Genomic DNA, 288,358 nt, shown 5'->3' with positions numbered 1-288,358 from the left:
ACTTCATGCCTGGTGCTGCGTTCACCAGCAAGGAACAAACACAAAGGCCCCCCCTCTCTTCCCAACGACATTTATAGGAGACTGCCCGCCTTCCCAATCCAACCTGGCCAATCAGGTCATGGTTCTGAAAGGGGAGTGAAGGGTTGAATACCAAATTAAACACTGTTGTCTACATTTAATAAAATCCTAAAGGCTTAAGTAATTCATAATTGTATCAACTTAAATATTGTACCTTCAACAACAACAACAAGGTCTTCTTAAAACGGATAGTTTTTAACCTGATTGACAATCATAAAATCACACATTTCCTGACCAATCACGTCCAAGACTCTGCCTACTCACACGGCATAGCTGAGTACTTTGGAGGCGTGCTCCCCAAGCCCCCAGGAAGTGCGCCGGACTCTGGATGTTTCTCAATCTCGAGTACGCTTGCTCAGTAGCACATGTCTTCCGAGGGTCTTGCTTCAGAATCGAAGCAAGAATGCTTCCTATAATTCGGAAAACGAAGAGTGGAACAGGCGAGCAAGTGTGCAGGTGTGCGTCATATGAGAGGCCCCGCCTTACATTTTCCGCCACAGATTTGGGGAAATTGGTCCGTGCGCAAAGCGTTGTGGGGATTTTAAGACCATGGAGTCTACTCATGTGCAGCCTCAATATTTTTCCAAACAAAGTACGCCGGGCTCGGTAGAATTCCAAGTATGCTGGACATTGGAACAGTACTTCGGCAGCACTCAATGACGTAGTATGCTTGAAATAGTGGCTCTGGAGCAGCTTTACTCGCGTCTGAGAAACACCCACTGTGCCCAACATTCATTGTGTCCAAACGGCGGTACTGCAACTTCCGTATCAGTCCGTGACGTCACCTTGCCCAATCAACTTTTTCCCATTGGCTAACATGGGGAAAGAGACTTCTGTAAATCAGTGGATAATTTTTTTTAACTAAATAAACTACCCAGTATGAACTATTTTATAGCCCTTATAAGAATCATTAGGTCCTTAAAGTTGTAAAATGCACTAAAAGCCGAATCTAGAATTATTTTTTCTCTCCATTCATTCTATTGAGCCGAGAGTGGGAGCTCGGGGGGCGGGGCTTAAGGGGCGCATGCTCCGTGAGCGCACATACGGGTTCTTCTCCTCTGACAGCCAGGCATGACGGGTAATCTGTGACGTTTCGCTCTCTCAAAAGTTGGGCCATTTTGACTTCATGCGCCAATGAACAGCTCTCATAGGAAAGAACGAGACCCCGCCTCCGACGCTGTATCCAGTTCTTATTGTCAATCCATGGTGCTCCCCCTTTGAGCACTGGCACAAGATGGCTTCCAGGTCTGAAAAAAGGAAATGGTGATTACTTTGAAATTGTGTGTTTTTAAAGACTGTTAAATTAAATTAGATGCATTTTATTAATTTGTCTATGTAAACTGGTTTTATAACTTTAACTGAAATAAAGACAATTCTGAAGAAAAATACACTACTTTTCTTAACAACAAATAGTCAAGCCAAAATGTTAGTGAGGGAGTGGGTGTTTCTCAATGTCGAGGAAAGCTGCTCCAGAGCCACTATTTCAAGGATACGTCATTGAGTGTTCCAATGTCCAGCATATAATTCTACCGAGGCCGGTGAACTTCGTTGTGGGAATTTTTTAGGCTGCTAGACTCCGCGGTCTTAAAATCCCCACAATGCTTTGCGCACAGACCAATTTCCAAAATCTTTGGCCTCTCATAGGACGCACACCTGCACACTTGCTATCCTGTTCCATTCTTCGTTCTCTGAATGCCAGGAAGGATTCTTGCCTCGCTTCTGAAGGACCATGACTCGGAAGACATGTCCCACCAAGCAAGCGTCCTCGACATTGAGAAACACCCAGAGTGTGCGATTCCTCACAAGAGGATAAACTATTTCTGATTCAAAATGGCGTTTACTCAGACTAATGTCATGGCCCAAGGCTGCTTTTATGTATACAAATATTTAAACATGATACAGTTTGAATCAACTTTATTTAGATGTTCCTTCTGTATGACAAATGTGGTTCATTATATCTAGAATATTGGCTCTGTCTTTCTTTTACTTTGAGTGTTCTCGTAATGGGATTTTAAATGTAAGGCATGCTAAAGGCAGTATGGTTCGTCTTTGTAATGATGTGTTATTGCACATAAACAAGACTACAAGATGGGAGTGATACGCTGAAATTAAAATGTCAACTCGTTATCTCTTTTAGCTCACACTATCAAACATGCGATGCAAGAATGGAACAAAGAGGTGCGTATTACTGCTGGAATTCTCTTTCAAGCGCAGAGTATTTTCCAATAATGAGCATAAAGAAGCATGTTATCACTGTTATTGTGGTACCTTGTATGAACTAACACGCTTTTAAAACTGCTGACATTTGTAACTGGGCAGGCAATTTTTCCACAAAGCAATAATTTGCTGTCAAAGTGCTATTACACAGTATATGTCTCCTCCCTGTGGAGTCACATTGATTTGTTAGTTGGCATTACCATCTCAGTAATAATCACTATGTATTTTGTAGATTGCTTGCCATGTGTGATCGCAAACGGACACGTGCATGTCTGTGTATGTTTCAGTAAGTAGCATCATTATCAACGTTTAAAAGATATGTTGTCAGGATGACGGTAACAAACTGAAACCCTAAAGCTCTGATGGCAGCCTCCAAAGACTGCAATGTTTGTCCACAACAAAATGGTGATTTCTCTGGGAAGGGTGAGTGTTCTTAGTGAAATGTCAAATCTGCCGAATTGTTTCTGATATTTCTTGTGTACAAGCAGTTTGGCGTCCAAAAGACAAAGATGTTGTTTCAAATATACTTTAATTAGTAGGGCAACACATTTTTGGGAAATTCAGTCATTGCTTTTTGGGAAATATTGTAATTGACCAAATGTTAATAAAAAAGAAAGTTTGACCTGATGCCCAATAGATCGAAGATCAAGGGTATAGATTTATAGAATAGATTGAATGGAAATCTGTTCATTACTTGTTGACAAATGTTTTCTCAAGTGTTGAACAGATGGCCAGACTGACCAAAATCTCAATCTTCAGTCTGGGCGCCAACAAATCTGATTTACAAAAACTGATTTTTCAAGGATACAAATATTCTTTTAGATCCATCTGTCAACTGTTCCAACCATGCTCATTACGTTGGTTCTTACTGTTATAAAAGTAATTAAAATATTTGAATTACTCTGAAAAAGTACACACTGAACATTGCTTCTACAAAAATACCAAATGATTTCTCAGGTATGATTTATTACATTTTCTAACAGTAGCCTTTTCATTGTCGTTGAATGCTCAAAATCCTCAGATATATTTGAGTACAAGGAGGATCAAAATAATGAAAAAAAGCTCATGCTCCAGAGAGTAAGAAAGGAGAGAACTTTGTAGGAAATGTTTGTGCGTACGTTGTCTCAGATGTAGAAGATATGTTATTGGAATAAGTGGAAACATTTCTGTTTTCTCCCAAAAAAGACGGCAGCAGGGGTCCACAAATTCTAGATTTCTTTCAACAAGGCTTGCATATCGATATCATTCTTAGCTATATTGCGAGGCCCTGGCATTTTGCTGTGTTGTCTTGGAAATAAGCCTCGAACTTGACATGCACAAACAGGTGTGGGCTTTGCTGGGTTTTGTGCTTGTTGTTCTGCTGCAGAGGTAGCGTCCCCTGCAGAGTGGGAGCGTGTTCTTCCTTCTACCTGTCAGTCGCGTCTGTACTCTTCTTACACTCATAGCAGGCATCTTTGTGTTCGTATGCTCAGAAGCACACATTCCTATCTTATCGGCTCATGCTTAATGTGTGGGAATGTTTAAAATATGAGGGTCGCTAACTTTGACTATTTTCTGCTGCCACTGCTTTGCTTCTTGGTTTCTCATCTTCCCGTAATATCTCTGTAATGCTTGCGACCCGAAGCTAGATAAAAGCCTCTGCAGAGAATCATGAGCTACGAGTGCTTATCATTCATAGCCCCGACATGGAAGAGTACCCCATCGCATGTCTGTGCTGTGATGGAACCACATGTGTGAGGTTGTATGTTATCAGATTATTACATTAAGTATCTGCCACTTCACCTGTCACTTCTGATCTGTGGGGATTTTACTGACATGCATGAGACACCCAGAGCACACTCTTGTACGGTAAAGCACATTTCACACTGGTTTCATATATATTTAATTGGCATATAACATCGTAAATGTGCACATTTAGTGGTTTCTGTAGCAGTCTTGGCACTGAAAAACATTTATCGGGGCTTTTTATTGAGGGTTTTTTTTTAAATGAGAAAGTTTTGTGTTTATAACCTAAAGACTTCCACAAAACCAATTGTTCATAACCAGAATGATCAAATCGTTTTATGCAAGGTAACAAGAGGTTACTGCTAGTCTCCATTAGAAGCAAGACATTAGCCTCTTATAAGCGTTGTGAACATCTAATCAACACGGACTCTGTCTTACGTTAACGTCCCTGCCCTTTGTCCGCAGTGGATCACTAATGTGCCCTCACCAGGCTGATAACACTAATGTATTGAACCAAAAGGGCTTCATTGTTGGCTCCAAGAGAATAAATCAACTGCCTTCCTAGTGTATTTATTCATTGATTTAATTTCCCGGTCCACCATAGCGAGTGAGGTTAATCCGCTTCTATGGAAACCGACGACATGGAGCCTTGATCAATCAATAAAGATACGGTTAATAAAACACATACACAGTGGGATATTTGTGAGAATTAAAAGGCTATCTTTTCAGATGCTTCACAAAAATAGACGTGAATGGCAGTGTATCTGCTCTGTGAGCCAAACCATGGATGGACGTTAAATTCCTTTCAGTTGGGATCAGGCTGAACAAAAACTCAGGGCAGAAATACACGATCCACTGCAGAGAAAGTGAATAAATAACAACAACGTATGCTAATTTGGAAAACCACATTTGAAACTTCAACAACAACCCTTACAGCCTGCTGGTTGTGCTCAGAGCTCTACACTGAAGTTGCTGTTGTCCGTGATAGCCCCTCTCCCAAGGGAGGCTTGTCTTGATGGTGGGCCCTTGAAGTGTGAAAGAGAACTACAGGCCATCAGCGAGAACATTGCAGTTGCCACCCACACAACATCAGTTTGGGGCTGACAATAGGATTTCTTGGGAAAAAAAGCATAGAATTTAAGAATCAGTGCCTTAAGCTCCATAATGTCGGATAGAGTTTGTGAAGAGAAATGTGGCGCTGCGGCTGACCCTCGGTACAGAGATCAATAAAAGAATGAAAAATAAATTGGGTTTAGAATTATGTCATGTATGTTTCAATGACATTCATAGAATAAATTGTCGTCAATTAAGTCTTTGGCTGTTTTCCAAATAACATTCTTCTTTTTGTTTTTTACTTTAAGTGATGAAGCTCCCTAATAGAGAACCGCAGTGACGCGTCCTAAAACCCGGAAGTAAGTTAGCATTTTTACCACGTCCTGTTCCTTCGACAAAAAGCAATGCAATTTCTCCATAGGATTTTGGAAAATAGCTCCAAATAAGGTCTGTGTTTGACACAAATTTAAGAGACAGATTACGTTTTGTTCTACGACATTAAATACATCAGCAGTGACCCCGGACATTGGCTGGTGATTTTTGAAGAGTTTACGTATCTAAAAACGATGGTTGTCAACAAGTGGCTGAATAGGACTACAGAAGTTGTCCAGGCCGGTGTACGTCATTACAACAAACACTTAAACTCTCCCGCTAAGCTTGTTTTCCCCCGTGTGCTGCTTGAAAGCAAGTACCTGCCTCCTGCAAACTGTTGAAACAAGCGCTTCAACTTGTATAATTTAGAATCTGTAGTTTTGAATATGGATCTTAAGTTGGCGTGACGTTGAAGCAGCGACCCTGCTGTAGTTCGTTTATAGCATAACGTTAGCATTTTGCTTCTGGCAACTAGATTTACGATTAGAATATTATAAAAGTAGGGTAGACATGTTGATATTATCCGGCTGAACAAAACGTGATCCGTCTCTTAAATGTGTGTCAACCACAGACCTTATTTCGAGCTATTTTCCAAAATCCTATGGAGAAATTGCATTGCGTTTTTGACGAAGGAACCGGAAGGAGTTTACTTCCGGGTTTTAGGACGCGTCACTGTGGCGCTCTATAGCATGCACAATGCATTCTATTGAGACATACTACTTTGTCAAAGCATTGCACCTTGAATTGTACCCTTTTGCTCATATATTCCACGTGTATAGCAAATAACTGTGGGTCACCATAGGCAGAAAGGATGCTGGCTTACATACCGTGAAATGCTCTTCGAAAGAATGACATCCTGGATGTTTTGGAATACTTCATTAGACATAAAGATGTATTTTCTGTTATTACTTTCCCCCACCAAATACCTAAAACTCAACAGATGTTTTGGGATGAGAAAGGAATAGACACATCATAACACATCCTGTTTTAATGTGGGAGGTCTGGAGATTTTTGAGACCTGACGCAGGACTTTAGTTGAGCTAGTTCCTAATCTCATTCAGTCCAACCTGTTTGGATGGGGTCCCGTTGTATGGCTGCAGATCTTGGGGTTTATCAATATGTCAAACACCACAATGGTCCAAGCTTGCTTGCTGTCGGAACTGACCACACAGTGCGTTATTATCATGGCAGAACAAACATCAGATAAGAGTATGTTAACTGCAGAGTGCAGGTCAACATGCCATTTATTGCTTCTCTTTTCAACTGTGGCTGCTCTTGAGATGCTGTTGTATCAAGCAGCTGCCAGGATTGATGTTCTTTCTCTATTTTGGTCTGTTCAGGTTGACCGCATCGTGAATCGGATCAATTTGGAGTGAGAACAAATGGCTGAAAGTTCCTGTCTCATTGGGTCTTAAAAAAAGAAGTAGATAGATAAATATGTGTAACACTTCAGTCATCTTGTTTAGGTGATATGTGGAGGAAGGATAGCAGGTAGTCTCATATTGATTTATAATCCCTTATAGTTAAAGTACTACATCGATAGATTTGTAATACAGTTCCACCAAACATTACTATAGCTCTCTCTCCTTCTTTGTTTTATTATCTGAAGCCCACTCTTTCATTTTCTGTGATATCTGGTACACAGACGGCAGGCTCCGACACAGACTTGCCCACCTGTTATCACAGCCAGGCATTAGAAACATGTTGTTTTTACGCAGCAGCTCCTATCTTTGACAGTCTCAGCAAGGCTTAATTAATTGTGTCCCTTGAGACAGGCCTCCTCCTCTCTGTCCTCCAGCCCACAGCGGAGTCTTCTTCGGGTCTTTTGTAGTCCCGCTGTTGAGTTTCTGTTTCCCACAGCAGCCACAGGCACACACGTCGGTGCCTGTTTCCGGGGGACTGTGGGATACTTTGTTGCAGGTGCCTCAGTACATCCTTATCCCTGTCCCCACCTTGATGCATGGCACCCGATGGGCTCTTATACTTCTTTTCAACTCACTATGTGGTCTGCAGCACTGACATGTCTAAGTCGGTGGAAATTACTCTTCAAGGGCTGCGAAAGCCCTTAGAGATGAAGCCATTTTCTTTCATGAGAAATCCGCCTGTCATTGTCACAGACAGTCAGTCGGAGAGCAAAGGAGGTTTTAATGTTTGAAACACAGAACCTTCAAAGGAGAACGCTGGAGAGGGTTTAGGGTTCAACCAAAACTATACTGACCACCCAGACTTCAAAAGAGGGACCAGGATGAGCTATGATAATATTAGGTCCTCCTTTTCAGCATTACAATGTAAATGTGTTCAAGTACAAAATCACAGTATTCATTTAGTTTGATTGGTTTGCATGTTCCAGAATTTAAAGGACAAGGAGATCTGACATTCACATTATTTTCAGATGTTTGAATTGTAAAGAAGACTGAAGATGTCTTTGTTGTTTCTCTATCACTCTTTTATTCTCTCCCTCTCTGTCTTGATCTATAAAAAACCTTCATACATTTACTGATTTATATGACACCGTTTTGAAGTGCTTGTACTTCGCTTGGGTAATATCGTTTTTTAAAAACAAACCACACATCAATGCCATCACTCCCCTCCACATATTCATACCGCCATCACTTTCACTCTGCTTCTCTAACTTCTTCAACTGTGCCAATAACCTTTCTGCCGCTGCCGCTGCTTTTAATTGAGCTGCCCATTCTCACACTGCAGTATCCCTTTTTAGTCATGGATTCTGTACCTGCTGTGTTTATTTATTTTATTTATTTAATTACATTTGTTTGTTTGTTTGTAGCCTTTATTTAACCAGGTGAAAGCCCCTTGAGATCAAAATATCTCTTTTTCAAGGGTGACCTGCAGGACATTAGTTACACATGTAACATAAAAACAACCGGACAACAATAAGGATGACATACAACATAATGTACAGGGTAAAGTACACTTTGCTTATTATTAATGTATTTATGCTGTATTTGTTCTTAAATGTTGTTTGCTTTTAATCTGTAAAGCACTTTGAATCGCCACGTGCTGAAAAGTGCTATATAAATACAATTGCCTTGCCTTGCCTTAAAGCATTATAAATTATAATCCAGGAAAATATATAGTTAATAAAATAATTTAAGGGCTCAAAATGAAAAACAACAAATATCTCTAAGAAATCCAAGTGGCACAGTTAATCTGAGAGCTGCAGACTCCCTGTCTGTAAAGGAAGCAAAGCCAAGGTGGCAGCAGTCGGTCTCTGCGTCTGAAGGCCCATCTGTCAGTGAGTTGTGCACACAGCAGTCGCAGTGCACTGTTTGAGGAGAATGTGGAGGAATTAGTCCACTTGTAGTCTGACTCACAGGATGCAGACTATGCCGATACATTTGCCTTTGGCTCCTTATTTTAGACATAGTTCATGTCCACTTCTGCTATTTGTGTTTTCTGTTCTCTACATCCTGTGCTTAACGGTTGTGATAGGTCGGAGTAATAAAAAATGAGTTTCTCTTCTCCCTTGGTGCAGAATTTAGATCTGGCTATGCAAGACAAGATGACCTCCAATATTTAAACATGTATGCTGCTATGCAGTGGGACTGCTCCAAATGAAAAGAGAGCTGTTTATATTTCTGGTAGCAAGGACGCTTCATGAACAGTTATTCTAATGGAAACCTTTTTTGACATTCACTGCTTTTTAGTCGTTCTACTTATGATCAGAGGGTACGAGCATAAGCTGAAACAACTTTTTGAAATATCGCTGAACTCCATTGAGAATCAAGGCAGTTCTTCGCAGTATGATGCTTTTAGCAATATCAGCTTATACTTTTGTTTGTTGGCCCACATTTACACTTGATAAGCTGATATTAGAAGGCCTCTTTTGGTGTCAATGTGTGGTTTCTGTTACCTAGTTACTATTAATAATTGTTCAAATGATTAGTGTGGTCCTTCCATGATTCCAACATGATTTACTCACTAGGGATAATCTCATAATCTATTCAATGTCTCACACTATGCAGCGGCTTGTTTGACAGTGAGCACGACTAAAGCTGCCTCCAGAGACGTAGCTTTTGAAGCATCATTGATATTTAGAAACATTGCACCTCAGTAGTGTTTGCAGGGGGATGTTTGGCGGCGTAGCTTCTGATAATATTGTGCTACCTGAATGTTTTTGAGGGCCACTATTGCAGCCTTCCACCCTAAGTGCAGCAGCTGGTCGCTTGCAAACAATCAATGAAAAGATGTGGCCGGCTGAATGCCACAAGCAACTGGCTGGCCACTTCATGAAGGAAAAAATCAGTGAACCTGGAAACTCTCACACACACTGTGTGGAAAGCCCATTATTCTTAGTACACAGTACAATAACTCCTTATTACCGTGCAGCATTCATATCTTCAACTGCTCTCACAATAATAGCTTTCCAAATGTTGCCAATACTATTTTCCATCTGCCATGGATTGAAGTGTCAGTTAGGCGCATATACCAACAGAATTTTTATTTTGCAATATACATGAATATTGGTATAGTATTTAGCATGCTGTGCACATTTTCTGTAGTGGTAAAAGAATGTGTGGGCCGATACCTAGTCCTGTCTGCTCTCCTTGTAATTATCAATTAGACTTTATTTCCCCGGAGAACAATAACTCACTCCTTCAGTGTGCGGTGGAAGGCTCTGATCTGGCTGCTGTGTGTGAACCGAGCATTAGCTCAATACTCTTGCTGCGGTGAATACAGCTCATGTGTATATCATGTTATGTGTGAAGTTTGCACACAATGGAATCCATACATGATACTATTTTTAGAGATTAATGAAAGATAGCAAAAATATCCGTTTCCTCTGATCAACCTTTTTCTGGAAATAGGTTGTAAATCCAGTGCTAACCCATGATTAAAATGCTTGTACAACTACAATCAGACAGCCAAGGTTAATTAGATGTCTTAGGATATATGGTTACCTCTCCATAGTTCTTCATCTTTTTGTCCCATTAATCATACTTTTCTCTGAGCAGAGCCCCATTAAGATGACTGAGACCCTCTCTCTGTTTTGAAGGGGTCCCTAAGGCCCCCTGAACAAAGCTCAAGCTCATCACTTTCTTTTGAGTGAAAAAAGTCTCTATAGATTATTTCTGTCATCAACTAACAATTTGTTTTGTGGCTTTTGACTGATTCTTTTGAAAAATGACACGGCTGAGACAATAAAACAAACCTTGAGATCCACAAGGGTACCAGTCTGATTGATATACTTGATGTTTGCAAATATGTCTTTTTTGTTTGAAAGATGATCCCCTGTACCTGGTGATGCATGATATTTTTCCAAAAACACATTTTCTTTTTTATGCTTTTTTAATAGTTTCATGCACCCAAAAAGAAATCACAACAGTAGTGGTACAAGTTAATCATTATACCATGGTGAATTATTTTTGTGATTTCTAATTTACCAAAGACACAACAGGCCCCTTCCAGATTGTATTTGTATTTATTTGTAGAAGGACCATGCATACAAAAATATTAATCTCAGCAAAGAGAAGAGATGCAATATGCCAGATTATAGATTATAGCTAATCTCCATCTGTGGTCCTCAGGAAGGTTCATAACAATCAATAAACAAATAATAACATTGCATGATCTCTATCAGTCAAAACATTTAAAAACCTGATTTAAGTACAGCTCAATAAATTAATACATAGTACACTTGAAATACACTTACATGATCTCGGTCACTCAAATAATTATAAAGCCTGAGAACATAATACTTAGTACACTTCAAATACACTTAAATAAAAACATCTAAGATATAGTATGACGATACAGTTCAAATTTAAAAAACTCAGATTACAGTGTAATTAATATTGGCATGACTGGTTGCTTAATATCATTTTTTTTGCACCATAAGAAGACGAGTTAAAATCAGTACAGGTTTTAAGTTCAACTGGAAGAGTATTCCAGTGCTTGATGGCCGTGTAACTTGTGTATAAAGGAACATAAATGGTGAGAGGATGAATTTTAATCTTCTATCACTAGCTGGCAAAACTATGAACAGCTCGATAATACACCTGCTTACGCGTCACCTTACTGAGAGTTAAACAATTATAACTACATCAAACATAAGTGTGTTTGACTGAAAGAAGTTCTCAGTAGTCATCTGCTTCTGTCTTCTTAAAGTTGCTGATAGTTTGATTCAGTTTAACTTAACCCAATTCAATTTGCTTCATTGGACATCATTTCATATTTGCAAAGATGTCCAGCGCTTAGAATCCAACGAAAAATAAAAAATATCTTTGGTCAATTTGGCATCGTTACTGTATTCTTCCCCTGTTAACTCACAGTCCTCAGTCTTCTAGCAGAGAAGCTAGGAGACACTTCTGCTTTCTTATATCAGCCTGAGCTACAGTCTCATTTGGGGCATGTCCTCAGTGGTGGCTCATGTGTGTCTCCCATTACACTTTGTAAAGTCAATTTTTGTTGACATACATGTAAGGACCGTTATTGATAACAGCAACACTGAATAAAGCATAATAAATACAATAATTGTCATGAAAAACAGAACACTTTAAAATGTGTGTTCCACAATATAGACAGTATTTTGTAATGGACTTGTTCCTGTTAAATTGTTCAGCAAACCTGAGAAGATGCTAGAAAACATTTTCATGTGTGAAGGATGTGCAAACCTTTCAACTTATTTCTGGAACTCAGGTTGAAAGTTTAAAAAAATGAAAATAAGAGCTCTTCAACACTGCACTGATTCATCCTCAGCTTTGAACTAAGCTTGCCTAGCTGTGTGTTACTCTTTGATCTTTATCTGTTTAAAGTGAATACGTTAAAATACAACGTTCTTCGAAAAGGAACTAGACAGAGAGAGAAGCAGGACACTTCATTTTGATAAGAGGCCTAATACCTGCACCTTTCTGCAGAGCCACCAGCTCTTTGATGACAGGGAACGTATTGAGCCTTTGTGCAACTATCTTTAATAGTGTGACAAACTGTGTGTTAGGTCGGTATCTTAGGGTACCATTTGTTGAGTTTAGTACTAGGACTTGCATTTAATAACTTGTTACAAAAGAAGTGAAAGAAAGAAAACCCACAAGTCCAAATGAAATCACACAAAGGTCGACAAAGCGAGAGTCATTCAAATTTATTTTAGGCTCCATTATAGACATCCAAGCAGAGAGATGGATGTAAGCCCGACAACACTTAAGGCAGCTGGAAGGTTTGGGAGTGTGACCATATGTAAACTCCTCTCTGCTAATGTTTACAATTACAGTGGTGGCAAATTGGAGATTGGTGGCCAGTTTGAATATCAAACGACTCTGAGGAGGAACTCTTTGGCTTCAGTGCACTGGGATGTGTTTTCTCAGCAAACAGCAGTGTAATTGGGAAAATCATTTTCCAGCTGCTGTGGATTTGCAGGCAGAAGATGTGTGTGTGGATTTACATTATTCAGTACGAGGCTCCGAAATAATTAAAACCAGCCAAGGGGAAATTAATGAACCCAACTTTTAACTGGGCTTTGTCATGATAAGACCACACAGTCTCTTTAACAGACCTGTCAGGATTTCCTGCATGTGACAGTTGCCATTCTGTGTGACATGTAATTGATCCTCGTGGAGATTGCCTGCAGAGAGCTTCTCACAAAGTGCAGGAAGTATTGACAACATGTTGGGGAGACTCCGATGGAAGTACACATGCTATTGAACAGGAAAGGCTTCCTTTGGGGCAATCTGGATTCTCGATCAATGATATGGGATGGGCTGGAATAAATGGGTTGCAGCCTAAAGCTTCCCAACTAACTCATTTCATGAGAAGGTGTAGGTTACACTGGGAGTACTCCGTGACCACAGCGCGTGACCGTTGTGATCAGCTGTTTTAGTGCAGTTCTCCAGTGAAGGGGGGGAGTCTCCCTCCGCAGCCGGTTGGCGTAGTTTTGGCACAATTCCGTTGTACAGACCGACGTTAACAGCAGCCCTGTCTGTGCACACGGAGACCGACTCTGTCGTTCGGTGATCTAACCGCCTTCTGGAAAAGCTTCACAAGTACGTCGGTACCCAAATGCGCTTTGTGACACAAGTGACGGTACGCATTTCGGATTGTTGCCGCGCATGCGTACCAGTTATGTACACCCCTGTATATAATATAGTATATATATATAAAACATATGACCGATGTCAAAAAGTTAAAGTTCATACAGTATTAACAGCATATATATAAATATATATATATGGGTATAGACATGGGTCTCAATGAATAGTAAACTATGTAGGTTAAAGCACTAATGGGTAAATGTTTTTAAATGGATGATGGTCATTGGTGCTTATTGATGTCGTGTGCGAGACGGAGACAAAAAGAGAGTGTGTCTAATAAATAAAGAAAGAAAGAACTCCAGAACAAGAGTGCTTATAAAGGTTAGACAACGTTTCATTTTCTCTAGATTCACTTAAGAAAACCTCTCAAAGGGCTGTTCAATTTGCTTTCCAACTTTTACCGCTCATACTGACTTTGGAGGAAGAAGAAAAACTGCACACTTTTCCAAGCAAGTGTAAGAAACCTACAGGTTCTTCCTCTCCACTTCCTCCTCCCCTCTCATCTTCTCCCCCCTTGAGTCTCCCTGTGGCGGAGGAGTCATTAAGCGGTGGGCAGAGGCACTTTGTCAAAGGGCCACACAGTCCCCTGGCCTTCAGCTGGACCTGCACTGTTGTTCTGACAGCAAAGCAAGGGTACAGCAAAGGATGGAACAAGGTGAGAGGAAGTGAGTTGGGGATAGAAAAGTGAACGGGGAGAAATAGATATCAGTGGTTAGGGGACATTGGTAATGAGAAAACTAATCGCAGAGGACATGGCGGGATGGATTGTTTTGCATTCCCAACTATTGTCTGTCATTGGGATCTACCTTGTCTATCATTTGAGGAGCTTTAGTTTGTATCCATTATAAATCATAGTTGCAGATAAGCTTGACCTTTCTATTCGGAGGTAATTACCCTACTCGTGTTGTCTAGGATATTGTTATCCATTAGAGTTATGGACTTAAAACAAAAGTGTTGTACTAAGTGTTATTCGCTAAGATGAATTAACTGCATGTATTTTGTTAGACCTCTTTTTTGTTTTATACCATCACTGTAACATTTTGTCACAAAGTATAAAATGTTTGGTTTAATCCGATTATACCCTGTATTTTTTATGAACCCTAAAATCAGGCTTGAGCAATTTTGGAGTTTCGTATACATTATAGGTGCTCATGCTTGACCGAACACTGCTTCGTGAAAAGCACATTTTGGATATCAGCACTTTAGAATAAAGCATAAATGCTTGATTGAAACTGCAGGAGCACAGTGCAGCCACACAGGAAACATTTCAGCAGCACATACAGTAGAAAGACTAGCCGCCTCTGTATCAGTGCCAGTTGTCAGAACAATCAAGCACCCAGCTGGACTATCATTTGGTGCCACTGAGGTGGTTGCAGCAGTAATAGGATTTCTTGCCCTCCAGAAACAGACTAGTCCGTGTGTGTGTGTTTGACCAGGAGGAATGGAGAGGCATAAGGACAGGAAGTGTACGACATGTGGCGCTTTCTCCTGATTGAAAACAAACTCATTGTTTCCCCTCAGGTTGAAACACAGTTTTACTTCCAAAATTGTTTTTTTTATAAGCCTTTTCTTTTACAACCTAATTTCTTCCAGTCCACGTTGTTTGTTTCACCGGAAAGAGGCTATGGTTGTGTGTTCTTTGCCCTTTTCTTAATCTAGGTAATGTAGGCTCACAACTGAAGGACTTTACTTCATTTGTATTTAAATATAAGTTACAACAATGTAATACATATCAATTAAATAAAGTTATATAATGAGTTTGCACACATATATGCACAACGACCTGCTCTTATCTTACAAATCACAAATAAATTGCATGTTAGTGTTTTATGGAAATGAAATTCACAAACACCATATTGCATAATTAAAGACAGCTTGACTGACATCTACTGAAACATTGCAGCTTAATAGAAGCTCTGCCACAAAGCATTATTCTTAATGAAATGAACGTTTACCCAGGAAAGTGTTTTGACTGATGTTGACTGGTATACATTTTTGATTCTTCCTTTCCTAACCTTTCCCTTTGCAGCCTTGCCGTGTGCTGTTCTGTTAGTTTCGTCATACAAACGTCCATCATTTCAATGTTTCCCTAAATTAGAGCTAAACAATCAATATAGTGATCGCATAAATAGTTGCATCACATTGAATGCGTTCCTTAATGATTAAGAATCTCGGTACTGAACTGATTTCCTCAGATTTTCGAAGGAACACACTACAGTATATCAGACGAGATGTTGTGGAGCTGTGGGAATCTCGAGACAATGTGCGAGTTTTAAACTGCAGACTGGTCACCATTGCTTCCAGACAGGGTCATGGGTTGGTCATGTGTATCGCTGAATTTGTGAACACGGGTGATTGATTGCTGGTGAAATGTAGCCGCATGCGTAAGAATCACATCAGTGTCCCTAAGGGGGAAGGGTCTCACTCTCAGTGCAGCAGCTCATTGATCCTGAACTCAGATCTAAAAGTTGGAGTGGAGCTGCTTCTTCTGTGCAGTGAAGGGAGCCAGTGGAGGTGGGAAGACTCGTGTGGAGGTATCCTGGGAGGTAAACTCGTGACACGCCGAAGAGAACTTTCTTTAGCAGGACGTTTCTAAGCTGGCGGAAAGCTGGAGGGAGATTTTTTCTCTCTTGTTTTGTGTATTAGAAACTAAGCGAAAATGTCAGCTTATTGGGGAGCCTCAACCTAACTTAACTATACTTTAAATATCGCAGTTTTTATGACAGTATCATTCCTTTCTCAAATGTTCCTACTCAAGATGTGAATTGCCGCAGCCCCCACCTGGCTTGCAAGTCAAAGCTCTACTTTTTATTTTGTATTTTGTATTTCATTATATATGTTGCATTGTTGCTCAGGTCAGAAGAATTTCATTGCCATTTCTACACTGTAGCTTTCTGCATATCACAATACAATCTTTCAATCTCAAATCTTGAATCTCAACACTAAAGACTAAGAAATAATGTTATACCTGCAGAATTATAATGCTCAATCAGTCAGTCAACCTGATTGCAGGATGGAAATCTGTATTTTAAGTTTTATTGTTAATGTTGATTGTCTTTAAATCACCACCATGTTATTTAGCGTCAAATCAAATAGTGGTTTATTTGAATTTATTTACAGGGAATTATTCAAAATAAATGTTGAAATGTATTAACTGTTGAAGTAATTTATAAAAAATAAAATATGCACGTTTCATACATTTCTGGTTTGGCTGCTTGTGAATCATTGTGATGTAATACCCTTTGGTCTTGCTCAGACAAGCAGACCATTTTAAGACTTCAATTTGTTCTCATTAAAATGAAAATGGGTATTTTCAATATAATTGGACATTTTATTTTTATATTATAATGAAACAATTGTTGAAGCCCTAGACATTTCCCACAGGTACAGTACGACAAAATTGCTTTTGACCTCGTCTTACATGAACTGGATAAGTGACGAGGATTGATGGACAGATGGACGGTGCCGTAGTCTCACATTTAATTACAAAGTTGTCATTTTCTGCTGCGGCGTCAACATCGCTGACCATCGCTCTTTAGAGAGTTATTCTCCATTTACTGCTTGGATGCACAGAAGGTGTATCAGGATGTGAAGAGGTAATGATACTCTTAGCGCTTTTCACAGTCTCAAAGTCGCTTTACAGTTTGGAGGGGGGGGGGGGAGAAGGACAGACGAAGACGAACGACAGACAGACAGGGATCGATGGGGGGGGGGGGGGGCTATGAGTGTACTGATGAGAAGAGATGGGTCTTGAGGCGGGACTGGAACACGGTGAGGGACTCAGAATATACAAAAAAACGGTACTTGTGGGCTATCTGTCGCCACTATTTTGAAGACTCTAAATACACACTTTTTTTCCGACTCTCTAAATAACCCTAACCCCTAGGATTAAGAGTTAGGAGTTCCAGACCTTCGGGGCTGCCACAGAGAAGGCTCTGTCCCCAAAGCTCCGGAGTTTGGCCTTGGGGGTGGGAAGGAAACCGGCTGAGGTGGATCTGAGGGACCGGGGGGGTTGGTAGAGGATGAGGAGGTCAGTGAGGTTAGGGGGAGGGGGCCAGATGGTGGAAGGCTTTGTATGTGAGGACCAGGAGTTTGTAGTGGATGCGGTGAGAGACAGGAAGCCGGTGGAGTTCTTTGAGGAACGGGGTGATGCCATGATTTGGTGTGGGTGAGGAGTCTGGCGTCCGCGTTCTGGACACACTGGAGTCTACTTAGGAAGGTGGAGCTGATGCCGTAGAGGAGTGAGTTGCAGTAGTCAAGGCGGGAGGAGATGAAGGCGTGAATGAGTCGCTCAGCTGCAGGGCCGGGTGAGAGAGGGACAGAGTTTGAAAGGAGGTGAAAGAATTCAAGACACAGACAAACGATTTTCGTTTTAATTCATTCATTTAATTCCTAGGGTGATATGTTCTCATTTTGTTAATGTATCTAGGTTTTATGAAAGGTGACATACTCTCTTCCTTGAAGTCTTTGAGATCAGGAAGGATGATGTCACTTTGCCCTTCAATACCATGACATGCTGCAAACTATTAAATGTGATTGTAAACAAAATATTGTGAAATTGCCATGATGTTTCATTTCATTTCAAACCTTTATTTATGCAGGTGAACCCCATTGAGACCATTGATCTCTTTTTCAAGGGTGACCTGCTGCAAGTAGGTTCCACATTAATACATGTAAAACATAAAACAACAGAAAAACAAAAAGGACATCGTACAGCATATTTACAGCAACTACTGTTTACATAGCTAGTGACATATACAGATAGGGATGATCGACGGTATCAACAATTTTGGAAAGATCAAAAAGCAGAGCTGCACAACTCTGCTTTTTGTCTAAGATACCCGCAATATCATTCACCACTTTCATTGCCCAAGTGATGGTGCTATGTTGCTTTCTGAAGCCTGACTGATGTTTAGATAGATGTTATTTTTACATAAAAACTCCTTTACCTGCTCACTCACTAGGCGTTCAAGAACCTTGGCCAGAACTGACAATTTAGAGATGGGCCTATAATTATTTAAAATAGTTGCCTCCCCACCTTTTAGTAGAGGAAGGACCTAAGCTGACTTCCATACTTTTGGAATTGTGTTTGTGCTGAGGGAGAGGTTAAAAAGAGAAGTCCAGGTGGTGCAATAAAATCTGCAGCTATCTTTAAAAAGAAAGGTTCTACGTTGTCTGGGCCAGCCGGTTTCTTAGGATCTAGCTTGGTTAATGCTTCATGAACAACATTAACAGTAAAAGGAGAGAAACTAAAAGGGTTTTCCAAATCACATTGTTCAGAGTCACGGACTGTAGTGTTCACAGAAGCAGAGTTAGTAACAGAATCAAACAGAGAGCCACAGGACACAAAATGCTCATTAAAACAATTTGACACGGTGGCCCTTTCCGATATAGAGCCAGATGCTGTGGTAAGGCACGGAGGTAGCTCATTACGGATCTCACCGGTGGATATCGATTTTTATGGCTTTCCAAAAATGTTCTCGGATTATTTCGTTTTTTTTGTGGTGACTGACAGATAATACTTCGACTTAGCACTTTTGATTTGTGATGTGAAGCTATTCCTTAGCTGCCTAAATCGCAGCCATTCTACCTCTGAGCCTGATTTCCTAGCCTTTGCCCAGGCCTTGTTTCTCTCATGCAGGAGACTGGACAGTTCAGCAGAAAACCAAGGATTGTCTCGTCTAAATGTACGCAGGGGTGCATATCTATCAATCATTTCCATAAAACCAAGATAAGACAATGCAGTTTCTACATCAACACACAGATTGATTTTACCCCAATCAAAGCCAAACAGGTACAAAACCCTGCTCCACACAATGTTTTGTGTCTCTCTTAATTATAAGGCGAGGTCTAACCTGATATTGAAGGGATTGATCATTTGTTAATCATCATTTAATATATAATATCAAAATGTTATGAGATCTGTAAAAAACAAATATGTTTTATAAGTCTGTCGTGTACCATTTCCAAGCCGGGATATCTCTCCAGCTCCAAACTACTTCATTCAAAATGTTATTTTTACTTATGTACTTAGCCTTTAACTAATATCGTACTTCCTGTTATTACAATGTCGCATTAATACATACTGCAATTTCCATCCAATTTTGAACAATTGTGTAGCCCTAAATGTGATCCTCCAAACCCTTTCCCCATGGCCATACCAAGCCTGAAAGCGCCTAATGGTTCTCCAATCTCAGCAGCTCCTGGTCCCTCACTCATGCCTCAGCAGATCCATGCTTCATTAGAAAAGGCAGACCTGCAGGCAACTCAAGCACCTTTGGTAACCCGGTCTTATTTTTCTGAGTGCACTCTCCTGCCTTGGATTCACAGCCCACCTGTCCTTTGAAAAGCAATAATGAAGAAGTGGATTGTGAAATTTGATGACTGTTGCTCATGTAATCCCACATGTCCTCCACGGAAATGAGTCTTTCTCTACACGCAGTACTTTTATACTGGTGGTGAGTCAATTTACATTCATTACAGTCTGGGGAATCTAAAACCTGATATGTTTCATCGCAGTCGTTTTTTTAACAGAGGCAGCATAAGAAAGTAAAAGAGATTGCTTTTAGGAAAATTCTCTTTTTTATGTTGGATGCAGATAAGCAAGCCTTTTGAGGCAGGGTAGTGGCATACGCTAAATTAAAATGAAAAGAATATATTAATGGAACAGAGGCTAATTTGTTAAATCATTTACGTTTGATTCATCACATGGTACCACACATTTATTGTTTCTAAAACCTTGCTTCAACATGCAGCTACTGTGTCATTGCTTGTAAAGTACAAGCTCCAGAGAGAGAAAATCTCCACGTCTCAGTCAGTCCAGGTGAGAAGTTTGGAAATTCTCTAAAGACTAGATCAATGAGAAAACCTTAATTTGTCTCAATATGCTTACCAGGGCCGTCCCTGTCCAACATGAGGCCCCACGCAAAGTTATATGATGAGGCCCCTGAGAGCGTCGACGGGGTGGAGCCTCGCAGCGGCGAAACCGTGCCGCGCCACTCTAATTGCACCGCATAGGTGCGCCGCGTTTTCGGTTCAGTTGAGGCACCCTCCGCAAGATGAGGCCCCCTCCGCAAGGTGAGGCCCCACGCAGTCTGCATGATCGGCCTGTAGGGGGACGGCCCTGATGCTTACCAAAGGCCAGGTCCAGGAATACAAAAGCTATTCACTGCATCAAAACCCTTTTACGTTGTATTCTAGAGCCTATTTCCAGGACCTTTTTCATGTTCAAAGGCAATGAAATCCAGAAGGATAATTATTTTATGGTCCACAGCATATGTTGTAGCGTCTGTGTATGAATTCAAAGAAAACGATTTTATGTAACTGCAGTTTCAGAAAAAAGAGGTGTGCGGGAGCAACAATAATTGGTTCAGTGCATAGCTCTCCGGAGGTTTTGGTAAAAATACCGAACAAAAATAAAAGGAATACTGTGTATTTTACATGAATATGTCCGCGGGGGACGGCCAGTCTCCCCTAACATGCAGAGCACTTACTGAACCGACTGGCTCCAGAAACTGGGTCTGCAAAGTGCTTCCTGTCCCAGAGATGCAGAGAATGTGTGGACTCGTCTTCATCAAGCATGGATTACATTCCCAGCCCATTGATCGCATCAATCCTGGAGATGTTTGGTTCTGAATTATGTATTTATTAATGAAAGAAAGAAAAGAAAACCGCATTTGCGTGTTACTTACAATAAAAACACAGGTAAATAAACAAACAGACTTCACAACACATGCTGGGGCTTTTAAAGTGCATTGTGTATCCCTCAAGTGGTGCTCCCCTTCTTCAAATGGAAAGAAGAAGAAAACAAGTTCAGACTGAGATGTCAGCACAAGAAAGATGACTTGAACATTCTCACCATTAAAGTATTCATGAATTTAGAAAAAGAAAAAGTATTATTGTTTCATAAAGACAAGCAACTTTGTTCAAAACGAATGTATGTTAACAAACATGATATGAAGCTCTTCATCAAGATCAGAGGATATGAATCCATTTTTGTTTGTATTGTTTGTCTATACAGTAGCTATAGCAGAATATTGTACAACAATATGCCTCCTTTTATTCTTAAAGGTGGGGTAGGTCGTTTTGGAGAAACCAGCTCGAGTGCGCTAGAATTTGAAAAATACACAGCCGGAAGAAATCTGCCACTTCCTTACAGAGCCCCTCCTCCAACACACACAACCCGCGCACATGACCAATGAGGGCACGAGATAAGATTGTGCACAGGCTGACAGGCAGGTAGGCCGGGCCGGCTCAGATGATTGGTCGTGCTTTTTACAGTACGGCTTCCACAGATGACATTTTTTTTTTTACATTTTTTGTCAAAGACATTCATTGCTATCGGGATGTTAACAAAAAGTGTATCTCGAGCCGGTTTCTCAAACTTACCTACCCCACCTTTAAGTCATAGTACCCACAGTTCAAAGACCAACACATCCTCTTACAGCAGACTGCCTTCTCACAATTTTGGTGAACTACCTTTATGTTAGAAATAATAACCATTCAAAAATGTTGTGTTGTGCTGCACATAAAGGCAAAAGGTCACCGACAGGCTGTAAAACTGAGAAGGTATGCTGTGAAGTTGAACAAAAATGGTTTGCTTATTCCGTGTCCCGGAGAACTTTGACCTTAATCTATATAGACTCCATGGATGATGCTTTTCCCTTTTTATATTAAAACGATTCAACACTAGCATTAGAATGAAAGCTTTCCATCATATTAATACTGTTGTTACATTTATACTGTTGTGCTCGGTTATTGTGAGGTCATATGAGGGCTGCTCGGGCTCCACATAAGTGTAGAGGGTTTTTTATTTTTGTATGGGCTTGCTTGATCCCTGTCTTTTCTGTGAGTTGCCATGACCTTAAGGCACTAACTTGGGAGGAGAGGTGGTGCGGTGTCAATAAGCAGGACAGAATGAGTTTAGATATTTCTTTGGAACCATTTCATCTCGCTCTGAGAGTTGTACACCCTTTGTGAATGTTTTTTCAGTCAGGTCAATTTACTAGAAACTGCACACAAAAAAAAAAGTACATTTCTGTGTTTTTGTGTATTTGTTTATTCCACACATGGCAGTTATTTTAAAACAAAACATGTACACTTATACTGTTTATTTTTACTTTTTATTATAGCGCATGGTAGAAAGGAGCAGGGAGAAGCGAATCGTATTTTACCTGCCCTTTCTTACAAGAAGAATAACATAAAAAAAATGAAATAACCATTAAATTCAAATAAAAGCAATGTTCGTTCAGTCACAGTTGCTTACAAATACTGAATCATAAAACCAGAACATCAAAAGTCAACTTCACACTGTCTAATTATGCTTTCTTTATACATTTTCTTATAATAATGTTCTTACAGCCCTTTAAATCATTCGGCAAAGCATTCCACTTCTTCACGCCAGCTACAGAGACACACTTTAAAGTAGTACGTGCAAACGAATGCATAAAATGTAATTTCCTCCTATGATGCTCATCCTCTGACATTAAAACAAATTTGTTTTGTATATTTTCTGGCAGTATTCTGTTTTTTGCTTTATGCATAACTAAAGCCGTCTGTAATTATTTCTCATTATCTTTCATTGTAGCTATACTCATGTGGCAATGCTGTGAATGATCGCAAGCCAACACAGTCAGTCAGTATGCGGTGCAACGTTCAGAGTTAAACCTGTAGACGCATCTTTTATAGATGTGGGGACTGTCCCAGTGGTCCTGATTCCAGTTCTTCACCTAATATCAATGAAACATTTCTTACCTGCGACAATGGGTATCTCCCACGACTGCACTAACATTTAGGAGATGTTGTTCTATCCCTACCTTATTTTATATAAGGTGCCATATATTCACTTGGGGTGATTTTGATTCTAGTTGGGGGATGTTTCATGAATACAACAGTGCTATTGAATTGGTGACTCACTACCAGGAAGCTACCCTGTGAGTAACCTTTAGTCTTGTTCTGCTATATCTTGTCACATATCAAACAAATATCAAAACTATGCTTCATATTTAACTCTCCACGGCTCACAGTAATCTCTCTTTAGTTGGGATTAAGGCAACAAATATGAATTATTGCTGCATTGAGAGATGATGACTTGATTGAGAATGTGCATTTTGACCTGTGACTAGTGTCGTTGGGTGTTTCTCAATGTCGAGGAGGCTTGCTTGGTAGCACATGTACCTCCGAGTGAGTTCATTATTTAGCGAGGCAAGAAAACCTCCTAGCCTCAGAAAACGAAGAGTGGAACAGGCTAGCAAGTGTGCAGGTGTGCGTCATATGAGAGGTCCCACCGTAAATTTTCCGCCAAAGATTTTGGAAATTGGTCCGTGTGCAAAGCATCGTGGGGATTTTAAGACCGCAGAGTCTACACATGTGCAGCCTCGAAATTTCCCGCAACGAAGTACGCTGGCCTCTGTAGAATTCCAAGTATGCTGGACATTGGAACAGTCCTTCTGCGGCACTCAATGACGTATCCTTGAAATAGTGGCTCTGGAGCAGCTTTCCCTCGACATTGAAAAACACCCTACGACTCTAAAACACAAAAATAAATCCAGGGATGCTCTTTTTTAGCCTTACTGTGTTTTTATAATTTACTTATTAGTAAGCCAGCTTTACAGATAAAGCAGCATTACAGATAAAACACGGTCATGGATGCTTTAGTATGAGAAGAACCTGCCATTTCTTGATTCAATAAAATTGGCGAAATTGTTCAGCCTTCAAATGAAAACTCTAGCTCTTTTCTTGGATATACCCTGCTGTTATTTGTGAGAGTCCTTTTCATGAAGTAAACAATAAACCAATATAACATGGAGTAATGGAGTAACCTGCTGATTGCTGAACACTCTTGGACTTAGGCTTTTTTGTTCTCTATTCAAACACAATAGCAGTTGATTTAAATAGTCGTCCTCTGGTGTTGATGATTAAAAGGTGCTGGTTATTTGTGAGTTGACAATTACTACCTACAAATATTTAAACTTGATTTTCTAACAAACACATTTGACCTACGTTTATGCACCAATTTAAAGAGCTCACAGTTTCATACTTTTGTAATCAAGTCTACAGGAAGCTTTCCCCTCCTAGACAACAAAAGCTGCATTACGGAGCCACAGAACTGAACTACCTGGGACTTTTTTTTTTCCTCTATTATAAGAGCCGCCAAAGTTATAAATCTTACACATAATGGCTTTAAGCGTTTAACATTCTCAGAGACACAAGTGTAAAAACAATGATGCATGAAGAACCCAGACTGCACATTCACAGACAGTTTTCACAGACAAATGACACACACACACACACAGACACAGACACACACACACACACACACAGACACAGACACACACACACACACACACACACACACACACACACACACACACACACACACACACACACACATACACATACACATACACACACACACACACACACACACACACACACAGACACACACACACACACAGACACACACACACACACACACACACACACACACACAGACATAGACATAGACATAGACACACACACACACACACACACACACACACACACACACACACACACACACACACACACACACACACACACACACACACACACACATACACATACACATACACATACACATATACACATACACACTCTCCCTCTAGCCATACTCTCCATCACTCCGAGTTATGGTAGCTACACTGCTTTCCGGAGCAGCCACAGACTCATCCCCATAGACCTGTCGTACATGGTTCACTGCCTCATTTTCAATTGTTCTTTAGACCCTCATATATCACCCCTTGAGTGTGTGTGTGTGTGTGTGTGTGTGTGTGTGTGTGTGTGTGTGTGTGTGTGTGTGTGTGTGTGTGTGGGGGTGGGGGTGGGGGTGCGTGTGCTTGTCACCATGTTGTGATCTGTGCCGGCTGTTCACACATTAGCAGCGTGGACTTAGAAAACTTGACCCCCAAGCACGTGCATGCCATGTTGCTCTTCATTTATACCTTTCAGCCTGCTGTGAAAGGCTGAATTATGTGAACCTTTCATGGCCAATTTCTACTTCCTCTCTCTCTCTCTCTCTCATCTTCAGTCATAAATTACCAGGCTCATAAATGTTCGGCCTCTGCCATTTCTGCTTTGTCACACTTTTGTCACTACTCATTTTCGGGCCACCATTTCTCACAAATCAGGTCTCTTTCTGCGTGCTATTAACCAGCTCATTTCAGGTGTTATGCTCATTTCAGGTGTTATGCTCATCTCAGGTTTCATGCTATCCAAGGCTGCATCAAATTCCAGTTTTAAATGTTTACCAGAGCATGGACAAGGATAACAGAGAATATCATCCGTGGCATATTCTCTAGTCTGCAGCATATGTCGTTCGTAGAATTTAAATCCAGCTCCATTTTCGCTCCAAGATTTGGCTTATGGTTTGTTCCATTATTGCTGGTCCTTACTGCCCTTTTATGCTCCATTAAATCTCATCTCCAATGTAATCTTTTCCCTCAGCAGTACTCAGGGAACTTATTTAGGGGAGGCTCAGCAACTTTTTGCACCAATTGTGTGAATTTAAACTTCTCAAACTGCTACTGTAGGCTGCTTTAATGCTTAACTTATTCAACATGCTTCTTCTGCCAAGAAGCGCATTCACAACGCAGTACTTTTCCCACAAAGGTTCATGAGAACTTAGTTCATGAGAACTCTTTAGTCATGAACTCTTTAGTTCTCATGAACTAAGTACAGATCGCGTTCACACCGGAATAAATCCACGAGGGAGGATTAGGCAAATGAAGCCGCTGACGTCACTTCTTCTTCTTCTGCTTTTTCTTTACTGGCAGGCCGCAAACAACTTCATGGCCACCCGGAGTCCCCGGCCGGAAGTCCCCGGAGTTGGGGACTGGCTTCAGTAGAAGCTGCTGGGACTCCCAGCAGCTTCTACTGAAGCCTTCCGAGTAAATCGTCAGAACGCCGACACCTCCTCATCTCCACCGTTCCCATGTTTTCTTTTGTGTTGCCATAAGTTAGTCTCTCTGCGTTGGGCTAATGCTAATGCTAATAATGCTAATGCGAGGATAATAAAATGGCGCCTTCACAACACTTTTTGGGAGTTTTACGGGGTGTGGTTTGCAATCCGCCCAGCCAATCAGACATAGGAACCTTTTTCTCCCACGAAAGTCCCTGCTCTCTAGCAGGGACAGAAAAGGGAGTAAAAAAGGTTCTCATGAACTCATTTTAGTTCTGGCTCTTATATATACAGTCTATGGTGTGAACGCGACATTTCGGAACTATATATATACTCCCTCAGATGCATAATGCTGGCCATTTGTCATCTTTTCATGACACCTTTTTTTCCACTTTTCTTCTACCATTAGTGTAAAGTTATGGGGTAATATACTCTATCTCCTCTAGCCTTGGCCCTTTAACACTCAGTGAAGTCTAAACACTGTCTCTTCTGACCTTACCCTTATAGCCTCTTAACACAGTATGTTCATCACATGTACCCTTTTTTTTCTTTTGTAAGTCTATATCAAACGTCAACATATAATTGTATTTATTGTAATGCCGTTCTCTGTATACTTTTTATATTTTATATTACCTGTACTCTGGCTACAGTCTAACCTTGGCACACCAATCACTTACCCTAGCATGTGACTGCATGGTTAGGGTATAATCATGACCTACCCCCACAGAAAAAAAACTATCAAGCGCTATTAAGACAGTTTCAGGCGGTTTAATGGAGTGGCATTGAAGTGGCCATTTAATCTGAATAGTAGGGAAAATCTCGTAAATCCACGACACTTCAATGGCGGCAGTCAAGGAGGGCAAGAGCTAGCAGAGTGTGAATAGCTGTTGAAAATGTGCTTGGAAAGGCCTGGGGTGACGGTGGCTCACAGCTCCAAGTTAAAGGTCCCCAAATTATACTGTCTTTCATCAATATATCATAAGTCTCAGATATATACAAACATGTCTCTGAAGTGACTGGAAACACCAAACAGATCATTGCAGCATCCCATAATCCCCTCTGTTTCAGCCCTGTTTCAAAAGTGCTGATTCTCTGTCTGTTACTTCAGATAAAAATAAGGAGCCACTCCCCACGCCCCTCTGAGAGATATTTGGTTTAAAAAGAACACAATGGTGCTCTAGGAGGAGATTCAGGTGATAAGGTGGGCGGGTGCTACCTTGGTTGGTGATTGGCTAATGGTTACACAAGCCCAAAACACATTATGACATCATAAAGTGGCCAAAATCTGATCAGCTCATTTTCTATAGTTTTTATAGAAATGGATCAGGACAAAAAGAGAGAGAATCTTTTTTCCTGAAACTTTCAGAGTGTCTTTACACAGAGGGGACACATGTTTATGTATAAAAGATATGGAACAATGGATTTTGCATAATAGGTGACCTTTAATGCTCGCCGGGCTCCTTCTAACGGCAGGGAATGATGGGGCTCCCACCTCTGTCAATAGAGATGAACAGTCCCTGTGCTGGGTTGGGGGTCTGCAGTGATGTCGGCAACCCACCTGACACGTCTCATGAAAAACAAAGCCCGTCTCATTACCTTTGCAGTGTGTCACTTTTTTTTGCCATATTATCTACACTACATTCATATCTATACAACTCATCATATGTTGTAAATTGTTTATCGGAGCACATTATAGTTAACAAGAGTCATAAAGCCTTTTCATTTTCCAACAGATGATGCATTTACCTCAAAATATAGCTTGAATGTTCCTGTATTTCTTCAGTTTGAAGGTTAGTTTCTTTCTTTTTCACGCAGTTATATTTCGAGCTTTAGAAGAAATATAACCCAACATTGAACTGAAGCATGCAATCTTTTTATTTGCAGATTCACATTTAAATAAACATGTGATCGTAATATTGAACAAAACAATCGTCGTCAGCATTTGGCCATAATCTCACAGCCCTTCTTTATAACCTTCAGACTTTGTTGGCTGTCAGAGTGATACAAACTTTTCTACAATTGATTCAGTCTTCTTCAATAAGTAATGACTTTTGTTAATGTCTGGTACACAAGAAATTCATTGGGCAAAAGCACTTTTCTAATTTAGAAAGCTGGCATTATTTATCTGTTTAATTGCATTTACATTGTTAAGTTTTAAAAAAAAAGAGAGATTTGCTGAAACGTCTTTTTGGATGGTATAAAGAATGACGTCTGGAGTGACATCACTGTGGTGTGTCCTCCAATAAAGAAAAGTTCACGTCCCGATCGGACCAACAAAAAGAAAAAGAGTGAGCTGTTAGCTGGAGAGGTGCCAGTTCACCTGTAAGGCCACTGCCGAGGTGCCCTTGAGCAAGGCACCTAACCTTGAAACTGCTCCCTTGGCGCCGGGTACCTGGCAGCCTCTCTGCTCTGCCACCTCTCCTATCTGCATGTGTGTGTGCATGTATATCCTCTGTGTGTGTGCATGTTCATACAGTGGGGGAAAAAAGTATTTAGTCAGCCACCAATTGTGCAAGTTCTCCCACTTAAAAAGATGAGAGAGGCCTGTAATCAAATAAAGTCTTTAAAAATCAGACAATGTGATTTTCTGGAATTTCTTTTCTCATTTTGTCTCTCATAGTTGAGGTTTACATAGGATGAAAATTACAGGCCTCTCATCTTTTTAAGTGGGAGAACTTGCACAATTGGTGGCTGACTAAATACTTTTTTGCCCCACTGTACATCCTCTCCTGTGTGTGTAATGTGTTTAAACACAGCAGAGTGGGGAAAGAAATGTCCCTGTAAGGGATTCATAAAGTGTTTCTTCTTCTTCTTCTTCTTCTTCTTCTTCTTCTTCTTCTTCTTCTTCTTCTTCTTCTTCTTCTTCTTCTTCTCTCTTTTCTTCTTCTTCTTCTCTCTTTTCTTCTTCTTCTTCTTCTTCTTCTTCTTCTTCTTCTTCTTCTTCTTCTTCTTCTGACTCTGGTCAGCGGGTTTGGACCAGGGGTGCCCAATACGATTGCAAAGGTTGAGTGGGTAGATCGCATGGCATTTATAAAAAAAAAAAAAAATACATTATTTAAAAAAGAAAAATAGTTAAGTTAGCCTATCATCCATCGTAACTATGGCATTTGCCACATGATTGACGTACAGGTAAGCCAGTCTGAGATCTCATCTAATCCAACACGCAGTTCACCACGCATGGGCTGCAAATCACCGACGAGCTGATTACCAGTTAGCCTTCCAATGTATACAATTCTACAAAAGAAAGGGGATAACAATTACCAAAAATGTAGTGAGTTGTATTGTGCCATACGGGTTCATGCAGTGATGAGGGGGCCTCACCTCCTCATCTGAAGCTATAATGCGCTAATGCGGTGCAATTATTGTAAGCGCGCCACAGTTTATCCGCCGCTGCAAGGTTTCAGGCAAGTCCATTAGGCCCCCCCCCCCCCCCCCCCTCGCGACACAGATTGGGCAGGGGCGGCCCTGTAGGTAGATCATGTGGACTTGGTCATATTAAAAGTAGCTCCCAAGCTGAAGAAGTGTGGGCACCCCTGGTTTAGACTCTCACAATTTATCAAAATATGGATAAACATCAGCAAGAATATGTCCATTTTATGAAATAACCGTTAAAAGCATTAAAGAAAGAAATGAAAAATATGACAAAAGAGATGACATCTTTCCAACAATCCATGATTCTGATTTGATGGATGTTTTAGAGTCACATTTACCCTTGACTTAAACAGTTGTTCCATATCCTTGATCTAAAAGGCAGCTAAATGTTGCATTAAATCAAGACCGAGTCATATGTACCAATCATTCATTTTAAGTTAAGATGAAGTCATTATATTGTCACACAATCAGAGCTACATTGACACCTCATAAAGGCTCGACTCTCTAAATGTACTTTGTTAATTAGAAAGACATAAACATGGTATGAGAGAAAAAGATCTACAGAGTAAATGTTTTTTAAATAATTGAAGCCACAAATCCTTTTAAAGGAGGTTTGTATAACTGTGTCAACTCTCGAGATATATTAGCTGTTTGCTAAATATTATATTGAATTATTTGTCTTTCAGTGACGTGATAAATATATCCTTTTTGCGTTTAAATCCTCTTAGCAATGTCAAAATATCACATGTCATTTCAGGTCTCAATGCGTCGGTGCGTCTTCATCTATAAATGACTCTAATCTGATTACAACATCCAGTTCTTTAATGTATAAGCAAACAGGCTTTAAGAGGCACCAGGAGGCGAAATGTGTCATCTTGAAAGTTGGCTTGGAAAGGATGAGTGGAGAGGGTGGCATGCTGCAGAGGTACTCACACCATACAGGGATAATCCCTCGCCTGTCGTTATCTGGAGATGCTTCACATTTTGCTACTGGACTGCACAATTCCTGTGAGAGGAGAAGCGATGAAATGATGCATGGTCATGTGACTTGGTTGCAGCTGCTCCTGCCTATCTTCAGGATGTAGAGGGATGAAAACAGATGAGATTGCTGCCTGCAGGCACTGTTCCTCTCAGGGAATCTGTTCGCTTTGAGGCAGCGCCGACGCACAGGAGTCTACGTTGTCTTCCTGCTGTGGCGTGATGAGAATTAATGCAAATGCTTTCGGCAACTGTGTCCCAGGATGCTGTGTTTCAATAAGCCTAATAACTCAAGTCACAAAGGGGTTCTCCCTGCTGTAGAGTGGGGGGGGTAGGTTTTCACGTGGAGCAGAGAAGGGCATGGTGGGGCATTATGAAACTGATTGTATTGAACACATCTGCGGGGAAGGTCACAGACGGGGCAAGCTCAGGCAGCAGCATACATACGGTGCTTCCCTAAGACCCTGATTTCCCAAGTCTTTGGCAACAAATCCCTCTATGTAAGGCTGCTTCTGGCAGACCGAGACTGTGAGCTATGTGATTGATAGTCAGGCTGAAACCATATTTTTCAAACAGTCATAGTTGGCCATCAATCATTGTGTGTCCTGCAGGAAACACACCAGCTTTACTGAAGACACTTTCACTCACTCACACACACATTCTCTTTATACTCACCGGTAGTCTGTCCTGTGGTCTTAATCAACTGTTAAATCACTCAAATGCGTACCATAAATCATACACACATGAACAATTTAGGATGTACTGATAGGACATATGGTTTGATGAAAAACGTAACAGAAAGGAAGCGATAAAAAAGTTGTTCCAAACCTCATCATCATATTTGAAATGCTGCATAGTGTTGATGAACACAGCAAATAGAAAAATGATTTAGGACCCTATATATGAGAGGCCTTCAGGATTTTATTACAGTGCTATACTTCCCTATTGATTAAATAACATTTATTTGAGCTACAGTGTAACGTGCGTTAAATCGTTGAGTGAAAAGCAATGTGTCCGCTGTGAAATAAAATCAATACTCAAAGGGAGAAAAAAACTCAAGCAGTTAGTTTTTTTAATTTATATTACAAATGCTGCAAACACATTGTCTTCATTTACAACTTTTAATAATATCTCCCTCTGGTTAGATGCAACAGAAAACATGCAGAGTTGAGGCAAAGACAGACCAGATGTATTTCCATTCTAAATTGCTTTGCACTGGAAGCTACAGCCATCTGTGTAAAGGGAGTAAACATGTCTGCCCCGCATTACAATCAATCTTCTTCAAAGATATTTCAGGAGCCCCTGGCTGTCTGTTATAGCCCATAAACAGATGATGCTATAGTGTGTGTGTGACAATGTATTTGTGTGTCTCCTCAAGTGTGTAGTTACACTATTTAACAAGGTCTTTTAAATAATTAAAACAGGTAAATTGGGAAACAAATGGCTCCCTCAGTTAACTACGGTAGATGCTATCTTGATAAGACAACAAACCCTGATCGGATTAATTCTACTGTTTTCATTGTTGTTTGTGTTCGTGATTGGACTTCCAGCAATCTTGAACACATGACATTTACTGAGTGAAAGGGGTTGTGCAGATCCTGATTTAGTTTTATCTTAAAAGGCCTTCTGCATTATTTCAACAACCACTGGCCATCTTTCTCCGAGATGATCAGATTTGAGTTGCACTCTTCTACACCTGAAATTCCCAGCTACATCCTGGTTGCCCTTCATCTATTGGGATATTTTCTAAGTGCTTCTCTCGCTGGGTTTCTAATGGAACCTCTGGCTATCCATTTATGGCCCCTATCAGCCTCACACACGTGCAAGTGCAATATTGACTTGCCCTGAGCGCAGATAACATCTCTATTTAATCCACAACCACCCAGTCTGAGAGAAGGGTTTAGTAAATGATGGTGAGAGAAAGTAGACGCTGACACATCCCCCACACTTCTCACTGTTCTCGCTTTTATCTTGAATCTTTCTATACTACATTAGTAGTCTTTAAACATGGTGCATTTGGGTGAATTCAGAATCAGCTGAGATGTACCTGCTGCCAAGAAAAGCTATAGCTAAGGGGGAGAAGCAGATGTGAATAACCTACAGCAGGGGTGTCCAAACTTTTTTCACGAGGGCCGCTTACAGAAAAATGTAAGAAGGGCTGGGGCCACTCACTAGAGGTTTGTTACCTCATAAGTTCTGTTATAAGTTGGAAAAGTCAATCCAATGTGGGTAAATTATTCTTCATACTTGAAAATGCTTTAAGCCCCTGTCACACTGTCCAGAAATTGACACCCGATAGACACACGATAAAGGAAATGTTCAAATTTGGTTCTGATCGTAGCAACATCGGGCCATTCTTGAGGGCATCTTAAGCCATCGTATGACCGCCGGTGGAGTTTCTCAGGCTCCGGCAGCAACTTCGTGAGTGGCAACTTCGTAAGGAACTCGTGAGGGCATCTTGTCAAATCGTGAGGGCATCTTGTTATCATCGGTGCCATCGGGCATTCGCCCTCACTCTAATCGGGGCGATTGCCCGATGGCACAGATGATAACAAGATGCTCTCACGATGGCCTTATGAAGGGCAAAATTGACACACAAATTAAATACGAAAAGGTCCTTCGGCAATTTTTTGGTATGCCAAAGACTTTGCCACCGCTCACGAAGTTTCTGCCGGAGCCTGAGAAACTCCACCGGCGGTCATACGATGGCTTAAGATGCCCTCACGAATGGCCCGATGTTGCTACGATTAGAGCTGAATTTGAACATTTCCTTTATCGTGTGTCGATCTGGTTGTTTTATTGCACAACAAAATCATGTAAACATATTATGTAAATAACCCAATTTGTGTTCTGGGAAACTGAAAAGGATATAATATATTATTTTCAAGGCGAGTTGACAGGAAGTTGTTGTTGCTATGGAAACAACATTACGGAGAAAACGTAATATCTTCTACATATAAAGACGGAGAAAGTAAAGAACAAAGTCGGAAAATGTCAGTACAGTATCATAGTACTTTAACATAATCGTTTTTGTTACTTTCGTTGCAGTTGTATGTCTTAAATGTAATGTAAATGTTGCCTTCGTGTGTGGTTCGGGGCCATCTTCGTGCGAAATTCACAATTCCATATTCGTGTGTCCATCGGGTGTCAATTTCGGGACAGTGTGACAGGGGCTTTAAGAAAAGCCTCTATCCCAGCTCTCCATGGGGTTTCATTTATTGTGTTGGCAGCTCATTCCTTAAAACAAAAGCCTCAGATTGCCTAGAGGAAATATGGAGGGTATATTTCAAGGTTGTTATGGACATAAGTTATTTGGCTTTTTTTTTATCAACTTAGATTTGTTAAAACATGTTTTCAACTTTAATTGATCAAATGTATTAGAAAATTGGGCCTATTAAAACTACTGTGTAATATATTTGAACATATATATATTCAAGAAGTACAATATAAGACAAGCGGAAGTTTATTATTAAACTTAAGTCGTTATACTTCTTTTATTTGCTGAGTGAGGGCCGATTCAAAATGGTCCGCTGGCCGCATTTGGCCTCCGGGCCGTAGTTTGGACACCCCTGACCTCCAGCAACAAGTTTGAGATAACTTCTGGGGAAAGACATATTTGAAAAGAACTAAGGAAACGGACGGATCTAATTTATAATTTCTATTCAATACATTTTGGTTTGGAGATCATAGTACAGCAAACAAAGTGTCTTCTTCTGCTTATCAACTGTTGCAAGTGTTTGCCCCCTGCAGCTTTGACAGCGGCTATTTTTAATGGCTGAAATCTTGCAAAAATGTTTATTGTAAACTTTTAAAAGTGGTATACATTGAGACTTTGTGTCTTGTAAACTTTTAAATGGTTCTGCCATAAGGCTGTGCAATTTCTGCCCTTCCTGTCAGCCTCACATAAGGAGACAAATAGTGTGATTTGCATCTAATTTCCATAGTGTTGATGTTAGCTGAGAAAATGCATGTCTAAAAATGTCAGTTCCAGGAGCTAAGAAAAGCAGCTTTTAAGTTTAGCGCTTTGCATAAGTGAAAAAAAAATGTTTTTTATACAACTATGACATTTCCATAGTGACATACTGTCAACACTCTTTGTGCAGGTTGTGTATGGCCTTTGTTTTGGTAATTTTAGAGATATAATACAACCCCTTTTGGTTGTTGCTGAATGTGGGTCACACAACATAACAGCTTATTAAATGTAACCGTAGGTAAGATGAATGATGTCTTTAGAGCGGTGAAGTTTTCTAATTTAGGGTTGTTTTATATAGAGACTATTATAGACTATGGACGATCCAGTTTATTATGTATTTGTTGTTATCTCTTGCCACTCAAAATTAAACCATTTTCATGGAACTCGTAATTACACATATTTGGTTAATTTAAGACAGCAATTACTCCCTCTGACAGATGAAATGAGCCAGTGTAAAAATGGAAAACACTGTAAATTGATTACAGTTTGATGGCAATTACATCCATCCAGTAACACTTAAACGTTATGATTTTAAATCAACAAACTTACAATCAATTTTCTCTTGCATTGAAATCAGATGCAAAACTCCATGTATGGTTACAGCCCTGCCCAGCACATTTTATTTTGGAGATATACAGGTGAAAATACTGTATGTCAAATTGTCTTTACCTGGACATTTCATCGAAAGAATGTTCTATATTATAATCATAATTTCATTGTATTATCATAGTTATAGTTTCTAAAGGAAAAGATGTCCTGGACTTCATGCTTAAAAGCTAAAGCTGTGTTATTGTGCAGGTTGAAAAGTGAGATGTGACCGCAGTATTAAACCCTTATTTGTCTTTTAGAGTTCAATGCTACTTGTCAATAAGATGTATTACCATGAATCAAGGCTATGGCATGTTGAACCGACATGACCAGCTACTTTGTGAAAACAAATGCTTTAATAAGCGCTGATGATTGCCACATTTATACGGCTGACATATGCAGATTATGGTCAGGCTGTTTTGTGATGTTTGTTCTGACCTTGTGCCTCTACACCACTGGAATATAAAGCCAAACAACTGACATTATGCAACACAAGGAGGAAAGACTCTGCTGCTGTTTCAAACAGGCAAAGCCGAAGACCTCTTTTTCATGCAGTGGTGTATGGAAGTTTTATGAATAATGCATTAGGCATGTGGATTGGTAGGTGGAGAGAGGATGCCAGTTTGAGCTTTAAACATAGAATATCTGACATCTGAGTGAACATGGACTGACTGTAGATCTCTGCTTTGACAAACACATCCTTCATCCTCTGTGCTAGGCAGGGAGCCAGCCATCTTCATTTCAACTCGCCTGTGTAGATTGGTAAAATTGCATAGTGAATAATATCATAGTCGATGCTTACTTTGCACCATGACGACAATTTAGCTGTACTGCCAGCCAATTTAAGTGAAGAGTGACTTTGATGAATGTTTTTTAGTCATGGTGACTTTGAAAGGGGTTTGCTCATATTGTGATGGGAGTCACAGCACATGGAGACAAGGTGCACGCCTCAGCTGTGTCAACTCTATCTCAAGAGTTGACACATTTATACAAAAACCTCCTTTAAAAAGATTTGTGGCATTAATTATTACAAAACTATTTACTCTGTAGATCTTTATTATGTATAGAGCCCAACCTTTATGAGGCGTCAATGTAGCTTTGATTGTGTGACAATATAATGACTTCATCTTAACTTAAAGGGGACCTATCATGCAAAATGCACTTTTGTACGTCTTTTATACATGAATATGTGTCCCCGGTGTGTCAGGGAACTCACCAAGTGTCAGAAAACACAACCCTCTTTATACCCAAATCTCTAAAAACGGGGCTGCAACGGATCTGATACAGACTGATCCAGATTTGAAATTGTTCTGACGTCAGAAACGGGGTTCTCCGCCTATATGGGCAACTCTCCACCTATCAGGGGAATGAGAGGTTGTGTGGCATGGTAACAGCATGGTAACAGCATGGTAACATGACGCTCGTGCTTCGCCCCCCTCCTTTGCAGGGGGGCGTGGTCAGCTGCAGCTCATTTGCCACAGAATCAGCCCTTGTGAAGACAGGGCTGGAATAAAGCAAATAGAGCGAAATGAGGCATGGCTAAAATGCATGATCTGTTTGGTATTTTTGAAAAATACCAAACAGGCATGTGAATGAATGATTTGTGCAAATGACTCGGTCTTGATTTAAAGCCACATTTAGCTGCCTTTTAGATCAAGGATATGGAAAAACTGTTGAAGTCATAGGGCTAAATGTGACTCTCCAACAATCCATGATTGTGATTTGATGTTTTAAAGATATGGATGTCTTATTTTCATATTTTTCATATATTTCTTTAATGTTTTTAACGGTTATTTCATAAAATTGACATATTCTTGCTGATGTTTATCCATATTTTGATACAATGTGAGAGTCTAAACCCACTGACCACAGTCAAAAGAACCTGCAGTTGCGACAATGAATCCAGCATCCTGTTCCCTACATTTGAATCAGAGTTGTAAACAATAATATTCTTTATTGGAGGACACACCACAGTATTGTCACTCCAGAAGATTCTTTAAAACATCCAAAAAGATATTTCTCTCTTCTCAAAGAAATCCTTTTTTAGTACCCAAATTAGTTGTGCCAATCCATGGAAAAATGTAATTGTGTTCGATCACACGTTTAAAATACTAGTATTTACTTATTTTGGGAGGAGATAAAATAAATACACACATATGGTGTTGTGATAAATAAATGCATGACACACTGGTTAGAGAAATCAGATTTCTTTTTTGATTTCATTATAACATGAATCCTGAATTATTGAAGTTGGCATGCAGTCCTATCTAAAGAATGGACAAAGCCGCTTTCACAGAGATCCCCTGCAATCACCCTCTGTATGATGTGCTCTACAAATTGCTTCAGCAAAATGCCTTTTCTCCTTTTTCACCACACTTAAAACTGACAACTGCCATTGCCATCTGTCATCGATGGTTTATTCCCATTCTGCCCCTTCCCATTCTGCCCCTTTCACCCCCTGTCCCATGCAACCCCAACAACAGCCTCTGATTGGTCAACAGACTTCATGGGATGCATCATTAGATCTATCAACTCTAACCCTAACACTAAGACCCACGGCCAAGCAAAACAAGTATAATTTCTTATGTGGCCTAATGTAAAAAAGGGGCGAAATGGTAAAGGAGAGAAATCGGAAAGGGGCGAAGTGGCAATGGGGCGAATTGGGAAGGGGCGAGATGGGAAAGGGGCGAAATGGGAAGGGGCGAAATGGGAATAATATAGGGGCGAATTGGGAAGGGGCGAAACGGGAAGGGGCGAAATGGGAAGACACCGTCATCGATTAGGTGTACCGTTACACTGGGATAGTTTCCTATGCTTACTGGTTTCCAGTGGTCCCCAGTCAGTGCATTACATATATAGCTTGTAACAGTTTCTCTGCTTTCTTTGTCTTTTCGCTGCAATGCATTTCAGGGTAAACATCTGCATTGGAATCACAAGAGGAAGTTAGTGCTAAACTTGGCAATGTGATTAGTTTGTGCAACTTTTTTAACGTGTTAAGGTTTCCAGTTTAATCCCGAGCGTTAACATTGACAGCCCTACATTTTACATATATTTGTGTTAAAGCTTTAACACAAGTACCTGATGATATTTCCTCTGCGTATCGTTCATAAAATAACCTTTTAAAAGATGATGTGGCTAGTTTTAACTTGTTCCTTTGCTTACATGTAACACCCGCAGAGCAACATTGGATGATGTGCATCCCGTTGAGAACACTTTCAGATCATTTTGAAGTGAGCCATAATGTACATCTGAGGGTTTTGACCATAGGCGCTGGAAGCCCCGCAGCTTCTCAGATTAGGGATTCGTCTCACTTATAATGACATGCTGATTCTAACGGCCCTTTTTGAAGAGCCAGCCATTCTTAATGAAGCCTACGCCAATGCCTTCAAGCCTTCAATTGGAGTTCAATCTTTCTTTACTTTACACAGACATTTACCACCTCAATTTGAATACAGATCACGAATACTGTATACTGAACTCTTTTAATGTATCTAATGAGTCCAATTTACGAGTAAATACTTGTCTGGTGGGCTGATGGTGTTTCAGGAGAGAAAGGAATGAAACTGTATGTGATATTCTAATGTTTGTGTTTAAAATAGGATTTAATGCCTACATTGTGTGCTTGTGAAAATGCTTAGATAAAGCAAATACACAACATTAGAGCTCCATATGTCAATGATTCTCACAATCACCACTGCTGGTTATTTTACAATACAATGGAGTGAAACACAATTTCTTGAGTTTTGACAATTTTAAGTCTTTTAAAAGTATATATATTTTTTTATCAATGTATACATGGACTGCCCCCCCCTCCCTTAGGGGAATTCATCCACAGAAAACACACTGGACGCTGCACTAGGTCAGAAACCAGAGGAGACTGTGAGGTCTACCGTAGACGGACCACTTTTGGACAAAATGTCCTCTCCGTTAAAGGCAGCTCATTGTGGAATAGCTTCCCAACTGAGATACGGGATTGTCCCTCTCTCAATAGTTTCAAAGGTCAACTCAAAGAATGGTTGAGAAACAAACAGACGTGCAATCAATGCTAAATGCACTTTAACACAGGGGCATCTCCTCTTGCCCTTTATATATCGTAGCTGCTACATTGTACTGCCATGTGGTAAATGCTTGTATGCTGCTCATGCTCTTTCTGCATATCATGTATTTCTTTTTGCCATGTATATAAATGTTATGTTCATAAATGTTGTATGTGACGGGACTACGGATGAAAATTAGCTCAAAGCAAAAATCCGGCTCATTTACATTTCAAAGCATTATTTTGTTTAAAATGTTCATTAATGTGTATTGTCCCGGTTCAAATAAACGATTAAATGAATGAAAAATAAAGCAAGTTAGAAATATCGTATGCTTTGTCTCTTTCAAATAATTATACAAAATACACCATTGTTACCCCGGGTGGTAGTAGAGCATGTTTAGAAAACTCACTAAAGCACATGCAAGGAACTGTCAGTTCTGTCTCTGCAGAAATGAGCAGTCACCACATTTGGGGTTACATGCACAATTTGGTTTAGTCATTAAAGATCATAAAAATCTAGTGTTCTGTGTATTTATTTATGTGAGAATTGATTAATACATACTGCCACATGTCCAAACTCATTGATGTGGAAAGTGCTAGATACATTTTGAGTTTTGAAAGAACTGTGTATTCCTCTTTGGAATTTGTTGTTGTTTTGTTTGTCAGCTCAATAAATTGCAGGCTGATTTTGAGACTCTAGCATTAGCCACTGATTGAATGGGAATGAGAAGTTACAAATACACTTTATTTAGCTTAGTGCAGCCAACCTGTTGCTGTATGAAGTTTGCCCTTAACTTTGATGTTCATAGATGTTGATGTCGCCTGATAGTGATGCATTGCATGCTGCTCGCGTCTAATGAAAATACATGTGGTTTTATTGCGGTTTCTAAAAATACTCTAAGTGTTACAAAGTACTTAACCGCTAAATGGAACAGCAGGGAATGGAAAACCATCTGAGAACAGTTGCAGAAAAGTAACAATAAAAACAACTGTGTGTAGTATAAAACCTTTGGAGGTGGCAAATATAAAGCGTGTGCAAAAATAATAAAATGTTATATAACTTCTGCAAATAAACACTCAATAAAAAATATTTATAAGCTTATAAAATAGACCTGTAAGTCTCTAACTAGTGCCCTTTAACAGGAAGTTGCACACTGGCCAAACATAACACTTATATTATTTATTCCATTCAACTTCAATTATACTGTGTGGTGAACTCAGACTGAACGCATGGTACAGAGGGTTTTTTCATTATGTTCTTTTGCAAAGTTAGTTTTTGTTATTTCACTTTTGTTTATAGCTTTCACAACCTTACCAAAATCAGCCTGAACTGCTTGTTTGCGTGGCGTAAGCAACAAATAAGAGCTTGCACTACGTGAACATTACTTCATCCATGTTTCCTCCACCATCAATCTGTTATAAGGCCTCCGATCAGAATGTAAAAGATAATTCACCCACTTAAGACTCCCCTTTTTACAGTTGTGGAACCACAAATGTATTTTCTTTAAAGGTCCCATGTCATGGCCATTTCTACTGATCATAATTCCATTCTTGAGGTCTACTAAAATAGATTTATATTGTGCAATTTTCCAAACTCATATTGGTTTCTCATACAGCATCTCTATATGGTATGTGTATTCACTCTCTGTCCTAAGCGGCTTGTTGGAGCTCCTGCTCCAGAAAAGCATGACATGGGACCTTTCATTAATTTGAGTGATGATTGCTATGCTGTTAAGTACATGGACATATGGCTTGGAATAAAACAAGTCATTGCTTTGTAGTTATCAATAAACTCTCAAAACCAATGTTGAGTCTGTATTCAGATTCAGATGTATTCAGATGGAAAATGGGTCTTAACTAAAGGAGCTGAAAGGTTGCTCCACTGATAATAAATGAATGCTTTTAAATTCAGTATTTTAACACTTCTGGAAAAGTGAAGTAAATATGTAAATTATAACTCACAATATCATTTTGCTTTAACACATACTTGATCAGATCATGGCCCCTATGTGCATTTTAAGTGTTTCAGATTCTTTACTGTATGTATAATTAATTATATTACCATAAACCAATTGACATGCAGTATCTGGGGCCCATTGGTTCCTGGGAAACTGCACCACATTTCAATGTTTGATCTGACTCGAGACAGATCAATGTCATGTTTCTATAATTGATGAGACACTTCAGGGTAAAGAGCAAAGAGGTAAAGTAGTTTGAAGACACACCAATTGATGGAGCAGGAGGACGGTGTATGTGGGATGGACTCCAGCTATGTTGCCCACGTGTGTTTTGTTAAAGGAACCGAGAACATCGTTGAGGCACGTTGATGTGCTTTTAACACTTATTGGACAACGATAGAGGTGTATGGCAAATATCTCAATATATCAGGCTTATACCGTAAAAGGGGTTCTTCGGTATTTTTATTTTTATTTATTTTTTTCTAACCTGTGTATCCTTGTGACTATTATTATTTTGTTGTTTTGTTTCCCATTGTAAAGCGTCCTTGGGTCTCTTGAAAGGCGCTATCAAAATTTAAATTATTATTATTATTATTATCATTTCAGTATTAGTAGTAGTATACATTTTTCTGTGTTTTGGACAATAAAAACTATCGTACATACTGTATCTTGAGCCTCATCTTTTCCTCAAGCCAGTTTTGTACATTGAGATTAGGTGAAATTTTGAGCGTGAAATGAACTGTGACAACATTAAATGGATGGATAAATATGGATTGATAGATTATCTGCTTTGTGACATTTGCTTTAAATCTTTAAAAGTTATTGGGCTTAACTCGCTGAGTAGAACCCTCTTTGCCAAAACCGTTCAATACATAAATGATTAATAAATGGTGCCATCTTGGGGGAATGTAGAACAGCAGAAGAATTGCTGCATCTTCACAGTGTGCATATCATGTACTGTAGTGCCAGTGGTTGTTATAACAATAGATTCTTAGAGAACCCTTTGCTGTTGTTTCAATTCATCCCACTGTTGTGAGTTAACTTTAACAGCCCCCTACAACTCAGTGTTTTAAGTATCGTGAAGCACGAAGGCTTGTCATCCACGTACCCCAGTAGTAACTGTGTGATTGTGATGGAACTACTTGTTCTCCACTTGGACCTGAGGTTCCTTTTTTAAAATGATTTGATGTCTTCAGGCAGCTATTCCCTCCCACATCCGCTTTCATCTCCTCTTCTCTTCTGCTAGGTTGGCAAGTAACGATAACAGCACTGCTCCAAACCCCTCCACTGCTCACAGCATGCATTGTATGGACTCTGTAGTCTTGCAGATATGATCTACATGCATCTGCAAACGCACACACTATCATTACCTCCAGATATGAAGTCAGGAGTTAATTACAGTCGGATTTGTAGGTTGGAACATGAAGGAAAAAGCTGATGGAGAGATTTGTCATTAAAGCTGCTTTGTACCTTTTTAACTCAAGAGAAATGTCAACAGGCCTCCTGTGTAAATGTTATGTTGTCCTATGTTAACATTCATGTTTTTGTGTTGGGGATCTTGATGAATTGTCACTGTTATCAACACAGAGCGAAGTTAATCTTCAAACACACATTATATGCAGTTGTTGTCCTTGTTTAAGAACAGGAAACACATTTTGCATTAAACGATCATTTATATAAATATGGACTTTCATGGAGAATATGTCTACAGCAAAAATGGAAATTAACTTAGAAATATCTTCGAGAGCAGGGTCCTTCCACCTTAAGTACTTCATCAATTATGGAGGCTTCTGGTGCAGTTCGAGGTGCCGCATGCAGTGAAGCAGCAAAAGCAATAGGAGACAGCTTTCCCGCCGTCCCACAACCCCCTGCTCCATTATCTGAAGCCATGGAGGTTAACAAGACCGAAACAACAGCACTCACCATTATTATTCAATAAATGCGGTCTACTGTGACACCACTATTGGCTGTAGTGTATAACACTGTTACAGGATATCAATGGGAATCAATTAGATTTGTTGTTAAGAGAGAGTTGACCAGGTACTTTAGCTGTTAGCATGATTTAGACGTTTTATTAAATCATGGACATGACACTCTGTGATGTCAAATATATTGAGACTCTACTGTATATCCAGATACATTTGAACTCCATATAATATCTTCTGGCTATGTTGCTCTCATTGTGTGCAGAACATTCTAGATAGCTTTGTTCGTTGTTATACCAAGGGTAGTGTTGTTTTTCGATGGGGTAGATTAAGAGTTTAAAGCACATCCTTAATTTGCATATCCAAGCAGTGAAGGAGCAATATCAGCATTCATGTATGAATATATATTTACTCTCCTTATGTATTCTGTTGCTGGATTTCCACCTACTCTTTAATAACACAATTATCTTTACTCTTTATTTTCTAAATGTTCCTCTACTGCAGCGGTTCCCAACCTTTTTCAACTCAGGGTCAACTTAAGAATCAACATTTTTTTCGCGGCCCACATTCAACCATAAAAAATACGGAGGCTAAAAATAAAGTTCTGATTGGTCCATTCACAACATGTGACACGTTTTCAATCCAGTTGTACAGAACGCTGTCAAGGACTGTAGGACCGTTGCTAAGGAGGTTCAAATAAAAAAAAATCTTAATAATGAAAATGTTTCCACACAAATAATAATGTTATTTGGCGGCCCACTTGCAATGCCTTCGCGGTCCACAGGTTGGGAACCACTGGTCTACTGTATCTTTGAGCGAGTGAACCAACACAAGTCAAAAAAATGAGCCTAAAGAAACTAAACATAATTCATAGAGCTCCAAAGTCTGCATAGTCTATTGGTTATTATCTGTGGGTTGGTCACTGCAAGCCCCCCTTTCAAACATCACACATTACTCATGAGTCATGTAGTTTATTTACAATACAAGACTATTTATCATAACCATTAAGTCTTCTTTATTATATGCTTGATACTTTATATTCAACAGTTTTAACGGCATTTATGATGTGAGCACATGGACTTCCTCTGTCAAAAAATCTAAAAGCTTGGCCACACACAAATAGATTACAAAGGAAAGCAGAGAAGGTAGTCGCCTTGGAAGACTCCCCGCATCGACCCCATCCCGCTGTGCAGGCGCTGCAGAACATCCTCTGTCGGGGGGGACACGGTCTGTCGCCTGTGTGAACCTCTTGATCAAAGCCTCAGAAGATTAAGGCTCAACACAGCGGGTCAGATCCTCTCTCCTTAACTACAGTGTAAGAAGACGGATACATTTATTGTAAGGAAATTATTTTTGCAGTCATGGTTATTCTCAAACACATTGTTATGTAATCTGAAATGTGAATACTATATGCTCGGTATCTGTGGTGTCTATATTCTGTTATTGAACTGTACTGTACGTGCTTATAGCAAAGTACAGATATATGCATGTTATGCCTTGTTACAGGACATCAACTTCAGATGGCATTAAGGCTAATTGGCAAACATAACTGAGTTGCTTCAACTTATTCTCTTCACACGCTGATACCATTGTAAATCTTTGATGATAGATCTTTTGTTAGAGCGTAATTACGTCTTGTGCATGTTGGCTCTGTTAAGGGAGTCCCACAGCGTTATATTGAATTTACTTTGAGGCGGCAGATTGAATTTAACACAAATAAGGACAACAGGAAGGGAAACTAATTAAGAATAGGCTCTAAATAGGCCTGATAGTGATAACTCTGTTGTATATCACTGACATAAATCTATTGTGGGTGAGTCTGACAGCTTCATAAATCAGTGGGGCTAATTCAATCAAAGTTATAAGACTTTTGCATTGGATTGAAATGAGACAAGCCCTTTGAGAAACCTTTATTGGAACAGCCTGAGAGCACTGCTGTTAGGTTTCACCTCTTTTAGAAAGTATATTTAAAAATGATAATTAGGTTGTGTTGTTTCTACCATGCAGCAGACGTTGGCAGACATTTCCCTTCACAGCTATGTCCATGAGAAATATATAATCCCACATACCATATTCTGGAAGATTCTAAAAGTGATTGGTCCGTCTCAGTCTTTTCAGAAAGCTTTTAACCCCGGTGATTAGCCTCTGTCCGCTCTCTGTGACACCTCTTTGGGCTTTGTATCGTCCATTTGTTGCTTTCATTGTGGATGCTGGGAGAAAAATCATCATTAGCTCCCCGCCTTATCTTCTCTTTATTTTACCCCTGTGATGAGACTTGTCGCTGGGATTTGCCTGATAATGATTGGAGCAGCAGTGTAAGCTTAATGGCTTCTCTTTATCTTCGAAGGCTTTGATTCCTCATTGTTGTTACTTAGCAGACAATTAAGGGGTAAAGGGTGTTCCGAATAACCCAGCTTCCCCCAAATATATTTTTGGTGTCTTTCTACGCTGGGATCCTGAGTCGTGGCTGATCCTGTTGCTGCGGTCCTGAGTCCTGGATCCTGCATCCTGAGTCCTGGATCCTGAGTCCTTCATCCTTCATCCTGGGTCTGGAGTCCTGGATCCTGAGTCCTGAGTCCTGGATCCTACGTCATGTGTCCTGGATCCTGAGTCATGTGTCCTGGATTCTGCATCCTGAGTCCTGGGTCCGGAGTCCTGAGTCCTGAGTCCTGGATCCTGCATCCTGAGTCCTGGATCCTGTGTCCTAGACTTCGAGTCGTGGCTGAACCAATCACTGCGGTCATGCCTGACTCTCACCATACTACTTCACTGATGGCTCCCACAGGATTGTTGACCTCCTCGTGGATTCATCTTCTTATTATAGACACATGCATTTCCAAACATTTGGTCTACCTACGCTGTCAAATGTATTATCTCTTTGATTTACACACGGCATCTGTTGCACGTCTGTCCGTCCTGGGAGAGGGATCCCTCCTCTGTTGCTCTCCCTGAGGTTTCTCTCATGTTCCCCTTTAAACTGTGGGGTTTTCTCCGGAAGTTTTTCCTTGTACGATGTGAGGGTCTAAGGACAGAGGGTGTCGTATTGTCATACTGATATTCTGTACAAACTGTGAAGACCACTGAGACAAATGTAACATTTGTGATATTGGGCTATATAAATAAACATTGATTGATTGAAAGGCCTTATTGGTGAAGGATTTCTCTGAGTGTTTTTTTAAGGAGACTGCTGAGTTGTAGCCTTGATTTAAAGTGGCAGTATAAAGTATGACTTTAGGAACCTGCTTTTTATGGTGCCTGTTTACTTGTTTTGCATCTTTTTTTTAGATCAAAACTTACTTTGCCTACTTTGCCCATTACATGAGTTGTTAGAGGGAACCTGGAGATTGTAAAACACAGCTGGACAGCCTCCATGTGAATAACATTAACCTTACTGGCAAGCACATACAGTAAATTAATACATCTTTGTTATGTTTTTATTGTATTGTAGGCTATAAACCAAGCTACTACAGTAAGCCATTGTCAATGAGGACACATTGGAATGAAATGCTTAGAAGCCTTAATTAGATTAACAGCATCAAACTGTACAGGTTTTAGGAGAAGAGTTTGCACCTCAAATATGTCCCTTTGCTCTATGCAGGACATTTGTATATTACAGTATTTGGAACAAGTGAAAATAAGATTTTGAATGTTTTGCTATAATTTACTAAACATGGAATTGATGGGGATATGCATCCAAAGTGGTTGTTGCATCCCAGAAGGTGATACAAACAAGAAGGATTGATTACATCATGATTACAATTATGTACCGATTCAGCCCGAAACAAACTCTCTTTGCTGTTTAAGGGAAATTATTCAAAGTGCCATCAACTCCAAGATGTGACCAAACTCCTCCAGATGTGGACTAAATATTGCATGATTAAAGCCGAAGTGAGCACACAGCACCACACTTGCATTGAGGAAATTGGCAATCCATGTACATGTAACAGTGTTTGAATTTCCTTGTGACTCCTAATGAATGATCAACAATGCTAGTCTTAGCATTAGAAATAGCTTTTGTGGAACAAGGTTGCTTTACCAATAATTGCCCTCATTAGGCAGTGTAGGCAGCCTTATTAAATACTTGACTGGAGCACGTCATGTCCCGACAGAATCTAATTACAACACCTGCTTATAGACATTGTCGTGATCCGATACTAAACGAACAAATTACAGTTTCTCAGTTCAGAGTTCAGCATCTTCTGAATGACTTGATGGATGCCAAGTTAAAGCTACAGTAAAGATGTTGGATTGCTCTCTGTAATATCAGGGAAGAAACATCCAGTCCAGAATATGTGAGAGTATTGATCGGTGCTCTCTAAAAATGCCGTTTGCGAGAGCCGATCACGTGACGTAAAAATTACGACGCAAATTTTGCGCGGCAAAACAAGCTCGCCAAAATGGCTTCCCCAGTCTGGCCGTATTTTAAGGTGTCCGAAAATGACAATAAAATAGCGGTATGCAACGTGTGTGAAGCAGAAATCCTGCAGCTCCGCCCGCCGTGACGGACCGGTGAGCGGAGCAACACACACAAGAGTTAGACCTAACACACTTCCGCTAATTTCTCCCGTGTTATTATCCAAAGTTAATGTAAACTTGAATAATGTACTTCATTTGAATGTAATAATTATGTTGGTTGTTGTTTGTGGAAGCGCCAGTGAATGAGCCCCATTAACTGAGTTTTAAACATTACTTTAAGTTTAAATGGAAGATCCCCATAGGCCCCGCCCACTCGATCGAATCGGCGATCGGTATCGGCCCCAAAATTGGTGATCGGAGCATCCCTATTTCAAACACAATTCTCGAGTGGTCCTGATCTGCCACCCTAGTCATGTGCAAATTGTCTTGTTCTCTTTGATACACTTTGACAGCTTGGACTGAGAGAGTTTAATATCACAATAACACATTTAAACAACAGGGTAGCTGAAGGGGAAGGTTGACCTTAATCAACCTCTGTGTTTTTCTGCACTTCACAAGAGTTCTCCTGTAAATACTGTGATTGAGGTCTGGTAAGCTTCAGCTAAGCTCCTTCATGGAAGAAGGACCTCATTCTCTGGGGAACCCTGGGGCTGTCCTTCATTAGAACAGCCAGTCAACAAATGGACAAGTGGGTTTACAGCCTGGAAAATAAACCCCACTGTGGCTCAGACATTGAACACGTTTTTGTTTTGAAATGCTGACTGACTGATTCCATATGCTGCTGTCTAACAATGCATGCCACGTCAGGTGAAGAACTAATGAGTATCTGCAATATTATCGAATTGAATCTTTAATGGTCACACATGCAGAGCACACAGCACACACAGTGAAATGTGTTCTCTGCTTTTAACCCATCCTAGTACCAGGAGTCTAGCACTAGGAGCAGTGGGCAGCTATTGTACAGCACCCGGGGAGCAATGTGAGTGGGGGTTTCCAGTGCCTTGCTCAAGGGCACCACGGCAGGGCAGGAGGTGAACTGGGACCTCTCCAAGTAGCATACTCCATATTTAGGTCTGGTCGGGACTTGAACCGGCGACCCTACGGCTCACAGTCCAAGCCCCTACTGACTGAGCCACTACCAGATATCTCTAGGTCCATCTTGAGGGAAAAGACTCAATGATTTTAAGAATTGTATAAAATGAATTGATTTATTTGAATGAGCTTGTCTTGCTCAGTGCTTTAGGGGCTACAGAAAACTCTAGATATATATGGGGTGATTTGGTTTTCCTGTGTGCATGCATGGTTAAGTGTGTGTACATGTGTGTTTGAAGCCTATTGTCCTGTAGAGGCACAGATGGGATGTGCAGTCATTGTAGGATAAGGTGTAATCTCATGGAAATGCTGCTGCTGTCATATGAATACACCAGAGAAATACATGTCATCTTTAAAATATGTATGCATGACATGTACTGAAACTATTAGAAGAGTAAGCTATTTTCTTCATATAAATAATGAATTGCAGGTTTAATGATACATTTATCATTTTGATAATTTCTCGAGTCTAAAAGTTAGAAGTTTAAAAATGTATGTGCCATTTCTTATTTCCATTTGATATCCTTTTATATCTTCATATCCTTGTGAGTGTTTAAGCATCATTCAAGCAAAGTCATTACATTGAAGAGATCAGGATGGGCTCCTGGACTCCTAATCAGTTATAATTCTTTATATTTTGTAAGCACAACACTTCTCACAAATGTACAATTATTCATTAAATATTTGATTACCTGCCAATTAAAATGATTAGTTTGGCTTCTCATTTACTATATGAATTAATTTAATTATACAGGTATGTGACTGTCTTTCAAAATGCTGTGTGTGTGTGTGTGTGTGTGTGTGTGTGTGTGTGTGTGTGTGTGTGTGTGTGTGTGTGTGTGTGTGTGTGTGTGTGTGTGTGTGTGTGTGTGTGTGTGTGTGTGTGTGTGTGTGTGTGTGTGTGTGTGTGTGTGTGTGTGTGTGTGTGTGTGTGCGCGTACCTATTTGTAAGTGTATTATATTCAGACATACATATTTTTTCAATGTATTAAAGAGTAATATCCATCCATTTTAAAGATAATTTTATTTGTAATTTATTGTTTATCACTAATTAGTCAATGACACAATAATTAAGTACATTATTGTTTAAATATGCACATACAGTTCAACCATGGAATGCAATAACAGCACCCCTTATATTCACATTTGACTCATTTATTGCTATAAACCTTATCAAAAACAACTTTAACAAACAAGTATCCTGCGAATCTCCACTGGTGTTGTAAACAAACAAAAAGAAACGCATGGTGACACATTAAATTGTCTGACATTTTCTATATGTCATTAATTATGGATGTTATTTGATTCTTCGACTGCATGCTTTCTAAAAGTGTTAGTTGATCATTGGTTCTTGTGTGCTGCAAGGCCACAATAATGAAGGCTTTCTATAAATGGCGGTGGAAGGTAAAGTCTTAACTGTGTCTTGTCAAAACTGAATTCTACTTAATGGTCTGCCCTCTGCTTTTTCTGGGCTAATTAAAAAGTAGCGTTGAAAGCCGTATAGACTTGGCTTTCGTTATGTAGTTTGACAGCTTTGAATTAAAACACATTTCAAAAGATTTGACCCCCTGCCTCCGTGTGGGGGCATGGCAATTTGCCCGCGCACCCAGACTGTTATCTCTAATAATATTCACAGTACACAGAACTGTCATTGTTCAAAACACTCGGCAACTCCAACAGTGTAATTATCTCCACAGACTGAAATGCTATGCCGCATGTTATCACGTACATTATTAAAGGAAAGATGAGTGACGTGATGGAAATGATCCGGTCTGCAGGTAGAGCACAGCGCTGCATGAGGCTCACTCTCTCAGAGCTCTGCTGAAGTGTGTGTGTGTGTGTGTGTGTGTGTGTGTGTGTGTGTGTGTGTGTGTGTGTGTGTGTGTGTGTGTGTGTGTGTGTGTGTGTGTGTGTGTGTGTGTGTGTGTGTGTGTGTGTGTGTGTGTGTGTGTGTGTGTGTGTGTGTGTGTGTGTGTGTGTGTGTGTGTGTGTGTGTATAGGGAGCAACACATTACATGTAACAGGATTACATCATCAGGATTTTAAAAAAGTAGTAGCTGGATTCCCTTAAAAAAAAAGTAATCAGATAAATGTTATGTTTCAAAAAATTGGAGTTAACTATCAGTTTTACAATGTTACAATACATTTCCAAAAACCGATTGATATATAACAAAGCACATCTTTAAACATTACAACACTTTTTAAAGTAGGTTAACAACTGTTAGTTTGCCAAAGGGCTGTGAGTTCCAGCACAGATGTTGTAAAGTAACCCTGAAAACAAATAATCCTAGTTGTTAACTTTTTGCTAAACTTAAACAGTAATAATTTAATACGGAATTTTAAATTTAGACAGTCTAGTAGTCGGACACATGATTTGTTTAAGGACTGTGGACGCTCTCAATCCACAGTTTTGAGCTTATTCTGTTTCTTTCTTGTAAAAGAAAGACAGAGGAGACCTTTTTGAAGCACACATCTTGGTTTATTCTTTTCAAAGGTTACATATTTATGATGTCTTACCTAATACACTTAAACAAAAGCCCCTATTGATATTTAATTTATCTTGTATTTATTGCCTTTGAATTTGATAATGATGTCATCCAAAAGTAACGGAAATAAGTTACATTCCCCTTATATTTTGAGATGGGGGAATAACTATCTCAGGGAGCGAAAGTGATGTGACCTGTGTTACACATTAATAGTAATTGTTTAAATGTTGTCATTGTAACCCCCACTGTCTTCGTGTTGCGCTAAGCTGTGCCGTGTACAGCTGTATTGTCCTGTCGGTGCATCCTGAGTGCTTGTGTCAAGGAGGCTTGTACGAATCGCTTCAATCCTCTGAGCCATGCAAAAATAATTGTGTTCCTGACTGATGTCCCATGCATTTTTCATACAGCAGCTTGACTGCTAGAGAAATAAGTACAAAGTTTTCTCCTCCCATCAGCTCCCACCTTGTCCCTACCAAACTGTACGTTTCACCTCCCCACACCCTCTACCTTCACCTCATTCTCATCCCTCCATACGCACATTTCTTGCCTCTATCATTGAAATCAATGGAATTGATTCTCCTGGGGTTAATGGATTTTGCTGCCAAGGTGAGGAGGATGCACTTTAATCATGGCTCATCTTAAATATTTTATCAGGGAGAGCCAAAGGTTTAGAGCTGGAGCTGGCATGTAGAGGAAGGAATGATATGGGAGAGAAGTTCGCTGCATCTCCGCACTCTAACAATGATGCTCACTTCAGAAAACAAAAGCAGGAGGGTATCAGGGAGAGGGTAGCGAGGTGTGTCAGGGTACCTGAAATCTGGTGGACGATTCAATTAACAGTGAAATTCAACAATTCTCGGTTTCAATGAGATACCAAAACAATTACAACCACATACTTTGACATACTCATGTATTTGCTGTACAGGGGGTTAAACAGTTCACAACTCCTTCTCTTGTGTTTACTTTAATTGCTGTGAAACATTTCAAGTTCCTTGTAGGAAAAAAGAAAAGTGCAGGACCATCACAACGTTATAATACAGAATTGCCACATATTCTTTTTTATCAAATAGAGCTTCCATAGATCCATCGATGCAACATTATGACATCTCTGTTGATTTCAACACAGAAGGGTCAAACCATGTTCTGTTGGCTTAACAAAAGTCCCTTTGGATTATTTTAGGATGGATTCATTCGAACACTTGACCCAATAATTTGAAGGACATGAAACTAATTCTTGTGTCTTTACTTTATCCAAATGCTGCCATTTGTGTGACAGCAGTGATGAGAGTATTGATGCATCCCATTTTGTACTATTTTAATCATAGAGAGGAGGTTTTCCAGACATCTCAATGAAGCCCTTTAGCGATTTGATTTAGCGCTGTAGTCAAAATGACACATTATCTTCCGTTTTGTTATATTCAGCTTATTTTTTGTGTTAAACCTACAAATCAGTAGTTTTATTTTGAAGTGACAAATTTAGGGCACACATTTTGAGACTTCTTCCATTATTTGGATTGTCCAGTTTTGTATTCACTGCAGTAACTCATCATTTTGCCCCACCCCCCCTTGCTGTAATTAAAAATGTAATCATACTGGCCTCATTTATCAAATTGAAGAGTCGATAACTGCAGCTTTCCAAATTCTGAATAAATTGGTACACTCTAGACAAAAAGAGAGGCTTGAAAGAAGCAGGACTCTCCTCAGAGGGCATTAAGCCATCACAATATATAAAGAAAGAACTGGGTGGAATAGTGTATCCAAAATGGCAACCCACCTCTTCATATCAGTGAGAATTTGTGAACAATAGATAAAGAAAAGTATTTTCTTCTGCCATTGTTTACTTTAATTACATAGAACACAGGTGCATAAACAAACAAGAGCAATGGCAATGCAATTTACAATACATGTAAACAATCACAATCAATACAGGGGCTAATATAACTAACTTTGAGCCCCAGAGATTCAACAATGTATGCTGTGGGTTTGCTTTAACCATGACCCTTGCTTTAAGCACATTCACTTGATTTAGGAGCTTTTGCATGCATCCTCCTTTCCAAACATTTTAATGATTGATTTTGTTCCCCTTGGCAAAGTTCCTGTAATTGCGTATGCAGTACACCACACAAAATGCACTTCACCAAAAGTTCAGATGTGTTAAACTTTGACCTTGGACTGCACTGACATTTGCGGATTTTGCCGGTGGCTTCATGTTATACTCCAAATACAAATTGATAAGGAATTGAGAAGATGTGTGTGTGTACATTTTCAGAACTTTAAAACAATCAAGAATCACATGGAGGCAAGATTATTAAGAAAATGGCTTCCTCTCATGGTCTTTAACTTTCTACAAGATATAAAGTGTTCCTGCGAAGTAGATTACAAGTGGTCGAAACCCCAAGGTTTACATTCCAGTCATCAATCCCAAATATGGGTGGTATTTTTCCTGTCTCTTCATTATCATCTGATTCTTTTCTAAGAAACCAATGCTTCTGCGTCATGATGCCATTTTGGTTGCTCCTATATTATTTATAACACATTTTATTTGTCCACACATTAGCTGTTTTGTTGCATTAAAGGTCCCATGTCATGCTTTTCCGGTTATTACCCGTCCCCTTGTGTGTTATGAAGGTTTTTCTGCATGTAAACGGTCTGCAGAGTCACAAACCCTCAAATTACACCCTGTAGCGAGTAAAACTCTAACACAGAAAAGACCTGTCTATGCTGCCACAGAACGCCTCGTTGGAGATTTCTATTTTTCTTCCTGGGTTCAGTGACGGGACCATACCCAAATGGACCCATTGGTCTCCTCACACACACACACACACACACACACTCTCTCAGCAGCAAAACTGTGACGCGCTGGGGGGGGGGTCGCTAGTGGAGCCTCGCAGATGGGGGTGCTTCAGTCGCTGTCTTGCAGCAACCAGGAAATGAAACCAGTAACCCAGCTCACACTCTCCGTTCCTCGCAGCATCGAGCCGCGCAACGTCCCGCCAACACGGCACCCAGACCCCACGCAGCATTCTCATCTGTTTGTCAATACTGGTGTCATTTTCTGGCTGCTAACAAACGCCATTGTAACACATAATCACTGATGTTCCGCTGTAACGGTGGTGGACTCATCAGAACAGAGTGGGCGAGCTGACCAATCAGAGCACACTGGGCTCACAGGGAGGGAGGGGGGGGGGCCAGGAGCTCCAACAAGCCGTTTAGGACAGAGAGTGAATACACATACTAGACAGAGATGCTGTATGAGAAACCAATGTGAGTTTGGAACATTGAACAATGTTAATCTATTCTAGTAGACCTCAACAATGGAATCATGGTCAGTAGAAATGGCTATGACATGTGACCTTTAATGTGTACTGAACTGTAAACTTTGTTTGGATATTTCTACATCTTCTACATTCATAGCTGCAAAAAACCCTCCGAGTTATTTTGCTTATATATTCACATCCCGACCCTCTTTAAAACAGGAACATTTATTTCTAAGAAAGCACATCTCTCATTAAGTTAATGAAATAAAATGAGCCCTGTCGTGTTCTTGAGTTAATTATTCCACTTAGCCTATCAAAGGAGAAGGGTAATGTAGGTTTTACAATCTTGAAGAAAATGGAAATATATTCTTTTTTTATTTTGATTGAAACTCCTATACTACTGGATGTATTGGAATATCTAATTTGCACCCATTCACATATTATAGTAAAAACAATTCAAACATCTTACAGAGTAAAGCTTTTGATTTAAATGAAGATGTGTTTATTTGCAAAATGTATTTAAATTGTACAATAACTTTAAACAAAAAGACCATGATACTTAAAACATTCATTTTGACAGGAATATCATTCACAAATCCCAACAGAAAGTGCTCAGTCAGCAGCGAGACAATCCTTCCTAGCGCTGCCCTTGTCTTCCATAAGAGCCACAGGAGACCCTGAATATCATTATGTCTGAATCTGACGCATCGTTATGAAGCAGTTTCATGTTCCTGCTTAATTCCTACTCAGCAGAAGATTTAAAGAACGACACATCCGCACCCTGAGACAACCACGCACACGGCAACATCAGAGACACACATTTTTAATTAGGTATCAATTTATGCACAGAGGGAATGTCTCACCAGGCTTTGTTCATTATACGTTTGTTACTGATTGAAATTATTTTAGGATTTATTCACATGTGCACAAGATGCAAAATGTAACCAATGTCATATTTAAGGTAGAAAATACATAGTTTCAGTAAATTGCCATGCTATTTCAGTGAAGTTGCATTTTAGAAAACACTTTTGTTGCTTACAGATCATTAAGGAAAAGTTGTAAAGCATTATTAGGGGTACAAAGAGTGTTGCAGTGACGAGTCCTAAAAGCCGGAAGTGAGTCAGCATTTTACCACTACCGGTTCCCTCGTCTCAGAGCCAATGGGATTTCTCCATAGGATTTTGAAAAATAGCTGGAAATAAGGTCTGTGGTTGACACACATTTAAGAGACGGATCACGTTTTGTTCTACGACATTAAATACATCAGCAGTGACCCCACTGGGGATTTCTGAAGAGTTTACGTGTCTGAAAAACGATGGTTGTTAACAAGTGGCTGATTAGGACTACAGAAGTTGTCGAGGACGTTGTACGTCGTTACGCCGAACACGTAAACACTCCCACTAAGTTTGTTTGCCCTGTTCTGCTCGAAAGCAAGTACCTGCGCTCTTGTAAACTGTTCAAACAAACGCTTCAACTTGTACCATTTAGAATCTGTATGGTTGAATATCGATCTTAAATTGGCGTGACGTTGAAGTCGTGCGACCCTGCTGTACTCGGCTGTAGTTCGTTTATAGCATAACGTTAGCATTTTGCTTCTGGCGATTAGATTTATGATTTGAAAAGTAGACATGTGGATATTATCCGGCTGAACAAAACATGCATTTATCAAACAGGTTCGTTTTCCACAGACCTTATTTCCAGCTATTTTCCAAAATCCTATGGAGAGATCCCATTGCTTTTTGTCGAGGGAATCCATGCGCAGCTTACTTCCGGGTAAATACGTCATCCCTGCACCGCTCTATTTTAGTCTCATTTAATGAAACTGTATGCATCAGTATATTCCTTTAAACCAACTACTTGCTTCCTTTTCATAGTAGCAGCCTCTATTTCGACTACAACATTCACCTACAGTTATGCAATATAGATATATGGGATTATTTGCATTTTCTGGTCTATAGAAAAAAGACGTTTCCTCTAAAGGAAGAATAAACTACAGACTTAGTCACTGGGTTCAATTCTGAAAATGTACCGGCTCCACCATAGACGTATAATCCGAGTGCATTATTCACTGAGCAGCAGCAGCATCAGAAGCTGCGTTTCCATGTGAACGCTCATACTGTAGATGCAGTTTAAAGTGTGTGAAGTTGTACAGACATTAGTGTAAGTGAGTAATCACTAAGGTTCCATTAGCACTCCCTGTTTATTGCTGTTCGGGGGTGACATAAAGAGATGATGATTAACTAAAATGTGTTTGCATTAGCTTGTGGTAAATGCAATGAAAAGTTTAATGGCCATTAAAGGAATTCAGAGTAATATTCAAATCATAGGGAGACAACCAAACTCATTTCCTCATACGCCTTTGGGATATTATGTAAAGAAAACTCCCTTAGCATTTTATCCACTGCTGACTCATAAAGCGCTGCTATTGGAGGAGCATATTTTTTCAATTAGAAAGCTGAGCCATATGGAGGGAGAAAATACTATCTACTACTTTTACCAGCTGACCGGCAGCTTGAGTGCCCGTGCAAGGCAGTGGGACATTATGAGTTTATACTTTAATTTCAAAGTTTGACATCTAAGTGTGAAGAGTGACGGCTGAGTGATTGCCTGAGTGTTAGAGCAATATCACAGATCTCCCAGAGTCTCAGCAGCCCAGACCTCTTCTAATCTGCTCATCTGTCCTTCCTGCTGGAAATGACAGAAAGTCACGCATGTTGTGGGGGGGGGGGGATTTTCTGTATGAAATGGCTGTAGACCTCTTGTCATTGGCTGAGACTTGAGCGACATGTGGCATCGCGGGATAATTTGGGAGAGGGATCTCTAGGACTGAGAATATTATTTATGACATTTACATATATAAACCTGGTTATTAATCTCCCATACATTATTGGTATTATCAAGGAAGTCTTTAATTCCGTTTAATCACCGTGGCATGTATTTTGGAGAAGCATATCATTGGCATCTTCCTCTCCTTAGAAGTTGAATTACTCACTTAATTAGTTTTACAAACTATTAAATATATCATTTGTAATAATGTAACTCATAGACACGATTCATTATTTTTCCCAATTAGCGTTTGATTACAGCCCTACTGTAGCAAGTATATAAAAATTGACTTTTTTATCTATTTCTGCACCACATTTTTACAGTTATGTTTATTTCTCTGATCGTGTTCATTTAGATAAATCTTATAAGGCTATCATAGATGCAGCATAATTAGCTTCTGCCTCGGTAAATCAGATGCCAATTTCATGCAGATTATGAGCACAAGTTGAATGAGAAGCGCAGCCAAAACGCATATCTGGCCTGCGTTTGCAATGGGATTTTAAGGTTAGGGTAATTATGTCATCTCACAGTGTTTGATTAACAACTAAAAACTAGAAGCCTTTTCATCACCAGCGTGTCACCAGCTAACTTGGCTATAGAATGATTGTATTCGTAAATGTTAAAAACTAGAATTAGCGATTGCTTTATAAATGTTTGATATGCACACCAGATATGAATTTAACATTTCAATTTGGGCTTCAGTGCGATACTTGTACTTCTGTTAGTCTGCATGTTAGTTCTCTTTTACCCATGCCATCAAGAGGATCCAAAACACAGCAGCCCATCTGCCATCAGTACCATTAGCACTCACAATTCAGGACTGAACTCAATGAATAACCCGTTTTATTGTCATGTCGCCCAGCAGGGGCAAACCTGCTTGCTGCCAGTCTGTAATTACCCATCAGTTTATTTGGATTGCATTTTGTAATGCTTCTGAGAGCTAGCTGCGGCGAGAGGCGTGCCCTACCCCAAGAGATGGCCGGAGAAACAGCAGGAGCACATGGAGCTGTCGGAGAGTGACAGTAGGCGTACACAGCTGACCGAGTTTGGGATCAGGGGCTCCTCCCCTCCGCTGCCCTCAGCACCCGGCTGGCACCGGCTCACAGTTGGCATATCCCAACGTGAATTGGTGCCATGCATTGAAACACATCCTTTACTTTTCAATCTGTAAGAGTATGCAGTGAAAACAGACAGTGTTGACGCTATGCTGTTTTTGTTTGGTTGGGTGTATTTATAGCATTTGTTTCTGTTCGGAAGACATCCTGCTGGCCTCGTATGAGACTCCCACAATGCAGCATTATAACTCAGATGGAGAATGACAGCGAAGAACTGGAATAAACCAGTTTGTACGTGCAATATCTTTACTTCTCCACTCATCTTCCGCCCTCCCTGTCCTGCAGGGGGCCTGACCTTTCCAAATAAAACTCATCCTTACTTACAAAGCTCTAACCAATGTTGCTTTTCCCTTTGACACACAATGACAAGACTAGATTTTGAATCTGTTAGCATTGAAGGAATTTGTATTCATCCAATTGTTTTGCGGATGGATCAGTCCTTTAATCCTCTTGGCTTTTTAGAACTTTACGGCAATTGATACTGTACCAAGAGGCAGTTTGAAAGAAGCATACTGTAACAGTGAGGTTTGTTTATTCAAACTAACGGTAGCTTCTTCAAACTGGTTAAAGCGTGAGCTAGTGGTGTGTAGAGTAAGAGAAGCAGAGAGTTTTCATGGAGCAGGTGTTAGATTTATGTTTTGTGGCTGACCTAATACTGTGCACATTACAGGGTGACAGTGTTTATGTTGTGTAACTAAAGATTTATACTGTGGGGATTCAAGTGGGAGATTTTTATAACATCACTCTTAAGATTTAATCTTCTTGATTCTCAATCTCGACTCCTTTCCCTGGCCAATCATAGTCAAGCTGGTTATTTATGATTTGTGGAAGAACAATTACATAAAAGTTCTTTACTTTATACTGTAGTGAAGATTGTTTTCATATTGTACGTAAAGTTATAATATTCTTTTGGTTGTTTTTTGAAACAGCCTGAAGAAGGAAAAAAAATAATAGAGCAAGAACATGACATTTTAATTCAAGTGCATGAAGACATCAGGGTTTTGTTTGAAAAGGGTAACAGGGGAGCTGTGCCCTCTCTCTTTCGGTGCGCACCCACATACCAAAATTACGATTTTCCCAGTAAAAATAACCTGATGCCAGAAAACTATATTTCTGTTCTGTCAAAAACTGTGTAATTACTGCAAAAATATGAAAATCGTGTCAAATAGACCGTTAGACGCTCCGAATACATAGGGATCGATGTCTGGTCGTTCTGCCGGTGGACGGGTGGCAGGCAGCAGGCTTACGCTTAAACTGTGATTTCTAAAATAGATTGTTTCTTTCACTGTGCTCTTTTCTGTAGAGGAAGTAAAGAAACCATAACTTTGGATGTATTTGTTGTTTGAGGTACAATAAATTACTCAGCATCTTTAAGACATGAAGAAACTATTATTTTCGCTTGGTTCTAATGGCTTCTTTTCGCTGGAAATTGGGCAGGGCAGTCATTTTAGCCAGAGGTGACGTTAGCGCCCTCATCCTATATTCTTCTAGAAGAACCCCTGGACTTTATATATCAAGTTAATATCCAGTATTTTCTTAAGGTTGATATCTCAGTGAGGAAAAGGAAAGCTTGCCCGCGACACTCAAAGTAAATAAGGGCTTCAACACTTTGCTGCTTGTATCAGTCAGGCAACAGTCCTCACAATTGTTTGTTGGCTTTCTGTGTTCAAAGATTGCAGTTTTTTTAATAAAAGAAAATTCAAGCACATAGGCCATACAGAGAAATGGTAACTGTTGGGGGTTGGAACAGTAATGGACTTTCCTAATGGACATAATGTTACTCAAAGAGAAACAATCCGGATGATAAAGAAATATCAAAAGAATCAGCCTTGGGTAATGGAAATACTCTTACAGCTCCAGTGAAACACGAATGTTGGCACAGTTGTGTGTCTGTGTGTGTCTGACAGCCAAGTAATTCAGAAACATGGTACAAACAGCTAATCCATATCTATCCTGTACTTTCAACATTGCTGGTCCTCCCGGGGAGATTGATTGCCCAAAGCCATTTGGTTTCCACTGTGTCAGAGCCACTGCTAGCTGGAGTCCTCCTCTTTTTTTCTTTGTCAGGGAGAAGATTGTAAGCAACGAAAACCTATCAATGTACAACTCTTTCTGCAGCAGTTTTATAAAGTATAATCTTGTAAACAAACCACATCTGGCAATCACCAATTAGCATAGCCTAGGCTGAATAAGTACGCTCGTTTCACTATGACAGTCTGCACTCCGAAGTGGAGAGTTTGGTTAACACGGCATAAGCTTAAAGTGAACATCAAACTGTTTGTGTTGTTAATAAAAACACGTAGTTTTCTCCCCCACACAAACTTCTGCAAGTGGCATCTGTAAAGAACGATTGAAGAGCCAATAGTTGTGTTCACGATTCAATACGATACACTTTATTTTCCCTGTGGGGATATTTGTTCTACATTATTTCCTGCAGTTTCACACAGCATAAAAATAATGTATACTACATATAAGGTGATGAATGAAATAACATAAAGACACATGACCTAAATGTTTGCTTAAACATAACACACAGACAGACCTGCAATGGCGACCTATTGGACAACCCTTATGGCCAACATCAACATCTGTATGACACTGCATGGGAGTGTCGAGAAGCTAAATGGTCGAGGCATGAAGGAGTATTCGTAACACCTGCTCTTGGTAACCCTAAATCTCCCACTAGAAGACAAGACCTACAATTTTGGGTGGAGAATTTGGTTGGAATCATCAATTTTTTTATGCCTGTCTAATAAGGGAAAGCTCAACACCGGGTTTTTTTTCCCATTAAAAATAGGGTTAGCGTGGCTAAGGTGGAGAAGTAGGTTCTTCGATTAGAAACATCTGCTTCAATGTTGAGACAAAAAATAACAGCAATCTGCGGCATCTAGAGTAAACTGAAAGAGCTATTGGTAGATGTATTCATCTCCCCTGTTGTTATTTGCCTCAAAGTGAAGGTGCAAAAATGCATTTCTAAGTTCTGCTGCAGTACTGTAATCGGCTAGGAGCACAGCTAGTCAAATCAAGTGGGTTATTTTGTTATGCAAAAGCCCCTCTTTGTGTTCTCTTTGCTGCAGCTCAGCCACGAAGCACCGTCTGAGAAAACACAAAGAGGGAATTTCGTAGCAAAAGACTTCAAACTTTGGCAGATACTTTATTTGGCTAACTGAGATTGCTTAAACCTCATGCTAGCTTCCGATGCATTTTACTAAGTTGTTTTTTTTTTTAGATCAAGAATGGAATTTGACTTCCATCACTAACTCTAGAGTTACACAAGACCCTTCATGGCAAGTACAACAAGGGTAAATGAACAGCAACATACAACCATTTGAATGTACTTTGCATATGGCCATAAGTATTTATTAAAGGCAAACTTAAATAATTGTGTACATATACCTCAATGGAGTATGTCCATGTAAGAATGCAAACCTTTAGTATCTACCAATACAATAAGTCCAATAGACTTTTTTGCACATTTAGGCCGTTTCTCAATGTCGAGTATACTGTACCTGCTGCAGAGCCACTATTTCAAATATACTACGTCAACGAGTGGCGCCGAATGCTGGGCATTTAACATACATTTAAACAATCCTTCGGCGTCACTCGATGACGTAGTATACTTGAAATAGTGGCTCTGCAGCATATGTACTCGACATTGAGAAACGGCCTTAATGATAACATAACATCACATAACATAACAACATTGCATTAAGTTTACACTTTTATGCAAATGACTTACAAAAGTGTAACAAACCATAACGATTTAAATTCATTACATAAAGAAAAGTGCGAACATATTCACTTCATTAGGCCAGACCATTGTGTGTGCTGGAGCATTAGTTAAACTCTTGCTGTGCTGGAAGTACAAGCGAAACAGTTGGATTTTCAGTTGGCAACGGAAGATGTTTCTGCTGTCCCTATATCAGTGGGAAGCTTGTTCCACCATTTTGGAACCAGGATAGCAAACATATGTGTTTTCTGTTTGGTGGGTTTGTGGTATACATGTTACAAAATGTCTAGAAAAAAGTTCCATTCCCAAGCAAATGAGTGAATCCCATTTTAAAGGTCCCATGTCATGGCCATTTCTACTGATCATAATTCCATTGTTGAGGTATACTAAAATAGATGTATACTGTGCAATTATCCAAACTCACATTGGTTTCTCATACAGTATCTCTGTATAGTATGTGTATTCACTCTCTGTCCTAAATGGCTTGTTTGAGCTCCTGCCCCCCCCCCCACTCCCTGTGAGCCCAGTGTGCTCTGATTGGTCGCGACTGTGAGAGGCTCGTTATCGCAGACAGGCTTCCGTGTCGGCGATACAGGAGAACAAGCGAAACTCATCCTGAGCACACACAAACACTCACAGCCGAAGCAAAAACAATAAGTGCGGCTTGATATTGAGTAAGATTTATAACATTATAATAATATTAGGTTTATAACGCTGTGAGAATGGGTCTGCGGAGAGCATTTCTCCGCGATCCCAACTTAGTAGCCCGAAAAACGTTTACCCTTTTAGACAGTCGTGGTAGATACCTTGTTTGTTTTAAACATCATAAATACACAAACAACAATGAATACTTACAGGTTGTGTACCCAAATCTCCCGCTGGTCCAAACAAATTGGGAACAGCATCGTTCTTCAGTGCCCTACGCTGTACATATCCGGCATGAATCGCTGAAAGGTTTGGGAAGCTTTGTTTCGTGAAAGGCTGGCAGAGGGTGTGTGGCCTCTGGGTATCCCCACGTCACAGTACCCAGGAAGTAAACAATGGAAAATGAGAGATCGTTTCTGTGTTAGAGTTTTACTCGCTACAGGGTGTACTTTGAGGGTTTTTGACTATGCAGACCGTTTACATGCATAAAAACCTTCATAAAACACAAGGGGACGGGTAATAACCGGAAAAGCATGACATGGGACCTTTAAAAGTCGCTGAGTGGTCAACCACTGGGATGCCAGTAGTGGTGTACTAAAGCAGGATGTTGTAAACTGACATGACAACACCTGATGAAAAATCCATAGCCTCATCTCTCCACATTCTTTGAGGGAACATGAGGGAAAAGTTAAGGGTGGGGGGTACAAGGGTGTAAGTACATATTTAATGTGAGGAGGATTGATGTAGGTCTTGACAGGCATTGATTGTTGGTCGCCTTAAACCAGATGACACTGCTGAGTACAGATAATGTATGGACAGAACCACAGCATCACATATACTGTATACTGTACATACATGCACTGTGTACGATGTAGGGCAGATAAAGAACTTATAAAGTAATTTTAAAGAAACACATTTTACAAGTCTTTTACTTTGACAATGTTAACAGATTGTTGATGTGTTCATGTAAAGGACTGTTGATCACGATGATTTATTCTCCTGGCCATAAAGAGTTACCGGTACTTCCTTTCAATGTAATGTAAATTCAATGTCAGTGATGGGATAAATCTCACAAACCCTCATTTGTAGGATCAATGCAGAAGCTCAAGTTAGTTTTGTTAATTTAAACATTTAATTTGCTGCATCATGGATATTGTTTTTCACAGAAATGTTACCGAAAGCGAGACTTTAGAGGTCTCCTACCATGCTATTTTTAGGCATATATTGTTGGTCTCGGATATATAAAAAACATGTCTATGAAGTGTTTTGCTCAAAATACCAAACAGATCACACATTCTAGCCATGCCTCATATCCCTCTATTTCAGCCCTGTAACTAAAGTGCTGATTCTGAGTATAAAGCTTAAAAAAAAAAAAAGAGGGGGCGGAGCTTATGCCTGCTCATGCGGGATAATTCTACCAGCAGATACAGCTAAATTCTGTGATGAAACGCCATATCATGTTCAAAACCACAGCAAGGATTATTTCTGAAACAGTATGGAGCTCAAATGCTTTTGCTCTTGCGGGTTTACTACAAGGTGAGTTCCTTTTTTTATTTCCTGCTTTATTACACATACTCTCTCCAGTACAGGTTAACTCTGAGTGTTAGCGATGCTTGCTAATGTAAAAAAAGACCATACGTCCAAAACACAGTGCGCATGTTTCTGATACCGACGTTTCTGATAGGGCCGTGGGTGTAAAGCCAGCCCACATTTCCGATATTACGTCATATCGGACGCAAATCTGGATCAGCTCCGTGGTACCCCCGTTTTTAGAGATTTGGGTACGGAGGAAAAGAGAGGGGGTTTTGTTTTCTGACACTTTGTGAATTCCCTGATACACCGGGGACGCATATTTATGTATAAAAGTCATCAAAAAGTGCGTTTTGCATGATAGGTCCCCTTTAATAATTATAAAAGTCACTTTGGAAGATAACCCCTTGACTCATCTTACCCAGAACATATCAAATTATCCTTTTTCACACAAATTATGACTGTGGACTTCCCCCTCCATTTACATTAAAAATACTTTCTTAGTTTAGTTTCTTAGTTTCTTAGTGTGCTCAGCAGGAAACTTTTTAAGATGAAAAAATGTGAACCTATTGTCTTTTTCCTTTATTTCATACATTTTACATTTTGACCTGTTCACAGTCAGTTGTTCAGTCTGACGGTTCATTTCATTAGCTGTAATTGTTACAGTGGGATTCTATATATCTCCACTTTGATTCAACACTTTGCGTTTCAATGGGCGCCTGTGGCTCAGAGGGGGGGGGGGGGGGGGTCACCCATTAGTTTCAAAGTTGGCGGTTTGATCCCCAGCTCACTTGTGTCTTAGTATCCCTAAGCACATCGCTGAACCCCAAGTTACTCCCAATGGGAAATTGTTATCATGTCTATTGGTGTGTGAATATGTCTGTTTATGGTTGAATGAGGCAAAACTGTGAAGTGCTTTGTCTCCGAAAGCCCTTTTATGCATGCATTAATCAGAAATCTAATATATGTTTGATAATTGATGTCTGCGAAAGAGGGATTGTTTCATTATTTCGCAAGTATTTCCCAGTAGAAACAACTCAAAGCACTTCAGAGTTTTGTATTAGACGTTTGTTAACGCTGCTACTTTTCATTCATTGATTTGTATCCACATTAAAGTGAAAATCTTTACTAAGCATTGTAATACATTTGATCTCAGTCTACACTTTTTGTCCAGCACATTTTCATTGTTTTGGCTTGTGCTGTCACCCGAGGTGTGGAGGGTCTTCTTCATTTGCCGTTTGAGAAATGTCTGGAACAAGTTACAATCAAAGAAAGGGCACCCAGCAGGGGTAGCTGTCTAGACCAGGAGGTGAATACTTTTATGTTGTCCTTCTTGTTCTTTTGGTTGCCACATTCAGCATGCAGAAGCTAGATGAATGCTTAATATATAAAACAACAAGTCCATGTAATATTAAACATGTAAATCATTACTGATTCATTCATGAGCAGGGTTTTAGGTTCAGGTGAGCCCACAGAGTGCCCCGAGCAATGTTTTGGCCACAGAGTGTATTATTTACACCGTGGGATGTCTTGCGGCTGCAGTTTTTTCTACTCTACAGCTGTGTTACCCTGGCGGAGGCAGACTCAACAGTGAATCAAGCTATTGGTTCTCTTCAGTTAATGCTGTGAAGGAGTGTATCTCAAATTATAATGGGCCTCAAGTGCTATTGGAGTGGGTAAATGTGAGGACCTATTCAGCAGGCTTTGGGGCCGAATAGCTACAAAGGGCATGTTTGTTTTCTTCCCAGGGTTCTTTTACTATTTTCCATCTGTAGTGCATTCTCTATTGATTTTTTCCAGCCCCCTCTATCAGTCAGGCTTTAATAAGACAACACATGTCGCCTTTAAAAGAAACGTATTAGAATGTTAATGGATCACTCCACCGACCTGTTTGCCTCTGTCTGCAGTGTGTGTGTGTGTGTGTGTGTGTGTGTGTGTGTGTGTGTGTGTGTGTGTGTGTGTGTGTGTGTGTGTGTGTGTGTGTGTGTGTGTGTGTGTGTGTGTGTGTGTGTGTGTGTGTGTGTGTGTGTGTGTGTGTGTGTGTGTGTGTGTGTGTGTGTGTGTGTGTGTGTTGGTTCGAACACACACACAATTGTGTTTTTGTGTACGGGCGTGTCACCACATTTTCATTAAATCCGAAGAGTACAACATTTATCTTGATGGTTTTACAGAGTAAAGGGGGTGGAAAACAAGAAGAATGTAGCACTAGAGGGATGCAGGGAAAAGGATGGAGAGAGTAGTAGAAAGTGAAGAACAAACCTCCTCGTGCAAAGTGGATTCATCTTCTGTCTTATTGCTCCTGCAGGGACCAATTTATCTTCATTTAGGGTTTTGGCAACAAACCCAATCCAGACCTGCTGCCTGAAGAAAGCAAGAGCTCACCGTGGCCCCTGGGGCTCTTACTTGACCCGTCCTGCTTTTAAAGGCTGATTATATTGTTTGAGGTCTCTGATAGGGCTGCACGATTTTGGGGAAAAATCTAATTGCGATTTTTTTTGGACAAATATTGCGATTGTGATTCGATTTGCGATATTTGTTTTTAAGCGACCCAACGGAAGTTTATTGTATAATGCGACCATATCTCCGCTATGGAGGTCGTATCAACGTGCTCCCGTCTCTGGCACCCCCGCAGCCTGAGCTACGAGTGAAAGAACTAAACTTACATGAAACTTCCGTTGGGTTGCTTTAAAGTCAAGCTTCAGTTTAAGATTCACCCTGTAATAGATGTAACACATGTGATGGAGCATTACTAACCTGACTCAGACGGTTTGTTTCACCAAACCATCTAGGAAAGCTCCATTGGAAGTAAATGTCACCTTCTATAATGGGCCACTTCTGATTGGTTAACAATGGCTGGTACATGTGGAGCACATCACTTCTGATTGGTGTGGATGACTGACACACAAGAAGAAAGAAAAAAAAAAATGTAAAAAGAAATCGCATCATTTCAAATTGCGAGTTCGATTTAAAATCGATTAATCGTTCAGCCCTAGTCTCTGACAGTAAGCATATTTCTTGTTGCACCCAGAACTGTACTAGTAAACAGGAGAACAAAGCCTGATTTGGTAGTTATATTGAATTCTGGTATATGACACAATCTCCTATAACCCCCAGAGATAATACTAGCTGGTAGGTACAAGTTGACAAAAAGGGCCCCTCAAGGAATAATTACACAACAATGTAATATATGGTTTCAATACTTATTTGTTTGTAGTTGATTCAATCAATTCAACAATAGATATTAGATTTCGAGATGTTTAGACCCCAATGCTTCACTTTAATTGGCCTAACAGGTCATTGTGTATTATTATTCTGTACATGGAGAACCGCTGCTTCGCAGAAGGTACACAGAGTTACATAAAAGAAAAAGACATTTTATCATCAATAAGTTACAGAATTGTGATGATTTAATTGTGTTTTTTTTATACTCAAGCCTATGTTTTGTAATTTTCAATTTCTTGTATTCTTGCATGGCTCATAAAAATGATGTAAGATTTTGTGCTAGGAATCTTTTTGTAGCTCAAGTAAACAGAAAACCCCTATTCTCAAAGACAAAAAGCTGCTAGTTTCCTCCTCTGTTTTCATGTTTGCTGTCAGATGTTGCAGTGTGTACACTGAGGGGCGATTCTACATGTTCCATAATGCATTTTGTGGATCTTTACCTCCTTTCGGAGTTTGCGGCTGCTGTCCTTTGTGTCTTTATCGAGCTTTAGCTCAAACCACAACACCCTCCATTCAGCAGGGTATAAATTAACATTGATTTTAGATACAGTCTTACTGTAGCATCATGGCCTTGGTAGCCAAATAACTAACAATAACCTTCACAGTATGAGAGGAGGGGGAGGAAGGAGGGCAAAGAGATGAAGACACACAGAGAGAGGATTGCTTTGCACTTCATTACATATAATTGCTGATTAAAGCAAAAATCTCGAGTCGCTCCACTTGTTAGTATTTTCAGATGTCCAGTCCAGCTGTGCACAATGCAGAAGCATTTGTCTCAATAACACATCGTCTATTGTGGTCTACTCTGTTGAACCTGTTGATTTAACCCTGTGGTCAAGTTGCCATTCTGAGTAATAGTCAGCAATTACATTACACGGCACTGAAAGCTGTTACTGTGCAGTGAATTCTCTCTCTTCTTCCCCCTCTTTCCCCCTCCTCTCTACCATATGTAACTTTGAGAATCACATGCTGCATGCTGCCAGCTCAGCTCAGCAGTCTGATGCTTGTTAATTGTTTTGAGGCTGGAAAGGGAAAGGAAGGGGTGGTGGAGTGGTGAGAGAAGGAGGGAGACGGATGTCAGAAATCAGAGGGACCCCTGCTGCCATGTCTGGATGCAGCACTGGCTGCGCAGTGAGAGGATAAGGGGGGAGAGACAGCGTCAGAGTTGTGCTGTGCAGTCTGGTCAGAGGTACTGACAGCCCCAAGATTGATCTATAGAGCTCTGTATCGCACATAACATCAATTCTGTCCTGCTTTTCTCTTTCATTCTCACTCCCTCATCACTCCTCCTTCCCCTCTCTCCCCTGCTCTATCTCTCTCTTTCTCTCTCCCTCTCTCTCCCTCCCTCCCGCTGCTGCTGCTCCAGGTCCCTCGCCGGTCCCTCTCTTCCGTATTAGTTTCCAAAAGGCATCTGTAATGCTGCCGGGGAGCGCGCTCTGAGGCAGCAGGAAAGCGAGGCGAGCGGATTGCTATCTTTGTGACAGCTTCTCTGCGCGGCAGGCTGCGTGTGAACCGGGGAACTGGACTGGACTGTGGTGTTTCGTGGTGGAGGTAGGAGGGGAGGTGGAGGAGGAGGGAGAGCTGGACAGATGGAGGACGGCACCCAACAACTGGGACACTGCATGGTGGACATGAGGGAGCTGAGTGCCAACCCTGAAGGACTGACCGCTGCCGGTGAGCTCACTGTCTGTCTCCTAATCTTTCTCCTCTCTCTCCTCAGTGCAGTTAAACTCTGAAACACCTTGTCTGCTGTTACGATTCTCTCTCCCTGTGCAGTTTCCTACGTTTTTCAAAATGCGTGTCCCAATGGTGTTTGGTTTTTGGCATTTTTTCTTTCTTGTTGCAGTGGTTGCCCCTAAAAACATTGTGTGTGTGTGTGCGTGTTTGTGTGTGTGCGTGTGTTTGAGAAAGAGGGTGGAGGTACCTGTATAGAACGGTTTTATATGCACGATAATCCTTAATGACTCAATTGACTTGAGTGTCATTTTTTTGGATGCATCAGGGTCATATTTTTGCAATTTAATATGGCAGTAAAATTATTCATGCCATTAACAAAGTGTTTCCTTTGAATGATTAAAAAACAAATGAGCACATACAAAGATGACAGGGATCAATGTCCTGTTGATAACTTAATTGTCAAGGGTCTCCACAAATGATATCCGGCAAATCAATGTTAAAGCCTAGTGGCATCCTTTCCACAGGTTTCCAATTAAATGTTAGCCTCTTGCCGTGTGGTGGAATTAAAATCACAATTTGTTTGCCTCAGAATGTAATTAATTATGATGGAGAGGACTGCCTTACTTAATTTTGGACAACACTGAATTAGATTTAATGGCTCTGCACAGTTTGAAGTTTGGAAAACACTGTCGACAAGTCGGTTTGTGCGTATGTGTGTGTGTGTCTTCGTCTTCATGTGCGTGTGTCTGTGTTTGTGTGAGTGTGTGTGTGTGTGTGTGTGTGTGTGTGTGTGTGTGTGTGTGTGTGTGTGTTTTGCTTTTTACTGCAGTCATATTCCATACAGCCTGAGAGTGTTGTCACTAACGAGCACTGGCAGAGGCAAACTAGATGTCTGAGTGCCCATCAAAACAGGAGAGCGCTGAAGAGATTAACCATATCAGTGATGCCACAAAGCCGGCTCTCCAGGTTTAATACCTTTTGCTCACCAACAGGACAGACACCGCATGCAGCTCTGCTAAGCATTTGCATTGGCATGCATGCTCGACACCATCCTCTTCCCCATGGGGATAAGTAAATGGAGGCGTACAAAGAGGAATGAAAGCGTAATTCACAATGCCTTGTCTCTTTCGCCTCCAACCAAAAGATACACGCTGAACCAGCTTACATGCACCATTACTCTCACACACACACACACACACACACACACGCACACACGCACACACACACACACACACACACACACACACACACACACACACACACACACACACACACACACACACACACACACACACACACACACACACACATATGAGAAGACGTTATCATGCACACACAGCCACACACGTGCTTCAGCAGTGATGACCTGATTGCGAACCCTCGATATGCGTTACTATAAAAAAAAAAACACTGTCAGTTTGGAGTTGACATCTGACAGGTGTGGGAGTAAAACAACAAATGACACCTCACTGTACCTCTGTTTTGTTTCCCTGAGGCATCCTGTGAGACAAAAGGGAAGAGCGAAGAACATAATTACCATGTTTGGCACGAAAAGACAAGTTGACAACCCTGCATTATCAGTCGCAAGGTGAAATAGTTTATCTCCTTCTTGACAGCACAAAGAGGTGGCTGCTGCTCAGTGCTTATTAAGGTAGGACTGAATTGGCATTAAACAAACTCCCCCTCCATAAGGGGTGAAATTATGTTATTTGACCAATTAAGCATTCATAGCAGATTTTTCCTATGTGTTTTCGATGAAAGCTTGATCTACTGGGTTCTCATTGCACGATGCCTGACATCACAAACTGTGGTGAAGCAAAAAGTCTCCATCTCCATCTCCGTGCCCTTGTTAACCCTCCGCTCTCCATCTCCCATTGGCGCAACAGTCAAGACCTCCTCAGCTTTCACAACACTTCATTAAACGCTGGCAACAAAACCATCTGTCGCCTCTCAATCTCCCAGGGCAGTAATGTGACGATAACTCACTCTACCATTCAGCACCACTTGTCCTAATGGGACGCCTGTTTGTGCAAACATCAACTGTGTTAGCGGTATGCTAGCCTCGCTGATGGCTGAATCATCAGAGGGGGTGTCAAGGTGTTGTTAAGGCAATTTGTGGGCATGTGATGTAGCGTTAGTGCATATAAGTGAATTATTAATGTCATCTCAACATCCAAAGTAAATGATATTCAAAATATAAACAGGACTAAGGCACAGGCTCCTTTATGTAATATCTATTCATGAAGAGGATAAGCAGAGGTGATTAAGAATGTGTGCGATACCCACTGCGAGGGGCTTTGTCAGAGCTCTTTTTGGAAATTGCCTGATTCTTTTTAGTCGAGCTCGAAGCGCCTGATGTAGACCGGAGCAGCAGCAGGCAGCATTTTGGAGCTTTTCCACAATTATTTTTTGTGGAGTCAGGAATAAAAGAGCGATCCCATGTGAAATCTGTGTGCGCACCCCCCCACATTTCCTACTTCCATCCCTCCTCTCAGAGTGTCTGCTCGGAGCTAGTGAGTTGTTATCACACTGTGCAGCGGGTGAGGACGCAGGGCAATGAGAAGGGAAGAGGGTTAAATGATCATCTGCAAGACGGACAATTTAAGTCCCTGTACATTAATTAGCTTTGTCATTCCAGAGAAATCCCCTATTACGCTCACAGCCTAATAAATTACCCTATCCTCTGCCTTTTCCCCCACTGATACCACCTGCAGACAGTGGGGGTGATGGATTGGAGGTACAGTGGGGGCTGTGCTGTTATTTCTAGAGCCAGATGAAACTGCGGTATAGCGGGCAGGCACAGCTCATTTGCTTTGGGCCCCTCTGGGAGTTACATCTGCATGTGCCGCTTGCCTGCCTGTCGCCATGCTGAGCGTATTACCATATTCATAATGCCAGCGGATATCGATTTTAAATACCACACCTGTTCCACTTTTCTCCACATACTTATCCACACATGGGAGCTGGATCACCCGTGGGTTTCACGTCCTAACGGGGATGTGTTTGAGATCGACTGTACAGATGGTTGACCTTTCCCCGTGTGATGGGCAATTATTATAATTAGACTTTGTGTATATGTTTTGGTCAGCCTCATTCTCACCAAGAGGTTAATGACATGCGGTGGGCTCTGTGCTCAAAGACAAGAACGGTGTCATGGCGTACATAACAGGTGTTCTGTCCTTGGGTCACCTACGCATCCTTTCTCCAGGATTTTAATAACTGTGGATGTTGTCGAGCAGCTTCCAGAGCTTTACTATTAAATGTCATGTATTCATTCTCTTAGATTCAACAGAACCTGTGTTTCCTGTCTTACAATCAAAGCATATTGCCGTGTTCCTTCTATATTCTATAAATACTTGCTGTGCTCTGGAATTCAGACATCTTTTAACTCCAGAGCTTCACTATCAAGCATATCTCGTTGCCATATGCGTGTACGTCTCATGATCAGTATCCCCAAACCCATATCAGACTCAGCTTTACTTCTTATCTGTATTCAATTAGTTCTGCAATGACAGATATTTTCCCCATGCTTTCCCTAGATAAGTTGGTGTGTAGCACAGATGGAGTCCTCCAGAGTAACTGGGCTATTCAAGTGACAGTCCCTTATGATGGCACCAGAGACCCAGCAGCTGGCGCCGTCTCAGCCCACCTAGCTAAAGGGATCCGCGTTGCCACAACACAACATGTCATCCAGGCTTATTAAAGTTTAATCAGCACTCGCATAGGAAGCCTTAGTGGTGACAACAAGAAGAGACACGACCCCTGAAGAACGGGATAATGATGAGAGTAATGTGAAAAGCACATAATGACACAGAAAGTGTATTTACATACTTAATTGGCCTATTTGTGTGCATGTGCGTTGCCCATGCTCTTGAACTATGTGTGTGCTTGATTAATTAGACAGTTACAGTTCTAGTATGCATAACAGAAATTGCTCTAAGTTTGCATAAGCCTGTTTATTCAAATGTAACCTACCCCGAGAGCAGCTGTCAAGCTTAATTCACTGACACCTGAGAAAACACTGTCATATTGCGATTTTATTTTTACAATTTGTCAACATATGTGCTTCATTTAGATATGTACTGCAAGTTGCCATGCATTTCTCAGCCTCAGAAGGCAAGTTACTGCCAATAGGACACTATTAGTAATATTTCCCATAATTGAGTTGACTTGTTATTAGTAAGAAATGCTTTAATCATTGGTTGTTTTGCGTGCATTAAACAGTCAGAGGAGTAGATGTAATTAAAGGTGAATACTCTATTGGAATTCAATTGTGGTTATATTTTGAAACTCTGTGAAACTATCATCAACACTTTTGAACAGTTTCATGTTCACACACCTTGTCCTATATTATAATTTAACACATTTTTAAAGCTAACAGGAATACTGGTTATATTGAAATACATATTTGGGAGTAATAGTGCTGGAAACCACAACATAAAGGTGAAACAGTCGATTGCAAATCTGTATAAAATGAAGGTTTCTTAATTATTATGTTATCACTTATACAAAATGCATTGCTTACTGTGTGATACTAGGCATACAAAAAATAATATGAATAATCGACACTTCAAAAGAGAGCGATAGACATTAAAGAAAATCTAAACCTTATCATACACAAACGTAATTGAATGTAAGGCTGGTTTGAATGTATCTATTTGAATGTAACATATCATATCCACCCTAAACATAATTCATAACATGACTGTGACCTTTAGCAGATCCACATTTATTCATCTATGCATATGAAACTCATTTTTTCCTTTGAGGGCCAAAATCTTCCTTTTTTAAAATGGAAGATCCCACGAGAACAACTATTAAGTTTGGCTAATTACACAGATGCTTTGCCTCTTTCATTCGCCCCACCCCAGGTTTCCTCAACATTAGCTCTGATACTGTTTACTCGACAGGTGTTCTCTTCACAGAGGGGGTCAGTGGTTGCTGCTTTTATCTTAAAGCTAAGGCTCTTTTTATGTGTGTCCAGCATGACATCTAATGAAAGGTGTCTTTTCATATTGCCTCATTTGTTGTGTGATTGTTGTTTAGTCAATTCAACATGGATTTGTTACCCCTGCAAAGACCTTGAAGTGTGATGAAAGGCTTTTACAAATAAACTGACCCCGACTTCACATGCAAGCTGCCAAGAAAGTGCAGTGAATGCAGCAATTATGAAACACAAGTAAATCATTTTTAGTGAAGGATCCTCATTATATAAAATGACTATTAACTAAAGTCGTGTGGCCCCCCATACATCAGTAAGCATCGAGCATCCATGGCCCATTAGCGGGGTTGATGAGCCTTAGAGAGGCCAATTGTGTCAAAGCACCGCAGGGAGAGCAGAGCGGCATTTCCCCTCTCCGCGTTGCACCATTATGCAGGTGTTTCATCTGTTCGGTGTGCGAGTTGGACTGTGGGAGTGATGAATGAGAGACAGCGTTAGTGACAGATGATACAGGCAGTCAGTCCTCCACTCTTCATGATGGCATCAGCCCTGGAGGACAATGGATACCTAGATCTCCTTGTTCAGACACTCTCAAAGAATGCAGTGTGTTTGCATAATCTAACATGAAGAGTAACATCAATCACTGTGGCGTTTTCTGTCACGCTCCTAGCGTGTTTGAAGACTGTTAAGATTTATTTTGGTGCCGATTTAAAATGATTTATCCACAGTAGTGCCACATTTGTTATAAAGCAGATTCCGACCCCTAAATCTAATTCAGGGTATTGGCTATGTAGTTCGCTTTTACAGTACATAGAGCTACACTTATGTTACATGTTACTTGTTAGACGCTTTTATCCAAAGCAACTTAAATACTCAGTACTGTGGGCAATCCCCACAGGAGCAATTTGGGGTGAAGTGTCTTGCCCAGGGACACAACGACATGCTGACTGCAGTGGGGTTTGAACCTGTGACCCCCTGATACCAACACCAACGGACAACCCACTATAACACCCTTATGTGTCGAAACATTTAGTAGATAAAGAAAAGGTTGATTTAAAGGATAGAAACCATGCATAGCATTTAACTATAGTGACCTTTTTTTCCTTCCGTTTAATGTCTTTGTATATCAGATGTCTTTGGGTTTCGGACTTGTCATATCTTAAAAAGAAAAAGTTATTTGATTGAAATTGTGATGGGTATCGTTCACTCTGTTCTGACATGCTATAGACTTAGGAGTAATCAACAGGTTAAACTATGAGTAAAATAATCATTATTTGTATCGTGTAAGCGAAGAAGAACTGCAATAGTTCAGATTAACTTTCATGTGTGTTGCTTCTTGGTTTCTCCCATTGAACTTGTATCGCCCTCTTCCTCTACAATGATCTCAACACAGCTCTATTTTTCTTTTTTTCTCCGTCTCTCAGGTGTTATGCTAACGCCCCAGCTGTCTCAGATGGAGCTCAGCCTTGGTAAGTTGTGTATATTCTATATTCTTTGTGATTCAAGGGTCATTTAAAAGATATCACCCACTATCTTGAAATCCTTCTAAGCACATTAGATAAAAATGTGACACATGGACTTGCTTTCATGGTCGCACACTTCAAGTAATGTCAAAAATGTATTTTCTCATCCAGAAACACTTATCAGGCCTTTTGGCCAAAATAAATCCAACTGTAAGTGTTGTGAACACACACCAACAAGCAGTCTCATGCTGACAGTTACACTAATGCAGAAGTCAGTCAGAATTAGTGGCATATCTACCAACGTCCTTAATGTTTTCTCAATGCTGACACACACACACACACACACACACACACACACACACACACACACACACACACACACACACACACACACACACACACACACACACACACACACCCCGAGTTTGGTTAGGAGTGACAGCACAGAAAAAGCACAGAGATAACATTAGACAGAATGGCAAGAGGCTGCTTTTGAACTTTTCGTGAAGATGGCCTTATTCATTTTTAATACAACAGAGATGTTGGGAATCTATTTATAGACAATTCATTGTGGCTCGGGTTAAGATTCCTCAAGTGAGAATCCAAACATAAATAGTCTTGCAATGGTCTTTGACAGAAGAGATTGACAGCTTCAAAGACTGGCGCATGTCTTTTGAGGCGACTGCAACAAAGGCTCCCCACCGTTGTGTTCGCAACAAAGCATGACTCAGTACAGATATTCCAGGAATGTAGCTCCTCCTCCTTCTATTTCATGAGTATTAGAAAAGATTATTATTCCATAAATGTATTCTCTCTAGTGATTACCTTGATGCCAAGGAAGTGCTCAGTGTATGTCTTATGACCATTTACATAGTTAATGTGTTGTCTTGTGATGCATTGTGGTACATGTAGTTTATGGACATTGTGCTTCTGTAAAGTGGCATGAAACCGTATAATAAACGTATTATATGTTTTGAAGCTCTTGCGGGCCAAATAAAATGAAGTCGGGGGCCGGATTTGGCCCACAGGCCTTGAGTTTGACCTGACCTAGAGAGTACTAGAAAATACAGTGAGTCCTAAACACAAGTAGTCAGAGTTCATTTATAACGCTTGCTTTGGGTTCTAAATGTTTTGCTCTCAAATGATGTTTCACTTAAATAGAAAAATAATTTTAAAGTATATATACAGAGCCCTGGAGGGTTCATAGAGAGAAAAAATAAATAAAACGAGGCCATGCTTTATTAATTTGTGCGCACGATATACTTTCTCGTTCGCACAAGATACTTTCTCGTTCGTACGAAAAAGTTACCGGTGCGCCAAGTAGGAAGTGGAGCGCACAGGAGACAACCGTTTCATTGCAGACTGTTATGTTTATATGGGGAAATGGCAGTGCATACATTAATTGAGATATATTTCAAACTCGGACTTCATTTTAAGGACATTTCGGCCAGAGGTGTAGAGCTATTTGTTCAAGCACGGGATTCGCAAAACAGGAGAGTCTGTGAACCAGTCTGCCTTGATCTATGAATCAATGTCCGTGTCTCTCACAGTATCTGCTATCTGCGCGCAGTGAGCCGTGTCTTTTACGCAGCGCCTTTACTGTGTTTACCTTCATTAGAACACCTGAATAGAGATCGAGGCTGCTACGTTTCACACACACACACACACACACACACACACACACACACACACACACACACACACACACACACACACACACACACACACACACACACACACACAGACACACACACACACACACACACACACAGACACACACACACACACACACACACACACACACACACACACAGACAGACAGACAGACACTCTCACACACACACACACACACACACACACACACACACACACACAGACAGACAGACAGACAGACAGACAGACAGACAGACAGACAGACAGACAGACAGACAGACAGACAGACAGACAGACAGACAGACAGACAGACAGACACACACACACACAGACAGACAGACAGACAGACAGACAGACAGACAGACAGACAGACAGACAGACAGACAGACAGACAGACAGACAGACAGACAGACAGACAGACACACACACACACACACAGACAGACAGACAGACAGACAGACAGACAGACAGACAGACAGACAGACAGACAGACAGACAGACAGACAGACAGACAGACAGACAGACAGACAGACAGACAGACAGACAGACAGACAGACAGACAGACAGACAGACAGACAGACAGACAGACAGACAGACAGACAGACAGACAGACAGACAGACAGACAGACAGACAGACAGACAGACAGACAGACAGACAGACAGACAGACAGACAGACAGACAGACAGACAGACAGACAGACAGACAGACAGACAGACAGACAGACAGACAGACAGACAGACAGACAGACAGACAGACAGACAGACAGACAGACAGACAGACAGACAGACAGACACACACACACACCTCTACACACATCAAACTGCCCGATTATTCCCCCTATTACTCGTTTTATGAAGGAGATGTCCGGTCACCAGGGCGCATGATGTGTAAATAACCCAATTTGTGTCCTGTGAAACTGAAAAGGATATGACATTGTTTTTGTTACTTTCGTTGCAGTTGTATATTTCTTAAATGTAATTTAGGTTAACTTCCTGTTACTTTGAAGGCGAGTTTACGCTGTTGACAGGAAGTTGTTGTTGCTATGGAAACATGACATGCTACATGATGTGTGTGTGTTTGTGCTCTGCTCAGCTCAGCTCTGTGTGGCTGTGTGTGTTTGGTGTATGTGTGTGTCCGACACCGGCATTTGTTTTCAAATGACCATAAACAGTCATTTACACACGTGTATTCCCAAGTGAAAGAAGTTTGTTTAATCTTAATCTCGATGTAGGCTAGTGCTAAATGTTGTTGGAGTGCACCGGAACAAACGCCACTGTCATAATATCTTCTGAAAACAAAATGCCCATACACACAGACACACACACATACACACACACACACACGTCTTGGCGACCGGACATCTTCTTCATAAAACTAATAATATGTCGTAATAATCGGGCAGTTCGATATGTCTAACCATACGCGATACGTATATCGTGGGAACAAATTAATAAAACGTGGCCTTGTTTTATTTAAATTTCTTTCTATGAACCCTCCAGGGCTCCGTATATATGGATCTGAAATATTAAAGAAATAGAGTTGTCACAAGCAAATGCCATCTCCCTCTAAAATTGCTCTGGTTGATCGTTTTCTCAATATACAGTACAGCTGTCAAAGATAAATTACAGTGTTTCATATCTGTACATTTTTCACTATAAGATATCTCTGATAAATATTTTGAAAACTGACATGAAACTGAAACTTTACATTTTCTAAAAGTGATATTCTTTGCATAAAGAAATGTTTTGACCATTGTCTAAAGATAAGGCCTATTATAGTCAAGCATGAAGTCTATCACGTTGTCCATTGTGTCAATCATGATACCCTACTGACATTTTTTGGATTAGATTCAATTCAGATTGAATTTTCTGAAAGCGTTAGAATCGCACATGAAAAATATTGAAAGTTGCCAGCTGCCCTCGGCCATGTCTTTGGCGGTGGTCCAAGCTTCGGTACCACAGTGGATAAAGTTAGTATACATTTGCACGGTTCAAATGCCAATACATTTGTGTAAGGTTATTCTAAGTCTTATTCTCATTCATACTTAATTAATTTCTTCTTCTGTCAGCATGAACACAAAAAACTAACCGGTATTACATTTCATTCTAAAGTTTATGGTCTAAAAGGGTATTTAAAAGTCAGACAATCAAGGTGTTGAAACCTGCAACAACCTGTAATAAGAATAACAATAACTATCCAAGCATTCATCCTACCTCCGGATGGAAACAGTAGAACAGAAGCAAGCCAACAAAATACATACATACAAGATTTCATACACAAGTAAAAGCTTTGTGTGGTTTAATGGAAATGATGAAGGACAGAGGAAATAAAGAGACATTCATAAGGGAAGCATCTGAAAGCCCACACACAAACTATTCAGTTGCTAATATTACATTCAAATTCATTGCTTTTGGCATAAGTAGTCAGAGGAAACATAGCGTTCTCAGTAAGATTCCTTGAAGAACTAGAGCACAAAAACCAAAGTAAGCTTTACTTTCAATTAACCTTCATTATATAGACCTAACGTGTGAAGTAACATATGGACCTCACAATGAGCACAATATGTCCTCTTTAAGCATGTTAAACATACATAGTGGTGGGAAACTGTTTCATGTTCAAGCGAGGGATGTTCAAAATAAACTATTGTGTGTACTTGAGGTCAATGCAGAGATTTGAGGCCCTGTCAAAACTCTGTAGCAACAGGGAGCTGAGTATAAGAAGTCATTATTCTTTGTTAATAAGTATGCACACTTATATGGAAGTTCAATAGCAAATGATTGCACAAACAAACCCACACACATTTGCACTTATTCTGTCACCACAACATTATGTGGTCTTTGCTTTGCTCAATGCAATACTTAAAGCTTTAGCCATGTGAATGTGAAATCATTATTTAAAGCTTAACAACATGACCAGTTTATTAAATAGCTGACTTTATAAAACCGCCCAGCTTACACAACACTAATAACACAGTCTGAAAATGACATGTACTCCCTACTTCTACTCAGATAAAGTATGAGACAGTGGTCAACAGCTTGTCAGACTCATCATGTCCTGGGTTTTAAACTGCAGCTCAGGTTTACTTTATTCGAACCAAAAATAATGAGGAGATTTGTGTGTTGGTGTTTGCCTCTGTTTTGACACTGTGTCATAAAGATCTAATGTGAAGACTTCTCTACCCAAAAAGTTAGATATAAACAAACAAGCTCACCGAAGAAATGGTAATGTGTTTCTGTCAATACCAACCAATTTAAATGGGTGACTCCGGTGGCTTAGTGCAGACAGTCAGTAGGAGAATTATTCTCGTTATATTCCAACCCTTGGATGAGATATTGATAAAACTAATGGTTAATTATTTATCTTGTTATGACTCCTAAGCAATGCTGCACATCAAAAACGTTCTCTTAGATTGCTTTCAGGGGAACTCAGGTCTCTTTTTGGAAAGGAAAGTCCCTCCATGGCTCCTTTCAATTTCTACACTGAAGGAAATGCAGCAGTTCTAGAAGTAAAATATTCTGAAACTAAAGATACTCTATTAGTTCCTCATAGGCCTACAGGTGACAGTGTATAAGCACACTTTATTAACATCAGCAAAGAAAAGAACTTAACAGTAGCACAATTAAAACCTCTTAAGCCCCACGGACCCGGTTCCGGGGCCGAAATCGCGTCATTTGCAGGAAACAACATATAAGAAACCTTAATATTTAATGAACTATGAATATTTTATATCCATATAACGGGAAAAAACTAATTTAACTGATCTTTTTCATTTTTTTTTCTCGAAAAAACCACAATGCTAACACTGACCCTCAGAATTAGCCCCGAGCGAAAAATGCTAACCTATTACTGCACCGAAAATAACTCCTAGCTCCCTTATTACTTATCCTAGCTGCACATCCAACACATCGTTTATGATCGTAAAGACACAGAATCTAACGGTGCCCACCTTTACCCTGAAAGATACAAACTTGCGATGTTATCAACAAATACGTACATCAAAACATGTGGCGCTAGGTAGCCTAAAACGCTAACATGGCTTACCTTGGTTTTGCCTGGTCAAAACTGGTCTTCAATGGCATTAAAAGGATAAAAACGATGCTGTAGTTAATCCATAGGTTAATATTCAATGTGACTGTGTCCCCTTTGAAATGTTCTGATAATCTATAAGCAATAAAACTGCAATTCCGTTTTCAAATATCAGAGCAGACCATTCCTACGCTCTGTAGCAAGATTGAATGTGCTAAGACCTATGGCTAAGACGCCACCTTTTTTTTTTTACATGAGTGTGTGCGGGATGATTTCCCTTCGTTTCTATTGGCTCTAACGGTCAGCAAGAGATGTCACATGTCAAAATTGAACAAAGGGGGCCAGAGATAAGGAGAATCCACCCAAATGGCCCTGAAGAGGTGTTTTTATTGCTAAATCTGTCTGAAAAGGTCAAATATCACTTGTTTTGCATCAATCTTGATACAGGGTACTTATTATGTGTTGTACTTTGGATTCCTAAAGCTTTTACTCTACTAACCCATCATCCAGGGTTAGTTTTCACTATAAGTACAAAATATTTTTTGGACAGACACTATAATTTACAGTTTTTACCATGTTCAATCGGAATTTTCTTTAAAATAAAAAACATCTATATCGATTTTGACTCTTCTACATCCAACTCACAGGTTTATCATTACTTTGAGAAAAAAGATTATTAATTTAACCCTTTTAGAATGGAAGATATGGTCATTTGTCCTGGGAATGTCATTTTCAAGCCTTAAACCTGAAAAACAGGCTTGGGGCTTAAGAGGTGTAAAATCTTTCATACATCCATGTCTCTCCTTTTAATGTTTTCTGTTCTTTTTATCAGAGTCAATGTAATGATGTACGTGACACGTTGAATATCATATATTCTGTGAGGTGATTAACCACAGTAAAAGCCCAAGCTAACGTTGTGCTTCTACAAAGACTCTTTTGTTCTTTTTCCAGTAATGGCCTAAGTTCTTCACAGTAGTTTTTTTCCAAAGTGAATTTATATTACCTTTCAACAGTGTTTGATATGAGAAGTGGAAACCCAGAAGGTTTAAAATGAAATTGTTAATGTTCAAGCAAAAAATACGTTTATACCTCTGCTATAAAATGTGTTTTTTTTGTAAAAAACGTAGGCGTATGGCGACTTCTCCTAAGTGCCATCATCTTTTTTCAACTATTCAAGAGGTGTCCACTTTCAGCTGCAAACAATGTGTGAAACATTGAGAAAAGCACTGTTGACTTCCCTGTAGCAAGTAGAGAAGAACCGTATTATGATCTTGTCTGTCCATCCTGAGCTTTACTGTATGTGTCTGACAGACGCTATCACAACAAAGTCTCAAAAAGCTTGTTTGTGGGAGCAGATTGTGCGGACAGACACCGTATAATGCTGCCGTAGGTGCTTTTATCTGTGTACACACTATCTCTGACAGATTGTCCTCCTTGTTCTACGTCTGTCGGATCAAACGTGACAAACTTTTTAATGCAAAACATCAGAGCAAGTACCTTCTGGTTGGTGAAAAAGCAGTGCAGACAAATAGATAGTTTTGATAATATTAATAAAAAGCAAACATTGGTGCCAGTCAATCCTACAGCGATCCAGCAGTGCTTAGAGTGGTGATGGGTTTTCAAGATATTGCTGTCAGAAATATTTACAAATTCACTCGGGAGTTTTTTTGATGCGATAAATCTCTCTCCAGTGCTGGATACACGCATAAATAGAAATTAGCTTTGAATGTCAGCTTGACTAATGCACTTTGAATTCTAAACAATTTATTTGAAATTTGAGGCCATGTTTTGAGCAGCCGTGTGCAGCAGGTGAAGGACATATTTATCACACGCGACTCAGTTTTCCCCAGACCCACTGGCAAACAGGTGTGCAAATGGTGGCACATGCAAATAATGTTGTCAAATTAATTGAGGCGTTGAAATAATTATCGTGATGAATAAGCGTCTTCTGGAGATGAGCGTATATCAGTGTCTCCGGTGGCAACTCCCAGGGCTCCCCTCACGATTAAATGGAATTCAGATTCATTGTGGGGTCTCGGAGGCCCACTGCATTAAAACTCATTTCAAGCAGCTTCATCTTGAAAGAGCTCAGCGTAGTCCAATCACACAAAATAAATACCGCAGAATAATTGAAGCCACCAAGGATCGGCACACATTATTACTCCAATTGCTCAATTGTTATGGTAATTTAGGAGTCTCAGTAAACTTTGGTAGTTAAGTCGCTTGACTAAAACTGCAAGTCATTGTTCAGTTAATTCTCACCTAAGCTTCGGCAAGTAATTCACAAATAAGTGACCGAAATGTTCTTTAAGGCACTCTTCCTTAATCTCCATTATTTGAATCCCTCTCACTTTAATAGGCCGTACTCCTCTTTTCTCCCTCCATGTCACTCGTCTCCTCCCTCCCTCCCTCCCTCCCTCATTATCTTCCCTCTCACTCAGGCTTCCTTCCTCAGACTCAAAATGCCTCTCTAAGGGAAAACTCTTATCCTTTCTCTCTTTCGCCCTCTTTATTTCCCTTTCCTGCCACCCCCACCCACCATCATAATAGTTTTGACCTTAAAGGGTCAGTCCAAGTGTCATATCCCTGTAAGAGAGCCAGTGTGGTGACGCATGGTCGGGCACACTGTCCCCAGGCCAGTCAAATATACGTCCACGTCTGCAGTATCCCATTATACTCTTAAGGCCCCAGCACACCTACTGTACCCGATTTTGGGAGTCAGAGGCAGTCGGGAATTTGCGGCGCCATACTCAGGTTGGTGTGTCCCGCACCGTCGTTGCTTTACGGCACATTTTCACACCTCCCGCGGCCGATTCAACATGTTGAATCCATAGATATATATAAACACTAGATGACTCACCCGCACTGCTGGCCAATGGAGACCGACGTTGCCACATGGCGGCCATCTTGCCACAGGCAGCTCGCTCATTCATAACATTATGTCTATGGTACACTATTGACATAACTATAGATTGCTAAATTTTCAACCAATTTTCTAACAGTTTGGTTTGTTATAAACATCAAAGATGTAGTTATGATACTGCATACTTATAATTATAATCATGAACTTTTTTTTTCAACATGTCTTGTTGTCTCCTGTATCATAGCCATGCTAATAACGTTTATAATAAACCAAACCGTTTGTAATTCAGTCAAGATTTCATCGAGTTAAGAGTATTTTTGTTCATATCACTCACCTTACAACAGCTGTAGCAGTAGTTGTTGACTGTGTTAAGATGGCCGCCGGTGAGCTACGCTGGCGACTCCCCCTTGAGCCATCTAGTGTTTATATATATCTATGGTTGAATCGGCCAAAGAAAGTCGACCAAAGAAATCACTCTGATTGGCTGTTGCTTCTTTTGAATGACGAATACACACTACCGCTGCCTGCTGGTAAGGACAGTTATTGCCACTCGTCGACTGAAGTCTTTGCGGTGTGTTCGTAGGCGGGCGGCGTAGGCGGGCGGCATAGCCGACGCAGGCGACGTAGCGGACGTAAAAGTCGGGACGCCTTCGGTGCGCGTTGTTTGGTCTCAGGTTGGTGTGTAGCGGCCTTTAGGTTATGTGTTTAAAGAAAGGAAAAACAATGACAGAATCATGTCAAGAGAAGAGAGCTAGTGTGATTTCGAGACAGAGAGAGGAATACATCGGACGATATGAGGTTATGATGAAACATGCTGACAGAGGAAAGATTGCGCTCTATGGAAACCTTTTTCGCCTGTAGCGATTATGTTTTTGTCTGTAATTGAATACAAAACATGTTTCAATTGTTTGTGCAGCTGTATTCAGATGTTTATCTATGCAGGTCTGTAAACAGTTAAACCCCTATTGCTCAGTACAGTGACACCGCAGACCCCAGATCACAGGCACACAGATGCGTTTTGAATGAATATCAGTGCCAATGGATGTATTTCTCATTACATAGTTTTTCTCTGTGCATGCACACACACTCCTCTGCTCCAGCCCTCCTCCTGCATAAGCAAATGTGATACCCTCTTTAATGTGAGTCCAAAAGACCTGGCACTGGGATCTTAAAGAGGGAAAGGGAATGTTGAATGAGAATAGCCCCTCAGAGATAATACATGCGCAAGCTCTGCTGCACTGCAAGATCCTCTACAACTATATCCTGTAGCCTTTTCCCAACACCAGCTGCTAAGTGAATCAGAGGCTGTCAATGTTACTATAGTCCCTTTTATTGCTATAGTTAACATATTCCCTCAAGTCAGACTTTCAGGCTTGGCCGACACTGCGTGAAATAAAGCCTGATTTGAACCCCGATTAGGTCACACATGACTTTTTTCAGATTTGAGGAAAATCTTCAAAATGGTCTGTCGTTTGAAAGATCACGATGCCCCGTTTATCTACCAAATGATGAACCACACACACATTCTGAAATTGAGACCCCACATCACGTCACCCATATCCATGTTTGATTTATCCTCTTTCATTACCTCCTCTGGTTTCGTGGGAGAGCATGAGCTGTAGATCCATTCTTCTTAAGCCCAGTTCAGAGGACTCTTTAAATCTTACAAGGTGCAGTCATGATGCATTACAACCTAGGCATCCATGTTTAATTCATATTGATTAGATGGCTACTATTATACTATCCAAGGGTTTTCATTCTTGACCCTTAGATGCATAAGTGAGTCTTTTTTGACCCGGTGAGGTGGTTTTCTTAGAGTATCTTTGTAATTACATTTTTTTATCATTTCATATTCCAGCTATTCCTCAAAAAACATGTTTTGGATATCATGCCATTCAAACATTGTATTTACATTTTAAGAAATTGTAGTTTTTGTATTTCTACCCCAAGCTTCCATAAGTGGGTCAAAAATGACCCGCATGCATTTTCTATAGATTTTTTTTTTTTCAAAATGTAAAAAGAATGTCTAAAATTATAAATAGTGAAAAAATTAAACATAAAATATTTTAAGTGTGAACCAAAATATAATACTAAATATTATACAAGTGATTTTTCTTAACCAAAATGACAAAAATGGCCTAAAAACACATTATTCTATAAGGGTCCTTTTTGACCCACTTATGGAAGAGTAGGGTCCAGTCACTCGTGCATCTAAGGGTTAAAGAAACCTTTGATGTTGATCATAATCTTTAAATTATCACAAATTCATTTTTTTTGTCGTGCTGTAAGCTCTGCTTGTATTGGCAATAAATCCATAAAATATCTAAAACTACAACACCTGAAGAAATGGGCTTCTACCAACAGCTTTCCTCTCTTCGTATCGGTAGCAGACCAGCATCAGTAATACACGCTTCTACAGTAAGTTAGCCTTGTAATGGCTGCCTGCCCTGAAGTCCATTTAAACCAAGTTATTCCCTTCATGATTGATTTCATTCTCCCCTGCTGTGGCAGTGCTCCTCACTACCAGACTCTTTACCAATCCTCTGACAAAACTGAAATCTTTCATCACTAAAATCACTTGAGCATAAATAAAAGAAAAAAAGGAAGATCCTCCCTACGGCTCCTGTTCAGCGTCATAATGTATTGATCAAACAAACCCCCTCTGGAATCTTTCTTACAGTATTCTTTTTACACCATTTTTATGCCAAGAACATTCACCTTTTGCCTGCCCACCCAATAAGGATGCCATCCTTATGACTTGCCTGGTTAATGAAGATAAAACAAAACAAATACAATCCCGAAATAAGTAATTTTAAATACTGTAAAGTGGGTCTTTTTGATGAGAAATGAAACAAATTGATGTCACATTGTTGAATGTAATAGATAGGAAGCAGTATCCATTTTGGATGCTACATTGAGGACATCTCCAACTAAACTTCAACATCGGTTTTATCATCGGTTTGATCAATTACACAAGACACTAAAAATAAAACAGAAGTCCATGACTATGATTTTTAACTTTGGATCGGTGTGTTTGGCTTCTCGGGTCAAGTTTTCGCTGAAAGGCTACAGGTTTCTAACTGCAGCCCCTCCATCCACTGCTTTACACCAAACGTGTACAGACCGCCTCAAAACACCAGGTTCTCTATTAGCATTGGTTTGAATCTCAGAAATTGCCCGAGAAACTCTTAACGGGCTTAGTATTTTAAGAATAGTATTTTAAGAAAATTAATTTTAAGAAAGTGGGTTCTGATAGACCCATTTAACTAATTGGATTTTATTTTGTGGCATTTATGTAAAAGAAGCAAAACAACAGTGGTGAAGTTGAATAAGCTAAATGCCCAAAGAACCCCGACGACCACAAAACACCTCGTATCCATCACACGGTCTTTCAGACTCTGAGCCGCAGAGAGAGTCCAGACAGCTTGTTGACAGATCATAGACACTTCAAAGGTACTGCAACACAGATCAAGATGGTATGATAAACCAGTTTGTCCCAGTTGTCCTCATACTGTTTGCAACAGTACGGGCAGCTGCAATACGTACTTCAAGTAAAAAGAACTTTCGGATTGCTGCACATATCAATTTCAGATCCTCTCCAGTCAAATAAATCAACTGAACATAGTTACTTAGTCACTCCAAGGTCAGTTGCATTTTTGTAGATGATTTTATTTGCCAAGTTTGAGAGAGAAGACAGAATGTTTCTTTAAGGACGAGCATATTAATAACAGAAGAAAACATTCAGATTGAGATTGGATTTTACAACACACATTGTCATATAGCTATGAGAGTTAAGCACTGTGTGTAAAACACATACATAAAGAAATCAATCTTATTTACTGATGACTTGTTGACTTAAGTTTGACTTACGTAAGTTTGTGTTGTTCAGTTTCAAAGCTAAAGTCCCAGGTTATTACATCTAAAGTTATATGTGGAACACGATACAATTTAATACGGATGTCATTATGTTTTATGAAAGACTAACCACTCTATTTAATCGAACCCTTTTGGATATTTTAGAATGTCAGCCCAAATAACCTTCAACCAAATATTTCCCTCCTGTTATGATGAAGTGTGTTCAGTTTCACATAATACACGTTGAAAAGGAACAGTAAGAGATAACATAAAAAGCTTTGAAATGTGTGTGGTGAAGGTGGTGGAGGAGCACGCTTCCTATTCCTCTGTTTTCCTGCAGACAAGTGTGAGTGTGACAAATGTTCATTAAATCCCTGCTTTGCTTGTGATGCTGTTATTGAAAAAGAGCCAAGGACAGTCACCTTGATGCTACAATGAGCATTCCACTGCTGCAGGAAGATGTTTGGTTCCCTCTGAGTTTGCTACTGTATAGGTAAATATCATTATGGGTATGTGCGTGATTACAAAGGAAGCCTTATGCTGAGGGAACAAAGGTGTCTTTTGAATAAGGTTGGAAAAAAGAAATATTTTCCCACATAAATCTTCTCATCTCTTAATCCAGTCATATACACTGATTCAACTCAACGATGCGCCGGTGAAGATGGCCGCATTGTCTTTGGCTTATACTATATTTTAATATTGTTTTAATATTGTCTGCTTATCTGTATTATTGTGTTGCATTGTTGGAGAATCCTGGGACCTAAGATTTTCAACGACATAATTACTCTGTAGCTATGTTAGTTTGACAATAAAGAACCTTGAACCTGATTCAACCTTTAGGAAATGTCTAGATGTTTTGATGCTCTCCTACAGAACACTTTCTTTAACTTTACTTCATACTCTTTACTCCCTGTTGCTGTTCGGTTGCTTAAACAATAAAGGAGCCATATTATGCTCATTTTCAGGTTCACATTTATTTTTTACAAATGAAACTCAGCGCAAGTTCTTTCAGGAAGACTGGTATATACATTCAGTACGCAGCTGCTTATAATCAGCTCATCACGGGGGTTGTCTTTAACCTATTACATTCACCTCATTCTCCAGCAGCCAATCACTGTGCTGCAGCCACACCTTAAAATGGTTCTCCTCTCTCCTGCAGTCAGCTGTGATTTCAGGTGTTCATGCTGCCGCCCGCCTCCTCCCCATCCAACTCCTTTCATCATACCCAGTGCCAGGAGAGCTAATCCAAAGACCTCCTCTTCATCCCATCTCCTCGTCAAATCCAGATCTTCAGCATCATCACCAGTGTCTAGACCCCGGGGGGTTCCCTATATGCTCAAGGCTGCATTTCCCCCTTTAGATATACGATTTCAGGATTGGGTCTAATCGACAAAGACTTAATCATTTATCATATGACATGTGTCAATAAACAAAACAAAATGAAGTCTCTCCTGATTGAACCCCCATAATAAATACCATGTACATGCACAAAAACCTATATAACACACACGAAGGAACAACTCAAAAAGCATGATAGGGCCCCTTTAAAAACCAAACCCACAGTTTTTTGCCTTTGTTCTTGTTTTTTTTACTGAATTTCAACCCCTGAGTCGTATTATCCACACTTTGCAGAGTAATGTGTGAAACCAGGACCAGGCATTGCGAGCAGATCAATTGCCTTTTACATGCCAAAATTGTGCTGGATAAATAAAAAAACCCATCTCTTGGACAGGACCCAGGGAGCTTACTGAACACATGTTTGTCATTAGTGTACTTGAGTGTATACAAATGTCCGTTAATAGATCAATTAAGAGCCATATGTTTTAATTTACTTGGTTTCAGGCTGGATGTTTGTTTTTTTTCTTGCAAAACTCGATCAAAAGTGCACATTTACAATTGCACATGTGTCTCTTAGGAGATAACTAAGATTTCTTTCTACAGACGACGTGTTTATCAAAGAAGATGCATCCGTTTAGCTGCGATGGGATCAGCGAGTGTTATCTGGTTGAGGGGAGTTTCCATTCGTAACCAGGAAACGCTGGTTTCCTATAAAGGAATTGTGGGATGCAAAGTCTTTCCTGTCCTTGGAAGCCAGTGGAGCTGAGTGACAAGATGCATTTATTGTTGGAAAATAAAAGCCCTAATAAAACAGATATGTCACTGCCAGAGGGAAATTACACTGGCATTTTAATAAACTACTGAGGCAACCATTTTATATCTCAATCCCTATGTATTTGATATGTTTCCTAAAACCTTGATAATGTTTTGAGAAGAGGCTTCAGAGAAATGATAACAGCAGATTAAACTCATTTGTTATTTTGTGTGAAAATTGTCACATCTAATCTGACAGCAGTATTTATAAATCCTTTCTTCACCTATGGTTGTTTATTCTCCTGTGGCTCAGTGTCGTGTGATTTGTGTCACCTATGTGTGTTATCGTGAAGGATTATCTCTCATCTTGATTTCTGTCCTCTCCCTCCCTCCCTCCTCCCCCCTTCCTCCCTCTCTCCCTCCTCTCCCCCTCTCTGTAGCCTGCACGGATCTGCTGCCCCCCGGCAGAGACAGGAAGCCCAATGCTTTGGTCCAGGTGTCTGTCATAGATCCCCACAAGCAGCTCCTCGTCTCTCATGCCTGCACAGAGATAGTGGAGGTAAGGCCGCACACACACCTGCACAGACACACACACACACACACACACACACACACACACACACACACACACACACACACACACACACACACACACACACACACACACACACACGCACACACACACACACACACACACGCACACCTTCCTCTCTTTGCTTGACCTTTGATGTTTGTTGTTTTGCTGTCTCTCTGGGTCACTGGTTCTCAGTCTGTCCTTCTTTTTCGAAACTTTTTTTTCCGCGATGAGCTATAACTTTCTTTTTCCTGGCACATTTAAAACAATCAATGTGTGCCTCTCAACCAGTCTCATATCCAGGGGTGTAGTGCTGCTGGTTTATCTTAGGACTGGAGTTTACCTGTGAGTTGCAATCAGTTTAGTTTTGGCCCTGCATGAGAATCAGGAAATCAGTCTGAAGGAATGTTTCAATGATTGAAGGTGATGTTTACAGTGTCTGCTCCTCACAGCTGCTGTAGTATGAAAAGCTTCTCCTTTTGCAACAGATGGCCACAACTCAACCCTCCAGGACCATACAAACATCAGATTGGCCAGTTCTAAAAATATATATTTATATGATGGAGAAACATCCGCTTCTGATCTTATATCATCATACAAACCGTTTCTCCAAAATGTATTTATGTATTCTTTATTTCTTTCAGTATATGATTTATGGTTATATTACAGATACTTTCATTGATCCCAGTTTGGGAAATGATTTTTTCACAGCATGGAGACAAGGCATTGCACAAAATTACATAAACAGAAACAGAAAATATATTCTTATAAAGTGTTTCCATTGAATACTAAATAGTAATACACAGATTGAAGAAAGTTAGTTATTACAGTTTTTACATAAAATGTGTGTGTGTTGTTACGCTGATACATATATAAATTAGAGCTTTTTTTCTTTGTGTCGTTGTGATGTTATTTATTGGTCTCTTAACTTGCTGATCCATATCACCTTCATCACATTGGCTCTTTTGCGTGGCATGCACTTCAGTATTTATTTATCATCAAGTCGGTGCGTGAATTCAACAGGATTATGCAAACAAGTGTTAACTTTGTATTTCCTCACTTGGAGAAATAAAAGTGCCATACATAGTGCCAATAGATATCTCAGTATGTACAGTAAGTGTTTCCTACTGTGAGAGTGTCCGTGGTCTTTAACCTCTTTAAATGCTTCTTTTATTCAAGTTTGACAGTGCTGTTGCCAAGGAAACAGTCACACAAGTGTTTTTTGGGCGGCAACAGCTGCCCACCGTCCCACTATGCAACACCCCCTTACACACAGATACACTCACTCACACACACGCTTTTTTTCTTCTCTCCTCATATGAGGTCAAAGTTTCCTGCCGCATATTATTTTCCTGCTAATCCATTCAAGCTAAATGAGCAGAACCGTCTCTTTGAAAGACTGCATTTCCACTGCTCTCCCCCTCAGTCCTGTCAAGGGAAAATCAGTGTGTGTGCGTCGAAACACAGGATGTGGTAGGATACTGTACAGTATGCTGGCTGAGCCGGCTCTGCAGAAACTCTGAGTGCTGCTGGAGTTTTGATTTCATGGCTGTAATGTTCAGGATTTGGAGCAGCATCTGAGGATATGGACTGCTTTCTACTTAACAAGAAACGGGTATGTGTGATTTTAAAAGTCGGTTTCAAAAGAGAGGTTTGCAGCCTCATAAGAAGTGTTTAAGATAGTCTGTGGAGTTTCATCTGCAATATATTCATTTTATTAGTCTAGGTAGTGTTGTATAATTCAGGATACTGGCCATAACTTATCGTAGTATATTTAGCACTTTTCACAGTAATCAGAGCAATCAGATCGTATTATGATGATATGTTGACCCAGAAGCAGCATGACATTGAGAAAATGAAATGTGACTTCTTTGAATTAAGTCCAAGTTTAATGTTTTTTAAAGGAACAGAGGTTGCTTGTCAGGACACTGTGGTCTCACACTCAAACACTGCCTTCCAACATGCATAACAGCAGATGTTCATTAACCTGTGTGGCCAAAGGTGGACCTGCTGTTGTGTGTTTGAGTGTTTGGGTGTATGTGCGAGTGTGTGTGTGTGTGCGTACCGGAAAGCCCCACTGCGTGTGTAAATGAATCTGAAGACTGCACAACTGCCACTTGTGTTTCTCCTGTTGTCACATTCCCGGGATGCCTGCTGCCAACAGCTGCAGCCGGCTCCTGCACGAAGGCTTCAGCATTAGTCCTCTTCGTGTTATAGGTGTATTATCAGGGATCCACGGCAGATTATATTAGGGTTTAATTTAGAAGATAAATGATGGAACAAGCTCTCTTTAGTCTTACCCATGAATCACTAGACAGGGGTCAGATAAAAAAGAAACTGGCGAGCATGTAATCATGTTGGACCTGGACTTCTCTTTAGTTAAAATAAATGACCTCTCTAGGTGTAATTTATTTGAAAAGTCAGTTTTAGAACACACTGCCTCTAAATATCTCTTAAAGGTCTTGCTGCTCCAGCTCCCAAACATAAATCAATGTGTTACCCTGTGTTTTAGTGTGTGAACAGACGAAATTAGTGACAGAATAAAGTATAATTTAAGGTCAGTAAGTCAGTGTATTTATGTAGGCATTAACCAGCAACTCTGCAGGCAAGTCTTAACACGTGAGCACTAAAAATATCATGAACGTCGACTAACAGAGGGTGTGGTATCCCTTTTTAAATGTTCTTATATTTAAAATACATTTGTGGTTTGGACATGAGTTTGATCAAGTTATGTGTGTATAACCAAAGCTCTTCTAATGTTCCCAGCAATAAGTCAGTGTTTTTCAGCAATATATAATTTAACAAAAACATTTCATTTCTTTACATAGGAATAATGTGTGTGTCTGTGAAGACATTGACTTGATTTTGAAAATGTGGCAGTTTGTTAATTTGCATGAATCAGAAATGGAAAAGAGGGTAAATATATTTTGCATCTGTCAAGTCAGGCATCACTGATTAATGCAGGCCTTGTTTAAATTATAATTGGTATAACACAGGAGGTTACATGTATTTCTTGTTTACTTACTTCCTAAATAGTGCACTGTTATCCTTAGCACATGGTGAATACTCACTAGTATTAGTGCACTTAATTGTATGGAACTGGGACACATAATGCCGGCATTTCTCAAAACACAGACCCTTTTTATCTCCATATAGCGAGTCTCAGAGGGTCTATCTTAATTTAGTGTTGGTAAAACAGAAAGGACCATTGACAACAGAACATCTAAAGCCCTCTAAATCTCATTAAAGTGCAAAAGGAAACGTCTCTGAAAAACAGTATTTGAAGCAGGAGACACAAAAATGCTATCTAGTATCTCGTAGGAAAATCCCTTTCCTAACACATGGGCAGTGGTCCCAGGGGTGGCGCTACTTGAAGGGATTTGATGCAAAGCTAGGGGATAACATCGCCTTTGATGCCAAGCTAGTGGAGCGAAGAACCCCCCGCCTGGAACAAGTCCAAAAAGTATAGTCTGTGTATGTGTGTGTAATTATGAGTGGTCAAGGGAGAGAGAAAAACTCCAGGGTAGCATGATTCAAGATAGAATACTTCACCCCCCCCCCCCCCCCCCCTCCCCCCAACACAATCACACACACCCTCTTACTAATGGTCTTAATTGGCCATTCCACCGAGGTTTGCAACCCAAACGGACAAAAAGACTAGAGAGGGGCAGCTGTCTCTCATAGCATATGTTGACCACTTGTATGACAGACTGGCTTATTTCTGTGTAAATGGAGACGGGCTTACCACTTTAGCTCATCTCAGCCCATCAGTAGCACTAAGAAGATTGAGCCGCAGCTGAGGTTGCCAACCATGCTGGTAAGTCTGAATGAGGCCTTTTCAGAGTGCCAGTGATGGAAGTGTAAGGGCTTATGTGTGCATGTGTGTGTGTGTGTGTGTGTGTGTGTGTGTGTGTGTGTGTGTGTGTGTGTGTGTGTGTGTGTGTGTATATGTGTGTACCTGCACATTCTTTGGTATAATGGTCTTTTTGTCAGTATACCCAGTACTGATATATATGAAGCTTTGCACTGAGCCCAAAGCAGCGCACTGGTTCCACTGTGTCTGTACCCGCTGTGCTGAATCAGGCTGTGTGTTTGGGATGTTAGCGAACACAAACCACAAAACTTCATGGCTTGGCGGCAAAACGGCACCGGGCATCAGGACCGGTATAACCACGTCTATGGAGGCTGAAACAAGAAGCGATAGACTTGTTTTATTTCCCTTCTGTCAGCACACGGAAGATTTCTGAAGCTTCAGCAGGGCTAGTGGTGAGGTGGTGTGTCTGTGTGTTCGCTATGTGAGTGATTTTGCAGTTAAACTCTGAAAGTCTGTCTCTGTGTGTCTGTGTTAAGAACATTGCTGTACAGTATTACTGGCGCTTCATGCTTTGGCTCCAAACACCCTTTATTGTAGCCAAGAGCTCGAGGCTTGTTGGTCTGCATCTTACCAGAGTTTCAGTCCGGGTCCAGAAGTTAGTTTTTGGTGTGTCTGCCAATGGCAGGTAAACAGAAAGAATTATACAGCCAAAATATTACTTGGCTGGCCAAAAACTGCATACAATTAAAATAAACCTTACTTGGGGAAAACATTTCAGCTCATTGTATTTGTGTTCATAACAAATAAATAATAATCCCTGGTTACTTTTTTATCTGTGAACACAACTTTACAGCACATTTTCTTTTAACCTTTCAGCCTGCTCTTTATTCTTCTTTTTTGATTGATCTACTCCAGGAATGTGCCGCCAAATACTTGACTCACTTTGCAGAAGTGAACATGTCCTGTGTGCTACCACCAGTATTAATAGTTAACCAGCCTGGTAGCTTAACAATATGTAGTTTAAACGGAGTAATGATCGACAGTCAGGGTCAATCAAAGAACTGCGATGCCATTATTGTTATACGTTACATGCCGCCGCCAGTGGGCAGAATCAATACAACACAAAATGTGGTTGATCAACTTATGTGTTGCAGTGATGTGAGTTTATACTCAAGTAGACCAAATTCAGCATCATGCCCATGGTGTCTGATTTGATTTATTTTATTCCCCAATGCAATACTTCAAATTCAATGATATTGTATCAACATGAAATCATATATCAAGGTTTGATAAACCAACCCGGTCTCACAGTCTGCGTGCAAATGACACGACTTTGCAAAGGCGTGCAATAGATACGTAGAAGTCCGATGTTGCATGCATATGATACGCTGATATTGAACCTCAAACATTAAAACAAAGAGCTCTGTGGCTTCAGGCTTGATCGCCGTTCCAATGACAGTTTTAATGTTTGCGGTGCAAGAAACAACACAGCAGCTTATTGGGTTATGGTTAGGGTTAGGGTTAAATAAATGGCAAATATGTGTAGAAAATAAACGCATTTAAGATACGTTCATAACATTTCATTTCATTTCATTTCAAACCTTTATTTAGACGGATTAGTCCCTTGAGATCATCGATCTCATTTACAAGGGAGACCTGCATCATTTAGTTCCACATGAAACATAAAAACAACATACAAACAACAGAGGATATCATATTTACATATTCAACATTTACAAATACCCAGAGTGTCAGAAAGCATTTCATTTAGACATGCCTTAAATACATTCAAAGAAATAAAAATGCTCAATTTCAATTTTGCCTGTAGACTGTTCCAAGCAAGTGGAGCTGCGCACATAAAAGCTGTCTTACCTAAGACAGTCCTTACTCTTGGCACATCTAACAAGACTATATCCTGTGATCGCAGACAATAGCTGCTTGCAACTTTCTGCTTTATCAATGAACAGATATAATACGGGAGTTTGCCCAACATAGCTTTATAGATAAAAGTGTACCAGTGACTGAGCCTCCGTACAGTGAGTGATGGTAAACCTGCCTTGGTATACAATGTACAGTGATGAGTAAGTGCTTTACAGTTAGTGACAAATCTCAGAGCACTATGATACGCAGCATCTAGTTTGCTTAGGTAGTTGGCAGGTGCATTCATATACAGCAGATCACCATAGTCCAGCACAGGTAAAAAGGTCACAGTGACTAGCCTTTTCCTGGCCTCAAGCGAGAAACAGGACTTATTCCTGAAAAAGAAACCTAGCCTAACCCTCAGTTTTTTAAGCAGGTTATTGACATGAAGTTTAAAAGAGAGACAGTCATCAAGCAAGATACCAAGGTATTTGTAACAGGCAACAACTTCAAGTTTTGTTCCTTGCGTTGATACAATATCTAAAACAGGCTCTGGTGACTTTTTAGCTTTTGAAAAGAGCATTATCTTGGTTTTATCCACATTTAAAAGAAGCTTTAGTTCAGAGAGCTGAGTCTGAATAATGTTAAAAACAGCCTGTAATTTAACAACCGCCTCCTGAATGGAGGGACCTGCACAATACATCACGGTATCGTCCGCATAAAAATGTAAAGTAGCTTCATCCACATTTTCACCTAAACTGTTGATATATATGGAGAATAAAAGTGGACCTAAAACAGAACCTTGAGGAACACCATTAGCAATGTTTAACCACTCAGAAGACAGCCCATCAAAGTGAACACATTGGGACCTTTCAGAGAGGTAGTTCACAAACCACCCCACTGCATGGCTGGATATGCCAGTATTGAGTAGCCTCTGTTTTAAGACACGATGATCAACGGTGTCAAACGTAACAAACGTAACGTGGGAGTATCATATGCACGCAAAATCGGACTTCTACGTATCTATTGCACACCTTTTCAAAGTCGTGTCATTTGTACGCAGACTGAAGAGAGTGGGCTGGATACACAGTTAGCAACATTTGAGATACAGTATGAAGTTACCAATTTTGGGATAACCGATTCCAGCCACAACATTCAAATGTTTAATACATTTTGAATTGTGATTATTTAGTTTTTGTCCAAATGAAAGATTCCAATTCAAACTAAGCTAAGTAAGTTTCATCCAACTAAATAAATGTGTCATTCAAATTGATATTGGACATTTTCAACCATAATACCTTCAAATGACCAGGCCTAATTTCTTTGCTGATGTTTTTTTTACTGAAGGGCGTTACCATACATTCAGACATGTCTGCCAGTCTGTCTGTGTCAGTCTCATTACGTCTCCCCACCCGGTCCCACTGGGTCCCAGAGGGTTGTGTTCTAGAGACGCCCATCAGAGTGCAGCAGGGGGAGAGGAAGCCCCTCGTGTAAACACAAAGTGCTTTGAATTTGTTTAAGTAGACAACTCCAAGTGGCTTCACAATCCTTGTTTTCAAGAAAGAACGATCAGCTCCTGGTGCCATTCAGTTCACTTTTATTCATTGGAGATTCCATACTAGGCTCTACAATTGAGCTACAGCAAGGATCATCACGCCAGCTGAATCTCTAACTTCATTTAAATGATAACATATATTTTCAAAACACTGGTTGATGCAGTTCCATCATAATAATGTCCCCCCAACATTGACAGTTTAAATCATATTGCTGGAGATTTTCCTTCATACCTTTTAAGTGTGTGGTCTCCTTTCACAATTCAAACTTTACTTATACTTAAGCCTAGATGCTCAACGTCGCCTGGTTTTCATTGTCAGTCCATCTTTAGGATGTCTTCTGTAAGTCCATTTTGATGTGACAAAGCTTTGGACAATGGACAAAAACACACTGCTGCTGCAGATTGATGCTGTGCTGTGTATCATGTTCCTGAACGTTCTTCAAGTACTAACCCCTAGATGCGGACTTTAACCTGTTAAGCCCCAAGCCTGTTTTTCAGGTCTCAGGCTCGAAAATGACATTCCCAGAACAAATGACTATATCTTTACTTCTAAAAGGGGTACATTAATAATCTTTGTTCTCAAAGCAATGATACACCTATGAGTTGGATGTACAAGAGTCAGAATCAATATAGATGTTTTTATTTTAAAGTAAATTCAGATTGAACATAGTAAAAACAAATTCCGTCCAAAAGAAACCCATTACTTATAGTGAAAACCCTTGAGTGATGGGATAGTAGACTAACAGCTTTAGGAAAGGGTAACATATTGTCCCTAGACCCTCCATTTTTGAGTTCCTTTAAAAGGTTCTTACATCCGAAGTAAACTTCCTGGGGTATAAAAGACTGTCAGAAAAATCCGTAAAAAAAAAGAAAATAATTGAAACTAGGGAGGCAGAGAAACCCGCCTTATTTCATTGTCCTCTCTCTTGTCTGAAAACCAATTTCTCCCAAAAAGTGACGCAAGTGGCATAAAAGTCTTCACTCTGCAGTTGTCTTAGAGAGGCTTAAATCTGAAGTAAATGCCAGTCACAACCTTGTTGAGACATTTTCACAGTGCAATAAAAGCAAGGTCTCTGCAGGCCGTGGCAAAACGTGCCCCGCTGTTCCAAATGGATGGAAGTTAAGGGATATAACTGGGTAAAGTGAAACGAGTTTTGAGTGAAAATTAGCTAATGCCATGCAGCCCTCTGGTGTGTTTGCTGCTGTGGACACCGCTTCTATCCCATTGCCCAGAATGCCGCTGTGCCAATTTACCTCTCAACATTTGTTGCTCCTCGCCTGCAGTCTCAGTTGAGATACTGTAGTTATGCCAGAGCTCCAGGTAGACCCACCAGGGAGACCTCTATCTTCTCTCTTTCTACCCAGGAGAGGCAGCAGGGGGGAGTGGGGCGAAACGCCGAGGGGAGGAGAAGGACAGACTGAGCCCAGCTGTTGGCTTATTTACCCACCAAAATCTCCCTCCTTCCTTCTATCCCTTTGGCTTCCTGCTTCTTTTTCCTTTTTTAACATGAGTGTTGCAGTACTTCTGTGCATATAAGGTACACACCACCACCACACACACACACACATAAAGTGTCTCACCCTTTCTCTGTGTTGTCCCTCTCTCTGACAGGCGAACAAAGACCCCCTGTTTCTGACAGGAGTGACCTTCCCGTCAGAGTATCCTGCCAGCCCGGAGACACTAGTCAAGCTAACTGTGTATGATGCAAAGGACAAGAGCCAGGAATCAGTGAGTAAACAATTGTGTGTTGCATATTGAAAATATACTGTGTGTGTGTGTGTGTGTGTGTGTGTGTGTGTGTGTGTGTGTGTGTGTGTGTGTGTGTGTGTGTGTGTGTGTGTGTGTGTGTGTGTGTGTGTGTGTGTGTGTGTGTGTGTGTGTGTGTGTGTGTGTGTGTGTGTGTGTGTGTGTGTGTGTGTGTGTGTGTGTGTGTGTGTGTGTGTGTGTGTGTGTGTGTGTGTGTGAGAGATGAGAATGAGAATGTTTTTAGAGCCCGCCATGAAGTAGTCATCCTTCATGCGTTGGATGGAGCTTTAAACTTTCCAGGGGGTGAACATGAAAAGCTGCGAGAAATCCTCAGCAGAATCTCATTATGTTTATAAATATCCTACAGATTTCAGTGATGCTGATTTATAACAGGCACTGAATTATAGTACTCTCTGGGATATCAATAATTTAAGGCAGTCTGAGTCCAAACCCTTGAGTCTTGGAGCATTCAAGCCGGGCAGCCCATCCTTTAGTGTTGATCCCATGGGAAAATCCGCCGGCACATCAGTGGGAATGCCAGACATGGTATTCTGAATGGGTGGGCCCTGTGATTCAGACGTTTTTAAACAGACGTTATAACAGGCTCTCCAGTGTGGGTGTATACGCGTGATCCTAATCAAACGGCCCACAACCCTGGGCACCAAGATCTTAATTTGGCATCACTTACTATGAAACATTCATGAGCGTTACGGTGAGTAAGGACTCCTTCATTGCAGCTGTTAGTATTTGAAAATGGATCACATTAAGGCCTCTGTTTTAACGCCGGTACAGAGTAAGCTGTGGTGTCTTGAACCAAGGTGGGTGGGTTGTGCAAATTGGTGTTTGCTTTGGTCTGCAACTGTGTTGTTTTTTTCCACCTGCTGAGACAGTTCCTTCATGCAGACCCAACAGCGAGGTGTTATGCAGAGTCAAACAGTCTGACTATCTTCATTCATCGCTTTCATCTTCAGATACCGCACCAAGCTTGACTTAAATGAAGACAAGCTTGTATGTTTTTCTAAGTCAAAGACTGGTTTACCACTCTGCACAAGTTCTGTCTTCATACATTTCAACCATCATGAATACAGAAAGCTTTATCTCTTCAAGATCCGTCGTGAGCTCCATCAAACTTCTTGTTTTGTTTAAGCACCTCCAAAAAACATTTCCTCTGGACAATTCAAATTACATTTGTTTCTATGGGATTATTATGAGGAGCGTTAAATTCATACAATCAGAATAAGTTTAACCTGACAAATGTGTTCTTCTCAGTAGAGGCTTTTCACCTGGACTACCATTTATTTATCCGAGTACAGACTGTAAATTGGTAGCCTCAATTTACTAATAGGTTTGTATTTATTTTGCGCACAATATAAGTGTATTTACAGAAAGCCATCTCAACAGACCAGACTTTCTCCTTGAAGGATGAAGTCAATTTCACCGGCTCCAAGTAGTGATACATTCATTTGATAATAAGCTTGCAAGGCCACATTAGTTTCAACTTGGTAGCTGCCAACTGACAGTAACTCAACATCAAATAAGCAAAAGTGAAGCTCAATTAAAGACTCCCTTTCCACGGCCTTCTGCAACCAAGGTGTCCTACGCAGGTGGCGTCTGGAATGAATGACTTGGCCTTGTGCATTTAATTATTTAATTTGTGCCCGGAGATCGATCAAAACATAGACATACTTTTATTAAATCAAGGCCAAGAAATGTATAAGGTGTTTGCACAAATTCAATAGTGGCCTGGAAATATGTTTTGTTCCCTCTATGGCTTCTGCAGGCATCCTGTCTCTTGGTATTAACAAAAAAAGATGGGAGTAGATGGAGGCTAATACAAACTCCACCTGCTGATAATTTATCTTTCCAACTAGTTATACATTCAGCCTGCTGCAGCTTCTTTCCAGATTGTGCAGCACTGTGCCAGGGTACCATCATTTGCCAAATGTTACAAAATGGTTGTGAGCTTGTTCACTGAGTTTGCTGCTGCTTTAGCACCCAGTGTCATTTCAACAGATGATCAGTTTACTTTTATTTGAATTTCAATTACTGTATAGCACGCCATGTTTTTGCATGTCTGTGGAATGGCATTATCTTTAGTGCTTCACTGTATAGAGATTCATCTGTTGCCTCTTCAGCCTTGAAACACAATCCCAGATGGAATTTGCTTGAAATGGAAACACAATGGTTTATTCTGAGGTGTGTATTGAATATTCATGTCGAACAACACCCATGTGAGCTTCACACTGTATAAACTCTCAATCCAATCCCCACCTCCTCCTCCTGTGCGTTGCCACCAGAGGTTTGACTGAACAGAGGCTGGGCAAGCTAATGCCTACATATACAAATATTTTACTGGTGCCTGGTAAAATATTCAACTGCTATATTCAAGTACAGCTATATTAAAACAGGCAGTTCTCGTATTTAGGAGCTTCTGTTAACACTATGATAATACGGAATAAATGCAATATTTGGTAAATGCTAAATATGTGAAAATATCTGAGTAATAAGTTATCTGTTGCTGCACGATCCCAGCTGCTCACCAACGGCATTCTACAGATTTAATGAAAAATGCTTGTCTCGTAAAGATCCTCTCAAAATCCCATATAATCATTTTAATATATATTTATGTCAATAATGTTTCAATAATGAGTCGTCAACATGTCGCAGTTTGCAATATGGTTCAATATAATCTAAATTAGTTGTTTTTTGCATATTGTGGAGCCCTATCTACTGTAACGTATAGACACTGGATGAAATACTTTTTGAACTGCTTTTGAATTTGGACATGTTTAATGTCTCTCCATTTTTCATCCTGTCCTTCACTCTGTCTCGCTGTGAGTGATATATCTCAGTGGCTCCTGACAGTCTGTCATAAATATATCTTATATAAAACGCAGCATTTCACTCAAGCTTGACTTTTAATCTTAAAACTGAATAAACAGCCTTACCGGACAGTCACTGGTGAGCCTTTTTAACTCTCTTCTACACAATTTTACATTAGATAGATCCAACTTTCTGTGATAATTTAAAAAAGAAAAATGTCCGATCAGGAGATTCTGTTGTGTTTTTTTTATTTTTTATATAAAATCCTCACTGTCTCTTTCTCTCATTACACCTCATGTAGTGGCCTTTCAATACCTTTTTTCTTTGCACTAGTGTTCTCATACTGTGGCTTTCAGATTTTCGGCTCTGGTCGGCTGGACACTGTGTGCCTGTCTGGGTCTCATTAGAGACTCTTTAAGTGACACTAGCATGACCCTGAACATGAGCTGGCACAATGCGTCCGCCTCCAAATGCTTAAGTGGCAGAATCACTCAGCCAAGGCTCAGTCATTTAATTTAGCTTCTGAGACAGAGAAAGCCAGCATGGGGGGAGTTTGCTATGTTTGCGTGTGTGTGTGTGTGTGTGTGTGTGTGTGTGTGTGTGTGTGTGTGTGTGTGTGTGTGTGTGTGTGTGTGTGTGTGTGTGTGTGTGTGTGTGTGTGTGTGTGTGTGTGTGTGTGTGTGTGTGTGTGTGTGTGTGTGTGTGTGTGTGTGTGTGTGTGTGTGTGTCTGTGTGTGTGTGTGTCTGTGTGTGTGTGTGTGTTTTACAAATCAGCTGTCAAAAGTTGTACATATCACTTTCAGCTCTAATAGCAGATGTTGTGCCACGAGCTGATTCATTGCAATGAAAAGCACAGAGCACATATGGCATGGCAACCACTGAATATTTATTAAAATACATTTTGCAAATGTTTCCATTTTGTGTTATATGCCATGTCTGTTCACAAGAAGTGAAATAAGAAGGAAAGAACGTGTAACAGTGAGGGGGGAGGGGACTGATGGAGGGAAGTTTATAGATGACTGCTTTAACATTCGTCGAGGACCAGAGAATTTCATAGTGGGATGATTTCCTTCTGCCTTGGGCTTCCCATTTAGATATATTCTAAGATGACACTGGCTGCATGGTCATGAATATTTGAGAGTACGCACAGGGCTGAGAGGACGATAAGTGAGGCAGTGGAGGTGGGAGAAGGAGTCAGACTGGATAAGATATCTCTCAGGTGTAAGTGATCCCCCCCCAAGCTCCGGCTGTCAAAGGCTAGCCTTACTTTGTCACTGACGTCTTACCTGCAACTGCACGTTTAGTCGCTCCAAGCGGCAATAAATATCCATTCGGTTTTCATTTTGATTACTGAATCAAGACATTTATTCTCTGACTTTAAAAAAGGTATTCCTAACAGAAATCATGTACTGGTGGGTGTCTTGTGCACTCATCCTTGGCTGAGATTGATATTGAAAGTGGATGAGATTGTTTATGATGTTGTAAATCGTTCATGATATTGGTGATGTTGTTAATGATGTCAGGAATTATGTCTTGAATGTTGTTCAAGGGAAGAGTAGCTTTTGTCAAGAGCAAAAGCTAATGGGGATCCTTAATAAACATAAACATACACACAAACATAAACATGCAATTGTATCATGAGCTAAGCCAAATCTTTGAGCCATCCATAACTAATCTGCTGCATCTTCAAAAATGTGTAATTAATGATTAATGAGAAAAAAACATCTTTGCCCTTTTAAAGTAGAAATCACGCAATTACGAATATATGAAATACAGGCTGGAGAAAATTACGTTTTCAAGTATTAACAGCTTTTACCTGCATTGAGATTGAAGTAGGAATTGTGGTCGAAGAAGCCTTTAATTACAAGCCTTGGATTCAATCTTGGTAGCCATTATCATTATCTTTTAAAGTTCATAATCAATGAGAGCAGGGCTCATCTAAGGTAACATAGATAATAGGTTTTGAGTTAAAAGCATATGAAAGAGGCAAATAAGATGATATGTGTGTTTGGTGCATCGGGTTAGCGCTCACTTACCTCTGTGAAGAGCTAGCAGACACCCTGCTAATGAGAGGCTGCGGTGTGTTGTCAGTGCGGTGCTCTTACTGAGTGTTCTCGTGTATAAAGGGATAGGACAGCTTCCTGTGAAAGAGCTCTTCTCTCTAATCACAGCCTCATTTATCCTGCCTCTGCAAACCGCAATCTGGAATTAATGTGGAATGCGGTTTTCAGTTTGCATTCCCATTACGGGTCGCAATGAGGAATTTGGATTGGCTTCTGTGAGGCGCGCTGAAGTGCGACAAACAAAAGAGCTCATCTGCGTTAAACTGGAAAATGGCGCATGTCTGGTCATTTTCTATAAAGCCTCTATAAAATGTATTCAATCAAATAAAACACCAGCAGAAGGTTTTTTTTACTGTGCTACTATAATGGCCATCTTCCTCTGGTAAACACACACACACACACACACACACACACACACACACACACACACACACACACACACACACACACACACACACACACACACACACACACACACACACACACACACACACACACACACACACACACACACACACACATACACACACACACACACACACACACCATCTTCACTAATCGGTATAGCTAGATGTCTTTGCTTCAGAGGGCAATGGAATAAAGAACAGATCAAAATGTCATCTTACTGCCGGCCTACTTCCCACGTACAGTACACACACACACACACACACACACACACACACACACACACACACACACACACACACACACACACACACACACACACACACACACACACACACACACACACACACACACACACACACACACACACACACACACACAGACAATTGTATAGATGTTGTGTGAAAAAAACAAAACGTAGGTGAAAATGTATTTCGTTTTTTCTCGAAAAATGTCCCTGCCATGAAGAAAATGAAGGTTTTCATTCTGTGAGCTGTTTGTCAAAAGAACATTTGACCATTAGCAGTTAATGTGACAGTTATATAAATGTGCCTTTGCTTGCATGTTCCATGTCATGATGTTTGCTTGAATTATGTTTTAGCTTTCCTTATTTAAAACGCATAAGCCACATCTGCACTGCTGGCACAGTGAGCTATCCAATTAAATACTCATATTATTTTAGGATATGTAGATGAAAATCTTAAATATTTTTCATTAGAGATTAGCACCACAAAATATATTGTCCTACTTGTTCAGGTGAATCAGACACACACAAATAATTTACCAGCTTAAACTTGTTGATAATTATGTATATTGCATTCATCGTTGCCAATACCAAACAGTAGCAGCAGCAGCATATAGATAGTGATATATTCTTTTCAAAAAATTGTTTGAGTACCTAAGTGTTTATCTCTTTAGATCAAATATAACCTGGCAAAACATCAATGTGTTAGACCGACATTAGCCTGGTAAAAGCCAAGCCTCAATCCTTCATCACCAATTAAGGGCTTGCCTCTTTACTGTGGATGAATTTCCTTCAGAAAGATGCCTGTACAAGCATCTCCTACATTATTTTATAATTCAGATATCTGTTAACTTAGAATTGAGCATACATATTTAAATTCTTTATTTTTATTTATTCCAAAACATAAAAATTCAATAATCAAAAACGAATCTTGAACAGATATTTATTGATTGGATATTGTGTTAGCTTCCAGTCCCTTCCCCCCATGTCATGGTGCTGTCTAACTGATTATTAACTATTTGCCTGTCAGATTTTCGCCACCTCTCAGGAGGCAGGTTGAGCCGCCACCTTCCCGCGGTGAATTGTCGCTCCAATTATGAACTGCTGAAGTATGGAGAATCCCAGCCTCAGTTAATCCTGCCCTGTCAATAATCATGATGTGTAAAAGGCGGTGACTTGACATTTTTTTGGCATAGGCACTTGCTTTTAGCTGGATGAGTGTCAGTGTGGTGGGAATTTTCTGTAAGTGCACAAGTTTACTGCCAGAAGGATGGGTGGGGGGGTGGGGGGGGGGATGGAGGTTTGGACAGGAAAACAGAACAGACAGTGAGAGAGGGCTGGAGGGAACATGTGCACACAGAAACACAGAAACACACACACACACACACACACACACACACACACACACACACACACACACACACACACACACACACACACACACACACACATACACACACACAGACACACTATTACAAGAACCAATCTTAGAGATATCCAAGAAAGGGCTGGGTAGTGATTGGGTGGACAGCTGAGCAGTGATAACCTACGAGAGCAAGAGTCCTCAGATAAGGACTGTCTCTTGTCTGATGGCCACTTTGCTTCCCTCACCATCACTGAGGCAATGTCAGCCAATGTCACAAGTGCTAAAAAGTACTGCTGTTCAAGTCAACGAGGTTAAAATTAGACAAACTTGTGACCTCTCTTTTTTGATGCTCGCTGGCAGTCTTACCAGGCAGAAAATATCATATAGTTGAATGGTTCTTTAGCTATGAGCAGTTCGAAACCATTTCCATCTGTTTTAGTGTTAGGTGTACGGCTGTAATGCATGCCATGCTAATGGATGAATATATTCTTGCCCAATTAGTGTTCTGTCAACACAGTATATTAAAATGTCACAAAGAAAATCGATACATAAGTGTCTCTGTCTTATTAAATTAGTTCTTTTTTGTTCCGCCTCTGAAAAACTATATTAAGAGCCTCCTGTTTGATAATGCCATTGTCTGTTAAATCTCAGGGCAAGGCTGTTTCTTGTGACATTGATGGTTGACATCTTAATTATTTTTGAATTATTATTATTCCAGGGTGGTCACTGGAGGTAGTTATTTCTTTGCCATGCTCAAATTCACACTGTAAAACACATTCACACCTGTAACCAGCCGTATACTGCCACAATAAATGGTAAGTGGTCTGCACACACACTTTTCTACTTTCATTCTGTTTTCACACCGAATGCGTAGCCAATTTATTCTGTGGTTCAAAACCAATCAAAGTCAATGCAAACCACCCACCCTTTGATGACTGGATGAGTGGCACTACCTGCTTATCCACAGCTGCCTGCTGCACAGCTCTGATAGTCCATCTATTGGCCACTGAGGAGCTCCATTGGTGTGGTTAAGGTTTTTTTTTTTTTTTAAATCCTTGCTCCTTAACCTTTCCTGCAGATTTAGCCTGCAGGGACTACATCAGCACCCGAGACACACTGAACTCCAGGAGTAATACAAGATAAATGACATAATCCTAGAAAAAACTGAGACAATTATGTCAAAAAGCAAGCTGTTTGATTGGCCCTATCTTCGAACACTTTTTAAAATAAGTTGAGGAAAGTAAGCAGAGGTGTGACTCCTGCCAATCACAGCAAAGACGAGTGAGTGCCATGGAGGTGACAGGTTTCACATCTGTCAATCATGATGATGGCAAGGGTGCCACACGGACGGGGACACGTCGAAACAGTGGGAACTTGAATGGTGGACTCTGGCTACCCGCATTGCTCGTGGGTGTGTGTAAGAAACCTTTTCCCGATATATCTACAGTATGATTTGTAGGAGCCCCTTTAATTTCACCAGGGAGAGTGCTGCCCTCTCAGTGATTACGATTTGATAAACTGTACGCGGAAGTTCCCATTTTGTCGTCTTCACATTCTACGCACTTTAGCTGGTCGTTAATTATGCTCATTTATGTGCATTTAATTTCACATTCCACCAAGGCAGGCAACAAAAAGTGTGTTTGATGAATTGCACAATTTCACTGCTCCAGTTCCTCCAAACCCGGGACGTACCTCTCTTTTATCTGCTCCATACTGTGTCTTTCAGGAATCTTTTTCGATACATTGTCCTTGATTCAAACCCTTATTTCCAAGTTGAAACTTCAGTGCTTTGACAGCCTTGCTAATTATTCACTTAGATACAGAGCATCTCATTTTGTTTTTAACACTGCTCCCATTACGCCAATGGCTTCAGCGTTTCATGGCTCATTGCAAGCGGATAAAACATCAGGAAAGAAAGGAGAGAACAACCTTGTTTCATCATTTGTGAAGCGACCTCTTCAGAAGTAAAACACCTTTAGATGAACATTTTGCGTTAAGGGTCTGGGCTAAATTAAAGCAACTAAAAAGTGCTGTTTATGTGTTGGTCGAGGCCAGTTGAAAATATCTGGATGACAGGCTGATATTAAAGTCCAACTTGTTTGTGAACACAGCCTGCAAATCAAGCTCATCATTAAAGACACCATGGCAGCTTTTAATATTATGGATTCAGAATATAAACCTTATGGCATGACTCCAAACCGGAATGGGATTTGCCTTTCCTAAGACGGATACATTTGACATAGTAATGAATTAAAGTGCTTCTTCAACATGAGCTCGCCCTCACAGATTTGAATGTGCTGCTCTGTCTGCCTTTTTCTTATTAAAATGAAAATCCTGTTAACTTTAGCACAAAGTGCTGCAGCCAGTCAGATGACAATTGAGGGGGAATAAATCGTCCCACACTCCTGAAACAAGAACGTTTAAATACAAAAAAAGCATTTTATTGACAACTGAGCACTCATTCTGCCATGTCAGGTTCGCACTACATATGTCTCTCATGGCTGAAAAGCTGCATGGACAGGCTGTTGGCGGCGAAACATGTCAGGCTGGAGCGATGGAAAACATTCCAGGCTCTTTCCAAAGCCGCAGCTTAGAGAGCTTTCTCGCAGCAATGATATCATTTTCAATAGCTGACAATACTTCAAACTCCTGTCTACTCTATTAAGGAAATAATAAGAAGTTGTTTTTCCACATCATTTCCTCCACTGTGTTGACATGCACTTCAATAAAGTGACTTATTGCACCAATGAATATTTATAATTGTTTGAAATTAAGCGCACTCTTAGTTCTGTTGTGAGGTTGTAAGCAGTCATTCGTTAAAATAGTTGTTTGAATAGTGCACGCTCATTAAAAGCAACCAACTAAATCTAAGCGGAGAAGCTACAGAAATTAATTACTTATAAAAAGTGCTGAGCTGAAGTCTGATGCCATGCGGTCACACCCCCTCCTTTGTAGGGCAAAGCCACAAGTAAAGAGAGTACACCAATAAACAGCCTATTTATACAGCATTACTACAAGGACGCCTCTGTGGAGACTTTGGGATAATTGGCAATTAATTACGTTTATTTTTATCAGTGTTTACAGATGTGCTTTATGTGACACTAATCCAGGCCACACATTTAATGGTTAGAAAGCTTTGGATCAAAGTACCAAGCATGTGCATCAATATAAATAGTGTGTGTAACTTGTATGTGCTGGTTAACACATTAAAACATGTAGAAAACTAAGAAAAGAGAAAAAAACGATTCGTGTACATCAAACACAAATGTAAAGTCAACATTTAAATGCACAGAAGACTGAATATAAAAGCATGCAGACAAAGTGGATAAGAGAAGATGGCAAATAACAAAATTAAAGCATTTGTTTAGTCAATGTCTTGCAAAAAGTAGAAAGAGAATATCGATACTAATCTCTTTATCTGTCCATCACAGAGCTGGAACCAGCATTTTGACGAGCGTAAAGAGTGGGAAACCATAAGAAACCATCAGCCTAACTACATCCACAGATAATGTCGCCTGAAGCTCACAAATATAATGTTAGATCTTGTTTGTTTAACAAGTGCAAAAACAAGTGTGAACAAAACGAATCTGCTGGCTGCTGGCTCCAGCTTCATCCTTCTCCTTAAATGTCAAGCGATTTCCTTGGAGACGTAACTAAATGTATATAGATTATGACTTATTTATTTTCAGTAAAAAAAGCTCACTTTCTCTTAAAGTCACCAATAAATCAGAATGCAATTAATTGAAAAGACTTTCCAAGAACAAATAAATAAGGAAGAAAACAGAAACTGCTTGCGTTTGTTTTTCCTCAGGGCCATCAGCAATACTCTTTTGAGGCTAAATCTCTCTGTGCACGTTATTTGCAGTTTGTTCAAGCAGCTGACAGGAATATAAATTTAAGGAATTGTAAATTGCCTTATCAAGCTCCAGGTAAGCACTTGATACTGAAGTGCACCTTCCCAGGGATCCGCCTCTTTGTCGTAACCTTTCCCAAAGCTTTCACCAGTATAATCCTACTCCAATCTCCTCAAGGTGGGATTTGTCTGGATCAATTTCATAATGCATTATTCATTTCAGAATTTAATCAAATATCTCCCCCACCAATCAGCTCAGGCCAAGCCTCCCCTAACCCTCCCTCCCCCATCATATCGGTGATTGTTAGTGTCACCTGCAATAGCAGATTATCAGCCAAATGAATTACTGGGTCACAGGTGAATTAGACGCTTGGCTGACTGTAATCTCTTTCTCTCTGGCAAAAGTAGCTTAGTGTAAGTTAGGTTTTTTTTTTAGAGAGAGGCGGGGAGAGGAAGAAAGAAAAAAATGCTTCAGAAAATCCCCTTTCTGCCTGGCTTCCCGTGGCTTTCTGCAGTGTAATGGTTTCCTTTGAGAGGCACTGGTGGAAAGTGCTGATGCCTGGTGTGTGTGTGTGTGTGTGTGTGTGTGTGTGTGTGTGTGTGTGTGTGTGTGTGTGTGTGTGTGTGTGTGTGTGTGTGTGTGTGTGTGTGTGTGTGTGTGTGTGTGTGTGTGTGTGTGTGTGTGTGTGTGTGTGTGTGTGTGTGTGTAGGCTTCTCGTTTCCATGGCTAACTGAACAACTGATGATCTTGCCAGCCTGGCCAGGGTCTTTTGTGTGTGTGTGTGTGTGTGTGTGTGTGTGTGTGTGTGTGTGTGTGTGTGTGTGTGTGTGTGTGTGTGTGTGTGTGTGTGTGTGTGTGTGTGTGTGTGTGTGTGTGTGTGTGTGTGTGTGTGTGTGTGTGTGTGTGTGTGTGTGTGTGTGTAACTGTCACCCCAGGGTGTGGAGAAAATCAATAGATCTACAGCTTGAGTAGGACCGTTTACCTCTGCCCAGTGACGGAGAGACAGGCCTTCACTGGTCCTCAGACAAGAGCTAGGGCTTGCCTGTAAACTCACGATATATCAGCTCCAACATGTTCCTGTTTCTCTGGCTTTGTGGTCTTTTGATTGATCTTTAGTGTGTGAGCGTGTATCCTCAAGAGCACTTTGTGTCTGGTTAGGTTAGGTTGGTGTATTTATATGGCTAACTGAACCACTGATGATCTTGCCAGCCTGGCCAGGGTCTTGTACTGTGTGTGTGTGTGTGTGTGTGTGTGTGTGTGTGTGTGTGTGTGTGTGTGTGTGTGTGTGTGTGTGTGTGTGTGTGTGTGTGTGTGTGTGTGTGTGTGTGTGTGTGTGTGTGTGTGTGTGTGTGTGTGTGTGTGTGTGTGTGTGTGTGTGTGTGTGTGTGTGTGTGTGTGTGTGTGTGTGTGTGTGTGTTTGTCTGTGTGTCTGTGTGTCTGTGTGTGTGTGTGTAGCTGCACACACTCACATGTGAGCCTGATGGCAAACAGCATTGGTAATCCTGTGTGTGGGTGCCAGCACACTGTAAAGTCATGCGATTCATCCTGCAGTTTGTCAATTGAAAGACATTTAATAAAGCATGTTATGACATCTGTCTAAGCAAGGCTGTGTGCAAACAGTAAAGGGCAGCCCTGCCTGTGCAGCAGTCTGCCTCCTTACTCTGTTGATGGAGGTAATGACACATTGCTTTTCTCCTCCTCTCCTCACCCAGGAGAATTGAAAAGTAAATGAGAGTTGGGCAGAGGGGTTCTTGTTGCTGCTTTGTTGTTCTGTTCTGTTGGCGTAGATGGAATGATATGATAACCAGCCAACATTGTTTCCCCCTCTGCACACGCAAAGAGGGTGGGAAGCCTTTAAACATCTCAGAGACATTTTTCCCTCCCTTGGAAATACAAATGTATTTGTTTTGATCTTATCTCAATTTTTCTTTTTTTTAACAATCTCATGTCCTATTCATAAGTGTACACAAAAAACCTGAATATATTCATCTGCTATCATAGCCGCCAAGGACACATTCTACTTTCACATAAACACTATATTTAGTTCAAAAGGCTCTTTTGTTGATGTTGTTCCACATCAACTGGCAAATATGTCATTTAGGCAACTAATATGGCTGTGGTGTGCTGAGGAAGAAACACAGCTAGCGGCTGGTGCACCTCTCCCACTGTTTCCTTCATCTTGTTGTTTACTGAGTCAAGGTGGTGCGAGCCATCTGAAATCACATCTTCTGTACAGACACACTTGTCCCACAGGAGAGGTAGGGCCAAGAGAAGCTCCCACACAATGTGCGCTGTTCAAAATACACTTAGAAGCTCAACCTTTGCACACTCACAATTGAGGTTGTGCAGTCTCTCGTTGCCATCCATGTAAAAATGATGTCAAATATAGCTTGCAGTTACATGACCTACACATAACACAAATAAACATGCACACCTTCACTCATAAACACTTTGATAAAACTTTATAGCGTTTATAGTGAACATACTGTAGCTATTACCTACCAATCCATTGGAGAAATGTTGCCTGAAGGAATGTCCACCCACACAGAGCATTGACCCCCATCTGCTCCAACTGGAAATGTAGTCAAATCTACAATTTGCAGTATTTGTATCTCACTTTGAGATTTCTTATTTTTTATACCGTGTATTATTTTATTTTATTCAACCAGATAAAAAAGCATTGAGATAAAATCTAATTTACAATGCTGACCTGCCCAAGAAGGCAGCAACGTTACACATAACACAAACATATAAAATACAGAGAACATAACTAAGAAAAGAAAAGACGAAAAGCAGTCACTACATTGAGCACATTAGGACAGTAAGAAAGGTACACCACTTATTACTGCAAGGGCAGCTGGAGGTAAGGACTTCAGACAACTTCAATTTGTATGTATCCCAGCATGGATGTCCAGCCTGAATGCAGTGCAGTTTGGATGTGGCTGTGGTTCACAGTGAAGTCATGGAGGAGTCGACTCTCAATATAACGGGGCATCAATCCCTGTCTGCCTGCCTGTCTTGGCTGTTAACCACCTCCGGGCTGCACCATTGATCCCCGTAATTGTCTCCCACTCTTCAAAGAGAGCAGAGAGTTGGTTTGATCCGAGCTGTTTACTTTCACAGCCCCTATAGCCCTGCTCTCAGAAGAAGAGAGCTATCAACCACTTCAGGCACGAGCTAGCATATTATAGCGCTATTACTGTGCGAGTGTTTGTGTTGGGTTGTGTTTGTGTTAGGGGAAGAACGCGTGATAGAGAGAGACCCAGCATAGCCTGTAGCCTTACCGGCCTGGGGGCGAGCTAGCAGCTTATTGCTGTTACATAAGAGCAGGGAATTGCATCCTGCACATTCCCTAGCATCTATCCATGGGTATTAAAGGGAACGTGCTACCAAACTCTGTGCTGTGAGCTGTTATTGAAATGTTGCCTTAAACTTCTTAATAATGTTACTAGCAAGATAGCTTATGTGATATGTCTAACAGGATGTTGTTCTTAACATGTTTTGTTGGTGATTAAAGGATAAAGTGCATACCCTTTCACTCTGCGTGCAACTTCTTTCCGTTGCTGCACTTGTGGGCCTTCACTTGAACCACACACTCAGAGAAGGGGAAGCTGCTAACCACAGCCTCTGCCAGCTGATAGCAGCTCGCAGTAAGTAGCTGATAAAAAACACTTGCATTTGTGAAGCGTATGATCATATTGATCCATCTCATCTGCTGACAGACAGAGAAAAAAGGTCTATAAAAATGCAACTATCAGAAAGGGCTTCAAATTTGGCATGCTGCTATTTTAATGTATTACAGGTCAATATATGGGATTAATCCGCTGTGCAGGCTTTGGACCTGCTACCAAGTCATGTTTACAGACTGTGAGCAAAGGAGCCTTGGTTTTTATCACCTAGTATGCAGTGGGGTTAGCTGTTAAAGTTTATAGACCAACGGAGAGTGTGTAGGGGAAGGCATTGCTAATGTATTTCCAGTACCAAGGCCAGCATGCAAGTTTATTTTTCTCTTATTGTTGCTGCAGCTCTTTCTTTGACATTGACATAAGAATCTGACTTCCTACGTGTTATTACTCAATGACATTCTTATCATTCTCAGTGCCCTGTGCAGTACTCAAAGAAACTGTCGGAAGTAGAAAAAACCCTTTGTTCCCAGAGGAACCAAAACATGATTAAGTAAGCAACAGCAGGGATAGAGTCAGAAAAGAGTGGTAGGAAGAGCTTTTTGGTTTTGGGGGCAAGCATTGACAAGCTGAAGAATGTTTGTGAGAGCAAGTATGGACACTTAGTCTGCATCACTGCTATTCTGTCCTCAGTAATAGATAATCCCATATGCTCAGGAAACAGAAACAGCTTTGTGAGGAAGAGGAATATTAATTTGTCCCCTGCTCTTTGACGCTACATGGCTCTATAGATATTTTTGAACGTGCAGAAGAAGGAATCCTAAAAGGAGTTTCCCCTGGCTCTCAGCTGTCAGTCTTTAAGTGAGTAATTACTTTTCAGTACAGCCTTATTTTAGCGCTTATAAAGTCTGAGTCAGCTATACAATATCATCATAGTTCCTGTAGTCTTAGCACGGAAAGTGTGTCACCTTAAATGCTTTTCATAAGCAGAAAATATAACATTACAGAAGATATATGTTCAGCTCACTAAACAAATTCAACTACTAAAGACTTGACAGAAAGCTGCATCTTTTCCTTCACTTCATTCGGTTCAAAGTGTTTGAATGACGTGTGAAGATGTCGGATTGTTTTTGAAAATAATCTGATTAAAAATAAACATGTATAGTCTAATTTGCTATGACAGAAATGGCACACTCGAATGACTGATTAATTAATTCAATGGAAAAAATATATCAGACAAGATACATTATGACATAATATGCTGCCGTTATGATTGACTTTGTTTCTCATTGTCGGCCATTTTTCAGAACAATGCGCTGTATTCCTCAACAGCTGACTAATTATACTACCAAATGCGTTAAGTGCTGACAAAGCTGCACCATTTTAACACCACTCTGATATTAAAATATTGATTTAGTTTTTCATCGTAATGCACAGTAATGTATTCCTTGTTGTTGTTTCTCACAGTCCACTACATCATTTAGTTAAGATATGGATTTTTCTTAAACCCTCCATGCGTCCTCCAAAGCGAGATAAGAATAATCACAGAATTACGTGAGCACAAAAGTTAAGTCACGGAAAGCTATGCCAATTAAAAGCCCACTTTCATGATTTTACACCCAATAATCTTTCGAGAGTAGAAAGAGATTCAAGTTTAGCTTTCGTTTTGATCAAACCCAGACCCAGAAGGCATTTATGTCCCGTTTCAGTTTCATGTTTGTACAGCGAGTCATACTTTTAGTTTAACAGTAGGTGCATTTTGTGCCTTTGATACATTTCAAAAGTTATTCATGAAGGAGACAAAAATAGTACAAACGATTAATAAGGCATGTAATGGGACAACACACCAGAAGAGCACATCAAAGTGTTTTGTATCTCGGTACGAATCAGTTTCATTATTAAACTCAGATAAGTCTGCCTCTTTACTTAGAGTGCACGCACATTGCCTCAGGACCAGGGCGAGTGAAATGAAACACAAAGTACACAGCATCACTTCACAGGTTAGACTGGGAACAATTAAAATACCCTTATTTGCTGATAATATCGAACGGACCAATACATATATACCTGCTGTGTTAGCCCACATAATTAACAACCCTTATTGAATTATGATTTGCGAAGACCTGTCTTAAAGAGACTTTTAGAAAATATGAAACACTTTCAGATGAGTGCATTTGGAAGCTTTTTCCATTTATATCATTAGTCCAAAGATAAACAGAGCTGCCTGTAAAAGTGAAACATTGAATACTTCCATTAAAGCATCGGAAAACCCCATAAAATGACTCCATAACCAGACACGCATTACACCATTAATACTTAGAGTAACTTGCTCGCCTACATTAAGGCTACAAACTAGGGCTGCTCGATTATGGCAAAAATCATAATCTGGATTATTTGGGTCAATAATTGATATCACGATTATTAAAAACGATTATCCATTTACTTTGAAAACATAAATTTATTGGAGAAAAAAATTGTAAACAGTATGTTTTTAACAGTTAATTACCCTGAATTTTAAGTATAATTCAACTGAAAAAAAAAGTACAAAAAAAAGTACAAAAAAAAAGTAATAATAATAATAATAAAAATTAATCGTTTTATTTCGATTACGTTGTTTTCGTAATCGTTGCAAGCCATAATCCTAATTGCGATTAAAATACGATTAATTGAGCAGCCCTACAAACTGCTTATAACGCATCAGTCCAGTATATTACAGGCTTAAAGGGCCAGTGTGTATTTAGGAATATTAGCAGAGATGCAATATAATATTATTAAAGAGGCCCTTTTATGCTTTTTGGTGTTTTCCCTTTCCTATAGTGGGGTTTATAGATTGTTCGCATGTTAATGGTCGGCAAAGACTGGGCTCTGGTTTCCGACAGAGGGTGAAAGAGGTGCTTCAGCACAGGCAGTATGAGAAAAATAAAGACCTTTTTGAACATTATTAAAGCATGCAGACATGTCACAGTAGAGACAAAAATATATAATGATGAAACCTTAAAATGAGCATAAAGGGGCCCCTTTAACTTAAACAGCTGCTAGCTTTAAACCAAACTCTGGCTCTAGAGTGAGCATTTTTCTTATGTCTGTTAACTGAAGGCCACCATATCTCTCCGGCACACTCTTTGAAACAATGGGAATACCCGCAGCCGCCCACATTTCATTTCTCCTAGAGCATGTTATGGTACGAATTGCTTCTGAGAGAGGCAAAGGTTAAAATATCCGTGTGTCTGAAAGATACTGTTTTGCACTCAGTGACTTGTTAGTGCAGTCTTTTTAAAGGGAAGGATAAACAACACAATGTCCTTTTATAAGTAAATTCCACTGTCTTTACTCAAGGCCAATATGGTATATTTTATATTTGAAAGCTATCAGAGTGGTCCCTTTAATATAAGCTGTTGGTTTGTAAAGCATTGAAGAAATGGATAGGGGAGGGTCAAAGTGGATGAGCTCAGGTCTGACAGCAGCAGACTTTCTTTCTTTTTAACAGATCAAGAGCAGGGGATTGAGGTCAAGGTAGAGAACCATGAAACTGATAAGTCCGGGAAGGATAGGAGGTTAATGTGGAGGGTAGACAGCGAAGAATGAGAACATCAGCTCACCCGGGGAAAACACAGCCGCCTGCTTTTGTCTGCTCCTGTCTAGGTTTGGGGGCGACTGGTTGTCTAAGATCCCTTGCTGCCGTCTGCGCTAAAACCTCAGCTGCCAGTGGACTAACACATCCACTGCCTCCATGAATAGAGTGGGGGGACATGTGCAGCGGTGATAGGGTTCAGCCGAATGTGAGTGCTGTTTTTCCAAATGCTTAACAATTTAGGAATTAAGAAGAACTTGGGCTTTTCCTTTCAGCCAGGAGCCTCAAACAGTCTCCCTGCAGTAGGTAGCTCGTGCTCTGCATGTTGTAAAACCAATCCCTGCCAGTCTCAGTGTGCTTTTCAGGAACTCACAGTCAGAATGCTCTAAAATATGTCTGACATGACATCTTGAACTTCAAAGTCAGCGTTAAAAAGAAGGCCTGTTTTCAGTCAGCTCGATTCATGTTTTGAACACGCTTTGATCTAGGATTTACCATATTGATGTTCATTTCTGTTCCTGTAAGAGTCAAATTCATTCTTATTGTACGCAGAATTTTGGAGTTAAAACTCACATAAAAAAGGCCACAGAATACATTCATATTTGCTAAAAGGAATGAGCAATAACAACAAAAAATGTACCAATGGATTTGGCTTCAGAATATAAATACTGTTACAGAGAGCAGCTATTTGACTTAGTGTGTAAGTCAAATTGTGTGTAATGTTGTTGGGTATATTGGAGTGGGAATAAGTGTAATTTCTGAAAGATTGGCTTCAAATGTTATTTTTTAAGGATTTTTAATGGGGTCACATATCAAGAAAACTAATTGAATGTTTCGTCTCTATGTTTCCAGGTCAATATCTTGGATATGCCCTCTGCTTTTAGTCATATAAGCTTTATTTTTTAGAAAATAGATGACCATTACTTTACTTAAAGACTGATCAGTGTGCTTTTCAGGAACTCACTGTCAGAATGCTCTAAAATATGTCTGACATGACATCTTGAACTTCAAAGTCAGCGTTAAAAAAAAGGCCTGTTTTCAGTCAGCTCGATTCATGTTTTGAACAAGCTTGAATCTAATGTTTGGCATCTATGTATGCAGATCAATGTCATGGATTTGTCCTCTGCTTTGAGCAATTTAAGCTTTGTTTATTTATAAAATGAAGATTACCATTACCTTCCTCAAAGACACAACATCGGTAGTTCGGGAAAAAGTTAGAGTACACAGCCAAACAACACATTAATATTCGCTCCAAAGAAATCGCATTAAAAAACTATAAATGGACAAAAGCTTTTTGTTACAGCAGATAAAAACTGTAAGATAGTCAGTTTAGCTAGACTGAGATCTGATGTATCTTTCTCTCAGCACCAAGGTCACCAATCCTCATCTTCTCATAATAAAGAAATCGTTAAATGCAATGTTTCCACCCACACACTTCCTCCTGTATTAAGACATGTTGACGACTCACCACCATGACCTCCAGTTATCAGTGTGTTGTAAATAACATTCGGTGTGATGCCGGTTATCTGGATTTGTGCACGGCGGGTACACGTGTGCTTAAGTGTTTGTGTGCGTGTCTCATTGTTGTTTTGCTTGTGTACCTGCTCTGGGTGATAAGGGCCAGTGTTAGAGCGTGTCCTTTGTTCTGCCCGAATGACTCATCCCCCTGTGTCACCATGGGTAAATTAAACCCTGCTTAATCCGAGGTTTGAGCCGAGATAGTTCAAACCTGAGCTTGGTGTCACTGGTGCTGCTCTGTGGGTTTGGTCGTCATTGTCTCCATGTCTCAAAGGGTCTGCTTTCTTCTTTCTCTCAGTTGCAGCACTGTGCTGTACAGAGAGCGTTTTCAACAAGCCACTTGTGGGATCCTCAAGTATGTCAATATGTGTGTTCAAGTGTTTACCCATACACACTCCTACACACTTGCACCTTGCAGACGAAATGTATTCAAGTAGCTGTAACAAATCTTTATTTCCTGTTGGACGTATGAGTCACAGGCTGCAGCCGAGGTGTGACACACCACTGAGACAGTTTCCTCTCTCTCTGTCTTCCTCTCAATTCAAAGAGGCTTCTTTTAGACACTCAATATAAAGTACACATTATATATGGACATAAACTAAACATTAACATTACATATCTATCTCTTGCTATCATTCTTTCTCTAAATTCCTTTTCCCTTTACTGCATTTATATTTGGGTTCTCTACCCATTGATTGTCTGTCTTCCTTCCTCTCTGTCCCTTCCTCTTCTGTGTTAGTCACCCTTCTCCTCCTGCCCCCTCTCCACCTAGGCTGCTTGTATTTGTTGACTCCCTCCCCTCTTGTGACTCCCTCCTCCTTCTCTCCTCCCCCCGTCTCTCTCTCTCTCTGGTCTTACTTACTGTCAAGCAGCAGCAGCAGCGGTAACCCCGGTAGCTCGCTCCGTTCTCAGTCACAGCGGAGGCAGCAGAGTGTGTGTCTTAATGTGTGTATGGGTTTTATGTGTTTTCAATGTATCAGCCAGTGTGCCTGCTGCTCTTTTAGCATATGGAGTTACTCTAACTAAAGACTGGAGGAAGATATGTAGGAAGAACCGTCTTGGAGCTCATTAAGAGGAAGAAAGAAGACATTACATCTCTTTTCCTCTCTCTATTACTGTCAGCCTCTCGTCATTTCTATATCGTTTTTTTAACTGCTGCACTCTTGCTGCTGCATCATAACTGTAAGTGGACTTCCTTTTGTGTGTGTGTTGTTCTATAATGTACGTGTTGTGTGTGTGTGTGTGGGATGTCAATTCTAAGTGACCGTGGTCATATTTAGTGCACACATTTGCATGTAAGTACAAATGGCGTGTCATGACATCTCTTCTGACTTAATTAGGCCAATTTGTAGTGAAGCTCTATTGGTAGTGAAGGAGCAGCCTATTCATGTAGACACTCCTGACCTCCATGGGATAACTGTGTTCATATTCATAAACGTTTGCCAGATGTGTGTTATTCAGCCGGTGCCAAAACTGTCACTGCTGCCATTTATACAGAATGCCATTTGTTGGCATAGCATGTCAATGAATGTCCTCTCCTCCAGGTAGTCTCTGCAGCCTGTGTGTGTGTGTGTGTGTGTGTGTGTGTGTGTGTGTGTGTGTGTGTGTGTGTGTGTGTGTGTGTGTGTGTGTGTGTGTGTGTGTGTGTGTGTGTGTGTGTGTGTGTGTGTGTGTGTGTGTGTGTGTGTGTGTGTGTGTGTGTGTGTGTGTGTGTGTCCGTGTGTGTGTAACTGTCACCCCAGGGTGTGGAGAAAATCAATAGATCCACAGCTTGAGTAGGACCGTTTACCTCTGCCCAGTGACGGAGAGACAGGCCTTCACTGGTTCTCAGACAAGAGCTAGGGCTTGCCTGTAAACTCACGATATATCAGCTCCAACATGTTCCTGTTTCTCTGGCTTTGTGGTCTTTTGATTGATCTTTAGTGTGTGAGCGTGTATCCTCAAGAGCACTTTGTGTTTGGTTAGGTTAGGTTGGTGTATTTATATTTGGGCTTGTGTAAAGTGTCTTGCGGTCTCATTTTTTGAACACTAGTGAAGGACACCGTAGATCAAAAGTTTCTCTCTTGGCACGCGAGCGGCATGGCCAATAGAAACAGTCGCGGGAATGAAGAAGATGGATAGAAAAAAGAGAGTGCCAGAGCATGAGAGAAGGAAACCATCATAATCAATCCTCCATGATCCAGGAAGAGCATCGTCTGTCTTCTTTCTTCACTCCGCCTCTTGCCCCCATCTTTCTCTAATTTTCCGTGGTACAGCCACTTTGATCGTGCGTAAGAGGACGGTCTCCAGAGCTTCATTACTTTTAAAGCCCTCGTCGTGAGGGGTCATAAAAAGATGCCAAGGAATAGATTTCTAAGACCATTTACCAGATGCTCTGTGCTGGCTTGGGAGTAATGGCTACATAGGGATATAATGTTCCTCCATGGTGTGTAATAGCCTTCTGTGCCTCGTGCTCTGGGTTATCAGAGCAAACTATGATTGGCTGATAATATGTCATTGCTGAAGCATATGACGTTTTGCATATCAAGCCTACTGGGGATCCCAGCGCTGTTTAATTAAATAAGGACATACCACTGTGCTGCACGGACATGTCACTGAATGTGATGCTTCAGGCTGTTCCTGTGAGCTGCTTTTAAAACCTTATACTCTGTTATTGTTGTGTGTTTTTTTCATAAGACTCTTGACTGACCTTGTGTTTAGGTTTCTTCCTCTTTGTATATGTGTGTGCACGCATGCGTCAGAGTCCCTGTTTGCCTCCATGTGGAATTCGTATACAGGGGAAGCAGGAAAATGCTCAGGGAGAAAAGAATTGAGAGAAAAGGTCAGTAGACAGGATGCCCTTTTTGATCTGATACAGGAGACCGTAGAGAGACCGAAAAAAGAGCAACGCAGTGGGAGGAACCGAGATTAGAGGTGAGAGTGAAGCCAAACATTAGAAGAATAGACAGAAGGAGGGTACCAAACTTTCCCTCATTTCGCTTTTCAAAGGAGAGCGTTTGTGGCTTTTTGGTTCATATATGGTGCTTATGAGTATGCTACAGTAAGGCAAGGCAAGGCAAGTTTATTTAAATAGAAAGTGCTTTACAAAACAAATTAAAATACTTTTTAGGAATAAATACAGTAAAAACACATTATACAATTTTACAACAGACATTACAAAGCAAAGATAATAAAATAATACAAATAAACACCACAGGTATACAATACATGTTTAAAAGGCATACTGTAGTTCGAATATGAGCATCTCAATTAAAAGCAGCGGCAAAGAGATATGTTTTTAGTCTCCATTTCAAAATAGTAAGCGTCTCTGCGGACGTGCATGATTTGGGTAGTTTGTTCCAGAGTGTCGGGGCATAACAGCTAAATGCTGTCTCTCCATGTTCTGTTGTTACTCTCGGAACCGATAGCAGACCCGACCCAGAAGACCTGAGGCACCTTGATGGCTCGTAATTATGCAGGAGTTCAACAATATACTTTGGTCCTGAACCATGTAAACAGGAAACGTGTTTAGGTTTGGACTGGAAGGTGTTTTCAGACATAATGAGGACTGGGAAGTTATAATGAGCATTTTGGTATTTTTCTGAATTCTAATCGACACCATTTTGGATCAATGAAGTGCGGCAGCGGGCATGGTCTACAGTTTAATCCATAATGGCAAATGATTGTTGCCATGGTTATGACTATTTGGTCCGATACTGATCCTCCGTATCGAATCAGTTCATCCCATTTTCAGATGCTGGCCTGTTTTTTTGTGTGGACAGTAAAAATTTGTCAAATGTGTGTAAGCTTTCTTAAAGCAGTCCTGTTTTGATTTGCAGAGGCAAAGCTTTGACATCCATGTGACGCAACAGACAGGGGCAACACACCAATTGTCATATCAGTGTTTGCAGAAGCAGAACTGGCACTAATGTGATTATTAATAAATAAAACACCTTAATTTGGTCGATGAAAGTTCTATAAAAGACAGAAGTGTTGTGAATACCTTAAATAAGATATTTGTTCCCCCTTGTGTACCTGTTGTTAATTACCTACTCTGTAATTTACTCTCTATTCGGAGCAGCCTGTGTCCTCTGTGTCCCCCCCCCCCCAAGTCCATCAGCATAAGCTATGTTAATGATGTTACATGCAGGTGCAGGGCTTCACTGTGTGTGAGAGAGAGTGTGTGCATGTGTGTGTTTCCTATGAATGAAGATCATCTCTCTTGGTTATTGATGGGCTCGTCCCCTTCCTCTCTCCATGACCCAGTTCTGCTGCGCTGACACCCCCTGTTCACTTCAGGCCTGCAGCAAACACAGGTTGTCAGAGCGGTGAGAAAGGGGAGAAGGAGGGTGAAGGAGAGACAGGAAAGGAGAGTGGATGTTGTGTCCCTGACTGTGTCTCGTGTCAACACGATCTTACATTTTTGCTGTTTCAGATCACAAGGGCTCAAAGTGAATCCTGACACATCGTCTGACATTTACCTGTTTTTAACTCCTCTAGCAGAAGCAGGAAAGAGTTCCCTAGTCTTTTTTTCATTTTCATTTAACTCTTCACTTGCTGCTGAGACACTGTGCTCCATTTTAACTTTCTTCTTTCTCCTCTGTCTGGTTCTACAGAGCAGCTTCCTGGGTAGTGCCACGTTTTCAGTGGGCGATCTGCTGAGGGCTAAAGATGAACGGCTGACCTTGAGTCTCAGGTAAGTGAATGTTCCTTCCATACTCTGTTCCTCGCCCTCTGCTCCTCCAGGCTATAGAAAATGTCAACTTCAGAGTCCGAAGATTATGCTTCTCCGCACGGAAAACTGACAGACCAACTTAAACATCAAACTGAGGCGAGTTGGGAAAAGAAACATGCCCACAGATGTTTCAACAGCAGCTTCAGGAATGTAGCAGTAGCTGCCAGGGTTGTTTGTTGCGGAAATGTTGTGAGAGCGTGTGGGAATACAAAACTCTGATCTACTTTTTGTGTGTTTTTGTGGTAACTGGGGGCGGGGAATAAGTGTGATTTCTGAGATGAGTGGATCGAAATGGAATACATGTGTCTTGTTTGAAGTTTGGCCAACCTTTCTTTTTCGTTCAATGACATTGTAGGAGCCGCATCTAAGTGTGCTTTTTGGAAATACTTGTCCATGCTTTTATCTTCAGTAGACTCGACTACTGCAATGGTGTCTTCACAGGTCTCACTAAAAAATCTATTAGAAAGCTGCAGCTGATTCAGAACGCTGCTGCTCGAGTCCTCACTGACACTAAGAAAGTGGATCACATCACTCCTGTTCTGAAGTCTTTACACTGGCTTCCTGTATGTCAAAGAATAGATTTCAAAATACTGCTGCTGGGTTTATAAAGCTTTGAATGGTTTAGGCCCAAAATACATTTCTGACCTCCTGCTAAATTATGAACCATCCAGATCTCTCAGGTCTTCAGGGACTGGTCAGCTTTCTGTCCCCAGAGTCAGAACTAAACATGGAGAAGCAGCGTTCAGTTATTGTGCTCCGAATATCTGGAACAAACTCCCAGAAACCTGCAGGTCCGCTGCAACTCTGACTACTTTTAAATCCAGGCTGAAGGCTTTTCTTTTTGTCGCTGCTTTTGATTGAACTATTCATATCTTAAACTGCTCTGTAACTTTTATCCATGTATTTTTTCTTTGAATGTTTGATTAGCTTTTCCTTTTAATGACTGATTTTTAATGTCATTTTCTTAATGTCTTTCATTTTTTGTAAAGCACTTTGAATTGCCTTGTGTTGAAAAGTGCTATATAAATAAACTTGCCTTGCCTTGCCTTGCCTTTGCTCAGATGAAGGGGGCGGGGCTAAGGCTTTAAATTGGAGGTGCGGTGTGTGACGGGAGAGCAGCAGGCAGCAGCAATACCGTCATTGACACGCAGACCCAACCTTATACTTACAAAAAGACAGATTATTAGGATCTGTTGTTTAAGTTTATGTTAAATATTGTTTTCGTATTTCGTTTATGTTCGTTGGAAATAAACCTTGAAAAGCAACCGAAACGTCCAGTGGGTTTTATACTGCGAGTCTGACACTGCTTCCCAGGCCCAAGCTCTACATGTGGCCAAGAACAATAACTTTTGAGGTGAAGGTTACAAGACAAACTTTTTGGGATTTTGGCCACTACAGACGTATTTTTACATTTTGAGATCATACATTTTGTTTTGTTTGTTTATTGTTCGGTCTGTATGAATGAAGGTCGATATTTTGGATGCGCCCTCTACTTTAAGTAATTTACGCTTTATTATTTAGAGAGCTAATGATTAACTAAGACTGTTGCTTTCCTTGAAATAGAATCAGTATCATTTCAATAGAGAAGATTTTGGAGGACAAATTGCTACGGATAGCTGTGCTCTGGAACATGAATAATGGTGCGTCCTTCTTATAAAGTGCTTGACTTGATCGCCCAGGAATATGATTCAGGTCAAAGAATAAATGGTTACCAAGGCTTTACAAGCATGAAATGGTAGGTTTAGTTATTTAACACACAGCAGTTTAAGCTTCCAAGATTTAGTGTTGAAACTAATTAAGCCAAGTGCAACTGATGCATTGGTTGAACAATTGTTTTGTTTATTGTTTAAATACTTGGCACTTCTTTTAAAAGAAGAGCGCAATCAAGAAGGGGATGAGAATTTGAGTAAAAATACCGTTCGATATTCACTGGGTGGGTACTTTTCGACTGTTGTTCAAAGACACCACCCACCATCCTGGCATAAAAGCACTTCTGCTGAGTGCTTCACTCTCGAATGGCTCCGTTATAGTAGACTAGACTAGATATGCTGACTACCTGGCAGACTTCCCTCTCCGCCTCCTTTTGGTTTATTTCGAAGGATTCCACACAAAACCTTTTTGAAAGGCTTTCCGTGCATCTTACTCCTGCTTTTCTCAAAGTGCTCTATTCATCTTTCGGAAAAGAAACTACCTGACTTTTCTTACGAGTTGTTTTAACACCGTGGCATGTGAGTAGGGTGGAGTAATTATCGCTCCACACTCACAGGTCGGACTGTTCCCTCCACTCCAGCCCGACCTGTTAATATAACACCAGGATCTGGTCACATGCTCTGCAGGAGTTTCTGGTCAAAATAAAGGAATATAGATTTCTTCCTGACAATATAATAGTTGCATTAACTATTTACTCATTATTATGGCTATTCAAAATGCATGACCCACCCCTCATCAACCACTCACAACATTTGGCTGCAGTGATGTGCAGGTGTTTCACCGCTGGGTGTGTTTTACAGGTGCAACACATCACACTTCTGTCCACACTAATCATTATTATGGTCATAGGTGGAGGTTTAGAGGCAGGTGTTTTGGTTAAGCTAATGCTAAAGGATTGCTTTTGCAAACCACTTTTACAACTGCTGTTTTCATTGTTTGCTGCGAGTATTCCCCCACTGCATTCTAACAAACATTTCATCATGTATTATGTTGCCATGTACAGAGTGCAGGGATACGTTGTCCTGTTTGTATTCTCAAACTGAATAACCTTTTTCCTTCACACTCATAGTTGTGTCTGGAAATGTTCCCTCTGGGCAATCCTCTCTTTTCCCTGCTCCTTTTGTTGTCCTTTTCATTTCCTGTAGGTGATCCCATGTCACGAAGTATGATTGTATCTTGCAAGATTGACTATATAAGCGGCTGAGAGAATAGAGAATGACAGCCCCCCCCCTCCCTGTGCCTTTGCACATGTGTGTGTTTGCATGCACACTTTCATGCTGGAGGTTGAACAGCAGAGACGTGTCACGCCGCTTCCCTGTAGTCACACTGTTCTCTTTCTGGCTCATGTGATGTTCTCTGGTTTATTATGTATTCCTGGGGATAACATAAACTCCTCCTGTGATACTTACAATGCAGCCATAAGGCTTTTTATAACAGGAACATCTAAATCTGTTATAAACAATGTCAACAGTTTGCTACAGTATTCAGAGGTTGCACCTACCATTACAATAGCATTAACCACCTACATACTGTGTATTCAATGCTGCATGGGAGTCTTTGTCCCGCAGCAGGGACATGTTATTTTGTTACAGCAGCAAATATACAGTGCAGATTAAAGACAGTGGGACAAATAGTAGAGTTGCATAATAAATAAATAAGTAAGCATTCATACTAGGGCTGCACGATATATCGTGTCGTGACGATAACTGCGATATTCACATCGCAGGACGTGCAAATACATATTTTCTTTTAGGACGTGCGATATTAAGTAGGCAAATTAACTCAAAAACGTCATGTTCCAATTATTTTGGTGCTTGCTACAAAAGGAAAACTTGCGCGGCTCTCCTGTCAGGGGTACTTGAGTGAGTGACATGCAGGCTCTGCATGCACAGCAAACCACCAATCACAATCAAATCTCCAAAGCAAACGGACCCGGTGATTAAAGGTAAAAACACTGAATACAGTCGTTTCATGTGTTTGTCCAGGGCAGTTCGGCGCTGCTAACCCAGCTAGCTCAGCTTGTTGCTCTGATAACTCTGATCCAGACGTCCGTGACTAAAATCCTTCATCCGGATAAATATAGTTAGAAAAATACCAATTGTATAACATTAAAGTTCAAGAAAGGATGGTTTGCGGGAAAAAAACTGTCTTTTCTTCATTTCCTGTATGTTTTCATATCGCAATATATATCGCAGGGGGGGGAAAAAATCGCAATGTCAGTTTTTTCCAATATCGTGTAGCCCTAATTCATACAAATAAATGACTTGTGACTGATTCACAAGTGGAGGGTCAGAAGTCCCAATTGGGTCTCAAGATGAATCATAAAGGTCACCAAAATGATTAAGGAACACATTTGAGCCGTACACATTTGATTGAGTTTGATCAGACTTGACATTAATCCAAGCTTTTTCTCTTGTTACTAAATGGCGGATTTGACCTCTTCGGGCGTTTGAATAATTTAATTTAAAGCAGGGGGGAAATGCAACCAGTAAAGGGCATTTACAAAAGGCCATTCTTTCGTGTTGCGCCCCTGCTTTAGGGGTTGTTGAAAATCATTCCAGAACATTTGGAAAGCTATTCACTGTATACACGTTATAATCAAAGTAAAGTGAGTACAGAATAATAAGAAATAAACACACAGATATGACTTTAATTCATCGATGTGCTGCTAATGACAAAAGATTATTCAAGCTCAGCAGTTCAGACATCTGTACTGTGCTAAATAATGACAAGCAACATATTTAAAATCTCCCCCACACAAACAGACACACACACAGTTATCATGGCCTGAAGAGCGTCTGCTGGGGAAGTGTTGGAGCAGAAATGTGTTACAGTGCACAGTCGACGATGCACGCGTAACTAAGACTGACATGCAGAGGAAAGTCTGTTTGCCTGTTGGTTCATACAGTGAGAACACATTTCAAAGATGAGCAGCTTTTCATGAGCATGTATGATTCATCCTGGGCTGTTTGACCTGTGGACGAGCCTCTGATTCACAGTTCACATTAGTTCTGCTGGCCGGGCAGCTCCACTGCAGCTCTGACTGTAATTCATTCTCTAAGAGCAGATACTTCATTTCACTACCATGTTTTGATGCCCACTAGGGTTGGGTATCATTTGGATTTGAATAATTCTGGTTCTGATTTCGTTTCTGCGATTCCATTTTGTAACAGTTCTGGATTTCATTATTTTGAGGGTTAACATGCTTTTTTCACAGGAAACAAAAAACAAATATATAAAAACCTTTAAATAGATTAATGTTCATACTCACAATTTGCTTCATAATGTTTGTGGAACCTGTAAATGGATAGGTTTGATTTGGTTATTGATATTATATTATCAGATTGAATAATTATCTGTTCATTTCATCTTCATTCACAACTTAGTTAAGATGAGTGTCGCTTACTGATCGGTACCAGAAATGTAATTATTTGTGAAGCTCTACCAAGTCCCCAGAGCACGCAAATGTGCGTGTTTGGAAACGGAACTGAAATTATCTTCTTTTTTTGGGTTAACCGGTACCTGACATTTGGGATTCTTATTTGTAACAGAGTTTTGCTTCCTGACTCTAATCCTCACTTCGGTTAGTTGTTGCAGAAAGTTGGTTACTTTGAGTTCACTTTGCTCAGCAGAGGGAAAGAGGGACTGCTTTTATCTCCACTACACAAGAAACTATTCCCTTTGCTGACCTCAAAAACCAATCCGACTTTGACCAGCTTCTCTTCATAGGCTCCAGATTGACGTTGCTGCTGAGCATATGTAGAGGGAATTGGTGTTTGACCAGCACCTGTGTGTGTGTGTGTGTGTGTGTGTGTGTGTGTGTGTGTGTGTGTGTGTGTGTGTGTGTGTGTGTGTGTGTGTGTGTGTGTGTGTGTGTGTGTGTGTGTGTGTGTGTGTGTGTGTGTGTGTGTGTGTGTGTGTGTGTGTGTGTGTGTGTGTGTGTGTGTGTGTGTGTGTGTGTGTGTGTGTGTGTGTGTGACGTTGGGCCTTCAGTAAAGTTCACTCTGCTGCAGGGCCGACCATCTCCAGCTCATTCCTTATTCCCTGGATTTCTTCCTGCATTTCCGTCTCTCAGGTCGCGCGCTCACTTTCATGTGTGGCTGTTTAGGATGTTAGTCACGGATTGTTTTGGTTTCCTGTAAGACCGACCGGTTAGATTTGGGTCCCCTTTTTTTTAAGGTTGCTGACAGTGTCACGTTGAATGAGTGAGAGGGTCGGTTACATGGACCTTTTGAAAAGACGGTCTCTATTTTAGACGCTATATTCCATTGAAGTATTAATGAGAACATTTGATCTTTCTGCCGCTCTCAAAGAGCAGGAAGGTGTTCCTCATAGAAACAGAAGCAGTGCTTTTATACAACACTCCGATTAACAACAGCAAAAAGACGGAGATTGTGTTGTTTCTTTGAAGTCTCGACCTTTTAGTTATCAAAGAGCAGAAAACTGATTTAAAGGGAATTATTGATGTTTAATTTGGTCAGCACACAAAGCCAGCCTGAGGATAAATCTGTAATGCACCTTCAAAATTACAAACAGAACCGGTTGAATGTCTTATTTAAAGACTTCAGTCTTTTTGAGTTTGTTAGCAAAGATAAGAATGAATTTGAACAAAATGTAAAGTTGGAGTGTGTTCTCTCCTTCTAAAGTCTGAGCAGCAGATACTCAACACTGATGTCCTCTAATGAAATGATTTAGCTGCAATGTCAGTGTGCTATTTGAGGTCAGGTTTTAGATAGCTGCGGTGTTGAAACAAGCCCAACAAAGTGACATAGCTCTCCAGAAAAAGAAGAAAGAAGCCCGAAACGGAAACCTTACCACAATGCACATATTTCACACCTATAAAAGCTTGACACTGCCTTTAGATTGTCCCCTACTTGAGGACAAATCCGGTCTCTTTCTCACTCATTGTTCTGTTATTTATTTATACTCAGCCCACTCACTTCATGGCATTGTTAGAAAGGTATCGACAAAAACGTCTAGATTACAGACAGTGACCTGTGTGTGTGTGTGTGTGTGTGTGTGTGTGTGTGTGTGTGTGTGTGTGTGTGTGTGTGTGTGTGTGTGTGTGTGTGTGTGTGTGTGTGTGTGTGTGTGTGTGTGTGTGTGTGTGTGTGTGTGTGTGTGTGTGTGTGTGTGTGTGTGTGTGTGTGTGTGTGTGTGTGTGTGTGTGACCCATCCTGCAACAGGACAAACTATACAGGTATAATGGTCAGAAGCAGAAGACTTCAAGTAACTAGCCTAGATGTAGAGTCAGTGACTTCACAGAAATACAAGCCCCCAGGGTTTCCTCTAATAGCAGATGATATGGAGAATATGTATTTCTTTGGAGGTGTGTGGCTATACCTGCGTTGCTCCAAGTGTGTGCATGTGTCTTTTGAAGATACTGTATACTTGCATAAGAGCAGCATGACCTCAGTCTTTCCAGGTTACACCTCTGAGATTTCAGATAGAACCAGCTCACAGCAGAATGCTCGTTGTAACCTGCCTGCAACGTAAGTGCATGTCCAGAGTTTCAAAATGTGTCTCTTTCTGTGCAGGCTTTTACATGTTCTGTAATATAACTGGATAACTATCAGCAGTACTAACTGTTTTGGGCTTATTTACATAACACAAACAATCTAGCAGTACGAAGCAACATTAGCAATGATTTGGAGCTGTTGACTTAATAAGAGTCTAGTGTTTACTCCTATTTTTGTTTTGGCTTCATTGACTTCCAAAGAAGTATGTATCTTCAACAGCTAAGCCTTTCACAACATCCTGTTACCCAGCTAGTTGCTAACCTTGGCTATCTGCTGTTTGGTGTTTTGCAGGTTGTGTATAGTGAATAAAATAACAGCCTGCTTTTGCTTGAACAAGGTTAACTATATTAAAAACAGTAAAAAGATGCTAATACGCTCAAAAGGGCTGAGAGCAACTAATTATAGCTTCAAAATTGTCAATACGAATAAAACCCTTTTTTCCATCACATATATATTTCTTTTCGTTTTTAAGCTTGAACCATCGTCCGATACTTATGTTTTAATATTAAAATACATATTGTCTACAACCTCCTCTTCACCAAATACACTGTCAGACTGCAGCCTGCTGCCTCTGCCCTGTACCTGCACAGAGCCTGTAGTGAAACTCTCTGTGGTTTAGTGTTATATGGACTTGGACTCCTCGCCTGATTCCCGTGTGGCCATAACTCACACAGAGTGAACGGGCTACTGTACCTCAGAGTGCTCCTACTGTAGGTCTTGGCAATGATGCATCGCATAGCCAGACTTAGTCAGGAGTGTTTATTTACGATGCAGTAACGTATCACGCTCATAATTGGGTTCTTAATTTTTTGCCGGTTGAAAGATGCTTTCAGTACATGTTCTGTAGTATTTACTGCAGCGTCATGCTGAGTAATGGTCTTAGGTTTCTATTTGAGAATGTAGCCATTGATAGCAATGTAACAAGTGATTGAAATGGTTTGCGATTTAGCGTTGCTTTATTCATAAATTGTCATTTGTTCTTGATTTTGTTGCATATTATTTCAAACCCAAGCGAGAAACCAATTTGCATACATTTGCAAGTTTTTATCCTGCCCCTCTTCAGGCTCTGCAGACTTGTTTTTAGAGAATAACTTAAGATGGGTTGTACCTGCTTCTACCTCCGGTATAGAGTTTGGCACGCACACTTTTAAATCTAGCATGGTTTAATGGGGACTGGGGACGAGCAACACAACACCGAGCTACAGGAGCTGGAAGCATGTCAGCACTGCAGAGGTCTCTCAATAATGCATGTTATGTATACACACAGGAAGGAAGATTATTTTCTCAAAACATTGAAGCAAGCCTCCTTCACCCTACACAGAGAGTCTTTTTTTAATGGAATAATGGGTAATGTGAAAATATACATACAATATACACAGAAGGTCATGCAGGTGCACATAGGGGTATAAAGCAAGCTTTTGCGAAATTAGGGACTTAATCCAGTTTGATATTGTTATTTCAACCCCGCTGAAAGCTCAGCATTCATTCTCTTGCCCTCTCAGTCTCACGCGCTGTGGTTCTCTTTGCTCATCTTGTTATCTCTAAAACTTTATACGCTCAGTAGGAGAGGCACTCAATGACCCAGTTCTACGGCTCGGTTTGAGATTTGATTTTGATATGCATTTGTGTGTGTGTGTGTGTGTGTGTGTGTGTGTGTGTGTGTGTGTGTGTGTGTGTGTGTGTGTGTGTGTGTGTGTGTGTGTGTGTGTGTGTGTGTGTGTGTGTGTGTGTGTGTGTGTGTGTGTGTGTGTGTGTGTGTGTGTGTGTGTGTGTGTGTGTGTGTGTGTGCTCAAGAGATTTACTATGGCAGGGCTACATTATCTCAGACCAGTGCCTTGGCTGCCTGGCTTCATGGCTTATTCATCCATTCCCATTGGATAAAGCCTCACTTTGCTATCCCACCAACAGTTGAGCCTGCTATCAGGATAATATGATTTGCCCCCCCCCCCCCCACTCCCCTCCCAGAGCACTCACTATCTCCATGGACCTATTTTCACACTTACCCAGAGAAAGCTCACTCTCCCTAACATTGTATCCCCTGTGAATGATTTGTATCTGAGCATGAAGCCTAAAGATCAACTATGATACGCTTCTACAGAAAAAAGAAAATGTATGCTTTTTATAAATTAGTCATCTTCTGGAGCCGTTAATCTTTCCACACAGTCAGATTACGGGGTCTTCCCTCTCATTTGTGGTTGGAGAGCTGATACCCACATAGTGAGGTTGTTGGGTTGATCTTAGGCATGTAGTGGTTGTGATTACAGCCTTACTAAGTCACACAAATAGCATTCTGTGTGCATTTGGTTAAAGAGTCCTTTAGGGAAATGCTAAATTAATGATCTCCATATTGTAAACAAAATGAAATAAAAATGCCAGACAATCATTAAATAAAAATCTGTGTACTTATCTGCCTGTGTGCCAAAGCAGACGTGCTTATTATAGGACTCTGTGGAGGGAGTCTTCTTCCCTCCCATGTGACAGTCGCACAGACTCATACATATGTCGCCACTTTTCCCTATGTAGTCATTAGCTGCTCAATTTAAAGTGGAGGAATTTTTTGTATGGGGAAAATCAATTGTTAAAATGAGGATAAAAACATATACATTCAGTTATCTTATCTATGTAGCAGTGAATGGAGGAACAAATGTACTGAAGCATTTATGGGAGACTAAAGGACACTTAAGGCCATAGCATTTTATTGTATTGCTCGTGGGAAATGTTTTATCTGTAGTTCACACATTGAGGGGACTCTTGGAAGCCAATGTGTGTGTTAGTGTGTGTGGGTTTGTGTGTGTGAGTCAGGAACAATTGAATATAATGCAGGTGGAATAGGTTTTCAATCTCATCACCTACCATCAAGTGCATACACACATGAGAATAACCATGCACACACAAACACATTACAAACATAGGCTCACACTTTGCATGCAGTATATATGCTAATAATAACACATACACATGCAGACACGCCACATATGTATGTAAAAGAGGGAGAGAAGGCACTCGGGTGGGATAAAATAAATGCACATATGGCCTGCTCATTTTTCTCCTTCAATACTAAAAATGCTTCATTTTTCCGCATAGTTCTTCTGCATAATCTAAGATCCCCCAGGCATCAGGGCTCATGGGCAGAATATGAAAATAACTAACTTGGCCATTGCTGCAGCTTGGCATCCAACTCCAACTCTCAAAGGAAAATGGACGAAACAAAGAAATATCTCATCGACGAGCGCTCTTAATTACCTGCCATGACTAATTACTATTCCGTTAAAGCCCCCAGCAAAGTAAGAGCTGTTAACTAACGTTCACAATAAACAAGGTAAGATCTATTAGCCTGGGTCAATCATTTGTCTTGCTAGCTGTCTTTGCAACACAACAGATACATGTTGCGAGGAAAGGAAAGCGGGATGGGTTTGGAAGGAAAGATAGGAAGGAAAGATTTAATAAATCCGTCTCGACACGGTGCGAAGGCATGCTCGGGGCACAGCTCAAGTCCTTGTCCAAGTGATGAGAGCACTCTAATGAGGACAACATAGAGGGAGGAAAAAGGGAGAGTAGGTGTATAAAATCGTCTTTCACAGGTTTTTTTTTTTTATGCCATACTTTATTTTTGCTCGGAGATTAAATTGTTGTGTGCCATCATTCAAGCACCCTGCTGGGACCATGTAACGGAGAGCAATGCAATCTTTCCACTCGCTCCATTTCCAATTTGTGCACCAAAGAACGCGAGGTCATGCATAATATCCTGTCAGCCTCTCGCTGTTCAATATCACCCTCAATAATGCAATGTAGTGTACATTTGTTGACATATAATGGCTTTAGATATTCAAATGTTTTTATTTCTTGCATCATAAAACAATTTGCTGCATCTCAACATAATTTATAAGGGAGTAAAATCTACATAATTCCATCTTTATGGTAATTTTAAATCAAACTGTTAAATACTTGAAGAAATGTGTACATTTGTGGCGCATTCACACTGCAGGGCGGAGCTCGCTTTAAGCGTGCCGAGCCGTGCGGGGCCCGTTTTTTGGTTGTGCTTCCACTTCGTGGTTCTATCGAGGCCAACAACCGGGCGGAATATGCTAAACTAGTGACGACTGCTGATTGGTCAGAGAGAATCGTCACAATTCTCGCGTGACTTAATCCCTAGTGTCGCATATATTAAGGGACACTTGCAGCATTTTTGAAAACAGTGAACCTAAGAAGAAAACACCACATACCAAGAAGCAAGGACACGATGGCTTCCACATCTTCCATTGTTGTTGTGTGTTTTGTGAGTTGTGTTGCATTAAAGATGACGTCCCGGCAGTTGTATGCAGCGTCGCTCCGCCCGCCAAAAAGCCGATCGCCCCGCCTACACTGCGTTACTATAGTAACTACCCCAGTTCCTAAACTGTAATGTGAGCGCAGCATTAGACATATGACTGTATGCATAGCAGACTTGTACACACACACACGCTCTCTCCTAGTGATGTGGTATAACTCACACATCTGGAGGCTTAAGACTTATCTCATCTCTGTGAAGTTTGTATCTGCAGTTTCTCTCATTTTTATATCCTTTCCCACTTTTAAAGTAAGATGGGATTTTGCAGCCCACCAAAGATATGAAAAGTTGAAAGAAGTTTAAGGATTGCAAATATTAAGGAACTGCCATGTTTACCAGATAGAGCGGGTGGTCCGGTAATCGCAAGATCGGCTCCTCCAGTCCACATGGCAAAGTGTCCTCGGGCAATAAATTGTACTTCAAATTGCCCCTGAATGCATAGCAAATGGTATGTGAGTGTATGAATGAGCAGTAGGTTAGATGATGAGAGGTTTGGCACCATGTAGCGTATGCGTGCGAAAGGGAAAATGTAGTATATAAGAGCTATGAGTTGTCGGAAGGTAGATTGGCTCTAGATGTAAGTCCATTTCCAAACATGAAGTGCATAAAACCAGTGTATTGTGTCCTTTATGCAAGAGGACAAACACTGACATCCACACAGCTGCTTCCACTTATATTGGATGATTACCCCATGGGCCAATTTGGAGGTACGCAGAGCTTTTCTGTTTTTTGTGTAATGTCACTGGACCCCTTGCACTAATAAGGATAATAGGGTAAGGGTATAGCTTGTTCAACCTTAACTGGAAAACATATCTAAAAGGACACGCAGAGAGAGATCAACCAAAAATAATTCACTTTCATGGGTGTGCATACAACATATGTGCAAAGGTGACTTTACGTGACTGATACAACTGTAGATGATGGTGGTGTGGTTCACTGAACATCTGAGAGAGTGTGCACTTTAAGAGTCTGGATCCAACAGGCTGGTTAATACTGTGTTGTAATCAAGCTGGTGGATGGTGGATATACGGTGGATGATATTTCTATCATTAATGGATCTAAAGGAATAAATTCCCCTCCCTTTCCTCCCAACATAACAGTGGTTTCCCTTGTTCTGATTGAAGCCTTTTGAGGGAAAGATCTCGAGTGACAGTCTTGGGATGCAGGTAAAGAGGAGACTTTTGATTTCCAACAGTAACATTTGAATACGTTGAATTTTAACCAGGTCTTACCTTTTTGTTTAGCTTCAATTTCTAAAATAGTAAGTCAACATTCAGCATTTGAAACAAGCACATCTGATCTTACAGTACTTTCTTTAAGGAATCCAAAATATCCAAATATCTTTAAACAATTATTTATCTCAGTTTTCCTTCCCTGCCACTTTATAAAATAAGTGCAAAACAGTTTCAAGGTTGAAAGACTTGTGTAGTCACTACGAGAAGGTTAATGTTCATTTTGCTGCTGTATTTGTTTTGATGTCTGATTCCTTTGACCTTCGGAAATCTCTAGAGTCACCGGCTGATGTTTGGAGCATCTCAACAACAAGGATAATTCTCCTCTATTGTTTTTGTGTTTGTCCAATCATGCATGCTCCATATCAACTGTGACATGTTTCCCCCATTACCTTAACAAGAAGCTCATGTTGACTCATAATGTTGACAGTAAAGTACCGCTGGTAAGGCTGCACTGCTGTATCTCTATTGTGTTGATCATCTGAATTTACGCAAATGGCCTCTCATGGATACTTAGTGTGTGAGCAGAAGGAGTTTTGAGGTGCCAATAAATGTGTTGGTTTGGACATTGGCATGCTTAGACACAAACACACCACAGGGGCTGGAAGACGTAAATAGCTTTCATGTGTTTGTAATGAATGCTGACTGTGTCTAGTCTAAACATGCATTCTTTATTTTAGGTCAAGGTCAAATATTTATTTTGTTGCATTACTCAGTAATAGTATTGGAATATCTTATTCATGTACGTGAGCTTTTTTCTTTTCAATATGAGGCAGAGATGGAGGCGCAGCAGTAATAAAATAAATATGTCTAGCCTAAAGTTTGGGCTTTTTGCACTTCTCTTTTTGTGGCTGGCAAAGGAGGAAGCCGAGAGGTTCTATTATTATTACAGGCAGAGTACAGACCCTCCACTATTTGCATAAGGCTCACATACCTAAATGGCTCCATGTAAGTCTGAAGTTACATTATTCAGGAGGACGCATAGCTATGCAGAACCCCATCGCTGTGTTTTTTTAACACGGAGAACGAGCAGAATGTGAAATACTTGCCTTGTCTTTTCCAATGACTTGTGAAAAGCCAGCTCTTAAATCCCTTTCATTCACCAAAGAGAAGAAGAAGGGAGCTCTTTGCTGCCTGCACTAATCAGATTTTCAAAAAGGCTAGTTTTCAGAGCAGAGTTATGGATGACCTTTCCTATAGACTTTTTTTAAGTGACTTTGACTCCCTTAGGGAGCCCTAAGACTCACATGGCTGTTATCCTCTTTATCTCCACATTGCATGTTTTTGTTTCAGTTCATTCCCAGTAATGTGTGTGTTTGACTGACAAAATAGCTTTTTAAGGCATGTAATAATAATAATAATAAATTATATTTTTATAGCGCTTTTCTTGAACCCAAAGCAGCTTTACAAACAAGACAAAACCAAAAAGAAACAAAACAAAACATAAAAGCAGTCAGGAGGAAGTTGGTTGAGGGGGGGGGGGGGCTTATGGATACAGAGTTGAAGAGGTGGGTTTTGAGGCGGGACTGGAACAGGATGAGGGACTTCCATGAGACTTCCATGAGCTTGAAACTGTAAAAGGCCAATTAATTTAACATAAACCAAAAGCAAAAGTGAACAAATGCTCAATTACTTAGTTTAAATGTATACTTAAGCTGCCTTCACATCATAAGCCATTTGCGATTTGCTCAACGAGAGGTTGGGTGCAGAGTCTTGCTGTGAAAACAGCTACTAAAGTTTGTTTTTTTAACTCCCCTGTTAGCTTGCACTGCTTCATACAGCTGATTGATTTCACCTTGCAAGTCAGCATTGCAAGGTCAAATGTTAAATGATTTGAGCAAAGTTCTTGGCAATCATTTTGAGCGGTTCACAACGCCCAGGGATACACCGCTCTCACGATAGAATCGCTGGTCATACTGTATGAAGGCAGCTTTAAGATATGGCACATTAGTGAATAGTAAAATATGTCAGCATTTCAAATGAGATATGTTGAATGTAATAATGCTGGTGTTCTCCTAGATCTTCATCTAGTTCCAGCAAAAGGTTAAGACCTTCTGTTGTTCTGCAGCTCAGCCATGTTGACATGTCTAAACATAGCTTCTGTAGCCTGTTCATGCGGGGACAAGGAGCAGTTTAGACTGAAGAACATATGGCATGTGCAACAGCCCGGAGGATAATCTATTTCAATAAACGTAATAAACTGACCTTTAGTCCAGCACCCCCCTCAGAGCAAACATCTCAGTTTCATTCCCCCTATTGAAAAAGATCCATGCTGATGCTTATTTTAGATTTTATTGGTAATCCCTGCCTGCTGGTCAGTGTTTTCATGAATTGTATTTGGCACTGCAGTCTCCTCCAGCATTCATATTGTTATTGATGGTGGCAAGTGTATTCCCCACCTGTAAAGTTCCTAACAAATAGGATCTAGTCGCAAGTTTTTCAGCACTGACATTTTATTCAATCAGACAAGCACACGCACGCACACACGCACACACGCACGCACGCACACACACACCCACACACACACACACACACACACACACACACACACACACACACACACACACACACACACACTCACACACGCACACACACACACACACACACACACACACACACACACACACACACACACACACACACACACACACACACACACACACAAACATAGTCTCAACAAGCAACCAATCTTTTTTTTTGAAGTAGCAGGAATCTAATCAGATTGATGCACTCGTGTTACTTTTTTCCTAATAGTGGAGCTTCCTTTTTATTTTCTGGGTTGTGAACAGTTTTTTTCTCATGGAAATTATTACTGTGAAAGTAAAACTGTAGAGTAATGCTTTTAAAGTATGGAATACACCTAAAGATTATTGAAATTGAAACCAATTCAGACTCATTTCTAAAAAGTGTATTTTTTATTCCCGGTTCTGATAGAAGCACATATTTAATGACTGTTAATACAGTGGATAATGGTAGACTGCAATTAGTGTTGTGTCGCTAAGCAACACCACAAATCCTGCGAGAACATGAATTAACATATGTGCCTGTAACAAAACAGTAATGGACATACTTTACACTTGTAACAATTATGTCATATCATTAAGGCCTCAATTTGCACAAGAAAGAGAAAAAACTAAGAATATAATGGAAGAAAATTGAATTAAATGGTTGGGGCAAATAAGGATTGCAACGAGAGACGAGGAAGAACAAGGAGAACACCAGCTGAGCTTCTTCTCTGTCGAGCTGGAATAAAACAATGCTGTCCCTCTCTCATGGCACACTTCTAAAGAGAGAGAAAGAGAAATATCAAGGATAACAGTTCATCCTTGATCTGGAAAATAATATGTTGACACAAAAAACAATCTCTCAAGGTTTCAGTATCAATAAATCAATTAATCTTATTCACAAACAGTAAAGTCATCTTAAGAAAAGGGGCCCAAACACTAAACAGAATGTATTTGTAATATATATATATATTACTAAAACATCTCAAATCTGAGAGTTGATGTAATAAAAAGAAACATTACAAGCTAAAAGAAGAACACTGAACAAATAACATAAGATGTAAACTAATACAACCCAAAATATCTAAATGTTTATTCTCCCAAAATATTAAATTCATTAGTTTAAAATAGGTTGGATATAATAAACACAGACACAAAACAAGGGTAAATATCGGTACAAATGAAATTTTAAAGTAAAGTAACATTCCTAGAAATGACCAGCCATTTTTAGTGTATTCAAGCTTTTACCTATTTCATTCAAACTGCTTCCTTAAGCACTTTTCAAAGACACACACAGATAAAGAAATGTATTACAGCGTTATCAATTTCATTTCACACCTGTGGACTTTTGCAAACTGCACTAAAACAGGGGTTCCCAAACTTTTCAGCCAGGGGGGGGGGGGGTGCTAGTGAATTAATTTCAGTTTTCTACACTATCACTACTGTCATTATTAGGCTGTAATTTGTTATATACTGTTGGAATGGGTAGTCCGCCCCTGAAAATGTCAAACGTTATTATTAATAATAATTAAAAAATATATATATATTAAAAAAAATTATCATTTTTTTGTAATAATTTTTAATTTTAATTTTGTAATCATCTCGCGACCCCCACTCGGGGTCTCCGTCGCGACCCCCACTTTGGGAAACCCCTGCTCTAAAAGATGCATTCAAGGGAAAGACGTTGCGATAAGGTCGCACAGTGTAGCCTAATGTCGAGCTTAAAATAGTATCACGAAATGTCATTTCATGTGTGACCACCCTGCTTCAGATCATTTCTGTAAAGTGCACACCACAATAGTCACATGATGTGATCGGGACAGCAGTCTGACGACAGAACAGTCCTTCTCTGCAGCGCATAGCAATCACAACCCAGAGCAACAGTAGCTCTTGCTTCTTCGTGTGTCTCTGTCGCTCTCACACACACTCTTTCTTTTGTTTGCATGCAGCATCCCTTCCAATCCCCCAATGAAAGCACAGACAAAGGCTTGTTAGTGCGTCCTCACCTGAGGTATTTCTTATGGCTCTGTTCTGTTCGGTCTCCCAGCGCCACGAAAAAGATCTCGTTGCAGATTTCCGGGTAACAAAAACAAGTGCCACATCTGTGTGTCTCATATCTTTACACCTAATATGGAGCGACGCTCAGCAGCCGGGGTGTTGGTATGTGGATTTTATTGCCTTACGACAAAACCAGGCTAAGTGTTTAACCATTTATAGAAGTGGTCCCATATAATTATTACACAGATGCTAAAAACAGTATATAAAGTGGAACTATTCCTATTAATTTGAGCATGTCCATGCCAAGCCAGGGTTTAAACCAAAAGAAAATACATAATTTAAACACAAAACTCATTCAAACAATATTAATAACCTTAATATTATCCAGTGAATCAGTGGTGGTCTAGATGTGTGTATCTTATTCAGGAGAGGTTACACAACATAACCATCAGTTGATCAGGGACGAGAGGAGACGCTGTTATGTGGTCTCTCTTATGGATGTTGAAAAATAATTATGAAGCCTTAGAGTCATTACACTTGAACCACACTCATGTGCATGTGTGAGTTGTTTAATGTTCTGCAGAGAGGCTTTATGTTTCAGTTTGACCCCCAACTACGTAATTGTTGACAATGTAGTTTTCATTGAGAGAGTGGGGATGAAGGTGTTATCTAAGCCTGCCCTCTAATGTTAAAGCCTTGTCTCCACCCACGTTCATTCAATTGTCATTGATCCGCACTGAACTTTCCAATGACTTCACACTGAATGTATGCCAGCAGTCTTCATTGGCAGAAACGTGTGCACACAACTGCAACCTTTAGATCATCTTCATCTGCAACAGGACATGTATCGTGCTGCAGTAATTATGAAATGTGTGTGTAGCTCGTATTGGAAGCAGACAATGGATAATGTGTGTGTGTTGGTTGGGTGAGGTGAGGGATTAATAGACTGTTATTACATTTCTACTCGTGATTTATTCTTAGTGCTAGCCCTAATCCAATTCAAACAGCATATCAGGCCTTATATCCAACTTTAATTATTTGGCACACAACGACTGTCGTACATTAATTTAAAGGGCTCTGCACAGCGGTAAAGGTCATTAACGCCACAGTAGTGTGTGTTCTCAATGTTGCATCCTACTGCGCTCTGTGTCAATCCCAGTAAGTGTGTGTGAACATTTTGAAGTGTATCAGCTGATAGATGATTGACAGTAGTTCCTGTTTGATTATATTAACAACCTGGGATAGAAAAAGTTAATATATGAATAAACTCACTATTAAGCAGCTGCAAAATAACATGGGGCAGCTGTTCCTAGCTCCTGCAGTAATGATGTCCATGTGACCTTGGGTAAGATACTTTTCCTCAAATTGTTCTGGACGGATGGACGTTTGAATGTTATTCTACCTAGCAGATGTTACAGAGACTGAAACATCTTTATATTAATGCAGTCAATTTACCATCAAAACTAAGATAAATATGGATAAACTCACACACACCCCCACACTCTGGAACTCCCCCCCCCAGCCACGTCAGATCCGCCAACACTCTCACATCATTCAAACAATCCCTCAAAACTCACCTTTTCACTCTTGCCTTCAACTCCTAATCAACTAACCCCTTGCCCTTATTCCACCTAGCTTACCACTTTTTACTTTTGTTGTTATTTTTGTTTCACTTGCTTCCTGGTGCTCAAGCGCTTTATAAATGTAATGTATTATTATTATCATAAATAGTAAAGTCAGAATTGCAATACAAGAATCCAAGTGTCTATGTAAAGTAATGAGATGTTTTTAGCAGATCAGATGAAAATATAGATTGTAAACGCGAATTATATTCATGACATCAGTTGAAAAGAAGACCATTGGAGTGGTGAAGGAATGAGTCCTAAAACCCCCAAACTAGTTAGCATTGAACCCTTCAGGTTACCTTGTGTCGAAGTGTTTTTTAGTTGTTAACACAAGCTGAAGATGTCATGGAGGATAGCTGTCATAACAGCAAGGGACTAAATGACACTAATAAAAGTCATCAAGCAAACACAAATCTTCCTTTTGCTTAGAGGTGGTGATGTGCTTCCATGCAACACTGATGTAGTTCCTTTATAGCCTAAGGATAGCTTCTTACATGTGGCAATTGCACTATCACTGAGAAACACCACATATTAACAACAACAAGTGGTCTATGTGCAGATTATTCTGCTGGACACAAAGTGTTAAGTATCACACATGTGTCTTTGCCACAGAGCTTATTTTCTGCATTATACAGAAATACAATGGAAAAGTCCCATTGCTTCATTTGGAGGATGCTCATTTCAGGGTCAGGCTACACAAATAAATCATTACCACGCCACTTCATAGAGCTCAATGCTTTGAATGACCACCACCTCTCCATTCTCATAAGCATCAGCAGTTCACCACAATCAGCTCATACCGCCATGAACAGTGAGACCAGCAAGGTTCAAGGTTCTTTATTGTCAAACTAACATAGCTACAGAGTAATTATGTCGTTAAAATCTTAGGTCACAGGCTTCTCCAACAATGCAACACAATAATACAGATAAGCAGACAATATTAAAAGAATATTAAAATATACTAAATGAAATACAAAAAGAAAAATAGTTTTAAAATAAAGTGAGGAAAAAGTGGAATAGTGCAATACGAGTCTATATACAAGTTATTGAAATGATATATTAGATAATAGATAAATAATTACTAAGTAGCAGATGAATGTTATGAAATTGTTTCAGCAGTTCAGTTTCTTTAACATTCGTATTGCCTGCAGGATGAAGCAGCATCTATTCTTCTGCTCATGTTTTGTAGGTCTCTACAGGCCTGTGGTAAACAGAACAGGCGGAGAGGGTGAGAACAGTTTCTTGACCTTTTCTCATCCAAACCACATCCTGACACTACACACATGTTCCGCGGTGTTCAATTGATACCATATTTTTTACTTCTCCTTTTTCTCATGGCCTGTAACTGTAATGGACTGGACCAAACTGAATATTGTTTTACTTTTAATATTTAACATGCTACTTCCCACAGCTGCAATGCAATGGGAAATTATTCATGTTGACAGTACAAATAATTGATTTGTGTCTAACTAACCAGGAATAATGTATTTATGAAGATGTGTCTGCCAAAGTAGCCTGTATTTACGTAACACCAGGGATATTCTAACTCTGGTGTTCTTTTTCTGCATGAACAGCTTTCTCATCATCTCCCCCTTTACACTTTCTCAAAATCTGTGAAATGTATAAACATTGCACACAGCCTTCATCAAACACCTTCTCTTGAGCTCCAGCCTGTATTGATGAGATTGGTTAAACGAAATAGTATCCTTTCTGCACATTTTCTTTCCACCTTGCTTCTTCTGTGAAAACAGCTTATCCGAGACTGTTTCTGACACTGGTGAAGCACCAGCATAAAAGTAAATGTAGTGTGAAGACACTTCTCGTCATGCAAGAATACAGAAGTGTGTGTGATGGGACTGGAACAAATAGGATGCGTTAACACTCACAAATCTTGTGCAAGTATGCATATTGCCTCGACATAGCTCCCATTCGGCATATTACAGATGTATTGCAACAGACAAATATATTTTTTACATTGCATAAATTTACATGTTGGAGAGTTTTATCCCACTGCTGTAGTCGGGATAAATCATCCTGTTTTTGATGGAAAATGTGATGCTAACTCATCCGTTTCAAGCATAAAATGTCCTTACCAAACAGATTTGTTTATGAAACTCTAACACAAGTTACACAGCTTGTTTTTCATTAATTCCAGATTCAGACTGAGAATATGTATTTTTGTGGAAGTATCTTTCATCAAGAGGAAACCAGGGCAGTTTTTTCTTTGGGAATATACTTCAAGTGGTCCAGACAAGCCGGGGAGTGTGTGCTTAGTTTAGGGTCCCCTGGTGATTCTGGCCCGCTCCATGAACAATGCCTGCAGTGTAGTCTTATTGATTGAGTCTGTCCTCAAGTTGCAAAATGTGGATGTACTGCTGAGTCACATGGTAATGCCATTCATCCCCAATACAAATCAGGACTCTCAGTAACCCTTCTATAGCTGGCGTTCCCCCGTTATTACAGTCCTGTGTCCCAACATCTGTCTTCAGTGAAAAGTAGCCGGTGCTATATTTAGCCCACCCGTCCAGCTTTATATAGGTCAAGAATCCCATCCACACTTCCCCTGCTACACTTCACGGCCGCTGCAGCATTCCTGTTGCCCGTGTAGGAACCTGGCAATTATGTTTCTCAGACCACTCCTCTTCCAGAGGCAATACACAGTTTCAAGGTGTCCTGAAGGACTAGATCCTCTGTGGGAAATATCCACAGAAAAGAAACAAAATAGCTTTTCCAGGTCTTGCTGTGTGTTTTTGACTTCCCTACAGTTGAAGCGGGGGGAAAGCCGGTGGTGTTTTCCGTGGCTGTCAGGTATTTTCCTCTGAGAGCCTTGCCACTGAGAATAGCACCTGACGGCCATAGAAATATATTGCTGCTTTGAAGTTTTTTTTAATGAACTTCTCCCACCAAGGTCTGTTTTGATTCAGGCCTTTGAAAATATATTACAAGTGTCCTTCCCTGTGTGAACCTCCCTTCTGTAATTTCGCAAGGCAGCAGATGGGAGGGCATTGGTTGGCCACTTTTACTCCTCTAGTTGTCTGTTTCTGTCTATTTGACTATCTTTAATGACATGCACATTGTCATCAACATAATTAGTTACAGAGCTGTACCACTTTCACTATATTCAGGGCACAAAGGAGTTGTGCAATAAGAAATATAAGGTTGAATCTACAAACCAAGACGAAGCAACCATCTAATGTATCTCCAAATTTACTTAGAACATGACATTTTATATTTTCTTATCTAGGCTGAAAATAGACATTTGCTAAATCCCAGTACATCACATCTCTGTGTTTCATAAAACGTTGATATTGACTGTGCACTGTTCACTAAAAAAACTCATAACAAAACAAAATATTTGGCAATGCTATTAAACCGCAGTATGCCTGCTCATTTCAACAAGGAATAGAATCACAAATAATTACGTTCACCATCTGTATGGGCTTTCTAACCACCGAACGGAAGTAATTATAGTGTTTACAGTAGCAGGGGAAAGGGCTAATAATGGTCCTGTTAATACAATGAAAATCCAGTGGTACCCTGTTTATTTCTCATTGAAAAGGAAGCTGAATATATTAACTCAAACTGGAACCATTATTTTGTTTTTGTTTGCCAAGTGTGGCGCTTTTTGAAAGCTAGTTAGTCTTATAAATCTTGAATTAGAGACATTCTTCTTCAGGGTATCATTTAATTGATTAAAGTCATTGTACGAGTTGTCAGATTTATTTCGACCAAGAACCGCAGCGTGACATTATTCATTGACGAACTCTCAAGGTGTCCCTTCGATTAATTACCTGTTGTCTTCTCTTTCAATAGCCAGTGCTGTCTATGTTTATTGGGCAATTTCAGCTTGTGTATTTTGTTTCCAAGAATAACATTTATTAAACAAAGAGCCTCCTTACTTTTTGAACTTGGCAAGAAGTAAGTCATGTTTCAACTCAACGTCATTATGTTGTCTTCGGGATTGTTATCGGATAATATACTGTGAATTGTCTTGTGTGTTGTTATTTCTGAGAAGAGGTAATTGAAGAGTTGACACACAGCAGGATACTTTATTTTATAGACATGATTTATTGCCTCTTAATGGAGCACTTGTTCTATGATATACGCACACAACGCATATGACTCATAGATCAGGAGCCTCTCAGACCAGCAGGGTACAGATCGTTTTTAAAGCTAATCTCACTATATGTTACTTCATTGGAAAATGTGTTTGTGAATTGCAAGGGAGGCTCTCAAAAGAAAATAACTGTTAAATGCAATGCCCTTTCCTGATAACTAATTGTCTTTTGAATTGTGCCAATTTCTTAGCAGCCATTTTAAGCACATTATTTGTGTCACTCTAGCAAAGCCGTCTGATTAAGTGTTGTCATAAAAAAGATCCTGGGCCAATTACATAGAAAAAAGATGGGCTTGCAGGCAAAGTTGTTTCGTTGCCAGCTCCAACAGACGGAAAGAGATGGGCGGAGGAGAAGGGGAGGTGGGCGGGTGAGGGTGGGGGGAGACGCGCTTCCTTTAATTCACAGCTCTCCACAGAATCTTCAAAGTTAATTTGGGGTCAGTTGTGCATGGTAAAAGACTTCCGTTTCGAAAAAATAAGGTTTGTGTCACTGCCGTGGAAGTCAGGAAGTTAATGTCTATGCCCTTTTCTTTGCTTGACTTTGTAGAATTTGTACAATAAACCAGCAATGCTGCAAAGAAGCTTAATCAAATCTCCCGAGTGAGCTGCTGAAGAGTTATTTCCCTCACACTCAATAATGTATAAGGGTTGTATTTGAACAGGTGCTGAGTTTACGTTTGGCTGCAAATCAAAAGAATCACAATATATCTCTCACAGGCAAACATCAATTATCTTAAAGCAGTCCTAACAAAGCCTCCCCTGTCTGTTTAAACTGAGAGTTGTATTAGTGGATTGAGGCAGAGCAATCTAAAGAGTAGAAGGGGCCACTGTAACCCCTGAGGTTTCGATAGGGGCGACAATCACTGAATGTGATGCATGTTAATCTCCATCAACTCGATTATGTGCGGCCCACTGTCATTACGCGCTGTTTGTTCAAAGTCAGGGTGACTTTCTTCCACCGCGCTGCTCTCCTCTGTTGCACAGAGAGGGAGAGAGAGAGACGATGAGGACACAGAAAGATGAGCAGTGGAGTAAACACTGAGACAGGTGTCTGGCAAGGGACGATGATTAGATTTATAAACCAAGCAATGTTATTTTCTCTGCTCGGGGACTGCTAGAAGACATTAAGCGCTAACTGAAGCTCCCAGTGTCCCACCGCAGAGACACTTGTCCCTCATTGGAATCCAAAACATCCTCCTCTGTATTCCCTCGTGTTCGTCCCTACCCCTCCTCCTCCTCCTCCAACGCGCTTCTTCCCTATCCCCTTTTCCCCTGGGCGCGATTATATTCTCCCCCTCGTGTCCGATCAAGATGGATCGGCCTTGAAAGCATATTTTCTGCTCTCATCACCCTTCTTGTGTTTTTCCCTTTTTACTCAGGGGTGTGTCATTTCCCCCGCTGTGTCCCCAGACCTCTGGCTGGCACACAACATCCAATATTTTCTCCAGCTGGAGTGGAACTGAGTGCATTAGAGATGGGTCTGCTTAGGTGATCAGACTTGCTTTTGCGACCATTTTTCTTCATTTCAGAGCATCTGTCTTGCTGCCAATAATATAGATTTTCTATCAGCTCCTTAATCATGGCTCCATGATTGGCTACGTGATTGGTCGGGCTCTTTGATATGAAAACTCTAGTATCAATTTCGTGTCTGTCAGGGCACACAGCCGGGGTTATTAAACGGCCATTTGAGCAGTTATACAAAATGTTCCTTCCCTCAACCCGCCAACTTCCCCTCTGGAGCAGGCTGGGGTTCATTCTACTTGCACACTCTTCTGCAAAATCTGTCAGTGAAAGAAATTGCCTCAGTAAAAGCATCTATGTCCCGATTCCAGCGTTAACTCCACAACCTGTTTGCTGCTCAGAGTAAGCTCATTAGATTTGGAGATTTAGAGGGCCCAACATGGACATGTATCGTTTTCAAGCCATTGGAGGGGAAGTAGCTCGAGGAAAAGATCATTTAACTGAACATACTTTTTATTTACAGATTAAAGGTAACTAAATTCCCTCTTGGTGTCTCCCTCTAGGTCATCTGATGGTGTGTGCGCGGCAGGAGCAGTGGTGGTGAGTCGTTTGAAGATGGGGGAGGTGGAGGAGGTGGACTTGGACCACATCACCACCGAGTTACCGTCACACAAGGTAGAATATCAGAGTGAAGACACAAGTCTCCGTGCTGCAGACGCCTAGCGCTAAAGCTAGGATTAGACTGGCACTGCTCAAGTCCTCCAATGAGATTAAATAAACTTCAGTCAACCCTAATAGGGAATTAGAGTGTGTGTGTGTGTGTGTGTGTGTGTGTGTGTGTGTGTGTGTGTGTGTGTGTGTGTGTGTGTGTGTGTGTGTGTGTGTGTGTGTGTGTGTGTGTGTGTGTGTGTGTGTGTGTGTGTGTGTGTGTGTGTGTGTGTGTGTGTGTGTGTGTGTGTGTGTGTGTGTGATGTCTGTCTATGTTGTTTCTCTGTCATTTATATAGAGACTGACCAAATTAGCATGCCGACATTCACACACTTGACCCTGTTTGTATGGGATTGTGTCGCCAGGCCTGCAGCCTTCCTTCATCTCACCAAGTGGCAGATGCTTCTTCAATGTGTCTTTTCTGCTGCTCCGCCGCCCCCGTCTCCACTCTAATCTCATACAATACATACCGCTTAACCCGGCTCTGGAGTGACTCACATAATCAGGCGAGAGAAAGAGGAAGAAAGAGTCTTTTCCTTCAGAGTTTGACAGCAAGCTGAGGATTGTGTCATCCGAATGGGCTGCCACCTCACCAGAAATGAAGTTGTATGTACTCTGATTTCACTTAATTTGTTTCCGTCCACTCCTAATGGAGCCTGATTTGTTGAACATTTGTCAAGAGCCGGGGTATTAAAAAGTAAAGAAGGGGCTTTAATGATGTTTCTGATCTTTAAAGGGGAACACTCAACGTTTTCTTTCACTACAGCACAGCCCTGCAAGGCAGTCGGGAAACTAAGTAGTCTGCTTTTGATTTGCTGTTGTGTGTGTATTTATGTGTTGTGTGTATGACTCACTGTCTTATATAAGTGACCAAGGGCTTCTACATGGCTGACTGGCTTTGGTTCTGTCCCCCCCCCCCAGTGGCTGGTGCAGGGAGGTTCCCTGCTAGGCCCCAGAGTGTCACTGACAATCTGCCCCTGTCGCCTTGATGAATGTGTTGCCCTGCGTGTGTGTGTGTGTGTGTGTGTGTGTGTGTGTGTGTGTGTGTGTGTGTGTGTGTGTGTGTGTGTGTGTGTGTGTGTGGGTGTGGGTGTGGGTGTGTGTGTGTGTGTTGTCAACGCATGTTTCCCATTGTGTGTTGTGTAGAAGATGAGGGCAGCACAGAGGGAAGGGGTATGACAGACTTTAAGGGGGGCTGACTTGAGACTCAAGACTCACTTGTGGGCAAGTTGTTGTTCAACTTACCTTAGCAGTGTGCTGCCTGAATGTCCCGTATGTGTGTGTGTTGTTCTTCCAGGGGCTTAAAGCGCATGTTTGATCATTCCCTGTCATTGCTTGAGTCGCTGCTACTCATGAATATCCCACAAACAGCTTAAAAACAGTCAGCCGAAACAAGAAAGAGACTCCAATCACCTTTGATCTGATCTCTTTACATATTTTAGTCATCAAAGCGTCAGCGAACACACGTCATTCGCTGCCTTCAATTAAAATGAGACTCCTTCTACAGCTGTGATCCTTGGCTCATTGTTCATACTTGTTATCATCAGATATCCTTCTTGTACGCTTACTGATATTCCCAGGTTGTCTGATTTGTTCAACAGACATATTTGATTTTTGATTTTCGTGTTTGTGTGAGCTTGGCTGTTGGTGTCTTTTTTATTCTGGATCAGTTTCGGTGATGGATAGTTCCTAGCAGTCATTAAAGTCCTTTTCTGGGGACAGGTTGGACTGTCTAGCCGTGTTAAATGGTTCATCAAACAGGGCAGAGCTGACAGACAGCGAGCTAAAGAAATTGTTAGTTGTCAGTATTGCTTTGATGATGAGTCCCAGACTTAATGCATCAACAGGCATCGAAAGCTTTTAGCATCAAAGGCCTAGGAGTTGTTACATGGACATATTTGAGTTTTATGAAGCTGTGTCAGGATGGAAAGGTATAGTTGTGCACTTAACTTTTTTATACTTAACACACTATGCCATATAAAAGGGATATGGCAACAACAGTAAATCCACTAGAATTATTGCACCTGCTCTAACTTATAAGGTGCAATGGTTAGCATCTCTGGCACATTAGCTTACAGTGATAACCCAGTGTCTATTCAACAGCTGGGAAATGAAATGTGTTTGTTAGGTTGCAGTTAAAAAAGAACTAACATATCTTCTCTGCAGTATTTCTCTAATGTGTGAAAGTAATTTTAGATGCTGAAACAGTGTATTGTACACTAGAAACTCCTTCTCACTTACTCTTTTTCATTTTGGAGAAGTTTAAACTCAACTACTAGGCTACAACCCAAAATAGTGACACCTTTGCCAAACACATTGGTTAGCCCTTTGTATTCTTCTGTAACAAGAAATCGTAAACCACTCTGTTTTATTCAAATAAAAAAATGTATGCGAGAAAGAAATGAGCTTAATTTATCTATAATTTGACCTGGCTTACCTGAAATGAAAGAACAAGAGTTTATGATCGAGTCATGTAGCTCTACCCTTTTACAGTCCTTGGCACCACCGTACAGTATGCCACACTCTGAAGTGGAAGGCCAACACAAGCCATAATTAACAAGCCATACGAGAGGCTTCACTGTCTGCACCAGCTTAGAAAAGTTTGACTGAGGAGGTTATGCTGCTCTGGAGTGTGTCACGAAGAACTTAAGGACTTTATTGTGGTACTTATGTTTGAAAGTATAAATGGGATAACTATCTGGATGTAAGAGCTGGACTGAGGAAAATTCCCAAAATATGATGTATGTAACGTAATGCATGTAAAGCCCCTTTATCTCTAGATTCTGCATTTAAAAAAAGTCTACTGGAAAATTAACAAAGTCAACCAGGGACAACGTATGAGAACTCATGGAGCTGATATTAGCCTTATTAGCTGATGCACATCCAAGACAGTTGTTATTTCAGCAGGCAAAATCAGAAAAAAGAAAAAAAAACGATTGCCAAGTAGAAATAAGGGGCCTCTCATTATTCAAAATAGGAAACATTTTGAATGGAAATCTGTCACTGTTATAATTGCTAACTGTATATCTGTCAACTGTGAGAATGAAGGGTTGACAGTCAGAGTGGGTTTGGTAAACTAAACTAGAACATTTCATTATATGAAGAGAAGTAGAGGTGCCTATTTTATTTCCTAAATTCCATCTCCATTGTAGGTTCACTGAAAGAACCCCATTAAAGATAATAGCTCTGTTGCCAAGTAACACATTTTGATTGAAGATTTCAACTGTGTCGCTCCCCATGCGTATTATAGAAGTGAGGTAAATCCAGAGGACAAGACACTTAATTTTGTATTTTTATTATCTCATTTGTTCTGGACATGTTGTTGTTCTCTATGAGAAGTATACTGCACTGTCAATCAGTTGATATGTGCTGTCAAAGGATGAAACAACAATTTGACGAGTTGATGGACTGAAATGGCAGCAGAGGAAATACATTCGTAACCTGCTACCCAGTCTGTGAATCACAGCTGTGTGTTTTCCTTCAGCTGTCACCTGCTGCGACATCAATGATTGCGGTGAAGGCAGAAGTGCAACACGCTAACATTTGAAGGAGAATAGAAAGCAGGTGTTTGATCTGTGTGGTTCCTTAGTTTTTAAATGTAGTGTTTGTAATCCGCATACAGTAGTTTCATTTTTGTAGTAATGCAAAGCAAAGATAATATTCATTTTCACATGAAACCATTAATGCATTATATCTGTAGCTGTTTATAAAATCCATATATGTTAAAATTCCAAACATATATACACACACATGTTTAGAGTTTATGTTAAAAAAAAATGATGATTAAATGTCTGTCAGTATTGAATACTTTAACTCCCTGTGAGCTGTGAATTATTGTTCATGGCTACATGGGTGTGGTCATTGTACTTCATTAGTCATTATCATGATTAAAGCCATTCTAGTCCTCAGAAAAATACCATTATTAGATTTCATTAATATTATAATAATGTATGTTCTTTTTCTTCCCAGTGTCCCTTGGTTTGTGAGTCTGCGTCCCATTCCTGCATCGACAGAGACAATAACCCGCTGACAGGTCCAGGTAAGAATCACATTTGAACGCCTGTAATGTGTAATTCATTTCTAAATAACATGGCAACCAAAAAAAATAATTGTATGTGTTCTCTGATGTTCCTTTCTTTCTACTCTATTTTTTTTTTTACCCAAAATGAATAACCCACCCTGTATTGCCCTCAAAGGAAAGCTTGAAATAATTCCCTCTAGATTTATTTAATGAAGCTTTGGCTAGTTAGCCTCTTTCTTCTGTCTGCAGAGCATTTACAAGCACAAACACAACCAATATAACACCTTACAGCAGGCGTTCTCAACCTTTTTTGGGCCAGCGCCCCCCTGTCCATTATCCAGGTCTCTTACCGCCCCCCATCAAAAAAAGTAGACTTATTTTCTTCCCTGAATATTAATGTTGACTAATATTCTGTGTTATATCATTTAAAAAGCATGTCACTGAATGCCAAATAATATATTTGATTTAACTGGGCAGTTGGAATATCATTATCATTAGTTTACCAGAGAGCAGAAAAGCCATGTGAATGTGAATTAAAATGATATTTATGAGTGTTAAACAAACTCAGACAAGAGCAGAGAATACAAACAGACTGCTACCCAAAATGAATAACCCACCCTGTATTGCCCTCAAAGGAAAGCTTGAAATAATTCCCTCTAGATTTATTTTAATGAAGCTTTGGCTAGTTAGCCTCTTTCTTTTCTCTGCAGAGCATTTACAAGCACAAACACAACCAATATAACAGCTTACAGGAAAGAGAAAACCAAAAAAAGCCTATATAATGTTGTTATGTTTCAAATTGAACTTGAACTGCCTTTTACCATTTGCATGATCCTTTAAGTATCCTATTTAGTTGTGGAATGTATATTTCATCCATGCTTTTAGTAGCAAGAAAGTATCGTTTGAGACAAAGGTTGGTTCTAACCGAAAGAGAAAAGGAAGCAATTCCAGCTGCGGGAGATGAATTTCACGGCAACCCAGAAAGCTAGAAATCTCACTTGCAGAGAAGGAGCGAATTCTACAGAGAAAATGAGAGACATGCAGACAGAAAAGGGTTCGACTTGAAAAGGTCAAACTCCTGCCTCGCTGAAACTTCACAGACCTTGTTCAGAAGAAACTTTGGAGACTAGTTTCCTTTTTTCCTCCCATGCATTAAAGTGTTTCACAGATCCATTTCCTATTTTGTCCAGATTTCCGGCAGCTCCCCACTCTCCCCGACAGCCTTACGCTTGTTGTCATGGTGTCATTGTCGCTTACTATTTCTGTGGCCATTAGCTAGTGGAGTGCAGCCGTGTTTGCAGGTGCACATCTGCAGCGCGTCAAAACAACACCTTCCCTGCAGACCCCGGCAGATTGAGTAATGCAATTTGCTCTTCCGCTTTTTATTACCTTCTGAAATGAGCATGCAGAGAGCGGGGAGGTGGGGGGGGGGAACCCACGCACAGCACATCTCGGGAAGTCATTTTCTTAAGAGGTGTCGGGAAGGGAAACAGAGACGCCTGATTGGTGGTCAGATTAGTGTGATGGCAGGGGGGAGTTCAGGGGTTAATCTTCCTCTCTGACGGCGGTACAAGTCAGCAACTGTCGCTCTTCTGATTAAGGGTTGGGCCTTCACCCCCTTCTCTCCATGTGTCTCCTTGTTCCCATTTATTTTTGTCATCCATTTCACTTTCCCTAATCCCCTTGCCAACAATGCCTGAGTATACCATGTCATCTAGATGCAATTATGAATTCTTTCTGGGGTGATTCCAGGGCCAAGCTTAACCTTAATCATCATTAATTTCAACATCAACTTCAGCAGTGCAGAAAGAAATAATAAGCCTCTCTATAGTCTATTTGGCTAATGGCTATTGTCCTTCAGTGGAGCTCTAAATGTATGTATGTGTCTTGGGTACATAGTATATCCATACATAATGTTTGCAAACTAATAGAAATTGAGTTAAATCAAAAGCCTTTTTAACAAAAATCTTTTTAAAAAATCGAAATATTGTTGCTGTTTTGATGTGTTGCTAATGGTTACGAATTCTGCCACACAGCCTTAGTAATGACATAAGATGCTCATCACGGTTACTGTCTATGGCTATTAGTTTACAAATTAAATCTCGTCAGGTGCATCATTTGTAACTTTAGAAGTCTGCAATAACACTACATTGTACCTCATGATAACAAATCCAAAGAATTGACCAAATACAGTGGTTATAAGCCTGCCTTTGGCCACTTTGGTCATGTGACATTCACCCCCTTCCTCCACTATGCGCGTGTTAACGTTTGAAAAGATACCTTACCATGCATCCTGTGCTTCTCATCGCCCTCCTCAAATAAAAAGTGATTGGTTCCATGCAATACAAACTACCCAGAGCATTTCGTCCCATAAACCAGACTGATAAAGTGTGAAACCAGACCTTCCATCAGCACTGTGGAGAAAGGTCTGGCACTCCAAGGCTAACAACTCATTAGTTTGCCTTTCAATACTTTCCAATTTCCTTACCCCATCTCTGGCCCCAAGCCCATTCCTTCCTGCTGAAGATGTAATTATCAAAAAACAAGTCTGAAATATCTTTATCTTTAACAACAGCTTGGTGCTGTAGTAGCGAACCTCACTCAAACACGAGTAAATAATGAATTCATTGGGGACTATTTTCAACTGTGGATTAATTCACATTTGCTCCACTAGCAAGTATTCGATGCACCAAAACAATTTATCTAGGTCTGACTGAAAATGAAATGCAGTGACCAATCGTATTAATGAAGAAACATGTCACCCATGCATGTGTTTTTCTGAGGGGCAATTATTGATGTATTAAGCACCAGGAATATGCTGCTGTACATCAGGCGTCGGCTACAGAGACAATATTTGTTAGTATGATGCATTTTTTGTTTTATGGGATTTATTAACATTAAGGAAAATACTAAATATTGCCAGAAAAGCATGCTCGCTGATGCTGAAGAGAGTGATTCATACATTGCAATTCAAATGAACATCTCTTCTTGTTGGCAACTTCTTTTTACAATCACATAACCAGGTTTATGTTTTGATTTCAAATGCTTGCCCAAAATACATGTAGAAAACAAAATAACTCATGATGACTGTTACGTCCCCACTAGGGATGAGGAAATGCAACACACACCAGTTGGAATTTGTAATAATTATGAATAGTTTTAATGTATAACAGGTAGACAAAATGGCATGCAAGCAGCCTGGGACAAACAAAAGGCCACAAAAGCACCGGTTTAAATAGCAAACAAAAGTGGCCACAAGGGCGCAAGTTTAAATGGGCAACCAAACAAAGGGAGGACTCTAATAAGTGAGCCTACTTAAATAAAAAGGTATATACATAACTAAACAAAATAACCCTCACTATTGCAGTGGTACAAACTAAAGAAAAGGAGGTTGTAAGAAAACACAGCTAAACTAAATAACTACAGTCAACGTAGAGGCTAAGATACTCTAATCATATCAATACTACCAAACACAGACCACACAAGTTAACCACTGAACGAAGAGCAAGTAGCGAGAGGCGTCTGTTCACTCAACAGAGCCTCAGGAGTGATAATTGCCCCCAGGCCTTGTAGTCATCTCCAGCAGGTGTGCGCCGGCTGTGCGCTGCGATTGGAGTGCGTCGGGCCCGGCGTGCTTCAATCACAATCTTCGGGAGGCGGACCAGGAGAGGGCAGCCAATGACGTTAGAGCACCCGCAGAGCTCATTTACATAAGACAGAAGACGACCAGAAAGGCATCAGCCGTAACAATGACATTGCATCTATTAAAATCCCCGTGCTTTGTAAGAACTCTCACTACAGTGCGCCTTCTCGAGCCCATCTGCATTGAAGGGCATCACTGAACTTAAACACTCGAGGACAAATGACGTAGCCCCAGCAGGATTACTTTGACTCGGGCACTTACACAGATGACTTTGAGAGAAAGGGCCACCTGAGGTCAGATCAGGGCACAGTGCCGTATGAAGGGTTTGGTGTGGGGAGACTTCTCTGTGCTGTCAGCAGGAGCAGAAGTCAGACTTTTAAATTCAATCGAAAAAAACATTTGACTGGTGCCACGCATTTCTGACTGCCTAGAGCAAGATTGTCAACGTTTCACCCCGGGTGCTTCAGCTCCGAATTATTGAGTGACTTCCTTTATGACTGCAGCTGTGGAAACGGAAAGGAGTGGTAAACACTGTTCAAGGCAGACAGCTTTCTTGCCCTCTGCTGCTAGCATGCAGATAAGAGCATTAGAGCTGTTTTGGGTTCCAGCCTTCGATTGCTGCTATTAGCCATTTTGAAAAAAAATGAAGAAGATGGGTCTGCATCTGAGCATGTATTTAATGGGAGGGCTGGATGCTGCTGTTAGCCAGCAAAGAGGGAAATAATATTGCAAAGATTAACAGCCACTGAAGTGGAAAGAGTAGGAATTGGAAGATGAGCACCACCTTATCTATGGCAGACACACGTATTGATTATAGATTTAAATGTATGCTTAAAACCTCAAGTGACTTTTAAGGATTTTCTGTCTGTCGGTCATTGACGTTGCCGGCTGTCAAAGATGTATTAGATCATCTGTTTTACCTTCAGGTAGTCAGAAGAACTATCATTGATGAAAATGCGATATGTTTTACGATTTGTCAGATAGTTCAATATGCCTTTCTTCTCTTCCTGTGTCTCCCTCTCTTAGTGTTCAAGAACCCAATATGCAAGGTGTACAGATTTCAAACAGTGGACAGCAAATGGATGCTGGTGCGGGAACAAATGGAGGAGTGCACCTTGTCGTTTAGCATCCCCAAACAGCTGCTCTCACTGTATATTCAGGAGGACATGAGCAGGTAGGTCACTCTCTAATGTTAGTGTTGATTCTCTAAATGTCACTGCCAGCTTTCCTGTTGCGTCAGAAAGCTCATTTCCTTGTTTGTGCATTCATCAACTAACCAGTCACTGAAAAACAATCAGAAGATTACCTCATTGTGTGTACAGTAGGAGTGTGTGTGTGGTTTCTAAACAGTCACTCGTTGAGACCCAGTTCACCGATGTAAATGATAGTTTAAAAGTTCCGCCTGTATTCGGAGAGGGGTGAATTATTCAGAGCTGTTCAACACTTCAAAAGAGGCTCCTATGCCGATGAATCCAGAGAACGACAAACATCGTCTCTTTCAAACACACTCTCATAAAGATTTGTAATAAAGCTCCTTTCACATCCTGCCACCGGTGCACTCATCAGCCCAAATCTTTAATTTATACTCCTTAAAGGAACCATACTGTATATGAGATTTAGAGGATTGATGAGTGGTAGTGAACAGCTCTCTGCTATGTTGAGATATAGTTGAGTGGTCGTGTACTGACACTGTCACACATGCATGTCAGTGATTTTCTTTATGAAATTGTTGGCTCTTTCCGCCTGAATAAGAAGACTAAGAGAGTGACCTGAAGAATACATGTTCTTCGTAAGAAATATAATGTAGTCATAGTACTTTACTAGTGGTGATCCACATTGAAATCCTACCTAATTAAGCTATTAATCATATTATACTTAATATTTTGGTAATTAGCGTTATCAGTATTGCTAGGAACCTAAAAATTACACTGCAGTTATTTGTGTCACACGGCAGATTTTAGATATAGTTCCTTATTACGCTTAATTAATTATATGTTATCAGAAAGGGACTATAGATAAGGTTGCTCGCTGAAATATAGCAGAAGAACAGTAAGTGGTGTGTCTGTTAGGGGCGCAGCCAAAGAAACATGAAGTCCAGTCAGTAGATTGCCTTGTTTCCATCATTGAGGTGCAGATTGTTGTCTCCGATACTGCACCAGTTTTCAAAACCAATCTACTGTCAGAAAAAATAAGTGGCCAAAAATCATTATTATTCTTTTTGAATAATAACTTCAGGGACACATAATGCAGCATGAGGACACAACGGTACTCAAGGACAAAACTGCAATGAAAGTGTGGTCCAGCTGATAGTGTGTGAGCATAAGTCCAGGTTAAGACAGGGACAAGGGAAGGTGATGTTTCACCCATCCCTGAGTGTGAACCTGTAATTAGATCCCGACCGAGCCCACCTCCCTCCGGCGCGACCAGTGTTTGTCGAGGCGGATCATTCCTCAACTGGCCTGTTGTCCCTGGCAACCCCTTCTCACCCATTACACTCAAAGACATCCAGACAAACCACACTTTACTCGCTAAAATACAAAGAGAAGACACAATAAGATGCAATCAGGGATTGTGATGAACTTGGTGGTCGGGGGAGGAGGGTTTGATTTGTAATCACAGTTTGCACCTACAGTAAAGGGTTGAACAGAGTTCAATGCCACATTCACACACACACACACACACACACACACACACACACACACACACACACACACACACACACACACACACAGAAGGTTTCTCAATTCTCTAATTTCCCCTCCTCGAATCCTCGGTCCTCCGGTAGTGACCCGGAAATGGATTTCTGTGTGTGTGTGTGTGTGTGTGTGTGTGTGTGTGTGTGTGTGTGTGTGTGTGTGTGTGTGTGTGTGTGTGTGTGTGTGTGTGTGTGTGTGTGTGTGTGTGTGTGTGTGTGTGTGTGTGTGTGTGTGTGTGTGTGTGTGTGTGTGTGTGTGTGCAGTCTGCCATTGTTTCATTATACCGCACTGGCATCAGACAGAGGGCTGCTGTGCCTCCTGTCATCATTAATGGACGTCTCTTTAAAATGACCGCTCAGAGGAGAGGAGTTCTCATTTCTCTAACCGCCTGCTACTTCACCTCCTCTCTCCTCGTTTCCCCTCCTCAACTCCTCTGCTCGCATCTCCTGTGGGCGGGACTAAGACACGAGGATAGGAGTCGAGGAGGGGAATTAAAGAATTGAAAAACCTTCCACACAGAAACAATCACGCAGCTTGTATCGACTAATTGACTAGCCACGATGTGTTATCAGTGTACCTGCCTCTGCCAGGCTACTGTTCACTTTCCCAGACCATGGTTCCCACATTAGAATAGATTTACTACTTGTTGTCCCATATTGGGAAATGTACAGCATTTTAACAGCCATTACACATGAGTTAAAATATGATAAAATGTAATATATTCAAATAAAAAGGTCAATATGAAGAGTTAATGTAAACGTACCAACAGTAGAAAATATATTTATCAAGGTTAGGCTAGTTTATGACGCACATTTCAACACAACGCAATCCACAGTGTTTTTTATATGTAAATGCAGTAAGGTAATGTGAGTGTCGTTCAGAGTTATTGAAAGGTTACACAGTTGATTACGGTAAAGAAAATTAAACTCTAAAAATAATTTCTAACCCTGATTTCTATTTAAATAAAATATAAGCTCGTCTACAAATGGATCATTTAAATCACAACAACATTGAGAAGATAATTATAGATTATTTATTAAATGACTTATCTTTCTAATACAGCTCCTGAGCACACAGCAGGCTCCAAAGCGTGACTCCCATATACAATGTTTGTTTATTAACAGGGACGTGTACCGTATCTCCAGCTCGGTTAAGCATCTCTCTTATAATCCTCTTTCAATGTTGTCTTTCTCCACGGTGCCTCTCCATTTAGCCGATTCTGTCAGCCAGCCTCACCCTGGTGCTAGCTCGGGTTTTTTTAATGATTCAGTTAGTGCTGCGAAGTTGTGAGAGCCGCGGCGGATGGTGGGTGGCTTAGTTTGCTTCACCACTCCGAGATAATCTTGAATGCTTCTTCCTTCTGTTGGTGCGCTTTGATGTTTACAGTCATGTTTTAATCTAAGTCTGCGCACACTGAGGTGGATGATTCTCCCTCTTTCCTCCAGTGAAGCTGCTATGACTCCTCTTGTGTGTGCACGCGTGTGTGTAAAGATAATTAATGCATGTGTAGCAAAGTGGCAGTGTGTGGGTGTCGATTAAACCCCATTCATTAAGAGCTGCCTGCTTTCTCATTAGTGGAAAAAAAATCACGTCCGTTCTTTGCTTGTTAATAAATACGTACCGAGATTTGTATATCTACTGAAGATCATACAGGTGACATTTTGACATGCGGCGTCACTGTTTCCAATTGTTCTCTACGTCCAGGATCAGTATTAATGACTGCTGGGTGGATAGGTCTAGTTTTGTTTTTTTCGATGCAAGCTGCAGGGTTGTAAACAAAGGGTTTGCTTTTCAGTCTTCTCAGATTTGATCGCGCCACATACACAAAGCCCTGTGTGATTACATGTAACTGGCACTATAACGCACCATGAAATAAATGTGCCGGATGACAGGCCTCTGCGCTTTATGAAAGGTCTTTGTTGCTCGAATCATTTGTTCAAGTCAATTTGAGCATATTGTTCTACTTGATATTTGTCCGTCGCTTAATTCTCCCAGCATAATGTTTGAGTCAAAATGAATGATTAGAATATATCAGCCTCCACGTGTCTTTGAATTAAATCCCAATCATTGTGTTCAGCCATTTTGAATTCTTATTAACTCTAACTCCATTTCAGCCTTCTTCTCATCATTTTTGTAAATGTAATTCAATTTTTATTTCAATCTACTTATTAATGATCTTTTACGTATACTTAAGTGATACAAACAGAATGCAATTATTTTATATATATATATTTGATGTATATCCATCAGACACTCATCATCAGGCATTATTTATAATAGTTTAAAAACCAGCCATAGTACTGTATAAAATGTAGAACGTTATCATTTCTCACCACAGTATGAATGTAAATCAGAATAATGTTTATTGCCAAGTAGTTTGAAACTTACAAGGAATTTTCATCGGTGTTTGCATGAAATAAAGATAAAAATCTATGTAGAGGGAACAAAGATAAGTGGTTTTGTGTTTTATACCCCAAACTATTGGACCATGAAAATGTAATTGCAGATATTTTACTTTTTGATGGAACATTTTTTCCAAATGTTTGCGGTTAGAGGTAACACGAACCGACCTGATGGATGCTGTGACCTTTGTAACGTGCGTACAGCTAATCAGTCTACATGGCTCTTATCTCACCTTTCCCCCAATCGCACCTTCACTTTCCAGACAATAGGAATCTGATTAAGGAGGTGACTTTATCTCTCTACCCAGCGTCCCACTGCCTTATCACTCTCATTTAGCAAGCAGATATGTTTCCCCATTATTCTAGCCATTATCTTTTATTCAAAGCGGGATCATCCACCCTGACCTCCACTCCAAACTTCCCAACACAAAATGAAAACATGATGCACGAATGGCGGTGGCTGAGAGGTATAGTAAGAGGTTTTAGATCCATAGTGACATTGTGAATAGCATTAATAAAGGGCAATGTAAGGATCAAGTGCTATTTTGCATATTCTATGGAAACTAGTAAAGGTCGTCGACCCTTAACCCCTTAGATGCCCGAGTGACTGGACCCTACACTCTTCCATAAGTGGGTCAAAAAGGACTCGTATTAGAATAATATGTGTTTTTATGCCATTTTTGTCATTTTGGTTAAGAGAAATCACTTGTATAATATTGAGTATTATATTTTGGTTCACACTAGAAATATTTTATATTTAATTTTTCACTATTTAGACATTTTAGACATTTTTTTTACATTTTGAAAAAAAAGTTTTCCCATAGGATTCCATAGAAAATGCATGCGGGTCATTTTTAACCCACTTATGGAAGCTTGGGGTATTAATACAAAAACTACAATTTCTTAAAATGTAAATTAAAAATTTGAATGGCATGATATCAAAAACATGTTTTTTGAGGAATAGCTGGAATATGAAATGATAAATTACAAAGATACTTCACGAAAACCACCTCACCGGGTCAAATAAGACCCACTTATGCATCTAAGGGTTAAAAGGTTATAATGGCTCATTCATGGTGTTCAAGTGTTTATGCGGGAACAAATATATTACTCTCTATTTGAGGAATCTACCTCAAAGCGGCTGCCCATTAGCTTGCATTTATGTAAAAATAATTGATCTTTTGGAAAAAATTGTTGTTTTTCTCCTTATCTCCTAATGGCACTCTCATATACAAAGATGCTAATCTCTAAACCATCTTGTAAATAAACATGGTTATTGATCTCTGTTTCAATCACTTGATAATTCAGAAGGATTTCATGCACTACATACACCAAAAGCAAAAATGATGCTTCCTTTGAATAACCTTAAATCACACGCAGGCCTGTGCTGCTGCCCATGGTAATCTGGAGTGTACTTCCCTTTGTGAGGAAGCCCCCTGTCTATCTTCCGTTGCCATAGGCATAACTTACTGACGACCACCTGCAGTGCGTGTTGGCAGAATCGTGCAGCGCCTTTCTGCCTCGAAGTTGTTTCCAGCTGCAGGTTTATTTAGAAGTACACAGAGGCGAGGAATGAGTAAAGTGTTGTATGTGATGTAACATTTGTTTTACAGGGGGCTCAGTGTTTTTTTTAGCGGGGGTTGAGATCATTAGCAAATGTTTGCTTTATGTATATGAAGTAAGCTGATTGCATACTGTGCTGGAGCGTGTGTATATTAAGAGTCAGTTTGCCCACATTGTAATACATATTCTCAATTAGCTCTAGTTGTTGCATCCCCTGCAGGTGATATTTGGTTTAATTTGCCAGATTTGATATGTCCCACCCTGAGACATTTGATGTAATGGGAATTCATGTGTGGTGTTTACTGCAGCCTGTCCAACACTGGGTTGTTGAGGTAGATACTGATATTGACATATAGTAAACAATCTGTTACCATGTTTTTTGTTGTATTGTGACCAAGATGCAGGGTTGGGTTGGAATGGAATACATGTAACGGCGTTACGTAATCAGAATACAAAAATCAAGTAACTGTATTCAGCTCGCGTTACATTTGAAAAACGAGTAATCTGATTACAGTTACTTTCGTAAACCTGAAGTGAATACATTTTGGATTACTTATTGGAATTATAGGTGGAAAGATTTCCTCACAACATTTAATATTCATTACCAAAGGTACAGCCGAATCATCACAGCGCACAAAACCTATTACCGCTGCAGATGAACCAAAAAAGGAAGCGTTTGAAAAACATTTGCGGGTCCGCTCAGTGAAACAATAACAACGAAACATGGAGGAACAGAAGTCTGCGTTTAGTGTGTGTGTGTGTGTGTGTGTGTGTGTGTGTGTGTGTGTGTGTGTGTGTGTGTGTGTGTGTGTGTGTGTGTGTGTGTGTGTGTGTGTGTGTGTGTGTGTGTGTGTGTGTGTGTGTGTGTGTGTGTGTGTGTGTGTGTGTGTGTGTGTGTGTGTGTGTGCGCGCATCAGCCACACCGCTCTTTAGCCTTTCTGATGATTCTGAAGGTAAACACAGTGAAGGCGGTGCTTGAAAGGCACTGCGCGCTTGTCTTCGCTGAGTTAACCCTCCCGCTGCCGCCTGGTGCTGCAGAGATTTCATGAAGTGAAGGAGGTCCTGCCAACACTGGCAGGACAGAAGACGACACGCCCGTTCTAAGCCGTGTCCCTCACTCCTCACATCCAAAGCTGCATCCCCAAAAAGTTTATTATGTTGTTACATCGTTTCAGATGTTATATTTCAGCTGTGCTCTTGATAAGCCATTCAAATAGTGAAAACACGTTCAGTTTCCTTTTGCTTTTTGTGTCTCCTGTTCACCAAAACTTAACCATCTGTGATGGAAAAAGAAAGTAATCCAAAGGTAATCTAAAAGTAATCTGATTACGTCTTTTTTAAGACACATAACTGTATTCGGATTACTTTCAGAGCCATGTATTCAGTAATCAGTAACTGATTATATTTACAAAGTAACCCTCCCAACCCTGCCAAGACACATACTAGTCATCACATTTAAAAAGGTTGTATTAGTGTTTTTAAGTGGGTTTTTGTGAATGTAAAAGGTCTACAAAGGCTTAAATTCCAAAGTTCCCTTCAGACACCACCCCCCCCCCCCCTGCCTGAAACACCTCCTTTGTTTTCTTCCATTACACAGTGACATCAAGTAACACACACTTCTATTTGCTATCCCTCCAATTCCCTTCACCAATCACAACAGAGCCGACCAGCTAACATCACTACAAAAACTCAAAATCTAGCCAAGTACATGTGACTGATATCTAGTCAGAATATGTCTTTACACCCGATATAAGACACAATAGCTTCAGAAGTAACACTGCAGTGAGATATCGGGTCTTGTTTTTAGACAATGCATCATCTTGTTAAATCAAGAAATCTTATTTTGAGTTGTATCTCAGATGAAACACATATTTATTTGAAAATCACCAACTAACATCAGAAAATAGAAAACTTTTGTGCATTTGCAGCTTATATTGTAACAAAGCATTTCCTGATTCTGGTCAAATATAGTTAAAAATGAGTTCTCCCAGCTGATTACAAGGTCTAATTTATCTAAATATCCCTTCTTATTTCAAGAAATCTTACCAAGCACATTTTTTCTCGATCTATTTGCAGATTTTTGTACTTATTTCAAGTGAAAACACCTTGTTCTCATTATTATTTCAATTGTTTTTGGAGCAGCATTTTTTCCAGTGCAATCAGAGCAGACTGGGCTCTGGTTTCAGACAGAGGGTGAAAAGAGGTGCTGCAGCACAGGCAGGCAGTATGAGAGATTAAATCATGTGAACATGTGACAGTAAGGCATGAAATACAAATGTGTACGTGAAAAATAGAATAACAGGGCCCCTTTGAAAGTGATCATTTAACATGTTAGTGCTCCCTTAAAGCCAGCTATGTGATGGAGATGCTGTTCCTGAATTAACGTAATCCCTTTTGGCATAATATATTTGCTTACTTACTACCTTCCCGCAAGGAAACAGTGGGACACAGAGTGAGTAACAACGATAAATACCTACCCCCTTAGGAGAAGGTGGGCTGCTGGCTTACAGAGTGATGCTGGGCTGGAGGTGGAGATAGGGGTTTTGGAAAGGCTAACAACAACAACAACAAAGGAAGCAGGCATGCAGCCACAAAGTGAGCGGAGCACTGACTGCTTAAGCACAGCTCCATGATTAAAAGAGAGACTGTGCCGTGTGAGTTTAGCATCAGATTGGTCTGTCTAAACTTGCCTGCAGGCTTATATAAATAAAGAGTATATCACACAATGTATCAGTCTAGCTCTACTCCAAATTGGGTGCAAAACAAATTACATTTAAAATGAAAACACTACATAGGGACATGTGAGTGATTTGGCTGAAACCCTTTAAAAGACTGGGTTTGATCTTAACTTTGATACAATGACCTTGATTTACTCTGTCTCTTTATCTCTGCGGCTATTTTTAATGCGTTCTGCTTAGCATTGAAATACTTCAAAGTAATCTAAAAATATCTTCCTTACCTGGAGGAGACCAGGAAATGGTCCGGCGAGGCCATCAGCGCCTCATGTTTGTTGTAGTAGTTGAACAACAAAGAAATAACTACTACATTATGCATTCAAGCAATTATTCCCAGTCTTAACAATAAGTCGGGCCAACGAGCGTGCAGCCTTTCATTTCAAGACATACATTATACAAAATGTATGAGGTGTAATCACTGAAAATTGGGCCTGGTATCATGAAAGCAATGCATATGACCATGTTTGTTTTCCTCAATTACATATTGAACCTCCTTCAACCTCTAATTTTCTATAATATAGCTGCAATTTACTTTTCAATGGATACTTGAGGGCTTGTTTCTGAATGATAAGTCCATCTGATGTCACTTGATGCAAATAATTAACCAATGAAAGAGGGTCGTACGCGGGGAAATTGGTCCCCCTTAACACAAAGACATGGTCACACTCATGCACAGCCCCTGTTATTTCCTACAGAATGAGCACAGATGATTTTAGCCTTAGGCTGCAGGTACAACTAGATGAAGGACAGGAGACGGATCACTCCAGTGACACCAGTAAACACCCGATGGCTTTATTTTACGCGTAATGGCCGAAAAAGTGCAGGAGCAAGCAATGAATTTGACAGGGAAGATTGGATAAGTGAGCACAAGCTTCTAGCCTGAGGTTCAGGTTTTGTGTGTGTGTGTGTGTGTGTGTGTGTGTGTGTGTGTGTGTGTGTGTGTGTGTGTGTGTGTGTGTGTGTGTGTGTGTGTGTGTGTGTGTGTGTGTGTGTGTGTGTGTGTGTGTGTGTGTGTGTGTGTGTGTGTGTGTGTGTGTGTGTGTGTGTGTGTGTGTGTGTGTGTGTGTGTGTGTGTCCTATTCTGTATTTTACATGGGCTGTTCATCATTTTGTAATACCCTAACTATAAAACTTTGATTTGAAAGAGTGTGGGAAGCATGCTTATGACCCAACATTAGATGGAGCATACTATAACACATATTACTTTTCCTCCCTTACATCGGATTGTTTTTTGTTTTAGTATGTTTTAAACACAAATAAGCTTTTCAATATAGCAAGATAACCAATGTTTGTGTACGTCACTGACGGTGGTCGGTCCTCACGGATGTGTGTTTCTCTGCAGGGTCCGGCACCTGCGGGAGCTGGGGGAGCTTTCTCCTCACTGGGACAACCTAAGAAAAGAGGTGATGACCCGATACGGAGGAATCATCGGCTCCTACCAGGAGACTTTGGCTGAGCTGGACAAGATTACTGGTACGACATTCATATCTGTCCACACACAGGTCAATTTAATATAGCTCAACGTGACACATTAGTCTCCACTTTACAATCTGTATGCAACTACCTCTGTCCTTTGTTACCCTGGCATTGGATAGAGAATAACTCCACAAATAAATCTTTTTAATGTGGAATAAAGAAAAAAACCTCAGGAAGAGCAACTGAGGAAAGATCCCTGTCCAAAGAGAAGAGACGAGAAATATATGTTGTGTGTACAGAATACATCAATATGATTGAATAACATTATAGAGTAAATCAGTGCATTGAGTGTGAACACATGTGAAAAATATGTTTTACAAATCATATAATAACACCGACGATGCTTGATGTTTCCTTTTTCTTATTTTGACATTGTTATTCATGTCAAATCTCTTATCTCTAAGTCCTTGAATGTAAAGGAAAACATGTTTAGTTCCTTCAAAGGTTTAAATGCCACATAGTGTATGGAGTTATACTGTATAATGTTGAAGTGGAGCTGATTTGCAGATGATACGGCATATATTAAAAATCAACCAACTCCTGTTTCAGATAAATATGTTATGCAAAATGTTTATCAAATCAAATCAAATCAGGTTTTATTTATAAAGCACATTTTAAAACGATTTTTGGTCGAGACCAAAGTGCTGTACATGCAAATAATAAATAACACATTACTACATTCACAAAGAACAGAATGAAGAATTTATTATCTGGTGAAACAAAAAGTTGATTGTAGTGAGAGTTGTCTCCTAAATATAGAGTAATTATAGGAGTAATTAAAGGTGTAGGTGTATAATTAAAGGGGCGAGGTGTATAATTTCCCAGAGTTCACCCTGTTACTCCATCATAGTTTAAAGAAACACCAGCAGCGTCCCCTGACCTGTGATGTTAAGCCCAAGAGGAGAGGACAAGTCTGCGTCAAACGATGGTTTCTGGGTGATGTGTGTCAATGGAAAGCTTAGTGCGAGGTTGTTTCATGTATCTACTGACTGTCAAAGAGTTTCCATAGCAACAGAGGTTCCATCGGGGGCAATTTAAATGTGTTTGCACTTGTGAGTTCTGTCGAACTAAACGTTTGCAGAGCACATAAAAAAAAACAGTTGAATATATGAGTTTATAAATATTCTGTCTTCTACTTGCTATGCAAATATTTGTTCACACTTTTCTGCAAATGTTTTACATAATAAATGTAATCCACTCAATTAGCTCTAATGTGAGCACGGAACGTAATTAGGCTTGTTCTCATTTGCTTCTGACACTTAACAAGGAAACATTGGACATGTGATTAAGCCTCAGACTGCCAGTGAGGTGTGTGTAATGGATTTAGAAAATGTAGGAGACGTATTGCTATGTTTAGTTTAACCACTCAAAAGTAGGATGGAATCGTATAAAGCCTTACTAGCACTCAGGAAAAATATATTACGGTGTTTGTACGTTTTCTGTCTCTGCCCAAAACTAAACGTATGAAATAATTACAGACTAAGATTATTATAGAAATAATAACACTGACATACAAAAGCTTATTGACTGTTCAATAACTCTGGATTTGTTTCCTCTTCATTATCTATTCCTATGCATAATTTAGTTTCCTACTGGCATATGGACATTACGGATACTGATTAATTTTACTCTCATCTCCATAATGAGATATTTGTCTCTGCTACTCTGCACTGCCCAGCTGATAAGAGATGATGGCCTCTAAGCCTCTGCCTTCCTGAGCTCTGGGGGGGGGGGAGCTGAGGGGGGTGGATAATGTGGCATTGGTCATTATAGTTCCTGACATGTCTCTTGTGTGGCGCAGATGCTGCAATACACAAAGGAACGCCGGCCCAACTCACCACTCTAATCCAGGCCTGCATTAATTCAGCAGGGTGACAGACATTGCTAAACAAGTTGGGTGGGCGCGCCACTGCAGATTCATTATTGATAAGCAATATCAATAAAACAGGCGGAGAGTGGAGACAGATTTAGGGTAAAGACCAGCGGTTGAGCAAAGACAGGGAAAAGGAATTAAAAAAACATTGTTAATCAAATAAGTCACATGACGACAATCAAAGCATTAAGCGGTGTATTTCACGAGAGAAGTTAGTGTGTGGGGTTCATTGGTGTCATTTACACCGCTGGACATGTCCCCACCATTTTTTTAAATGGCTGATTATGTTTATATTACCTTTTTAAAAGCATATTTTGTAAAAAAGAAAATCCCCAAAAGAAAGCTTGTAAAGTAACACATGAAAACAGTTTGACAAAGGTTTATTTGTACACTAAGAAAACATAGCATGCCATGTAAATATAGAATGTGTATTTTCCTAAGCACAAAGAAATACCCCCTCGGCTTACTCATTATAAAATAACCAGAACTCACGAACCGATTAAACATTTTCATTATTTTCAGAAACATTTTCATTCAAATGTTGCATTGTGTTACAAAATAGTTAAAACAGCAAACACCCCCCCCAACAATTGAAATTGTTTGTAACAATTGTAATATATATATAAAAATAAGTAAATACATAATATATATATATATTTTTGCACCGCCATTCACCAACTGCTCGTGGAAACAAGACTAAATATGTCAAAGTATCAGGATTATATGAGATGATATAGGGATAAGGAATGAGCCAGACAGAAAGGAGAACTAGAACCACGTGATTACAGTAAAAGAAAATGTAGAATAAGATCAAATAACTAAATACAACATATTAAAATAAAATGCCTGGACTTAGTCATGACATATAGAGAGCGCTGGCAGCAAGGCAGGGTATTGCTTGTGGCAGGATTGAATCACGGTATCCGAGGGAAGCTTTCACAAGGCATTAAAACTGTACATATACTGCAACCTTGTAAACCATTTTTCATTCGAGTCTGTTAAAGAATACTTGATGTGTTTAAGCTCGAGAAAGAACATCACATCAGTAAACTTAAAACACTTCCTTACATTTCTTGTTTTTTCCTGACCTTTGTAATGATCTTATCAAACTTAATTCCGATCCCCACGTTACATTGCCTAAAAGATCATATGTTGAAGACCGATAAAATGTATTTAAAAAAAACTGACGCCCTTGGTGTGGTTGTCTTAACTTGTATGTACTCACAAATCAATACTTTAAGGGGACTTATCAATGTGATGGTACTTGACACAATGCAATCAAAATGAAATGCAAGCAGGACCTCTTTTAAACGTATACACCCATATATCTATCTATTCAAGGTAAATGGGAGGATGCACATTATATTATGCTCCAACTCTTTAGGGTTTCTACATCTTCACTTATTAGACTTTGAGGTCAAGGTCCATGTTACCTTACATACAAAGCTCAATATATCAAGAATGTGTTCTCACAAAAGTCTACGAGGATAAAATGATGGATTGATCACATTTTAGTTTGCATGTTGTAATGACGGCTGCTGTCCTTGACTAAGATTTACTTTGCAAATTAGAACCGGACTAGAATCTGCATATCATTTAAAGTTGATCAAGTCAGAAGGATTTTTTTGTACAAAATATGAATCATTGGTTTGTACGCTTTCATGGGTCAGATTAAGGCCTTTCTTATTTTTAAGTTTTTAAGATTTTGTGTAAGAACGGGATTGAAAACAAAGTTGAAGAGGAAGAGGAGAGATACTCTTCGCGGGATGTTGAGTTAGTCGCCATGTTCAGGTTCAGCACCCTCACTGATTTCATTGTATACATTTTTAATGAAGAGCTGACCTCAGCTACTCTAATAACTGCTTTCCATTCATAAATTAATCATCCCTACTTTCATTGTTTACCAGCCGGAGAATTGAATGTACCCACGTAATCCTTTTAGCGTTGTGTTTGTTGGGCCTCCAACACTGCCGGCACTTCTCTGTCAGTCACTCTTAAACTTGTGGGATGACTTCAGCTTAAAGCCTAAAGCCACAGTTTGTAGATTAAGGCTCACAGCTTCTTCCTCTCTTTAATATCTGTATTTGAACAACAGTCTGTGTCCTCCAGGTAAAGATGTCCAGACATGTTCTCGTTTGCAGTCAACTACAGAAAACTTTTTTTTTTTAATATGGAGAGGCCCTTAAAAATAATGACCACAATGTTGAAGGACATACGTTGAATCAGAGTTGAAAATAAGGAGAAGACTTGAGTCGCTCCTGCTTTTCTCAGGCTGAAGCCTCTTCCCTCCCAGCATGTGTCCCATCTCCTCTGCGTCTATAACATATCTAACTTTGGATTGATTAAAACGTCCTGCTGTGCTCCCAGCGCCACAGGACCATAAGGATGATACCCTTCACCATGCTGCAGACCTACATTGGTCTGACAGCCCTCACTTACAAGACGCTCTTTTTGTAGTTTGTGATCTTAGGTTTCTCCTTTCAACCCGTCCTCAGGCACTCAGGCAGACATTTATAGTGCAGGATATAGGTTGCTCATCTTCTAAAGGATTCAAAGGCGTACAGAAGAGGGGCAAAGAAATGAAACGATAGATTGGAAGAAAATATGGTGGCCAGATGTTGGTTGGTATTGCTGGCATGCAGCCTTTCTGTCACATGGCCAGCCCACCTGGGCCAACAGATGGGGATCTGATATGGCTAATTCATCTAACCTACAACGGTCACTAGCTCCATTAGCCTGGTCCCCAGAGCTCGGAGCAGACACTGAGAGCCCCTGAGCAGGGAGGACAGCTCAGCCGTTCCCTTGAATGTTGGCCTTTGGTAAAGCTCCTCCTAGCAAAGCGATCTGTAGATGTACGCTGAGGAGACCAGTTAGATCCTCTGTGGTTGAAGACATTTGCACAAACAGCATGTAGGTAAGAGTTTTAAAACCACTCTAGCGGCTATGGATGGTAATGTTGGTCTGTCTACTCATAGGTCTCAAAAAACAGCTGGATGGATTTTAAAGTTCTGTTTAGGCATTCGTGATCCCCAGATATTAAATAATGTCTTCAGTGATCCCATGACATTTACCCGTATACAAAGACAAGACATGTTAGTTTTTTTTTTAGTTTTTTTTATTGTTTGACGATTCTCTGTGAAATTTGCTATGACTATTTGTTCATTTATTTTTTTCTTAGGCTTTAATGATTATATAGCTTAAAGGTCCCATGTCATGCTTTTCCGGTTATTACCCGTCCCCTTGTGTGTTATGAAGGTTCTTATGCATGTAAACGGTCTGCAGAGTCACAAACCCTCAAAGTACACCCTGTAGCGAGTAAAACTCTAACACAGAAAAGACCTGTCTATGCTGCCCCAGAACGCCTCGTTGGACATTTCTCTTTTTCCATTGGTTTCTTCCTGGGTACAATGACGTGCCCATACCCAAATGGACCCATTGGTCGGAGCCACAAAACTGTGGCGCGCTTACACTGTAGGTGCGCCGCGTTTGGGGGTGCGGGTGCTAGTGGAGCCTCGTAGATGGGGGTGCTGCAGCCCCCCCCCCCCCCTTCCCGCGTCCATTCGCGATGTCTCGTACAGATCCCACGCAGCAAGCAGGAAATGAACCCAGCTCACACTGTCCGCTCCTCGCAGCAGCGAGCCGTGCAACGTCCCGCCAACATGGCACCCAGACCCCACATAGCATTCTCATCTGTTTGTCAATACTGGTGTCATTTTATGGTTGCTAACAAATGCCATGTAACACATAATCACTGATGTTCTGCTGTAACGGTGGTGGACTCATCAGAGCACAGTGGGCTCACAGGGAGGGGGGGGGGGGGGGGGCAGGAGCTCCAACGAGCCGTGTAGGACGGAGTGAATACACATACTATACAGAGATGCTGTATGAGAAACCAATGTGAGTTTGGAAAATTGCACAGTATAAATCTATTCTAGTAGACTTCAACAATGGAATGATGATCAGTAGAAATGGCCATGACATGGGACATATAAGATTGTGAAAGGGAGGGAGAGATTAAGACATGTGTTTTGTATATGGGTCTCCTGCTTTAAATATTGGAAACAATATTACGCTACACATATTGGAGGTAACTTGAGGAACCAATATAATGTTCTTTGTGACCCTCTCAACATTTCATTTCGTGCCATTTTCAGGCCACAATTTCTATTTGCCTATTTCCATGTAAGCATGATCACTGTTATCCTGCTAATATTAGCATGTACCACCACCATTGTGTACAGGTCTTACAGTGCTGCCAACTGGGCTGTTGTCTCGCAGACAAATACATGAAACCTGATCCCTGCCTGGTGCCTCTGCCTGATAAATAAAGCCTGTATTATTGGCAGAATGTGTCCCATCTGCGCCTCGAAAGAAGGCGTAAAACCCCTATGAATCTGGCCATGTGGAGCTCATGTTGTTGTCTTCCCTGTATTAAGTGGACAGATTGTATAAATTTACTGTTCGGAAATGGCATCTGTTTACATTTGCACTTAGCAGCAAATCTGAAAAGAAGATATGATTGATTTTCAGTGATGGGAAATAATAACTCTAAGCTAGCTGTCGGCTCCAGCTGAGTCATAACTTATTTCAGTTCCAGGGTAACACATTTCAGCTTGAGCGGGTCAGCACTCTCCACATTATGGAGGCGCAGTGTGTTTGTGTTCATGTTTGGTTAACCTGCCAAACGATGTTAAAAATGTGTGGCAGGTAACACATTTTCTCATCTCGAATTCTGTGTAAACATAAACCTTCTGTAGCAGCGAGGCTCTGATTGGTGCACGCTGGTGTGCAGCCTCGAGACTAATTAAAACACAGGATGGATAGGAGTGAGTACAGCTGCGTAATTTAGTTATTCTCCACACAAAGTAGAGTAAGGGCACATGTCAGATAGAAGAGTTCAGTGTTTTCATTATGCTACAATTAACCTGCATACGCAAGCATACCCACTTCTTCACCTTCATGGTGAATCAAATGCATTGATATAGTCCTTGTCAAGTCTTTACAACACGTAATAATAGGAAATAGTTGTAGAGTTTTAGTCATTTAATTCTAAATTAGTTTTAACACATCATTCAGTGTGTACAAATATTTGGTATAGAATCCTGGTATAAATGTTGCTGTCATGTATTCACTCTGTCATGATTAGCGTACTGAATTTGAGATGTTTATATATTTACCTCTAAAGTAACAGTCGTGAATATTTCTTTTTCTACCACAAGAGTAATGGGAAATTATAAAGTAAGTGTAAAAAGAGCATATATCTTTGTTTATACTTCTTCTGACGTTTGTTGAACTCTCCTCATGAACGTGTTACTCTCTCTTGGTACATCTTCCCCGGGGGGATATAATCACTTCCTCTGGTTCAAAGGAAAGTTATGATGTGTTTCCCACATCAGCAAAAAACAGATTGTCGGAAAAAAAAGAAAGAGAAAAACTGAGTGGATATAAGAGCCACGATCTTTGTGGGCAGGCAGGAGACAGAGGAGAATCAAAAGCTTTATTAACAGACAATTTAAGGAAAACTTGTCATTTAAATGTCACTTTTAGATTACTACTGTCATGTGATAAAAATATATAACATGAATAAAGCACCACAGAATCCTACGGTCCATTCAGTTGTATACTCAATAGACATGTTTCAAAAGGCCTACATAACTTATACTATATAAAAATTGAACAGTTGAGAAACGAAAGCTCATGTTATTGCATATCTACACTCTTCAATGACAATATTTCGAAGTATTTGTTTACATGCAATTTAAATTAACAACATGCCTTCTCATAGGAAATACATTACATTGCATTTAGCTGACGCTTTTATCCAAAGCAACTTACAATAAGTGCATTCGACCAGGAAGATACAAACTAGAAGAAAACAGAATCATATAAGTACATCAGGTTTCATAGAGCCAACACATTTCACGTGCTACTCAACTGGCTTTAGATAAGCCAGTCCTTTGTTAGTGTATAAGTGCTTTGTTAGTATATAAGTGCTTTGTTAGTATATTTGTGCTTAGTTAGTATATAAGTGCTTAGTTAGTATATAAGTCCTTTATCAGTATATAAGTGCTTTGTTAGTATATAAGTGCTTTGTTAGTTTATAAGTCCTTAGTTAGTATATAAGTGCTTTGTTAGTATATAAGTGCTTAGTTAGTATATAAGTGCTTTGTTAGTATATAAGTGCTTAGTTAGTATATAAGTGCTTAGTTAGTATATAAGTGCTTTGTTAGTCATGTTATTGCTCGAAATGGAGTTGAAAGAGATGAGTTTTCAGTCTGTGCGGGAAGATGTGTAAGCTATCTGCTGTCCTGATGTCAATGGGGAGCTCATTCCACCATTTTGGAACCAGGATAGTAAACCCACGTGTTTTTGCTGATGGGAACTTGCAGTGCGGGTGCAGTTTCTGCTGGTTCTCTACTTTTAAGCGTATTCCTTAGACAGGACTTTCAAAGTTATATTTCTTAAAAGAGGATTTAATTAAATGTTTGATGCCAAATTAGAGAATGAAACTTGGTTATTGGATAATGTTTTTTTGTTCTCTTTTTGGTCTTCTGTATCTGTTTCAAATAGCTTCATTTGAAATGACTTACCTTTGCTGGAAACATCAGAACACTTTTGCCTCTGTTCCTTGATTGTTCTTGAAAGCTTTTCCTCAAAGAGACTCATCAACCCTGTTTACATATTTGAAGTTTAACAGCCAAAAAAGAGAGTCGGATTGTGTGTTTGAGCTTAAATATAAACCTCAGCCGAAGAGTATTGTTTGGCAGAACATTTTAATTGGGCGTTTTGAGCAAAGTAGTACACATACACAGAGCATTAGAGAATATTATAGGCAGTTGATTAATAATGAGGTACTTTTGAGCTGCTAGTTGATCTCTTATTGATATATTTATCTGATTCACAAAGTGTGTTAAATGATCTGGCATCAAAAAGTGGGATGGTTTGTCATTGACATTTATTTTATCACATTAAAATGCTAAACAAATAACAGTTTGTTGTTAATTGTTTGAATAGTGTGTGTGTGTATATGTCACAGTTTATTTAACAATTAGGTATTTGGTAGGAAAATGGCCGGGTAAATAACACTTTTCTAATTTGGAACTTCAGCTTATTTTTCAGTATTTTAAAAGACGAACAAAAAATAGTTTTCATCAGAGTTCATGCATTATTTGCCACCATTTTATTTTGATTGTTGTGGCAATTAAGTTGTGAAAACCTCCGCAGCCTCACCATGTATAATTGAATCTGCACTGCAGCTACTTCTACAAGCTCTAATTAAAATGGATTTTAATTTGGTGCTATGTATTCCCTTTTGTGACTCATTAAATATATATGAGTTATTCAATGACATCAATGTTTCTTTTCATTGGATAATCAAAGAACATTTCATCAATCTAATCTATGATCTAATGTGTGCTAATCTGTTCCTCTGTCTTTGTGTGTATAGCACATAAACAAGGTTAGAAAGGGGAAACCATATGATGTAAGATTAAGTATAGCTGTAAGAGCTTTCTATAACGCAGACAGTTTCTTTTTGTCATCCACCATCTCAGTTATGTTTTATGACAATCTGACATATTCTCTGTTTTTTTAGGTCGTTCATTCAAGCCAAGCTGCTGCAAAGCCCAGAAATCTCTGGAGTTCATCCCAATAAACCTGCACACCCAGAGGATGAGGGTGACGTGCCCCAGAAAAACAGGTAATACAGCACTGCTTTAGACTTCTGTTATATCTATTATTACACCTAATACCAACACCTGGCAGGGCTAAGTCATATTCACACTCTTTTAGCTCTAAGCCTACTATCCGCATATCCACCTCCTTAGCTGTTACATTCTCCGTGATGTTCACCATCTTAGTGTGTCTGTCTGCTGGGGCTGAGCAGGTACTGTTCATTAGTTTAAGAGAGATTTTTATTCAAACACCGCTTTGAGAGTATTCATAACGATAATACTGGCTATAAACCCCCATTAGGCATAGGGGATCTGCAGATTTAGGCTAGCCTTTTTCGCTTTTATTTTATTATTTCAAATCTGTATTCTGTACATTGTTGTGATTATAAAAACATGAAGTAAGACTGCTTTCAAATGTTTAACAAACCTGCTGAAAAGCAACTTGGCTCAGCAGCTGTTTGACCTCAAACCTTCGAACATTGTTATTTGCATTAGATAAGGCTGCATAAAGTCCAGGAAATTAGAAAAATGTATAAATAAAAAGGGGACGGCAGAGGTCAAGAAGCCACAGGCCTTTAAGGAGAAAAACAAACTAGAGAAAAAAAAGAAAACTTGACTCATATCGGATAGAAACGGAGACAACAAAATAAGAAACAACTTACCATCCGTCACCAATAATCCAATCCATAAAAACAAAATATAATATTACATTACATGTTAGACGCTTTTATCCAAAGCAACTTACATACTGAATACTGTGGGCAATCCCCACAGGAGCAATTTGGGGTGAAGTGTCTCAGGGACACAACGACATGCTGGCTGCAATGGGGTTTGAACCTGATCACCCTGAACCCCTGATCCGATCACCAACGCACTAACCCACTGCGCCACACGCCTCCCTAATACAGGAAATAACATGTTGTGTTACATGTCAAAAAACAATGAGAGGCCATGGATGGGTTTAGATTTGTACAAAGCAAGATGGAGTTGTCTCTGTATTTGTATATGAGCGAAGGCAAGTACATTTAAAGATGTTGCTAAATAACCTTAATTTCTATAATCTGCTGTGGCTGTCACCCCCCTTTGTGATTCTCCGTCTGACTCCTCCATCTGTCAGAGATCCTCGCGGCTCTCAGACAGGGCAGTTCTAGGTCATCGCTCAGGTTGAAAGGTGAGAATTAACTTGGCCTGAGAAGATAGACAATCCACTAATTAAGCCCTTTGCGTTTTTCCTGAGAGAGACTGGGCTGCTCTGTAACTGGCAGGGCCTGTCATTGCCCTGAAACTGTCTCTGTGTATTAAGGCAACTAACTGCTACCTCTCTACCTCTGAGGGGGCTCCATTTTCATCCATACGCTCCATGATTGATGTGCAGTCGAAGACGGACAAAACCTTGACATAAACCTAGCTTCTTACACTGTAGACATCAGGGATGACAGATACAGAGTTTAAAATCAAGTTATCAAACATCCAGAATGCCGTACGCTGTCAACACAGAGAAAGAGGGGTAAGATCAAGATACAACCAGCGTTAGAGGAGTTTGTCAATTGATTGATAGACACCCTGATAATTACCCTCTTTGGGGCCATTTCACACCTTAACTCGATTCCAGACAGCGGTGCTTAAAGCTTCGTGGATGTGTGTGCACTATGTTTACTGCATTTAAACATAGATACCCTGCAGGATAACACAACTCCCATCGGCTTCAGTGTTGATTAAGACATCTAGGGGAAAGCAGGAATCTAAAGATATATAGAATCACAAAACTGAATTGTGTCACACAAATCAAGTAAATCTAAATCAGAATCAGAATACCTTTATTAGTCCCACAGAGGGGAAATGTGCAGCGTTACAGCAGGAAAGAGCCACAGACTGTTTAGTGTTGCATATCTTACATGCGTTCAAAATATTACTAAGTTATAATATAATAAACAATATGCTTAAAAAAGATAAAAAGTTACATAATTTTCAAAAATACAGATTAAAAACAAATCAAATCTTCAAATCAAATCCTGTAGCAGTTCTTAGGATTTAGCAGCCCGGTATATATTACAGTTATTAAAGATGGCATATGTATATCAAGTATATATTGCACATAGTTTGACGGTATTTAACAGCAAGTTACACAATCTACTAAACACAAGATACATACCTTGTAACAGTAACAAGGGTTTAGCAGCCAGGTATAAATGACACAGTTATTGACGGCATATAGATATTGATTTAGCGGCCAGGTATAAATCTAAAACATTTAAATATATCATCCTCAGTCCACTTAATGTTTTATTGAATGTGCTTTTTATGCATAAGCATCCCCTTCCCTTATTCTCATTCTGCACATACAAGTGAGTTACAGATGTGTATGGATTTTATGAAAAGAGACATGATGTCATACTGGAAGAGTTTTCCTTTGAATGATGACTGCATGTTCATGTCATATATGGTGGACTATCTGTCTGTTATTCATTCCCACGTTTATACTGTATATGTTTACGTTTGATCAATATAGTTATAGCGACAATAAAACAGAATGAGATGCTAGTGGTGCTGTTTGGGATGGAGATATTAAAATGGCACTGTCTTGAGATGGAGCTTCATTGAATTCATTTGTATGCTTGTAAAAGAATAGTTGCATTATTATAATTTGATGAAGTGGAAAACTGCCTTTCACCGCTGTGTAGAAGCTTTTTAAACAAAACTACAGTAATTGTAGTAGGTGCATGTTTTTTTTAAAGCAGTGCTGAGACAGAAAGACATAAGAGTATGATGGTTTGAATATCTTCGTGTTAGTTTTAGAACCATTTTTACTTTATTAAAGTTGAGACTCACAGCGTGACATAGAGGTCAAACCCATTGAATATAAGTGGAACATTCGCACTTGACCTTTGTTGCGCGTCTTTTAACCCTCGCTCTGTTCTTGCTTATTATCCTGTCTTTATCTTAAGTTTCATTTATTCGAAGAAAGTACAAATGTACCGAAAATGTATCTTTGAAATCCCCACTCAATGAGGCGCATGCAGGCAGAACTGAAGCCGTTCAGTGGGATTATCAGGCTACCTTCTAGTTTTCTTTGCTGTTAAAACCTAGTTTGATAGTGAATTGCTATGAAATTGCACATTTTCCGATTTTAAAAGGGCAAAAAAACATGGAATAAATGATTGCAATCAGTCAGGCACAGGAAATAATGAAACCCGCTTAGTAATCGTCTCAGTTTCCAACTGTAGTCAATTGCTCTATTGTTCCATTTGATTTTCTGAAGTGATGCATTTCCTTGAGTTTGACTATGTAATCCACTCAACGACGCTGAACCATTCATTCAAATTGTGTCTATTGATCATCGGCAATAAATGGAAACCGGGGGTAAAAATACACTTAGAGCTCCAAGCAGAATTCATTTGTTTTGCTGCGAAATGGCTCTCTTCTATCTCCAAAATGACAAAAATATTTCAAGCATAAAAATCTCTGCTTGGCAAAGCTGAACTGAAAGCATTGTTCAGCACTCATTTGGGTCAAAAAGGATGTTTTTTTTAATTTGTTAAAAAGGACCGTTTAATCGGTTAAGTATGAATTATAACCACTCACTGCCACAATCAATGTTCCTCTGTCTCTAACAGCTTGTTCTGTTGTTGATGTATTGAGAAAAGCGTGGTGTAGAGAGGGAAACCAGCAAATTGAGCACAAATTGGTCCCCGCGCTTGATGTTCTGAAACCAACCATTGTGTTCCAGTGTACTGCTGTGGGAGAACCAATTAAGGGGAACTTGGACATCCAGAAAACTCCGGGGGCCCAAAGTGTGGCGGACAGGGAGCCTCATGGCCGAGCGGAGGGATAATTAATGGAAGAAGCAGTGGGCAGTAGCGAAGCCCCCAGATCAGACCTCCATTCGGTCTGTTGTGGTGGTGGTGGTGGTGGTGGGGGACGGGAGGCTTTTGGCCACAATGTCTTCCCGTCACTGTGGCAACACTTGGAGCTGTGTTATGTCATTAATTTATATTTTCTGAGATTTGTCAAGCCTTGTTTTCCTTCGGTCGGAGCTGTGCACTGTTGTTTTCCCAGAGGTGTTCATTAACTGACCTGGCTTTAAAACAAACCAAAATATTCACCCCGAGAAACCCCAGTTCACCCCCCCCCCCCCCCCCCCCCCTCCCCTCCCTACTCTTTTTTGTTTCTGAGTTAATTGTCAGCTTCATCTATTACTCATTCAAAACAAGGCCTGTTGTAAGCACCTCTGTGTCCGCCTTGCAGTCTGTGAAGTGTTTATTTACTTTGTGACGGCTGTGTGCAAATTAAAATGAAGCGCTGTGACATTGCTCGTCCTTATGGTTCAACGTGGGACCAACGCTACATCAAGACATAAAGAACGCCTCAGAAATATAGTATAGAACTGTAGTTATAGAGCCATACAGACAGTCATATTTAACTTAAAAAGTGAATATCTAAAAGAAACTTTACTGGTGGTGAAAGCAGATTAATGTCATGCTTGTTATTTGTGCGTAAACATCATGTATCTGTTGGCTTCATAAGTAATGTGTAGCTTACGAATGAAACTAGACCAAGCAACTTTACCATTTCAAGTTTAAAGCTGCATAAAGCCCGGAACTGCTGCATGGCATATTTATGAATACTGGCACTATCCTCACATAATGTCACTAACTGTTGATAAAACACGTCTTGACAGGTCTCTGATGACTTTATTTTGTTGTATGCTTTTCTCAATCTCAAACCAAACAATAGATGCACAAAGGAGATCACGGTCTGTAGCAGTATCAAAATTACTCAACAGAAGTGTCTGTCTGCACTCAGAGATTAAAGGGGCCTTAATATGCTCATTTTCAGGTTCATATTTGTATTTTGCGACACATTTATGCTTTATTCTTTAAAAAGGGCTTTTTTTTTTTCCTTCTCAAATGTGTCCGTGCTATTCAGCCTCTGTCTGAGACCAGAGCCAAGTCTGCTCTGATTGGCTATCACGTACAATGTGTTGGAGCGCTAGCCAATAGAAGCGCAAGTGTTACATAGTGATGTCACTATGTTACGGAAGAAAGACCTATGAAGGCATTTCAGGCAGGGGGGAGTGTGTGGGAGAGAAACTCCCTCTGGAGAGAGTTTGGGGATTTTAGCCTTTGCAGACCATTTACAAACCTATATAACACACTGCAGAAAAGCAGTCTGTCAAGTGTTTATTTACTTTGTGACGGCTGTGTGCTAATTCAAATGAAGCGCTGTGACATTGCTCGTGCTTATGGTTCAACCATGGGTTCAACGTGGGACCAGCGCTACATCAAGACATAAAGAACGCCTCAGAAATCTTATTTTTTTCTCAAATGTGTCCTTGCTATTCAGCTTCTGTCTGAGACCAGAGCCAAGTCTGCTCTGATTGGCTCTCACGTACAATGTGTTGGAGCGCTAGCCAATAGAAGCGCAAGTGTTGCATAGTGAAGAAAGTCCAATGAACGCAGGGGGGGAGTGTGTGGGAGAGGGATTTTATTCTTTGCAGACCATTTACATTCACAATAAATGAAATAACACACTATAGGGAAAGACATTTGCAGATCATTAAATTGATTTCAGATTAACGTGCTCATAAACCTATATAACAGGAAAGGGAACCCCTAAACAAGCATCATAGGGCCTCTTTAAGATGTTCTGGTTCCCAGACCTAAAGAAACAAACACTCTGTTATACCCCCAGACATTTCACCGCTAAACTCTAACAGCAACATAAACTATAAGCAATACCATCCAACCTTGTTAAATAAATATTGCTTTTAAATAAAAAAATGTAAGGTAACTAGGCTTTGTCTTTTATTCTATGTGTATTTAATTGCCTTGTGTGTGTTTTGGACCTTTTGTTATTTCTATTTTTACTGCTGCATAACCAACTTCACTAATAATGAATAACTTCACTTGACTTATTAAAGGTATTGCTGTGTAGAGAATGTTTAGCAGAATTCAAACTTAAAGTTAAGGTGAAGTATATCTTTTATTAAAAAAACACCCTTTGATGGTGATTGATTTTTCAAATGTCGTTTTTTCTCACCTCAAGGTAATTTACTGCCCATGTTTCCTCTCACTCTTGTAAATTCAATTAACCTTATTTTCTTTCTTTACAGATGCTTTTTATGACATTGTCACCGTGGGCGCCCCTGCAGCCCATTTCCAGGGGTTCAAGTGTGGCGGTCTGCAGCGTCTCCTCAGCAGATATGAATCAGAGAAAAAGAGGTAGGAGGAAATCCCCTTAACCTGTACACCATGGTGTTTAGAGGAAGCATGGGTAATTTAATACAGTTCACATGCTGAGGTGGAAACAGGCTTTCGTGACAAAATAATTCAATTTAGGTATAATTGATAGTGGCAGACAAATTTGTCCCTGGCCTATGGACTTGATTTTTCTAAGCCCACACAGTTACTTAATGCCAAGCCATGTTCAATTGAGACTGGAACAGCTTGACTGGAGGCTACAGACATGATGGGAAAGGTGTGGTGAGTCACAAGTTCCTCTGTGCGGCTGCTTTTTATCTTCTAAGGTAAGATTGCTGCTTGGGCGGTGGTGGCGAAGTCGATAGGGGCTTGGCTTGGCAACTGGAAGGTCACTAGTTCAAGTCCCGGCAAGACCAAGTGCTACCGAGGTGTCCCTGAGCAAGGCACCGTTCCCTACACTGCTCCCCGGGCGCCGTTCAAAAATGGCAGCACACTGCTCCTAACACTAGGATGGGTCAAATGCAGAGAAACAATTTCCCCACGGGGATTAATAAAGTATATCAAAAAAAAGTTACTGTTACTAAAAAAAATATCAGATATGCAGCTGAACCAAAAACTGGTGAATCTATACAGTATATGCAAATATCACTCCGGCCTAATGTTTCACCCTTTTTCTTTTAATTGAAAAAACTGAGAGATATACTTTAATCAGACTAGATAGTGTTTTTGATATTGTATATGTTCATGTTTGGTTGTCTTTGTACCAACTGCTTGATGGAGAAAATATGTCTTGTGTGTGTTTTCATCCACTGGCCAAAAATCGCTTGCTCCACAAATGCCTACGGTTTAATAAATTGAGTGAGACCATGCTACTATGATTGTGTTATACAAACATAGACCCAAAGATAAATGTGCTGTGTGCTCACATGCAATGACAGAAAGTGCACTCTGAGAGACTCGTCCATACGACTTCCTCAGACCTGAGATCAGCAGTATCCTGTGAATGTTGCTGTCTTTGCCCTTTAGATGCAAGCGGAGCTATATGTCACTGGAGTTCAGTATGTGGTCACTTGAGTGATGCCAGAAGAAATGAAGGGTGATTTTTCCCAAAGCTCCCCATAGAGCGCAAAGTCATTACAGACTGTGCCAGATCCAATTAGTTACAGAGTTTGAAGCTCAAGAAAGAGGGGAGGAGAGGCAAGATGGAGAGGGCTGAGGTGTGGCTATGAAATGGATAAGTTGATTGGAAAATACTTTTGGGGGGGTGCTGATAATAAAAAATGAAGATATCTTTACGCTAAAGTGCACAAGTGCTGAAGATGGTCAGTTTTATCTGCTAGCATGAAATATGATAAGATTAGCACATTTTGGAGAATCCACTGAAGTGAAATCATTTTCTTTGAACGAGAGATTAGACTTCAGAAAGAATTCTCCGGGGAGACAGAGCTTTGTGTTTCGTATTTGACTTAGCTAATGACTCACTGTAGCTTAAATTTTCCAATTTTACGCCTGGCTAACTGACTGCGGCCTGCGCTGAGTCTTATCATTTGTCAGTCACCGGCAGAAATGGGGCGAAGCCTGCGAGCTAGTTCAGGCAGTCGACTCGAGCACCAATGATACATTAACACGTGACGCACCTCGTCCCTCTTACAACCAACCAAACACATTCTCCTAAACATGCCGCTCTATTTAAGCTGCCAGGTCTTCCTGCCTTTGCCTCCTTAATGCTGCTGCCACTGCTGTGTTCACTTTCTATTGCTACGTTCATGTTCCTGCTGCTGTGTTTCATGTTGCTGCTGCTTGCCTGCCCCCCCACCACCCCAGCTTCCACCCCAGCTTCCACCTGTAGGCTCGGGGGATAGTTATCTAATCATCACTCAATGTTCTTTGTAAATCTGTGGAGTGACGAGGCCCGAGCCTAGACGCCAAACTCAAACTATATGCTGCTTCTAATAAACATATTAAGAAACACGTGAGTTGTCTGACTGAACTGTTTCTCTCTGATTCTGCAGTGGCTAATGTAATAAAGGTTTGTTTACTTTCAATATGTAACATTCATTATGTCATGGTTGATTCAGTTTTAATATGCATGCACTAAATGACTTCATATTTATTCTAGAAGGACCTGATTATCGTTTTGTTCAGGTGTGTGTGTGTGTGAATGTGAAGTACTGTACTTCACATTCACACTGTGTGCACTCTGTAGACGTGTACAAGTTCGGTTGAGTCACTTGAAAGTGTAGCTTATCTGAGGTTAGAATAAATAAGATAAGATTCAACTGTAGCCTATAGTTGTTGAACATAGTACAACGAAGTGCAGTTTTCATCCAACTACAAAGTGCAAAGAGTAGATAAAGTGCATGAAGTTACAGTATATTCTCAACAAGGATACAATATCAAAGTTTTAGCCTATGTGAGATTAATCTTTCCTTTTCCATTTCTCTTTTCTTACTCATGCGTGCAGTTGCGCTCCCGCGTAGTGCGTGCGTGCGTGCGTGTGTGCGTGTGCGTGTGTGTGTGTGTGTGTGTGTGTGTGTGTGTGTGTGTGTGTGTGTGTGTGTGTGTGTGTGTGTGTGTGTGTGTGTGTGTGTGTGTGTGTGTCTTTGCCCATCTGAGGCAGCCTTTTGTAATCACATTTGATTAAAAGGGGAACAATCGGCAAGATGTGAGACTTGGCCGTTCAATGTGATATTAATTCATCAAAGAGAAGATGGAAAGGGATTGAGGGATGGGTAAAAGGAAAACCTGAGCACAGAGGTGTTACCAGGAGGGCAATAAAAGAGCTATTCATCTTTGTTCCAGAGACACTAGAAGAGCGGAAGAGGGGTTATTTCCAGATCCATTCAAAAACCTGCATTGGCCAAACTTGGCAATGACCAGAATCTGTGATGTAGCTTGTCTCTCAGGATGGGCCAAGAAAGAGCTTAATCAATAACTACACTTAGTATTCCTCCAGAAGCCTTGCTCATGTACACTCAGGGCAGGCCCATTTAGCTTTCATTAATGCAAGCAGTCCCACTTAAATGGATGTTTTAAAAGTCACTGGATTTTTATCCGTTTTTAATTGAACCCTAGATGAAGCTGTGGATTTGCTGATGTGGCTTAATCTCTCATTAACAGCTTCTTTTGAATTATTCAGATAATCTGCAACACACTTTGGTTCCAAATTGTTTCCTACCTCTACTGCTGATGTCTGCGTTATTATTGCGCATGTATCGAAGTAGGATGTAGACAGTAGTGTATTTTTAACTTCTGTGTTGTTTGTTTCAGTATATTGTCAGACAGGTGCCTGTTTGTGAGGTCAGCTGTATCTAGTTGGAGCAGAAGCTGTGCAGTAGAGCTCCTCTGTACACGTGTTGTTAAAATCTGTCCACTGTTACAGAGAGGAAGGAAGCTGTGTCGTTCCAACAGGCCTCCCGGTCAAGCAGAACTGCCGAATGACACATTTCTGGGACACAGAGAGTGGTGGAAACTGCATCGCATGTCTCTTGGGGCCAATGGTCAGATTTAATGTGACTAGCAGCATGTTGTCCAATAAAATAACTTTCTCGCAGGATTACTGTGTGTGTGTGTTTCAGACGCCGGACATTGGCAGTGTCTGGCTTCCATGCTGATGGACAGCAGCTTGTTAGTCCTCTGCCGGCTCCAGGTCTGTGAGCGCTGGTGCTGGCAGCCGCATTGAGGCTTATCTGGTCTCAAATCAGGGTTTCTTGTTTGCGACTGAACTGAGGAAAGCTTTGGTTGATACTCGGAGAACTGATGTGAGATCTGTGCCCGGCGGATGCTTCAACGACAGATGGAGTTGGCAGAAAAAATAAGCTGGTTTGAGATCAGATCATGTATCTATAGCGACTGTGTGTTTTTACTGTGGCTATGTGGTAGTGTCCCGGTGTAAGAGCCGTGATTACAGTATGCTGTCTGAATGACGAAGGAGGCTTTGGCCGTCACCTGGTGTGCTGCAGGGCTCTCTGCTGACGAAGCTGCATTTTACTCCTGCTGGCTGTCAGCAGCATACCACAAGCTCTTCATTAATTTCCTCTCCACTATTAATTAGACATGCGCGGAGATGCTGTCTTAATTAGGCCTCTGGGCCCAGCGGTTCTCTCCCTCTCATTACTGTTATAACCAATTCCCATTGATCATTTAGAAAAACTAAGAGGAAGTTCATCATGGACACACAGCTAGTTACAGTAATCCGTTAGTCTCCTTTTAATCTCAAATTCACCTGATGAACAAGTGCACCACACATGGAGAGGTCCTATTTCATGGAGGTTTTTCCTTTGTCAAACTTGAATTATAGGAGGCCACGGGACATAATTTCATGAATCAAAGTACAGGAACAAAGCGCAGTCATGTGCACTGTGCATGCATTGTGCAGAGGGATTGGCAGCACACCTTCAGTATTTTCATGGCTGGAGGCGCGTGGCACTCCCAGGGTGCACATGGAAATGAGGGGGATTAAAAAAAATCCATTATCATACACTATAAGTGAGTGTGTTGGGGTACGGCAGCAATTATTTTAAAATGTATTGCTCGCCTCACAATGACGTACAGACATCATGTAATAGATTCTGGAGGAGCTTCAGCTACAGTGAGAGGAAAGCAATGTTCTCTCACAGAAGGAAGAGAGTTGCAATTATAATGGGTTGAATTATTTGTTTTGATCATGAGAGATATCCCGCAGCATCCTCTATTGTTTGTTTCTGATACTTCACTATTTTCTTTGGAATCTAAAGTGGTTGCATTCAGTTAGCTTAAATGCACTAATAACTTCACAGCTTTCTCTACAGGGACCAAAAAGATTTTCTGGGTGGACCATTAGTTTTCCGTTTGAACTCAAAAGTGCAATAATGAGTTTTCTAACAAACCAAGGCTGTTATTAAAATGAAGATCTGGAACATGTATTGAAAGTTCGACAAAGTGTCACACAAATTAAGGACCTTTGATGAAATTCAATCCTTTATAGTTATGCAGCTAAAAGTGAAGGTATTTGTTCCTGCAGGCTGTATTGGTTGAGAGATGCTAATATAAATCTGATGTTAAAATTGACTTTCTGAAGTCTGAAATTAGTGCCATCTTCGGAATATTACTTTTGGATTTGTCTGCAGGTCAATAAAACATAACTAAAAGGGTTTGTGTGTTACCAAAATATCATAAAACCTGGGAGTACCATGCACAGTGCACTGTTTGCTATTAGCGTGCATGCAGCTGTAGGTAAAGTATGCCGGTCACTGTAAGAATAATGAGATAATGATTCGTCATATATAATTTAAAGGTGGGGTAGGTCAGTTTGAGAAACCGGCTCGAAATATACACTTTTTGTTATATTCCATGGAATGCCCTTAACATCCCGATAGCAATGAATATCTTAAGCTTTGACAAAAAATTCATAAAAAAATGTCATCTGTGGAAGCCGTAGTACTGTAAAAAGCACGACCATTCATTTTAGCCGGCCCGGCTAAAAAGATTGTATGGCTTACCTGCCTGTCAACCTTCCATCTGTGCACAAACTTATTTTGTGCTCTCATTGGTCATGTGCGCGTTCGTGTGTGAGGGGCAGATTTTTACACTATTTAAATTATACTCACAAGCCCCCGGTTGGGTGCTTCTTTGTTGGAGTTTACCCCAGTGGACGAGAGGGTCGCCTCCCTACGCCTGCGGGTTGACTCCCCCTTGACAATCGTGATACAGAGGATGCGCACCAAGCAACATCTCCAGGTGCTCTTTTGAGAACCAGGGCAAAAAAGTTATGTGCAGGGCTGCCCTGGAAAGAGTCCTGTATGGGGCTCCTGAAGGGGAGTCTTTAATCTTGCTGGGAGACTTCAACGCACATGTGGGCAATAATGGAGACACTTGGAGGGGAGTGATTGGGAGGAACGGCCCCCCTGATCTGAACCGGAGTGGTGGTTTGTTACTGGACTTCTGTGCTAGTCATGGATTGGCCATAACAAACACCATGTTCGAACATAAGGATGCTCATAAGTGTACGTGGTACTAAAGCACCCTAGGCAGAAGGTCCATGATCGATTTCGTTATCGTATCATCGGACCTGAGGCCGTATGTTTTGGATACTCGGGTGAAGTTGTCAACTGATCACCATCTGGTGGTGAGTTGGGTCGAGTGGCGGGGGAAGCCTCTAGACCAGGGCTATTCAACTACACATTCAGTTGGGCCAGATTTTATAACTACAAAATTCAGCTGGGCCAGACATTCAGCGGCCTGTAAAAAGCGGGTAGTGACACATTTTAAACCAACACATATTACTGCGATGAAAAACATGCAACTTTTATTCATTGTTCATCTAACAAAGGTAGGTCAAAAAGTGCATAAAAACACAACAAATTAGCATTCATTTAACAGAATCCAAACAATTGTTTTGAACAAGAGCAGTGATTTTTGGCTCATAGGATGTCAATGCAATCCTAAGACATTGGTGAAGAGTGCTGTCAGTCAGGGAGCAGTGAGTGCTACTTTTGATTGAGTCCATGTGTGAAAAGCTTGATTCACATGTGTATGTTGATCCAAACATACTGAGCACACAGATCGCTACTTTCTGAACGTTAGGGAACTGCTGTTTTTTGACATCACTCCAAAACTTCGCTGGCCCGTTAGTGCGCTGCATGTCAATAAGTTCCAGTGTATATTTTCCCTTGTCGATGCAGGGGACCGCTTCCTTTGCTCTGGTTGATACGTCCCCCTCTATTGCAACAGTGAAGGGGTCTCTGGCAAAGCCCATCATCACCTCTGTGGGCAGAGCAAGTCCATCCAATCAACCGGCAAAGTTCTCTTTCAACCTCGCAATGAAATCTGTCATCACATCCGTGATTTGGTGCCGGAGATGTGATGTGTTTGGGGAGCGTCGGAATGCAGCATCCGACCCGTGCTCAAGTCGGTCGCGAAAAGGTCCAGCTTGACTTGGATCTGCTCCACAAGATCAATGACCGTTTTGTCTCTGTTTATGCTTCAGAGTTGAGAGAGACATGTTTTAGAGTTGCTATCATAGGACCACCGTTACTAGCACCACTAGATGCACTTTCAAAAAACGTGCTGCGTTGTGGTTTGGTGGTTTATATGCAACGTGGAGTGTTGCGTTCATGGTCTGTACTAGTGTAGGAATTTGGCTACGGGAGGCTGGGCCACTCGGGAGTTGGTTCTGGGCCGCATCTGGCCCGCGGGCCGCCAGTTGAATAGGCCTGCTCTAGACAGACCTGGTAAGCCCAAACGTGTAGTTCGGGTGAACTGGGAACGTCTGGAGGAGGCCCAAGTTCAGGAGGCCTTCAACTCACAAGAAGCCGTCCGACTGAAGAAGGAGGCCTTCAGGGATTTGATATCCCGGGGGACTCCCGAGGCAGTTGCAAGGTACCGACAGGCCCGAAGGGCAGCAGCCTCAGCCGTGGCCGAGGCAAAGCAGCGGGTGTGAGAGAAGTTCGGAGAAGACATGGAAAAGGACTTTCGGGCGGCACCAAAGTTGTTCTGGAAAACTGTCTGACATTTCAGGAGGGGGAAGCAGGGAACCATCCAAGCTGTGTACAGTAAGGATGGGACGTTGTTGACCTCAACTGATGGAGTGTTAGGGCGTTGGAAGGAGCACTTTGAGGAACTCCTGAACCCGACAACTCCGCCCTCTATGGTAGAGGTATAGCTGGAGCATGATGGGGGATCTTCACCAATCTCCCGGGGGGAGGTCACTGAGGTAGTCAAACAACTCCACAGTGGCAAAGCCCCGGGGGTGGATTAGATCCACCCAGAAATGCTGAAGGCTCTGGGTGTTGAGGGACTGTCATGGTTGGCACGTCTCATCAACGTTGCGTGGAAGTCGGAGAGTACCGAAGGAGTGGCAGACCGGGGTGGTGGTTCCCCATTTCAAAAAGGGGGATCAGAGGGTGTGTGCCAATTACAGAGGCATCACACTACTCAGCCTCCCCGGGAAAGTTTACTCTAAGGTACTCGAAAGGAGGGTCAGGCCGATTGTCGAACCTCAGATTGAGGAGGAACAATGCGGATTCCGTCCTGGTCGTGGAACGACGGATCAGCTTTTTACTCTCGCAAGGATCCTGGAGGGGGCCTGGGAGTACGCTTATCCGGTCTACATGTGTTTTGTAGACTTGGAGAAGGTGTATGACCGGGTTCCCAGGGAGTTACTGTGGGAGGTGCTGCAGGAGTATGGGGTGAGGGGGTCTCTACTCAGGGCCATCCATTCTCTGTACTCCAAAAGCGAGAGCTGTGTCCGGGTCCTCGGCAGTAAGTCGGACCCATTTCCGGTGAGGGTTGGCCTCCGCCAAGGCTGCGCTTTGTCACCAATCCTGTTTGTAATATACATGGATAGGATTTCGAGGCATAGTCGTGGGGGAGGGGGTCTGCAGTTCGGTGGACTAAGGATTGCACCACTGCTTTTTGCAGATGATGTGGTTCTGATGGCTTCATCGGTCTGCGGCTGGGATGAGGATCAGCACCTACAAATCTGAGTCCATGGTTCTCAGCAGGAAACCGATGGACTGTCCACTCCAAGTAGGGAATGAGTCCTTACCCCAAGTGAAGGAGTTCAAGTATCTCGGGGTCTTGTTCTCGAGTGAGGGAACAATGGAGCGTGAGATGGGTCGGAGAATCGGAGCAGCGGGAGCGGTACTGCAGTCGCTTTACTGCACCGTTGTGACGAAAAGAGAGCTGAGCCAGAAGGCAAAGCTCTCTGTCTACCGCGCCATTTTCGTTCCTACCCTCACCTATGGTCATGAAGGATGGGTCATGACCGAAAGAACGAGATCGCGGGTACAAGCGGCCGAGATGGGTTTTCTCCGCAGGGTGGCTGGTGTCTCCCTTAGGGATAAGGTGAGAAGTTCGGTCATCCGGGAGGGACTCGGAGTTGAACCGCTCCTCCTTCGCGTCGAAAGGAGCCAGTTGAGGTGGTTCGGGCACCTAGTTAGGATGCCACCTGGGCGCCTCCCTAGGGAGGTGTTCCAGGCACGTCCAGCTGGGAAGACACCAAGGGGTAGACCTAGAACCAGATGGAGGGATTATATCTCTTCGCTGGCCTGGGAGCGCCTTGGGACCCCCCAGTCAGAGCTGGTTGATGTGGCCAGGGAAAAGAAAGTTTGGGTCTCTCTGCTGGAACTGCTACCCCCGTGACCCGACCACGGATAAGTGGGAGAAGATGGATCGATGGATGACTGAAATCTCCACTCATAAGTTTGCCTACATGCGAGAGTTTCTTTTATGTTTATTTCACATGCAGCATGTCAAATTGAACTAGTGCATCGTTAAGTTTAAAACACTCCAAAGACAAGTATCAGTTTGTTTTCTGAGGGAAAAGCAAGAAGAGCAGTTCTCCTGAAGCGCTCTATACTTCATATATGGAGAGGTAATGAGTCTCCTAGGTCTATAGACACACACATAAATATTCATAACTTGCTTGCAAACTTAAAACTTTACATAGTTGCAGGACAAATGGCTGACATAACATGATGAATACCAATGAACAATAATAAATGTGTGCTCCTGCTGTTTACAAGAATCTGCAGACGTATACTACTAATAGCCATCAAACCTTTTATTTTATTTTCAAAGGTTTTTCCGCTGTCTTTGTGATCATTCATCAGATAATATAGAGCTACAAGGCAAACATTATCTGTTGAAATCAAACGCTCAAAATGGTTTGATCAAATGGAAACTGCATTGATATGCTGATGCATACAAATCAAACAGTTCTGTTTTCAAACAAATGGTAAATAAACTTTTTTATTCCTTTCTTTCTGGGAGCTCCTTTGAACATGAGTAAAATATTTGTGAAAGAGGAGGCCTTTTATGAGTATATATCAATCATATGTAGGAGGCGTGTGGTGCAGTGGGTTGTGCGTTGGTGTTCGGATCAGGGGGTCACAGGTTCAAACCCCACTGCAGTCAGCATGTCGTTGTGTCCCTGAGCAAGACACTTCAAATTGCTCCTGTGGGGATTGTCCACAGTATTGAGTAGGTAATTTGCTTTGGATAAAAGCGTCTAACAAGTGACATCACCTCCTTTACAATTCAACAAAAGATACTTTTCATAAGTTTCACAAAGGTAGTATGTGTTGCTCTTGTATTGGATTATGTTCTAAAAGAAACTTTGCACACAGCACTCCCAAATTACATCAGGGATAGAAAACATTCCCAAGCCTATGGATGACAATCAGATGTTCGTATGAAACGCATCCCCTTTGGCCTCTCATCAGGTTTGCAGTCACAGATTTCTGCTGTTTTACCTTTTCATGGTTTGCCGTCTGGGTGGACCCATTTGGACTGACAGCGATGTTGATGAGACAATTAAAGCTCCTCGCTACAGCCAGCCTTAGTGAGGATCAATTCTGTCGTCTAGCATCAGGTGGGAATTCCCAACATTCATTATTGCCTGCATAGGCTCCCTAATGGGATTTGTACTTATGAGTCAACAGGGCTGTTATTGAATCTCAGTCGCTGAAGCAATTGTCCTCTTCCTACAACTTTCTCCTTTGCCTCCTTTCTGGAGTATCTGAATTGTTGCAGTCCTTCAGGATTTGGTTCTCTTTAGTTCAGTGTAATGTAACAAGACGAATGTAAGCTCACAGGGGATGAAACGGGTTTACAGAATTCACTTTGTTGCAGTAAATTATTCAATTATGGTATTCTCTGTGGCTGAAATCTGAGCATTTGAAGGTATGGTTTTAGAAGTGGGGATAACAGAAGTGTGCAAGTACAGTTGGTGTTTGCCCTGTGTCTCTCTCACTTACTGATTCCTTTGATTAGCCTTGAGGTTGTCGGTGGTAGTCCTCCGGGGATCTCATTAGCCGTAATGACAAGGCAAAGATTTTAAATGTAGCCGGTCAAAGACTTAGTTAGTGGCTAGTACCTATTACACCTCATTTCTTATGGTCTCAGATTTTCTCACTTGTGGATAAATCAGGGAGTGCTGTTCCACACAAGAAGCACTTTTTTCCTCAGTGAAAATATTAGCAGCACTGCAGAGAATACTGTATTCTGACAGCGCTTTGTGTGTGCCCCCCCCTCCCCTTCCTTTCTTGCTCTCTCTCTCTTATGTCAATTATGCCTTAGGATGTGGCTCTGGGGTCTGGCCTACATAGAGGCTTGCAGAGCTGACTCTAAACTAGCTGGGAGGGTTGCAAATGACTGCCGCGCTCCACGCTACATCTGATGGCAGGAAGTCAGCGGAAACTCATTGAAAGTCACGGGAACTTTACCCGAGGAGAATGTTTGATTGGAGTGATTTGCCCTGGATCTAGAAAATGACAAAAGGTGTTTTGTCTGAGATTAAATAGCTCCCTGGAAATGAAGAAGGTATTAATTATTCATAAAGGGGAAAATGGGTTGACATTGGACTGTAGGTCCAATTTGACAGTTCAGGCTGGGTAGCTGGAAAGCACTGCTTTAATTCACTTTAATTCAACACATGTTGAAGATGCATGATGTAGTGAGCTCAGAGCGCACCATAACAAAGAGTTAAAGGGGCCATCTTATGCTCATTTTCAGATTTAGATTTTAGATTTTGTGCCTCTACTGTTCAAAAAGTGTTACATTTTTTCTGATACTGCAGCACCTCTTTTCACCCTCTGTCTGAAACCAGAGCCCAGTCTGCTCTGATTGGTTAGCTGGCCGGCTGTGTTGTGATTGGTTATTTGCTTTGAGATGTCCCACCCCTTATCCTATGAAATACAATGTGTTGGATAGCAGATAGAAGCGCCAGTGTTACATAGTGATGTCACGATGTTGCGGAAGAAATCAAAGGATTCAGGCAGGGGGAAATGTTTAGAGAGAAGAGAGAAACTCCGTCTTGTGTGAACTTGTGGATTTTAGTCTTTGCAGACCATAGACATGCATCAAAACTTAACACACAATAGGAAAGGTAAAACCCAAAAGGCAAAATAGGGCCTCTTTAATAAATCATAACAACCCCTATTTGTCTGTTTCTCATTGCTTGACCTCTAAACAGAAAATAGCCATTTGACATTGTGTACTTGATAATCAACTACTCTTAATCAAATGAATAAAGAGTTGTTTGTGGAGCTTTTATTCTGTTGCTAGATAACTATAAGAGGTGTCATTTGTCAAGCTCCAGACCGCTGCTGTGTTTAATTGTATCTCTATGGTCAGGAACTGATTCACGCCTGTGATGAAAGGCAAATACAATTAGAGGCAATTGATCGTTGTCAGGGAAGGTTGTGTTTGTCATTTACAGGAGGGCACTTAGGCTTAATACAGGTGTAGGTTGTTGGTGTTGTATCAACTAGACATGGTGCATCACGTCCATTATATGCACCATAGGCAAAGAGATAATTGCTTTTCTAATAGAAAAATGTTTCATATATTCCATCACAGCAATGTTATAATTTTAAAACGCCCTTGTACATTAGCAGCCCTTATTAGAGATGGTGGTGGTGTATGGGGAATAAACGTGAAACCTGTTGTTGATCAGTTGTGTGTGTTTTGGATATTTTTGTCAACATGTCTTGCACCCATATGGAGCAGGTCAGCCAGTGAATGCTGCAGTACAGCTTGGAGCTTGTTTGATATCAAATACTGTCTCTTCCTACTCTGCTAGTTTTGGCAAACGCCGATGGCAAGTGGACACTGCGAAAACCAGCAGGAGTTGTCTAAACAAACATATGAGGAGCTTCTGTCCAGCATTGTATGTCTACATTCTCATTACAACCAAGTGTGGCCTAGTTCTTTTTTAAATCAGATCACTTTCATGTGTATTTCATATCATTTCAGTACATGACCATGAAACTACAGCTGCTGTCAAATCTTAATGTATGTGTTTTTTCCTCCACCACAGCTTCAGCACTGCCTACCAGTGTATCTACTACTCCCCCGAGCACACAGCCAAAGCTCAGGAGGTCCTCAGCACCGTGAGCCTCCTCCAGCCGCTCATCAGCATCTTAGCGGACCAGCTCCTCCAGGCCGCCCAGGAGCACTCCTCCTCTGGACTGAGGGAAGCACTCAAGAACCTTTCTGACAAGGTGGGCAGTCCCAAACCCCTTCACACACACCCTCACTTCCATCTGAACTGTCCCTTCATTCCTCTTGGTCTCAAGCAGCTGCAACAAAACTTCTTTATTCTCGGACACATCACCAAACGTTGTCAGCATGAAAATCCTATTAAATGAAATTGTGTCGGTAAGTGCATTTAAACCCAAACTTAGCGCAAAAATCGACTTCATTATCTGCTTCAAAGCATATAACTTTTAACCATTTTTCCTGGTAGAGTTTCAATGAGGTGTATAGGACTAAATTGACTGCGACACTCTCAATGTTTAACCTCTCGGAGGAGTCATCCGGACTTAATACCAGATCTGCAAACAAAACTGCAAACATTTGTTTTCTCAAAATAACTTTAAAACCTTTATTCCAGCAGTTGCTTCACACACATGCACCGTTAAAAAGTCAACCTCAGGAAAATATCCATAACTCATCATAAAAACGCCAAACTAACAAAAGTGAAAAGCAGCATTGGAGGTTTATGGAGTTGAGGCGTTTTTTATCAGTATAATTAATGAATTACATCTGGTGCTGTCAGATTGCAATCTGTTGTGGGAGAGATTGTTTTTGCCACAGTGGAATAGAGCCCAATCAGCCCGCTTAATTGGTACATTCGCTCTGTCACCACTTGCTCTCATCCTTGATTAGACACGCACACATTGGCCAAGTAAAGCCCTGGCCTGGTCAGCACTAACAGGGCTGCTCTCTGATTACAATCTCAAGCTATGTTTGTGTGTGTGTATATGTGTGTGTGGATGAGAAGGGTGGTGGTGTGAAACTGTTTCTGTGTGTTTAAAAGATGATGTTCAAGTGACAACTGTCTTCAAGCCCCAACGACTTGAATCATTAATAACATCACACGTTTATATCAGTAGTTCCTCCTTCAAACTCAATCATCAATCACAAAATTCTGCCTTTTTTTATTTACACAGACAAACATTATGAGCTTGCATTCACAATGACACCTTTGTGGACTTGTTAACGCATGATCACACTTGAAGAATTGAAGGAATAGTTTGACAATTTCTGGAAATGTGCTTATTTACTTTTAGAGTTTAAAAGAAGCTTCGTTATACTCTCATATCTCTGCATTAACTATGAGACTGTAGACAGCCGCTTGTTAACATAAAGACTCATCTACATACATACAAACTCTAACTCTTGGCAGGAAAAGCGAATAATAATGTCTCCTTGAATATAGAACTATTCTTAAAAATCTGTGCACCATACTATGGCTGTTTGACTTAGTTACTGCCCTTCTAGTTTTATTAGTAGGTTCACGTTCTCTGAGTTTTAGACTGTTGGTTGCAAACTCTTGAACAGATATAAATAAAGGAGAATGATAAATAAAGGTCTCTGCAGTGATTCTAAAGTGTTTTTAATAAAATAGTAAATTCCACCTTCAGAGAGTCGGGCAAAGATGAATAAAAATAAAAATAAGATGTACATGTCAGGTTCTTTTTTATTAAGTGCTCACTGCCTCTGACTTTCTCCTTCCTGGTTCAGACCGCCTGACTCGATGCACTCTTTCACTCCAGAACACTTTTCCTCGGCACTCTGATAAAAGTCCGACAGATGCGCTGTTGCTTCTCTATACATGGAGATGATTCTGTTGATGATGATGATAATTATTTCACTATAATCACAGTGAAATTTCAAGGCGTCCCCCTTCCCTCCATCTGTGTCCTAGGATAAGTTATGTGTCTCCGTCCCATTGGTTACCTGGGAATAGTTGTGGTTTGATGGTCTATTAAGGCTGCTCAATTAATCGTATTTTACAATGAATAATCGCATTTAATAATCGCAATTACAATTATTGACCCAAATAATCGAGATTATGATTTTTGCCATAATCGAGCAGCCCTATGGTCTATGCATGATTATGTTAAATTATATGGTGTATGGAGGTCACACACGCAATATTGAGTAAGTGTCCTCACTGCCAAGTGCTTTTGGACTCTGACCAGCTCTCCCATCACTTCTCAAGTGAATTTACATTGACTGGAAAGGCTCTATTTTTAACTCGGCCAACATTCTCTCATGCTTCAAGGTAAAACCATTCGAAGTGAATAGATTTCTACGGTTTGCCTCTTTTTTCGATCAAATGAAACTTATTTTTCGCAGTAGGAGTCCACAGAGGCTCTTTCTGACTCGCACTTCTGCTGAGTGAAGATCACATCAGCAGATATATTGAAGAAAGACTAGCAACAGAATTCCTCCCAAGGGATGTGGAGCGTTTCAGATCTCTAAAACAGGTAGGTGTGGAGGAGCTCCACTGTTGAGCAGATTTTGTGCGGGGAGGAGCACAGTTGCTTTGGTTTAGCCTCGGAAAGAGAATGACTCTGCAATGCTTCCCTCCCTTACCCAAAGGAGTGCACCTCTGATCTTCTGCTTTGAACAGTTTCTATATGGATCTTGCGGTACAGTGAATCATTAAAATGTTTTCTGCACTTCGCTACAGATCCTTGTCTTCGAGGATACGAGCCTCGGTACTTTCTGTGTCTTTAGGAAATGTGATTGCTTTTTGTTGGTAATGAGAAAGAAATTCATAAAAAAGTTACCGTATGAGCTCTGTCATAGTCAAACACATGACTTCTGTGACATTTGGGTTATGAAGTGCAAATAAGACCCAGATTGTTTTAACTACAATGTGTGGCTTTGTTCACTCATCCAAGAATAGATCATGAATAATACATGGTTTCATAGATTGCAAATTAACATTGAGGTCAGATAAGCAGAGTTTAATTTGAATATGAATTTACATTTTGACTTCCAGTCAAGTGTTTTGGTTACTAAATGAAGCTCGGCTCATTTCTAAAGTCATTTGGACATTTTTATCTTTAAAATTAGGTTTACTTCTGTGTGCATTACACAATAGTGTTAGAGCAAAGTGAATGTTGTCAAGCAATTACACACACAGTGTTGTCCATAGATTTCCACTCTCACACATTGACTTGCTGTAATGGAACTCATTTGGATCCATGCAAGGCAATTAAAATGGATATGAAGGAAATACTGGGTGTTTTGCATGTAGTCATAATTTGCTTTCTCTGCTCAAACATTAATCTCATGCCTCACTATATGTGGGAAACAGCCTTAATATCATATTAAGTTAAGAGCAGAACAGCTAAACCAGAATATATTATGTAGATGCGTTATGAGAGGAAAAGTGTCACATTTTCTCTTAAAGTAAGTGCGGAGCTTCTTCTCAGTTAAAGCTCCAATGAGTAAGATGTAGGGAATATTTCTGTCTTTACTCCTAGATATTCAACCTTTCTGCCTGTTGACGTTTATCACCAACCCTGAGTAAGGAATTTGCTTATGCAGTCATATGGTGTTGTTCCCAGTTTCATGACCGGACCTATCGGTCACAGGGGGTTTTATGACTGTGAGAACGCTGGCTTCTAAGCACCACAGACAAGTGATTGAGTATCAGATGTTGGAGATATCTCCAGTGTTCCCAGGTGTTTATGCAGCATCCAATATGTGGATTAACTCTCTGTAAACTAGTTAAAAGGTCTATCGAGAGAGAGGCTGGTCAGATGGCACACATGGCAACATGGCAACCCACCAGTGCAGTCAGAATCTCTGACTGCTGTGACTTGTGATGTGAATTTCTCCGGCCGAAACTTGTAATAAACTACCAGTGTTTGACATCAAAGCTCCAACTCTCCTCGTGTCTCTCTGAGTCCTGACTCTCCATTGCTGCAGAACTTTCCCTTACAAAAAGTAGTCAAAGTTACAGAAGAAACAAGTCTGTGTTAGTTTAAATAGGAAAAGATCAAGTGGAAGTGTAGACTCCACTGATGTTAAGTGTCTTCGTTAAGCGTAGGTCAGTATGAAGAGAGCAGATAGGTCATGATCCCACAGAGTGAAGCCAACAGGTGGGTGATGGTACAAGTGTTTAGTTCATATAAAAACAAGTCCTGGCGCCTCATGTATAACGCCGTGCGTAGGATTGACGTGTGAAGGTTGCTTACGTAGTAGAGATCCGAAAAATAGGTCCATACATTTTCCGCCACTTTCCTATTCACCAAACATTGCGTACCGGCGAGGAAAGTGCGTACGGCACTTCCTACGCCTGTTTCCCTTTATAAATCACAACCGACTCGAAATGCGGTGCAGCTTTTGCGGGCTTCACGTAACGCCCATATTTGCCTATAAATAGTCAAAGAAACGCCCTTTCATTCATTCATTTTTGACTGACTGCATGGAGAAGATCGCAGGAAATGACGACAGAACAGCTAAAAAAAACATCTCAAGCCGTGTCAGATTTTGGTTGTTTTGGGGAGGTGGAGATAAATCATATTGTTTGGTGGATGTAGTTTGAACCAGAGTAGCAGCATGGAGGTCGGATCGTCACCAAAATAAATAAATAAATAAGTGGTAAAGGATAATGACAAAAAAAATACACAAATACACCTTCCTCAGGCAGTGTGTTTGTACCGGGGACACGAGACCCCCCCTTGATGAGAAACTGTAAGAAATGATCGGGAATCCCTCCGGAGTGGAGTCATGACGACTGGATCTGAATTATGTTTTTGTATTTGGTGGTTTGTGTCCAAGCTGTCGATCAGCTGTGCGCAGCGTCTCCACTGCAGCCTGTGCATCTCAACCCCCCGCAGCAACTCACTAATGTGTTGTGTTATATCAGCTGTACAATTTACCACATATGGTGCTCTTAGTTTCCATACCTCCTGTGTTTTATGAACGACTTATCAAGTCTTAGCAAATGGCATAAAACACGATTAAACATGCATTAAACATATATAAAACCATGCTCGTATCTACAACCTATAGAAATGCAAAACGGCGTCAGTTTAGACGTAATTCTGTCCTCCTGCTTACCGCATCATTTATGAGAAAACATTTCATAACATTAACACAACATATTCGAGGTGGTTTTAAATAACATATCCGTATTTATTTATTTCTCCAAGTTATGTTTTTGTGTGCACTGAGGAGTCTCAAACAGGCGTTTGTTAAATCATTTTAAGATTGGCTTTAATCAATGTTTGAAAATGAATTCTTCATAGGCCTATATGATAAATGAGAGGTAACATTTTATTTATGGTATTATTTCAACATATTTTTCTCCATTCTTCCTTCCGCCAACGGTGTCGCAGTTTCTCGTCTCTCCCGTTTTTGTGCTTAGTGCGTATGCATGGGTTAGAGTTTGCGTGGAGGACCGCACGTTTTCCCGTCAAGTTAGTATTTTATAAATCGCAAACATTGCGTAGAAACTGCCGTACGCCCTTTTTTGAGCGTATATCCCTTTGAGGCCCCTGAACACAGAATCTTCAAGATGAACTCAGTGAAGCGAATCGTCCTTGAATCATCTTTGTTTACTTCTCCCAAAGAGACTATGTTTGTGGTAAAGTTTGTTGTTTTTAGCAGGATTACGCAAAAACTACAGGCTCCATTTGCATAAAGCTAAGTGGAAGGGTTTAATGCGTGCCAGAAAATAACCATTTACATTTTAGAGCTGATACAAACATTATTGTACGTTATGGAAACAGAACAGCCTTGGCGGATTTCAGAGAGGCTTCAATGTCAGTGGAGATCATCACTGGTGACTAAAAGCCCAATTAAAATCAGCCTTGACTATACTTCTCATTAACTGTATAAATGAACTGAAACAAGGCAAGAGGCACAGAAACGATCATGATGGGATAACTCTGCAAATAGTTGGCTACTGAGCAATTAAAACCTCCTGAATCTTTTGTACACCTAGTTTCTACTTGATTGAGTTTAACAATTTGAACAAGCAACAAGCGGAACCTAACCCTGAACTGAAGAGAAAGAGAACAGCGCTGAATGTACTGTCTGAATGGTGATGTGCAAACTTATGGATATATATTACATAAATTAAGAGAGAAAAAGGGAAGGAACTAAACATTTTACAGAGATTACAAATGAACAAAAGGTCTCACTTTACAGGTATGTACTAGGGATGGGAATTTGAAAGCAAATGTATATTCGAATATTCGACCCCCATAAAAACATTTTTTCCAACAAAAACAAATAAAACGTTTAATTTTGAAAAATAAATAAATACATGTTCAAATAAGTATAGAAACCCAGTCGAATTTGTCAGATTTGTCAAAAACTGGTGATCACAGTTTGAACAGTTGACAGCTATAGCCCTACAGCTTTCATGCTTAAAACATAACTTGTTTTTTAAATTAAAGACACGCACAACATAACGGGTTAGGGTAACGTAACCCTATCACAACAGAGATCAACAACCTGTAACAGGGCCTATGCACAGAATGCAGCTATTCAATACTCATTCTTGTTTAACAATATGAGCATGGGGAGAGGCGGGTGCGGAGGCGATTCACAATCACGCCAGCTGTAGAGAAGACTCTCTCAGCTGGAATTTGGCCATAAGATGAGGTTTGAGTCTGAGTGATCTGCGTGTAAGGAGGGGCAGCAGCCATATCATTAGCTAGAACTAGATCTGATGGATTTGGACATAAACGCGAGTGAAGTATAACCGGACAAGAGAGAGAGAGAGAGATCAACTGTGAGGGACCGGTGGGCAGAGCAAAACACACCTTTAGACCACATTTGGCACTGTCATATACATTGAATTATTCCATTTGATAATATGTAATCAATTTAGGAACTCCTCCCAAAAAATAAAAAATAATAATAATTACAATAAAAATATTCATAACTCATATTCGAATACCTGAATAATTTCGAATATTCGATTAATCGTTCCCATCCCTAGTATGTACCTCTGTATATGTCTTTTGTATATGATGGATGCTCTCCAAGAGCATGCTGAAGCCCCCGATTGGCTCGAGAAACACAAGCAGAAAGATTGTTGTATTGTATTCGTTTAATATAATGATGATGTTAGAATTTCTAATACAAGGGACAGCGACAATTGGATCAGGGAGAACATGTATACATTCTGCAAACAATGGAAAACAAATCTAAATGTGTGCAAAGACCTTCCTTGTTGAACTTTATTTCTTCACTTCAACAGAGCCAGTGTCGTCAAAAAGTATGATTAGTGATTCCCTGTATGGTGGTCTATTAGAAGAATGAAATATAATTGTTCTATTCCAGTTCTGTTGAACCGTTATGCATGTTTCTAATGTTATCCTGAATAGTTGGATGAGTAATGGCAAATATATGTCTGCATTGACCTCAGCAGTCTCTGTTCATGGAGTGCCTGCCTCATGTTTTGTTAGACTGTGGTGGTAATACAATTGCTTATTGCAGTGCTAACTCAATTACTCTTGAGAGCCCTTATCATTTTTTACGCAGTGGTGGCTGCGAGCGTCAGGCTGCTTGGTGCCGGGATCATCAGCAACTTAGAGTAGCTGGTGAATTTGAGATCAAAGGAGGCGCGCTCGTCGGAGCGGCGGGCTGGATGACGAGTAATTGAATTGTTTGTTGTTTGTTGCTGTTTTTGTTGCTCACCGGCTGTGCTGCAGTAAAGGAGAGCAGCTACTTCATGGTGAACGGCAGTGTTCATTTTTCCTTATTTCTCTTCACTTTCTCTGTATATAAAGCTCGCTGTATGTTCTTCCACCCACTCACCCTGCCGAGGTGACAATCTCTCTATCCCCACTCTGCCTCTTTTGCTACGCCTATATTTTATTTGGTGGTTTTTCCTCGCAATAACTTTCAGCATCTCTCTCTCTTTATTCCCCTCTTTGCTACAGACAGAACAATTTGTTCACACACTTAAAGATGAGCTGGTCAACAGTGCTCTGCTGGCTCTGCATGCAGCGCGGCCTGGGTATGTCTCCAAGAACCAGAAGCAGACCCCGGTGCAGGGGGGCCAGCATCAAGGCCACGTCCACCAGGGCGGCGACCAGAACCAGAGCCCGGTCCAGGGCCTCCCCGGCCACAGCCCGGCCACGTCCATCACTGACAGCCCCGCGGGGTGTAATAACGTGGAGGCGTCACAAACCACGACCAGAGGAGAAGGAGGGACACTGAAGCACCAAGACTCCATACCGCACCATAAAGAGTACGACGAGGAGGAATGGGTGAGCGTGAACACTTTTTTAAGGCTTTGAGAGAACGTTTAAAATCGTAACTTTTATTGAGTTTTGTTTACTTTTTTAGTTTTGTCAGTTGGACTATCCAGTAGAACTCACAGGGCGATAAAATATTAAAGGTCGCCTCTTTTTCACCTATTGTCTACATCAACATGTGTCCCCTCTGTGGGAAGAGACTCTGAAAGTTTCAGAAAAAAGATTCTCTCTCTTTTTGTCCTGATCCATTTCTATAAAAACCTGTCTGAAAATGAGCTGATCGGATTTTGGCCACTTCATGATGGCGTAACGTTTTTTTGGCTTGTGTGACTATTAGCTAATCACCAACCAAGGTAACCCCCCCCCCCACCTTATCACCTGAATCTCCTCCTAGAGCACCATTGTGTTCTTTTTAACCAAATGTCTCTCAGAGGGGCGTGGGGAGGGGCTCCTTATTTTCATCTAAAGCAACAGACAGAGAATCAGCACTTTTGAAATAGGACTGCAACAGAGGGGATTATGGGTAATGCTGCAATGATCTGTTTGAGACACTTCAGAGACATGTTTTGTATATATCTGAGACCTATAATATATTGATGTAAAACAGTATAATAGGAGACCTTTAAAGTAATGACAGGTCATTCTTGCAAAAACTTGAAATTACTTTTAAAAAATTGATTGTACAGTATACCAGATATTACTCTATTTTAATGAGTTTTCTCAAAGTAATTTCCACATTTTCTTCAAGACAAACATCCTGCAGAAGATTATTTGTGTGGTAACCTTGTCATTGAATCTTAAGTCATGCTGCTTCTTTTCAATAAAGTGTGTATGACTGTTGGTGTGTTAGCGTGTGCGCACAGCATCTGCCTCACTGACAGCAGGAGTGTGACATGTGTTCTGCCCTAATTATCACTCAAATAAATTCCCTATCATGATCAAACCATTTTTTAAGTACGAAAGAATAGAAATACACACCACCACTTAATTACTCTCAAACACATTTAAATGGTCATATTTGTACACACAAAAGTGAAAGCATCAACTCAGTTAGTCAGTCAGTTTGAGTGCAAGAAAAGTGAGAGAAATATGGAAACAATTAAAATACGTTGAGAGTAATCTTAGAATACCCAGACAGTCATTTCCTTTTGACCTTTTGGATACAACGCCAGTTAAGACTGCAAATGGAAACACTTTTTTCTTACACATACAGTATGGGAGTTATTTGTTAGGCTTTAAGTCGCTTCAACTGTTTTTGTAACACATTTTGGTTTACTCGATTCCGCTCTCCTCTGAAACGGAGCGAGAAAGATCTAATCAGGGAGTCTGATCTGACTGCTGATTGTGTTTTCGGCTCCTTCAGGACCGGGTGTGGGCAAATGTGGCCAAATGTCTCAACTGTGTCATCGCCATGGTGGATAAAGTCCAGGAGGAGGACGGCAGCAGGCAGGAGCCGGCCCCTGAGCAGCAGCTCGCCGATGTCATCACCTCACACCACCCCGGTAAATAAGTTGTTTATGTGAAGCACAACCATCCGTCAGTGAAACATCTTTGAGGCTGAGTATGTCTATGCTGCAGATGGGTTTTATTTTGCCCATGCACTTGTTGTTTGATGTTAGCAGGTCAGTATTAAAAAGCATTAGTCACCACAGCATGAAGGTTATATTGAATTATAATAGACATCCATTCATCCCTTCACTATCCAAAACGTTTTTCCTATGTTTGAATGAAGCAATAATCTACTGTTCTCTAAATTAGACTAATACATCAGTCACTTAAAGTGTTGTTGCTATTTACATAGTTGGTCCATTTAATTGCAGCAGAAAGACAACCCAAAAATAACTTAATGTTTAAAAGATATATACAGTATATGTACTTAAAAAACGTAGCTTTTGGATAACCGTACCTACAGAGAGAAATCCAAACATTTTGACCTAAAAAAACTATGAAAAAATACAAAAGTTGAACTTTAAAATATATTAAAAAGATAATGTTTTAATGACTTCCTGCTTATATTAATAAAATCTTCCCGTTTAAGAAGTCGTTTTTTCCTCATCATTTAAACTGTGATGCGTCATTGGTAACTTTCTCTGTAGTATAATGCATAATTCTCTTTAATGTATCCATCATTATCATTGGCAACAAATGCTATTTTCCATTCCTGTTCTTCCAAAACATTAGCTATTTTGAGCTTATAAATGGCTTTTTGGCCAAATATTTATACAAACCAACTAGATAAATAAGACATTTCCACTGAGGGAGACAACATTGAAGTCTGTGTGTATCTACAGCCTGAGTAATACAGGAGTCTGGACCAACTTAGAGGCTCCCTGCAGTGTAGGCATTAGCAGAAGAGGAACTTAAATGGGTGCCAGAGAATTGGATGAAAGCAATATTTGATATGCAGAGCCATTCACTGCTGACCGCAAGCTGCCCACTCCTCCCTTTCGCCCGCTGAAATCCTGCCTCAAGCCTGCGTCCAGACAAGAACCAACTGGAACCTCTGCCAACTGGCACTCTGTGTGTGTGTGTGTGTGTGTGTGTGTGTGTGTGTGTGTGTGTGTGTGTGTGTGTGTGTGTGTGTGTGTGTGTGTGTGTGTGTGTGTGTGTGTGTGTGTGTGTGTGTGTGTGTGTGTAACTTTTGGTGCATTTGTATCAGGTTGGGCATGTTTTTCTAGTGGTGAAAGGTATATGTAGTTACTTAGTAGGTCCATGTAATGAGTATATTCTTTCTATGCTACTTTATACTTGTCCACTCCATTTTGGAAGCTTATATTGTACACTAAATTTGTACTTTTCATCTTTAGTAACTTTATAGATTTAGATTATTAAATGATAAAATATAAATCAACTAATAAAGAAATATTGATATGTTATAAGTGAAGATCTAGCAGTAAATAAGGTAATACCATGTCACTATGTTACGGCAGTAAACAAAGGAGTCCAATGTAGACGTTTCAGGCAGGGCGGGAGTGTGTTGGTTGAGAAACTCCCTCTGGAGAGAACTTTGTGATTTTAGCCATTTACAAACCTATACACTACAGAAAAGGGAAAACCACAAAAAGCATGATATGGCCCCTTTAAGTATAAGATCTACTTTTTTCACCCCTGTGTATTTCTGCATTTGTGTTTGTGTGAGCTGCCCGGTAAGAACAAGGCCATGGGTCCGGTGTTCTGCCTGAAAGAGAAGCTCACCCCCCCCCCCCCCCCCCCCCCCCCCCCACTGAGAAGCTTTATTAAGACGCTGAACAGAACAAGTGGTCAACTGCCTGTCTAAATACAAACATGGGCGGAATAATGAGAGACACTTTATCTGCGAGCGGATGTCGGTGAAGCCCGGCTTTTGAGGACAAGGCGTTGACAAGGTTTTGATGTTTGGACAGGTGGGCAGGCGAGGAGATGACAGCTTGAGTTCTGTTTCCTCCGTCTCTGTGCGGAGGCGATATTTGCAGAATGAGATAAGACGTGATTTTTCTGACAAGGCAAGGGCAAGGCTGATGTGCTTTACATTATCAGTGGTATCCAACTGTGCTTGTCTGTGCCTCTGTTTGTGTGTGCGTGTCCACACTGATCGCAAATAACTTTTCAATATGTTGAAGTTGAACTGAGTGCACATTGCTTAATAAACACTGCCCCCTTTTGGCCAGTGAGGGGATCGTCATAAACTGGTTTTGGATTGAGGAAATGTGTATAAGACACCATGAAATCAAACACTAATGCTGTCCCAATTCCTAATGACTGTTTCTAAGCAGCTTTTGAGTATGCAAAAGTACAATATTAAGTGTAGTCTAAGAAGTGTGCATGCATACTGAATCCGTTTCATCTCAGAGCTTGCTGTTTTTTGACAGAATTATCAGTTTATAATGTACACATCAGACATTTAACCAGTCTGCCAGCCTTATCCGAACACTCAAAGCCCATCGCTTCAAACTAGCTTCTTCCTGTCCAACCCCTCCCCCACACGTCATGCCAGTCTGTCAGTTCATAATGCTTTCTGTTCTGTCTTTGAGTACCTAGAAAAGCGCTAATTCTGTACTTTAAGGGCATACATGGAAAACTTAACCAATTAGTTTACCCAGACCTAATTAACTAAACTTCTTGTGATTTGATTATATATGTATGTTCAGTGGGAAGACAGAGAGAGAACATTACATGAAATGATTCACAAAAGTCAGTAAGCTGTCCATCAACCGGAGTCAGTTTAAACACATCAACAATGGAGTGTGTGAAAACTAGTTGAGCTAAGCTGAAAAACATAGTTAACAAATGTTAGCTAAAAATAATAAACAGCTTCTCCAGTCTTGCCACAAACAATCGTTGGTACAATGTCAGTGTCAAATGGAGCATAGCCATTGACTTTCAGTTTCGAGTAATCTTTCTCTTCCCTATTTTCCTCTCCAACATCCTGTTTCAACATGAGTTACACCATATTACGAAGTAAAGAGGCAAATTCATGGTGTCTTTACTGACCCAAGGTACAGTGTGAGGGCTCTATTAGGCATTTGGGCAGTTAATTTAAGGGTCTCTATTCTCATTTCTTGTGGTACAATGAATAGAACAAGCAGGGCACAGTTTGGTATTTTCCTGACCTTGAGATTTGCTCTGCTGGTCTGTGTGTTTTTTTAATGCAGCATGCAGAGGTAGGAGACTCATTTAGATGAGGCAGGGGAAAGGGAGATGTCTGTTTTCCTTTCAACATGGGCTTTTTAAACTAAATACTTACTCTTTAACAGAAGATAATATGTTGGCATCAAACATTAACTTTCAACAAAGCTGGAACACCATTAAAGCAGTCTGCATTGATCCATCAATGTTTGGGTTATTCATACAGTATATGTTGTAAACAGCTGTGTTATACATATGCAACTCTTCTTCTTGGGTTCATTAAATATATGTTGTTAAATCAGCAGCTCTGATTTGAAAAGTGCGGTCTGCAGCGTGTTACCATTAAACACGGCAGTTCACTGTGTTAACCTTGATTAAATGACATGCGTAAAAAACAAACACTTCCTCTGCACACATCAGACTGGCTGGTAATAACTATTTATTTATGCAGGAGACATCAGATTCCTGGGGCTCATTAATTCTGCTTATCGTTGCCTCCATTCCAATCTTTTCTTTTCTCAGACATGGTGTTTGTTGTTGAATCCTTGAAATGTGTTTGGTGCAAATGCTGATGTGTTACATCAATTACGATCTGATGTGACCATTTAGGACTTAATGCAGTGGAGGATTGTGACTGAAATGGCTTCGTATTGATGCGATTATATAAACGACTTGAACAAACTATTTTTTAAAGTGATTTATTTCTTTCGTCAGTGTACTAATTAACTGCTGAGAAACCCCACAGCATCTGCCTGTGGCTGCAGATTGGTTCATGTCGTGCCTCTACCCAGACAACAATTTAATTTCCTGGAGGAGCGTAGAGCTATTGTTTGTCATATTTCACTGATTGGCACAGCTGTTTCAGAGCTGTGGGACCAGTGAGTGTATTTATTCTGCTTATTTATATTTATCACTATGCCATCTGATCTATATTTCTACCAGCCCTTTGCACTGCTGCACTACGAAAACAAATTAGCAGTTTTCTTGGAGACGTCTATACACACTGTGACCTAAACTCGTGGTTGCGCTTACATGATTTATAAAGTGTTGCCCTTTAAAACCAAACAGCAAAATAAGTGCATGTACTGAATCAAAGATACCAAATTGATTTGATGCATTTTCCTTTGTTCACTTCACCTAACAATAATACAAATCCGGAGGACATGTGTTATATTGTGCTGATCATATTATATACGTTTTATTTAATGTTCATACAATTTTTACTAGATGTTTATTTTTCTTAATAAATAACTGATTTCCTGTGTTTTTAGTTTTGTTTCCTTTTGTTTGGCAATTGCTTTCCGTTAATGTCTGATCTGGTTTGACCTCACAGATAATGTGTGTGTGTTGTTTTTTGGCTGCGAACACATGCCTTACAACCCCATCATAACTGTAGTTCCTTTCTCCATCTCCCACTCCTGTTATCCCATCTGTGTGTGCAGGCGAGTGGAGGGAGCAGCTGCGTCCGCATGTAACCAGGTTAAAGGAGTGTGTGATGGAGGTGGTGGAGAAGGCAAAGAGAGCCATGACCTTTGTGCTCCTGCAGGAGGCGGCCTGCAGTATTCCCCAGGGTTTCCTCCTCCAGCAGAGGCGTGACGTGGTTTTCAGTCAGGCAGTAAGTAGCCACTAAGATAATAAAGTACTCCACGATTTCCTCAGTAATGACCAGTCCGATTTAAAGGTCCACTATTATACTGTTTTTCATCAATATATTATAGGTCTCAGATATATACAAAACATGTCTCTGAAGTGTTTGGCTCGAAATACCAGCATCCCATAATCCCCTCTGTTTCAGCCCTGTTTCAAAATTGCTGATTCTAGGTCTGTTACTTTAGATGAAAATAAGGAGCCCCTCCCTACGCCCCTCTGAGAGATATTTGGTTAAAAAGAACACAATGGTGATCTAGGAGGAGATTCAGGTGATAAGGTGTGTGTGTGTGTGTGGGGGGGGGGGGTTACCTTGGTTGGTGATTGGCTAATGGTTACACAAGCCAAAAAAATCGTTATGACATCATAAAGTGGCCAAAATCTGATCAGCTCATTTTCAGACAGGTTTTTATAGAAATGGATCAGGACAAAAAGTGAGCAAATCTTTTTTCCTTAAACTTTCAGAATCTCTTTACACAGAGGGGACACATGTTGATGTGGAAGAGACATGAACAAGTGGATTTTGCATAATAGGTGACCTTTAGTCTGGCGTGAAGGTTATTCTCAGTTAATCTATCACTTTGGAGATTCAAATGTCCAACAAGCTATTTATTGTTTAATTGTGTCGTGCAAAGTCCAAACTTTATCCTAGCTGGCCCAAACAACTTTAAAACGTTTTTCAAGTCAAAATACTTCAAAATATTACTTCCAAAAGTTTTAGAATTTTCCTCCGACAGGATCTATGTATTTACAGAAGGTTTTATACTCCACTGGTGACTTAAAAACAACCCATAAAAAGCACTACCAAAGAATTTACGACACCGTTCAGCATTAATGAAATACAACTCAGATTTAGTTCCAGCTGAGACTCGCTGCTCTTTCCCCCCTGTTACTTCTGAAGTGAAGCGGAAACACACACACACACACACACACACACACACACACACACACACACACACACACACACACACACACACACACACACACACACACACACACGTATATATTTGCGCTGAAATCCATTTCCGGGTCACTACCGGAGGACCGAGGATTCGAGGAGGGGAAACTAGAGAATTGAAAAACCTTCTGTGTGTGTGTGTGTGTGTGTGTGTGTGTGTGTGTGTGTGTGTGTGTGTGTGTGTGTGTGTGTGTGTGTGTGTGTGTGTGTGTGTGTGTGTGTGTGTGTGTGTGTGTGTGTGTGTGTGTGTGTGTGTGTGTGTGTGTGTGTGTGTGTGTGTGTGTGTGTGTGTGTGTGTGTGTGTGTGTGTTTGACAGCTGGCAGCCTTAGCCTGTGGTTTTGTGATGAGGCTGTACGCAGGAATGCAGGACCAAGGCTTCCTGAAGCAGCTTCATCTGGTGGGCTTGGTGGCCCAGTTCGAGAGTCTGCTCAGCACCTACAGTGAGTTCATTTCTTGTATCATTCAGAACGGACAATAAATTAATTAATCAGCCGACCACACTCACATTTGACAAAGATGTGGAGATTGGTTTGCCAAAGCCTGGGTAACGTGACGAGTAAATGTGACGGTTCAAAAACAAAATGATGAGTCACCGTTTCGCCTTTATTACAGGAGCTTTTAAAGTATACTCCCTTTATACAACATGTTCCAGTTTAAGGTTTGCCACAGTGTCATAGTTCAATTTTTATCAGATTAATACACAGTCAGATTTAAAGGGAGTTCCTTTAAGATATAACACATCTATGCCATTAACCTGCAGCTACATGATTGCAATTTCTTTCAAGATTTTTCTGCCAAAGCTCACTGTACAGCTCTTAAGGAAGTGAAGTAGATTGATCAGTTACATAAATAACACTAATAATAATATGTTTATTTAGTATAGCACCTTTCACAGAAAAATAATTCACAAAGTGCAACGTGAGGAAACTGTGCATGAACAGCTGAAGGACTGAAGGACAGAACATCCAACCCAGTTTTATAATGAAAACAAGGCCTCTGTAGCTCAAAATCTGGGCAGTTTCTGAATAGTATGTGTCTCCTAGTCGTACGCTTAAGTCACTTAAAATTATGCTGAGATATGTTTTTTCCCAAGATCTTGATGGTGTAGTGCTTTTTTAATTTTAACCATCCTTTTGAATGACCATGGTAAATCACTACTAATGTGGTTTTGTGGAAACGTTTAAGGTGAGGAGATCGGGATGCTGGAGGACATGGAGGTGGGGGTCTCCGACCTGCAGAGAGTTCTGTTCCAGATCACAGAGGCCAAGACAGATGACCTCAGTGACCTCCAGCCTTTAGTGTGTGGCCGACGGTGAGACAACATCTCTCAATTAGTCCCTACTGCTCAGGTCATGTCGTGATTAAAACCAAATTCAACTCCAAAAAACATGCAACGAGGGACTTTCAAACCTGAACATGATTCAAGATCCAAAGGTGTTGTTGTGATATGCACAGTAGCTACAGTATAGCTATGGCAATGAAGGTGTTAAGTCCCAGGCTCCTCCAGCAATGCAACATAAGTATATGTAAGACATAAACAATAAAATAATAATAAATAGTACAAGAAGAACAGAAATAAAGTAAAATTATGCAAGAGTATGTTGCAAGTGACCAGTGTGCAGGTATGTGTAAGAAGGTAACTAAATTATATATATATATATGTAACATAGAAAAAGATGAGCTTAAAACAGAATATAAAATTAAATACTGTACAAGGATAAAATACTGCTTATTTTGGTGAAAAAAATTATATGTGGGATGCAAACAGACAAATTCATTATATATATATATTTGCATTGATAAAGATGACATTTATTCTACACATGCACCATTAAATACATATTTTGTTATTATTACAATTACAAAAATGTGTATTGTTTTTATCATGCACTTATTAGCTAGTTTCCGGAGCTTCTTTCCGGCTCTGCTCCGCACAGCAGGTTTTTGATTTCTCTCTTTTGCTTTCACGAAACTTATCGGCAACTGGCACAGCGTGAGCCACTGCTGCAACAACACCGTCCAATCAGCTGCAAACACACAATCTCCACTTCCTGTCCTTTGTCGACCTGTGACATCACAGTTTTTTTTTAGCAAAAAGCACAATCTCTTACTTACTCTCCTGTGCAAAGCTTTCCTTTTTTATGGTTTAGCCATTTCCTCTTTTATAGGAATCTGTTCATTCTGGCCAACTTGTGAAACCTCCTTTTCCATGTCTTGATTTTCACACGGTCGGAATCGGAAACCTATTTTAGTGTTTTTACAACAACAGGTTCCACATCAAATATTTACCACACTATGAAAATGCAGAGGTGTTACAATGAACTTCTTATGATCTTATGGAGACATACGAGTGTGTGAACAATAGTTTAAAATATGCTAGACTCGTAATTTGTTATATTCTCCTCTGTGCTGAAAAACACATGTGTTCACGTTCAGCCTCTGAATCAAGCTGCAAACCACAGGCCATGATTTGTTACTTACGATTTATTATCCGCTGTCTTAAAATGATTATTCACATCACATGTGATTTATCTAGCTCTGCCTAGAATTCCTGCACCAGCAGTTGTGTTTGTTTGTGCATTAGGAAATAATAGCAATGCTTTGTCTATGGTATGAGCTGTTAGGGCCAAACAAAGCCCCGAGTGAACTTTAAAATGCACAAATTGTTTGTGAGAACACATTATGCTTCGCAGCCCAGATGTTATATATAGCCTGTAATGAAAACATGGCTCAGAACTTTAGTCCACATTTGAACTAGTACGTCATTTCTTCAGGAAGTCCGGGAGATACATATGTGCTTTTAAGCCAAGAACATTTGTCATATTGAGGTCAAGCGAGTGTCAAGTGTGATAATATGATACACCCCTCTTGCCACGCCCCCCCCTTTATTTGTAAGGCAATCTGTTTCTCACACTTTCTCCCTCTCTCTCTCTCTCTCTCATGCATACACACGCTTTAAGTCTCTGTTTATACAGCTTGCTCAGGCGAGTCTCAACGGTCAATTTTGCAAAACGTTTTGGATTTCCATTTAATGATTCTCTCATCAAATCTCTCTTTAACCTTCTATTTCTTTTTCTCCATGCATTCAGAGACCACTTCTTTGTAGAAGTGCCATTACCACGCCTGGTTTTCCAGACCTTGCCAGAAGAGATCAGGGGGGGCCAGCCTCTGCGAGTGTTCCCGGTGCTGTTTAACGTGGGCATCAATGAGCAGCAGACGATAGCAGAGAGGTACTGCAGACAGTGTTCACTCACATCTGGTGCTATCCTTGTCTTCAAATAATCAATATGACTAGATCCAGAGCGTCTATCTGGTTCAATCTCATGTATGTAACATAAAGAGTCACGCACGGTTTATTCTTTATTTCTTATTCTTGCAAAGTGCATCTAAATTTACATTTCAAGATAATCCTTCTGAGTAGGAGGCATTCAAACCTCTAATTGCATTTTTTTTATAAATATGTAATATGTAAGGATGTTACTTTTGTTATTTGGCTGAAAAAGAATGCAACTATTCTCATATGTGTATGTATTTCCACCTTTGTTATGTTAAACAATGCCTTTGCTACTTGGCTATAACTTTTAGTGATAAGCTGTTAATAAACAAGTTGTATTGAGTTTTTATGAGATGCTCCACCACAACCGCCTATTTTCTTCCTCCCCTCCTCTCAGGTTTGGAGATATCTCTCTACAGGAAAGAATAAACCAGAGGAACTTTGAGATGTTAGAAGCCTATTACAAGTCATTAAGTGAAAAGGTGCCACTAGAATGTAAGTGAACTAACTCTTATGTACAAAGATGTGGGCTAATAATTGTTTCAAACTGTTGGGCAGCACATCTTGAATTTTAATCAAGTATAGTTCATTGAACAATCTCGTCTTTTGCACTAGTTTAAGTCTATTAATCGATTGTATCTTAGGTTTTGTTGTTGGAGAAGCTTGAGAGTTAAGGTTTCTACTGCTCAAACCTTGCTGTAGCTATATGAAAAAGAAAGCCTTCGAAACTTAGAACTTTTGAATCGTCTGCAACAATGTGTGTTCAGTGTTGTTTCTTCTTTCGTCTGCCTTCAATAGTGAATCAATAGGAAGCTGCATTCAGCCTGGCCTCACCCTTTGACTTCCAGCAGAGCAAAGCATCAACAGAACCTCTCACTGGCATTGTGTTTTGTGCTTTCTGTGAATAGGTCTACCGTGTTACCAGACACAGACCGACATCAAGGAATTACTTGAAACTCTGGGCCAGAATGTAGTTACAAAGAAGAGGAAGAATGTGGAGATACTATGGATTGCTGGAACGGTGAGCAGAGTTTTGATTGTAAATCCTTGTCAAGGAAGACAGAGCGTACAAAAAAACCATCCTCTCCTGCTTAACTGAGGTAACTGTGAACTTTATACTCTTAGATGAAACTTAGTATTTGACAGATTAATATATCATGGGCTTCCAACTAACCTGCATGAGCATGATGGATTGACTGAAAACTATACTGTATGGACGCTGACCTTTTACCTGATCTTCAGTATATGACCACAGAATGTTGAACATGTTCCTACAGCGCTTCTAGAAGTTAAAACAAGGCTACAACCATGATGACTTTGAGTTTGGTGTGTGAGCATTTGCTAACATTTGCTAATAGGTACAAAGCCCTAATATAATGAATATATCATTTGTCGCAAACCAAAGTTTTGAACAAATGGTTTTAATTTATCCTCTGGGGATCAAGAACTTCTCCACATAGATTTTTCCTGATTTATCTAAAAGTTGTTACTCAATGAAGTTTGACTGTCATCCATATATTGATTTTGTTACCCTGGTTTAAAAAAACACCTAACATTCAGGCTACTTGTTATGGGAGTGTCCAAAACAACTAACAATTGGCAACACTAGGTCACATTTTTATCCAAATGAGGTCAAAGCAACATGTACTTGGAATATCGGCAAAGACCTTTGTATGAACAATCAAACACACATAAATCCAATCCAACTTTATTTATATAGCACTTTAAAACCTCCGGACCAAAGTGCTGTACAGAGAGATACATCAAATATAAAATCACACAGCTCAGCTCACAGAACATAAAAATAAGTATAAAATCCCATAAAAGATACGAACACAAAACAAACCAGAATAAACCTAACAATTACAAAATAAAAATAAAAACATAAAAACAATAGACCACTGAAAGCAAATAAAAGCAACAATCTACTTGTTTACGAATGCTAAGGAGAAGAGGTGGGTTTTAAAACGGGATTTAAAAACAGACAGTGTGGGAGCCTGTCTGATTAGCAAGGGCAGGACGTTCCACAGTTTAGGGGCGGCAGCAGAGAAAGCACGGTCCCCTCTGCGTGTCGACTTGGTTTTTGGCACCCTCAGGAGCAACTGATCAGCTGACCTGAGAGTGGGAGTGGGCGTGTAGCTGTGTAGCAGCTCAGAGAGGTAGGGCGGGGCCAGGCCATTGAGGCCTTTTAAAAGTAAATAAAAGAGTTTTAAAATGAATTCTCGAATGAACAGCCAGTGGAGTGAAGCTAAAATGGGGGAAATGTGCTCGTGTTTGCGTGTGCCAGTTAGGAGCCGTGCTGCTGCATTTTGTACCATCTGCAGGCGAGCAAGGGAGGACGCACTTATCCCAATATTTAGTGCATTACAATAATCCAAGCAGGAGGTGACAAAGGAATGGATTACTGTTTCAAAAAGGTCACTATTTAAAAAAGACTTTATTTTGGCTAGATGCCTGAGGTGGAAGAAACTGCCTTGATCTGGCTGTCCAGCTTGAGTTCAGGGTCCATCTTTATCCCAAGATTTGTGATGGTAGGCCTGGTGGAGTGGCCCAAGGATCCTAGGTCTATGGGAGTGGTCCGAGGGGCACCAAAAACCATAACTTTGGTTTTGTCATCATTTCATTTAAAAAAGTTGCATGACATCCAGGACTTAATGTCTTCAAGGCAGTTTATCAGTGGTTTCATTGAGCGTGAGTCGTTCTTTTTTAAGTGGCACATATCAATCGTCTGCATAGCAATTAAAAGCGATGCCGTGTGCTATAAATGATCCACTTATACAACCACCGTAGCCTACTATGTCAATAATCTTTGGAGTTAGAACAAATATCACACTCCAAATCAGTCTTTTTATAAGATTAGTCACGGCCAAACAGTTTGCATCATTGATGGATGTAAACATTGAGTATTTATTTATCTTCTTGCCTCCAGATCTGCCGAAGGTTAAATGGCATCAGGTTGACCAGCTGTAAAAGTGCCAAAGACCGGACCTCCATGTCTGTCACGTTGGAGCAGTGTGCCCTCCTGCGCGACGAACACCAGCTCAGCAAGGACTTCTTCATCCGAGCTTTGGACTGTATGCGGAGGTGAGAGTGATAAAAAACTAAAAACTATTATATGGGTGCAGGTTATTGTTCCAACCTATCATAAACATGCTGCATTTAAAAAGCCAGCAATAAAACATACAACATAGTGTTCTTCTTTGCTTCAGTAGTTTGTAGCCATGCAGATATTTTAGTTGCTCAAATAAAATCTCAGAGATCTTATCGCCACAATGCAATGAAAACATTATAAACAAACTTCAGTTGCAGCTTGTTTTTCTAGAGATCACTGACCTCCCTCTCAGGTGTTTCAACCTGAACTACCTTCTACCAAATAAATAGTTCCTTTGAAAGAAATGTACAATGACATCTGTGGATTGTCAAAGGTATTGTTACAGGAAAGACGCAATGCTGGGCAAATTGGGGAAACAAATAAAATACAATTCACCTTTTATTTATTATATTATTTAGTACATCTAAAATGTTGCATGGCTGGTTCTACAAGAGACAAGGGATACATAATGTGGGGTCGTCTCACCATTCAGCCAATATTGCTGTTGCATTCTTTAATCCCGAAAATAAACATGTCATTACAAATGTCTAGTGAAAGCAATAACATGCACCCACTACATATGTTAATGAGCAGACGCTGACACATTAAAGACATGTTGTCTGCACGTTCCCCTCCATCTTATCACCATTTGATGTGCCAGCATAAACATCATCATGTGTTCCCTCCACCATCGACACCTTCCTTCACACATTCACAGGCAGCCACGCATGTTCCTGTCAGTGCCGCAGGGACACTGCCGCCTTTAATATTTGTGACTGTCATCCTTCCAAATCTGATAACTTCTGATCCAACAACTTTTTCGGGGAAGTGCACATCTGAAGAATATTTGGTAATGACCCGCACAGGCCGGTTGATGGCAGAGGTGTGGCTCAGATTTATAAAAAGATAGGATATAACATGACCTAAACACGAATAACAGCTCACTTCAATCGCTGCTACTAATCAGGGTTGAAAATGTGGAAAAAAGTTGTGTGGTTGAAAAACGAATCGTACATACAGTCACCTAATGACCTGTAAAGTAAGGGAACCATTTAAAACAGTTCTTCTTACATCCAACCAAACTGACGTTCATTTGCTAATGTAACATGAAGTAGTCGGGACACAGACTAAGGTCTTAAATACCTGATAGTTAAAAAAAAAAAAAAAGGTCACTGTAGGCCAGCTTCTCCACACACTAAACAAATCAAACAAACCCAAAATAATTCAACCTTTTACTGCCCACCTTCCTGCCCTCAAGATTTGAGCACCATAAAGACATTTTATGGACTGAACCATGTTAAGTTGCATTAATATAAATGCAGTATATGTAAATATATCAATAGATTATTCTTTAGTCTTTTCCAACATTATGGTAATTTTCTAAAAGCAGCTGGGTTATTAACAAGACCAGAAACATTGTTACAATCAAAACACTATAAAATAAATAAAATATTTCCAGCTAAGTGTTTGATACATAAATAACAAAACACCTGGAATAGAAAACACTCAAATCTAACAACAATAAAAACAAAGGACTGTTGACTGTGGACAGTGTTGGCGTCTGAAAGAAGCTATCTTGACAGATTTTAGGTTTACTGCTTCCAAAAAAATATGTTTACCCTTGTAATTGCATTTTTTGCCAAGACAAATACAGCTGATAAGCATGTAACTAGCCCTGGGCACATGTGTGGGAGTTAAATATAATATAATGAGGATACATTCACAACAAACTCCCTCCTGATATATCTGTGACAGAATGTTATTATTCCTTTGTGATGTCGTTCTGCCACTTCGAAAGCTTGAACGAATGCCATACAGCTCCCTTAGGGGGTGGAAACAGTTCAACTGTAGATCACTGTCTCTGCAGGTGCTGCGTTCAAACCATAGCTCAATGTTTGAATGCATCACCTGCAGTTAGACTTTATACTTCTGAGACAGCTGTATTTGCATCCAGAGAAGCGGGACACATTAAGTTAAATTAAAGCTTTAGATATACACTAATAATAATAATAATAATGGGTTACATTTTTTAATTAGAGCGCTTTTACAGGTGCTCAAAGCGCTTTAAAATTGCATATTACACATATTAGACATGTAAATGTCAATACTGTGGACATTACCCACAGGAGCAAATGCGAGTAGAGTGTCTTGCCCAAGGACACAACGGCCTGACACAATAATCTGCAGCACTACCTCTGAATAAAGGGTCCTATGATTCTGGTAGTGTGTTATATGGGTTTGTGTGCATGTAAATGGTCTGCGAAGGCTAAAATCCCAAAGTGTCTCTCCCACACCCCCCCCCCCCCCCCCCCCCCCCTGCCTAATAACATTTAAATGTATTCAGTGTTGAACTGAGGTGAGATGGGAAGGGATAATAAGGGAAAGTGAACTGCTAACTAAAAGGAATATAAAAAAACATTTATTAAGTACAAATACGCTGGGTTATTCCAACATTTTTATCCCTTAACTTTGGTGTAAGACTAAAAGGGGAATTACTGAGCATATAATTGTCAGGCACAAGTTACTTAAATCAATCAAACGTCACTAGATTCATCGATAGGGTCGAATGTGGTTTAAAAAAGAAACATCAGTGCTTATTTAATTATTAAAGGGGCCATCTGTTGGGTTTCTTGCGTGTCTGGTTTACAATGACAGTTATCTAATTTCATCACTTATATATTTGCTCTCTCCTTATACTGCACAGGACCGACAGTTAAGAAAAACATGACAAAAGAAAGCTACTAAATGAAAATGATAAATGTCTCTAAGTGCATCATTTACATAAACAGCTGATTTCTACATGTCGTTATCAGGTGTTTACGGCACGTGCTAGTCTGTCTCCTCCTCGTTTTATTATCCACACAAGCAAAACATTTGACTACCTATCAAGAGTTTCTCATGGCCTCGTCTAAATATGCTGATTATCTCAAAAGGAAGCAGTTGTTCTCTCTTTCGTTACTGCTGACAGAGATTTATGTTTGTTTTGGACAGAGTGAATTAATCGAAATGCTATCCAGAAAGGAAATCGAAAACGCAGTGTCAAGTTTCACCAAAAACCTGTTAAACCGCTACGTAAACAAGGATTCTTCCTCTTCTGAATGAATATAAGCAGGATCAGATGCACAGTACTTAAAACAGTTTACAGAAAGCTTTCCCTGCATGCTCCTTCTCTCCACCATCCTCTGCCAACCAAGTCATTTCATAACGTGGCCCAACAAGTAGCTTTTCCATGCGCCTGTTCCTCACATTTCTGCTGCGTTAGTCACTGCCTGCTTTTCTGTGGCTTCTTGAGGCAAATTGTGTCGAAGTGGGGCTTCTGGCAGCAGCCTGTTTTGACTCTTAAGTGATCAATCTGTGCTGGAAGGCCCACTCAGACAACATGTGGACTTTACTAACAGCGCCGCGTTTTGATCTGTCTCTGTCCGCTCTCCTCACTCTGATGGCGCCCTGCAGTCGGCTGACGCAGGGGGACGTCGGGCACTGGGAGGACCCCGAGGCCTGTGCCGGGACAGAGAACAAACCAGCGTCCCGACACTTTTACCCAATTGCCCTGCTGCTCGTAAGCTCGCACTTACTGGTTGTGTGGCTCATTTTAAGTCTTGTTTTTCTGCTTGCAAAATATCAATAAATTGCTGTTAATGCCATCTCTACTCACTCCTCTTTTCTCTGTTTGCTGGTTGTTCTTTTATGAGAAGTGGTGGTGGTGTGACTCTGCTGGCTGTTTCTCGTGATGGGGTGATTAGCGCGGGTGGTTTTATCTCGACCTTACGCTGTGTGGTGTTACTCCTTAAGCAGCAGTGAAGGATTGGGGAAAATGGATTTCAATAAGATGGTTTACCTAGCAGTGAGACATTTCTTGATGTGCCAAGAATCTTTTCTGTGAAAATCAGCTAGTTAAAATCTGACAATAGGCGCTTTCACACCGCAGTACTTTTCCCACAAAGGTCATGAAACCTCTTTAGTTCTCATGAACTATGTACAGATCGCATTCACACCGGAATAAGTCCCTGGGGGAGGATTAGGCAAAGCCGCTGACGCCCATATTTTCTTTTGTGTTGCCATAAGTTAGTCTCTCTGCGTTTCTGCGCTGGGATAATGCTAATAATGCTAATGCTAATAATATTAATGCGAGGATAATAAAATGGCGGCTTCACAAAACTTTTTGGAGTTTTACGGGGCGTGGTTTGCATTCCGCCCAGCCAATCAGACATAGGAACCTTTTTCTCCCACGAAAGTACCTGCTCTCTTGCAGGGACGGAAAAGGGGGTAAAAAGGTTCTCATTATCTAATTTTAGTTCCGGCTCTTTTTGGTGTGAACGCGACATTTCGGAACTATATCGAAACTAAAGTGGGAAAAGTACTGCGGTGTGAACGCGCCTATTAATTAACTTTCCTGAGTCTCGTGTTAAGGTTAGGATACCACTAACTGCATATAACATAAAGTAAAAAAGTACATCTGAAAGTAAGAGAAAAAACATATTTCCTAAAGCTGCTTAGCGCTGAAGCAACTGAGTGATATATGGGGTATTGATTCCAAATAAACCACAGTGTCCATGTTCATCATCGTAAAATAAATCGTCCACCAGTACAAATATAAGTCCCATTGATGTAACTCTTTAATAGTCTTCCATCTTTTCATGTGATTTGTTGATAAGAAACCTACAAATTATCGGCAGCCTTTACTTCCATCATCGTAGAAAACAGCTGATGTGGTTTTGTGGAAGTTTATAAGTCAAGTTTCTTTGAGGGTTATTGTGCTGAAGAGTTTCAATTTACACCTGATCATCATTTTCTGCAATACAGTGAATATGATGCAAATACATTAACAGTTTTTGTTATATTTGCATTTAATTAGCTATTTAAGTTGTTTTTTTAACGAAAATATAAACGTTGAATCTTACCAGGTACCAATAAGATCCACATGTTTCTGAAAGAGGGGATGGCATTGCCTGATACTGCCACGGGGGAGTCAAACCTGCGGGGGAGTCCAAACCTGCGGGGGAGTCAAGGAGTGCTTGGCAGCTCAGGTTGCATTTCGGCTGGATAAGCTTGATAACTTCCTTCTTCTTCCAAAACGAAAGTGGTTATGCAGACGACGTTTAAACTGTTGATGCTTTTCCATCTTTTCACCCTAATGATTTAGCTTCAGGGGTGCAGATCTTTGTCTGACTCCCTAATCCTCTGATAGAACAACATAACTTATGTGACTTGTGTTATCCAATCATGGTGTGCAGTGGCGGCCGGCCCATAGGGGCGCTAGGGGCGCCGCCCCCCCCCCCCTCTTCCCACATGTTTGATTGTCATTAAAAATAAAAAATAAATACAACTATATATTTAAAAAATATATTTGTTATTTTATTATTTTTAATGAACAAGGTAAATATTATATAGTTGGTATCAGTAAAATGTATTATCTACAATAAAATCTCGTTTAAAATTGTGTTACGATGTCTAAAGTTATTGATAAGTCACATGTTTCTTGCCTAGCCGCAGCGACATTACCCTCTCTCGTCTTGGCGGTAAGAAAGGAGCCCTCAGCCAGAGCAGCAGCAGCCAACACATTGCTGACTGTTGCTATCTGTAAACTATGTACGTGCGTACGTACGTACGTGCGTGCGTGCGTGCGTGCGTGTGTCATACATTCCAACCCTCCCGATTTTTCGCAGGAGACTCCCCATTTCATTGCCCCCTCCCGGTTTCCTCCCAGGGTCATATTTCTCCCGATTTCTGACAAATACAGATTTACTCACGACTGTTTCCACTCTTTAATACAGCTACACCATTGTTTGGTTTCCATGGTAACGCGTCTCTTTAGTAGCGCGCGCAACTCAAAGTCTGCGAGGATGAGGAAAATAGTCACAGAAAACTGAACAAGAATCGACAATTCGACCCTCTGATCACTCCTTTCCTTTAAAATACAGGTCCAGCCCACACATATGCTCCATGGTGCCACAGGCATTGCCCTTACAACTACAATAAGCATGTAAATGTTAATCTACAGCTCCACTAGCACCGGAGTCTCCACCTGCTGACGCAGCCACCATCCTCATCAACTACTGACTGTAGCATCACCTTGGATACGATTCCAAACAACTCACAGAATGCATCGGGCGCTGAAATTACCGCCCTGTGAGCATCAGATCTGACGACGCTGATTGGCTGAAATTATGTGTCGTGTCATAGAGTGGCGAAGTCACGCCCATCTACTTCCGGTCCATGGGACCTTATTTCGGAAAAATAATGTATTGAAGTCAATGGAGAGAGGAAACTTATCTTTCGATCCCGTTTGAATTGTGCCATGAATTACACATATGATGTTTGTCAATCTTAAAAAATAATTTCCATGTCAAAAAGTCAGTTTGTCGTAAAACTGTTGAAATATAAGTCTATGAAAAATATGCAACTAGGAAGACTACAAATCCCAGAGTCGCGTAAGTGATGTCACAATTGTTTTCCTCCACTAATACCTCATTCACACCAACGCAACTCCGGTTCAAGCTCCGTGCTAGAGCTTTTCAGGTTCAGAACCGGTTCTTCAGTTTAGCTCCGGCTCTTTTCACACTGCCCAGAGTCCGACTGGTGCTGCGTCATTGCGTCATTGTTTGCGTCATGACGTAACCGTTTGCGTGCCTGCTTCATAAAGCCAAACCGCTCGGAAACCCCTCACAGCTGACACCGACAACAACAACAATGGCCGATTGTGCTCCAGCTTCCTCTGTACCTTTTTGGAAGACCAGATTCCCAGTAGGTAACTGGTCTCTTCAGAGGACCACTGCTGCTTGTTAAGTTTCTCCATCGTTGTGTACAAACCGGATAAAACGCCGGCTTTTTGTTGTTGTTCAGGAGTTGATCCCGCCCCTGCCCCTGCCCCCGCCTCGACGTAAGCGTGACGTATGCGGTGCTTTTGCTCTGGCCGGACAATTTTTTGGTGCTCGAAATGAATCGGATTCCGGAGCTAAGAGGCTGCTCCGCTGCGGTGTGAAGAGGAAAAAACGGTGCTTTTCAAGCTCCAGCTCCGAACCGGCCCTGAAACACCGTTGGTGTGAATGAGGTATAAGAGATAGCCAAGATATAAGATAAGATAACTTTAACAAGATGCCTGTGTGCTCAGCAATGGGTCTTGCTCGTTCTTTCGTTTCCCGTCTGATGAAAGGACCAGGAGTGGCTGGATCAAGTTAGCTACCTAGCTAGTAGCTTGCACGTTAGTTAGCATTACAGCCTTGTAATTTGTATTAGCCTTAATATGAAGTAACATTAAGTAACCCAAAATGTTAAACAGTAAGAGTAGTAGTCATATTTCGTGAACCCTTTGAAGAGTACTGTCACCAGTATGATCATTCTATAATACACAATTTAAGCCCGGGGGAGAAATGCTAACGCCAGCATCTGCGATCGCCGATCTTTTTTACTTCATGCTATCTGCACAAATGGTTGACATTAAACATTAAAAAGACCAGGCAGTTCAGAGAGAATCAAAGGAAGGCAGGCAGGCAGCTTTGTATGACATTCTTCTGGACGTGTTTCATTGTGGTGATAGTGAGGGTAGTCAATCGTTTTGTTGACAAGACAGTAGTGACGGCCATCTTGGTGACGTGTGTTGTTCTGCGGGACCAGAGATGTAATTCATTCATGCATTTCACACAAACAAATGTGTTACTTCACAGTTTTACGAAAGAAAAAAAATGTTTGACTTGCAAAATTATCTTTTAAATTGACAAACCTCATATGTGTAATTCGTGGCACAATTCAAACGGGATCGAAAGATAATCTTTCTCTCTCCATTGACTTCAATACATAATTTTTTCAAAATAAGGTCCCATGGAGGTCCATCGGAAGGGGAGGGACTTTGCCACTCTATAGTTTACAGATAGCAACATTCAGCAATGTGTTGGCTGCTGCTGCACTGGCTGAGGGCTCCTTTCTTAGCGCCCAGACGAGAGAAGGTAATGATACACGCTGGGGCCAGGCAGGAAACATGTGACTTATCAGTAACTTTAGACATCGTTACACAATTTTAAACGAGATTTTATTGTAGATAATACATTTTAATGATACCAACTATATAATATTTACCTTGTTCATTAAAAATTTAAATTTAAAAAAATGTTTTTTTTTTAATATATTGTTTTATTTATTGACAATCAAAACATGTGGGAAGAGGGGGTTGGCGCCCCTAGCGCCCCTATGGGCCGGCCGCCACTGGTTGACATATATAAATCTCTAAGAAAATGCAGTGCAAAGCAAACAATTTATGTAAATACAACGTGTGTTTTGTCTAATAGATGAAAATAATGAATGAATGTGTATGTGTTTTTTTAAGCTTCGGTGCATCATGCTCTTTCTTTCTGCCACTTCAGAAATCTATTCTAACTCCTGAAGTTACATGTTTGAACACCTGTTCCCATACGCAGGTTATGAAGGTCACTCGTAGTTTAGAAGATCATAGTGCAGTTAATGCTCTGCCTCCTAGAGTCACGATTACTGGTTAAGGAAAATACACTCCCTTTTCTATGCCACTTATTCAACCCTTTATCAAATGACATAGAAAGACATTGACAACTTATCAGTTGGCATATAAAGCAGGGCAGATTAACAGAGAGGTGATGCCATTTCCATGGCGACACTTCTCCATCCCAAATGTGTTATGGGTGAATGGCATTTAGTTTGTAGATAGTTAATAAACAGCAGCATGTCACTCTTCTGAACAGGCTAATGCACACTAATCCCCTCGATTAATGATTAGATGAACCGACCCTTGAAGGACTTTGTGAGTCTGCAGGACTGTTATGTATTGATCCACCTCCACAATAGGAGAAAACATCCTTAAATCAACTTTTATGGTTCTACTTTTTACTACATGGTGTTGTTATCCAATAAAAACGGTTCAGCCTCACAGGACAAACCACATGTTTGAAGCTCATTATATTAATGATATGTTGTGAACATGTTGCAGATGCACTGACGTATTTGTACAACATAGTTGCGGTAGAGGCGTTGTATTCAATTGCATTTCATATGTAGTAGAGCAGTTTTTCCATTGGATTTTCAACACTAAAATGCAGATTAACAACTTTAAAAACATTGCAGTTGTTGCTAAAATATACCAAATACAACCGTCGTAAAACATACCGTCAAACACACACACACACACACACACACACACACACACACACACACACACACACACACACACATACCATGTATACATCACTTCAGGGGACATTACATTGACTTACATGCTTTTCCTGGAGACTTATCCTAACCTTAACCATAATCAACACATGCCTAACCCTTAACCTTACCCTTACCCTAACCAAGTTTCCAAACCTCCATTGTGTCCCCATAAGGGAGGTGAGTCCCCACATGTGACTGTGTAAACAGATGTAGGTCCCCACACGAATATTAATGCTAGGCCACACACACACACACACACACACACACACACACACACACACACACACACACACACACACACACACACACACACACACACACACACACACACACACACAAACACAAACACACACACACACACATAGTGACTTGCATCTTTCAATAAAATATGATTGGACTCAGATGCAGCTTCACTTGAACAGAAAACGTTCACTTGACTTGTTTCTGGAAATCTGGACTTCTGGCTCTTGCCTCTCACGATATGCTTTCAAACAAATATGTAACCTTTGATATACATCTGAATCTTTAGTAGATCTGAGTTCATAACGTTTATTTTCACTCCCAGCTACTAAAACCTGAATACATGAGCTGGGTCTTGGCTGAAAGCTAGTTGTATGTATTTATGTGACCCACAGTTTCAACATAATAACTTAAATATAAAATGATCTCATGTGATTACTCTCACACAATCCTCTGAAGTATTTCAAAAATTATAAACAGGAAAAGTCTTTCTTATTTTACTTGAATGTGTTATAATCTGTTTATTTTGGGTGAAGGAAAAACATATTGAGTGTGAACATTCGTCTAGAGATAAAGTCAGTTGGCAAGTGCAGTAAAATGAAATATTATTCCATTTAATTTAATTTAATTTCAAACCTTTATTTAATCAGATTGGTCCCTTGAGATCATAGATCTCTTTTTCAAGGGAGACCTGCAGCCAATCCAAAGATTAGATTAAACATTTCATACAGAATGCTACTTATATTCTGGATTCTGATTGGTTAGCAGGTTTGCAAAGTGTTTTTGTACATGTCTAAGTTGATGCGCCTGTGTGAAATTATTAAGTAAAGACAGCAACCATGAAGGAAAGATAATGCAAAGGGATTTGACGTAACCAACAACAACAACAACAACAACAACAACAACAACAACAACAACAACCAATAAAGTAATTTAGAAATACAGTTTCTGCTCAGTGGTCGAACCCAAGTTTATTTAGCTCCTTTGTTGGTTAAGTTTTTACTCCTGTCCTGGCTCACTTTCAAACTTGTTGGAAGGGTTTACTTCACCATGGGCCAAATTATTTTTCACTTTCTGTAATCATTCAAATGTGTTGGCTTGATAAACATCCTAATAAATACTTTCAAAGGAGCACATATCAGTGATTCGGGAGGTCATCCTCTTCAAAGATAAACTTAAATTATATTTTGTGTCCATCTTTATCATCACACGCTGTATGGAACAACATAATTTCAAAAACTCATTCATTCATTTTTATTTTTTTGCTTTCCTTTCTTTTCTTTTTTTTCCACCTCACTCCTCTTCGCCATCATTATTTGATCACCAGAGAAGGATGTCGGATTGAAAACGTTCAAAAGAATATTAGATGCAGGAAATATGCCTTCAACATGCTGCAGCTGATGGCCTTTCCCAAATGTTACCGGCCACCGGAGGGGACGTACGGCAAAGTGGACTCCTGAGCACCGTGTGCCGTGGAACCAGTCAGTGTGGTTCTTCAGTAAATATTGATGCTTATAAATAAGGTTTTACTGTTTGTAAACAAAGAGAAAGTGCTGCATTTTGTATCTCACTGTTGGATATTTTGTTTTTATAATCTGTTATGTGCGTGCCAAAACTCGTCATTTGTAAAAGGAATGCACTTTCCATGTTTGTGTTCCACTTCCTCTACAGTGATAAAAAAGAACATCTGTATGGAAAGATAGATAGATAGAGCTGGTGGGCTTTGCAGTAGCTGCTTTCCACATGGACTAGTTAGCAAAATGTATAACGCCTATATTCTCTCAATTTTACATGATAAAAGATTTAAAACATGTCTGCAGTTCTTGACCATTCGACCTTAAAGGTGGGGTAGGTAATTTTGGAGAAACCAGCTCGAGAGCGCTAGAATTTGAAAATACACAACCGGAAACAAATCTGCCACTTCCTTATAGAGCCCCTCCTCCAACACACACGAACGCGCACATGACCAATGAGGGCACGAGATACGTTTGTGCACAGATGGAAGGCTGACAGGCAGGTAGGCCATCCAGTTATTTTAGCCGGCTCAGATGATTGGTCGTGCTTTTTACAGCGCCACGGCTTCCACAGATGAAAATATTTGTATGTTTTTATTGTCAAAGCATTTAAGATATTCATTGCTATCGGGATGTTAAGAGCATTCCATGGAATATAACAAAAAGTGTTTCTGAAATAAATGACATACCCCACGTGGCATGACATATTCAGGTTTAATCTTCACCGATATTGTTTTAGTTACAATCATATCTTTCCTTCATCTCTAATAAGTGACCAGTATTCAAAAGCACGTGTTGAGTCGTTTCATACATTTTCTCTCGATGGTTGCACTTGAGCTTCTTAAATAATATGTTTATATATCAAGGTACAGGCCAGTGAAACCACGTGTGGATGTTAGGACAGGATGAGGACGTTGGACCATCATTTCCAAATGCTATTCCAATTTCATTATTTATTTTTGTACATTAAAATGTTTTTATATTCTAAGTGTCGAAAGCTTGGGCTTTAATGCATGTTTGAAATGTATTGGCTGTGTTGTTCATTTGGCATATGAACATTTCTATTTGACATTAAATAAAACAATGAATTGATGTGGATATTTGTGATGATGTATTGTGCATGGTTTACATTCAAATTCACAGGTGTGCACTTAACTAAACAAGGTAACTTCTACTAGTTGAACACACATTTTAATTTAAAAAAAACACTTAAGTAAAGCACAGGAGAAAATCAGATGTTTTTCCTCTGGATAAATATGTATTAAAATTGCATGTTGAATAAAAACCTTGAATCCCCAAAAATAAAACTGAGTACTTCATAAATAAATACATATTTTAGGTATCAAATATTTACAGCTTTTAGACTTAAAAGGTGGTTTGAAAGATCGTCAATTGGTCCTTCAGCAGCAGCAGAAAAAAGGAAGTAGACTCAATGTGTGAGTCAGTTTTAGTAATGGTGAGTCATTGTTACAAATTGCCAACTTTGGTATTTAAGCTTCCTGCCCAAATGTATGATATATGTAACATGACATGTCTCTCAGTTGAAAAGAAAATAAGCTTTGTTTCCCTCAATTGGCACAATTAAAGAAAGACTCATAGCTTCTAAATTACGGAATTTTAACCAACCTGAGCCCAGAGCCACATCTAAAACTTCTCACCTCTGATGTCTCGTATATTGTTGAATACACTTGCCCTAAACTGCCTCCGGAACCGTCAGAAATGTGATCATTATCAGTCTTGTTTGATGACTCATCGCAACAACGTTGGTAAAAAAAAAATAAGGCTTCAGCGGAGCTCTTTGTTAAACACAACATAAAAATGGTAACATATGTATGGTCATTGAACAGAACTTTTGTAATTTTACAAGAAGTTAACAAACATCAGGAGGCTGCTGTCCGTCATTCTGATGTGGCATCTCTGACCTGGACTTCTTCCAAGGTCATCTCTAAAGTGGTTTTGTTGCACTTTAATTGAATTTCTCTGGTATCAAATTCCCAAAAGGGCATCATATAATGAAGCACAAGATGATCACCCTTTTTCTTTGCCTTTCATACCAAATTAAAGGTGCCCTGTCGAATTGTTAACCTGCGCTATGTAGCAACTCCACATTGTTGTTTTGGTTTAATGCCCAAATATGAGCAGATATTTGTGCAAGCACGCATGTAGCACATTCCACATCTTGTCCTCAGGCTACGCCAGGTAGTAATGGAAATGCAACATGAAGCACAGCAATGTGCCAAGAAAGGTTGTGAAGAAGACCACTAGCAAACAAATAGGGAAGAAACCAATGCACAATTACTTGTTTAAATGTTTTATGAAGAAGGAAATGCACTCAGTAAGTGTGTTAGACCACAAAGATAATGATAAGTGAGTACGTTCAGACAAACTTTAGCCCTTAATATCTCCATAATGACTTTTATATGAGGCCAGCCTGCAACAACAACAAAAAACATGGCCGCCGACTGCTACATTATCCGGACTGATGCTGCTTCGTCCAGTAAATACATTCTAGGACACATTCCCAGTCGATTACTTTGTGACATGATTCTTATATTTCTTCATACCTCATGATTGATAAGATAACTTCCTAGACTTCTAATATCCTGTTTTCTCGCTGTCTGATAACCAAACTCTCAGATCTATTCTGCATCATATTACATTTCTATCCGACTCATCACACCTGCACCACACACGCTTGCATTGTTTAAACATAAGCCAAATGCCATCTGAATTTCCACAATCCCTGAATGTAAACTCGACTGAACTAAAAAGCAGTTTTGACAAAACGTTGAGATAAAAGAACCACAAAAACAATGAAAGACTTCATTGTTGGAATATAATTTACTGGATAAGCAATGATTCTGAAGATACTGGAGCTCATAAGGCATATACTGCGTAAATGTGACATTCAGTAGTGTATGGCAATGAGCTTAATAATATTATACATTCTGTATACACAGTAGTAGTACTTGATACTTCTCTTTAAACAGCACAACTTAAAGGCAGATTGTGGCACATAGAGACTTCCTCTGTACAGTTCAAAGCAATCATTCAATACATTCAGATTCACTTTGATACAAAATACCGGACGGTATGCGTACACAGCGTTATATTTACAAAATAAAAACAAATTCTTTACAGATATTTACAAATGAACATGTGTGGCTCACAGTATTTACGTCATACGACTTTTCATTTCTTGCAAAAAACGTTGCAGTCTTTCCGAGAATCTTGTAATATTTACAAGGGGGTACGATTCACATGGTCGTCGACAGCCATCCTGAAATTCAAAAAGACACAATCAACATGAATCTATATAAAAACACAAACAGTAATATAGCACAGAAGCTTTGTGTAATGTAAGTTGACATAAAACAGGACATAGAAATAGAAAAACAGGACTTACAGTATTATGTTTCGGGTGAAATTTGTCATTGAAGTTTAAGATGTAGTCTGAGTCATCAGATCTAATTTCTTCTTCGTGTATGACCATTACCAACTCCAACATGTAACATTTGAGAGACATGTTCAGTTTACATTCCTCCTAGGAGAGAGAGGAATGCCTCAGTATGGACACATTAGGTTTATTAAAACAGTTATAAACAAGTATTCACATATTTGTGTGGCTGTGTCAGACCTTTGTGCACATCATGCAGGTTTAAACAGCTCAAAATCAAGACGTAACATGAATTCTGTCTTAAGTTGTGTATTTTTTATATTACCACTAAGACCTGGGGTTTCATATTTTAGGGGAATGCCACTTGGCTTTTGAGGTTATTATTTTTTTCAGAACACCAAGTCCGAAGGCAGCAAGGACATCTAAAAATGTTAAACTACACCGTAGTAATGATTTAACGAAGGGATGTAGCCATTTGTGTCAAACTATCGTCGTCAATAGCCCAGTTTTCTGCCAGGCCAACAAACCCACCTCTCGTTATGTGCACAGCGTTTACAAATGTGATGTTGCTCAATAGGGCTTCAGAATTTCAATAAAAGACACTTGTGTCTTTTTACCAGGTAGGTTTACACTTATCATCAAGGCAGTATCTAGGCTGCAGGGCATATCACCTAAGCATGTTCTTTTAGCTAACATCAATGTGGTGCTAATCTCAATAACTGGAGGGCTTTATACTTATTCTTTGAATGGCTGACAAATCCATAGTCAATGGTGTGGACTTCACAGACAATACTGTTGTTTTGGATACTTTATACTTACTTTTAGGACGATACGAAAAATAGACAATCAATAAGCATCTTTTACGTTTTTATTGTCGACATGTGAAATGATTTTGTCATTTCAAAACAATAATTGTATCGTGTACTTTTACAACTTACATCAGCGTCATTAATTACTTCATTAGGAGCATACAGCATAGCGTCAGAATTCTGAGAATGGAAAAGAAAGACTCAGATTAGACACATTTCAATGTTTTCAAATGTGAAACCAAGAAGAAACTGCAGGTGAAACTAGAGTTAGCCAACCAGTCAAGCAGCATGTACGTCATCACTAGATATTTCCTTCCTATTTGACATCGGTTTACATTATAATTACAGTAGGATAGGTTTTGTGATGTCACTGACCTTTCCCCATGAATATTGAATCATTGGCCGAATTCAAAGAAATCTGCTTGAGGCTTTCCGGGAAATTGGACGTGAAGTCACAGTGACCTGTACCTTTAATAACTAAAATATACTCCGTTCATCCTTGAGTTCAAGAGGAAAATTGGGCCAAATTGAAAGAAATTCCCTCAAGGTGTTCCTTAGATATTTTGTTCAGACTAATGGGGTGACGGACGTACAGAAATAAATGACTCTAAGGCTTACAGTTTTTCTCGATTGCTAACACTAAAATAATACATAAAGCACAATTATTTTAACTGACACTCAAAGAACAAAACATCGGCTCAAATCTCCAAAACTCTAAACACGTTTTCAGCTTTTCACACAATTTGCAAATCAACATGGCACTTTTTGCAAAACACTGCACACGTTTCTCCACGTAAGACACAGGAATCTCACGTGTTAGCAGGTTTAAAACACTGATATTCAAAATGCCTCACACATGGACCAATAATCAAGAAACACGTTCCACCTGACCAAACACCCGATAGCATAATTGTTGGCTCATCAATCAGGATATTAGCACTATAAAAAGACCAGAGGTGAGTACTTTCTTACAGCAACAATGGAAGCCAACATGGAAGCAAGAGGAAGAGGAAGAGGAAGAGTCAGAGTACTCTCTAATGAAATGAAATCAACCATGGTTTGACGATGAGAGAGGCTGGACAGAGGGTTCAGCCTAATCTAAGCTGATTTACTGTTGCCTCTGTAATCCGGACACTTAGACTTGAAAACAGGTTAGTTACCAGTTTGTAGCTCTGCATAATTCCTGATATATCAGTGCTTATCAGAATCAGAATACCTTTATTAGTCCCACAGAGGGGAAATGTGCAGCGTTACAGCAGGAAAGAGCCACAGACTGCTTAGTGTTGCATATCTTACATGCGTTAAAAAAAGTACTAAGTTATAATATAATAAACAATAAGCTAAAAAAAGATCAAAAGTTACATAATTTATCAAAAATACAGATCAAAAACAAATCAAATCTACAAATCAAATCCTGTAGCAGTTCTTAGGATTTAGCAGCCCGGTATATATTACAGTTATTAAAGATGGCATATGTACATAAAGTATATATTGCACATAAAGCACATATAATATTAATATAATTATATCTGTTGTGTGAAACGTATTTAATTTAATTTGAATTTTAATTGAATTGTTGGCATGTTGCATACTATAACTGTACAGAAATCCTGCACAATGTACTGTGGTAAACTTACTTGTATGCAACACAGACACTGACCAACCACTATATCTTTGTTGTTTATCTGAAGGACTGAGAAAAGAAGAGGTTGGAAGGCCAAGGATTTCCAATGAGGCACAGGAAGCAGCAGTTACCAACTGGGTTTTGGAAAACAATGCATCACTTAGAGAGATCCGAAGCATAGTAACTATGATGCATGTTGCACAATGTTATCTTTGAATAAAATATGAGTTTTTTTCAACAACTCATTTGTATTTCTTCATTTACTGTATTTCTGTATACTGAAGCAATCTTTCTCTGCAGAACCCTCTATGTACAGCGCATAGCCCATAACAGATGGAAGTGCTTTAGATGATGCTCAGCAGTGTGTAGCTGGGTGGTCAAACAATCCACTATTAAGAATGAAGTGTTATATTTGGTGCTAAAGTTTGCATTTGGTAAGTTTTTATGTCGTTTTGAGTGCAGTTCTTCACATAGCAGGGGAAATTAAGTGTTTTGCACTTTGGGTGTGTGGTTTTGTGAATTGTGTTTAGTGTTCTGAGAAACTGAGCAATTAAAAAAAAAAATGTGTTAGCAATCGAGAAAAACTGTAATAAGATGCCAACGAAGTATGAGTAAACATAAAAACATGATGGTTTATGTATCAAACACATTATTTCATCTTACAGTTCATAGATAAACATTGAAATAGATATATATATATATTCAATACCTTCTCTCACCTTAATGGCTTCTCTCAGACCATCAAAGCACAACTGTAATTCCTGTGTGTCTGGCAAAGAGGCGGCACACGGAGATGTACTCAGGAAGCTTCAAGAGAATGAAGAGACACTGATCACAAAATAACAATACAATAATAATAATAATAATAATAATAATAATAATAATAATAATAATAAAAACTTATTCTCTTTACTCTTTCACCTTCACAATTACACTGTGTGTTTCTATAAAATGTTTAGAGTAACTAGTAAATAAACGACACACATTGTGTTGTCAAAGAAAGAAGTTGTTTATCTCTATTTTCTAACAACTTCTACAATATCATCTTTTACAGTAACACAGGTAATCTTCTCAGGGAACTTTACCAGTATTAACAAGCCATTTATACTCGAGTAGATGAGTGGTATCAAGTTATACAGGATGTGTTCTCGTTTTCAATCTGAGGAAAGAACTATATCGCTTTGTACTTTAAACATGAAAAGGATCCTTTGTTGGTAATGTTTTCTCTTTTGAATAATGTAGAGGGGCTTACCTATTGTGTGTTGTCTTTGGTAAGTGTATTTTTATATTTAATAAGCAAAACATTTAATAGAAAACAGGTCACACACTGTATGCCTACCTCAGAACTAAGAAACAAAGCCAGACCTGAGTTTTGTGGCTCTCTCTGCATAGATTACAGGTCGACTGGAACTGGATGCCTTTCTATAAATAAAACAAAATAAAACAAGGAAGTGTTAGTTTTTCATCCTTAAGATTATTTTGTTTATTATTAAACAAGACTGTTGAGAGAAATAGAGATGGTTAGCGACTACATTTTTCCTTAAACGTCCCCTATTATACTGTTTTGCATCATTATATTATAGGTCTCAGATATATACAAAACATGTCTCTGAAGTGTTTGGCTCCAAACACCAAACAGATCATTGCAGCATCCCATAATCCCCTCTGCTTCAGCCCTGTTTCAAAAGTGCTGATTCTGTCACTTCTACTTTAGATGAAAATAAGGTGCCCCTCCCCACGCCCCTCTGAGAGATATTTGGTTAAAAAGAACACAATAGGCGCTTTCACACCAAGTACTTTGCCGTACTTAGTTCATCAGAGGTTAGTTCTTCAGAACTCTTTAGTTCTGATGAACTAAAGAGCAGATCGCGTTCACACCGGAATAAGTCCCTGAGGGAGGATTAGGCAAATGAAGCCGCTGACGTCACTTCTTCCTCTTCTGCTTTGGGTTTACTGGCAGGCCGCAAACAACTTCACGGCGTATACTGCCACCCAGGGCCGCCCCTAGCCAACTTGGGGCCACAAGCGACATTGTGAGATGAGCCCCCCCCCCCCCCCAACGACAGGAGTGAAAAAAAAAAAAAAGTAGGCTACTTTGCAAATATAATTCCTGTTTATTATTATTATCAACACAGTTACTTTTTTATACAGTGAGGTAAATGTTAAATGTGCATGCACGTCGTTCAGTGTGCGTTTACAGGTGAATACGTCTGCATTTCCTGCCAAATACTAGCCTCAAAAAGATTCAAATATAATTGATGCAAATAAACTACTTCTAATAATAATCATAATCATAATCAATTCAATAATATAAATACTATATTGTTTTATTATAATATAGTTGTAATATGCTTATGGCATGCTCAAAAACTGATATTTCTTAAATCTGTATTCAAATGTAGTTCCCTCTGTCAGCAATGTATCAACAACTACACACACATTTCTCTCAGTATTTCTATGTGTTGTGGTTGAAATGATGATGACTGTTAAGAGTTAAGGGGAGAGGCTGAGCATCACCATGAAATGTGCAAATTGACATAAAAATTAATAAAAATGGGAAAAAATGCTCCATGTTTTTTAGGCTGTAAACTTTAACTGTTATGTAAGCCAACTAGACAGACAGTGTATCACTCTTCCTCCTGTACATCAGCAGATAAAAGGCATCACATACTTGAATGAATAGTAAATAAAGAATGCTGGAAATAACTGCATCTCCATTGGCCTATATGCTATGCAGAGACTGCCTTCTTCATGTCGTGAATTGCAGCTGATGTTTTAATATGGCAATTGGCAATTTGACTTATACAACATTCGCAAGTTGTACATTTGACTCATACAATAACCAACCTTCGAGTGATGCTCTAGTTTCTTCATGTTTAGTTTTTTTTTCCTCTTGCTTGCGCCGGACTGAAACTGTCTTTTCACCGACATCTCTTCACCTGCACTCGTGGCCGTATCAAAGCCTTGATTGGTCAGATGTCGATTCATTGCAACGGTGTCGGGTTACAGACGTGCTCCCCTTGTCACCTCTCACTCTCACGTGTCAGCAGGGGGGTGCGCGGAGAACTGCGCACAGCAGCTGAGGCCCTCTGGGCGGGGCCCCCTGCGCAAGGCGGGGCCCCATGCAGCTTGCGTGATTGGCCTGTAGGGAGGACCCTGCTGCCACCCGAAGTCCCGGGCCGGAAGTCCCCGAAGTTGGGGACTGGCAGCAGCTTCTACTGAAGCCTTCCGAGTAAATCGCCAGAACCTCCTCATCTCCACCGCTCCCATGTTTTCTTTTGTGTTGCCATAAGTTAGTCTCTCTGCGTTTTTTCGCGCTGGGCTAATGCTAATGATGATAATGTGAGGATAATAAAATGGCGGCTTCACAACATTTTTTGGGAGTTTGCAATCCGCCCAGAAATGGGAACCTTTTTCATGAACTAAGTTCTAGTTTCGGATATTTTTGGAACTATACTGGGAAAAGTACTCCAGTGTGAAAGCGCCTAATGGCAGAGGAGATTTAGGTGATAAGGTGGGGGGGGGGGTTACCTTGGTTGTTGATTGGCTAATGGTTACACAAGCCAAAAAAAATCGTTATGACATCATAAAGTGGCCAACATCTGATCAGCTCATTTTCAGACAGGTTTTTATATAAATGGATCAGGACAAAAAGAGAGAGAATCTTTTTCCCTGAAACTTTCAGAATCTCTTTACACAGAGAGAGGGGACACATGTTGATGTAGAAGAGACATGAAAATGTAGATTTTTCATAATAGGTGACCTTTAATGCATCTTGGATTTTCTGACAGTAAAGTCAGCTTGGTTCTGAATTTGCCAACAAGCATGCGATTAGTTTTATTGCTGCTGATATTTACTTAGTGTTGGCAGCTTCCCTTAAATCACAGAATGCACAGGGCTTCAAGTACGTAATGTGTGACTGTGTGAGTCAGTCCCTGTATTGTGAATTCCCGTTTACAAACATATTGAAAATGTTAACTGGTCCCATCTCTGTGATCGCTTTGCGTCTTTGTCGGTGTTTTGTCTCTACATATATTTCTGCAACTTTGTGGTTGTTTTGAAACTACTGTATGTTGCCGTTTTGCGAATATTTCTGGTTGTTTTGTGTCTCTTGGTGTGAATGTTTCATCTTTGTCCTAGTTTTGAATCTTTGTAGCTGTTTTGTCTCCTTGTTGCCAATTTGCATCCTCTTTAGTTTTTAGTTTGATTCTCCAACAACAGATGTACCAATCACCTTTTGAATCTGGTAGGGGTCATAAGAGGGTGCCATTAGTGATGTGTCGGTCGCGAACGAGACGTTTTTTTAATGTTTTTTTGTTGTGAAGTAATACAAGACAGAACGATGTGATGATCTCCGTGCTACGGGTGCTCCGTGCATGCAGTGACATGTAATATCCAAGGATTAGAGACGGCTGGATGCTGCTGTTTTGAGCATTGCAATATATTTATTTTCACTATGTTACTTATTTATGATTATCTTTAGGCTCAGCAAAGATTTGATGTCAGCTGTTGCTGTTTTGTTGGGGCTTTTTCTTTAAATACAATTTTAAAATGTTGATACAGTAGCTGCCCTTTTTTAAAATGTCTATTCTAAAGTTTGTATAGGTGTTGCTATCTGCTTTGTGTAGCGTGGTTCTACAAGCAAGTCAGTGCATTCATTGGGTGGTATCAGAAAGTTACAAGGGTCTGTAAATGCAATGAAAACAATTGGCCACAGCAAACCATTTATATTAAAAATTAAATGTTTTACTTTTGAATACTTCAGTACAAAAGATTTATTGAATAATGTAAGTGACACATATAAATCATTAGTCAAAACAGGGCTACATTTGATTGAATTATAAAAGGTATACGTGGTCAAATGAAGAGCCCTTTGGGAGCAGAAAAAGAGCCGGCTGTTCTTGCTGAGCCGAGCCAAATGATCCGGCTCACTACAAAGAGCCGGAATTCCCATCACTAGGTGCCATGTGCCATCCATGACCACCACTTTGGCCCTCCTCTGCCTAACACAATGTTTCCAAGTTCAAAACGCATAAGGATTTCACTGAGATTCCTTTCTCCCTGCAGTCATTTATGTGTGTTTGTAACTCATTATTGCCAACAAGTTTGAGAAATGTGCAGATCAGTTTGCCTTATTGTAATTGTGTTTACCCGTGCAGGTGACACGTTGTTTTAGAGTTTATGATCTGTAAACCTTTTGTTGCATTGTTCAAGTAGTTTAGTTCTATGATATTTAGCCAGAGAGTACATGAAAGAAATCTGAATGAGATGTCTACTTCTGCGTCACTGAAGACAATGGTAGGTGTGACCCGCTTCTGGTAAAAAAAACAAAAGAAGAGCAAGGTGTTTCCACAATGCATTCTGTTGGGATTTGTTAGATGTTGATGTGGCAGAAAGCCAATCAGACAGTCACATGGAGAGCAGATGTACACCATTGTACACCTTTGCTTAATGAGCTGACTTTGATCTGAATTGATCAAGTAATTGTACAATATATAAAGTGTCAGAAAATTGTAACAAAAAAAAAAATCTAAACATTCCCAGTTTCTGATAATATTAAATAAAGAAAAGTTGCACATAAGCAGGAAAATCCTGCTCTGTTCAAACTGTTTCTGTTACTTATTTTTAAAATGCAGTGCAAATGCAAGTGAAGCTGAAGAGTTGAACACATTTTGTTCTCAGCAGTTGTGTAAGAAGTTAAAGGTAGGGTAGGTAAGAATGGAGAAACCAGCTCGAGTGCGCTAGAATTTGAAAAAAATGCCCCTTCCTTCAGACTTCCTTACAGAGCCCTTCCTCCAACACACACAAACGCGCACATGACCAATGAGGGCACGAGATAAATTTGTGCGAGAGATTGAAGGCTGACAGGCAGGTAGGCCATCCAGTTATTTTAGCCGGGCAAGCTCAGATGATTGATCTTGCTTTTTACAATACTACGGCTTCCACAGATTAATTTTTTGTATTGTCAAAGCATTTAATATATGCATTGCTATCGGGATGTTAAGAGCATTCCATGGAATATAACAAAAAGTATATCTGAAGTGAATTACCTACCCCATCTTTAAGAGAAGTCAGTAACTTCTGAAGGTATGATAACTTAATTTCTTGTTTCAATGCAAACTGAAATGTTGTTTGAAAGTGTGGAAATAATCAGAAGTTATTAAAAAGTTATATGAATGCATGCAAGGCTCCAACAGAGAAAAACTGAAACAGCAAAAGAATCCTGAAGCTACAAAATATTATTAATTTCTGCAAGACACAAGATGTCTCCTACTTACAATTTGCACCGGTATTACACTGCCACTGAATTGTTGATTTCCCTCAAAATATGTTGCAACACATAACACACGTGCATGCCTAAATTTGAGATTTAATGGTGGCTGTGGCTCAGTAAATAGTGTGCTGGACTTCAAATCAGGGGATAGCAAGTTCGAGTCCCACTGCACTCAGCATGTTGTTGTGTCCCTGGGCAAGACACTTCACCCCAAATTGCTCCTGTGGGGATTGTCCACAGTAGGCCTACTGAATGTATGGAAGTCACATGACAAGTGACATGTAATGTAAAGTTATGTAATGTGAAAGTTTCCTCCCTAGAAAATCAACCCTCCCTCCTTTTGAAATGCTCCCGATTTCTGAGGTCTCAAGGTTGGCAAGTATGCTTGTATTTAATGAGAACTATGCAATGAATAACTTTATGTCCTAGTAAAGTAGTGGAGTAAAAATGACAATATTTCCCTTTGAAATCTATATTAGACAGAGGAGGAATGTACTTGCACTCTACTTGTGTATTTCCATTAATGCTTTTTATATACCTCTGCTATATTTTGGAGGGAAATATTTGCTTCATTCTTTTCTACATGTATCTATCTTGTAGCTGGGTTTTTTTACATTAAGATGTTACACAAGAAAACACATTATATTATGCTTTTTTTTGTTTTTAGATTAAACATACAACAATACTTGATAATACTGACTTCTGAGTGGATTTAAGTATTACAAGTAGCTACTCTCCAAGGACTTGTAGGTCTACACATAAATAAATGCGCAAACATGCACGTGTTACTCGATCATTCCTCACACACTGTTGGACACCTGTGTGTGTTTGTTGCCTGTGATTACGCAACGTCTTGTCGTCGCTACAGTATCAACCTCAAGACGGAAGGAGTGGCTTGGTGAAGCAGATCATTGCACAAACTGAAAGTGAAACTAAACCCTTCACCATACTGGTGATTAGTTTGGTTACAACCAAATAATCACAGAGGAGCCTGATTCACTGACATCAGACATTTGTCCGGCATGGACGCACGTGGATCACCAAATTGACACACCCCCGGTTATTACGCACCAGTTATTTCCCACCGTTGTAAATGTTGACACTTTTTAGCCCTGCTTCATTAAGTATGTTTCTGCTATACGTTTAAACCTGAGGTGTAGTTGAGTTAGATCTGGTTTAATTTAGTTCACACACGAACACAGAAAGTCAGCTCACCGCTCGCAGGTCTCCGGGGCATGTGGGCTGGACGAGGATTACCGGGAAAGCCGTCATGAAGTCTATCATCTGTGCAGAGGTCTGTCTCCTATCCAGCGGAGCAACAATCCGAGATTACATGTTTGCATTTCACATGTTCCTATAAAGCTTTTTAGTCTCATGGGTCGTGGTATTAGCGGCTGCGAGGAGCCGGACTGCGGTCCAGATGTCGCTCCAGAGACCGACGCCCTGCTGTCCCGCCGCTGCGCGTCATGCTGCCGAAGTTCACTCCTCCCACACTGTGTTACTCACCAGCAGTGGACAGCAACCTCAACTACTCTACTGTCATACTTTACTACAGGATTCCCATTTAAAAAAACGTTAAACTTTTGCTGCACAGGGAAATATTGTACTTGTTACTGCTCTATTTTTACTATGTTTAAAATGTAAAAACCCATTAAGCTTATATTTTTCAGTACTGTACTACTAAATTACCCAGTAGCCTAGTAATACCCAAGTATTTAAAATGGGCTTATTGACATCAGTAAAATGCTTCTAAATGTATGTGGTAATAATAAAAATTGATAATAATATTCTATAATAATAATCAAAACCATAGAGCTCACCATGTGTTTTTTCTGTGAATTAACTGAAAACTAATGCACTTTATTAATATTTGCACTTTCTGTTTGTGTGCAAACTGTGTTGGTAGTACTCTGTGCAATGACACAAGAGTTGTATTTAATCTAAACTTATATATAATAAAGATGTTAAGAGAGACATTACGCTTACTTGTTCATCTCCATGTCAGAATAAAAGTTCAGTCAGTCATTCAGTCCACAAAAGATGACAACCAATCTCTGCCATTTGGAAATGATCACTCTAATTATCAATTAATCCATTATTTAATGGCATATTTTACACTAACATGTCTTCACAAATGCATTACAGGGATCAGGGCAAATAGGTTATGCTGTTGGAACAACCTTTGTGTTATATTGAAGCAGTGAAGCCCAATCAGATCAGCACAATATGAAACATTAACTCCTCAGCAGATCAACATTTATTACACAGTAAAGACATTGTGAATACAACATGATATAAAGTTAGTTCCAACTGTAACATTGTTTGATAAACCAATCACAGATTGTGTGTGTGGTTTGTGAAGATTTCATAACTGCTACTTTGTTAGGGAATATACCGAATTACAATAAAAAGATAAAAGTTGATTTTACAGTAGAAAATATGACCAACTTCCCAGAATACATCTGAAGAAGAAGCTAACAAACAAGCGGAAAGAAAGTGTTTTGTTTGAAAGGTCAAGCTGCTGTTTATTTAAACTCATACTGTATCATGGGTCAAGTTCTAATAAAGTTGGCAACTGCTTTTATTTGGCATTAAACTGAGGCTTATGGGTATTGTAGTATGTAGACCCTTCGGCCCATTCAAACTGACCAATTGAAAAATTACATGATACCTCCAAGACAAAGTTGAAATATCCAGCTCTGTTCCAAATGTTTGGATGACATCAAATCTTTCAAAGAAAGCTTATGCTATGAGTATTTATAATTTGAAAAAATACTTCAGGAGCCTCACATTGCGCGGGTCTGTATCTTGTCTTGAGGAGGGGACCTGTGACAAAATATACACATTGCATTTAACATCATAAGAGAACACAAGTTGTCTCTAGGATGGGTGTGACGGCGTATTGGGGCCATTTGCAAAAAAATACAGTTGGGGGAAGGAGTTCATATTGGCAGAAAAAAAACTCAGAAATTCCCAGATCAAAATGGTCTATTATCGATAGAGAAACTTTGAATTATCTGAAATTATAAAATCATAAATTTGCAAAATAAATGTGGAAAACAATGAGGTTTTCTTTTGAAAGACCAGATGTTTTCACGTTGGATCAACCTGATGACATCACAAACCTTACTGCATGTTGGGATTTAACTACTTTTGATTTTAGACCAGCATTACCATATCACCCATTTGAAGACATCTACAGTGCAAATGACCATCTTAATTTTACAGAGTGTAATGAGTGGAGTTTGTCTTTCTTGGACTATTACCCCCTCATCCAATTTTAGCCTAGACACATACTAAATGGGCCAAATCGTATTTTTGGTATTATGGACGCCCAGCTTCAGCTATACCAACTATCTATGTTTATCTCTATGCTTTCCTGCGCTGTAACAAGTGAACATCTGCAGAGGATTTTTTTGGATCTATGGGATTGTGCCAGCTCATTCCAGTTTAAGACCAGCCACAGCAACTGCAGCCTTTTCCTCAACAGCTTCATCTTCCTCATCATCATCTTCCTCCTCATCGTCTTCGTCGTCATCATCATCGTCGTCGTCATCATCGTCGTCCTCATCGTCGTAGACCCTCTGCTGGTCTCCTCCAGATGCCAGGTTCTTCCAGTAGGCGTCGTAACCCGACGCTCCGTATTCATCATCATCCTCCTCATCAGCTCCAGCCTGCCGGCCGTATTTCAACGTGCGAGCTGCGGAGATCACAGAGGAGACATTAGCTCTGGTTTCACTTACTGGATGGGTAATTAGCCAGCTAGTCAGTAAGATTGAAGGAAACCATGTGCATGCATTACAGATTAATGCAGTATGTACACACGTTTAGGATTGGTTCCTAATGTGTATTACTGTAGCATTCAAGTCACGAAACTAAGCATCTGTTTTCCTAAAACGTCAATACTTTTTTTAAACCAACAGATTACTGTAAGACTAAAGGATTAGGAAAATAGTCTCTTCACTGAGCAAAAACTAAATAAACAGCTGTTTCTTATTTACGTTAGAGGACAAAACAAATCTCTTTGATTGTTTTGTACAACACAAGTTTAGTTTCTGAAATCACAATGGGTGCGGCCCCCTTCCTCTACTTGAAGATCCACTCGAGACTCACTGGACATGCTGAGGTCTTTGGTCTCTTGGGTTTCGTGACCACACTTGGGGCAGGGGGGGTTTTTGCCTTTCTCCTGTTTGAAGACCTTACTCTTGGCGTGGTCGTCACAGTAACATGCCTGAGGGGACACAGTTGAAATTAGGTTTAAATCATCACATGGAAAAGTTCACAGCACACACATTATCTGGATGTGTGAGGGGTATTCTGAGCTGGAATATGAGATTGAAATCCAACGAGTGTTCAGGCTCATTTAGATGACACGTCTATTTTAAGCAAAGTACTGAAGTCCTCCTTTTCTCTGGCCTCAAGTATAGAGAGTCACCTGCATCGGAAAATATATACCAGCTGTTTATCTGCTGTTCACTGAGATAAAACAAATCCATTCTATGTCTATGATGAAGACAAAAGTGACCAAACTCGTTTTCTTATAAAAGGCTGAATTATTGTTAAAAGACTTTATTTAGTTAACACTTGCTACTAATCTTTTAAAGCTAGGATTAGTAGGACAAAGACACAAACTAGACTGACAATTAAGTGGTGTTAAGAAGGGATCCTACTCTTCTAGTATGAAAAGGAGAAATAAGTATAACCAAGAATAACTCCTTAAACCTCCATATGAGTACACAAGTATTGCTTTAAGACTGACTTGCTCAAATGTTAACCTCTCCTGAAAAGAACAAATTGCCACCATTTATGTGGCTGTTCCATTAGTGTAGATGGTATAATAGCTATGTATTCAACATTGAAAATGGCAATGGATGTCTAGGACGAAGACATATTCAACAGTGTTTTGGCTGACTCATATCGAGCCATATTTATCCAAGCTAGCTGAAGACATGCAGTGGAGGGACGCTGCATTGTTTTGTTTCTTTACAGCTCCTGACTATGTCTCCTAGCTATGAAAACGTACTTTATCAACCAGTGTAGAACTTCTTAGTGAGTGTGTGTGTGTGTGTGTGTGTGTGTGTGTGTGTGTGTGTGTGTGTGTGTGTGTGTGTGTGTGTGTGTGTGTGTGTGTGTGTGTGTGTGTGTGTGTGTGTGTGTGTGTGTGTGTGTGTGTGTGTGTGTGTGTGTGTGTGTGTGTGATGCCTTTGTCAACTTTGTTGTTGTTGTTATTCTTCTCTACATAGGGCCTCTTCTTGTTTACATTTCATGTGATCCACGTCCAATTCACCTCGAATCAAATGCTGAATATAAGAAAGTAAAGTGCTCTATCAGTAAGAAGTCCTTGCCAAGTGATATCATGAGCTGCTGGGCCACGAGTGCATGTTGTAGATAAAGCTGCTGTGTGATAAATGTCTTCTTGGTGACCTTCACATCACAGTTACACAAACAACCCGTTTTAAACAGATCTGAGACCTGTACTACGAAGCCGGTGCAACATAACCTGGATATGTTTGAGTTAGCCGGTTGGCCTAATCCAAAACATATGCGATCTCGCTAAACGGTCCTACGACGCAGGTTATCAAGTGGATCGCTCAAGCCAGCCGTGTCCTATCTAGTTAGGTGCGCGTTCACATGAAAGGGGCGGGGTTAGCAACATTTGACCAATCACAAACATGGAGAAGCGCACTGACAGCGCAGCGTCATACTTCCTGAATGAAAAGTGAACTATAATTAGACAAATGTGAAGAAGTTAAACTTTAAACATCCATGACTTAAAAACACTTTATCCAGGATAAAAGCAACATAGTTGCACCTGCAAGGTGAACACAGCTGGTAAAAGAAAAAGGGTTTCAATGCGTACATTAACAGGTTTATGATATCACTGCCCCGTCTAAGACACGAGTGGATCTGACTTTAATTACATTTGACTCGAGTGTTTCGTCAACTTAATGTGTTGCTTAAAATAATACTTCTGTATACAGTATGTGACACTGTGAGTGTTGCACGGCCAGATACGGCTCAAGAAGCTGACTCAGATAAGGAAATATATGGTATTATGATGTGACATGATGTGATATGAATGATAATGGAGTATATTGACATCTGCACTCACAGTGCCGTGGACTGTACGTAATGTTACTTTAATCCGGTTACTTATGTTGTGGCAGATATTTAAAGGTGACCTATCATGCAAAATGCACTTTTGTACATCTTTTATACATGAATATGTTTCCCCGGTGTTCCAGGGAACTCACCAAGTGTCAGAAAACACAACCCTCTCTATTTTCCTCCATACCCAAATCTCTAAAAAAGGGGCTGCAACAGATCTGATACAGACTGATCCAGATTTGAACACTTTTATGTCGTCACAGAAGTGGCGCTACGGCTATTGGGCCAACTCCACCAATCAGGAGGAGACAGCCACGGACATTGCCGTTCCAAAGCACTGGAGACGCTGTAGTACATATTTCAGGCCTGTAGATGGTGCTGTTCTCACAGAATCCGAGCATGAAAGACAGTGTTAAATTGAGCGAAATGAGGAATGGATGATCTGTTTGGTATTTTGAAAAATGAAAAGTATAAATATGCCTTATAGGTATGGTCCTACACTATATTATTCAAATATAGCATGATAGGTCCACTTTAAGTAAGCTTTCTTAGCGCAAATGTTACAATAGTCAGATTGCTCTGAAGATGGGAGGTGAATTATATTAATTTTCACGTTCACACAGTCAGTTTATTTTTGCCGGCCGTCTTTCCTGCAACGGCAGTTTTTCTGTATTTCCTTTCTCCTGTAATATGACTTGATCGCTTTAAACTCCGCACACTGAGCTCTGATTGGTCAGCAGGCAGTGCTTTCAGTGAGTTGATCTCTTAGCCTGCAACCTAACCTGCTCCGGAGCAGGTTAGCCGCTCAGCATAAGTTACCATGGAGATCTAGCCTGCTAAAAAGAGAACCAGCGTCGTAGGACCGGAAACCCCGAGTTTTCCCTGAAGTTAGCCGGCTAAGCGAAAATCCGGCTTCGTAGTACAGGCCTCGGAGCACATGTCTGGTGTAAATATTATGCGTACTGCTTCAAAAGATGAGAAATAAACTCCTGGCCACAGCTTCAGCCACAATTGGGGAGTTCCGTTTTATCTGATTGGAGCGCTCTCCTGCTGTGTTTAACTTGTTTCTTGTTTTAATCTTAAATGTTGCTTGCCCGTCGGGAATATTACCTTTTTTTAGGTCAACTAAAATAAAAGCAAAGGAAAGGGAGCAATATATTTGAACTGTCTTATCAGTTATAAGATGAGGGTCATTTGTTGTGGAAACTATTCATGATGTGAGCTGATAAGTTGGAAGTAGTTCTACAGTGTATAAAACATGTTTACTGCAACCTCAGTAGCTGCAAGTAGCGACAATAAAACAAGGACATCCCTCCATTGTGTTTTCTGAAATAATAATATATGTCCACTTACCTTACAACGCAGACAGGAGTGTTGTCCCAGTCTGTTACAGGAAACACCTGAAATGGGAAAAGGCAAAACAAAGTGTAAAAAATAACTTTCCCTCTAGACATTATTTTCCACAGAGCGCTAATGAAGGACATTGGGAAAGCAAAACCAAATGACTCACATTTGTATGTCTCTGCCTGGAGGACTTGGCAGCTTGCCTGATGCTCAAACTGATCATCCTCACACAAGAAGTTGCTACAGAAGCTACAGCGGAAGATTCGCCCTCCTATTCAGAAAGTAAAAACAGCCCGAGTTCATTCTGAGTTTGACAGTGATGTGGCCACGTGAATTTCAAATGGGGGGGGGGGTTTACCATGGTCCCAGACAGCACGATCACACTCGATGCAGTCTGCATCCGTCAGAGGACACACACAGGAGTGAGTGCTCAGACATTTCCTGCCGTGGCACACCCAAGCTTCACAGAAGTCACACACTGCCCCCTTGTGGTAAAGAACAAAAGTACAGTGAGAAAAAAAAGGAAAACTTTGCAATTTTTTTAAGCCACTATAAATCTCACAACTAATATTCTATTGGTGTGACAGTAAGTTAGCCTCTGGGGGGGCAATGGCCAATACTTCTGGGTTCAAGCAACACAGAAAGTGCATGACTGGGACAAGGAGGTGAAGTTGTACTGGACACCTGCTCTCTAGTGGTGACAATACACTTACAGGCTGTTTCTCAATGTCGAGTACACATGTTGCAGAGCCACTATTTCAAGTATACTACGTCATAAAGTGGCGCAGAATGCTGGGCATTTAACATGCATTTAAACAGTCCTTCGGTGCCACTCGATGACGTAGTACACTTGAAATAGTGGCTCTGCAGCCTATCCTATGCCTCTCAACAACTAATCTAACATGTCTGTATGATAATCCTGTAATAAAAATGGATTCTGATTGAAGACATTGCTGCATAAACACAGACATCACAACAAAACTTTTTTTTTAATAAAATCAATCCTGCAAACACTTCTCTGAATAAAAATAACCAAACTGATTTATTTTTAAACAGTTGTTTTAAAATACTACCAACAACTAGTACTGTATCTACTCTTACATCGCTGCAACAGCACATAAGGATAAGGATAAGCGCAGATTGGTCAAAGCAGGAAAGGCATATTTACCACATGATTATATTTTTTCAGAACTGTTAATAACTTACCACCATGGCCATTCCAGTGGTGTGGAGCCCAGGATGTTTGACGACACAATCTGAAGATTTCATGCACTTGGTTTTGCCTGAAAAAGAAAACAGCATTAAGCATTACATAGTTTATTCATGAGGTTTTTTTTTTAACACCCCTGTTGGACAATGTTGGTGTGTTTAGTGCCTTATGATGGTGAACGTTTTTGCAGTACATAATTGAAATGCACTGCTGTTTACAAAAGTGTATTTTTAAATCCCAACACTTGGGGGCGCCAAAGTACAATATCTTTAGTATGTACACTCACTGTGGTTTTTAAAAGTGTACGCCACTAATTTGATACATGAGGATGTAGAAGTGTGGGAATTGAAAGACATAGATATTTAGTGTGCCTTTTAGGGAGGGTTTCATGTAAGGCTAGTAGGATGCATTAGAATTGCAGGATCAGCATTTTTTTTCTTCAGACATGACATTTCTTTAGGGAATAAACTCTTATAAGGACCTCTGTGGTGCCGCATTGCAACCTTTATTTTACATGGCTATCCTATATTACTATTCCTTCATTGTGACCTAGTACTGTAAATAGTCAGTCAAGCATCAAATGAATGTCTGAAAGAAGTACCCAACCCATGACTCATTTACTAATGTTTGAATTAGGGATGCACCGAATATTCGGCCGCCGAAAATTATCGGCCGAAAATTGTTAAAAAGGCCCTTTCGGCTTTCGGCTAACGTGTTGTTGTGATGACGTAATCAAAACGCGGCGACAAGCACGGCGCGCGACCATGCTCGCGGCTGGCTCACAGCCAACATGTCTGCCGCTTGGAGATATTTAAAAATATCAGAGAAAGAGGCCCGGATTGCGATTTGTAAAACGTGTTCAGCTGACATTTCTCGAGGGGGTTTAACTGCAAAGACTTTCACCACTTCGGGATTACTCCACCACTTGAAATCAAAACACCCGGACAAATATGCGGAGTAAGATCAAATCACAAGCACTGACAGCGAGAGACTGTTCAGCGCTGCCTCTCATGTGCTTGATGAGAAGAGGAACAGACTTATGGCTGATAAAGCAGAGAAGCTACTGTTCATTAAAAAGAACCTCCCACTTTTCCTTAATAAGTAGACAAGGCTGGCTTATCATAAGCTTATCTAGTTCTACATGTCTACTCTATACCCACTTTCCTGAACAATTTTCATTGTGAGTTATAATTCACCATCTCAGGTTATCATTAGGGGGAAATGACAGCAGCACAGTGTTCAATATATTGTACTTTCGGTATCTAAATGATACAATGTTGTTTACATTGCTCATGAGGACAGGCCACCTTATTTGCAGATTCCCTGAAATTGTAATTTAATTTGTAATTGATTGTGGATTTTGTATCCAGTTTTCACTTTATGTATCTTTATACAATGTTTACTACTTTGCTTATGAGGACAGACAGCCTTATTTACAGATTCTTGAAATTCAACTGTAATTTCATTTTTAAATAGTTACATTCATGTGGATTTATCCAGTTTGCAACTTTGTATGCATGCACTTATAGGTGCATTTGTTGTTGTTGAAGGCCTGGCTGTTACAGTCTTTATTTACACTATTTTGTTGTAGGCCTACTGGCCTAGATGTTTATTTTAAAGCACCTTGGCTTTGTTCTGAATGCACTTTGTTGTAGTTATCCTACAGAGAAAAGAAAATGCACTTGACTTGGAATTAATGTACTGTATGCATTCAAAAGTGCTGAATAAATGTTTTATGGACCCATAATAGTGATTATTATTTAAGCTAAGTTTTGCCATAATCATGTATTTTTCTATAATCAGGTAGCTGAACAACATTGGTAAAAAATGTATACATTATATATATATATATATTTCTATTAATGATTTTCGGCCTTTCGGCATTCGGTTTTCGGCCAACTGTTTCCTATTTTCGGTATCGGTTTCGGCCAAGAATTCCCCATTCGGTGCACCCCTAGTTTGAATAATGATTGTTGATTTATCTATTTCTAAAGATAGACGTCTCTAAGTAGAGGTAAATGAACTTGGGGCTGAAAGCTACACACAGCTTATAGATGATTGTTAGATTTGAGAGACGACACAGCAAGTAAAATGATAGTAAGATTAAATAAACATTATAACATACATGTAAACATACCACACGTCTGTGCAGTTTACTCACCACACTGAGCGCAGATAGGAAGCTTCTGCACTGAATTACAGAAGTAGCAGAAAGCTCTGTTCTTCTGTTTTCTACCAGGTGACATAACAAGGAGAAACACATGTTTGTTAACAAGCTCACCCAATATACCTGAATGACAGAATATAATACGATTCAGTCACCTACCTTTGACATTTGTCGCATTCCTGCAAAAACAGAAGGTTGAAGAGTTACAAAATAACCAGAATCAGTTTTATTACCAAGCAGGTTTACACATACGAGAAATGTGCTTTGGTGTAATTACACAGACACAGGATAAATACTACTTTGTTTTAAAGAAATTGGCAAAAATAAGTATTATTATAGAAGCTATTTTTAAATTTACTTGAAGAAATGAAAAATAAGAGAATATTTACACATACTATACATATGTGAGAAACTGAGTACAGTATAATAAAATATTAACATTTTTTTATTTAAAGTTCATCAAATAAGAAACAGTACTTCAGATACTTTGATGGGTGGAATTATGTTTTAAATTACACACCATGGTGAAGTTGCAGGGATGCTTGGCCACGTCGATCACATCCCGGTTGGCTCGGGACTGTTTCTCTCGCTCTTTTCGGCTCTCGGCCTTTTTCCGGGCACCGGTTTTCTTTTTGGGCATCTTTGGATCGTTTCAATCAGGCTACGGACTGGTTTAACGGTTGGTTTCCACGGGGATAGCGGCTGGTGGTAACCTGGGAACCCGGAAGACGAGTTCAGTATTGTCATATGCACAGTAGCTACAGTAGACATGGCAATGAAAATCTTAAGAGCCAGGTCACGGTTTGGAAGTTCCTATAAGTGCTTTATTTGGCTTCTACTGTCAATAAACACACACGGAATCATATTAGTAAGGTTCAGATAATGCTAGAACGCTAACACATGTACGATCACCAATTATTAGTTTATAACGTATTTGTTAGCTAGCTGTTGCAGACAGGACACGTAGAATCACATGGTACATATTTTACATTAACTTTAGTATTAGCTGTTTACATGTAATATGTAGGTTGTCGAGCAGTAACATCAATGTTCCTGAATGTCAAATATAGGTGTCATTTAAAATATAAGAGTCAGAGTTTTTGCCTTTTTTACCGAAATGATAGGCGCTCCCAACTTCTCTTAGGTCCGTCCAGAAAATGTGTTCGATCGGAAACAGAACGCCGATATATTTGTTCCTTCTTTTGGTTCCGTGTCTAACCAGAGGGGCAAAAAGCACTAAATTGAATATGTATATCTACCCAAAAGGTATATGAATACAATATACTGTATGAAGATAAGCGTCAGTTAAAGTAGGCTTACAAGTACTGAAAATGGTAGAGATATAAGAGATATGAATATAATGAAAATAGATGAAATAATGTTTGTGAGCTATAATATTTTTTTTATAAAACACCCTCTGTTAAACTTTAGACTATCCATTTCCCCTGTTGAATAAATTCACATCTTACTCCTTATGTTATTGATGATTAGTGTCAAGTATCAATGTTTTGTTATAATAAATATTGTCAGATGATAACACATGATAAGTAAATGGAATAAAAATTCAACGTAAAAAATACAGTTTGTTCCAACATATCAAACCCAATGAATGCAGAAACCAATAATGGAAAGCATTATAGCTTAAACTCTCATGATGATATGAATGCATTCATGATGCAGTGGATTAAATGATGTATTTCTGTTTAGTTCCTCCACATGCCATGGGTCGTCAGGGGCCATCGTGACCACGCCCAGGTCACGTGATGATAAGCGATGAGCCAATCCTGGACGAGGAAGCGAAACAGCTGACGGTGAACAACAACACACACACACACCGAGTCGTTTTTCCTTGCAGGTGGTGGTGTGTAGCAGACTCATCCACGTAGCTCACAAACTCTTTTCGGACAGCTTCCATGAGAGCTGGTGTCCGGCACTGGCTCTTATGCAAAGTTAAGGTTTGGGGGTGAAAAGAGGGACGGGGTGGGAGCTTTCCAGTAAGGCGGAGACCCAGACCAAGGACCATCCACCCCAAAAGCAGCCGCACAATGGCACCGTCCTTCATCCAATGTTGCCGCAGTCTGGCTCTCTCGACGTGGCTGCTGTCGTTTTGTTTCGTGCACTTGCTGTGCTTGGACTTTACGGTTGCAGAGAAAGAGGAGTGGTACACCGCTTTTGTCAACATCACCTATCTGGACCCCGTCACTTCCGAGGTCAGGACGGAGAAAACCGAGTGCGGAAGGTATGGTGAGCAGTCGCCCAAGAAAGAAGCCAGAGGTCTGGTCCTGGTTCCGTCCAGCCTGCAGGACAGGCAGGCGTGCGACCCCAGCCTCAGGTTTCCCCCTCTCCCCGCTAACACCGCCTGGGTGGCTCTGGTGGCTGATGGGAACTGTTCCTACCGAGAGAAGATCTGTAACGTTGCAAACTACAACGCCTCTGCAGTTGTCATATACAATGTGGGCTCCACCAATGCCAACGACACCATAACAATGCCCCATCCAGGTAAGAGACAACCGGGCACACTTTCTTTTCTCCATCATGTATCCTTTCCAGTCAGGTGATGGAGGCCTAAAGGGTCAATGTTATTAGTTAGTTGCTTCTTAAGTGTTAGGCTAGATTAATGGTTTTCATTCCCCCGGCTTAAGTCCCTGAGCAGCTTCTGTCTCTGTGTTTACAGCTCAATAATCAATTAGTTTTGCGGTGAAGTAGAAAAGTGCAATGGATCCCCTAAAATATTGACCTGCCATTGGTCTGCTGATTCTTCAAAGTGTCTCTGTAGGTCCTGCTGAAGTTTTTCTCAAATGGATGCAACCATTGAAGAAATGATCATGATATACATCCTTTGTTTGATATTCTTAGAAATAGGACAATGAAAAAGATTCACAATCTTTAATACCGTGATAACAAATCCCGAGCAAGTCATAATTAATATTGTCTTTAAAGCAACTTTGATTGAGACTGTTCTTCTGACTGTAACAATTCCTTAATACTTATGCTCAATATCGTTTACTTCTACCATTATATCAAGTTAGACAGCTTTTGTCAACTCACTCCTGATAATGGACATTTGCACAATCAACCTTATACGATACATACGATACGATAATACTTTATTGGTCAGATCAAGTCTGAAATTTGACTTGCGTCACAGCAGCTCCATGTCCAACATCAACAGACAAAGTATCCAGACACAATACTTGAAACACAAACAACAAACATTGAACATAACAGCACAATCAGTGAGAGAAAACATGCTCAAAGAACCTTCAGCGTGCTTTTGATCTGGGATTTAGCTCTGTGTTTACTTTGAGGATTGACTGATGCACGAAGGAGTGCTTCAGTCTGACTTTATCGAATCGTGGGACCCTGTATCTCCGATTAGATGGTAGCAGTTCATATTCACTGTTCAGAACATGGTTTGGGTCAGAGATGATGATGTTGTTGGACAGCCTCACTAGGTTGTTATGATAGGCTGAGTCATAGAGTCTCTGACAGGGTTGACCAACAATCTTTGAGCAGATTTTTAACAGGTGGAGCAGTTTTGATTTTAAAGCTGCTGACAAACATTTGTACCAGGTAGTATTGCAGTACTGCAGAATAGACATGATCACAGATGTAAAGAACAACAGAAGAATTTCTCTGCTCGCCCCAAAAGACCTAAGACGGGGGAGAAAATAAATTCTTTGTTTTGTTCTTTTGCACAGATATTCAATGTGACCCTTCCATGACAGCAGATGGTCAATCATTACACCCAAGTATTTGTATGAAACTCCCTGCTTGATTTAATCTGTATGGATGACAATGGAGACTTTATGGGAGTCAGATGGTGAGCCAAAAAAGATTTCCTCAGTTTTCTTGGTTTTGATCTCAAGAGCTTTGATATCAGTCCACTCCACCACCTGATTCACAGCCTGTTGGTGCAGCTCAGGGTCGATTGTTTAAGTGTTTTTGGTGTTTTTATTGCAATACCCAATACAATCATTTATCCTCCCATCTCTGTTAGAGCCTCTTATATACCTTAGATTTAGAAACAATACCACAAATGTGATGCCTTACAGTAAGAGACATGAACATGTGTTCACCACATTCCTCTTATGTCATTTCACTAAGTCCCTAGTACTCAAACTGTATAGGTTGCCTAAACACACAACATAACAATAAAATATAGAAGTTTATTAACTATTTGATGAAAAACGAAGAGAACAATTTTACAAATCCGACCAAATATCTGATGCCAGTTCTGCTCCTTGACAGTGTTCAATATTCAGTTGGCCAAAACGGTTTAGAGAGGGTTAAAAATACCCAAATGTATATCAGAGGGTGCAGACTGTAATCGTCACTTAAACTACATGAACACAACTTCTAGATTACATTTACATTTCTTTCAAAGTGTTTCAAGAGTTTTAAAGTAGTAGTTTTAATGCTGACAGATGTGGAAAATGTGAGTAAGATAATTTAACGGTATTTGTATTGCATAACTATCACTTATCTTGTTTTCCTTACGTGCAAATAACTGCAGAGGCAGTGGCATTTCCCAAAACATTGTTCCAGAAGTGCTCCTGATTTATACATAGGCAATACATTATATTGTTATGTTAAAAAAAAATAGGAAAAGGCTGGTTGTAATACGTGCCAATAAGCCCACAGATAGCAAGCATGTAATGTTAACATAGTCTCCTCTTTACCACTTCCCAAGTTTTCCACACTAATTGATGCATGCAGGCTGCAGGTCTATAATAACTCATGTGGACAAAGCTGAAGAACACCAAAGACACATGTTAAGCACAGCTAATACGCCATCCAAGCAACATTTAAGAAATCAAATGTGAAAATAAGCTTTGTGGAACAAACAAACAAACACACCTTTTTGAAATGATCCATGCAAAATGTCCTCAGTTCAGGTTCTTCAAAGGAGAGTCACATTTATTATCCTTGTTTTCTGAAGGCAGATAATTGTCAAACACATGGCTTTTTTAAACAGCTCAAAGGTGACTAATGTGTTTGCTACAAATAAATAAATAATGCAGCTCATAAACAAAACTGTTGTCAGGTTTAAATGTGCTGAATACAGGATTCAAATTTAAAATGTATCAAAGAAAACAGATGAATTTAATTAGAGGGCTCATGAATAAACTTTTCATGTATCACCGGGGAGATTCCTCTTCAAAGGCGGTGCTAAGATAAAAGGATGCACAGCGTACTTGGCTTTTTTGGTGCTCCAAGCATAATCCAGCAGAGAGGAGATCTGAGTCATACAAATGATTATATGCTCATCTGAGTCTCTCCTCGTTGTTACTGCGTGCTCAAAGCAATGAGCTTGAAGAACATCAGCGAGTGGAGTGGCTAGTTTTGACTTGTTGGTAAAACAGTGGCTGTGTTAAGCCTGAAGGAAAGGATGGTCTGCAAACTATACTTAGGACTTAAGAGTTTCCTGCTTGGTTAAAATGTTGCTAGAGTCAAACGTCAAAATTGTGGTTGAAAAGCAAAGAGCCCTTTCATATTATCTGGTGTTATGACCTGGCTCAAAAGGCCACAACAAAGAGGAGACACACCATATCCACGTTTAACATAATATGTTTATTTAAGCAAAACATTCAAATCAACCAAATTAATTAAGTGCAAAACAAGTCAAGTATGAGGTGTGGATGTCAGTGGTATCAGTAGTGTGAATGCAGGGTGAGGATTGTATGGACATGTATGTACCTCACTCCTCTGTACCTCTCAGACCTCCTGCACATCAACACACCCATCCGCACACTCGGATCTTCTGCTTCCCTCCACCTCACTGCACCCCCCTTCCGTTTAACCACCATGGGGTCTAGAGCCTTCAGCCGCTCTGCACCCCGCCTCTGGAACTCCCTCCCACCTGACATCCGCAACACTGACTCTCTCCCCATTTTCAAATCACGTCACACTCGCATATCCACCCTGATCATTGTCCATCACACATCTTCTGTTTTTATTTATTTGGTTATTTGATTGATTTATATACTGCATTGTCTTGTTTATGGCTCTTATGCTGGTGTTATGTATTGTGTAATTGTTTTTAATATGTTTGTACGGCGACCTTGAGAGCCTTGAAAGGCGCCTATATAAAATAAATGAATTATTATTATTATTATGTGTGTGAGAGTGTTGAAGTGCACAAAGTGAAGCAACTGAAGAAACTCATAACATACTCAACAAAACCGGGGTGCCTGTAGAGGGAAGACAGAGAGGAGCAGAGGCTTTAAATAACTGCTGGGCACCAGACCCAGGTGCCCTGAGTTACTGCAATCAAGGAGGCTGGATGCAGCAGAGCCACACCCTCTCCAGATGAACCCACAGGGGCATCACATCTGGTATTAGGTATAAAGGAAACAAGAACATGTTTGATCCATTAACCACACAGAAGACATTGTAGTACCACTAAATGGTAACGATTTGGTAATGAAGTGCCTTTATAGTGCGCCACATTTGAAGCCAAATGTTAGCCAATTCCCATAAAACCACTGATAAATGTTAGACGTTAATTCAATGATGCTGTAAGTATCAGCACACTCGGCCTGTTCTGTTTCTAAAGTGTTCTGCCGTCTCTTCTCTGTTGCAGTTCTTTGCAGAGGCCCTATTATGCTCCTTTGCATGTTCATATTTGTATTTAGGCCTCCACTGTGACACGTTTGCTGCAGCACCTCTTTTCACCCTCTGTCTGAAACCAGAGCCCAGTCTGCTCTGATTGGTTAGCTGGCCAGCTCTGTTGTGATTGGTCTACCGCTTAGAGTTCTCCCACCCCTTAGCCTATCAAGTACACCAGCGCTAGTGTTACATAGTGATGTCCCTATGTTATGGAATGGAGGTGTTTCAGGCAGGGGGAGAGTGTGGGAGAGAAAGCCTCTCGTGGTTACTATGGGGTTTTAGCCTTAAGCCATTTACATGATACAAAACCTATATAACACACTAAAATTCAATTCAATTCAAGTTTATTTATATAGCCCAAAATCACAAATCCTATTTGTCTCAGAGGGCTTCACAAGTCAACAAACACAATTGGCAATGTAAAACAATGTAGAAACAACAAACATATCTTACAAGATCAATGTAAAAAATACAGGAAAGGTAAAACCCCAAAGCGTAATAGGTTATTTTGAATTTGTTGTTGTTTCTGCTCTAAGATAGGGCTGCTCAATTCATCGTATTTTAATTGCAATTATGATTTTGGCTTGCAACGATTATGAAAACAACATAATCGAAATAAAACGATTATTTTTATTTTTATTAATTTTTTTATTGGTTTTTCAGTTGAGTTATACTTAAAGTTCAGGGTAATCAACTTTTAAAAACATACTGTTCACATTTTTCTTTTCAATAAATTGATGTTTTCAAAGTAAATGGATAATCGTTTTTAATAATCGTGATATCAATTATTGACCCAAATAATCGAGATTATGATTTTTGCCATAATCGAGCAGCACCTACTCTAAGGTTGGAAAATCCCTTTTTCCAAGCCAGTTTCAGTTAAAACCACAAGGTTACCTCTCAATGCCACCACAAACTGATTAAATGGATTACTGGAAAGAACACAAGTTGAGTTTAAAGCCTTCAACAGTATATGTGAGTGGAGCCTTGTTTTGCACTTGGCCTTTATTTCCAATGGAAATGGGCTCTCGGCTTGTTGCTAGTTTTCATACAGGTGTGTCTGCTTAGACTACACCTGTGCCAGACAACAGCACAATGCATAAAGACTGATGGACAGAAGGATCTGTGAGCAAACAGATGTTCAAACTAAAAGTGCACGACACCTGTCCTGTCCACATAATGGGCTAATTGTATATGAGACGTTTAACTAAAAGATCCTTTTGTACAGAGATGGCACAGGTGCTTGTCATAATAAGCAGATCATTTAAATTCTATGTAAAACCACTAAAGACTCGTCTCAGAAGTTAGCGGCAAATTACCAAAGAAAAGTTATAAAGAGAGTATTGTTGGAATCACTAGGTGCAAAAGTACAACACTTCACATCAAATTGAAAACCAGGATTTCACGGCTTAAAGTTTTGATTAAATTATAAACGGCCACACTTTAAGAGACGGAAACATCAGCCAGGAAAGGTGTGATGACAAAGCTTTTAGTGAAGAGGAAGATAATAAAATGACAAAGGAACCGATCTTAATGTGTAGACTGAGTGTGAGGCTGCCAAAGAAAGAATGGAGCACTTTCCTGTCCAGAGACAACACAGCTGGGTTGTAAAATCCACAGTTGTTAGAGGCAGAAACCTCTCAAGGCCTGGCTTTGCTCAACCCTCAACCCAACGCTGAGTGGAGTCAAAGTCAGGGACCGGCAGGTCAGATACTGTGGCTTTAACATCTCTAGAAGCGTTGGGTTTAAGCCATTTTCCTTTCAAAGTTGTATAAAATCCAAGGGAATGCATTTGTTTTCTTTCTTACATAGAATTAGATAAGAAGATTAAGAAGACTACTCTGATGTATAGTGAATTTGTAGCTGAATGCAGCCGTGCATTAGCCTAAATATTTAAGAAAAGGGGAAATGGCATAAAACAAAGTATAAAAATGAGATTTTTGTTTTATGGGGAACTTTCTTCTCTAAGAAATTATAATAGAAATAACTTCCTGGAATCCCCACTTGTTGCCTGTAATAGACTGGGACCTACATCCCTATAAAACCAAAGCCTGTTTTATTTATCACCTGTAATTTGGGGTTATTAATTGCCTTTAAGAGAAGCTAGTGAATTGTCGTTGTTTGGCTTTAAATGCTTCATAAAACAACTTTCAAATATTTCACAATAAACAAATAGGAACAGGTGCATACAAAAGACAACAAATATACAGACAATACATTAAAATAATATAAAGTAAATATATCAAAAGGCTAGTTTTTTTAAAATATAAACCATATTCTTCTATTATCTGAATACAGTTGTATGTTGGACAACACCAGGGTAAATGTTTTCTCTTTCCAGTCGTTATGCTAATCTAACCACCTGCTGTCTTCAGTTTCATGTTTACCTTTTTATTAAACTCGGGGGGGAAAAAAACACATAAGCATATTTCATAAAACCTTTCTTCAGACACAGACTTTTTTTGAGGATCTTGCATGATTAAATCACAGTGTAGCTAACTTTGAGCATCTGTCGGGTTCAGATTATGGTTGTAAATAAGGCTATTACCAGTTAATTCTATAGTAATCTTTGCCTCAGTCTTAACCTCTCTGCAGCAGTCCGAAAAGCCTGTTACAGAAATGAAATACCCAGCATAGGTCGGTGTGTTCTGAATTAACCCATTCACTATTTATTCCTTCTTTGCTTCCACATGTGGGCGAGGTGGCTCTGGAAACACAGATCTTTTCATAAGTTCAGACATTGCTCTCCTGTTTTAGTATCAGCTATTTTGATCCGCTCTGGCTGCGTCACAGTGAACAGAAGAGATAAGAGTCGAGGCTTACTGAAATCTTACATGACTTGTTATGCCTTTCCTTATTTCTGCTGGCTGGGAAGCTGAAAGATGGCCACACGCAGGCACCTCTGAGTCTGGAAGCAACAGTTTCATCTTGAATTAATTAGCCTGTTGACATGGGATAATGTCGTTTCTGTTTACAAAGGAAATTGTTAAATCACAGTGATTTCCCCTCTGCACCATATGGTCCTGACTCCTGCTTAATAAAACCATACATATACAGATCAAGTGTGTGTACCACAAACATGAGAATATAGGTTTACAAATCAGGCAACCTTCATATTTTTATATTGACAGAAAGACTTGAATAGAGACTTGTGTTATTGGCGAAAACAGGTATTATATTTCTAAATCCAGCAATTGTAGAAAATGTATTTCATAAACTCTTAAAATGTACCTTATTTAAATGTGTATGTAATTGAGAAAAATAAACAAGCAAACATGTTAGTTGAGGTGTGACAGATTGTGGGCTGAGGGTCTGGAAACACAGCGATGATCAGCAGCGAAAAGCTGTCCAAACTTTAGCTTTTGTGCTCTCTCTCCGTCTTTGTTTTCCAACAGCATTTGCTTGAGACGCTCTGACATACATCAACTCATTTTGAGGCAGCAGTCACGGTAATACAGGGATAAACCTTTGCGTTATGAGTGGAGACGCTGCCAGCTTCATTACTAATCTGGCTGTTTTTGCAGAGGATGGTAAACACCATGTCTACGATTACCCATAGCAAATTGTTAATTTAAGGGTAATTTAAAGAAAGCTGCTTTTGCCCAAACATATTGGCTTGATCGTGCTAAAAAAAAGTACACTACAATCCAAATGATTCCTTCAAGAATGTATTATTTTAGCCAATAATGCAGATTCTTTCACATGCATACAAAATACGACAGTTAAAACAACAGAATACTGGTCTGACTTCTCAAACCTGGTCATATCAAATCTAGTCGGCGAGCAGATTTCACAACGGATCTGTTACATAAAGGGATTTATGTGTATCAAAGCAATAAGCCACCTCCTCAAAAATGAAGCATATCTGTTGGATGGAAAACACAAAACATCATAGTATCTGTCTTAGTACCAGAATATCATTTTAGCTCTGTTACAGTGCATGACGATTTCTCTGTGTATCTGTGGCAGGCTGCACAGTAGGTGGTGTAGCTGATGGCAGGTTGAATAAAGCCACGGTTCATGGTGGCTGATCGAGGGACTGAGGCACCATGGGGAGCCACTGTGACTCTGTGCAGCGTCAGTCATAAACAGGCGGCAGAAGGAACATGATGTAACAGTGCTTACTCTGTTGATGCATCTGCAACCTGCCACTGTGGAGCGGCAGGTTGCAGAGAGAGACTAAAGCCTTTTTATTCCCTTATTGTTTCGAAGAAAACACTCAGTTTTGTCCCATGGGTTGTTCCCTCCTACAGACAATTTATAATACACAGAATATATCCTGAGAAATACTGGATTTCTGACAGGTATACTGTTATTTGAGAGCTAGACATCTGGAAAAATATATGGGCCGCTAAAACACTCCTACACCTCAAGGCAAATAAGGCAAGAAGTATTGTTGCCTTATTTTTACCCTAGGGTGTTTTAAAGGTAGGGTAGGCCTATGTAAGTTAGAGAAAACCGGCTCCAGATCGCTAGAATTTGAAAATACCGGAGGAAATCTGCCACTTCCTTACAGAGCCCCTCCTCCAACACACACGAACGCGCACATGACCAATGAGGGCACGAGATAAGTTTGTGCACAGATGGTAGGCTGACAGGCAGGTAGGCCATCCAGTTATTTTAGCCAGGCCGGCTCAGATGATTGGTCGTGCTTTTTACAGTACTACGGCTTCCACAGATGACATTTTTTTAATGGATTTTTTGTCAAAGCACTTTAGATATTCATTGATATCGGGATGTTAGAGCATTCCATGGAATATAACAAAAAGTGTATCTCGAGCCGGTTTCTCAAACTTACCTACCCTACCTTTAAATCGACACTAAAGACTCACTTCTTCTCTCCGGCCTTCTAGTCAGAGTGGAGCACGACTCATGATGCTCATGACATTACCCTGTGTTTAATTTTTATATTTGCTGTAATTTTTTCTCTTCTGTTTGCGATCGCAGTAATGTGTTTTTTATTTACATGTACAGCACTTTGGCTCGACCAAAGATCGTTTTTAAAATGTGCTATATAAATAAAACCTGATTTGATTTTCAAAAGATATTTAATAAATTGATAAGTGATGTTGTAAACAATTATATTATTAAAATAGTTACCATTAACTGTGTCATGGACTGATGCATTAATTAGATATTATATATAGATATTATACAAAATGCTTTACAAATATATTTTAGTTGCCTGCTCAACAATAGACACTAAATTCTCTTATCATATTTTAATTACATTCAAAAAAAAATTTGTCTGAAGAAGATATTTGAATATTTCTAAAGTGAAGTCTAAGATCCACCACGTGTGATTTGTGTCTGTGTTTCCAATCTGATTAAATGACTTGTAGAACAAATGTGAGAGACAGCAAGCGCATTTCGTGGCATCTGCAGGCCATTTACATACTCAACTAAAGCACAAGTAGGCTATTTCTAAATCACAAGTACAGTACTTGAGTATACAACTTTGCCTATTTCCCACCTCTGGTCAACAATGTTAGATCTTTATGTCAACTTACTAATAATATATCTTGAGTAAAAATAGCACGTTTATTTATTTTAACAAACCACGTTCTCCAAGTAAAATCTATAGAACATATAATGTTTAATCTTTTTGAAAAATAGAGATCGGACCATCAGAAACAGATAATCAGTCCTGTCTACAGATCATTTCGATAAAGTCATGCCAAAACAGCGACATTTTACGCGATAAATACGGCTTTAAATATCAGCATTTGCCACGGAAGGCGAGTGGCAGCTACCGAACCTTCTCTTAACTCTGGCATCTTGTGGCAACTCCCGTTCAGCATGCGCAAATGCCACGGCAAGTTGTGGCATACTTGCCACGGCAAGTTGTGGCATCTAGACTTGCCACGGCAAGTTGTGGCATCTGTAGCATACTAGCCACAAATACCACAGTGGCCTCTGTGGGAGATGCCACAAATGCCAAGGCACATGCCACGGCGAGTAGTGTCAACACTCATTGTGTTCTAGTATGATAAATAAAATAACATTGTACCTTGAAAATCAATGCATTCGTTCATTTGACACGTTGGTGGTTTTGGGTAGGCTATACAGCGACCCCTGGCGGTTCTAGTGTGAAGTAAAAGTAGAAGTAACCAACCTAAATGTTGGAATACTCTGTTACAAGTAAAAGTCCTGCATTCAAATGTTACTCAAGTAAAAGCGCAAAAATGATTAGCATAAAAATATACTTAAAGTGCATATTACATGTTTTCATTATAATGATTGATCATTAAAGCGTTATCAAAGCTGGTAAAGGTGCAGCTAGTTTTAATGACTTTGTATACTCTAGTCTAGGGTATCTTGTGAATTTACTCCAGGAGTAACTATAAAGTCTGATTTAAGACTTGATTATATTTATCATCATTAATCAGAATCTGTAGTAAGTAACTAAAGGTAGCGTATTAAATAAATGTAGGGGAGTAGGCTACAATTACACAATTTACCTCTGAATTGTAGTGGGGTAAGTACTCGTAACATACCATTTACATACTCAACTAAAGCACAAGTAGGCTATTTCTAAATCACAAGTACAGTACTTGAGTATACAAGTTAGCCTATTTCCCACCTCTGGTCAACAATGTTAGATCTTTATGTCAACTTACTAATAATATATCTTTAGTATTATCATAAAAATAGCACGTTTATTTATTTTAACAAACCACGTTCTCCAAGTAAAATCTATAGAACATATAATGTTTAATCTTTTTGGAAAAATAGAGATCGGACCATCAGTAACAGATCATCAGTCTTGTGTACAGATCAGTCCGATAAAGTCATGGCAAAACAGCGACATTTTACGCGATAAATACGGGTTTAAATATCAGCATTTGCCACGGAAGGCGAGTGGCAGCTACCGTAAACCTTCTCTTATCTCTGGCATCTTGTGGCAACTCCCGTTCAGCATGCGCAAATGCCACGGCAAGTTGTGGCATTTACTTGCCACGGCAAGTTGTGGCATCTCTGGCATATACTTGCCACAGATACCACGGAGTAGCGGCCTCTGTGGCAGATGCCGGAAGTACTTGCCGCTGCCTGCAGATGCCACGAAATGAGCCAGGCCCTACTGACAAATGTATCTATGAAACAATCTAAACCATCACTTCTCGTTGTATGTGCAGGTACGGGTGAAGTTGTGGCCATCATGATCCCAGAGCCTAAAGGCCGTGAGATTGCTGCCTTGCTGGAGCAGCAGATCAGGGTCACGCTGTCCATCTCCATAGGAACCCGCAACCTGCACAAGTATGTGAGCAGAACGTCGGTGGTGTTTGTCTCCATCTCCTTCATCGTGCTCATGATCATCTCCCTCGCCTGGCTCGTCTTCTACTACATCCAGAGGTTCCGCTACGCTAACGCACGAGACCGCAACCAGGTATGACTGTGTGCACTTTAATCAAGGTATGAAGTGATGTTATTTCAGTAACAGGGATACTGACAGTGCTGTGGTTTTACTCTTGACATTGGCCCGTGCAGTTTTCCATCTGGTTGTGGCTTTAAAGAGAATCCAAAATTAGCCCGACAGCTGGCTGAACAGAGGCGCAGCAAACCAGTGAACCATCAACCAACTCTGCTCTCTGGCCCACTGCAAATACTTTCTATTGCCTTCCCTTTAATATGAATGGCCGCCTCTGACGTTCTTGTGACGTCTGTTATGATAACTCATCAGTGCGTGTGTTGGGGAGACAGCTGCTGCCATGACAACCATTGTTTGTGTTTTCACCTTGATTTATGTTGATTTTTGTTTTTCGAGGATATTGAACAAGTCTGTTCCTAATTTATTTCCAAGGCAGTACAGTAAGGTAAAACTGTTACAAGTTTATGTTGTGTTTGATTATTACTGGTAAACTTTATCTTACTTACTTGACTTGCCTTATTGTTCTTAAGAGACATCTAATCTCCAGACAGCCCAAAACAACCACTCGTGATATTGTGTTGAATTACCTGATTTATTTTTTGTAATGTTATTTTAAAGGTCACTATTGTACAATAGTAATAATGTACCAATAACACAAATGCGAAGAGGTGAAATTGATGAGAAATGGAAGAGTTACAGGTTATGCTGGATCTTGTCAAATGTCATATTGGGGCACATTCTCCTGTGGTTGCAGTATTTACTTTGTATCAACCCACCAAAGAGATACTGCTGACTGAGTCACTTTCTGTCAATATTATGTTGTCGTGTCAGTAATAATATGTGTTATCTCTTCAGAGACGTTTGGGAGATGCTGCCAAAAAGGCCATCAGTAAACTGCAAGTACGCACTATAAAGAAAGGAGACAAGGTAGAGTGAGCAAACAGTACATCTCACACACAAATCAAAGCATCTTTTACTATGCAGGGAGTCTAAGTCAGCCATTATTTATTTTAAACATTTACTAAAGTGTGTTTACCCATGTAGAGGGCATTATACGATAGATATGTTATATAAGCAGTATACTAATAATTGAATTTATATTTACTTTAGCTTATCGCATTCTCTTAATTGTTCATTGTCTTTACTGTAAAGCACTTGCTCACATTGCTTTTTAAAAGGCTGTATGATAAACATATTGTCATTATTTCATTGTTATACTTATTAATTATAGTCATTTTCGTCTTTCCTATTTCTGTGTTTTAGGAGACTGAGTCAGACTTTGACAACTGTGCTGTTTGCATTGAAGGTTATAAGCCTAATGATGTTGTGCGGGTATTACCATGCAGGTAATCTTTGTCTGCTCCAGATTTGTCCTACATACTATAATTTGAAAAACGAAGTCAACATATAACTGCTGATATCTACAGTCATTTGTTTTAATACTTTTATTTTGTGCACTGTGCTTTGTTTTGCTAGGCATGTTTTCCATAAGCACTGTGTAGACCCGTGGCTACAAGACCACCGGACATGTCCCATGTGTAAAATGAACATCCTTAAAGCCTTGGGAATCCTCGTAAGGTCCTTTTATTTATTTATTTATTTATTTATTCTTTTGTGTGTTTTTCTCAAATGGTTTGCACTGCTCTTATTTCTGATATCAAGACTAATCTAACTCCAATGTGCAACACATACAAAAGAGATGGACCCACCTAGTCTCTAAAGAGTTTTGTACACGTTCCAGCTCAACGCAGACTGCACAGATGACGTTCCTCCAGACTACGAGACATCTGTCGGGGGTCCGCCCACCAACGCCATCAGTGGGGAGAGTGAGATCACGTTTAACGAGAGCTCGGTGGTTCTGGATCCAGCCGGCGGGGGGATCGGCTTCCAGCAGCTCCGCCCTGATGAAGAGACAGAGCCTCAGGCAGCGGAAAGCCACATCATCACCGGCGGTAAGCACAGACATCACACATTTTTAATATAGAGGAAATGACCTGACAGACAGGGAAAAGGGATTTTTGTGGAATTTAATTGCAGAAAAAGCTTTCACCACATGCTCTACACGTCTGTCTATTTCTTTGTCTCTCCATTATGCACTTTAGTCATCAAGAGTACTTAAAGGATTTAGCTCAATTTAAACTAATGCACCAGCAGCACTTACAATGATATGGCTTATTGGCAAGTGTACCTGCAGGTTTCTTGCTTTTCTGAGTTTGTATCTTCATAGTTTATTTCAACTCACTTTGGATAAAAATGTTAGCTAAATAAAATGCAATTAGTTAAAGCAGTGAGTTTGCCCCATTAGACTATTACCAGATTTCTGCTATGTCCTGCACTTGTAACATAAGTAAAAGTGCCAAAAGATACAGATGAGTCAAGTGTTGTTACCATTCATGCCCCGGAGGAGAGTATCTTTCCTACAGTGTGGTGTTTCTGGTTTCATTCCCCCATGTTTGTAATCTGAGGGTTGAAATGTTTTTTTTCTGAGCCTAAATCAGGCCAGCAGCCACCTGGTCAGTGTTCCCCATTTTAGATCCCCCTGGGAAACAAAGGAGGGTAAGAATAGTTTCCCAATGCCAGAAAGCCACAGTCTACGCTACTTACACTCAAATATTCGTCATGTTAACATATGTTGTACATTACAGCCCTTCATGCCAACGCCTAAGGGCTGTTCATTTAAATAACGACTGTAACTACGCAAATTTCCCCTCCGTGGGACTAATGAAGGTATTCTGATTCTGATCTGATTCTGATTAAACAAGTGCAAAGTTATCAGCACTTTAATACATGCACATGCAAATGCTAAAACATTGTACTTATTGTATTCACACCTGTTCTATTACTGAATAAAGGGGCCTTATTATGCTAATTATCACGTTTGAAACCATAAACAGACACAGGGGTCTGCTCTGATTGGTTAGCTGGGTCTGTTGTGATTGGTCAACCACTTAGAGGTGTCGCGCCCCTTAGCTTATCACGTACAATGTTTGAGAACGCTAGCCAATAGAAGCGCGTGTCTTACATAGTGATGTCACAATGTTCTTGAAGTAAACAAAGAAATCTAGTAGAGGCTTTCAGGAAGGGGGGTAGGTGTGTGGGAGGGATGGGATGTTAGCCTTTGCCGACCATTAACCTGCAGTAAAACATAACATACTACAGGAGATGGGAAAACCCCAAAAGGCATAAGGACCCCTTTAAAGGTTTTTAATTATTAGCTTATTTACATATAAAAACATCTAAAAATAGCCCAAAAAATATATATTTAGAAAATAAAGGTATAATTTTTATGCCAAATCAGTAAATCTATTAAACAAGAAATGTATGGAGCGAACATGACTTTAATGCGACTTGTGCTTTAAATTGTACCTTTTTTTCCTGGTCTATTCAGCTTTATGTAACTACACTTCCCAGTGGTTTTTATTGTTGTTCCTGCAGTTTTTTACAACTCATTGGTCTGGTTACTCTCAATGTAGGGTTTATTTAGCACTTTTATACAGTGTTTAAAGACCTGGAGGAGCAGAGTGGAACCGAAGATGAAGTGTGTGAGGAACTTGTGCCAAAAGTCCCACAGCTCAACACTTCAGACTGGATCCTACACTTCCAGGGAAAACTAAATAAACACAAACAGTTTTTGTGTTAGAAGACTTAATCTCCCCCTAGTGAGAAACTGACAAATGATATGCCTACCACACACCTTCTTAATATCACTAGAAAGCAAACAGTAAAAAAAAAAGCACTTCTTACATGGGTTTACAGCATAGCCTGAAGCCCTGTTTAGACGCATTTAGATTTGAAGTCAATTTGTCAGAGTGACTTTCTTTTAAAGGATTTATTGAAATCAGCTATAGTTGTTATAATGGTTGCGCCATTAAGTTGAAAAGTAGAAACTATTTGACTCAATAATAGTTGGTTGTATCCCTAGTTATACATTTTAACTTCAACATGATGTGAATATTGTGTTCCTGCTTTAAGATCAGATAAATTGTCTTTTTTTGTATGCGTTGGCACCATTTAAGACAAAAATAAGTCAAGTATTTATCAAGCTAAAGACCAAACATTAACAAAAACATGTCAATGTGCTGAAGTCATTTCCAATGTGCCCTTAAGTGACTTTTCGCCAAAGCACTCAGAAGAAGGTGGTAACACAAAGATTAATGTTTACCTTTTATGATTGACAAGCAATAGATCAGCTTTCCTAAGGCAGCTTTTCCTAATTAGTATGTAAATCAGATGCAATTTGTCACAACGTCCCTGACAGGCAGTTAGCATGAGATGAACAAGCCGGTCCGTCAGGATTTCAGCGGCGGCTTGTTGGCAGTAATGGAGGGCGGATTGTGTTGCGTCCTTAGCCTGAATAATGAGTGCTGTCTGTGAAGGTATTGCAGCCATCATTCTTTCCAAAGTCAGCCACTTTACTGGGCGTGTGCGGCCATTAGTGTCCCACAAAGAGACCTGATTTATTGCTGGAACATGGGGAAACAATTGTATCGACACAAAGAATTCAACTTTCTATCCTCATTCTTCTAAGGACATGATAATGAATTTTCTCAATCTCTCCCCCCTCAGGTTGGCACCAGGCTCCGATCAGCAGTGACTCAGACTCGTCTTTCACGACAGGTGTGGAGGTAGACATGTCTGAAGTACACCTGTCCACAGAGCATGAATGTGACCCGGCCAAATCCTGAAAAACGAAGAAATCAGCAGGACAAAGTGACCAGGGGCCCGTCAGAGATTCGCCACCTCTCGGGCCCCTAGAGGACTTCTCAGATGATGAGCTCTACAAAACAGCAGCACAAAAACACCCATTTCTGTCTTTATTGAACATGAAAAAACAATATTTGTCCCTGCATCTGTGGACGTGTTGCTTGCTAGTTTTCTAGCAGTAACCACTCACTGTTTTGTCGGTTTGACTGCCATGACGACCAGACAGCCAATCACAGCTCTCCCATTGTGGTGCCCCAACATGTTCACATCCTTAAACCAAGCATCTGAAATACACTTAAAACAAGTGCTCAGATTTTGAACCTCAGTACTGAGTTGACCAGTACTGAGAAGTTACAATGTGTTTCTCTTCATTCCTTCAACCTGCACTGGAGCATTCAGGACTACTTAATGCAAGATAGCAGTTTTAATTATTATAAGAAGTGTGTGCACATTGTTTGATTTTTTGGTATGGGATCACTGCCAAGATATTCCAGAAGTAAATGTTACTGATGTAATCAATATGGAGCATATAGGGTCTAATGTATTCCCTAACACTCTATGTGATTTTCAACAAAGATTTCAACCACAGACTTAGGTACATGTTTTCAACCCTTAAAAAAAAAACTTTAAGCATGGGTCTTTAAGTTCAGTGGTCATTGGACATTTCAGTAGTTGGAATATGTATGCACATGTTAAGCTGTAATTTCTAAACTGTTTCTGTTTCTATTTGTGTAAGACTTTCATTTACGTCTCCTATTCAACCAACTGCATATTCCTGCTGTTGAGAGGAAATCAACAAACACATGGTAGATGTTTCTGTCCTCACATTTGACAATCCTATCTTGCCACAAGCAGTTTGAAGTGATGTCACCCACGGCCCTACTGAAACTGCTGCTGATTCACACGTTATCACAACACATGACGACGGTGACCTTTCCCTGCTGTCAGTCAGGAGGGAAGCTGTGTTCACACTGCTGCTAAATACAGCTGCCGATACTGCTGCCACTACCAAACTCCTGGCACCATGCTGATATTTTAGACGAACTTCCTACACTTGTGAAACCAGCCAATATAAATATGTCAACAAGTCTTTGTGCCAAGATTATAGTAAATAGTTGTTATTTCCCTGGCTGTGAAACAGATTGGAATAGCATCATGATATGAAATAACTTTGTAACTTCTGTTGAGTTAAAGGAGACTGGTTTGGTGAAAAGGATGAAGCTATGCATTACCCGACAGATCAAATGCATTTGGGTACATGTTCAGGGTTTTCATATATACATGTAAAGCTCTAAGCATGGGATTGTTTATGGCATGAAAAGATAACAGCATGAAAATGGTAGCTGAGAAGTTTCGTTGGGAGTAGGTCCACACTATACCGGCTAATTCTGCAGCCACAGCAAATATCTGCACTCCTCCTGAATAGGAAATTGGTCAGCACACAAGGAAACTGCATCACACTGCAGGACCTCAGTTGGTTAAACTCCTGTTTTGTGCTGAGAGATGTATAAACTAAAATACAGGTTAGTGAGAACAGATATGGTAATTGCTATATTGACATATACAAAAAGTTGCTTGTATTGACAAACCTGCAGTCAAACACCAGCTTAGTGTGGACAGTGGGCCAACACAGAGAAATTAAGGTTTAAATCTTGCTGGCTGAGTGTGGACGTAAACTTAAACTCCTATGGCTCTGGGGGCTGTTACTTCACACTCACCTTTACCGTTTCTGGTAATATTCATTCTCCTACTATTACTTTTGTTGTTCTGTAGTCACCCTGTATATCACCTTCTTAGTATTCAGTAATTGAACAAGGTCAGTAGGATCTAATTGTCGGTTGGATCTGTTTCCTCTCACATTCCTGCACTCTGAAAAGCACAGACTCGTATGACTGAGTCCGTGTACTGAGTGAAATCTAACGTTGTGTTTTTTACTTCAAGCCATTGTTTCCATTACTGTTTGTCCTACAGCCACCTGGGACACTGTTACATAACAAGCACATCTCCTGTTCCCCCGTTTGAAGAATTATTGAATGTATGGCCAAATGTGTAAGTGCTCCATGAAGGCTTTCTTTTTATAAGTGCACATTCGAATTCACATTCTTTATTCCTTTAAATGTTTTGTTAGACTTTATGCTCTTGGTTCTAGACGTTTATACCCATAGACAGGTTAAAATATGTAGTTTCTTACAGCAGTGATTCACTGTGAAGTGCTGCCTTGCAGGAAGCATTTATGAATGTACATTTTCATACACTATATCTTATAAACAATGCGGTTGGTTTGACAGAAAGCTCTTTTTATGTTTAGTTATATGTATTTTGCTTTGAGGATATGAAGGAGGTGGATGGTTGTGGTTCTTGCCAATACGTCTGAGATACAGATGTTTAAGTCTCAGCCGGCCTAATCTAGACCTTTTAAGCCTCTATATTTCACATCATGGATAATGAGACGGCACAATACATAAGATTACTCAGAAGCACTTTCAGATGTCTGTTGTCCTCCTTGCTTTTCTTTTTTCGCTTTTCATTTATTTTGTCATCTTGTCTTTGTTTTATGTTGAAACACAAACACTCTGTCTCTGCGACAAGATAAAGTAATGCACACAGCAGTGTTTAGTGTTAGAGCCAGATCTCTGGACTCTGGCTCTACTGCCTACAGAGGGAATTTGCCTCACGATAAATGTGAAGATTATATGAGTAAACTATAAGGTAATCATTGATTTTTGTCGGATAACAGTGTTTAAAAAAAAAACTCTTGAAGGAATAAATACAATTCAAATTATTTTTTAAATACAAAAGACATTGGTGTACTCCATGTAATGGCATCCAGGTTTCCTGACAAGTTTGGTGCTAATTTGGAAGATTCTTTTTAAAGCAAAGTTCAACCAAAATATATGGTATATGGTATTGGTTACGGTATTCACCCTATTTTTTTATTTTGTATGTATTCATTGTAATTGTTTATCTGACAGGGACTATAGTCAGTTTTCCTAAAAGCCAGATGTGAAAAAAGGCACCCCAAAAATGAAATTACAACATATTAATATGCACAAAACATTACAGTATACTATTACACAAGGAAGTTTGGTACAATGAATACTAGATGGCTAAGAGAACAGCAACATATTCAATTATATGCTGGCCTGTTGATATCTATTTCTATTTATTTCAACACTTCATCTACTGATACTGACCACAAGTCTCACTTTGATTACACTAGCAAATAATTCGTATTAATTATTTTTAAAAGAATGTACCAATTGATCAGTGCCTCTCTTTTCTATTGAATTAGTAGCCTACCAAATTATCTCCTTTACAAGAAAGATTTCTTTAAAATAAGGCATGATCCAACATGGTTTTATAATCAAAGCTATCACGTATTTGATTTCATTCTTATGTGTATTCTTCTCTCTGTGTAAACTTTCCTATACTTTCCTATATTGCACTTTAACCCTCCAGTGAATGAGAGGAGCGGCTATATACTGAACGACTTCAGAAAGTATTTTTAATGGACAGCTTTTGAGAAAGAGGGCTACAGTATTGAACATGGCACAAGTCTCAGCTGTCGCTTCTTATATAATGTTGTGACCTTTTCTCTGTACTATTGTGGGTGTGGGGGTGTGTGTGTTTGGGGGGGTGGGGTGTAGGGGGGAGTATCAACATATTGTACACTATACCTGGCAGAAATAACGGCATTGCTATTTTGTGATATAAAATAATTGTAAATATGATGAGCGGTGTCTCTGTCCTCTTCTTGTAGCTTGACAGCAGCCTATATCTATATATATTCCTGTAGCATAGTGAGACTGTATAATACTCAATCACGTTGTAGTGTGTAAGATATATAATATGATATATAGATAAATAAATTGCAAGATGCAAAGAGATGAATGTTTATGGGGGCACTTTTACAGAGCTCAGGTGTTTTAATAGTCTTATGGCCTGTGGAATGAAACTGTCCCTGAGTCTGGTGGTTTCTGTCCGGATGCTGCGGTACCGTCTGGCAGGCGGTACCGCAGCATCCGGTTTGTTGCTGGGGGTGATGGGGGTCTTTTATAATCCTGTGGGCTTTCTTCCTGAGCCGCTGGGAGTAGAGGTCCTCCATGAATGGCAGCTCCGTCCTCGTGATGTGCTGTGCAGTTTTCGCCACCCTCTGTAGATTCTTACGGTAGTGAGGGTGGTGCCATACCAGGCCGTGATACACCAGGTCAGGATTCTCTCTATGGTGCACCTGTAGAAGGTCAGGATGCTCTCTATAGGCGCGTTCAAAACTGAGTACTTTTCCCCGTACTTTTCCCATTTAGTTCCGTTAGTACCACTGATGTCGCGTTCACAGCAAAAAGAGTATTTAGTTCCTGGAACTTTTACCCCCATTTCCAGTTTCTGCTAGAGAGGTGGTACCAAAAAAGTACCAAAAAAGTACCAATTTCTATTGGCTGGTTGAATTGCAAACCACGACCCGTAAAACTCCCAAAAAGTTTTGTGAAGCCGCCATTTTATTATCCTCACATTAGGATTATTAGCATTATAATTAGCCCAGCGCTGAAACGCACAAGTGCTCCAATCTTGTAACGTAACGTAGACAAAACTGACACACAGACAACACACACAAACATGACCTCGCACCATGTTGATTCTTGTGCTGTCTTTATGACTATTGCAAACTTTCAGGAGAGGCTCTATGGCAGGGGTCTGCAACTTTTTTGACCAAAAGGGCAATTTTGCCCCCTTTCCCACACATATTTTTTTGGGGAAAAAAAGAATAGTTATTTAAAAAAGTTTGCAATAGTCATAAAGACCATTAAAAATGTAGGCACAACCTTTTTAAAAGCTTGTGCTACATTTTCACTGTCACTGATGAAGACATCCCATTCTTTTAAGCTTTTAAAATGACATCACCGATGCAGACTGTGATGACATCATCGGCAATGACATCATCGGCAACGTCATGCAGAATGCGATGACATCATCGGTGACATCACAGAGCCTCTCCAGAAAGTTTGCAAATAGATCCCCCGTTCCTCCACAGAGTTTACATTTTTTGACGATGCCAAGCAAACGCAGACAAGCCGCTCGCCCCGTGCGCAGACGCAGGAGACCTCAGAAGACCTCAGAAGACCTCAGAAGAAGTCCCTGGCCGCTCGCAAGACGCAAGAGTCCGACGCAGACGCTAAGCAACGACAGGAAACATGTAGTACAAGCTTTTAAAAAGGTTGTCCCTTTTTAAAAGCTTGCGCTACATTTTTAATGGTCCTTTTTACTATTGCAAACTTTCAGGTTGAGGAGATCTGCAAGCTTTTTGACCAAAGGAGCCACAACCCTTTTCACAAAATGTTTTGAAAAAAATATATATATATATATTTATTTTAAAAAGTTTGCAATAGTCAAAAGGACCATTAAAAATGTAGCACACGCCATTAAAAAGGAAAACCTTTATAAAATCTTTTACTACATGTTTCCTGTCGTTGCTTAGCGTCTGCGTCGGACCACTCTCTTGCGTCTGCGAGCAGCCAGGGACTTCTTCTGAGGTCTCCTGCGTCTGCGCACGGGGCGAGCGGCTTGTCTGCGTTTGCTTGGCATCGTCAAAAAACTTAAACTCTGTGGAGGAACGGGGGTCTATTTGCAAACTTTCAGGAGAGGCTCTATGATGTCACCGATGATGTCATCACATTCCGTATGACATCACTGCTGATAACGTCAAGGCTGATAACGTTGTCACTGATGAAGACATCCCATTCTTTTAAGCTTTTAAAATGTCATCACCTATGCAGACTGTGATGACATCATCGGCAATGACATCATCGGCAACGTCATGCAGAATGCGATGACATCATCGGTGACATCACAGAGCCTCTCCAGAAAGTTTGCAAATAGATCCCCCGTTCCTCCACAGAGTTTACGTTTTTTGACGATGCCAAGCAAACGCAGACAAGCCGCTCGCCCCGTGCGCAGACGCAGGAGACCCCAGAAGACCCCAGAAGACCCCAGAAGACCCCAGAAGACCCCAGAAGAAGTCCGTGGCCGCTCGCAGACGCAAGAGAGTGGTCCGACGCAGACGCTAAGCAACGACAGGAAACATGTAGTACAAGCTTTTAAAAAGGTTGTCCCTTTTTAAAAGCTTGCGCTACATTTTTAATGGTCCTTTTTACTATTGCAAACTTTCAGGTTGAGGAGATCTGCAAGCTTTTTGACCAAAGGAGCCACAACCCTTTTCACAAAATGTTTTGAAAAAAAGATATATATATATATATTTATTTTAAAAAGTTTGCAATAGTCAAAAGGACCATTAAAAATGTAGCACACGCCATTAAAAAGGAAAACCTTTATAAAATCTTTTACTACATGTTTCCTGTCTTTGCTTAGCGTCTGCGTCGGACCACTCTCTTGCGTCTGCGAGCAGCCAGGGACTTCTTCTGAGGTCTCCTGCGTCTGCGCACGGGGCGAGCGGCTTGTCTGCGTTTGCTTGGCATCGTCAAAAAACGTAAACTCTGTGGAGGAACGGGGGTCTATTTGCAAACTTTCAGGAGAGGCTCTATGATGTCACCGATGATGTCATCACATTCCGTATGACATCACTGCTGATAACGTCAAGGCTGATAACGTTGTCACTGATGAAGACATCCCATTCTTTTAAGCTTTTAAAATGTCATCACCTATGCAGACTGTGATGACATCATCGGCAATGACATCATCTGCAACGTCATGCAGAATGCGATGACATCATCGGTGACATCACAGAGCCTCTCCAGAAAGTTTGCAAATAGATCCCCCATTCCTCCACAGAGTTTACGTTTTTTGACGATGCCGAGCAAACGAAGACAAGCCGGTCGCCCCGTGCGCAGACGCAGGAGACCTCAGAAGAAGTCCCTGGCTGCTCGCAGACGCAAGAGAGTGGTCCGACGCAGACGCTAAGCAACGACAGGAAACATGTAGCACAAGCTTTTAAAAAGCTTGTGCTACATTTTTAATGGTCCTTTTGACTATTGCAAACGTTCAGGTTGAGGCTCTATGGCAGGGGTCTGCAACCTTTTTGACCAAAGGAGCCACAACCCTTTTCACAAAATGTTTTTTAAAAATATGTATATAATATTTATTTAAAAAAGTTTGCAATAGTCATAAAGAACATTAAAAATGTAGCACAAGCTTTTAAAAAGGAAAACCTTTTTAAAAGCTTGTACTAAGTAAACCTCCACAGAGTTTACGTTTTTTGACGATGCCAAGCAAACGCAGACAAGTCACTCGCCCCGTGCGCAGACGCAGGAGACCTCAGAAGAAGTCCCTGGCTGCTCGCAGACTCAAGAGAGTGGTCCGACGCAGACGCTAAGCAACGACAGGAAACATGTAGAAAAAGATTTTTAAAAGGTTTTCCCTTTTTAAAAGCTTGTGCTACATTTTTAATGGTCCTTTTGACTATTGCAAACTTTCGGGTTGAGGAGATCTGCAAGCTTTTTGACCAAAGGAGCCACAACCCTTTTCACAAAATGTTTTGAAAACAAAAAACAAAAATATATATATTTATTTTAAAAAGTTTGCAATAGTCAAAAGGACCATTAAAAATGTAGCACTAGCCATTAAAAAGGAAAACCTATATAAAATATTTTACTACATGTTTCCTGTCGTTGCTTAGCGTCTGCGTCGGACCACTCTCTTGCGTCTGCGAGCAGCCAGGGACTTCTTCTGAGGTCTCCTGCGTCTGCGCACGGGGCGAGCGGCTTGCCTGCGTTTGCTTGGCATCGTCAAAAAACGTAAACTCTCTGGAGGAACGGGGGTCTATTTGCAAACTTTCAGGAGAGGCTCTATGATGTCACCGATGATGTCATCACACTCAGCATGACATCACTGCTGATAACGTCAAGGCTGATAACGTTGTCACTGATGAAGACATCCCATTATTTTAAGCTTTTAAAATGTCATCACCTATGCAGACTGTGATGACATCATCGGCAATGACATCATCGGCAACGTCATGCAGAATGCGATGACATCATCGATGACATCAGAGAGCCTCTCCAGAAAGTTTGCAAATAGACCCCCGTTCCTCCACAGAGTTTACGTTTTTTGACGATGCCAAGCAAACGCAGACAAGCCGCTCGCCCCGTGCGCAGACGCAGGAGACCTCAGAAGAAGTCCCTGGCTGCTCGCAGACGCAAGAGAGTGGTCCGACGCAGACGCTAAGCAACGACAGGAAACATGTAGTACAAGCTTTTAAAAAGGTTGTCCCTTTTTAAAAGCTTGCGCTACATTTTTAATGGTCCTTTTTACTATTGCAAACTTTCAGGTTGAGGAGATCTGCAAGCTTTTTGACCAAAGGAGCCACAACCCTTTTCACAAAATGTTTTGAAAACAAAAAATATATATATATATTTATTTAAAAAAGTTTGCAATAGTCAAAAGGACCATTAAGAATGTAGCACACGCCATTAAAAAGGAAAACCTTTATAAAATATTTTACTACATGTTTCCTGTCGTTGCTTAGCGTCTGCGTCGGACCACTCTCTTGCGTCTGCGAGCAGCCAGGGACTTCTTCTGAGGTCTCCTGCGTCTGCGCACGGGGCGAGCGGCTTGTCTGCGTTTGCTTGGCATTGTCAAAAAACGTAAACTCTCTGGAGGAACGGGGGGTCTATTTGCAAACTTTCAGGAGAGGCTCTATGATGTCACCGATGATGTCATCACATTCCGCATGACATCACTGCTGATAACGTCAAGGCTGATAACGTTGTCACTGATGAAGACATCCCATTATTTTAAAGTTTTAAAATGTCATCACCTATGCAGACTGTGATGACATCATCAGCAATGACATCATCGGCAACGTCATGCAGAATGCGATGACATCATCGGTGACATCACAGAGCCTCTCCAGAAAGTTTGCAAATAGATCCCCCGTTCCTCCACAGAGTTTACGTTTTTTGACGATGCCGAGCCAACGCAGACAAGCCGCTCGCCCCGTGCGCAGACGCAGGAGACCTCAGAAGAAGTCCCTGGCTGCTCGCAGACGCAAGAGAGTGGTCCGACGCAGACGCTAAGCAACGACAGGAAACATGTAGTACAAGCTTTTAAAAAGGTTGTCCCTTTTAAAAAGCTTGTGCTACATTTTTAATGGTCCTTTTGACTATTGCAAACTTTCAGGTTGAGGCTCTATGGCAGGGGTCTGCAACCTTTTTGACCAAAAGAGCCAATTAAAAAAATTAATAATAATAATTTTATTTTTTTGAAAACATTTTTTTTATTATCATTTTATTATTATTTTAAGTTTGCAATAGTTTAAAAAATGTTTTGTGAAAAAGGAATTTCTTGAATATCATGTACATTTTAGATATATTTATTAGGTCTTCAACTGATGATTATTTTGACTTGACGATGAATCTGAAACAAATGTTTCATTTTAGGAATAAGACCTGCTCATTATGTAGATATGAAGCACTCATTATATTGTGCTGAACACACATTTTAGGTGATTTTGCACTGTTGAACAAACATAAGATAAGATAAGATAAGATGGTACTTTATTGATCCTAATTTGGTAAATTGTTTTTGTTGCAGCAGCATAAAAGACAAGGTATTTTACAATAAAACAAAACTACAAATACACAAGAATAGAAAGAAAAGAAAAGAAAATAGAAAATATACTATTATATATACAAATATATATATTTAAGCAATAGCTCACGACAGGCCGTGGTATATGCTCATTATATCACAGCTAAGGGGCGTGGCAGAGGAGACGTCCTCTTCCTCCTGAAATCAATGACCATCGCTCTGGTCTTGGCCACATTCAGAAGCAGATGATTTCCTCCAGTCCACTCTACAAAATCACCCACCAGCGCTCTGTACTCCTCCTCCCGTCCATCCCTACCACAGCAGAGTCATCCGAAAACTTCTGCAGGTGGCATGACTCAGAGTTGTATTGAAAGTCATAGGTGTATAAGGTGAACAGGAAAGGAGACAGCACATTCCCCATGGGGCTCCAATACTACCGACCACCACATCAGACAGCACTGCCCAGCCGGACTGTGGTCGGTCCGTGAGGTAGTTGGTAATCCAGGAGATGGTGGACGAGTTTACCCTCATAGCCTGCAGCTTGTCCCTCAGTAGCTGTGGCTGGATCCTGTTGAATGCGCTGGAGAAATCAAAAAAGGTGATTCTCACAGTGCAACCCGATCCATCCAGGTATGAGTGAGCACGCTGCAGCAGGTAAATAATGGCATCGTCCACCCCCAGGTGAGGCTGGTAGGCAAATTGCAGAGGGTCTAGGAATGATCTCACCTGCGGTCTGAGGTAACATTTAACATGTTGTAAATGTTACATTTAGTGTATAACATATCCCCATTCATGCTACATGCTTTCCCTTTTAAGAAGCTTGTTATAAGGATCACTTACTGGATTATCAAAAACGCTGCAGATTATTTTCAGTCAAAGTCAACTGACTAATCGTTTCATTTCTTAAAGTTGTCAAAAGTAAGGTCACCTAGAATTGTGTAAATTGCTAAAGTAGAATATATTAGACTTTTATCATTCTTTTTGTAACATTAAGATTTCCTGTTTAAGTTGTAGAAAATAGGGTGTTTCAAACTCTGCAGCAGCAGTCTGGGGAAAGCCCTTCCTCGTTTCAACATGACAACCACAAGCAAACGATAGAGCAAAAAGCAAGATCTGTAAAAATAAAAATGTCCAGTTTGGTCCCAAAGAACATGGCTGGCTAGAAAAGAGATATGACTTGTATCATTTGTAAAGTCAAAATCGAACTCTTATTGAACTGTGAGGTGTCTTGTTTCAAGTTAATTGAATGATTAGTATAATATATTGTAGTAGTTGCATTTTGAGTTTGGTGGAAATGCTCTTTGGCTGTCTTTTAAACTGGGATGATAGACACAAAGTGTATGTATAGTATAGTATACTTATTATTGGTAAATATTTCCCAAAATGTGCCATCCATAATTTTATTAAAGGCCGGATTTCAATTCTCTCAGCATTTGGCAGAAGTTGCCTTTGCTATTCTTTTCAAATGTTCCTTAGCCGAAGAGGTCTCTAGTTTCAAAAATCTCAAGTTTTCTTGTTTCTGCCTTGATTTGAGAAAAAGACACACAAACAATAAACCATCACACACAGTTTCTAAGAACTGGCAGAATTGTGTGAATATCATTTGAAGGGTTTTTGTTTTCATATGGAAATTTGCTTTAAGATGTTTTCTATTGATAATGGGCATTTAGCTCTGTATCAAATCTTCTGTACCCTATGCGGATGCAGAATCGCATGGCTGTGGTGCTGTGTAACCTGAAGCCAGCCAAGAGGGGAGGAGTGTTGTCCCAGGCTGCGGTCCTGTTTGCAAGATCACCAGACAGGGTGGAAATCCTTGACCCTTCAAGTGGAGCAGAACCAGGGCACAGAGTCACGGTCCAGGGCTTCCCAGTTAATATTACAAATGAATCATTAGTATTCAACTGAAATGTAACAATCATTTCTAACACCACCAGCACTAGGAGATGTTTGGAGATGCACCAACTGTATTTGTCTTGGTTTTAAACATGTTTTAAGTCTACCCCAATTCTGATATTCTTTCAACAAATCCATGAGAATCTTAAATTATAAGTAAAATAAAATAGTTTAAATGCGGGATCAAATATAACTGAAATAAAATATGAAAGTAATATGTATATACAGAGCTGTAAACAGTAAAAGAGATAGAAATCATAAAATCATAGAAGAGATACGTGGATGTTCCCCGTATGAATCAAACGGTTTTCTTACTGCAGGTGACCCGGACACAGAGCTGACTTCCAGACAGAAGGTGTGGGGGCAGATTCAGGCATAACTATCTACAGACGGTCAGTGTGTTGCTACCTACAGGGGCCTTTGAAATCGCCGGCAAGGGAGTGTGCGAAGCCCAAAGCATGAGCATCAGTGAAATCAAATAAACTATCAGAGCTGCTCCAAAAAGCAGCAGACAGACATCACACAACATGCTGTGAGGAGCCTTCTCATGAGAAAGGAGGCTGTTGAAGCTGCACGTTAATGCCCTCGGTTGGGAAAGATGTGTCCAAAAAACCACATGGGGGTTACGTTTCAGTGTTCACAGACTTTTGTCCGGAGAGGAAGGTGAGAGTGAAGAGTAGGTTTCCCTCTGCTGGACAGACAGGAACATTACATTACATGTTACTTGTTAGACGCTTTTAGCCAAAGCGATTTACATACTCAATACTGTGGACAATCCCCACCGGAGCAATTTGGGGTGAAGTGTCTTACCCGGGGACACAACGACATGCTGACTGCAGTGGGGTTTGAACCTGTGACCCCCTGATCCGAACACCATCGCTCAATCCGCTGCACCACTCACCTCCTAGTAGTAGTATTAGGAGTAGTATCAATATCTCACATTTTAATATTAGTAATTGTTTCTTACAACCCACTGCGCCACACATCTCCACATTACCATCACATGTCTTTGTTCTGTATATGGACAAAAGAGGGTACTTTATTGATGATGATGATGATGATGATGATGATGATGATGATGATGATGATGATGATGATGTACAGAATGTGCGTTGTGAGAAATGAGACCATACAGTCATACCCAGCATGGTGGAAACTCCTTCAAAGAATCCCGTCTGTTGGGGAATATTTGCTCACATAAATGTTTCCCATGAAGCCTCAGGGGTCAGTTCCACTGAACAGTGTGGAAGTCCCTTTGTAAAATGGGACACTTTTACTTTCCTTTGACTTGTTAGAAAATGAGTAGTTAAATTACTTTTCCTGCCAGAAAGAAAACAGGGTGTTTTTGGTCCTACAACATGTGAGTCACACATGTTTCTTGATACAACATATCTGACTCATCTACCATACATCATTGCTAAAATAAAAACAACAACCCATTGATCATTGGAAAGGCACAAAATAAAGCATGTCTGAAACAAGCAATGCTTTGTGTTTTCCCTCGAGATAATAAAATGACCACAACTCAAAGAAGCACAGTTCCCTTATTGTAAAGGAAGAGGTGAAATCCAACGTGTGAAGAATGGGGATGTGATTTAGTAACTAAGAAGTGAAACGCACATTTTCAGGTAATTATTTGACGGAACAGGGAATGGTATCTCCTTTTCACCTAAAGTTTCACGAGTTAAGAGAATACATCTATTAAAGCAGGATATATTAATAATTGTTATGTTTTTATTTGGACATTTTGTCATTAGGTGTCTTCTTACATCTATCTGGATACCTGCCTGTGAGGATCTACACAGTGGATGCATACATAATGGACATATGCCTAACAAACAAATAACATTTGAGTTGCATGATAAGAGATACACATTATTTCTTAACACAGACCTGTTGTTAATACAATTTGAAAAAAAGAATTGTCATGAATATATAAAAAAGAACAATGTACAGGACTGTCTCAGAAAATTAGAATATTGTGATAAAGTTCTTTATTTTCTGTAATGCAATTAAAAAAACAAAAATGTCATACATTCTGGATTCATTACAAATCAACTGAAATATTGCAAGCCTTTTATTATTTTAATATTGCTGATTATGGCATACAGCTTAAGAAAACTCAAAAATCCTATCTCAAAAAATTAGAATAGTTCCTCAGACCAAGTAAAAAAAAAAGATTTATAACAGCAAAACACAATCAAACATTTGAAAATGTCCATTAATGCACTCAGTACTTGGTTGGGAATCCTTTTGCACGAATTACTGCATCAATGCGGCGTGGCATGGAGGCAATCAGCCTGTGGCATTGCTGAGGTGTTATGGATGCCCAGGATGCTTCAATAGCGGCCTTTAGCTCATTAGCATTGTTGGGTCTGGTGTCTTTCAGCTTCTTCTTCACAATACCCCACATATTCTCTATGGGGTTCAGGTCAGGGGAATTTGCAGGCCAATCGAGGACAGTAATGCCATGGTCAGTACACCAGTTACTGGTGGTTTTGGCACTGTGGGCAGGTGCCAGATCATGCTGGAAAATGAATTCCTCATCTCCATAGAGCTTTTCAGCAGACGGAAGCATGTAGTGCTCTAAAATCTCTTGGTACACAGCTGCATTTACTCTGGGCTTGATGAAACACAGTGGACCAACACCAGCAGCTGACATGGCTCCCCAAACCATCGCTGACTGTGGGAACTTCACACTGGATTTCAAGCAACTTGGATTTTGCTCCTCTCCAGCCTTTCTCCAGACTCTGGCGCCTTGACTTCCAAATGAAATACAAAACTTGCTTTCGTCTGAAAAGAGGACTTTGGACCACTGTGCAACTGTCCAGTGCTTCTTTTCCTTAGCCCAAGTCAGACGCCTCTTCCGTTGTCTTGAGTTCAGAAGTGGCTTGACCATGGGAATACGGCTATTGTAGCCCATTTCCCGGACACGTCTGTGAACAGTGACTTTTGATACCTGGACTCCAGCTTCAGTCCACTGTCTTTGAAGCTCCCCCAAATTCTGGAAGCGACTCTTCTTCACAATGCTGTTAAGGCTGCGGTCATCTCTCTTGGTTGTGCAGCGTTTCCTGCCACATTTCCCCCTTCCAACAGACTTTTTGTGGATGTGCTTTGAAACTGCACTCTGTGAACAGCTTGCTCTTTGAGACATTTCTTTTTGTGTCTTACCCTCCTGATGGAGGGTGTCAATGACGGTCCTCTGGACAGCAGTCAGATCAGCAGTCTTCCCCATACTTGTGATTTAGTTTACTGAACCAAGCTGAGTGTTTTTCAAGGCTCAGGAAACCCTTGCAGGTGTTTCGAGTTAATTAGACGATTCAAGTGATTCGTTGAACACCCTACTAGTATACTTTTTCATGATATTCTAATATTTAGAGATAGGATATTTGAGTTTTCTTAAGCTGTATGCCATAATCAGCAATATTAAAATAATAAAAGGCTTGCAATATTTCAGTTGATTTGTAATGAATCCAGAATGTATGACATTTTTGTTTTTTTAAATTGCATTACAGAAAATAAAGAACTTTATCACAATATTCTAATTTTCTGAGACAGTCCTGTATATGTTTGCTATGTCTTTGTTATTTTGTATCTGTTATTCAGACGAAGGGGAAGTACAGTATCATTTATAAGGAACCGGAACAAGGGGAAGAAATATGAGGAGAAACACTCCCAGCTTTATTTACTCTCTAAATCTATTAATATTTTTATATTTAATTGGTGTTACTACATTATCTATTCCTCCTTACATTTTTATTATTGATAAAACATTTAATTATCTTCCTATTTATTTTTATTATTTGTCTCTTTTTTACAGCTTTTTCTTCACTTAAATGCTGTTGGATTAAAGGCTTCACTAAACATGTTATCCATTTTGTTTTTTACACTTTTTTAGGAAATGAGATTGTGTTTTGTGAACAATGTATTGACAAAATGAGTCAATAAGAGAAATAATAAAAAAGTATTATATTGAAGTAATTGGTAAAAAAGTTAAAGGTCCCATGTCATGCTTTTCCGGTTATTACCAGTCCCCTTGTGTGTTATGAAGGTTTTTATGCATGTAAACGGTCTGCAGAGTCACAAACCCTCAAAGTACACCCTGTAGCGAGTAAAACTCTAACACAGAAAAGACCTGTCTTTGCTGCCCCAGAACGCCTCGTTGGAGATTTCTCATTTTCCATTGTTTGCTTCCTGGGTTCTGTGACGTGTGAACACCCAAATCAACAACAAATGACTGGATTGGCCCAAATGGAACAATCCGCGGAGCACCTCACCCACCAGGATCCCTTGGCTAACTAACAGGGAGTCCCATTGACTTGCATAGAGCTCCCTGAACGCTGGTAATAGACGAGTTGGGATCGCGGAGAAATGCTCTCCGCAGACCCATGCTCACAGCGTTATAAACCTTTTTCTTTCTCAATATCAAGCCACACTTATTGTTTTTACTTCGGCTGTGAGTGTTTGTGTGTGCTCAGGATGAGTTTCGTTTGTTCTCGCTGTATCGCCGACCCGGAAACCTGTCAGCTCCTCGCGAGCAGCTACGAGCCTCGCAACGTCCCGACGTCCCGACATTGCAAAACTGGCTCCGGTAATAGTAATGGTCAAACTGTCGTACAATGGACAGCTTCCCCCCCCCCCCCCCCCCCCCCCCCATCTATACTCGCATTTTAGACTCTGTTATAACTGTATATCTGTAGACTTGGTATGTCTTAAATGTCCGGTTAGGATGTATTAGAACGAAATCTAAAATGAAAATTGTAAATAAGCCATCTGTATGTAAAAAAACTACCTGTATGTAAATTGTAAATAAGCCATCTGTATGTCAAATATGTCTTATATGTCTTAAATGATATGATGAATTGGAAATGGGGGACCCTGATGTAAACAAGACGAAAGTCTTTCTCTGGTCTGCATCCCCTTAACAATTGTATGTTTTGAGCTGTACTGTACTGTACCCAATATACAAGCTGTTAATAAACTTTTCAATCAATCAATCAAACCAATCAGGGCACACTGGGCTCACAGGGAGGGGGGGGAGGGGGGGAAGGAGCTCCAACAAGCCGTTTAGGACAGAGAGTATATTCCTAAACATGATGTATCCCACTGATCTTAGTTATTACAGTTGTTGTAAGGTAACTTAATTATTTTTTGTAGAATGCCAGACCAAGTTTTTCATCTGTGTGTTGACAAATAGGCCTACTAAAGTCTGACATTAGTAGACCCACGTTAATATAAAAAGGTCGTGGTGTGTTGATATTAACGTCATGTCACCCCCCACCCACCTATAGTACAATCTACTCATGCACAACCCCACAGAGGAAACCATACTGGAGTGAATGGAGTTACTGTAATGGTTCACCGCTCGTTTCTGTCTCCGTCTGCCATAACAAAAAGCTGCAGAGGAGGGCTGCCTGCAAGCTGCTGCAGCCTGTCGACTCGGAGCGGTTTACCGAGAGGGGAAAGTTTGTAAACATCTACCTGAAGCCACGTTTCGGTTGAGCTGAGTCAACACATGAATGCAGTGCTGCTCCCCCTCTCCCTGCATCCTGTTTTTGAGAGCCTACAAAGTGCAGGAAACCCAACTCTCTCTTCACAGCTCACAATCTCAATGTGTTCGTGTGGTTTTTAGAAGTCATATATATGATTATTTGCTCCTAATCTCTCATCGGATCCCTTGCCTAGTATAGTAATACAATTATGTATATAAACGTATAGCCTCCATCCCTCCACGTTCTTATACAATTATAGGCCAATAATGTTGTTGTGGTGCTCTGAATTAAGGGTGTTGTTCAAAGTGAGATAGTTCCCACAGTCCCAAATAGCCCAAGGATGTTCATTTTATTTTAACAGCCTAATATTACAAAATACCTCAAGGGGCTTTACAATCTGTACAACATAAGAAACCCTCTGTCCTCCTCGACTCTTGCTTTGCGTGGAGAAAAAAATTGCACAAACAAACCCCTTTAACAGAATTTATTTTTAAAGATTCCTCACAAAGAGCAACTGTGGAGACTTGCAATTAATTCCGTGTGTTCAGAATAAACTACAAAATAACACAACATGCACTGAATATGACAAAATGATGTGTGAACATGAAAACGATGGATCAATATGGCAAAAACTTAGTTAGTTACACCAAACTAGTCAAACTTTTGACTAAATTGTACGGCCTTTTACTCAATACTCAGTAACTCAATAGCAAAATGATTTGGAATCAATATTTGGCTGCACAGCATAAGCAATGACTGTCCCGTTAGTGGGTTTTAAACACATTATTGTTAAAGCTCTTTAAACAAACTGACACAAAACTTGAAGCTATCTGAAAGTGTTGTATTCCGGCACAAACAAATAAGATAATCTTTTTTTAAATATTGGCAAAACGTGTTGGGGAAATGTTATTTAAAAGACTAAATGGATACAAAACAAGAGGA

At 40.3% G+C, this 288,358-nt stretch overlaps 4 protein-coding genes across 9 annotated transcripts; 2 read left to right on the top strand and 2 right to left on the bottom strand.

Annotated features, from left to right (window-relative positions):
• The first annotated feature begins 69,137 nt into the window (after positions 1-69,137).
• On the top strand, positions 69,138-235,326 carry inpp4b (inositol polyphosphate-4-phosphatase type II B). 6 transcript variants are annotated; one of them, XM_079678930.1, is made up of 23 exons: positions 69,138-69,250; positions 75,620-75,664; positions 90,588-90,706; positions 99,563-99,679; positions 123,760-123,839; positions 148,935-149,046; positions 153,049-153,118; positions 157,770-157,917; positions 167,482-167,612; positions 177,083-177,187; positions 183,274-183,382; positions 195,927-196,013; positions 196,164-196,347; positions 204,052-204,381; positions 205,733-205,871; positions 210,417-210,589; positions 211,897-212,020; positions 212,766-212,892; positions 214,670-214,810; positions 215,252-215,349; positions 215,763-215,875; positions 217,784-217,938; positions 234,771-235,326. In XM_079678930.1, the coding sequence occupies exons 1-23, from the start codon at positions 69,166-69,168 to the stop codon at positions 234,811-234,813; spliced, it is 2,835 nt and encodes a 944-aa protein (XP_079535056.1). In that variant the 5' UTR covers positions 69,138-69,165; the 3' UTR covers positions 234,814-235,326. The 6 variants fall into 6 exon arrangements, with proteins under 6 accessions (XP_079535056.1, XP_079535052.1, XP_079535054.1 ...); XM_079678926.1 differs by lacking the exon at positions 234,771-235,326 and adding an exon at positions 221,399-221,589; XM_079678927.1 differs by lacking the exon at positions 234,771-235,326 and adding an exon at positions 228,687-229,971 and having other exon boundaries at positions 69,139-69,250.
• Positions 231,169-242,451, bottom strand: il15 (interleukin 15). Its single transcript, XM_079678980.1, has 6 exons — positions 242,193-242,451; positions 236,043-236,125; positions 235,423-235,510; positions 233,209-233,259; positions 232,280-232,417; positions 231,169-232,153 (listed from the first exon to the last, which is right to left on the bottom strand). Exons 1-6 carry the CDS (start codon positions 242,259-242,261, stop codon positions 232,049-232,051), a joined length of 534 nt encoding a protein of 177 aa, XP_079535106.1. The 5' UTR covers positions 242,262-242,451; the 3' UTR covers positions 231,169-232,048.
• A 755-nt stretch (positions 242,452-243,206) lies between these two features.
• Positions 243,207-253,035, bottom strand: znf330 (zinc finger protein 330). Its single transcript, XM_079651805.1, has 10 exons — positions 252,920-253,035; positions 252,327-252,519; positions 251,966-251,985; positions 251,801-251,871; positions 249,636-249,712; positions 248,788-248,914; positions 248,596-248,700; positions 248,439-248,485; positions 245,091-245,208; positions 243,207-244,677 (listed from the first exon to the last, which is right to left on the bottom strand). The coding sequence occupies exons 2-10, from the start codon at positions 252,444-252,446 to the stop codon at positions 244,418-244,420; spliced, it is 945 nt and encodes a 314-aa protein (XP_079507931.1). The 5' UTR covers positions 252,447-252,519; positions 252,920-253,035; the 3' UTR covers positions 243,207-244,417.
• Positions 253,036-253,542: 507 nt separating this feature from the next.
• On the top strand, positions 253,543-273,313 carry rnf150a (ring finger protein 150a). The gene is made up of 7 exons (XM_079651794.1): positions 253,543-254,305; positions 265,555-265,805; positions 266,643-266,714; positions 267,051-267,133; positions 267,264-267,360; positions 267,529-267,739; positions 270,354-273,313. The coding sequence occupies exons 1-7, from the start codon at positions 253,852-253,854 to the stop codon at positions 270,470-270,472; spliced, it is 1,287 nt and encodes a 428-aa protein (XP_079507920.1). The 5' UTR covers positions 253,543-253,851; the 3' UTR covers positions 270,473-273,313.
• Positions 273,314-288,358: the final 15,045 nt, after the last annotated feature.

The sequence above is a fragment of the Notothenia rossii genome (genome assembly GCF_949606895.1).
Source record: "Notothenia rossii genome assembly, chromosome: 1".
Classification (NCBI taxonomy): Eukaryota; Metazoa; Chordata; class Actinopteri; order Perciformes; family Nototheniidae; genus Notothenia; species Notothenia rossii.
This window is presented reverse-complemented; position numbering and strand designations above follow the sequence as displayed.

Coding starts and splice junctions, on each gene's coding strand:
- inpp4b (XM_079678926.1), top strand. CDS start 69,166: ATGGAGGACGGCACCCAACAACTGGGACACTGCATGGTGGACATGAGG. Junction 196,348..204,051: donor TCAAGAACCTTTCTGACAAG/GTGGGCAGTCCC, acceptor TCTTTGCTACAG/ACAGAACAATTTGTTCACAC. Junction 210,590..211,896: donor ACGTGGTTTTCAGTCAGGCA/GTAAGTAGCCAC, acceptor TGTGTTTGACAG/CTGGCAGCCTTAGCCTGTGG.
- il15 (XM_079678980.1), bottom strand. CDS start 242,261: ATGATAGACTTCATGACGGCTTTCCCGGTAATCCTCGTCCAGCCCACA. Junction 235,511..236,042: donor CTTTGTTTCTTAGTTCTGAG/GTAGGCATACAG, acceptor ATTCTCTTGAAG/CTTCCTGAGTACATCTCCGT. Junction 232,154..232,279: donor TTCACCCGAAACATAATACT/GTAAGTCCTGTT, acceptor TTTGAATTTCAG/GATGGCTGTCGACGACCATG.
- znf330 (XM_079651805.1), bottom strand. CDS start 252,446: ATGCCCAAAAAGAAAACCGGTGCCCGGAAAAAGGCCGAGAGCCGAAAA. Junction 251,986..252,326: donor ATCCCTGCAACTTCACCATG/GTGTGTAATTTA, acceptor CTGTTTTTGCAG/GAATGCGACAAATGTCAAAG. Junction 248,915..249,635: donor CCACTGGAATGGCCATGGTG/GTAAGTTATTAA, acceptor CTTTACCACAAG/GGGGCAGTGTGTGACTTCTG.
- rnf150a (XM_079651794.1), top strand. CDS start 253,852: ATGGCACCGTCCTTCATCCAATGTTGCCGCAGTCTGGCTCTCTCGACG. Junction 265,806..266,642: donor ACGCACGAGACCGCAACCAG/GTATGACTGTGT, acceptor TTATCTCTTCAG/AGACGTTTGGGAGATGCTGC. Junction 267,134..267,263: donor GTGCGGGTATTACCATGCAG/GTAATCTTTGTC, acceptor TTGTTTTGCTAG/GCATGTTTTCCATAAGCACT.